The sequence below is a fragment of the Pelodiscus sinensis genome, chromosome 3 (genome assembly GCF_049634645.1).
Source record: "Pelodiscus sinensis isolate JC-2024 chromosome 3, ASM4963464v1, whole genome shotgun sequence".
Lineage (NCBI taxonomy): Eukaryota > Metazoa > Chordata > Testudines > Trionychidae > Pelodiscus > Pelodiscus sinensis.
This window is the reverse complement of record NC_134713.1, coordinates 101,416,335-101,658,885: the sequence shown is the minus strand read 5'-3', so window position 1 is coordinate 101,658,885 and position 242,551 is coordinate 101,416,335. Positions and strand designations below refer to the sequence as shown.

The 242,551-nt window shown below is 42.6% G+C and overlaps 1 protein-coding gene and 1 long non-coding RNA gene across 9 annotated transcripts; one reads left to right on the top strand and one right to left on the bottom strand.

Annotated features, from left to right (window-relative positions):
• Positions 1-10,269: 10,269 nt before the first annotated feature.
• AIG1 (androgen induced 1) lies at positions 10,270-221,441 on the bottom strand. 8 transcript variants are annotated; one of them, XM_025187614.2, is made up of 7 exons: positions 220,787-221,355; positions 203,527-203,604; positions 166,027-166,182; positions 150,430-150,531; positions 66,440-66,555; positions 52,812-52,975; positions 42,955-46,646 (listed from the first exon to the last, which is right to left on the bottom strand). In XM_025187614.2, exons 1-7 carry the CDS (start codon positions 221,177-221,179, stop codon positions 46,609-46,611), a joined length of 1,047 nt encoding a protein of 348 aa, XP_025043399.2. In that variant the 5' UTR covers positions 221,180-221,355; the 3' UTR covers positions 42,955-46,608. The 8 variants fall into 8 exon arrangements, with proteins under 8 accessions (XP_075780456.1, XP_075780455.1, XP_075780452.1 ...); XM_075924341.1 differs by lacking the exons at positions 42,955-46,646; positions 52,812-52,975; positions 66,440-66,555 and adding exons at positions 10,270-15,266; positions 35,751-35,830 and having other exon boundaries at positions 220,787-221,437; XM_075924337.1 differs by lacking the exon at positions 52,812-52,975 and having other exon boundaries at positions 42,941-46,646; positions 220,787-221,420.
• Positions 157,948-178,009, top strand: LOC142827901 (uncharacterized). Its single transcript, XR_012902699.1, has 3 exons — positions 157,948-158,083; positions 170,818-171,036; positions 176,200-178,009. It is a non-coding gene; the product is annotated as an uncharacterized LOC142827901 (long non-coding RNA).
• Positions 221,442-242,551: the final 21,110 nt, after the last annotated feature.

Genomic DNA, 242,551 nt, shown 5'->3' with positions numbered 1-242,551 from the left:
CTCAGGCAGAGCACAGGCTGAAGAAGCAAGCTGTTGGGGAGCAGGACTGCATAATGCAGATGAAAGTGACTGACACAGTGAGATTCTATCTAGGAATTTTGAACTGGAACAAAATATAGCAAGTGGGATTCTTTAAAAGAACCCCATTTTAGAGGGAGGCTCTTTCTCTAAAAATGTCAGGATATTTATCCTTATAATAGGCCAGATTCGTTGCAGAGTTATATTTTAGATAGCAGAGGTTGAGAGAGCCTGACCCAAAGCATTGTCATTTTCTAATCTGGTCAAAACCCAGACTTCTTGGTGATGACATTTCTAAGTCTCTGGTAGAGCTGAATATCCCTTTTAACAGTTAAGCAGAAAAGAAAAAAGTCCACAGTTACAGGCTCCTAAAAGTCTTTTCAGCACTAACCCAACTGAAATCATTGGGACCATCCATGTGCTTAAGAGTTCCAGGATCAAGACTTTAGCTGCTATTACCTACACCTTTTGTAGCATTAGAACTGATGCAAAATTTGCATGCTTCCCAGCTTCATGTTGGTCTGTTGAGGTTCAGGTATTGATGAACTCTGGATGAAGGACTTGAAAAGCCATTGATTTCTTTCCTCTGGGGGGAAAATATCAAAATTAGGTTACACAACCTATTTTCTTGTCACAGACATTAAATTCCAGGAATGTTTTTCCTTTGATTCCTGACTTGGAAAAATATATTGATAGATCAATTGATAAAGATACATCTAATAGCTACATACCCCTGAAAGTCTGCTAGAAAATGTTAACATGATTGTATTGCACTGTATTTATATTGAGTGCCTCAAATTCTGTTAATTCCTATTACAGCTGTATATGTCCGATACATTTGAAAATTATGTACCTAAATATGTATCTAAGCTTTAGGTACTCAAGTTTGAGATGTTTAACCTAGTACAGTAAAACTCCAGTAGTCCGGCATCAAAATGGCAAGAGCCTAGTGAGTGAGCTTCAGCAAAAAATGAGTCACAAGATAACGGCAGCAGCTGAACTGAGCAAAGAGGGTAAAAAAGGCTTAAAAAAACTAAAACATTACAGTATACTGTATGTACAATAAAAAGGGTTAACACTTTTATATACGGTATATAATGTGTATATATATATATAACCAGCTTATAGTACCTCCTGATAGTCTGGCATATCTGACACCACCTAGGTCCTGGATTATCAGAAGTCTACTGTAGATTAAATTTATGGAGATTGCCTATCTCCTAGAATGGGAAGGGTCCTTGAAAGGTCATCACATCCAATCCCCTGCCTTCACAGTAGGATCAAGTACCATACCTGACAGATGCTTGCCCCAAATGGCCTCCACAAGGATTGAACTCACAACCCTGGGTTTAGCAAACTAATGCTCAAACCACTGAGCTATCTCTTCCCCACAGATGAATTAAGCTGTATAAAAAATCTACAAGCTTTATAGCAGGGGTGGCCAACCAGTTCGAGACTAAGAGCTAAAATAGCAATTGATAGAGTGCGAAGAGCCACATATTATATATTTATTTTTATATATCTATATGTAGAAAGATAGATAGATATAGTACAGAAAATATAGTGATCAAAATAGCATTACAGGATATTTTGGACATAAACCAATAAAAAGTTTCTAGTCACTTAAAAAAATCATGGCCAGTCCATAGATCTTCTGAGAACTTGATAAGGAACAAACATCAAATTAAAAAAAAACATTTTAAAAATACAGTAATATTCTCACACTTAAAAGAAAAAAAGCATCCCCACCATATATTTTACATTTAACACTACTACGCTATTTTGTCCTGCGAGTTTTTAAAAATCAAACTGAACTGAGAAGTAAATTAGCACAATTTGAAGTGCACAATTTGTTTCACTCCAGCTTGTTGATCTTTGGTATGGTTTCCTCATTTTTTTTTTACCTATGAAGATTATGGCTTTTTTATAGTTCTAAAAATTCAGATCTGTCCCAGACTGCAAATATGAGAGGTTCAAAAACAATAAGGGAGAGACTCATATCTCAGAATAATTGCTTCAGCCTGGTAAACAATAGCCTTTGAATTTTCTTTAAAGTCACTCAGTGTAAACCAGGTCCATGCTGATTCTTTTTTTGCCTTGGAATTTAAATATGACATCTGTGTTGGCTGCCTTATTCTGCATCCACAAAGACTTTGAGTTTAAGGTGCTTCAGACCCTGCCCCCCCACTCTAACCCAATGCCCCACCCCTCCCCCAGAGCCAGGCACCCCTAATCCCCCTGTTCTAACCCAATCCCCCTCCTCTACCTCAGAGCCAGGCACCCCCAGCCTCCGCTCTAACCCAATTCCCTTCCTTGCCCCCAGAGCCAGGCACCCTCCTTCCCCCTCTCCAACCTAATGCTTGGGTCCTGGAGCCACTGCCACATGCTTCTCTTTCCAGGTGCTGGGTGTATGTGCAGAGCAGCCAGCCATGAGGAGTCCGGGCACACGGTTAAGAAGCAGCAGGAGCTGCATTTCCTTAATCAAAGAGCCGCACCTGCTTTATAGTGTGTCCGTTTAGAACTGGCGTTGACTCATCTTTTTGTTTGGATGTCACAATAAATAAAAAAAAATCTCAGTCCAAAAATTGTTGGGCTCCACTTTTGCTGCTCCTGACACTCTCTCTCTCTCTCTCTCTCTCTCTCTCTCTCTCTTCTATTTTATAAGATATCCTTTTCCCCACAGGTCATATTTATAAAACCATAGAAGATGCCCTCAGTGTAAAAAAAACCCAACCAAACCCCTCTAAGCAAAATTATTCAAAAGAAAAATTGTGCATCTCACATTTATTATAGGTTGAACCTCTCTAGTCTGGCACCCTCGGGACTTGACCAATACCAAACCAGAAAATATTCTGGATATCAGGAGGTTAATATTATCTAGCAGCATTACCTACACTTCCACTGCTTATTAGGCTCTTAGAAAACATTTAGTGGTACATTAGAGCTAAATAACAGCACAAAACACTGAAAGCCAGGGCTGATAGCTATAAACAAAATGTATGGGACCACGGGAAACTTGAAAAGTGGACATCCAGCTAACTAAAATAAAGCTGGACCATGGATGTTGCCAGACCAGAGTGCTGGACTAGAGAATTTCAACCTATATAATTTTAACAATATCGGTCAAAAGAAGAGCCAGAAAATACAATTTACTGGGGCCTATTATAATCTTTGAATATCTCGCCACAGAGGCTATTTAAGTAGAAAGGCGTGTGAGATAAAGTTCTGTTATTGATTAGAAACTAAAAGGGTGTGAACAAATTATTCATTTTCGATATGTCAAAAAGTTGAGTACCCAAAAGATCAGGACTTGTATTGTTTTAATATGTTTATCATCAGTTTGGAATAGGTAGTGAACAATGAGGAAGTACAGGTTTCAGATGAAAGAAAATTATTCAGTTTATTCAAGATTAGAAAAGAATGATGAATTTCAGAGGGACCAAAAAGGATAGGTGAATAGGCAACTAGGAGACTGATAAAATTCAGTATGACAAAGGCTGAATACATAGTAATTTTTGCTACTTGTGCCCACATTGCTAGGAAAGAGAACAAGGTGTCATTATAGACCGCTCACTGAAAACCTTTGCTTGATGTTAATCGCTAGTCAGAAAGCAAATAGGAACAAAACATGAGGACCACAATAGGGAATGACGAAAGTATGATACTATTAGCAAACGTTAGGCCTTCCCTTCTGAAAACTCTTCAGTTTGTGTCTTCCCCAACCTTCCAATCTCAAAGACGTAGTAGGAAGAGAGCAGAGTGACAAAAGTGAAAAGACTTCCAGTTAGAGAGCAAATGAAAAGGCTGGGACAGATTCATTTACAGAGGAGATGAATAAGAGGGGACAGAATAAAGGACTTAAAATAATGATGTTATAAAGTAGTTAGGGTATGTCTACACTACCCTTCTAGTTCGAACTAGGAGGGTAATGTAGGCATACCGCACTTGCAAATGAAGCCCTGGATTTGAATTTCCCGGGCTTCATTTGCATAAGCGGGGAGCCGCCATTTTTAAATCCCCACTGCTTCGAACCCCGTATAGCGCGGCTACACGGGGCTCGAACTAGAAGGTTCGGACTAGGATTCCTATTCCGAACTACCGGTACACCTCGTTCCACAAGGTGTACCGGTAGTTCGGAATAGGAACCTAGTCCGAACTACCTAGTTCGAGCCCCGTGTAGCCGTGCTACACGGGGTTCGAAGCAGCGGGGATTTATAAATGGCGGCTCCCCGCTTATGCAAATGAAGCCCGGGAAATTCAAATCCCGGGCTTCATTTGCAAGTGCGGTATGCCTACATTACCCCGCTAGTTCGAACTAGCAGGGTAGTGTAGACATACCCTTATATGGCATGTCCTATTTATTAGTACAAGAACAATTTTTTAAAATACAATGCATTATTATGGAGCTCATTGTTATAAGGTATAACTAAAGCAAAACTTAGTGGTAGTAAAAAGGTGGTTTTATAGGGCTAATGAGTGTCACATTTTGGGGTGCAACCCAGACCAGTGAGAGGTTTTGTCACCTCTTGTCCTGTAACCATGAGTGCCTTACAATCCTCTAGTGCTTTAGCATCTCACTCTGGATATTCCTAGCAGCATATACGAATGCACTGAATCTCTGTGTGGTTCAGCAATTTTTATTCCAGCAGCTTGCTTGTTCTACTACAGCCACACTCTGATCTCCACCAGGCTTGGTTACTACTAGCCACGTGATTGCAACACATTCCCAGTCCTGAATTTTTCCCAAAACTGTATGTCCTGAAGGGCCCAGCTCTGGCCTGGACATGAAGGCAAGTAATAAGGTCTGTTACTCTGCACATCAGTTAGTCTGCTTTAAGTGGTTTTAACAATCACTTCAATTGAAACACAGCATTGGGTTGGTTTAGATTAAAAGTGAAATGAGTTTGTTAACAAAAAGGATTTTAAATAAGTTCATGCATAAGGGTTATCCCAGAGATGTTTACAAGCAAATAAAAGTGAAAAACACTTTCTAGTGACTAAGACTTAACAAAACTGCAATCTTGGTTCTTACCATGCTTCCTACAACCAAGGTGCCTGATCACCTGGTCAGTAAGGATCTCCCAGTAAGTCCAAAGTGTTTGGTTCCTTTGTCTTTGGAGAAAGATAACTTGGGGTTCTTTGCCCCTCTCTTTTATAGTGCAGTGAACTTTTGAAATGTATTCTTCTCAATGTCCAATGACCCTGCTGTGAAAAAAGATGCAGTGCAGTACGATAAAGAAGGATCTATGCAGGTTTCTTCTCTCCTGGTACTTTCTGCAATGCAAATCTTTTCCTGCAGACTCTGATATACAAGAGAATGGCTGTTTGACTGGTTGTCTGTTGTCTGTGCTTGTGCGTGAATGGAGGTGTTGACTTTTTATTTGGAAAGAACTTATTTACCCACTCCCTAGACTTGTCCCCAACACATTATATTCTCATGTTTCCTTCACATTTGTACAGTCCTTTGGGCATTTATGATCAGGTTGTTACGGTTTTTCTAATAATACCTTTCACAACACCTAATAGATACAGATTATACACTGAACTGGTCAGGCCAACTCAAACTCATTACTAGATACCTGTTAGCCCCTTGGCCTCTGGCACTGGGATGCTGTTAGAGTCACATGAGTTACATAGATGAAGTTGTTATTTTAACATAGGATCTAAATCCTCATGTTTTAGGTCATAAACCAACCACTAACTAAGTGGAGTTAAGAAGAAACATTCTCTAACAGGCATTTTATTCTGTAACTACCTTTTATGAATTTTTGCATACCTTCCTCTGAAGTGTCTGTTACTGGTCAGGAGATTAGCTCATGCATTGATATGTTCTAGTATAATTTTTATGTCCCCAACCACCAGTCAAAACATTCTTTCATGAAAAATGTAATAAAATTGATAGATTTTGCATCACATTCTTAAGATCTACACACTCAGACCATCAGGAAGATGGTTTCAGGTTTGCGAATCCCTCTGCCAGAATAATTGCTTCTGCTTCCTTTGAAGTAGAATTCCAGGGGCAGTATCATGAAGAGATACACAGCTGACCTCAATTATTGATATGAAACACAGGAGAGAGAGGCCATTATTGTCAGGACTTAAAACATATGATTTACTGGTCCATATCAGAACCTTGACCTCAGCAGGAAACATTGAAATCTGGTGCTGCATATGGCTCCGGGGCATAATGTGTTCTATTGAAGCATCTTTGCCAAGTAGGCAGTAGCTACTCTGTGGCAAGTAGCTTTCACGTGCAGAGAGAATTACAGAAAACCAAGGTGGAGGTGACCAAGGCATGGAAAACTGCTAGGTTCCACAGCCTGAAGAAATGATGGCAGATTCCTCCCCAGGGGCCCAACCAAGGTCAATTGTAGTCAATGGGAATCTTAGACTTCAGTGAGCTTGCGTCAACACCCAAGCGAACATTGAAGGAGAACAACCTTGGCTATCATTGCACCCAAGATTTCCAGATGGCAATCTTATTAATTATACAAATTATTTCCACATGACTTTTGCTTTGTTATTTCTATTTTTGTTTACAGTGTGGCAAACAAGCCAGAGAGGTGCAGAAAACATACCCACAGCTTGTATGTTGTAGAATTAATTGAAGTATTTTAAATAAGGCATCTGTTACCTCTCTCCCCAAATATGTTGCCTCATCAGATTTACCTTGGACTGAATCTTCTCGGCTGTGTCTAGACTGGCCACTTTTTCCCGAAAAGCAGCCGCTTTTCCGGAAAAACTTGCCAGCTGTCTACACTGGCCGCTTGAATTTCCGCAAAAGCACTGGCGATTTCATGTAAGATTGTCAGTGTTTTTGCGGAAAATTCTATGCTGCTCCCATTCGGGCAAAAGTCTTTTTCCGAAAAACTTTTGCGCAAAAGGGCCAGTGCAGACAGCAGAGATTTGTATTCCGTAAAAAAGCCCCAATCGCGAAAATGGTGATCGGGGCTTTTTTGCGGAAAAGTGTGTCTTGATTGGCCACGGACGCTTTTCCTCAAAAAGTGCTTTTGCGGAAAAGTGTCCTGCCAATCTAGACGCGCTTTTCCGAAAATGCTTTTAACGGAAAACTTTTCCGTTAAAAGCATTTCCGGAAAATCATGCCAGTCAAGACGTCGCCCTCCAGTTTAAAAATCACAGGATTTTGTGTCCTTATTAGCCATTGGCTTGCCTATCAATAGATTTTGACATGGAAATCTGTTGAACCAGATTGAAGGGCAAGAGCACAAAGCTACGTGGTTCTGTCTGTGCTAAATGGATTGTGATTGACAATCCAAAGATATAATAAGTATGTCTTGTGACTGGCACAACAGGAGAAAGCATTAATTTAAATTACAATTTGGGGCTTTGAAAAGCTTATTGAGCCATTCCATTCTCATTATGAGTTCCTTCCATTATTTGAGATTAAGTGATATCTTTACATGACAGTTTTATTTATTTAAATATGTACATTTATGGAGTTCTTATATTAAGTGTTTGAAATGGCTGCAGGTCTTTCGCAGAGATGTGTATGTAGCCTGGCCCGTAATTACTTAGGCAGGCTTAGAGCACTGATAAAAGATTAGATTTTAAAAAGTAAGGTCCTCTAACTTTCTCAGTACTTGGCAGGAAACCTATTCCTCTGTTGTGTTTGGGGCAAGACCTGGGGAGAGATCCTGCAGCCAGGAGCTTCAGTGTAGGCAATAACTGTTAAATCCTAAAAGAAAATGCTTTTGACACTTAACAGAGGAAAGGAGAGAGGAAGACAATTAGTGTTAGAGTACAAGAAACAGCTGTTCAATGATTTGTTTTGCCTTGTGGGTGCCAAAATAAAACCTTATAATTAAAATACATCTAGAAATGGATCAATTTCTATTAATTCTGTAAGGCAGGACTTTATCTTTTGAAAGGGCCACCTCTGAAGTGAGGGCATTTGAATTTTTCAAAATTGTTATGAACTGGTAGCCAAGAATGATGATTATTTGTTTAACTGAAAAACAAATTTGCAGAAGTTTCTGGTATGGCAGATGGCCTGTGGTAATCCAATAGAATGTAAAACACTAGTTAGGTAGTCACTTGGCAATAAAATAAGAGTTAGCCTGTGTTTCCATAGAGACATTAAATGTTTTCAATGCTGTCTTACTTTTGTCTCTTTCGAAATGTGCATGATTAAAAAATAAGAAAAAGGTAAGATAAAATAAAAAGTCTGGAACTCTGCAGGTGTGAAGGTTTAGAATGGTTTAATTAATCTTGCTTTTCTTAGGATATGTTATATCTGTTAAGCCATGTATTGCCTAAGGACAGAAGGAGTAAGTTTGTTTCTTTCTGGCTGAAGAGCAACTGTGACCTCAGCTATGAATGTGTCTGCCAGCTGTACTTCTTTTAGAGGAGTGAGGTGGAGTGTGTGTGTGTGTGTGTGGGTTGAAAGAAAGAGAAACTCTTATTCCTCTTTGGGGAAGGGGTATATGTGAGAGAGAAAGAAATGTGCCTGCTGGTTACTCTTACTCCTTTTAGTTGTGTATGCGCACACACATGCCAACATGTAGGTGGTTAATGGTGCTGTTGAGTGAAGTAGGGGCAATTTCTGGAATTAAGGAATTGTTCAGACTAGTGATGTGGGGTGAAATCCTGCCCCCAGGGAAGTCAATGGCAAAACCACCATTGGGGCAGTCGGAGCCAAAATTTCACCTGCTGTTTTCTCATTTTAATATGGTAAAAGCACTGTATTATTAATAAAAAAAAAGTAAAAAAGCCTTTGTTGTGCAGCGTTTGTAAGCTTCTTTATAAGTGGCAATCATTAAAAATTTACTGTGTCTCTATAGGACCCTATTTTTGACTTCTGTGAAAAAGAAGCCTTGAATTTTGAGGTGGAGTCATTAGGTTGCATTACACAGTGTCATTCTTTAGATGCTTGGAGATGGGAATTATAAAATCCTGGTCAGACAGTCCAGCTGTCAATTGGTGTCCATAGAGAGGTGGGGCTAGTAAAAGATGCAGAGTTTGAGGATTCATGAGAAGTTCTGGCTATAACTTGCAAATATGGACTCTCTTCTCTTGTTTCACACAAGAATGCTTAGCAATTACAGATATGCCACACTACCACTGGCTACTGGGTCATCACTTTAAGACTTGCTAAAGTTATTGCTCCCTTTCCAGAAGGCTGTCATGCACGGGGTAGCACAGATAAGCCATTTCAGTATGCTGATAACATCCTATTGTATGGCTCTCTTGCCTCACTTAGATGACATTGTGGTTCAGCACCTCAGCCAGTGTTCAGTTCAGACAGGACTGTGGATGAGAACAAGTAGGTTAAAGCTCATCTTATCAAAAGTGGAAAGGAGGACTGTGGGTTGGGGGAAGCCGCAGAAGAGATAGCAGAGATAATAGATCAGCCTCTTCAATTGAGGGAGTGAGTTCACCACTCCATCAGAGGAAGTGTTTTTAGACCTCTTGCTGCTGTTTAGAGGATCATATTGCAGCTGTAACTAATATGGCTTTTTACAGTCTGTGCCTAATCAGAATGTGGATTTTGATATTGCTAGTCATGCCTTTGCCACCTGCATTATGCTGTGTATGGGGCTACCACTTAAAGACTGATGCTGGTGCAGAACACAGCAGTTCACTTAGGGTATGTCTACACTACCCCGCTAGTTCGAACTAGCGGGGTAATGTCTGCATACCCTTAGTGGGGCATCTTGTTGGGAGCACATAACTCTAGAATTGTAGGCTCTTGGCTAGTTGTCTATAGTACTGAGTGAAGTTTAAGGTATTAGTTCTGACCTATCGAACCCTAAATGGCTTGGAATTTGCCTACCAGAGGAACAAAATCTCTCCTATGACATATTGCCATAGCTGTGATTAGCGGAGGCTCTCAAATTTGATTTTCCTCCTTATGCAAGAGTGGTCTATTGGTATTGTTTTCTCTGAAAGGGCCCCAGGAGCCTTAACTGGATTCCCAACTTGGTCTGAAATTGCTTAAACTTCAGAACCTTCCAGGCACACTGCAAAAGTCACCATGGGAGAGAAGTGAAAGGGACTTTTCTGGTTTGATTTACTGGCTGGCTTAGTTACTTTGTTCTCTTTTTACTGTTATTTACTGTTGCAGGATGTTCATAATTCTGTAAGTATAATTAATTAGGAAACCTAGAGCTTTCTCTGAGAGTGTTTTAATATAGCTAAATAATAATTAAATAATGTAGCTCCAAGCATCACTAAATAATCAGACTATTTTACACAGAAGGAAAACATATGTTAAGAGCATCTGTTCTCTGGTTCTTCCACTCCCTGACCTCTGTCCCTGTGTATGGTCCATCTGCTGCATGGAGTTTTGTGCAGGTGTCATTAGCAGCTATATAGATGTTTGTGTGTAGGGATAGCCCATGTAGCTATCTTTTTCCTGCCTGTACACTTTGTGCCTTTTTCTTTGATTTGCTTCTCCAAAGACCCCATTAAATTGCTCAATGACAAATGGAGAGGAGCACTTGAGGTAGAGCCATGGAATAGCCCTGCTCCTTGCCCACAAGCATCAGATTAGTGTAAACTTTTTTTTTCAAAAAATGAAGATGAATTTGGGCATTTACATAATTTTGCTGCCAGGTGTTATGTTGCTAAACAAAATGCTGTAGAGGAAGAGAAGAGTAGTTTTAATTTTTTAGACATGCTTCCTTTTAAACATGAAATCAATCCATGATGTTTATGATTTACCATGTTACACAAGCAAATGTCACTTTAATGTTGACACAGAATTGAACAGTTACCTTTGTGTTCTCTGTCTTCACTGATAAACTGTATGCAGTCAACAGGGCAAGAATCCCTAGGGTCTGAATGAAGATGGACAGCTCCTAAGTGGCCAAACCTGTTTTTGTTAATCCTCCATGAAGACAGCTGCTGCTTTGTTTCAATGTGATTCATTTGCTTATCCGCCACATTGCAGAGTTTACAAATTGTTTCCAACATCATTTTGCAGGGCTGCTGCTGTTGCCATTAGCAGTCTGACGGAATCCCTCACACGTGCACTTCCCGAGTGTGCTCTGTAGTATTTAAATCCATTGTGTAATAATTTGCCAAGGTGGGGCTTTATCCAGTGTGGTGTTTGGTACCTCCTGTGAGATCTCCAGGATCCCTCAGTCCCATTGACTTCTGCAGTGGCCCTCAGCTTCTTTCACAACAGAACCCTTACTGACTTCAACTTGAAGATATTTTCATAGCACTTCCATCTTGTGGGATGTCTAGCAACCCTTAAGTGGGCATATGCAGCTTGAGAAATCAAGTTTGGGGATTTTAAAAAATATATTCTAGGAGCGTTCACTGTTGTACCTTGTCTGCACACCAGGGGGCAGCTGGAGATCTGAATGTCAGTTGAGCCTGGCCAGTTCCCTTCCCCCACTCCTTTACCTTAGTTTTGTGCCCAGGGATGTATTTTTAGGGCTTATTTATCTCATTGTGTTGTGTTTTACTATCACTCCTATTTCAATAGTTTCCTTGTTCACTGTGGCAGCTCTTAATGAAGATAGGCCATGCCTTTATTCTTACTGCTAAATTCCCTATATCAAAGGCTAGATGTATAACTGGCAGCACAATGAAGTATTTAGGACATTATTTCCAGTGCTCTTTTACTTACACATTTTAGGCCACCTTTGCAGTCCTCCCCAGTCATTAGCTGGCATAGTTTTCATCAGCAGCCTTCAGGCTACACAAATCTTTGTTGTGAGAGACTTGTCCAGTGTTGACAAAAAGTAACCTAGCACTCTCCCCATCTGGTTTAGTGCTCAGTACAGCCCAGCCAGTCCAAAGAATGAGATTCTCCATCTCCTTTTCTTGTGAATTTAATTTCTGCCTCCTGTTTGTTTTCTCTCAGTTGGAAACATGGTGAACTGCACCCATCTGACCAACAAGTGCTCACCTGAGCACCACTGGTCCATAGATCAGAGGTGATGAATCTCTGTCCTATCTGACGTACTCCTAGCACCTGTCTATTGGAGACCTTTTTCCCCCAGCTGCAAAAGAAGATTAGCCTAGAAGGAATTGGAGATGTTAATTCATGATTGACTTTACAATTTCCAGAATCATGTCTCTGCCATTTATTAAAATAGGGTAAAATTTGGAGCCCTGTTGTCCTATTAATTTTTAAAGCAAAAGTTCCCATCGGAATAAAAAACAATGGAGATTCTGGGTTCCATCCATTTTAATATAGGTTTTGGCCGTTGGATAGGAGTATCCTTGCTCTGGGAGATAAGTACCAGCATTCTCTTGTCAAATACTATCTCTAGCATCTAAGGAAACAGCACAGAGAGGGAGATCTTAATCCTTTTCACTCCACATTTGATTCCCCAAGCATCACAACCCCAGCTGTCATCCCATCCAAGAAGGTAGTCATGTAGCACTTTAAAGACTAACAAGATTTTTTAAAGTGCTACATGACTGCTTTTTATGTTTTACAAAGATCAGACTAACATGGCTACCTCTCCGTTACTTTTCATTCAAGAAGGATGAGCAAGAGCCTGCACAATCTTTGGGACAACTTTTCTCTCTTAAAAAAAGCTTCGTTTGTGTCATCTTAAGCCATTTACATATGAATTGCTACTAATGAGGACACACACACATGGCTTTCTAGCAGACTTTCAACAAGATAAAAATGAAGGATACAATTATAGTGTGTAGTATGGCAGAGTAGTAGGCAGAGCACAAAATGGTTTTTGGGTAAACAAAGAAATCAGCTGCTATTTATGGTTGGGGGTTAATCCAGTGAGGGGCTGTTGGATTTCATTTTTGTGATTACTACAGAATTTTAAAAATAGCAAATTATACCAGGCCTATAGATTTTGTAGCGTTTAATCTTGAGATTCAAATTAAAATATTCTCCATAAAATGTACTGTTCTGGAATTTTCTGGATTATAGTTTAGCCTATGATTTTAGAGTCATAATCAGAGGGTTTTAACCTGTTATTTAATTATTGCAAATGGTCCATCAATGTTTTGGTGGGGAGAGAGTTAAGAAAAATCTAGTCTGCAATTAATGCTGAAATGAAACCCTTCCCCTTACATCTCTAAAACATAATTAGGAGCCAAATGAGACCAAACACTTATAAAATTATATTAGATATTCATCTTCACCCAGACTTTTTCCAGAGCTCACGGATTTCATGGCTGCTTTTTATTTTTCCTCTACTATGGGACTATCTAACAGTGCTCTAATTTCCTGAGGAATTATAGGTATTTCCATTTTATTTATGAAACCTTGAGTTTGTTCACATGTGGCAACTGACTTAGATTAATTATGTGGGTTTTTAGAACTCAAGAGACATCACTGAGGTCCAGAGGTTTTGTAACTCATGCACCAGATGACCAAGCAGAGGGATGATATTACATACTGTGCTTTCTTTTTCTTAAACTGCACTGCCAGCAACTTGCTGTCCATTTCTCTGTACTCACGGTTTCTCTGTTATAATAGGGAAAGACCACATCCACCATTTTCTCAGCAAGGAAATCTTTGCTTTCACTCCTCAAGTACAAATACAATGTCATTTTGTGTCTGGATTCCAGTGAGCAATAGGCGTTCCCTTCCCCCCATCACTTCCACATAACCACTCTGTGACATGGTTAAAGAAGACTCCATCTAGTGTGGAGAAAGTGCAGTGTACCAGTTTCCCTTAGGGAGTGTGCCCTCCCCCCCTCAGTTTAATCAGTTAACTGGTTAAGCTTAATGTATAACTGGTTAACTAATTAAATGGGATTTTGCATAGGTAGTGTGGCTTCCTCAGCCCACAATGCAGGGTTAGCCCTCTCCTCTCCAGTGTGGAGGTGAGTGGGCCTTGTCACACACTCCTGTAGATTACTTAAGGTCTTTTGGTGAATAATTTAAATGAATGAGGATGCATAGAGAGCTCTTATTGGAATCCAGAAGCTCTCACATGTCACAGTGATTGATGTGATATATGAGTATCCCCTTTATCAGAAATTCAGTTGAATGGGGCCAGATTGAACTATTACCTTGCTCCACTAATCCCATTCATTGATTATAAAGTACTATTCAATGCAATTAAGGGTATCAGTCTGGCCCATAGAAATGTACTTACCTACTTTACAATGGAAAAATAGGTTGGGAAGTGGAAAATTTTGATAGAGGAAAAAACAGAGCAGAGAGTATGTCACAAAAATTTTAATAGAACCTTAAATACAGTGAACCAAAGTCATCTCTCATGTGACTTCACTGAAGTCCAGATTATAGTCTATATGCAGGGCAATTATTTGGGTCAGGCTAGGAATAGGAAAGGAAGATGCTTCTATTTCTTCTATGCTGGCCACAAGTTTTGCTAACAGCGTGTTTGTAATTCATCATCATTGGGGGAAGAGGAGAGAAATAGGTGGGGGTTGTCTGAGGAAAAAATAAATGAGCTGTGCACTGGGACTACAGTGGGGCTGAAGATTCAACTCTCTATTAGCCCTTTTAAAGCTTGTCTGAAGTTATATCTGAAAGATAAGTGGGAAGTAGTGGGCATGGCCAGTTGCTGCTTCCCATGGTATGTTGAAATAGTGGCATGCCACAGGACACACCACTACTTTACCAGCTCAGGATCCCTCAGGCTCTGCAATCCTATATATACTGTCACTCCAGATCTATTCCACAAGGGTAGAGTGGAGTCACTTTCTTTCCAGCAAAATGCAGGACAATGTAGCACTTTAAAGACTAACAAGATGGTTTATTAGATGATGAGCTTTCGTGGGCCAGACCCACTTCCTCAGATCAAATAGTGGAAGAAAGTAGTCACAACCATATATACCAAAGGATACAATTAAAAAAAGTGAACAAATATGAAAAGGACAAATCACATTGCAGAACAGAAGGGGGATGCGGGGGGGGGGGGGGAGGGGGAGGAAGGAAGGTAAGTGTCTGTGAATTGATGATATTAAAGGTAGGGAGAGTGGGATGTTTGTGAGTTAATGGTATTACAGGTGATAATTGGGGAAACTGTCTTGGTAATGGGTGAGATAGTTCAAATTCTTGTTAAGTCCTTGTTGGCAAGTGTCGAATTTTAACATGAATGACAGTTCAGAGGATTCCCTTTCAAGTGCAGATGTAAAAGGTCTTTGTAGCAGAATGCAGGTGGCTAAGTCATTTAGAGAGTGTCCTTTCTGGTTAAAGTGGCAAGAAACTGTTTTCTCTTTGTGGTCTTGTCTGATATCTGTTTTGTGGGCATTAATCCTTTGGCGAAGTGTCTGAGATGTTACTTTCCAGGCCTTCATACTGATGTATTTGAGGCCTCGTGTGCCTATAAAGGAAGGATTTGATCTTTGAACTCAGGTCTTGCATGAGCAAATAGAAAGAAGTGATTAAAGGTTCATCATCTCCCCTTATAAATATACAATCATTTGTTAGATATTTAATTATTTTTCAGTAAATTGTGTCACTTTCTGAACAATTAAATACTTAATGCTTGTAGATTACTAAGCAATCCAAAGAGAGACCACGATACAACTCAGTAGCAAGAAGTGACCAAGCAATTCATTAATATCATATTAACTTCTGTGAAATTAGCTGACATTAAATTAATTCCATGTTCACTTGTTAAATTATGTTCTCCTTCAGAACATTTTATCTAAAAAAAGAAAAAGGATAAAAAGACAACTACAGTCCACTAATTATTTCTAAATCGTATGCTATAGATTGATGGTAACTAACACTCTCCATTCTGTATTTATATTAAAATAACTATTTCATATGTATGCATCAAATATTATAGCAATTATACCAGCTGAAGAAATAAATTTGATATAAATAATAAATTAATGCCCATGTTACCATTTGTTAACATCACCTCTTTGCAAGAAATTCCTTTTTATTTCATACTATAGTATACTGTAAGGTTAATGCAACTACACAATATAACCGTATAATTTAGCTATATAGGCTTCTAAATACTTAGAACCCGCACATGAGCAATGAAACAGAACTCTAGGTTACAATATATTTAAATCAATATACAATATACTAACCAGAATGCCAGAGAATAAGAAATAATGTCAAAGTTAAATTTTCCTAGCTACTGGCACTTATTTGGCTAGATTCAGCCCCATTAACTTCAATGGTTTTAAACCCGGAGGAATATGGGATAACATTTTTAATAGCATCTAAATGATTTAGGGCCCAAGCTCTTGATCTATTCAGCTTTGGGATTAATAAGGCAAGGAACGGTTCAAGAAATGGCCAATGGAATCATTTTTCACTTTCATATTTCTGCTTTCAATCCAGACCATACTGTCTGACTGAAAGTTATTACCATCTGTTGGCTGTTCAGTGGCCCATGTGAAATGAGTTGGTGGTCTCATTCCCATTCCTAATTAACAAGGGGCAAATAAAAGAAGTGATTGTTGTGGGCATTCATTGGTATAGTTGCTGATAGTTTCACTAGACAGTCCACAATAAGTGGAGAATGAACTATCCTCTCCTAAAGGCTACATCTATGCTTAGAGCTTGGGGTGGGATTCCCAGTTTCTACAGGTGTACTCACACTACCCCTTAATGAGCAGTGGTGAGCAACAACACAGCCTAACCACCCTACGTATAACCCTGCCTGGAGTTTGTGGGTATGTATTCTGTGGAGCTGACCCATGCCACTGCTCACTACTGCCTGTGCTACCACAGGTACACTACTATTGTTAGCACACTAGCTCAGTGACAGCTAGCGTAAGCGTGTCTGCGTGAGCTGATAATCCAGGTGTCTGGCTGCTGGGGTAGATGTAGTCTTAGAAATGATGCCCTCAGGCTCAGCACAAGCATTTTGGCACAGCATTCTGTAGAAAGCTTGCTCTGCTGCTCTAGTGCTACAGTTTCCCCACATTGTCATAGGACCCTAAACTGGAAAAGATTTACTGTACTAAATGCTTGACACTTTTGCATCATACAACATGGAGTATTAAGTCTCCAAACTAAGCAACATTCTGGCTGGGCCTTTTTGATGATGCTATATCTGTACACCAGCTTCCAAGATTGGCCTTGTTAGGAACCGTAACAGCATAAAGCCAACCAACCAACCTAAGCCCCTTCTACTAAATGGAGGGATGAAAAAGTGAATTAATAACAGAGGGTATGTCTACACTACAAAGTTAGTTCGAACTAATAGACGTTAGTTCGAACTAACTTTGATAGGCGCTACGCTAGCGCTCCGTTAGTTCGAATTTAATTCGAACTAACGGAGCGTTTAGTTCGAACTAGGAAATCCTCATTTAAGCCTAGTTCGAACTAGCTAGGGGTTGGCCACTCTGGCCAACACCAGGGAAACTCATCTGCCCCCCTCCCGGCCCCAGACCCCTTAAAGGGGCACGGGCTGGCTACGGTGCCCATGCCAGGTGCAAGCCTGCCAGCACCCAGCCAGCAGACCCTGCACCTGGCACGGATCGAGCCACCCACCCGATGCCCCCCAGCCCTCCCCCTCTTCCCGGGACCAGGCTGGCGGCTCCCGGGAGCTTGCCCGGGACCGCAAGAGGTGGGCACCTGCCTGGGCTAGTGCAGACATCGTGGACCTCGTCTACGATCTCCGCACTAGGCACAGGAAAGTGGCCGTCTAGGGCAGGAAAGCTGCCAGCCTGGCCTCCCAGGAGCAGGTGTGCAAGAGAACCAAGGGGGTCCACTGAGACCCCCGACCCTGAGCCCTGAGCTTACAATGGCCGTCCTAGGTCAGACCAAAGGTCCATCTAGCACAGTAGCCTGTCTGCCAACAGTGGCCAACCCTAGGGACCCTGGAGGGAATGGACCGAAGACAGTGACCAAGCCATTTGTCTCGTGCCATCCCTCTCCAGCCTTCCACAAACCTGGGGCAGGGACACCACTCCTACCCCCTGGCTAATACCACTCCATGGACCCAGCCTCCATGACTTGATCTCACTTCTCTTTAAACTCTGTTCTAGTTCTAGCCTTCACAGCCTCCTGCAGCAAGGAGTTCCACAGGTTGACTCTTTGCTTTGTGAAGAACAACTTTCTCTTACTAGTTTAAAGCCTGCTACCCATTCCTTTCCTTTGGTGTCCTCTAGTCCTTCTATTATGGGAACTAATGAAGAACTTTTCTATATGCACCCTCTCCACCCCACTCATGCTTTTAGAGACCTCTATCCTGTCCCCCCTCCGTCTCCTCTTTTCTAAGCTGAAAAGTCCCAGTCTCTTTAGCCTCTCTTCATATGGGACCTGTTCCCAACCCCTGATCATTGTAGTTGCTCTCCCCTCTCCCAGCCTCTCTCTTCCCCTCTCCCACCTCCTTTTCCCAGTCTCCCCCAGTTTTGTTCAATAAAGACAAATTCCATTTTGGAAGACATGTTATCTTTATTTTGTACATCAAGAAGAGGGGCTAGGGAAGGGTAAGTGGAAGGAGGTGAGGGAGGAATGGGGCACGAGCCCCCGATGGGGAGGACTGGGCTGGCTCTGCAGGTTTCTGGGGGTGGAAGCTCTCCTGCAGCCCCCCAATTGCCCCCTCTCCCCAGATGGCAGCCTGCGGCAAATGCAGCCAGGCTGATGGCCGAGTGGTGTGATGTGCCCAGTGTGGGTAGTCCGGGCAATCCAAGCCAGGACTGCTTTGCAAGCGGGGCACCCCTGAGAACTGTCTGTCCGGGGTGGGGGTTGGGACCCTTTAAGCACAGCCCTCGGCTAGCCTGAGAAAGCATCTCCATGCTCTAAGTTCTTCTCTGATGCCCTGCCGGCACTGCTTCCGGCCATCCTTAAGCCCGGTTCAGGGTCCACTTAATGTGGACATGCTAGTTTGAATTAGCAAAACGCTAATTCAAACTAGTTTTTTAGTCTGGATCCGTTAGTTCGAATTAGCTTAGTTCGAATTAACTAATTCGAACTAAGTTAGTTCGAATTAACGTTGCAGTGTAGACGTACCCAGAGATAATGAGGGAAGCCAGAGAGTAGGAAGAGAAAGGTGATTAGATTTAAACTGTCCTCTGCTCTTTATCTCTAATAACCTGAAAATCCAAGCTGTTCAATATTCCAGTTTTAGAACCTCATTGCCATTTTCATATAACTTCCAAAACATATTAGGCATTTCCCAGACATAAACAGACAACATCCCTGCCCTGCTGAGCTTAGTATTTGAATTATTAAGACATACTGAAATACCAATAAGCCACACCAGGAGGTACATCAGTAGGCTACTTATTGATGAGCTTTAGTCAAATGAATGAAAGGCATGTACCAGTACTCAGATAATACAGACACCATTATTGTTTATTGCTATAATGCATAGGAAGGGAGTGGTTGAGTAGCACTCCGGGGCTCTATTTCCACTTCTGCTATTGACTGTGTGCAAATAGCATAACCACTGAGTCTCAGTTTATCCCTCCATAATGCAGTGCACATGATAATGCCTCACAAGGTTGTTGTGAGGCTTAACGTTTGCAAAGCAATTCAGTGCCTTCCATTGAGATTCTCATTAAGCGTAAAGTATCTCCAGGGAAAGGCAGCTGATATAATAGATTCATATGTACCATAATGGATCCACAGAGCTTAGTTTGGAGATGGCTGTGGAAAGATTAAATTCAGTCACTGATAGCAACATCCCCTGGCTCCTTCTGTAAGTGCATAAGGCAAAAGTGTTCCAATTCCTATGGTTAAAGGGACTAGCAAAACAGAAATCCCTCATGGACGGTCTCCCTGTCCCCGTCCCTAGTTCTCTGCAAAGGAGTGGGGGAAGTTCTGGGCAGCCCAGGGAGTGGCAGGGATGTGGCCAGCTAGGACAAGCAAGGATCCATTGACTCCAAATATTGCACAGTTTGTGGGCACGATGTGCCGCAGCAACTACTGTCTGCATCAGACCCGGCCCTGCACCCTGGGGTGATGCTACGTTCCCAACTCCATCCTTGCACAGGCCACACAGCACAAAGCCCCTTTACTCAGGAGAAATTGGCCTGAAGTGCCGAATAAAAGGAAAGAAGAAAAGTGACTTTTTTTTCCAGTAGTCGTATCCTGGTTTAACTATGACTCAGCTCTGGAGAGTCCATAAGGTTCACATGAGTTGTGCTTTGTTAGCAATTAGGTTAATGCGTAGAAATAAAAGGCTGGTGGCGTTATTTGTTTAATTGCTTGATGCTGCCAAGAGCTATGGTAAGCACAGTTCAATAGTGCATGAAGGGAGTAAAGAGTGACGTTCACTACTCACTGTTACAATCTGCACATTTAAATACAAGGAGTGCAGCCCTCTGGCTGGAGCAGTAAATCAGTCTCATAGCTATCTGAGTGATTCAGTAGTAATTGTTCTCCATATAGGGTTTTAAACCTCTCTTCACTGAAAGAAATGGAGAAGAGCTAGGTTAACACTGAAACTTAGGGCTGTGTCTAGACTGGCCAGTTTTTCCGGAAAATCGGCCACTTTTCCGGAAAAACATGCCAGCTATCTACACTGGCTGCTTGAATTTCCGCAAAAGCACTGACGATCTCATGTAAGATTGTCAGTGTTCTTGCGGAAATACTATGCTGCTCCCATTCGGGCAAAAGTCCTTTTGTGCAAAACTTTTGCGCAAAAGGGCCAGTGTAGACGGCCCAGATTTTTTGCAGCCCCGATCGTGAAAATGGCGATCGGGGCTTTTTTGCAGAAAAGTGCATCTAGATCGGCATGGACGCTTTTCCGCAAAAAGTGCTTTTGCGGAAAAGCATCAGTGCCAATCTAGACGCTCTGTTCTGAAAATGCTTTTAATGGAAAACTTTTCCATTAAAAGCATTTCTGGAAAATCATGCAAGTCTAGACGTAGCCTAGCAGTATATTGTTCAACATACCTCAGAGTACACTGGGCAGTGTCTTTTGCCTTCATTTCTCACCTTGTGGTGTGAGAAGCTAACAAATAAATGTCCCTTTCAGACACCAATCCTCTCCCCCTCCATATTCACTGCTGCAGTCCTTGGTTGGCAAAGATCCAGAGTTCTGAGGTATGTTTCATGTGAGTTCACCTCCCATCCAGGGAAAGAAACTTCAGGCCTGAGACAGGGAAGAGAGAGGGAAAACGAAGCGTGGTCTGGAGTCTAGGGCAGGGCTGGGTGAGGGAATACTGGCTCTTCCTGGGGCCAAGAGCTGGGGAGAAAGGAGAAAAGCCAGTACCTCCCGGGTCTGGAGGGCAAGGGAAGGAAGCGAGCACTTCCCAGGGCCAAGTGGGGGGAAGTGAGCTTCTGTGCCCCCCAAAAGGGGTCAAATTTAGATGTCTGTGCACACCCCTGTAGCAAAACAAATACGTTTATTAGACGCAGAGAAGGGTTCTCTTTGGCCCTCCCTTGCATATTCAGCAGGGTTCTTTGCCTTTTACCTGAAAATGATGCTCAGTGTGACTTCTCAGTTGTGTAAGATCAAAAAAGAGTCAGGCCAAGGCACCAGCTATGCCAGAAGTGGGCAAGATACAGCCTGTGGGTTGGATCCAGCTCACCAACTCTTTTAATCCAGCCCGCCCACCCCTGCAGCATGGAGCAGTGCTGCTCAAAGTGGCTAGCATGTTCCCAGTAGGATCGGGAAAACCAGATGTCAGAGGCTGCTTAAAGATACAACATGTTCACTCATCTCCTGCATAGCGTGAGTCAATAACCCCTGCTACCAGGGCTGTCCACTTTCACTGACACATAGTGGGGCACAAAGGCAGAATCTGGGGCTTTACCATTAACCCTGCCTCTTTCTTATGCACTTACTCAGGAATATCCAGGGCACAACTCCAGGCATTGCACAGGACCTGGACACAAGATTGGAGTAGCCTAAAACAGGGATGAAATGAAGCCTTAGATCCCTTTACTGCCCTGCTTAGCCACATTAGGGCTAGTCACAAAGTGGACCTGGGGTGGCATGCTTTTGGGGGAAGGAAATCCATGTGCATTTGTATTTTAAAGCACCATGCACCCATATGGTGCTACCTTCCTTAAGTCATAAATCATAAACAAAGCAATACATATCTTTTTATAAATAAGCCTGCTGCCAGCTTCTTTGCCCACATCTCCCTTGCCCGGGTTCTAGGACAGCTTTGGTCAGGGAGCATCGCCAGCCTTGCACTTTCAGCCTCACCATCCTATTGAGAAATCTTTACCAACCAGATCTCACTTTTACTGCACTCTTTGTAATCAAGGCAAACACAGTGCGGGGGGAGCAAAGTGGGGAGAACTTGGCTCAAGCACAGAAATTGTATTTTGTTCCCCAAATGCACATCAGGTTCCTTTGTGGCCACAGCTTCAAGAATGGCTGATGATCAGGCAGAAAGAACAAATAACCTGGAAAGAAGACTTAAAGGGCTGGCAAATGAGCTGTAACAAAGGTGGAAGGAAAGGATTAAATGTTGCACTTGCATGTGAGCATGCACCACACCCTTGGTTCAGGCTATTTTTATCTGGTAAGTGTTAGTTGAGAGTCCATGGATCAGATATTTGCTTAACTGGGAATTATCCACATTGTTCTATATTTTCATTCTGATTATTTGTTTTGATCTATTTTGTTTGCTATACTTCAGTCACAGCTGATTGGGCAGGGTTTGCTTTCGCCTTGGCTGGTGTGAAATTTTAAAAATACATATTCTAAGTATGCTCTGTCAATTCTCTCCCTCAGGAGTTTGATTGGCAGAAATCAGAGGATAAAAGCAGAGCTTATTCCTGTGTTCTGAATATGAAATGGCCGCCTACATTTTATAGCACAGTTTATTCGGTTGAAAGTGCCTGTGCATGCTAAAACACACTGAAGGCCCATCCTCTTTTGTTTTCTGATTTAGGCTCTCTGCTAAGAATGCCCAATGCACTACTTGTGCATTGTTTCTTCTGCACATGCCACTCACACATCTTTGTATATTTACTTCCATGAAATATAAAGAGCAAACAAGAGTTAATAGACCTGGGTGCTGGTACCCATGTGCAGAAGAGGCGGTGGCTACGGGTGCCTGTGAAACACACCCTGCAGCTGATGGAAGTGGAAGCAACATGTGTCTTTGGAAATTAATAAGCAAACGGATATAGCGGTTGTTTATATTTCAAATATATCACCTTGGTTCCTTTTTGTTAAAAAGATTAATGAGTTCAAGAGATAATTAGATAATTTCACACTAAGGGGAGGCCTTTACTGCTTTCCATTTTCAGTCCATGCAGACAGTTTACTGGGAAAGCTAATATACTGGCACAGAGAAATGTGACCACTCCAGTGAATGTGGCTTAGGACATATAGAAGATCTACCCCCACTAATTATTACATTGAAATTTGTGTTGCCATGTGAGGTCAAAATGGCGTTTTTGTCCCAGGAGCTTTTGTCTATGACCTCTCAGAAAATAGACGGTTAGCAACTGACAATGTGTCTGTGACCAGAGGAGTTGCTCTGTCTGCATTAAAATAAGCAAAGGGCAAGTAGCTTGGGGAATCACATAGGGTATGTCTACACTACCACCCTCGTTCGAACTAGGGTGGTAATGTAGGCAACCAGAGTTGCAAATGAAGCCCGGGATTTGAATTTCCTGGGCTTCATTTGCATAAAGCCGGGCGCTGCCATTTTTAAATGTCCGCTAGTGAGGACTCTGTGCGGACTAGTGAAACGAGGAGTAATGGTAGTTCGGAATGGTAGTAGGAAGCCTAGTCCGAACTACCTAGTCCGTGCTGTGTGTAGCCGCGCGGCACGGAGTCCGCACTAGTGGACATTTAAAAATGGCGGCACCCGGCTTTATGCAAATGAAGCCCGGGAAATTCAAATCCCGGGCTTCATTTGCAACTCCGGTTGCCTACATTACCACCCTAGTTCGAACTAGGGTGGTAGTGTAGACATACCCTTTGGCTGTGTCTACACTGGCATGAATTTCCGGAAATGCTTAAAACAGAATAGTTTTCGTTATAAGTATTTCCGGAAAAAGAGCGTCTACACTGGCAGGCTGCTTTTCCGGAAAAGCCCTTTCCGCGATCATCATTTCCGCGATCGGGGCTTTTTTCCGGAAAAGACTACTGGGCTGTCTACACTGGCCCTTTTCCGGAACAGTGTTCTGGAATAAGGACTTATGCCCGAGCGGGAGCAGAATAATTTTTCCAGAATAGCGGCTGATTTTGTACAGTTCAACATTGTTGCTTTTCCGGAAATTCAAGGGCCAGTGTAGACAGCTCGCAGCTTATTCCGGAAAAGTGGCTGATTTTCCGGAATAAGTGGCCCAGTGTAGACACAGCCATAGGGTTTAATGTTGTACATCCCTTGTAATCTTTATTTCTAAGCATTTTAACATTTTATCATTTTACATGTAGTTTTATTGTAATTGTAATAGTTGTTTTGTTTTCTTGTACCATGGCCCACGCTCAATTGTTGTGAATACACATTTCTTTACTTCTGTAAAACATTGCATCAACTCTGCCTAACCGAAAGGGCAGTTGTTCCTGCCCAGATGCCGAGAGATTTACAGGTTTTTTTTACCTAGAACATGAAATCGTAATGATATACACCAGACAGTTTTGGGCTGTGTTCTGGCCTCTTTACTCTGCTCCAGTAGAGTAAAAGGACCAGAAAACAACTGGGTCTCACAATCCAGGAAGCCTCCCAGCACATAGGTGTACCATGAGTGCTACTACGACTGCTTGCTCTCCTTTTACATCCAGCACAGGGATAGGAAGAGGATCTGTTAGGAGATGGAGAGAACATGATCCTATTACTCTGCTCTCTGTGTTCTAGCTATTCTGGACCACCAATGCTTCCTTTTGGGACCAAGCTAGATGAGCTTCTAGCGCTGTTCCAGCTCATTCAAGGGCTGGCACTAGAGGCTCTTACTAGCCTGTGAATTCAGGAGCACACAAGGGTTACATGAAGCTACTTTCACCTCTTGCCTTACTATTTTGCCAGTCCTTCTGGGAGGCACAGCTAGAGCTTAGGCTTATGCAGGGGCCTGGGTGCATGCACAAGCATTTTGTTTATCCCTTAGATGCTCTGGATGTATACTGTGCACAGAGGTCTACTCTGATGCTGGCAGACCGAGAAGTCCCAGAGAATTCACTTGTCCATTAGAATAGAGCAAAGTTTTTGTTAAATGTGTCAGAGTGTATTTGGTGTTTAAACTGTATGGAAACTAGTGGATTGTTATTTGCATTTTTACTTATCTGTATCGTGTTACAAACATTCACACTGTATATATCTAGGTAACTAACTAACCCATTGGACAAAAAAGAAGACCGGTGAAAAACAAATGAAGAACTGTAAGGGTGCATCCTTACAGCACCGGAAACTTGAAATAAGATATGCGTAGCTTATTTCGAGTCTATTTCAAAATAGGCTATTTCAAAACTTGGCACTGTCTACACAGCACCAAATTTCGAAATAACGTGCTATTTGAGCCATCCCTTAATCCTTGTGCAATGAGGTTTACAGAGATGGCAAAATAGCGCACCAGTTATTTTGAAAAATATTTCGAAATAACGGGCATGTTTCTAAGACATGGGGATGTTATTTCGAGATACCTTGTTATCCTGAAATATCTCCGCTGTGTAGACGTGCCCTTACAAAAAAGTGCTAGTTTCAATGCAAGGGGTCATCGTGTGTGACCCCTTGACTGGAGGTCAAAGACTCAGAATGCATTCCTCACTCTCCAGCATCAAGGAAAAGCCTGTGGAGACAGTGACCCTGTCAGCTTTTTTTGTTAGAAGCTATAAGTAGCTGTAGCCATCTGGTCTGTGCCTTCTCCGCTGCCAGTGAGTGAAGCAGGGAGAGGGGGTAGTGGTGCCGGCAACATGTGGATTGTTGGCACTGGCCCTGACCCTCCTGCCCTGGAGGCATGGGGGGTGCATGTGCACCTGTGTGCACCTCCTATGTGTCACCACTGTGTCTAACGTCCTTTATTAACCCACAGCACAGGCAGCAGCACCGCTCATCTCACCACTAGTATGTTTCAGGCCTCACATGGAGGGTCTGCTAATAAGAGAAGTAATAGATTCCAAGGCCAGGAGGGACCATTGTGATAATCTATTCTGACCTCTTACATAACATAGAATTTTCCCAATACACAGGAGAGTTAAAACAAGACCCAGAGTCCTTGATCTTTCCATTGAGACTACCAGCTGTGGTGGTGTTTGTGGTCTGTCCCAAATGTCAATTTGCTAGGGAATAGGCTGCTTTATAGTATACTAATAAAAATACCACAACTAAATCCAGCTGCATTAACATTTGCTGGAAAAGGTAATATTTATTTTATTTGTTTTGCTTCCAGTATTTAATAACAAATTGCCTCTCTCCTGGCACTTGGAAGAAAACACAGTAAGGCTTAGAGGCGTGCCTTTTCATTCTGCAGAATGGAGCCTTGAACCTGAAATCTGTTTTGTGGCTGTTCCACTTCGTGTGTTTGGTGTTACATATCAAAGTGAGCACCCTCATGCTTGAACATCTTGTCTGTTTCCCGTAGTAAAATGGCAAAACACATCACTTAAAAATGAGAAGAGACAAAAAGTGAAACTCACTTCAAACATGTTTTCAGAGGAGATCATTTAGCGGCACCAGGGAAGCAAATTCTTGGCCTTGGGTCTTAAAATCAACCGCTTTGGGCTATTGCTAGGAATTGGAGTGAACACCAGGGTTCTTCTCCTGAGTTCTAGGGACCTATATGCTGAATCTTTCCATGGAATACGACCCATGATGCTACTGCTATGTTTATGTATTCTTATGTAACATAAGAACTATGGTCACCAAATTAAATTAATAGGTGGCAGGTTTTAAACAAACAAAATGAAGTATTTCTTCACACAATGCTCAGTCAACCTGTGGAACTCCTTGCCAGAGACTGTTGTGAAGGCCAGGACTTTAATGGGGTTTCAAATAAGAACTAGATAAATTCATGGAGGTTAGGTCCATCAATACTTATTAGCCAGGATGGGTAGGAATAGTGTCCCACGCCTCTGTTTGTCAGAATCTGGGATGGGTGCCAGGGAACACTTGATGATGACCTGTTCTGTTCATTCCCTATGGGGCACCTGGCCTTGGCCACTGTCGGATACTGGGGTAGATGGATCTTTGGTCTGACCCAATAGGGCTGTTCTTATGTTCTTATTTTTTTTTGCAGTGAAAATACAGAAACTGAGGTAACCTTTTCTAGTGAGCAAACGTGTTTTGTGGAAGAAAGCTAATGCCATATGGAAGATTTGATATTTGTGTTCTGTGAAAAAAGCAAACATGTTTTTAAGATGGACTAAAAGAAGATGGCAAACACCCTGGCTCTGGAGGTCAATTAGTTAAAAAGTGTCAGTATCCTCCAGTCACGTGCGGTTTGCCAATGCCAGAGTCACAGTGTTCCTCATTCCCCACACCCATCTTTCCAGGACCTTCCCTTGTTTTTCAGACATAGCATGTTATGACATATGTTTTAAGAGTAAAGATTTAATTGCAGCAAGGATTACAGTTCACCCAGCTCATGGGTCTTGCCAAACAGTTTCTCCTTCAAGGAGTAGGTCTGGTCCCCCTCTTCTCCCTCCTCCCCTCCCTGCCCTGTTTACATGCCAGTGAACTGTATGCCATTTCAAACTCCAAGTCTGGATCCCTTACACCCTTCCGGGCCCTACCTCATTAAATCCTTAAATTGTGCACTGGGATATCTTCTTTAGCTCCAGCACATTCTTGTGAGAAGCTTTCTTGGGCTGCTTTGCTTTGTCTCAGATATTATGCATCCCGGGATTGCTCCTTCAATGTTAAATCCAATCTGCAGCCTCTGCCATCCAGGCAGCCAGTGACTGCAGGGTCAACTCAGTTGCTTCTGTAGTAGAGATAATTTTAGCCATGTTCTCTGACATTGCTTTGAGCAATGGAAATACCTGCTCATTCCTCATGCCTGGCCACATGGCTAAGATTCCATTCTTAATGGTGGGTTTCTCTCATCTCAATGGTTACAGCAGTTTTTGTGTTGTCTGGGACCTCTGTGAAGATCTTGTTCATAGCATACAGGAGAAGCTTTTCGGGGCAAAGTGCATTACGTTTAAAAAAAATCTTGCCTCTCCAGCACTGAGCAGGTGACACCGTACTATCGTATCTGACAATTATTTAGGTGTTGCAGTTGATATGGCCTTCAATAGGAGGTCTTCAAATCAGTGGGGCTCTTTCAGGTCCACGGCACAGCCCCTGTGCACTAGTCTAGCAGCAGGAAGAGCTGCACAGCAGGAGTGAGGGAATCCTTAGCAGGTATAGACAGAGCCAGCTTAGCTGGCTCTATGCATTTCCCTTTTGTAGGGGCATGTTGGGGGTGTATCTGAAGAAAGGGGACCTTGGCAATTCCCAACTGGAGTAATAGCCCTTTGAAAGGTATTACTAGCCAGCATTAATTAAAGCAGCTCACAGTCTATGGGTTAGTCAATTTTGTGCAAGGAATTGAAACAATTCCCAGCATCGCAGGGTGTGGGGGAGTGCAGATGTGGCATACAGTTTCTTTTTCCTCCCCCTCCTCCAAGTCGTGTGCTCAGATGGACTCAGGGATTGGTGCCAGAGAACTTAACATACTAAATAAGCTTCAGAAGCCACAGTGAATTGGGGTGAGTTAAGGACATACTTTCCAGCCTTAATTCTGAGTTTCCTAGCTTTTGTCAGCTTAAGCCAGATTCTTAATGTTATTTTAATGCAGTTGTTTTGTGTGTGAATAATATGCTCTTGATGCCAAACCACAAGCCCTGGAACTAATATCTCATAAAAATGCTGAGAGCCCAAAGCTAATAGCTGTTATGTAGCAAATGGGGTGATGCCTAAAAAGTTACAGACTGATGTTATTCCCCCTGTGGAGATAAAATTAATTGTGATCAGTGATTGGTGCTGGGTTCTACTGAATGTATATGATCAGTGACTAGGGAGGAAATACCATATTATTAGTTTTAAACCAGACCTTGCCATGGTGCATCATTCAAAAGGGTGTATAAAATGTGCCTAAACTTTAACCGGAGTGCAGGGAATCAGAATTCAGGGCATTTGGGGATTTCCAGCTGTTTGTTCTTTTAAGGAGGCATTTAAAAAAAATGTTCATTTAAAATAACACTCCACCCACTGATGGGTCAGTACAACTCATCCTTGCCTGTAAGCATTGCTGTGGGCAATGGTTCCCTGGAGGGAGAACGCAGGACACCAAAAAGACTGATGGATCCTTTCGCCCAAGGTCAGTGGTTTTTGAGCGAATCACGGAAAGTGGTGAAGTCAGGCTCCTCAGTACATGGCAGCCCCTGCCAGCTGGACAATAAGCAGCAGTGGTGTCAGCTTAGGGGCAGGTGCTTGTTTGCCTTTCCAGCCAGCAAGAGTGTGTGGAGATGGAAATAGCAGCAAGTCATGAGGAGTGGGAGGGGAAAGAGTATGAAGGGGAAGGGAAGGGACATAAGAACGGGAATTCAGTGTTTGTAAGTTTCAGCCATGTTCATATCTGACTCAGAAATCAAGCCAGATGATGTCAGTACAGCCTGTGGGGACGTCTACACAGTTGCACGTAGCACAAAATGAGCTATGGAATTTGAGCTACGCAAAGTGCGTCACTTATTTCGAAATAGCTTATTTCAAGATTTGGCGCTGTCTACACAGCACTAATTTAGAATAAATTGCTATTCTGGCATCTTCTTTATTCCTTGTGCAACCAGGTTTACAGGAAGCCAGAATAAGCGACCTGCAGAACGCTATTTAGGGATAACAGACGTCATCCTGAAATAGTGCCGCTTTGTAGACATACCCTGTGAGTGCCAAGATTTCGGGAAGGAGTTGCTATCTTTTCTCTAGGGCAGGGGTGGCCAACCTAAACCTGAGAAGGAGCCAGAATTTACCAATGCACATTGCCAAAGAGCAACAGTTACTTGTCACCAGCCCTGATCATCTCCCCACCACCACTCACAGCACATCCCGCCCACTGGCAGTCCCACTGGTCAGTGCCTCTTTCTCCTTTTCCTCCTGTTCACTGTGATCAGCTCTTTCTCAGGCCACATCTACACTGCAGAGTTTTTGCTCAAAATCAGCTGTTTTTGTGCAAAAACTTGTGGAGCGTCCACAGTACAAGCATGTTTTTGCACAAGAAAAAGTATAGTAGATCATCAGAAGACAGGGCTTTTTGCGCAAGAGTTAGTCCTCTTTCTACAAGGAATAAGCCTTTTTGCGCAAGAGCTCTTGTGCAAAAAGGCGTGTGGACGGACAACGGGTTTCTTGCGCAAGAAACCCCTATCAGAAAAAGCACAGGTACTCTGATGGCTGTTATCTTCTGTGGGGAACCAGTCATAGAGGGGGCTAAGACACACACCTGGTCTCTGGATTTCACAGATATTGGTGAGACTTGGGACTGCGGGTTCAATTCAAAGCTCTTCAGGGGAATGTGTCCTGCTAGTTATAGATCCTTCAGTTCTGTCCCCACCATGGCTCCAAGCCAGTCTTTGCCCACCCTCTCCAATCTACAGCTCCCCCCCCCTCCAAAGCGCCTCTTCCAGATCTCCTTCCTCGCCTTCTATCCACCCTGGCTCCTGCTCCTCTCCACCGTTTGGCCGCTGCAGTTCTCTCCCTGGCACACATCTCATTCACCACTCCTCCTCTGTATTCTAATCAATTGGCTTCTTCCTTCTCCCCTCTGCCTGGGCCCCAGTACACTGAGACATTTACTGCACAGGAGACACAACCTCGCTGCGTTTGATTCTTGTGCCTGGTGCCACTGCAGTCCCCTGCCACCAGGAGGCGCAAGTTCAGGAAAAGTCCTGCCCAGCCGCAGGATGGAGATGCTCACTTGCAGGGATGGTGCATGCTCAGGCTGCTCACGGGCAGCAGCTGGGAGAGGAGGAAGAATGTCTGGTGCAGGGGAAATGTTTGGAGAATTGAGGGCCCAAATTCTAGCAAGTCTCTGCTGAGTGTGGGTGAACTGAGATTTTTCAAAGGCTCCTAAGGGTATGTCTACACAGCAAAGTTATTTCGGGATACCAGAGGTACCCTGAAATAGCTACCCCATGTCTTTTGAACACATTTGCTATTTTGAAATTCTACGAGACATAAGGGATGGCTCGAAATAGCGCTTTATTTCAAAATTTGGCACTGTGTAGACAGCACCAAATGACAAAATAAGCTAGTCTGAAATAGATTCGAAATAATCTATGCAATTTGCATAGTGCAGATTGTTTATCTTATTTTGAGTTTCAGGTGCTGTGTAGACACACCCTAATTGACCAAATTTGGGCAGACTGTCACAGGTTCAGAAAAAGCCATAAGCCTAATTCTTGTGACCACCTTGCCATGAAATTTCATGACTTTGCTCCATAGCAGCAAAGTGCTAGAGTTTTTGAATGAAATGGTTAGACACTATTTTTTTTTAACATGGGCAAAACTACGTATTTTCCCCAACCACATTCTTGGAAACAACTGAACCATTTTAGTTTTACTTAAAAAAAGAAAAAAGAAAAAAAAAAGTGCTGCTGAAGGCAGACACCAGGCATGGAAAATGGTTAAAGGCTGGCAAAGTTATACTCATCTGAAAACAGTCTTATAACAGGAAATCTTGGGCAATCTTAATCATAGGGGGTGTTGCCAGTTCTTCCTCTAACACAGGAATCAATCTTTACTGCCACTGATATGTAACCACCTCTGGCAAGGAGCTGGCCTATTGGCGTAGTCACACAAAGCAGCAGTACAGAAATGTTTAGGGCAGGAAATGAAGTTGAATTTTATATCTAATGTAAAGATCACGTGCAGCTAGCGAAGCAGGATAGAAAGGGAGCCTCTTCCCAATCTGGCACGCCTAAGCAGGATTCCAACCTGGTGCGCCCTGAGCACTAAATGAGGACATCGTTAGTGAAACTGGTAGTGCTCCATGGCCCCAAGGTGGTATGACTCATTCGGCTGGAGGAGTAACCAACTCTTGCATCCCGTCACGTGTATAGTGCCAGTGGTAGCTGGCAAAGGGGAACACATTGCTCCCTTATGAAGCAAAAGTAATGAGTGCAGGATTACCTAAGGCATTCAGCCCAACACCAGTACAATGATTTTGGACCTGTGGGCCGCAGGGGACTTGCCTGTGTCTTTGGGGCTTCCTTAACAAGTTTGCAATTCAAAGGACTCAGGATAAGCTGGGAAAGAGCTAACTGCAGAATTCAATTACATCTCTATCTAGAGAAGCATCTGTATCATGGGAACCTGGGAAATGTATTTTATGGGGGCTTGTAAAGCCCAGGGCAGAAAACAATGTTGTGCCTATTCAAGGGAATAGATAAATATTATTTAACATTTGGTGAATTCAAAACATTTGGTGAGTTCCTAAACGAAGGTGAGTTCATAAATGAACATGCTTGACTGTGGACTGGCTTGTTTGTTAACTTAATATTCAGTAAAGGGAGCAATTACCATGGCAACATTCACATCTTATGACACATATCATGCAGATTATGCAGTCAAAGAAGCACAACACACACACACACACACACACATACACACACAGAGTGAACTTTAGTATTTATGATCAAATTAAAGAGCAAATACATCTCCCGTTTGACACATTTGTCTGCATTTTCTTATTGCTCCTTTTTAAAAAATAAAAATGTCCTCCCTCTACCCTTCTTCAAATTGTTTTCTCTCCATCCCACTGAAATGTTGAAAACAGCTCATGCCTCCCCCGGATCTTCAGATATATGTTCCTGACAGTAATCCTACGCTATGCAAATGTAAACTGCAAAGTGCAGGTTTTTTTTTTTTAAATTAAGTACATCCAGTGCAGTGTAAATTGTGAGTAAAAGTGCTAAGGGGAATAAAAGTCTTCTAGTGCCTGCATAATTATAGTTTCGTTGAACAAAAGCTCACATCATTTTGTTTCAGAGTTAATCTTAAATCTCTAGACATATGTGCCGACCATACCTACTATATTTAGAAGGGAAAGTCCTTATATTTTTAATTTCTTTCTATCTTTTTCTTTAAAAGTTTGTCTTTCACTCTGGAAAAACCTTAAAGGTCTAATGTATTCCAAGGGAGTTAATTGTTTATTCCTATTTTTCTCACAGATTTCCCTAATGATAGCTTTTAAATGTTTATGTTCAAGATCGAGGGCAATTAAGCCCTTACACCAGGTATCTTTAACCCTGACCCATTAAGATAATCCTTTCTGTTGTGCTGCAGCTTCCCCTAGGATGAATACTGAGCCTACCACTCCTTTTAAGCCTGTGTAAAGGGTCCATTTTAGAGTGCCAGCTGGTGTTACCTGGGATGGGGATGGGTGGAGGGGTGGAAGAGAAGGGGTGGAGGACACAGGGAGGTGCTGCTTGTACTCAAAGCATCCCAGCACATGGGGTTGCCTGGGAGAGGAAGAAGATGGAGGGGACAGGGAGCTGTCACTGGCTTTTATTCAAAAGCAGCCCAGCACAAGGAGCCTCCCGGAAGAGGGAGTGGAGGAGGGGGGCTGCTCCTATTTGCAGGCTCACTTTGGGTGCATTTACACTGCACTGTAACTTGAAAGAAGATACTCAATTTGAGCTACGCAAATTGCGTATCTTATTTCAATGCTATTTCTAAATAGCTTATTTCATCATTTGGCACCGTCTACACAGAGCCAGATTTTAATATAAAGTGTTATTCCAAAATGTCCCTTACTCCTCGTAGAATGAGGTTTACAGGGACGTTGGACTAGCGAGCTTGAAATAAAAGGCTTGTTGTGAAGACGCGGGATAGCTATTTTGGGATACTGCGGTATCCCAAAATAGCATTGCTATGTAGACATAGACGTAGCCTATGACAGCTGCCCAGCTGCTGGGCGTGGCTGAGAAAGAGGAGGTGCCGCTCTTACGGGCACAGTGATGGCAGCTGGAGCTGCTTGAGAGAGTTGGACTCTCAGAGTCAACTCTTCCTCTTCCACTTGGCCTCCCTGCGTACTCTCCCCACTCCTAATCCCCCCACCAAGACCACCAAATTACCTTTTTCCAGCTTCTCCATCTATAGCTGTGGTGTCCAACAGGCTAGGCACTAGCCATATGTGGCTATTTGGCCAGTTGAGCAGCTAGTTTGCTATAATGGCTACAGCTTCAGAACTGGCTGGACACCACAGATCTACAGGGTTAGGACTCAGGAGGAGATAGCTAATTAGTATAGGCATGCTGCACAGCTCCACTAATGAGGTAGACGGGTCTTAATTTCTTCCTGTGTGGCCACTCAGCTGTGCACTTTACAAGGAACTATGGCTAGAGAGATCAATCCACCAGCATTTGATTTAGTGAGTCTAGTAAAGACCCTCTAATAGACCGCCAATCAATCTCCTGTTGACTCTGGTACTCCAGCAAAACAAAATGAGTAAGGGGAAATCAATGGGAAAGTTTTTTTCTTTTGACCCTCCATAGTGTTGGCCCAGTGGTAACTAGAGCTAAGCTATGTCAATTTGAGTTATGCTACTAACATAACTCAACTTGTATAGCTTAAATTGACCTGTCCTTGTTGTACAGACCGACAACTATTCGTGACCTTCTGTTTGCTGATGACTGTACATTGCTGGCTCATTCAATGAAGGATGCACAGGAACTTTTTGATCACTTTGTTACTTCTGCTTATCATTTTGGACTCACAGCGAGCCTCAAGAAGACAGAAGTTATGCCTCAGCCTGTCTGGAAAGAGCCAACCACTCCAGTGATCACAGCTGCTGGTACAGTCCTTAAGGCTGTTGACAGGTTCTGCTACCTGGGAAGTATACTGTCCTCTAGCATAAACGTGGATTGTGATGTAGCTGCTCAACTAGCCAAAGCCAGCGCTCCCTTTGGAAAATTGACCAAACGCCTATGGAATTACCATGGTATTAAACTCCATACCAAGATAGCAGTTTATCAAGCAGTTGTCCTAAATGCCCAGCTGTATGGCTCAGAGTCGTGGACAATATATCATTGCCATGTTTTGAAGCTCGATCAGTTCCATATGTGTTGTCTGAGGAAGATTGCCCACGTGAATTGGTGGGACAAAATTCCTAATACAGAGGATCTTAAGATGTGTGGTGTCATGGGCATGGAAGCAATGCTTATGAACAAACAGTTTCACTGGATTGGTCATGTTATGAGGATGGATGATACATGGATACCAAAGATGGTCTTCTATGGCCAGCTTGCTCATTGAAAGCGCTCTATCGGTGGTCAGTATAAGCGCTACAAAGAGATCTTAAAAGCCAATATGAAGTCATGTGGCATATCTCCCAGTGATCTGGAAACTCTAGTTCAGGACAGATTGTCCTGGTAACAAACCATTGTAAAGGCTCTTAATTGCTTTGAGAGTCAGCATATCCAAGCATTGCAGGAAAAGCACAGGATCAGATGAGAACATACAGCGCCTGCAGTTGGCGGCTTTTTATGTGACATCTGTAATCGGCTCTGTCGATCAAGGATTGGTTTAGTCACTCACCAACGGTGTCATAGAAGATGAGATCTATCAATAGACGGCTCAGTCCAAGAAGTATAGACCTGCCCCAAGTTTGTAATGTAGACCAAGCCACAGAGTCTAAACACTAAAAGCATTCTTACAAGTTCAACAGCCATCTTGAACCATATCAACATACAGGTGAGCTGGTCTGGTTTCCAGCTATGAATTTGTTAATGCTTGACTGACACCTATAGCCTTGGCAAATGCTGTCACATGGTTTGCCAACCTCACATTAGTTCTAATGGAGTTCTCATTTTAGGAACAGGAGTTAGATATGGGTCAAAAGATGGGTCCTTGGAATGAATGGTAGAAAGGCACCACCAGAAGAAGGTACACTGTTGACCAGAGATAATCCCCAGGACAGTTAGCAGGAGGTCCACAGTAGGGAGTCTATGCCATCACAGACAGGTTTATTTTAAAGTTTGCACATGTGCAGTGGGGTTGTTTACCTTAGACTGTAGTGGGGGCAGTTGTTCCAATCCTCTCAGACATTGGATGACAGCAGACGGAGAACCTCTAGCTTTGTAATCTGGAGGGGCAGCAAGAACAGAGTGAGGATTAAATAAAACCATACATAGCGCATTTGTACTCTTGGGCTATAGTATTGCCCAATAAACTATGCATGTTTTATGGAGCAAATCTCCTAGCTGGAAATAATGTAGTCCAGAACTTAACATAAGAACATAAGAACGGCCATACTGCGTCAGACCAGAGGTCCATCTAGCCCAGTATCCTGTCTGCCCACAGTGGCCAGTACCAGAGGCCTCAGAGGAAAGGAACACAACAGGTAATCATCATGTGATTCCCTCTCCCATCATCCATTTCCAGACAAACAGAGGCTAGGGACACCATTCCTACCCATCCTGGTTAATAGCCATTGATGGACTTTACCTCCATGAATCTATCCAGCTCTTTTTTGGAACCCTGTTAAAGTCCTTGTCTTCACAACATCCTCTGGCAAGGAGCTCCACAGGTTGACTGTGCACTAAGTGAAGAAAAACTTCCTTTTGTTTGTTTTAAACCTGCTGCCTATTAATTTCATTTGGTGAAATTACCCTTATTAGCAGGGTAGCAAATTGATGCTTGAACAAGGACCCACAGGCTAAGAAACTATGTATCAGTCAATTGATAGTAGTATAGGCTCACTTGTGGGGAAGGTTGCAACCTTTCACCACGTGTCTAAAATGAATTATGAGTGAGGCCACTGCCCTGGCAGGACAAAACTTTGTTTGGCCTGGTACTTTACCTTGGATTTAGTGAGGTACAGTGGTGATATTGGCCACATCAACAACAGCAGAGGCTCCATGTAATGGCTGGGAGACTAGTCTAGGAATGACCTGTTTTGTAAGCTGTGCTTAGTGGCATACATGGTTGGAAAAGATAGTTAGGGAGTCTTCTCAAACTCACTGAAAAGAATAAAAAATGAGTTGCCTTAAAGGGACTTCATATGGTTGCCAAAGAAGGCTCCCAGCATCTAGGTGACGCTCTGGAGCAAATACTGGTTGCTGAAAGAAGTGGTTGCCAGTCAAGAGCATTGCAAACAGAAGGAGAAAATGCTTCCTTGCAGGCCAAGGTGCTTACAGATGCCCTAAAGCTTGAGCAACTGGTAACAGCTATTGCTGAGAGGAAATTTAGAAAATGAGAGACCAGAACCACACGTTAGACCAGAGGCATACGGCAGCATATGCTGTGGTTGTAGTATTTGACACACACGCACAGGGTGCCATGGTTGATCATGCTGCATGTAGGCCAGAAATATTGTTGCAGCAGCAACTGCAGCAAGCCTGAGCTGTTGTTAGTGTGGTACATGCTCACTGCCCTCTCCTCTTGCCCTCGGGAACAAGAGATGAGAACCCTTATGACAATGATGATGATGATTTGTACTCCAGGCAGCGTGAGTGGGACAGTAGGATCATAGAGCCATTACTGCTTGTGGCTCACTTCCCTACACCCTTTTGAAAAAACAGTTGGCCTTGTTGGATCCTGGAGGAGATAACCTCTCTAGGGGCCCAGTAACCCTTCACTGAATATAGGTCAGGCTGCTTTCCTGAGGAGATCGGGGCTAGAAGTCCTCACCTGGCACCTCTCACGGAGAAAACATCTGCCTCCTGGATTTTGGGTTTAGAGCTGAGAAGAGATACTTATGGATGAATGAAGCCAGATGGATGGTGATCTGGCTACTGACAGCAGCAATGAAACCTGTGGAAGGTATCACATGGACAGGCTCAGGTGGGATAGTGGTGAAAGGAGCTGAAGAAGGTTGCATGTTCCAGCTGTCCAATTCAATGGGATATATGAGTACTCAAATAACAGGAATACTCAGGGGATCCATGGGGAAAGTCAAGCAAAATATATAGATAGATCCAACAGGTGTTGTGTAAATTTAAGGATCTCTAGGCTACACCTCAGCTCTGCCTCAGGCTTTGGGTAATACCACATGATATATCTGGTCCAGGAAAAAGAAGAGGGGACATAAAAGAATAATCACCTTTGAAGGCCCTTGATGGTGTAACCTTGTTGGTGGTAGTGGAATACTTGCTAACTCCTTCATTTTTGTTGTAAATCCCTTCCCTGCAACAATGCATATCTCCATCCCAATTAGGTTAAACCTCACAGCTGATATTCATTGAAAGTCAGACTATTTATCTAAGTCAGTCATTATGGTATCAGGAGGGATCGTATGCAAAAAGTTCTAGTTAATACTCTTCACACTCAGAAGAGAGTAGAATTGTTTCTCAAAATGTGTCAGGGGCAAGTATCAAACCTGAGCATAACAAATACATAATGCCATTGCTGACAGAATGGGACAAGTGATGAGATATCATAGTGCCTCAACAAAGACTAACTAACAGAGATGGAGCACAGAGGGAGATGTGTTGCGAACTGTGAGCAAAATCTGAGTTATAACTTGGATTCATTTTGCCGTGAAGACCAGGCCTTAGATTTACTTGTTCCTTAAGCAGCCATGCCAAATCTAAAGACTTTATATTTCTTTACTTTTCAATTAGCTTCCTCTTTCCCCGTACCCCTCAAGTTTAGCATCATTGTACTAAATTTTGGTACCTTGCCTCCCTAAGGATGTTGGATTTAATTACACTGTGGTCACTATTGCTTAATGACTCATCTATAATTATTTCTTGAACCAATTCCTGCATTTTACTTAATTTTAAGCTGAAAATAGTCTCTCCTGTTGTGTGCTCTAGAACTAGCTATTCCAAGAAGCAATCTTTCAATGCGTCAAGAAAAACCTGCCCTGTTGTGACATCTGACCAGATAATATGCAGGTAGTTGAAGTCCTTCATTATTATAATTTTTGCTGCCTCTTTGATCTCTCTCAGTATTGTGCACTTAATAGCCTCTTCCCGATCTACCAGCTGATATTACTGCTGTCCTTTTTAATCCAACTCTATAGAAAACTGTTTCCAGACAAATAATAATAGAAAAGTTGTAAACTTCTAACTCTCCTACTCTAGTCACACTATTATGTGTGAATTTAAAAGCCAAATTGGGACCATTACTAAGTAAAGGCTATTTATTTTATTTTCACTTAATAAACCAAGACAATTAAATGTAGAAAATTATTCTGGCAATGTTATACTCATAGAGTAAAAAATAAAATAAAAAATCCAGAAATGCAGAAGGTAAATTTTCTTCAGCATCATTAACGCAATCAAGTTGCACAGCCTGTACATTTAATTTTACATGTTCATAAATAGACTATATAATAGTATGTCTGCAGGTAATCCCAAATGAGAGTCTTCAGATGTTACTGATAGTATCTTCTGAATATCAATATCATCTGAAGTTTTTTAGAATCACATTTAACAAGAGAAATAGAAATAAAACAAGCTGCATATTTGCTATTTGGTTTCTGATTCCTTTTCATTTTAACCATGTAACTGTGTATCTTTAACATCTACTATATTTCCCTGTATGTCTCTATAAAAAAAGTTCTGTTTTCTGTTTTGCATCAGTGTAAGAGACAGAATCTGGTCCAGTTTATATGTATTTGTGTGTGTTTAACTTTTATATATAGTATATATACACAGGCAGTGGGAACTATTTATACATTAAAAAGTAAACAAATTTTATATCATGGTACTGATTTTACCACAATATTCTCTATATTTAGAACATACACCACAGAGGTACAATATTTATGCAAAATCCCAGTAAAATGTTTACTTTTTAATGCACATACTATGTATAAAAGTCTGAACTTGGAGACAGTGGCTAGCTACAGTATGAACTATATGAAGAAACTACGGTTTTCTTTTTGCACCATTTCATTTTGTTTTAAACTACAGCAGATGCATCATTTGATGGGTGAAGAAATACGTGGCTTAGCTTCTTCATCACTATCATGGCATTTAGTAAGTTGAGTTCAAAATGTAATTCTGACTTTACAGCTGTGGTCTGAAAAAGAAAAAAGGCACTTTAGGGAATAAGACTACAATTTACTTCTTTGGTGAAATTAAATCAATTGATTTCCATCTGTCACTTGTGCAAAACAGAGTGTATTGTAGATAAAAATAGAATTGGTTACTTGGGAGCCTATTATATAAAATCTTTGCTGTTTACAGTCTGTATATTGTACTGTATTATTATTAGGGTTACTAATAGTGCAAATCAGAACAATCAGCTATGCTCACATTGTCTGATTTTGACAAAAGGCTCGAAAGGACATTGCATTTTACTACCTCCTATTATTATTAGAATTACAGAAAAGTGGGTGACTGAAGCCTCACTTAGGCCCTGATTGAGGAAAACATCCCTCTTCTGGAAAGCATTTATGTATATGGTCAAGTTCCCCTTGAGGCAATGGGGCACTAGAATGTGTGTTTTCCTGAATCAAGGCATTAGCCAGCAGTTGGGGTAAGGCAGTGAATCCCACCTATTATGTAGGACTATATCTTTGGCAGGATACTTGCTTGCATTATCACTGAATGACAAATGGTTATTCATCAACTCCTGCACCTCTGCTGTAGCAGAGGGTACAATAAAACACATTGTTTCACACTGTCTCACATTTCACAAGCTGCATTTAGAGCATAACACACCAGTGCACACATTATAGTTTGTGTATTGAACCCAAATGCCAGATTTCCTGCACTCACTGTAACCCGATGCTTTGTAATAGCTTTGCTAGGATTTGCGGCTCACATTCCACATTGTGAAACCTCATGACATCCAGTAGCGGGATATCAGCCACTGACAAACACCGAGTGTGCCTTATAGTTCTCTTTTCATGCTGAGCCATCTTGATATGAAATGAGAGAAGCAGCACTGGTCATCAGAGTTTGGAAGAGTCTCGGTGCAAATTCAAAAGATAAAGCCAAGGGAAAAGCAGAAACCGTATGCACCATTGCTCTAAGAGCCTCTGCCATCACAGGCCATCTCCCATGGCTTTGGCATGCCCAGAACAGAAGCCTCTTGCCAGTGAGCTGAACAGTTGACAGAGATCCACAGCTCATCATTTCTTCTTTTGGCCTGCAATCACTGCTAACTCATTCACGTCATAAAGGAGGAGTAGTGTAAGAGGGAGGGAAAAGATGTGACTCAAAGTGGAATAAACATTTGACAATATAACCTACAACCATGAGACAGTACAACGGGCTTCTTTCTCACAGGAATTCACAGACTTCAACCACTGAAGTGTCATAGTTGGGGAGCAATTAGCAGATGTGTGGCATTTGGCTAGTAATGTTTAAAGACCTATGCACACAGGACATACCTACTTCTAGTTGCACATAGAAATTAGGGGCGAGATTTTTCAAAGCCAGCTTGGGGACTTACGCATAGAATTCCCATTAAAAGCAGTGTGAGTTGTGTGGCCCGTGAGTTGTGCCCACGAAAGCTCATGATACCATCCACATATTTTGTTATTCTTTAAGGTGCTACTAGACTATTTGTTGTGTTTTTAAGTTTTTCCAAATCTACTAGTCAGCCCTGAACATCTCAATCTATTTCTCTATTACCCAAAAGAAAAAAAAAAACCCTGTTAAAATAACATTCTTAAGGTTGAAAAATCAAGCACTTAAAATTTAGAAAAGTACACAGCATCTTCCCCAAGCTCCCAGTCTCCTTGGCCAGTTAGGTGCAGTCTCTGCCCCACAACTTCCTGTCCCATCTTATCTCCCATCCTGCTAGCCTCCAGTCCTGGTCTTCCCTCCGGCTCCTTGTCTCAATCTAATTCCCTTCCCTAACCCCAGTTCTTATCTCTTCAGCATTCAATTAAGGCAGCTTCCTCTTCCATATTGTCTAGGCACCAGTGAGGGTGCTGAGGGCAGGGACAGCCAGGATCCCTGCTCTCAGGTCTGGTACCCAGATCCAGACCTGGAATGAGCTGAGCTGCTGCCTCCTACCCCACCCGCTCAGTGCCGGACTGAGCCACTGGTCTGACCCCAATGCCTGGCTTGCTCAAGCGTTGCCTTGGCCAACCAGCGGGCCTGAGCTCAGGGCCGCTAGCTGTGGCTGAGCATTGTCAGGCTTCATGTAGAGAAGGATGTTGGGGCTTTGGGGCACAACATGCATGGAGCCACGGCCAGTGTCAGGGTCTATAATACTTGTAGACATGGGTGGTGAGTATTATGAATTGTATATTTCTGAAGGAAAACAATCTTCTCTGCAGTTGTACTCTACACCAGCAAAAACTGTACAACATAGGTCTTGTATTAAAAGCTGGAATTCATTGCCCACTCTTTCTGTTCTTGAAAGCATCCAGGAGCAGTAGAACTTTTTGATATAAAGGGATAACCGAGTTCAAACCTTGCCAGATTACTTTGCATTTAGCTATCTAGCTCATATGACAGCTTTTATCTCTGTCAGCTCCATGATGGGCGTAGTCAGGCCTACTGGCTGAAGCCAAGCCAGACCAGATGCACCAGCTCAAAGTGGCACCAGACCCTGCAAAGACAACAGATGCAAAACCTGCAGACATATCTTCACAGTTACAATAATCAACACCCCCCACAACACCCTTTTCAAGATCTCTTGGTCCTACACATACCTATCAGAGTATGTGGGGAACCTCATCCAGTGCACTGAATGCCTCAACCAAAACTGTGTGGGTGAAATGAGACCACCACTACCCACTCAAATGAACTCAAATAGAAAAAAAAAGCGATAAAAGGCAAAATGATCGGACTATCCACGGACAAACATGGACCTCTCAGTCCTTGTCCTCCAAGGAAATCTGCACAACACTTTCAAAAGACATGCCAGCAGCTTAAATTCATAAATTTGCTAGACATCAGAAAGGGTATGTCTACACTACCACCCTAGTTCGAACTAGGGTGGTAATGTAGTCAACCGGAGTTGCAAATGAAGCCCGGGATTTGAATTTCCCGGGCTTCGTTTGCATGTTGCCGGGCGCCGCCATTTTTAAATGTCCGCTAGTTCGGACTCCGTGCCACACGGCTACACGCGGCACGAACTAGGTAGTTCCACGAGGAGTAACGGTAGTTTGGAATAGGAAGCCTAGTCCAAACTACCTAGTTTGTGCCGTGTGTAGCCGCGGGGCACGGAGTCCGAACTAGCGGACATTTAAAAATGGCGGCGCCCGGCAACATGCAAATGAAGCCCGGGAAATTCAAATCCCGGGCTTCATTTGCAACTCCAGTTGACTACATTACCACCCTAGTTCGAACTAGGGTGGTAGTGTAGACATACCCAAACATAGTCTTAATAAAAACATTGGGTTTATAGGTTTTTATAACAAATATGTAACCTACTAGCCCCATCTTTTTTGTCCTCTGACTGTAAAAGTGTTAATGGACCACTTCACCTTGAATGGTCCCTTTATGTGTTAACTTCTTATGCTAAACAATCTGTTCCATACTGAAGTTAGTTATGACACACTTGCGCAGGGGGAGGGCGGCTTGTCATCATGCACGTTGCTACAGTGGGTTTCTCACACCGAGTGATGTAATTTTAGGTCTGTAATGTAGACCTGGTTTATGCTAGTGTTGTTGACCTAACTATGTCAGTGTATACACTACAGCCAATGTATGTGGCCTACTACACCACCATAATATATCTAGCTCTACGATAGGTGTAGGGTTTATGTTGGTGTATTTATGAAGATGCAGTATCAATATAAATGCTGCATTACTTACATTGGCTGTCTTGTCAATTTCACACTCCACGGCCAGGAGCTGAAAGCCCAGCTCCCCAACCCAGGGCTGCCAGGTCTCTGCTCCAAGCTGGGCTGTCACCCAGGTTCCTGAACTGTGCTGCAGCTGCCTCTACCCAGGTGCCCCAATTTCTGCTGGGAGCCCTGCTGCCCCCTGGGGTCCTGACTCCCTGCTCCCAGCAGGGAACCCAGCTGCACTGAAGTTCCCAGCTTGGAGCCTGGCTGCCCCCCAGACACTAGGTTCCCTGCCACCTGAACAGATTGTGGGAATGGATTTATCTCTGCCAGAGGCCCCTCGTGGCTTCCTCCCTATTCTTACTGGGCTCCACAGGGAGCTGTGCAGAACTGAGCACCCAGACCCTTAGCCCCTCACACTGCCTGTCTCTAGTCAGTGGAAAAGCTGCTGGTGAGGACACGTGCCATAGACAGAAGGAGGGTAGTGTGGACATCAGCCAGCACAGTAGTTACTGTGGTGGCTGTATGCTAACCTAATTGATTTAAGATTGTTGAGTAGACATACTCTTAGTTGCCCAGACCTGAAGAAAATCTCGAAAGCTTGTGTCTCTCACCAGCAGAAGCATGTCAAATAAGAGATATTTCCTCACCCGCCTAGTCTCTCTAAGATCTTGGGATCAACATGGTTAAAACAATACTGCAACGAGGCGTGAGTAGGACAAGAATGTGGTGGAGATTTAATTCAGATTTTCTCTGTTACTGAAGCTGAAAGGAACATTGTAAAAATTGTAAGAGTTAAAACTTTTTCTATATTTTCATATTTATTCCATCTAGAATACCTAGCCAACTGTATTCTAAAACTATATTTTAAATAGGTCCTTATTTTTATACAACCAACTACCATATCCCAAAAATCTCTCTTTAACCTCCACCCCAAGAAACTCCAGCAATGTCTCTTATCATACTGCATGTATACCAAATAGTTGATAGTAAGTCACACTGCAATTTGCATGTCATATTCTGCAGTTAAATCCAGAATGTACACACTAACTGGCTATGTCTACACTGCAGGCTTCTTGCACAAGAACTGTTTTGCACAAGAGTTCTTGTGCAAAAGCTCTTGTGCAAGAGCACATCCACACTGCCATGTACTTTTGCGCAAGAGATGTGCTTTTGCGCAAGAGCATCCATAGCAGTGTGGACACTCTCTTGCGCAAGAAAGCTCTGATGGACATTTTAGCCATAGGAGTTTCTTGCGCAAAACCCCTGTTGCCCATCCACACTGCCTTCTTGCACAAGAGCTCTTGCACAAGAAGCCCTCTGTTCCGACGCTTTACTGTAAATCTACTTGCACAAGAACGTGCATGCAGTGTAGATGCTCTACAAGTTTTTGCGCAAGAATGGCCATTCTTGCACAAGAAGCCTGTAGTGTAGATGTAGCCACTAAATTTAATCCAGATAAGGGCTACTGTCAAGTCAAATCAACTCCCTGACAGTGTTCCTCTCGCTAAAGATATATTAACAAATGTACACCACTTTGCACATTCAGAGTGCTTTACAAACACTTACGTAAATGCATTTTAGTTTATTCAAAAATTCAATATCATCGTAAAGTGTGAGAGTGGAACATGAAGGTACTTGCATATATAGAATATTATTTTTTAAGTATAGCATCCTGTTAAAAATAATTCCATTCATTAATTTTATTCCCACACAGTGATTCCCTGGCTGTTACATTTTCCTCTTAATTGCCTGATAGTCAATTGGAATCCACAAAAAAACATAGACCATGGTAAGTACTCAAAAAATAAGGCCTTAAAACACGCAAGCGACTTCCTGACTGCATTCTCCCTGGTACAATCTGTACTGCCACTTACCTGTTAAGCGCTCAGGACTTGGTTACTCAGTTTCAGGATTTCAGCATATATTATACAACAGTCAATTTTGTATTAGAAATGGGAAGGAAACAACTTCATACAGAAATATCATCATCTACAGGCGATATAAAAAAAATTGGAAATATATTATACTGTACCTGCTATATCAATCCATCTGGAATTCTGAGAAGCAGCTTTCAGAAACATTAAACTGAATATATTTTGGTCTTTATTTATGTGCTTTTGTAGTTAAGAAAAACTCCATCAAATGAACAAAGGTTCTAATTACAGTTAAGGTCCGATTCAATTGATATAATGACTACTGGTCCAGATATAATTACTCTGTGGTCCAGCAACATCCGTGGTCCGGCAGAATTTTAGTTTGCCAGATGCCTGCTTATTGTGGGTAGGGCCAAGTTTTCTGTGGTCCCATAAAGGTCATTTACAGCCACCAGTCCTGGCTCTCAGTGTTCTGTGCTGTTATTTAGCTTTAATTTACCCCTAAATGTCTTCTAAGAGACCAGGAAGCAGTGGAAGTGCTGGTAATGCTGCTAAACATAAGCATGTTTTTTATGCTTTATCTACTTATTTCCTTGTGCCAATATAGTTGTTATGAAGAGAACTGATAAGCTTTGGCTAGATGTAGGCTTATATGTAGGGTGTATCAGTACAGTCATACATTACTAAGCAGCATTGCAAGCATTGTTCCGTTTATTTGCCTTGGCGAAATAAATCTAAAAAGAGACCCACTCCCTACAATATTGACCTTCCATGGTTTGGCATATTCTCTGGTTTCGCACCAGTCAGGTTCCAGGGTGCTGGACTAGAGAGGTTCCATCTGTATTAACATTGCCTACTTAAGGCACCTGTTCTACACTGGTACATTAGTATCTCATAGTTTGATTAGAGTATTTCTTCAGGTAAGTTTAGGTAGTGGTCTTTTAATGGATCTTTACAACATATTCTGAAATATAAAGGTTTATTATATTTATCCAGAATAGGCTTATCTGCTTAACCTCTTTCTGAAAATGACACACAAATGGACCCATTATTCTTCCCACAATAAATGGAAATGTATTTTTACTGATATAGATAATAATACATGCTGAGGACATTGTGGAGATAATTAATGTACATGATATGGAAAGAGGAGGGTCAAAACATAGCTAATGGTTTTCATTAAAAATCAATTTTCCCCTAAACCAAGTAAAATCATCCTTGCATTGAGTACATGGTCCATAGAAACATCTTTCCAAGAAATTCATCTCCCTGCTAGCATCTGTTCAAGCTGAGAAGTCTTCCATGGAGGAACAAGTAAATACTCCTTGTTGCTTTCAATGCTCAGTCCATTTTAGGCTTTTCTTTTCCTTCTTCCATAGCTGAAACAATATGGAGAATAGCTTTCAAAACACCAGAATGAATAAAAACTGATTGTAAACATAGTCTGAATGAGTTCTCTCCTGACATCTTATGATGAACTGGGGAAGAGGATTACAGAAGCTGATCTAATTTTTATGAGCACACCCACCCGCCTAAGTGCTCAGCATGATGGGATTGCTCGTCCAAAGGATCACTTTTGGCTGGTGTTGGATCCCCACTTTCCTTGTTTTTCGGGTTGGACTAATAAAACGTTGTTATTCTTGTAGAATGAATAGAGGGCAGCAGAACTGTGCTTGGTTTATACTGATTAAAGAACTCACCCTCAACTAAGTGGCATTCATTGGGCCAATGAATGGGTTCCAAAGCCCAGTGAGTGGTTGTAGGCATTGACTGATTATTGTGTAATAGAAGAGGTAATTTCAATTCAGTGGAGGGTTTTGTTATGTGTTACAGGGCTGAAATTGTTGATTCTTATGTTTAAGTATTAGACTTGCTTTGGGACAGTATCTCTGGTATAAGAGAGTGAGTTCAGGAAGTGAGGCTTCCTTTGTAACAGCTGAAATCATTGAGAGCTATGTTAAACAATGGGCCCTGAAGATATGTTGGTGATTGTTTAGTATGGTGGCTGGTGGAGAGGCATGGCAATTGGCAGCCCTGCTGATAGGGGCCAAGGGAGGTAAGTGCCTTGGGTCCTGGTGATTCTAAAGGGCCTGGGGCTCCCAGTTGCCCTGGTCTTGGGGGGGCGGGGCTTTGTGGTGTGCTCAGGGCAGCACTGAGGGCTGGCTTCCTCCAGCCCTGCCCCCTCTGCCTGAAGCCCTGCCTATTCCAGGAGCATGGAGCATCTCCCCACCTTGCCCTGAGGCCCGGCACAGCTGTTGGCTCCCCTGGCAATTAGGTGGCTGGCAGAAAGAGATTGTGAACGAGTACCTTAGTAACACATAAAGAATCAATTACGGCTAATAGGGCTTTTTCCTCTTTAATGTCCATTCCTTTTAGTTATCTAGGTAGCATGACCACAGTATATACAGGCAGTCCCCGAGTTACGCGGATCCGACTTATGTCGGATCCGCAGTTACGAACGGGGATTTCTCGCCCCGGAGAACTAGAGCAGCGGGACGCCTGGTCCCGCCGCCCACCTTCTCCGGGGCGAGAAAAGCTGCTCCCCGTCTCCCTGGTCTGCTGGCGGAGCCAGCAGACCAGGGAGACGGGAGCAAAGCGGCGGAGCACCGGGGGCCGGACCAGGGAGACCTGGGAGACGGTGAACAAAGCGGCGGAGCACCCGGCAGGACCCGCGCCGCTTCCAGCTGATCTGGAAGCGGCCGCGGGTCCGGCCCCCGGTGCTCCGCCGCTTTGCTCCCGTCTCCCTGCAGACCAGGGAGACGCTGAGCAGAGCGGCGGAGGACCCGGGCCGGACCCGCAGCGCTTTCAGCTGATCTGGAAGCCGCGGGTCTGCCCGGGTCCTCCGCGGCTTTGCTCAGCGTCTCCCTGGTCTGCAGACCAGGGAGACGCTGAGCAAAGCTGCGGAGGACCCGGGCCGGACCACGGCGCTGATCTGGAAGCGCCACGGTTCGGCCCGGGTCCTCCGCAGCTTTGCTCCACGTCTCCCTGGTCTGCTGGGGGGGGGGGGAGGGACGCAGCTAGTGCCCCCCCAGCAGACCAGGGAGACGTGGAGCAAAGCCGGGGGCCTGTGGTAGAGCAGGTGGGGCACTGCGGGTTGGTCCCGCAGCACCGCTCCCTGGCGCTACTGGACCAACCCGGCAGCACCCCAGCTGCTCTGCCCCAGGCGTCCTGATTCAGCTGCTGATCAATTTCAGCAGTGGCTGAATCAGGATGCCTGGGGCAGAGCAGCTGGGGTGCTGCTGGGTTGGTCCAGTAGCTCCGAGGAGTGGCCGCGCTACTGGACCAAGCCAGCAGCACCCGAGCTGCTTTGCCCCAGGCGTCCCAAAGTCAGCCGCTGCTGAAACTGACCAGCGGCTGACTACAGGAAGCCCGAGGCAGAGTTGCTCTGTCCTGGGCTTCCTGGAATCAGCTGCTGATCAGTTTCAGCAGCAGCTGACTTGGGGACGCCTGGTGTTCTTACCTTGAATCTGTATGTAAGTGGAACTGGTGTCCAGATTCAGCGGCTGTTGAAACTGATCAGTTTCAGCAGCGGCTGATGCCAGTTCCGACTTACATACAGATTCAACTTAAGAACAAACCTACAGTCCCTATCTTGTACGTAACCCGGGGACTGCTTGTATTCTCTTTAGAAGATGTGTCCTTGCTGCAGAACTGCTTTCTGTCGTCTGTGTTGAAAGGCGGCTGGTTTGGACAACAGGTTGTTCTGCTGGTGATGAAATGTCAGCTCTTTCAGATGCCTGTTCCTGGGCAATTAATTCATTATCAGAATCTAGCAAAAATGTGTTTCTTTTGTCCATTTGTTTCTTCTGACTAAACCTCCCTGCCCAACATATCAAAGACAGTCTGAAAATGTTTCTTTTGGAGGTTTCTTGGCCTGTTGCAAATCTCAGAAGAAAGTTCAGGATTAAAACAAAATGGAAAGTCATTTTGAAAGCAGCAAAAGAGAAATCTGACTTGCTAATGGAAAATGTGCACAGAGGGTAGTTCTTCCCATGCGCCATTCTGAAAATGTCCCTTTAATACCCAGTGGCGATGGCTACACTGCGCATTGTTGCACAAGAAGATATGCAAATCAGACATGGCAATGAATACTGCCGTGTCTCATTTGCATAGCTAATGAGCCGCCATTTTGTGGAATGGGCTTTTGCGCAAGAAGGAGCTGTCTACACTGCTCCTTCTTGTGCAAAACCCCCTCTTGCACAGGAGCTGTTCTTCTTGAAAATAAGCTTAAGAATGGCTCCTGCGCAAGAGGGGTTTTTTGCGCAAGAAGGATCAGTTTAAACAGCTCCTTCTTGCGCAAAAGCTCCTTCCACAAAAATGGCAGCTTAGTAGGTATGCAAATGAGGCACGGCGGTATTCATCGCCGTGCCTCATTTGCATATCTTCTTGAACAACAATGTGCAGTGTAGACATAGCCAGTGGGTAGGAGACAGGTGTGTACATAGGAGACTTTACTGAAAGAAACCATAAGGAAAGAAATGGCTCCAGACCATGTCAACAGCCTGAATACAATGGGCTGTGTATTTTGGGCTTGCCAGTAAGCATGGGATAGCCATAGTCAAAAAGGTCAAAAACAAAACAAATGTGCTGGCTCCAAAAGACTAATCTTGGATCCCTTGTGTCCTCTGTGTGAGGAACCTACCCAGTGGTTTCAATTGAAGCATTGTGTTTGTCTTTCAGAAAGGGCCTTTTTCCTTTCTTCTGAGGAATTCTCCTGCAGATGGATCAATTAGTTTGGCAGGAATGCAGGTATCTTCAACACTGAGAGAAGGCCTGTGGAAAGGGCAAATTTTTTCTTCCCCATGATGTTTGTGGTTTAGGTTGGAAAAACTAACTACAAAATCATTTAGTCAGTTCTGGGTTTTTTTCTTAATGCACCTCCGGAGGAAAAGGAACACAAAAATAAATGAAACCTTTTCAAGTCAGATTGTATTAATCTAGAAACCTCTCTTCAAGGTCTGGTTTCCAAACATTTATTTCTTCAAATCTTCCATATAATTATTATTTTACATTTTTATGGTTGTGGTATTGCTACCATACACTTTAGGTCTGAATTATATGCCATGTTTCATACATGGCAACACAGCAGGTGACTCATGCCATTTACATGTCTTTGAACGGAACAATTTGAATCAATGTGTCCTAACCAACTGGGAGGGGGGGAAATTGAATAGTAGCTGAGCCTGTTGAGACGATGTCAATATTAACCTCTGTTCTCTTGGGTAAGGAACCAAAGTAACTAAAGTTTCTATTATACATACTATGGAACAGTGAGAGAGATTTTTTGAGCTATTTGTTTGTGGATTCAATCAGAACATATGTTGCTCCATCACATTATTATGATGTTTTCTATTATATGGAATTTATACACTGGGAAGCCTTCTTTTTTTCAATAACCTTTCTTTAAAGGACCTTGCCTGAATTATCTGAAGACAAGGTAAGTGGTTTAAATAGATATGAACATGAAATTGAATTACCGGCTCAGGGCCAGCCATGAGAATCGTGCCAAATGACCAGAGGCTCTCCAGCTTAGAAAAGAGGCACCTGATGTCTAGACTCTAGCACTGAAAAGGTAGAAGTGTGGTACACAGAAAAGGAGGTTTTGAAGCATGTTTCAGATTCTAATTACTTAGAATTGAAAGGTGACATTCCGGCCCCACCAATGTTAATGATGAAATGCCCTTTGACTTTAATGGGGCAAGGATTTCACTTGATTAGCTGCTGTTTCAACGTGATGATGAAGAAGACCATATGTGAGGGGGCACACCTCACTCTGTTAGAGAAGAGGCTAATGAGCTCTTCTGGGCATAGCCAGCACTAACCAGGCATATCTGCTAGGCTTGCTGTGCCTGAGGGAAGAAGCTTAGAAAGAAGCCTGCCACATGAAGGAGGAGTTGTGATGACTGCTGGCTATAGCAAAGAGGAACATAGCTGTAGAGCTTGCTACTCTTGAAACTATATGAACCAGGTTTGAAGTGGGGGTGACCCTAAAGGAGAGATTGGAGGCCGACTCTAACCCTAATTAAAGGCACTCTACCTGCAGATTAGCCACGCTCCAAAGGGGTGATAAAAAAAATGCTGCTGAAGAGACTGACTCCCCTTTATCCTTCTTTTCCAACTCTGATTCTGCCCTCACTCCCGGGGGAGGGAAAAGGACCTTGTTTTTGTTTGAAGAATCCCTTGTGTGCCACAGACTGGGAAGAAATCTGTAAGTAGCTCAAACTCTGTCTGCTGCGGATGTGGGCTGGGGTAATGTAATCTGTTTGTATGGCTGGAGAGAGGAAATCTATAAAAGTTTTATATGTGAGGAATCAGGGGAGCCTGTAGCCACACTGGGCCCCTGGGTAAGGTGGAGGGGGAGCTGGCTCCATACTCCCAGAAGAAGTGAGGCCTTGGGCAAAAGAAGAGAGGCTGGAACAGCCAACCCTGACTCCTCAGCACTTCCCAGAGTGTGCCAAGCTGCCCTTTCCCCCCACCCCATAGAGTCGCACAATGCTCTAGTGGCAATTTAAAGAGCTTAGGGTTCTGAGCACTGCCACTGTCACAGTAGCAGCAGCTGGGAGCCTCGGGCCCTTTTTAATTGCCAGGCCTCGGGGCACTTGCCCCCTTTGCCTCCTGGTCACCTTCCACCCTGCTGCCAGGTCTGTGAGGGATCCACTAAGTTTTGTGCATGTCATTTTACATGCCTCATTGTTAGTGATTGGTTACCTAACTAGGATGCAGATATTTATCCTGTAGAATTCTGCAGTAAGGTTCTCTGTTATCCCTATTATTTGGACTGTTTGATAAGTACATATTTCATTTCATAGGGCAAACTGATTTATAAACAGTTAAGTATCTTAGACTTGAAAATGTCTTTAAAACAATCTTTCTTCCTAACCTCATGCATGACAATAAGATCATTTCCAAAGAATGGCACCTTATTCTAGCTAGATTTCACTGGTTCCTTAACTAATAAAACATAGTGGGTACATCTAGACTGGCAAGATTTTGCGCAAAAACTTGCCAGTTGTCTACACTGGCCGCTTGAATTTGCGCAAGAACACTGATGTTCTAATGTAAGAATTCAGTGCTTCTTGCGCAAATACTTTGATGCTCCCGGTCAGGGATAAGCCCTCTTGCGCAAGAATACTTGCGCAAGAGGGCCAGTGTAGACAGGCACCTTAATTTTTTGTGCAAGAAAGCCTGATGGCTAAAATGGCCATCGGAGCTTTCTTGCGCAAAAGCGCGTCTATACTGGGCATGGATGCTTTTGCACAAAAGCACTTTTTGCGCAAAAGCATCCGTGCCAATCTAGACGCTCTTTTGCGGAAATACTTTTAACGGAAAAAGTTATAAAAATGAATACATATTCATAGCTAATCATATTACCTACTAGACATGTCATTCATTTGACTCTTTTTAAGAGGAAGAAAGAAAAGTTACAATGAAATCTTGTCAGTTCCCCATGTTTTAATCCTCAAACTTCCATTGACTTCAATGGGAGCAGGATCAAGCCCAGGAGAGTAATTGCACTAGTTAGTGCTCCTGACAACAATACTTACATTTTTGTGTATCCCAAATGTAGTTGTTTAGAACCTCTCCCAGCAAGTAGATAATGTTAAGTACTATGGTGGTAGTTGCAAATAAGATTATCTTGGCACCAGGGCTGAGATAATCCAGGAGAGGATACACCCACACTCCTGTAACTTGATGGATCCAGCACACCCTAAAATGGAATATATAGAAGACCAGTGAAGATACTGCTTTTATACTGGTTTTAAAGCAGCTCTGGCTATCATCATGTTTACTGTTACCCATCAATGCATCAATTTTTCCAAAGGGCTACAAATTGTAATTCAGGGGTGGGCAATAATTTTTGATGGGGGAGCCACTCCCAAGATTTTGGAAAGGGCTGCATTCTTCCATGATATTAATGGAGGAGGTCCGGGGTCTGGGATAGAGGTTGGGTGCAGAAGGGAGCGCGGGGTAAGGGATTGGGGTACAGGAGGGAGAATGGGGTCTACGAGGGCATTTGGGTGCAGGAGTTAGTTGTGACCTAGGACAGGGAACTGGGGTGCAGGGGTTTGGGATGTGACCTAGGGTAGGAGGGGATTGTGATCTCAGGCAGGAGATTGGGGTGCCAGATCTGGGAGGAGGTATGGATGCATGTGGAGTTGCAGGGGCATGAGTTTGGGGCAGAAGGTTGGGGAAGGGAGGGGCCAGAGGCAGGTTCTCACTAGGGGTATGTCTACACTACCCCGCTAGTTCGAACTAGCGGGGTAATGTATGCATACCGCACTTGCTAATGAAGCCCGGGATTTGAATTTCCCGGGCTTCATTAGCATAAGCGGGGAGCCGCCATTTTTAAATCCCCGCTGCTTCGAACCCCGTGTAGCGCGGCTACACGGGGCTCGAACTAGGTAGTTCGGACTAGGGTGCCTATTCCGAACTACCGTTACTCCTCGTTTCACTCCACGTAGTGGAGTAACGGTAGTTACGGTAGTAACGGTAGTTCGGAATAGGCACCCTAGTCCGAACTACCTAGTTCGAGCCCCGTGTAGCCGCGCTACACGGGGTTCGAAGCAGCGGGGATTTAAAAATGGCGGCTCCCCGCTTATGCTAATGAAGCCCGGGAAATTCAAATCCCGGGCTTCATTAGCAAGTGCGGTATGCATACATTACCCCGCTAGTTCGAACTAGCGGGGTAGTGTAGACATACCCCAAGAGACTTACCAGCCTGCCTGCAAAGCTAAAGGCTTGCAGAGCTTAAAATGTTTCTGGCTGCTTGACCATGTGCTTGAGTGAGTGAACAGTGGTTGTGCCTGTTATTCAAACCTCGTGGAATGAGGTGTAACAGTTAACTCAAACTAAGGACTTAGTTCGAGTTAACGTTTGACTGCTGCGTGTAGCCGCGGACAGTTAGTTCGGTCTAGGGGGATTTAAAAATGGCGCCTGGATGGGAAGATGCAAATAAACCCCGGGATATTTAAATCCCGGGCTTCATTTGCAAGTTCGAATGCCTATATTAGCCTCCCTCGTTCGAACTAAGGGGCTAGTGTAGACATACCCTCACTGCTTTCACCAGCTTGAGGATGGATTGAAATAAACTCTGGTGGCTTGGGTGAGTGGTGATAGTGTACTGTGTTCGAGTAGCCTCATGCTTTAAGGGAGGCCTGGGCAAAATTCCCTCTGCGGGCCAGATCCAGCCTGCCAAGCCACCGGATCTGGCCTCCCACATGCTGCTGAGAAAAGCAGCTGCTGCGGGGCTCTGATTGAACAGCTGAAAACCTAGGAGAGGGGGGAGGCTTTATACACTGTCCCCGCCCCCAGCACAATTCCATTGGCTTCTTTCCATTGGCCCTCACCCCCATGCTCATAGCTGTTCATAAACTTCTGCAGCCAGTATAGGGGCAGAGCAGGCAGGGAGTCTGCTTGAGAAGGCTGCTGGCCAGGAGTCAAGCAGGTGAGTGTCCTGGCCAGAGCCTGCCTCTGGCACCCCAACTCTCTGCTCTCCTACACCCCACATAACCCCAACTCTCTACTCCCATATCCTGCACCCTAATCCCCTGTCCCAACCCAAACCCAGTGCCCCCTCCTGCACCCATATTTCCTCCCAGATCCTGCACCCCAATCCCCTGTTCCAGGTCACCCCCCAGCCTTAGATCACAGCTCAAAGCCCACCAACCCCTTATGCACCCTAGTCCCTTGCCTCAAGACACAATCCCCTCTTGCCCAAAGTCACAACCCAAACCCCTGCACCCTCGTCAAGGTCACAACTGCTTCTTTTACCCAAATCCCCTCCCAGACCTTCTCCTGTACCCCAATCCCTTACTGCAAGCTCCCTTCTGCACCCAACCTCCGTGCCAGACTCTGCACCTCCTCCCTTGACCACTTCCCAAATTCTTGGCGTGGCCCCCTGTCAAAAAGTATTACCTACCCCTGGGAGATGTCTTGTAAAAATTGTGAAAAAATTCTCACCTTTACATTCACTGGGTGAAATTCCATGGCCTGTGGTATGCAGCTGGTTATGCTAGATCACAGTGGACATCTCTAGACTTAAAAATAATCTGAGCTCTCTCCATCCCACAGGCTCTACCTTAACCGTGGTCCTATAGATGGTATTCTCTCCTCCTTCAGCAGCTTGTTATAAAAGCTTTGATTATACAGTCACATCCCAAATGGCTAGAAACTTCATATAAGAATTAAAATCTTGGCAGTAGGTTAATTGGTGAGAGAACCATGACTGGCGGCTGACCCTAAAATGCCCTTTCTGAAGTAGCTTCTACTCTGAAATCATATACTGTGCTAGGCTGTGTTTGGGAAAAGGTAAAAGTGCTGAAGACTGTAAATGAATGACAGGTCCCAGTTGGTCACATGGCTTCTGGGGGAAGACTATAAAAGGAAGGAGAGTTGGGCCGAAGGCAAATAGTGTATTTTCTCGCATTCCAGCCAACTCAAAACAGAGAATCCCTATGGGAACTATTGCTTAGTGGTGTTTTTAGTTGATTTGATTTTGTTTTGTGATCACTATGGATAATAAAATGAATCTTGAAGAAAAAGTCTTAAAATGACTAATGCTTGGAGCTTTAGTTCCCTTCCCTGGCTGGTGAAGCTGCCCACCAGCTTATAGCACCTTTTAGAGGAAGACTAATCAAAGGGGTCTTTGATCTACTGCTGTGCTCTTGAGTGATTGGTTTATGAACCAAGTGGAGTGACATTTACTAGAATTAATTCATTTTAGGCACCAGAAATATTGTCTAAATCCAACTGAGTCACTAAAGAATTCTTGAATGCCATCTGTAGCGTGAGCCTTGCTTACATTCCAGAAGTTTTACTTTTTGCCAGCCAAAATAGTATACCCATTAGCTGTTTTAACATATGATGGATGCAATTCCATCCAATTTAACTGTATGGGCTAGATTCATAAAGGTATTTAGGTTCCACTGACATTCTGAACACCACCATTTTGCTGCCATCTAGCCATGTGCATAGCTAAATTTTCTTTGGGTAGGCAAAGATAAAGCTGCCTAAAGCTTACTGCTGCTCCTTGGCTAACTGTTTGGAGCCCTAACTCACCCCAGAGTTGTGGCAGCCTTCTTCAATTAGGCACTCCCTTGTCTATCACACCTGAGGGGGGTAATCTCCCAGGTGTGCTTACAGCATGCCTAAAGGATCAGGGCTCTCACAAGACACACATACACATCCTAGAATATCCAACAGTGTACTGGTTATGGCACTTACTTAGTATTTGTGAGGCTAAGGTTTGAATCTCCTATGTGCCTGATTTGAAGTATAGACCTGAAATGACATCTCTTGTGTGGGGACCCTAAACTGTAGATAATTGGGTATTCTTGGGCTTTCTATCCTAGTAGAGCTGTTCTAATTTGAATGTATAAATATTCAAGCAGGGACCTGAACCTGACTTTCCCACATGCCAGGGGGTGCCCCAGACAACAGGGCCATACTCTAGCTCAAGGACTTATTCTTATAGGGTATGTCTACACTACCCCGCTAGTTCGAACTAGCGGGGTAATGTATGCATACCAAACTTGCTAATGAAGCCCGGGATTTGAATTTCCCGGGCTTCATTAGCATAAAGCCAGCGCCGCCATTTTTAAAAGCCGGCTAGTGCGAACCCCGTGCCGCGCGGCTACACGCGGCACGGGCTAGATAGTTCGAACTACGTAGCCATTCCGAACTATCTGTACTCCTCGTTCCACGAGGAGTACAGATAGTTCGGAATGGCTACGTAGTTCGAACTATCTAGCCCGTGCCGCGCGGCTACACTAGCTGGCTTTTAAAAATGGCGGCGCCGGCTTTATGCTAATGAAGCCCGGGAAATTCAAATCCCGGGCTTCATTAGCAAGTTCGGTATGCATACATTACCCCGCTAGTTCGAACTAGCGGGGTAGTGTAGACATACCCATACAAAGTAGAACAGCTCCAAAGAGAGAGGCCCACCATGAGTAGGGTCGCCAGATAGTTTCACAAAAAATACCAAACATGACAGGGAAAAAATTGGTTGTGGAACCCCCCCCCCAAAAAAAACCCCAACAACTGGACACACACACAAAAAAAAGAGTCATGGCACCTTTACATCTCCACACTCCCTGTGCCCCCACCAAACGCGGCAGGGGAAGAATGTCCCAAGTGGCCTTCCGTCCAAGAAAAACAGAAAATACCGGATATTTTACATGTCGGGTGTTTTCTGTGTTTTTGTTTTTTTTACTGGACAGAAGCTGCAAATACCAGACTATCCAGGCCAATACTGGACACCTGGCAACCCTAACCATGAATAGGACACCCAACATGGGAGGCAGGAGATCTGATTTCAAAGCTGTGCTTATGATCAGGTGGAGCAGTAATTGGAATCTGGTGAGTGCCTTAACCATGGGGCTATGTAGTGTGTATGCTGGGAGCTGGGGTGTTCCTAACCCACCCCCCACTCCCACTCCTCAGCCAAATTGATCTGGTTTAGGTGCCTGGCTCCAGTAAAGAGTTCACAGCTAAAAATCTTCAGTCTGTCAGCCAGGTACATAAGACCCATTTCTACAGCAATGAGGCTGCTAAGTATCTTTCTGAATCTGGGCTTTTTTCTCCACATTTCACTCCGGACTAGCATCAGTGGCTCTGCATTTATCATCAGTGGCTCTGCATTTAGCTTGTTGGCTTCTAAGAATTCTCTTCTTAGGCACTTAACTTTCTTCATATTTTGTATGGGGGAGCCTGGACATATAATAGAGGACAGAAGATTCTACTAGGTCTCAGGGCACCTAGGAATTAGGCATTGCAATGCCCAAGTCCTTGTGTGGATCCAGCTTTTATGTGCCTGTCCTTTGAGCATCATAACCAGGTCACTATCAGGTCTAAAATAATAAGAACAAAATTCAAAAGTACACCTGACTAGCCATCCTAACCTTGTTGAAAATCAACCATACAGCCTAGTTTACTATGCTGGAATTACTAATATTGTTCTTCTTTCCACTGAGCAATGACACAGCGAGTATTCCTGCATTGTCTACACTACAAACGAGAATAGCAAAAGTAGGGCTGCTACCATGGAAACATTACCTGACGTCCTTTGTTAGTTTGTATTCAAGTAGGAATGAACTCACTAACTCAACACTGCACAATAAAAGGCTGATCAACCGTAGGCATATGTCTTCGATACAAGACTACTGACTATTAACTTTAATGAATGCCTTCAACATGGCAATTGTAGCAATCATTATTCTTGTTCAACCTCATTATTAGATAAGCACAGGGGAACATGCATTAAGACACACTTTGGCTCTCGTTTTGCGATCCAATTTCAGACCTTACTTTTGTACAGGTTAAAAAAAGCTGCTATTTGAGATATAGAATATGTGTATGTGTGCGAACTGGAGGCTGAGAGGGGGGGAAGGAGGAAATCAAACTAAAATGGGACCAGCTAACTTTGCACTAGGAAAAGTTAACTTAGTTGTATAATACACCTGTAGGTGCATTAAGTGGTTTGTGTTCACATGTGCAATGTTTGGGGTTTTACAGATACAAAAATATTAGAGGCTTAGAACCTCTGCATTCCCTCAGATTCTGTGATTGCATATACATTGTTCCTATTACACAACACATTGTTGGAAGATGATTAACTATTCCAGGGGTCCCATATAGCATCCTGCCATTATTATGAGTTCCACTGATGGTGAAGACATTTCTCAAGAAATTTCTTACGATATATTTGTCCCTATGCCTAAAGAAAAAATTGAAATCTATCAATCTGCTCTAAACTGAAGAAAAAATGTCTCTCTTCTTAAATAAACATTTTTGGAGGAGGAAACCAGTTTTATTATGGGACTCAAGAAATTGAGGTTTATCTATTTCTATTTTACTGCCACTAGTGTAGCTGATCCTCTGTCTCCCTCCTCTCAAAATATTGAGTCTTCCTCTGCCATTTTTCTAGTATATGCATTAAAAAACAAACTTTCTTGAGGAAGTGGAATATGCAAGGGGAAAATCTGTATCTCTATTGACGTAAACCAACTAAGCCAAAGCATGGAGTGAGAGATTTGTGTGACATTCTGTACACATCTAAATGGAAAAAAATCTTCACATGCAGAGTGATATAACATCTAAAACAATGTGGGTCACATGAAGAAGAGCCTGGGTAAGCCTGAAAACTTGTCTGTCTCTCACCAACAGAAGCTGATGCAATAAAAAGTATTACTTCACCCAGCTTGCGTCTTTCTACTATCCTGGGACCAACATCTTGACAGCAACACTGCAGACAGTGGAATGTCTCCCAGAGACAAATGAGGGTGTTGTATCAGCTGAGTCATTCAAAACTGGAATGAATGACTCACTCAAGATTATAGTTTAGGGAACAACCCTGAACTTTCAGGGTCATGAACTCAATGACCCATAGTAAGTCTAGTCTAGTGTTTCTCAACCTTTTTGTTATAAAGTACCCCTTAAAAAAAAAAAAAGGTACTCCTAGTACCTACAGTTTTCAGACACACAATTTTTTTTTCTACCATTGCAACACATTTGTTTAAACAACTTAATTGTAGCCGGGCAGGTGATTAAATTTTTGGGTATAAAAAGTATAAAAATAATAAAGCACTGTAAAACTTAAAACAAAAATTCAGTTTTCGCCATATTTCAGTTGTGTTGACATACCCCCCCAGACTTCTCTGAAGTACCCCTAAGGGTACTCGTACCACTGGTTGACAAACACTGGTCTAGTCTACCCCTGAGCTCTATGAGGTGGGGTAGATAGATTGAGAGAGCTGCTGTAACTTTTCTGCAAATTTGAGACCTGATCTGGTGACATACAGCTTGCTCCGAATTCAATGGGAACTGCAGGTACCCAGCACCTCCCAGGGTTGGGCCATATTAATGCTCTACAGGCCCCAAAACTCTAAACTAACAAACTTATATTGTTTAAGAAATTTCAAATTCTGAAAAATAAGTCAAACACTTTTTAAAATATAATTCTCATGTTTCTCCCTGCTTTAGATGTTGCCTCCTCCTTTGCTTTCCTTATGTTCCAACCCATCATTGTGATAACAATATATAAGGGCTCAGGTGTTTTGAAAAAACAGTTTTCTGAGAACTGAAGGTGCAAGTGATATTTTCTACTGGGCAATAATAATCTGACATGGTGATAGCAGCTTTCAAGAGGAACAAAACATAACAGCTTCCCTTTTAAATAGGAGTAGTTCCACTAGGGTGACCTCTGCATGGTCATTAGCAGGTATTTGCTGTCATGTTACAATTTTGTAAACAATATGTATGTTTAAACAATGCATGATCTATATATTTTCTATAGCCATATTTCCCTCAGATGAGTGAGATAACTCTTATTGGACCAACAAAAGTTGGTCCAATAAGAGAGATTACCTCAAGTATCTTGTCTCATTAATGTCCTGGGATCCAAATAGCTAGAATATCATTGCGTATGCAATACTTGAGCATGTCATATGAGATTTTATTATTATTCTGGCAAACCACTTGAAGTTGTGGGGAACATCATGCACCTAGAAGAAAGAAGCACAGAATGCAGTATTCCATGGTGAAATCAAATTTGTATTGATCCTGTTCTTCTCCTCTGTTTGTTTTGGAAGAAAGTAGCATGAACTTTAGTACACATGGGCTACGTCTACACTGGCCCCTATTCCGGAAGGGGCATGTAAATTTCACCAGTCGTCGTAGGGAAATCCGCGGGGGATTTAAATATCCCCCGCGGCATTTAAATAAAAATGTCCGTCGCTTTTTTCCGGCTTTTAAAAAAGCCGGAAAAGAGCGTCTACACTGGCCCCGATCCTCTGGAAAAAGTGCCCTTTTCCGGAGGGTCTTATTCCTACTTTTTATTTTTTATTTAAATGCCGCGGGGGATATTTAAATCCCCCGCGGATTTCCCTACGACGACTGGTGAAATTTACATGCCCCTTCCGGAAAAGGGGCCAGTGTAGACGTAGCCATGGGGTTTAAAAAAGAAAGGCAGGCTTTAGTAAATGAAACACCCAGCTCCCTGATAAATGGAGACACTACTGGGAGGGGACTAAGATGTAAGAGAACATATGGGATGCCTAAGATCAGTGAATGTAAATTTATTTTTTCTTTTGTATGTATTAAAACCTAACAACTTACTTTAAAAAAAAAAGTTACAACCCTCACAGAGCATACCATACAATGCAACTTCCCTTCCTCCCCTAATCAAATTAACATACCTTCCAAAAAGCAGCTGTAAGAGAATTAACGTGTTTTTCTAAGTACCTTTGAGTTGACATGCCGGGCCTGAATTGTTTGCTTTGTTTTATTAAGTAGTGAAAGAATGAGTCCTAGGTCAGGCAGGGGTAGCTCCCAGTGTACTGAATGTAGGAAGAAGAGTACTGATCAACTGCTTTAATCCCAGATACCTACTCCATTATGACTAAAGCACAGTCACATCCTTATGACTTGCTCTTTGGTATCCAGCATATTTCAGCAGCAGAACTACTCCTCTCTGGCTTCATTTCCTTTGTGGCCACATATGGCTCAGATCGTAGTTGCTATGAGATCATGCTTGCTCCAATGAGCAAAACATATCTTGCTATTTTTTTCTGCTTTGACAATCGAATACACAGGCCCTATGGCATTGGAGTTTGTTTTTGGTAGCGGGGGAGAGGGGTATTCATAAGTTTTCTAGAATTAATGAAAATAAATTCTGATATTTTCAATCCCTGTGTATGTGAAACAAATTGGATTTTCATTATACTGAGGCCTTGATCCTGAAAGTCCACATAAGGTGGGCAGTATGAGGTGCAAGACTATTATCCCTTGCTGCAAAACAGAGAATTCTACACATGGCCATGAGAAAAGTTAATTAAAAGCTAAATCTTGTCCTTCCATACCAAATGACTCCAGTGTGTGCACCTGCTCTAGTCCTTTCATGAATGCAGGGTGAAAGAGTGAACATGTAGGGTTGCCAGATGGTTTCAACAAAAATACCAGACACACTTGACATTACATCACAACCTACATTACAGCTTATTTAGAAAATACTGGACATTTATATTTTCTCAATTTGTTTCCCAAACAGAAAGCTCAAATACTGGACTGTCCAGTTCAAAACTGGACACCTGGCAACCCTATGAGTAGGGGGGAATGAGCTTCAATGTAGGCCTCAGCACACAATTTAGCTATGCTTCTCTCTGTTGCTACTTGTTTGTTATTTTTGAACAATATCTATTAAAAAGCACCTCTTTTAGCACCCTAGCTCCTTTCTGTAAATGAAACAGACACATGACAGACACCTGCCTCCCCTCACCCCAAAACCAGAAAATACCCAATCACCAAAAAAGTCAAACTTAAACACTCAGGGTATGTCTACACTACCACCCTAGTTCAAACTAGGGTGGTAATGTAGGCAACCGGAGTTGCAAATGAAGCCCGGGATTTGAATTTCCCGGGCTTCATTTGCATAAAGCCGGGCGCCGCCATTTTTAAATGTCCGCTAGTGCGGACTCCGTGCCGTGCGGCTACACGCAGCACGGACTAGGTAGTTCGGACTAGGCTTCCTAGTCCGAACTACCGTTACTCCTCGTTTCACTAGGAAGCCTAGTCCGAACTACCTAGTCCATGCCGCGTGTAGCCGCACGGCACAGAGTCCGCACTAGCGGACATTTAAAAATGGCGGCGCCCGGCTTTATGCAAATGAAGCCCGGGAAATTCAAATCCCGGGCTTCATTTGCAACTCCGGTTGCCTACATTACCACCCTAGTTCGAACTAGGGTGGTAATGTAGACATACCCTCAGATCCCATGTGCTCCTTTCTCCCCAACAACTAGCTCCAGCCATGGATCCTTGCACTATGCTAGGAAGGTCACAAGAGCTGGGTGAGGTCAGACATATGCAGGAGGTTACTTTTTAAAACCTGAGCACAAACCACACTAGCACCAGCTTCCTCTTTTCTATCCAGGCTGTTCCAGCACAAGTGTAGGGTTGCCAGATGCTTGAAACAAAAATACCATCTCCCTCCTTTCCCTCCCCTCCCAAAAGGGAAAAAATTCAGTTGAAGGGAAAAAAAAGGGAGGGGAGACCAAAGTTGTTGAGCAAAAAAAAAAAAAAAAAAGGACTCCAAGGACTTATTAAGACCCCCCCCCCCCAAAATTAAACACCATTAAATCACGTCTCCTTTAAGAGTGAGTGCAGGGATAGCAACAGGAGAGAAGTTGAGCACTAAGACTCAGGGGAAGGCATTGCTTCCCCTAGCTCTTTTGGCCAGCATCCATTTTGTGCCAGCAGCCTTGGGGAACCAGGTAAGTATGGGGGCTGCGGGTGTTGGGAGCCAGTGGGGAGAGGCCGGGCGCTGAGTGCTTTTAGGGTTGCCAGGTGCCCAGCATTTTTGCCTCCTGGCCGGGGAAAAATTCATTAAATACCGGACATTTTAGGTGTCCGGTATTCTCTGAATATTTTTACCAGACAGGAGCTGAAAATACCGGACTGTCTGGGTGAATACTGGACACCTGGCAACCCTACACATGTGCCTTTCCTGTGCTTGAGGGAAGAGAGGCAGTCTCTCAAGCAGGCAAGTCACAGGCTTTATAGGCAGAAGTCTCACAAATTCATGGTCATGAAAAATGCATCAGGGACTGTGACAACTGGTTTTTGGTCATGTGTGTGCTTTCACTCTCTGCTATGCAGATTTTTTTTGCGGGAGGGGAGATCAGTGATTCCCATGTTGGGGGTCCAGACCCAAAAGGGAATTTCTGAGGGTCACCAGGTTATTTTAAGTTTGTCAATACGTTGACTCTACTACTTCTGCAGTGCCTTCAGAGCTGGGCAGCCGGAGAGTGGTGGCTGTTGGCCCGGCTCTCAGCTCTGAAGGCAGCACCCCACCAAGCAGCAGCATGGAAGCCGGTCCACTAACAGAGGGGAGCAAAGAGGGGAGTTGCTTGCACTGGGTCCAGGATCTCAACCCTTATCCCACAGACAGGCTGCTACCGCCCCGTGCAAAAGAGGCAGTTGCACAGGGTAACAAGCAGCTGGTCTGCGATGGGAGCTGGCTTTTAAATGGCCTCCCACTGGGCACCCTGCGCTGCTGCCTCGATATAGAGGTAGCACTGCGGAGTGGCAGGGGGCTCCTTTGGAGTGAAGCCAGAGCGTACTGGCTGCCGGCTCCACCCTTGGGGACTAAAGAATAGTCGACTAACTGATAAGAATTCATGAGGTTACTCGACTATTCAATTAATCGATATTTAACATCCCTAATATGGAGGATGTAATGTAACCATGTAGAAGCTGCAAGATAATATATCCCCTAACACAGTGATTCCCAACCTTTTTCCCATGGAGGAACCCCTAAAATAATTTTTCATATCCCGAGGAACCCCTACCTATGAAAACATTTGCAGGACAGAAAAAGTTGACAGCGGGGAGCGCAATTCAGTTGCTGCTAAATTATTGTCAAGAAAATGTATTCGTAAAGAGCTGTTGTATAGACATGTCAGCTTACATTGTAAGAATTTTTTTTTAAATGTATTTATTCCACGATTTCTTGCGGAACCCCTGATGATGGTCAGCAGAACCCCGGAGTTCTGCGGAACTCTGGTTGGGAAACACTGCCCTAGCACCTTGAATCACTGTCAATTTATGTTTGCAAAACACTCGAGAGAAAAAATAAACACGTGAAACAATTTTTTCATACTGATTTTGTAACCCTTCCTTAAAAAGCCCTTAAGACACTACTTGAATTTATTTCTACTTACACAAGTGAACTGCTTCAACTTTTCCATTCCTGTGGAATAATTTTCCATGGGCCTCATCACATGATTTTCACAGATTCATAGACTCTAAGACCAGAAGGGACATTTTGGGAAAAAAGACAAGTTGCCATACTAAAGCAGCCCATTGATTTATTAAGTCTGGTACCCTGCTGTGGTGTATTGTTCAGAAGAAAGTGAAAAAACACACGTAACATATCTAGCTAGTTGTGTAATTTTACATACGGGGAAAAAATCCTTCTTTCATAGAGCAATCAGTTCATGTTCTGATGCATGAGATTTGTTTATCTTTATTTCACCAAGCACAATTACAACTATTATTATAATAAAACTATACAGGTCTTTTTGAAACCCAGCCACAGAATGTGACTCTGATCTCCTGGAGCAGTGAATTCCAATCAACTTTCACTTTGGTTATTATTACATGATCATTCTCTGTGCATTTACAATGCTATACATGAGTATAATGTCTTCTTTTTTTCCTTGGTCCATAAGGTCAGAGAGCACTGAAAAGGTAGCACTTTTAACTTAAGACCCTAGGTTGCTTTTTAACTAATCCCTCCTTTTGATGGGAAAAAAGAGCATCCCTGAGTTCTGGAAGGAGCTATTTTTCGTTCTCTTAGTCTATGGGAAGGCTGTAGTGAGGTAAAGCCTCAGAGGAAGGGAGTAGAAGGAGAGGTAAACAGGACATCATAAAAGGCCTCTGGGGACGGGTGGGGAGAGAGAGAGGAGTGTGCGTGTGTGAATGTGTATGCATGGGAGGACTGGGGAGGCGAAGGGGAACAGACTTTTTAACCAAAAAAGGATTTTTGGGTGGGGGGGGGGGGGAGTGACAATGATTAAATAATTGCAGGGTTAAAAAAAAAGATGGGTAAAGTTGCTCAGTCAGATAAGTCAAATTGTTTAAAAGTGGAAAACTCCCCAAAGACCAAGTTTAGTATTGCTTATGCTTTCTTTATTTAAACATTTTTTTCCAAATATTTGCATTTGAAATAAATTACAGAATGTTTGGAATTCTGTAACTGATTCTAACACAAGAATTAGTGAACTAAAAAGAAAAAAGCATTATCTTTTCTGAAGGGGCTTAAAATGCTGTCGCAGGAAATCATTTGCCCACTCTCAATCTTGGTCTGATAGAACAAAAAACCGTAAGCAATAAAACCAGGGTCCAAGTAAAACATTTAGTTTGTAAAAAGGCTGAAATATGTAGCCTTGGAAAGACCACTGCTTACATGGGATTGTTCAACAAATTCCTGTTGTGTGAGGTTTGGCATATACTTTCTAAAAATATCAGCATCTGGGGAAGCCAGACAAAACCCAGGTCTTGGACCAAACGAGGCATGCAGTGTGAATCTGTTAGTGATTATATTCATAATGAAATATGTGCCCAAATTTAGCAGTACAACCCCCCAATACAATATGAACACAGCATGTACAGTCCTTACCATAATATATAGCCAACCGAGAAGGTACATATTGCAGCCAGTCCACAGCTCCTGCTGGGATACTGATGATGTGTTGTTCTCATCTCGATTAATATAAAGGGCAAAACTGTTGTATGCTAAGGAAAAAACAGAACGCAACAGGAGAAAACCAGGTGATACAAATGATTCTCACTGCATTTCAACACTTGTTCTACAACAAGAAATGTAAGAGCAAAGACTTCTCACAAGAAAAACAAAATTCAGAGATAATTTCTTTATAGATATAGCAAAACACAAAACTATATGCATGTAAAGCCAATCAAATTTAACCTCTGTTGCTTAAATTGGCCTCTTTCATGCTTACATGCTGAAGGCAGTGAAATAGTTTATTTTATTTTGTCTATGGGTGGTTGCGAAGAATTGTATTGTAATTAAGGGATAGGAACTAGATTGCACTCCCAATTTTGCTCTACAGTTGCTAAATAACCTTTGCCGCTTCACTTAGGCGAGACACATTCACTATTTTGGGAGGCCCAGCTTTCGACCCTGATGATTGAAAGCACAGAGCTCCTAGAACTCCAAGTGAATCAATGGAAACTGTAGGGCTACCTCTACATTGTACTCTCTTGCACAATAACATATGCAAATGAAGCGCGGTGATGAATATCGCTATATATCATTTGCATACTTAATGAGCCACCATTTTTGCATAAGGGAATACATGTTCTGATTTTCAATACATTAGTAATAAGCGGCAGAACGGCTCTTGCGCAAGAGGGTTTTTTTCATCGCTATGCCTCATTTACATTCGTTATTGTGCAAGAGAGTGCCTATGGCTACGTCTACACTGCAGGCTTTTTGCACAAGAACTGTTTTGTGCAAGAGTTCTTGCTCAAAAGGTCTTGCGCAACAGCGCATCCATACTGCCATGTGCTTTTGCGCAAGAGATGTGCTTTTGTGCAAGAGCGTCCATGGCAGTGTGGACGTGCTCTTGCACAAGAAAGCTCTGATGGCCATTTTACCCATAGGGGTTTCTTGCGCAAGAAACCCCTGTTGCCCATCCACACTGCCTTCTTACACAAGAGATCTTGTGCAAAGGGGCTTATTCTTCATGGGGAGAGGAATAACTCTTGTGCAAGAAGTCCTCTTTTCCGACGCTTTAATGTAAATTTACTTGGGCAAGAATGCGTGTGCAGTGTAGATGCTCTGTAAGTTTTTGCGCAAGAAGCAAAAAGCCGTCAGTGTAGACGTAGCTTAGGTGTTTAGCACATCTGAAATGGACCTAATGTGTCTCAACTTGAAGAACTAAAAATAGGGGGTAAAATAGGGATAAATTCCTTTCCTTATGAAGGTGGTGTGAGTCTCTACTTGCCTCTATAGGACCTTACAGATGACAGTCTATAGGACTTGTCCATGTTCAGAAGGGACAGACCTTCTTTTATCATTTCATCTTATGGTTTTCCTGTGCTGTACCTCCTAAAATGGTCGTGGCCAATTAATAGCAGCAGAGTGAAAAACAGTGTCTTCTCTCTATTGCCCAAACTATATATAATTTGATTCACAGATTGCAAAAAGTTAGTAGTCACGAAAATGTACATAAATGAGGAGTAAATATATCTCAAAGTAAGTTTTGGATTAAAATGTTCATTTCTGGCCATACAGCTCAGGCATAAGTGCTCTTTTTGGTGACTCCAGCAGCACACATTACATTGCAGACCTGCTGTGGATCTGTACACCAACCTCCTGCTAAATTCAAAGAGAGGGTTGCGGGTGTCAGGATGGCAGGAGCAGTCTAAATCATAAACCAGTTTCAATCCTTTCTTAATGCTGGCTCAGGAATGAGAAAAGAACATTATTGCTTACGGCCAAATGCTGTCATTAGATGTGCATGTGCAGCTCTCAATCATTGACTTCAGTGGAAGTCTCACATTAAGGTCTGAATTTGGAATTTAATAATTATACTGCAAACCGCTTAAAATGATACTAATATTATGATGGGAAGGGCAGAGATGCTAAACACATCTTTGTGAGGATGGCAGGCCTTAATGAGATAAAACAGAATAGTTTTTTTGTAGACTTGCTCTTTAACAACTGTAAAAAAAAATATTTAGATGGGAAAGACTAAAACAGAGGAAATATCTCTGGCTCACAGATGTAACATAATCTGGATTGGATAAGTGTTCTGATTTTCAATACACTAGTAATTAATGACTGGCATTTAGAGAATGTCAGGTGGATAGTATAGCAGTTAAGGGAGCTTTCAATTTCTTCATCTTTTAACAGCTTGTTCCACCCCCATCCCTTTAAACAATATAAATCAGCACCAAGGGAATGCATGCATGTTGTACATGTGGTCTATTATAGTGGCGCTCACTACTATCTTAAGGTCTATTAACTGTGCAAAACCTTCAGAGTGCACTGACAGGTGTTGGCACCAAACCAACCCTAGTATATTCATTTGGAGATTTCAGGTCTATATGTAAAACCCTTTAGATATGGCTCTGGTATCCAGCTCTATGTGCCTGGAAATAATGTGGTATAGCTGAAGCTGTGCAAAGAATTTCTCCCCATGCTCACTAACAGGCTTGCTGACGGGGAGTAGAAAAGGGGGCAGTTGTCCCAGGGCCCGGCAATTCAAAAGGGCCTGGAACTTCTGTCTGCTGTCACCAATCCTGAGGTAGAAGTAGCGGGGGGAGCCCTGGCCCCTTTAAATTGCTGCTGGAGCACCACACAGCATGCTCCAGGTGGCTCAGATGACTAGGGAAGGCAACACACCGTGCTCTGGGTGGCACTGAGGGCTGGCTGATCTGGCCCTGCCCTTTCCACTAAGGCTCCCTTCTGCGAGTGTGGTGCTGGTGCTGGCCCTCTCCCCCATCTTGCCTAGGGCCTGGCGAGGAAATAATCTATTTAGGAATCAGGGATCAATAAATATGCTAGCCTCCAATCTCCCCCTCCCCTTCCCCCTTGATACTGTGCAGGTTATCACTTCTTTCTGATTTGTTCACCAAGTCTTAGGGCTCCTGATTTCAATGTGGCACTTCAGAGCCCAAGTTACAGACCAAGACTCCATTGTGTTGGGTGCTGTATAGAAACAACAAAAGTACAGTCCCTACTCCCAAAAAGCTAAGAATAAGAGTGACAACTGTCTATGTGGACTCATGGGAGAGTCCAAGGAAATGAGACAATATCTTTCAGAATGATAGGTTGTAATGTCCGCACATTAGCAGCCTAAGGGTACATCTACACTACACCCTTAGCTTGAAAAAATAAGCGTAGCTTATTTCAAGTTAATTTTGAAATAGCTTATTCTGAAATTTGGCACTGCCTACACAGTGTCAAATTTTGAAATAACCCGCTATTCCGAAACGTCCCTTTAATCCTTGTGGAACAAGGTTTACAGGGATGTCAGAATAGCACTCCTGTTATTGTGAAAGCTAATTTGAAATAATGGCCGCGCTGTCAAGACATGGAAAACGCTATTTCGGGATACCGGAAGTATTCCAGAATAGTGCTGCTGTCTAGACCCTCCCTAACTGTTGTCAAGTTTTGTCACAGCAAAGCGGAGTTTTAAGGAGGGGTCTGAAGGTGAATCATGAGGTAGTTTTATGGCTGTTTATGGGATCATCTCTCAAGCATGAGGGACAGCATGGGAGAAAACACTTTCCCCATTTTATCAAAGATTAGTTTTTCTTGACCCCAGGTAATAACAGTCTTACATACCTCAGGGGTACTCAACTTTTTCTTTCTGAGCCTCTCCCCTCCCCCTTGCCAACATGCTGTAGAATCTTCATGGCTCACCTGTACCACAACTGTTTTTTTCCATCAAAGCCACATCAAAACCAGGGCCTGGATTATGAAGCAAAGCAACTGCCCAGATCCTCACACCACAAAAGATAAGTTGCTCAGGCTTCGGCTTCAGCCCTGGGCACTGGGGCTCAGAGTTCTAGGCTGCAATCCAGTGTGACAGGATTTCAGCCATTTGCTTTGGGCCCTAGAAAGTCTAGTGCTGCTTGGCAGACACCCTGAAACCTGTGTGCAAGTCTTCCCTACTCCTGGAAGTCTGGGACTCCTGGCTGGGAACTACTGACATTTAGGAAGGCCAAATCAAACTGAATTTTAACTCTGGGCCTTAGCCAAGAGACATAGGTTCGCACTACATTAGTTTAATAACTGTCACATGGTAGGTGTCATTATTCCCCAATTCCAGTGGCTACTGTTTCAAGTCCTCACAATGGTTCTTAACGTTGAGGTACACAAATGGAAAAGGTCAGGGGAACTTCACTGTATTCCTTGCACAGATACATATAGCTCTGCAGCTCATCTGTGCCTTAAGCCAGCTCTCATTTTCACTCCACTCTTTGGGTATGTCTACACAGAAGGGAAAAACCCATTGGCCTGTGTCAGGCAACTCAGGCTTGCGGGGCTCTGGCTGCGTGGCTGTTTCCTTGGTGTGTAGACTTCTGGGCTCAGAACCCAGAATACGGCCTACGACACACTTAGGTGGGAGGGTCCCAGAGCTCAGGCTCTAACCCACATCCAGAAGTCTGTGCTGCAATGAAACAGTCCTGCAACCAGAGTCGGCTGGTGCAGGCCAGCCCTAGGTTTTTCTTTGCTTAGTAGGCAAACCCATTGAATCACTGCACTAATGCTCTATCAATTTAAATCTTCAGAGGGGCAGCCGAGTTAGTCTGTAACAGGAAAAACTTAAAAAACAACCAATAGTCTAGTAGCACCTTAAAGACTAACAAAACATGTAGATGGAATCATGAGCTTTCGTGGGCACAGCTGTCATCTGAAGCCAATTTAAATCGTATGGCTCTCACCCTTCTACACTGCGCTGCACCTCTGTTCCCATCTCTTCCTATTCCCCTTCTTGCTCTGCTGCTGCCTGCCTCTTTGTTCCATTCTGTATGCTTCTCCCATGCTGCCCCTCCTGGCTGTGACCATCTCACACCTTGAGAGACAGGCAATCTTCCTGATCTTCATGCAAATCAGTCTTTAAAACACACTTCAGCTAAGCCTAAGCTAAAGTATTGTGGTTCACACCTTAAAAAAAAAAAAAAAAAAGCAGTGCTAACTACTCTGGACGTTAATGTGTTTGTACTATTTCACATTTCTCTTTCACTCTTGTTTTAATTGAGTGGGGACTGTAAGTGATGGAGAGGAGAGGAATGGAAAACATGGGGCCTCAAGGAAGGGGTGGGGTAGAGATGGGGAAGAGATGGGGTAGATCTCGGCTTGCCCTGATATTTAAAAAGTTATCTTGGGTGTAAAAAGGTTGGAGACAACTGCTCTACTGGATTCAGAGGGAGACCGAGTTGTACTAAGACATATGCTCAAAAGACCTGTCAAAAGGGTATTTTTAAAAAATATCTCCCATTCCCTGCATGAGATTTGGAGAGAGAGAGACAGAGAAAGAGAAAGAGAGAGAGAGAGAGAGATAGTGTATATGTGTATTTATATGACTCTAGTGAAATTTTAGACTGAAAAATCATATTACAAATAGGCACATCTGTACTGCCAGCCCAACCAACTTAGATTTGATGTACTGTACTTCCCATTTCTAATTTTATACTGCAACAGATATTCAGAAGAAATGCGTTATGCAAATCAAACACATTATGAATGAGTCTGTAATAGTCTTATTATTTAAAAAAAATACTCCGGTATTGAAAGTCTGATTATGTTTTTTGTCTTCCACCCAGTAAATACTGCTTCAACACTATTTTCATCAGCACCGTACTTAACTCCCTCCCTCCCCAATTATGTTTTAAAATAAGTTTTAGGTGAATTATAAAAGGTAGTAGCTGTATTATCAGACTCACATATTAACATCTTTTTTCTGCAGGGCAGGTACAGCACCTAAAGTGGCAATGGGAGAGGTAGCTGTGTTAGTCTGTTTCAGCAAAAACAACATGGATTCCAGTGACATTTTAAAGATTAAAAAATTTATTAGTGTACTAATACCCTAATAAATTTAAATGTGTTAGTCTTTAAAGTGCCACTGGACTCCTCGTTGTTTTGCTTAAATTGATAATGTAACATTCCTCACCAATTTGATCCAATCCTGACCTGAAATGATCATCTTGAGCCACCCGACTAGTGAGAAGTTGGTTTAGTCCCAACATGTAATTTGTGCCTCTGAGTTGCTCAAGAAGGGTGTCTAAGGGGTGACTACAATCCAATCACCCCCATGCAGCCTGAAGTCACTCTCCAGGCACCCTGAATCTCTTTTTCTCCTTGGACCCGTTAAAAACTCCAGATCAAAATCCTAAACTAATTAAAATGCTCCCATCTTCTGGACAGTGTTCCCTCTAACTTTTTATGTCTGTGTGTGTAATGAGTTTTGCTATGTTCACCAATATGGAGATGATGTGTAACACATCCCTTCCCTCTATTAGTGCACATAACAAAATGGATTCTGCATGTCGATGATCTGTGGCAAGGGTGGGACCGAATGTAGGAGGTAGCTCAGGATTGGGGGGAGGGGATGAGGGCTCTGGATGGGGGGTGCAGGCTCTGGAGTGGGGCTGAGGATGATGGGTTTGGGGTAGAGGATTGGGATGTAGTGGTGAAGGATATGGGTAGGGGTGCAGGATCTTGAATGTCGCTGGGGATGAGGGGTTTTGGATACAGGCTCTCCCCAGGAGATAGAGGGCTCCCCCCAGTCCTCTCTCATTGCAGCAGCTCCAAGCCAGGTAAGAGGTGCCTCTCTGTCAGCCTTGGCAGCTCCGGTGAGGCTGGGCTGGAGGAAGAGCACCTCTCTCCTGGCTATGTTATGTCCGTAATGCTTGGGATGGTGAGATGGGAACTTTGACAAGGCCCCTCTTCCTCAACTGCTGCACCTCCCTACTGGGGCTGGTACAAAGGTGCACTCCTCTGGGCCCAACAGCTCCCTGCTGTAGCCAGGGGAGAGGCACAGTCCTCCGGCTTCAACAACACCAGCAGGGAGCTTTTGCAAAGGGATCTCAAAAAACTGGGGGAACTAGGCAAGAAAATGGCAGATGAAGTTCAAAGTTGATAAGTACAAAGTAATGCATATTGGAAAATGTAATCCCAAGTCAGTGATCTAAATTAGATGTTACCACTCAAGAGAGAGATCATGAAAACAACGTGGATAGTTCTCTGAAAACATCTCAAACACCCGGTCGAAAAGAGGCTCTGGTGGCTCCACTAAGCACCACCAACCTGGCAGTTAAAAGTACACAGTCAGATGTGCGCAGGGCTTAAACAAGCTAGTCCCTATCTGTTCTAGCACCACACTGCATCCTGAAAGTGGCCAGCAGATCTGGTTTCTAGGTGGAACTGGCCAATGGGAAGAAGGCTTTTCCCAGTCTCTGCCATAGCTTTCCCCAACCCTTTATAGGAAAATCAATGTTCTCCATCAGGCCTCATCAAGGCTATTAAAACAACCCCGCTGGGTTGGAACAGTTCCTTCAGTTCTCAGAACTGGCTGGCCTCTGGCCTCCACATTGATACTGGCTGTAAGTTCTGAAGGTGTTTATTGTGATGTGGGCACCTGATCACCAGGACATGGCCTAAAGCCAACACCTGATTTCACATTAGTCACTAAAGAGCCATCAGAAGATAATTTTGTTTGTTTGTTTGTTTTGTTACGTAGGGTATGTCTACACTACCACCCTAGTTCGAATTAGGGTGGTAATGTAGGCAACCGGAGTTGCAAATGAAGCCTGGGATTTGAATTTCCCAGGCTTCATTTGCATAAAGCCGGGCGCCGCCATTTTTAAATGTCCGCTAGTGCGGACTCCTTGCCGTGCGGCTACACGCGGCACAGACTAGGTAGTTCGGACTAGGCTTCCTAGTCCGAACTACCGTTACTCCTCGTTTCACTAGGAAGCCTAGTCCGAACTACCTAGTCCCTGCCGCGTGTAGCCGCGCGGCACGGAGTCCGCACTAGCGGACATTTAAAAATGGCGGCGCCTGGCTTTATGCAAATGAAGCCCGGGAAATTCAAATCCCGGGCTTCATTTGCAACTCCGGTTGCCTACATTACCACCCTAGTTCGAACTAGGGTGGTAGTGTAGACATACCCTGAACTCAGGCTAGATTCAAAACTAAAGATCTAAAGATGAAAAATTGTTTTAGTTCAGTGGAAATCCCATGAGCCATCTTGTCTTGGTAGGAAAAGGGTTTAATTATGACAGGTATATAGCCGAGGCTTAATAATTAGTAAAAGTCAACAAATGGATGAAAAAAGGCAGTTTATGGCTTTGATATCAGAAATAAATCTTTTGTAACAACAGACTGTGAAGGTCTGAAGTATTGGCTTCTCCACAGAATAATAAGCTTGAATGATTCTACAGGAATTAATGAGTAATTATGTCTCTGTCCTTTGACGATAGAGTGTAGGTATCCATGGATACTATATACACCTATAAAGAACTGCAGTGCTTCATTAGCAGTAAGGGATGCAGCAGACCAACAGAAGTGCAGGAAACAGAATGTTATGGAATATCGTGAGAGGCCAGCATAACATGCTGTGGCTCTAGTGATAATGTGGCAGCAGCCTGGTCTTGGCCTGCATTCCTGAGCCCCCAGTATCCCTCCTGAAACCTGACCTTCCCGTCTTCAGTTCCAGTTATCATATTACAGGCAGTATTTCTATATATACAACAGACACTTCCATGATTAATCAGAACATTTGTTCTAAAGCATTTCACTTATGAAAGTGAGACTTAGGCAAATCATTAGACTAAGATGACAGCACACGGTCTAAACCAAGCATGGGCAAATACCCGCCTGCAGGCTGGATCTGGTCGGCCTGGATTAGCCCCTGGAGGGTGTCCCATACCACCGTAGTTACCTGCGCCTCTGTGGATCACAGCTTCCATTGGCCGTGGATCGCCGTTCCCTCCCCATAGGAGCTGCGATCCCCTGTACCTGTGGATAAATATAGCGGCAGCAGCCCACCAGGGGCTAACCCTGGCGAACCGCTGCTGTTTTATTGTCCATCCCTTGTCTAAACTTACCACTTTGGGCTGTGATCCCACAAGATACAATACTGATCCAGCGCAGTACTTGAATGGGAGACTTCTATGGGTATTTCTTTGCTATGGCTGGGAGTGAGTCTCCAAGCAGTAGTAGAAGGACTTGCACTGGTGGGACTCAAATTACGATGCTAAAAATAGCAATGTGAATGTTCTGAACTAGGGTCTCAAGCCCAGCTTAGCTCAAGAGCCCAAAGTCCGGCCTGAGCTGAAATATCCACATTGCTAGCACAAGTTTGTTTTCCCAGACTAGGAGACTCATGCAGTATAGCCATACCAGATACTGAATAATGCTCCAGAATGGTATTAATAAGGGATGCCAAAGGGATTGACTTTTGAATAAGAAACACTTCCAAGATCCTGATCACGTAGGGTAATTGAAAATATAATCTCATGATACATTTTGTAAGGGCACGAGAACTCCTGGGGTGTTAACTTCTCTTATGGGCATCCTATTGTCTATTAACAGGGCTTAATGTCTCCCTCTGAAGCATTTGGTACTTCTGAGAGATAGGTTATTGGACCAGATGGACTATTGGTCAGTGTGTGGCAATTCCTGTATTCCTAACCTCAGTGTCCTGACCAAATTCCAATAATATTTTGCTTTTCTAAATGTCTTTCTACCCTTTCAATCAGATATTATCCTTCTCTTTCTGTTCTAAATTCAAATGTAGTTGTGTGCTGTTAAACAGCTGCTGCATTTCAGAGTGGGTGAAGCACTCCACGTACCTCCCTCCCCTACTTCCCACGAGCATATAAAACATTTTGAGATTAAAGGTGTTACAGAAATGAAAAAAAATTAGCAAAATAACCTACATACTTTCTTCTACTAAATTTAAAATCTCTGCCTGTGTGTTCACCTTAGCAACACATATCTAAAAATTGCCACAATAGCAGGCAGCCACACTTGTAGAATAGCAGCTGTACTAATGATGCCTCCATGTTCTGTTCTTGGGGTAAAATGGAGAACTAGATAGCTATCTGATAAAACAAGGGGCAGTGTTATATTTTTTGAGAGCTGCAATCGTGGATTAGGGAATATTTGTGTCATTTGAAGGATGGCATCTTCTACCAATGCAGCATAATCCACACAAAGAACAGCAGGATATCAGCAATGGGCATGTTATAAATTGGAATCCTTAAGTGAGTCTCAAACTTTACTAGATTGAGTGCTGGCAGCACTTTCCCTTTTACCAATGAGAAATTGATGCACAGGATGCACTCTAAGGCAGCTCATTAATTATTATTGTACAGTTTAAGAGAGGAAGAAGTATTATGTGATCTAAACAAAGACCCATACTATCCGATGCCACAAGAGCCAGAGAAAACAATTTTCAATCAATATGTGAGTGTAATGCTCTTTGAAAAAAATTAACACTTTCTTTTGTGTTGTTATATAGACAGAACATTGTACATTTGAATTAACTGGCTTTGTACAGTAAGCCTTTTCACTTTACCCATTGTTGACAGGCTCACCCTCCTTCCTTCTGATAAACACAATAGATACTGTAATTAAAACAGCAATAGTGGTCCATTTTCACCATATTCCTGGATGGATTAGTGAGTGTTATTTAGGTATAGTTATTTATAGCTTTTCCAAAATCCCAATCACTGCTGTAATTGAACACTTCAAAAATATGAATAAACTTAGCTTCATAATATTGTAATAAGGAATGGAAAGGAAGTACTATAATTCCCATTTTGCAGAAAAGGAACTGAGTGAGAGGGAAATTAAATTACTTGCCTAAAGTCACTAAGGAAGTCTGGGGCAGAGCTGAGCACAGACATCAAGACAGAGTTTACTCTAGTGCTTTAACCACAAGAATATTCTCTCTAATACAGAAGGGAGACAGGGTAACAAAAAAGTTGGCTAAAATCATTTCCAGATCATAATGTCTGTAGCTTTGAGCCACTCTGGACTTCTCTGCATCTCTCAGTTCCTTTGATCCACCGTCTGTCCTTGATCCTCCTCTATCAGTTTTTCCAGGCTGCTTTGATTACCTCTCTCAGCTATTCCACTCCCATTTTTTTAGCTCCTGCTGCTTCAAGCTGCTCTTTCAGCTACTGTCCTGTCAAGCCAAGGTACTCCCCTCCATTACCTAATCTCTGTTTCTAGGCATCTTCCAGTTGTCACAGCGCCTCTCTTTTCAGAATTAAGTGTTTCCTCGAGGTATTCATAGTACTCTATAATTGGGCCACTTAAAAAACTTTGTCACTAAGGCTTGAAACAAAGTGGAATGGAAGTTTATGTAGCAAAATCAGCAATTTTTTATGTTAGTGCAATATTTCCACACACACAAACCCCCAAATAAAACAAAATTTTACAAGAATTCTGCACCTTTGATTGAAACGGCAGTGCTACATAATATATGGTAATATGTCTATCCTTTTTACCCTTTTGACTGATACAAGAAATAATAAACCAAGCAAATAATTTACTCTACTTATTTCTCCAATAGCAAATCCTACTGCTTTCTTCCCTGAGACCAAAAAGTACCTGTGAACCATAATTTAACTTTCTACATCAAGTCAAAACATTCACAGAAAAAAAATGCACCAGCAGAATATCTGAACTTTGGAGAATGCCACTTGTTAATAAGTGCCATAATTAGTATTTAATGAGTGTTTTAATTCATGAACCTCTTGTCTACTAAATTTGAGATCAGTTGGATGTTTTTTTCATCCTCATACCTAATCTTCCAGTTTTGAAGTTGATATTCCTTTGTGAATTTCAGAGGGAGAGGAGCAAGTTGGATGTATCATAGAAACTCAGTACAACTGTCACTGTGCAGCAGCTCCAGCCAATCCATTGTAATAATACACACATTGTGTGACAATTCTCATGTGATTAATTGCAGAGATATGATAAATTGCTTTTAACATGCACTTCTGAATAACTTACCTGCACTCTACTCACTAAACTATCTGCACTGAGACTACTTCAAACCAGTGCCATTTTTTAAAAGATCTATCCAAAGAAACCAAACCAAACCACCCAAACACCATTTTCTCATTTCTTGCAATTTCCCTCCAAAATCACAGTCCCAGTGCATTTATACAGAATTATGCATACCATAAAGTCTTGGCATGACTGTTGGATGGTTACTTTGTGCAGAAATGAATGCCAACAGAATCTTTATACCATACTGCACTGTGATTTTTTACTATGCCACATTTCATGAAAATCTTTGTAAGTGTATTTTAGAGATAATTATAGACAATATTACTAATATGAAAATAGTTTTACTCTCCCTGAAAAGCAAGGCTCCCTGAGTAGCATGAGTCCAACTTTACAGGTTTCTAATAGAAAGAAAAATAACAACCAATACCTTTTGTAAACCACTTAAAGTCATCTAAAATATAGCCACTACAATCTACCATGGCTAGAACAAAGCCATTGAAACTTGGGGAAGGATATTTCTGGCTTTACAAAGCTGAAAAGCTTCTGTTTCTAGTTTGGAGATACTGGACTTTGAACCTGTGTCTGATCCAGGGCTGAACATTGTGTGTCCTGGGCCACAGTCCAGTGTAATTTTGGAGAAGAAGTTCTACATTTGGGAAAACAAGCAACACTTCTTGGAAGTCTCTTTAGAGGTGTTAGAAGTTGCTTAGAAATCTGGACACTTGGAAGTGAATACTGAGGAGATGGATTTACTGGACATTGTTCAGGTGAGATAGCCAAAGTTACATAGTTGTAATCTATCACATGGTTCTACAATTCATCATGTGGTTCAACTCTTAATCTCAAGGCTATTGCCACTATATATATATATAATGTGCTTATACATTACACACATAGGGTGAGTCTAGACTACAGGGTTTTGTTGACAAAAGTGGACTTTTGTAGACAAAACTATACCTGTGTCTACACTACCACCAAGTTCTGTAGACATAACGTCGACAGAACTCGGCAGTTTTGTTGACGATGGTAAACCTCATTCTACGAGGAATAATGCCTTTTGTCAACAGAGTTCTGTCGACAGAAGGCATTATTGCATCTACACTGCCCTTTGTGTCTACATTCTCATGTCAACAAAGCAGCTTGCTTTGTCAGAGCTGGATGTAGTCTAGAAGATCTTTGTCGACAGAAGGTTTGTCGACAGTATCTGTTGACAAAGCCTCTGTTGACAAAACCCTGTAGTCTAAATGTACCCATATATACTATAACAGACAGTTTTACATAAGCCTGGAAACCCTTTCTCTCTGAAATTACAAAAAGAAACATGAAAATATGAATTCAGTACCATGAATGTGCACAGCAATCCAATTTGTAATTTATGTTGCATGATGTGTATGGAACTATACATTTTAAATAGCCAGTATTCCACTGTGAGAGAGATACAGCAATGTGTTTTGTCATAAAATACACATTTCCAACACATTCTGCCTATTGTGTTTCAAGCTTCTTTACTTCAAAGAGCTAATAGCTTATATTCTAAATGCAATTATTGTAAATTATTTTAATTTGGCATTGTTTATGTTAAAATAAATGTTATTTTGATTGATCTGCAAAAGTCTACAAGCTGCAGTAAAGACAATTATGTCTGCCATAGGGACAGTATAGAAATCTATAACCTGAACCTTTAAAACCTGACTTGAACCATCAAGTTTGACTTATGAGACCAGTTACAAAACTGTTTTATACAAAAAGCATTAGGATAATGCTGGATCAAGCAGTTTTACCAAACATGCACTGGCATAATTAATCAAGAATATTTCAGAAATGGATTGCCTGCAAGAGATTATTGACTTCCTGTCACGACATGTTTTCCTTATGAGGTGCTATGATGCTATGTATCTGAGATGTTTTGGCATGTATTTTTCAGTGACTAAGCCTTGATCTCTCTTCCTGGATTTCTGCCATTGGTGCACTGACATCTGAAACTACTCATGTTTGACAGCCTCATGCATGAGCTATGTGGCTTCCAAGTTGGATGGGATTAGTACAGGAGGCTTTCTGAATACTTCAAATTTAATTGAAAGCAGATAAATACAAGGGTCTCAAGAGGGTAGCATACTTCTTACAAATGGCATCACACTAAATCACACACAATCATGTTTAAAATGAGAAAGATTTCAGGGTTAACCAGTGTAGTATGCTCAAGTAATCATTTGCATTTGTTTTAATATATATGAATAATTCTGATGACACATCTTCCTAAGATATGAATGTGCTGCATAAGTGGGTAGATGCCAAATACATGCTGGTGCACACATTTTCTGGGGAACATCATTTCTTATTGTGACTGGAAGATGTTTTGCTTTCCATCCAAACTTTTATTAAGGCATTATTAGATTTCTTTTGTTAACCACGTTGGCTGTATTATGATAGCTGAACACAAACTATTCTGTAGTGCAATCTTAAAGTCGTACAGTTACCATTAAAAATGTCAGAAAATATGAAAGATAAGGTTCCTGTAACAGCATAGATTCAGCCACATTATTTATTTTTATATATGTAATATTTTATTTTCCTGTTTTTCTTAATAAATGTGCAAATTAAGATATTTTGAACATATTTATGGATCAGTAACTGAAAGCCTGTCTCAAACAGGTGTAATTAGTAAATTCATGTGTATAAAAGGTCTCAAAATTGTAGAGCATATAAACATTGGATGGTAACATGCCACAAATTGCAGTGATGACCCAACATTCATGATACTCTGAACAAAAAGAGCTCTCAATCATTTTTGTAGCTCTTTCCAGCACTTCACACTGACCCAACAGACATTAGAGGCTGCAGAAGGCTAATTGTGGTTATTGCATGTTCTGTAGTGAGGAACTATATGTACCTGTATTTGGAGTTGTTGTGTCTACTTGGTGTTGGGTGGGTGGCTGTGTTGATTTGTGTCCAGAGGAATTGTGCTGGGAGAATCTGTGTTGGTCTGTGCAGGTGGCAGTGGGGTACCCGTATATGGCCACGGGACCAAGTAAATCACTATCAGTGCAGTGTCCGTCATACATACAATGAAATTGTTGCTCCAAAAATAGTTGTAGAATAAGGATAATGTTTGAGTTATTTTTGATATCTCAGTGGTCTAGAACTTTCGCCGTTGCATAGATTCATGCCTTACTGTATCTGGACACTGCACAAGTGCAATGTGTAAAGTCAAAACTTCTGAGCGTTTAAAAACAGAATGGTAACAGACTGCAAATTCCAGTGATTGCTGATCCTGCTGATAGTCTGCACAAAAAAAATAAAATTAAATTAACACACACACACACACACACACACACACACACACACACACACACACACACACACACACACCTCTCTCAACCATGTTAGTAACTGCTTCCATTCCTTCATACTGTCTCAACAGACATTTTTTAGGCTTCAGAATAACACAGAGTGTCATCAGTGGAATTATACAGATTGACTATTTGCGGGATAGAAAATGCCTAAATTACTATTGCTGAATGGAGCTTATCTTTTGCATTTCCTCTCTCTTTTTTTTTTTTTTTTTTTTAAGATTTCAACTGTGCATACATAATGGTGCTTTAATGTAGAGTATGAGCTTAATGCATTCTTTTGGTAGAACAAATACTGTTGATCTCTGATATCAGAAAGCCCACCTATCAGGATTGTGCAATATGGGAAGACCCAGCAATATAGTCCAAAAAGCTGTGTAAAAGGTGGGTTGTGGGTAAAAGCATTCTGAAAAGTGACCTCTAGCATTCACCGTACTTCTGACACACCTTTCACCTCAGAATCTTGAAGCATTTCATAAACAATTTTCATAACAGCTTTGTGAAGTAGATGGGGACACATAAAGATCATGGTTACATGTGCTAACCACTAGCCTATGCTCCCTTCCTATTAATGATTATGTTGTATATAAATGCTCATCTACCTTGGAAAAGATGGGAATATTGTGGGTAGCAAAAGACTGCCCAATGTCTAGAAAAAGTTCAACATTGTGTCCTGCGTTGTTGCTGTTAAAACAATCACAGTAATTATAAGGTACATCCCTTTCTTGTTTGATAAATCTAATCCTTTTTGGATAATCTCGGCTGCCTCTTATACAGTACTTTTTATTTGGCTACTGTCCTTCACATTAACAGTCTTTGGACAGTGTATGCCATATTATGGGACAAGCTAGCTTCCATTCCACACTAACTTTTCATATACTTAGCCCAATGAAAAAAAAATCAATAACCTAAGTGTAATTTTCTTCTCAGGTCTTTTTCAGCCCAAAGGAAAACTTTTAGCTTTGCACTCATGCACAAGATAAAGGTGGCAATTTATTAGTTTATTGAAAGGTGACTCTACTACTTCCCATATGGAGTGTCTCATGAGAGGCACAGAGACACAGTTGGAACCAATTACCACAAAACCAAATCAAACCAGTATCCCAGGCAGATTGGACTGGCACCCAGGACTGAAAGAGACCCCAGCCATCCCACAATCCTTACTGGATCATCAGTGACAGCCACCTAATAAGTGGCTGCATATTTTTTATTAATACTTAAAGAGCTTTATATGAACTTTTCATTTTTATTGTGCTGTCTAGAAATATTAATTAATCCTCACATCACCCCTGTGAGATAGGAAAATACTAACAACTGCATTTCACCAGTGAAGAAACAGAGAGAGATACACAAGCAACCTGCCTAAAGCCACAGAGGAAATCCATGTCTGAGCCAGGACTGGAATGCAGAAATTTTTAGTGCCTAGTGACTCCTCAGCCCACATCTTTTTGCCTTATTTGATGGGGCTGAATTCCAAAGTGTCAGTGTGAGGTCAACGACTTTGGGCTGAAAAAGAGGCTGAGAGCACTAACCATATCTAACAATGGAAAAAGGAGACAATTACATGTATAACATTCAGTAATAGGTTCCAAATCAAAACAGATTATCTGAAATGTTTTAATTAAATGTGTGTGCATCTGCCTATGTAAATGTCAGCATAGTCATGCAAGAGGAAATATAAGAAGACCAGAGGAATACTTTGGCCTTTCCCTGAGAAATAGATCCTTGCCAACTGCTTTTCTGATGAAAAACACCAAACAACTAAGACTTCATCTAATGGAAGCCTGAAGGGCGGATGTAGACAGGGTCTTTGGATCTAGTCCAGGAACTAGCAGAGTGCACAACGACCCACAAGGTTTGAATTCAGGGATCCATGAGGCTTCTTTTGCCAGGGAATTCTATGGTCTATCTTGGGAAATAGCAGAAGGTTAGCACTGGCAAACTAGGGAACCAGGCATGTCTCCGGCATTTCTGGGAGAGAGCTATTGTACTATCTCTAAATTAGTGGTGGGCAACCTGCAGCCCACGGGCCGTAGGCAGCCCATTTGGGGCTTTATATGTGGCCTGTGAGACATTTTGTTTACTGTTGCTCACATGCACGGTTGCCAGATTCTGCTGGTTTCCTTCCATGTGTGTTTTTAGCGGCATTATTACTGAAGTGACATGCACATAAAGCAAGGGCACTTGAAGTGAGAAGCATGCTGAATGCACACAATATAGACTGCGAGAGCCATCCATTCCTTCTGCATTCCCACCTCACTTTGCTAGATGCTATACAGACACCAAACAAAAAGATGGTGTGGCAGGGTCAGTCCCACTCCTGGGTCCCTGACCCCTGTTCAGCCCACTGTCCCACAGTCTAGAAGTCACAGTAATATGGCTTACTCGCCTTGGTTACAGTATAAAGATAAGACGTGAGACTGATGGATACAAGCAGATAGAAAGGGAAGTACATGGAAATGAGATAATATTGGTCAGCGTGACAGTTAATGGACCTGATACATTAGTGACCGGTGTGTTAAATTTTATTATAGGCATCACAGGCAAACGTGCATGGGCATGTCAAAGTGCAACAGCTCAACCAGCACACCAAGGACAGTTAGCAAAACTACTCTCTCCTAGGATGTTGTCTAGGATGGTTATGACAACCTTGTGGCCTAGAGATGAAGGAGGGCAACTCATGTAGACCACTCACGAGCCTCGGGTGCCAACTGCTGCTCTAAACTCTCCTTTTTAGGAAAAGTCACCAGACAGGGTGGCAACAACCACACATCAACACAAGTCAGCAAATGCTGGAAGTACAGACTCCTCTTAATCAGCCTTCACACAAGGTCACGGCATGGAGATGGGGCTAGCTGCATTAACGTGTGATCTCATTAGGGTGTGGATAGAATACAAACTTCAGTTGCTTACGTTACTCATTCTCTTCCTAGCTAGGTACTTGTGTTTCCCCCTCACCATAACATCCCTGCACCTTACAAACTTTTATGAATTCACCCTCCTAATACCCCTGCTAGTATGGTAATATCCCCATTTTACAGAGGAGGAACTCAGGAACAGAGATTAAGTTGTTGTGAAGGCCAAGACTGTAACAGGTTTCAAAAAAGAACTAGATAAGTTCATGGAGGATAGTTCCATCAACGGCTATTAGCTAGGATGGGCAGGAATGTCCTTAGCCTTTGACTGCCAGAAGATGGGAATAAGAGATAGGGAATGGATCACTTGATGATTGCCTGTTCTGTTTATTCCCTCTGGGGCACCTGGCACTGGCCACTGTTGGAAGACAGGATACTGAACTGCTAGATAGACCTTTGGTATGATCCAGTATGGCCATTCTTATGCTCTTAAGTAATGTGCACACAGTAAATCTGTGGAGGCATGTCTACACATGGGCTGTGTCTACACTGGCGCGATCTTGCGCAAAAGTGGCCGCCCTTGCGCAAAAACTTGCTGCCTGTCTACACTGGCTGCGTGTTCTTGTGCAAGTAAACTGACGTTCTACTGTATGAAATCAGGGCTTCTTGCACCAGAACTCTGATGCTCCCACTCAGAAATAAGCCCTTTTGTTCAACTGTTCTTGAGAAAGAGGCCAGCGTAGACGGGCAACATGAATTTCTTGTGCAAGAAAACCCAATGGTTAAAATGGCCATCAGAGCTTTCTTGCACAAGAGAGCGTTTACACTGGCATGGATGTTCTTGTACAAAAGCACATCTCTTGCGCAAAAGCACATGCACAGTGTAGACGTTCTCTTCTGGAAGAGTTTTTGCAGAAGAACTCTTCCACAAAAGAGTTCTTGCGCAAGAACCTGCCAGTGTAGAAGGAGCCTAGGGCTATGTCTACACTGCAGAGTTTTTGTGCAAAAACAGCTGATTTGCACAAAAACTTGTGGCGCGTCCACACTACAAGCCCATTCTTGTGCAAGAAAAAGTACAGCAAAGCTTAAGAACACAGGGCTTTTTGCACAAGAGTTATTCCTCTCCCCATGAGGAATAAGCCTTTTTGTGCAAGAGCTCTTGTGCAAAAAGGCATGTGTAGACAGGCAACAAGGGTTTCTTGCGCAAGAAACCCCTATGGCTAAAATGGCTATCAGAGCTTTCTTGCACAAGAGAGTGTCCACACTGCCGTGGATGCTCTTGCGCAAAAGCACATCTCTTGCGCGCAAGGTGCTTCTTACATGACATGATGGAGGGAATGACACTGCACCACAAAGATTTCCATAATTTCACTTATGAACCAGAGAGTGGAGGTGGTTGGCATCTACATCACTGCTTCTGCAATATCTATGAAACCACTTAGAGGCTGTCAGGGCTGTTCCCCACTCTGGCACTCCGAGTGCAGAAGATGGTGGCCCACAAAGAGCTCAAACCCCCCCCTCCCAAAAACCTTTGCCTCTACCGGTTACCAAAAACTTCCCCCCAGAATCACAATACACAGATTTTGGGGCATAACTGCCACCATCAAGTAATTTTTTTATCCTTAAAATTGGGGGTGAACAATGAACCGGGGGGGGGGGGGAAGTATTCCAAGCTCTTTTGCTCCAAAAGATCTTGAAAAAAGACAAGCTGCAGTCTCTGTCGAAGGCATGCAGATACACACAGACAGACCTTCCAGGACACAAGAATCAAATCATCACCTTAAAAAAGTGATTTTTTTAGTACAAAACAAAAAGATAAACTTGATAAAGCATACTTGGTTGCTAGATGTTATACAGCGACTAAGGAAAACAAATTAAAACAGAGAAAAGTCTCTGGGCACAGTGCTAGATGGTTAATGGGAAGAGGAGCCATAGATTCACACAGAGAAGTTCAAAACAAACCATAAAATAAAGAAAAATTACCCTGAACACGACTAGATTCACTTTTCCTTTTACTTAATTCCAATTTTCTCTTTGTTCAGTCCACTCCCATGCCCCAAATTCCTTGGAGACATGGTAGTCCTCCCTGGGTTTAAATCATTCTGTCTCTCTCTGGTTTTTTTCTCTCCCACATAAAGAAAGCAGAAAAGGAATCTATATCCAATTCAAACGTCAACACTCTATCTCGATTAGTTCTCACAGCCCCGTGGCCAACACCTCCGCTACCTAACTGAGTTTAACCCCTTAATCACCGGGTGCTGGTCAGCAATTCTCCTGTCTATTACAGAAGCTGTGACCAGAGTTGCTCAAAACTTATCAGTTGTCTTTCATGGGAAATATTGACAACCCCCCCCCCCGCGCAAAAAAAACCCCACATAAAAATACTGTATTGAACTGCTAAAACTGAAACATGTTGTTATTAAGTTTTTGGAAGGCGGAGGGTGGAGGGAAGGGAAAACAGGGAGGTTTCCAGTAAATTTTCATTCAGTTCCGGAAAATTGTAGTTCTTTTGTTGTTTTTGTTATTGAAAAAAGTTTCAAAAACCTGAAAATGTTTTTTTATTTTCAATTTCCCATGAAAAATAGGAAAAGTACAAAAGAAACAAATTTTAAAAAATTGTTTCTTATCAAATATCATATTTCATTTAAAAAACGGTAATGATGAAAAATTGGTAAGAGGAGGAGAGCACAGAAATTCTTGGACAGCATTCATTTTGTTGAATTCAGTGACAAAAAGGGAGAGGGAGAGAAAGGAAGGGAGAAGACAAATAGCTGGAAAACACAACAACAACAAAAGAAAAATGTGAAATTCCAGAAGCTTTTTTTGATGGAAAAATAAAAAAATACATTTAAAAACTCATCCCTTATACTTTTAAAGAGAGATTTTTTATGTAAAAATATTAATTGGAAAATAGATGTAAGTGAAACATTTTGACTAGCTACATAAGTACCTTTCCTGTGCTGACAACTTTACAGACAATCTGAATAATCCATAAAAAATTAAAAATCATTTTATGATGCATTTTTCTTATAATGTCCTCATCAAGATATATTAAAGATATCTTAGAGATATGGACTCTTCAGATTTCAATATTATCATCTTCATTCTAAGCTCTGAGGAGTCATAAATATGCAAAATATCGTCAACGTGTCTTGATGAGGGTATTTAGAAAAAATGCCTTATGCAACTGACACATTTTATTTTAACTCTCATTATTTTATGTACAATATAAAATTACATTTTTCCACTATAAGTACTTATAAAATATGTGCTTCTTTAAGTATTTTTTGTTTTATTTTAGATACATACTGGCTCAACTTCATTCTTTACATATTTTGCATGAGAAACTTTTTGTTGCATATTATTATTCAAATCCATATGCAACCACACAGAAAATATCTGTTATTCTCAAGCTTTCCATCATGCAAAACCTAGGACCTCTGAGGGCTGATCTAAACTACTGCTTAAATCAATGTAACTTATGTTGCTCAGCTGTGTGAAAAAGACATCCTTTAAGCAATATAAGTTACACTGACCTAAGCACTATCCATGGAAGACACTCTCTCCTGTGAAATTGCTTCTGCCTATCATAGAGGTGGAGTAATTATGTCAACAAGAGAGCACTCTCCTGTCAGCTTAGCACGTCTTCACCAGATGCAGTGCAGTTGGGTGATGCAGTGTAGTAATATATTCTTGCTCTTAGACACTTTATTTATTCCTCCCCATGTTTGAGTTCTGAGGTCAACTTGCTTGTGAAAGGATGAGTTAATACAGAGACATTATTCTTGTATAAAGAATACTGAACAAAGCTGGTCCATAAGTGAGATTGTTTTCCCAAATGTGGTTAACAAGTGCTTCTTTTCTACCTATTTCTGATTTTATAATTTTCAAAGCTTTATTGCCATAGTCTGGTAATGGCATCTGATGTGATCAAATAATTCCCAGAGACTACACGGAGGTGGAAATGATGTCACTCTCTATGCATATTCTATTGTAATGTTTATTACAATGATTGGTTGTCTAAAGCTAGTTAGATTTCCTTGGCGCAGGTTAAATTTACTAGTAGATTTTTGTTTTGTTTTTTATTTTATTAAGCAGTACTATTTAAATACTTCCTCCTAAGAATCTCTAAACTGCTTTTTGTGTTTTGGCTCACTAAACATTCATGGCAGGGCAGTAAATATTTAAGAAACAGCTTGAAAATGTCATCCTAATACATTTTTCAACAGCACGGTAGGCTAGAAAGACACTTTCCAGAATAATAATCTCCTTTACGAGACTGACCATAACTATCTCCTTTTTTTTTATTGCTCAGAAACCAAAGGATTATTAATTAATTCTGGTAGACTGCAACAAAATTAAATATGGGCAGAGGGGAGGAGAGGAGAGGAAAACACTTAACCCAGATCCTGCCATTGCGGTTGGTGAGGGATGGGGAACGGGGAAGAGATAGGGGGTATGTCTATACTGCCACCCTAGTTCGAACTAGGGTGGCTAATGTAGTCATTCAAAGTTGCAAATGAAGCCCGGGATTTAAATATCCCGGGCTTCATTTGCATCTTGCCGGCGCCGCCATTTTTAAATCCCCGTTAGTGCGGACTCCGTGCCCGCGGCTACACGCGGCACGGAGTAGGTAGTTCGAATTAGGCTTTCTAATTCGAACTGCCGTTACTCCTAGTTCGAACTAGGGTGGCAGTGTAGACATACCCAGAAGGCTTGGCTCCACAGTAGTGCAGACCTTGACCCGTTCCACCTCATTTCACCAGAAGAATTGGAGAGTAATTTTGTAAAGTGAAACTGACAGACTATTCCTCCCCTGGATCCTTCCAAAACCAACAACCAGTTCAGCAGAAGACTCAAACTGTTGCCAGTGAGTTTAAGGTCACCCATCTAACCAAATCAGAGCCATCTACAATATGATTTTTGCTGAGACATCTGACTTAAATTTCATCGCGAAGATCAGAGATACCACCACCTTTCCTGTCATACCTCAGCTAGTCCCCGTAGGAAATTCTATATAATACAAACCAAAAAGGACTTCAGTATGAGTCTTATTTTCTAATAACCTCAGATACAGAACTGGTCACTTCCCAGTAAACAAACTGTTTGAACACATCCACATGATCGGTGAGGCAAAACACTGAGGGTATATCTACACTACCCTCCTATTTTGAAATAGGAGGGTAGTGTAGACATACCCTAAAGGAACTAAAATCCCTAGTGATCTCCATACCCGTGCAAATGGATCTTCTCTTTCCTTAGCATGGTGCTGCTGAAGCCCAAAGTTCATTGCTGTCAGTGACTGCAACTTCCCTGCAGACAGTCTCCAAGGACGACACAGCCTCCAAACTCTTCTCCTGCACAGGTTTTGCACAAAGATCCCACACATGCAGCTAGGCACACGTTGGCCAGACCCTTGGCGGAGGAGCAGATGCACGGGAGGTAACAAATATTCGGCTTCATCTGTCTGAGTACTTGTATGCCTTTCTTCACCATAGTATCTGAGTACCATCCTGGTCTGATCTACACCTCATCCAGGCAAAGATTATTTCATTCCTTTTGTCTCACCAGGGGAATGAAGCAAGAAAGCAGGTTTGCATGCTAACACTGTATGTAGTTTTCAGCATACCCTGCAATCACTGCCTGGCTGTAAGGCCAAAGTGCCTATTAGATGATATTATGATCATCTGACAAATTCATCTTTCCACTCCTCAGCCACAAGCTGTCCCTCTCCACTCATGAGGGAGGGAAATCTATATGGCTCGCCTACAAACTATGAGTTAGGTTCTAGTAAGCACCTCTTGTGAAACTCAGCACAGAAGAGGCAGCCCAGGAACAGAGAGGCAAAGATAGCTTTTATGTTGCCATTATACTGCCCAGCGTGGGCCCTCAAGCTCCCTGTCTGTCCCATTTTCCGTTAAGAAGAATCATTGCTGCTCTGTTCTGAGCAGGGAGCAGAAGTTGCTGCACAGAATAGGAATAATTTAACACACACACACAAAACAGCTCTCATCTCACTATCTAACTTAAAAACTTTTGCTGGAGCCTATATAATTAAATGGATGAAAGGGTTTTTTTTTTAAATGCTGGTTACTCCGACAGACTGTGCAATGAAGCTGCAACAATTTCAAAGGCTTCCACTCCCTGCATAGAGCAGAGCAGCTGCAGAACAGTTCTTTGAAGAGGAAATGGCACCCAATGGGACATGCAGGCAGCTCAAGGCTGTGCTCAAACATCCCTAGAAATCCTAGGGAGCATCTGAGGACATCAAAAGAGGGAAGATCCAGGCTTAGCGAAATCTGAAATTGATCGAAAAGACTTCCCACCTCCCTGGAGTGTTCTTCAGTGCAAGCAGCAGTGATTGGAGGAAGGTGCCTTTCACAGATCACATGACATCTGACTGAGGCAGTCCTATCTATTGGGGCCTGCGAATTAAGGGTCCAACTTGAGTTGTGGCAGGCTTCTCAGGGTATGCATTGAAAATATTGATCTATACTTCAAACAATAACAGTATGTTTTTTAAAAAAAGACTTCTGAATTTGAGTCATATGGTGTGTCCTCAGAGCTGGAGAGGGTTTAAACTGGAGTGATTTGGACACACATTATTTAATTTGTAGAGAGCTAGGTACAGAAATAGCATGCACATGGGATGCTGTGCCTTCTTTCACCTAGCATCATTGTGTGCACAGGGCAGCCGCTTGCTGCATACTAAGTATGCAGCAGTCTCAGAAGGTACCCCATGGGTTCTTTGTGTGTCTGCTCAGCAGCATGCTTTCTGGGATTTTTCTTGCTCTGTCTGGCAGAAGCCTCCTGGGCTCCAAGTTTTTAAAAATCTCATGTTTCCATTGTCTTCACCTCACGCTTCATTTCCAGGCAAACTAGCACCATTTTCAAATTGCTGTGGGTCGGCATGGATCTAAAAATACTCCGCACTATTATGCTGGCAACTGCAAGTATGCAGAGGAGGCGCATGTGTATTTCAGCTCTTAAAGCCAGAGTAATTCAGCATTGGACTTCACCTGCTGGAGCACCGAGTGGAAGATGTGCCAGCAGCAGCAGATTCTGTGACCCAGAGGAAGTGAGGCAAGAATGAAACAGAGGAGGACTTACAGAAATTGATACTAGAGGAACACTTCTTCCCACTGGACAGCATTACTTCTGAGCTTGCAAAACCAATGTGGGTTGGTGGGGAAGTACTGCTGATCATCCCAGGTCTGCAGACCGTTGAGAAAGAATTTCAGGATAGTGAAGGAAACTTTTATTGAGATATCTGCTGAGCGAGCCTTGGAGCTGCAGTGGCAGTGTACCCCCATGCAGTGGCCTGTATCCATGGAGAAGCATTTTTTTTATTATGAGGTTTTTATTATTAAACACTGTATTCAATTAGAATACTGAAACCAACATTTACAGTCCTGCAAAGTGGAGGGCAGAACACAACTAGAGGAAGGGGATTCAAGTCCCAGGTATATTGTCTTCTCTCTGCCACTTCTTGTTCGTGGGTCTTCTGTTTGAGTGGTGCTATTCTCAATGTCCTGGGTTTATGAAGGGAATGGCCTCTGAGAGCACAACTAAAGCGATACAGAAGGGAGGAATTGCTGGCATTGTTTACCCTGCATTGTCCAGGGAAGGGCTTATATTCTCATAGAATATGACCTGTTGGTCAGGGGACCCACAAGAGGTGCCAAGGGCTGAGAGCTTCAGCCCTGTGGGAGGCACCAGGGTTCAGGACCTTAGCCCCATGAGTTTGAAACTATTTACCAGAGCACCATTCTAGCTAGTTCCAAATGAATTTAAGCCCTGGTCCGTGGGCTACAGAACATTCTAGATCTGTATTTGCATCTCCCTGTCTTTTCCAATACCGTATTGTATTTTGCCATGGCAACATTGTCCCTAGTCACTGCAACACAGACTTTTGCCAGTCCAAAGATCTCTTTGGAGCTTCATTTCTTTTTCCATTTGCGTCCTCAAGTGCTGCTTCCACCTTTCTGCTCTTTTCATTTTCCTTTGGGACTCTGCAGTTATATCTGCAAACACTTCATCCTGTGTTTTCGGTCCCATCAAACTGTTGATAAAGGCCTTGCCCTTTAGGGTATGTCTACACTACAGAGATGTGTCCGAAAAACAGCTGTTTTTCTGACAAAACTTGAGGACTGTCCACACTGCAATTGTATTCTTCCGCAAGAAAATTGAAAGAACAGAGAGGGTTTTCTGGCATTGGTAATCCACATTCTTCGAGGAAGAAGGCTTTTTGCGAAAGAGCTCTTTAACAAAAATGCATGTGTGGATGGGGAAGAGAGAGTTCTTTTGGAAGAAGAGGAAATAGGAAAAATCACAGGTGCCCTGGTGGCCATTCCATCCATAGCAATCACAGCTTACATGCGAGAAAGCATCCATTCAGTCTGGACGCTCTCTTTTGAAAAAACAGATGGCTTTTTTGATTCACTTTTGCAGTATGGACGCACTCTTTTGGAAGAAGTTTTTTCAGAAGATCTCTTCCAAAAAAAGCTTCTTTCGAAAGAAGACTGCAGCGTAAACGTAGCTTTCGGGTCTGGCCGCAGCATTTTTTTTATATGCATTTCTGACTTTTACCTCTAAGGGTACGTCTAGACTACCGCGTTTTGTCGACGGAAGTTTTGTCGACAGATACTGTCGACAAAACTTCCGTCGACAAAGAGCGTCCAGACACATGGAGTTCTGCCGACAAAGCAAGCCGCTTTGGTCGACAGAACTCCGTAGTCTGGACGCAGTGTTACAGGCAATAACACCTTCTGTCGACAGAACTCTGTCGACAGAAGGTGTTTTGCCTCGTAAAATGAGGTATACCAGCGTCGACAAAACCGCGGAGTTCTTTCGACGTTATGTCGACAGAACTCCGCAGTAGTGTAGACGCTGGTATTGTTTTGTCGACAAAAGTCCACTTTTGTCGACAAAACTAGGTAGTCTAGACACACCCTAAGATTCTTTCCAGTCCTGAAGGAACAAGAGTGGTGTACACAGAAGGAGAATTATATTGGTATTTGTATCAGTGCAATCAGTTTAGGTTTGTTTTTGTGCCTTAAATGCCAGATGGAAGGAGCATGATGGGAATTATGTTTCCTGTTTGGGTTTTTGCTTATATGGCATCAGAGGGGAGGAATTAGTGAGGAGGTATCTGGGGTAAGGTGCATAGTAATTCATCCCTTTTAAGATGTCCTGTCTCTTCATGACATTACACTGAGGCTATGTCTAGACTACATTCCTCTTTTGAAAGAGGAATGTAAATGAAGCAAATCGAAAGTGCACATGAAGCACGGATTTAAATATCCCACGCTTCATTTGCATATTTGCATCCCAGCACTTTTTCGAAAAAGTTTAGATGTGCCCTGAAGTAGATAGGCAGGCCTCCAATGGAAAGACTAGTAAGACAGAGATATTTTGTAAAGTTATTCACGAGGCTGATTGCCCAGAAGTGTGGCAGATGCGGAAAAGAGTTGCAAGCTATTCTAGGGGGGTGGTAGCCATGAGGCACCTGCAACAGAAGCCAGCATGCTCAAATAGCACAATAATAAAGATAGGAATTTAAATGCTAAAGTTCCCTTGAGATAATCCTCTCCAGATCCCAGCTCTTGAACCTTTGACTCTCATTCCTATCCTTGTTTTATCATTTCTTGCCTCACCTGGCCCCTACACGAACCAGTGGCCCATGCCCTTAATCTCAGGAGGGGATTTAGATATTCAGGTGGCCCCCCCATCCTCAATAGGTGCAACGTCCCTGTGCTCCCTGGCCTGGGTTTCTGATTGGGAATCAGACTCAGCTACTTCATTGCAGAAATTGGGCCTGCTATCTACCTGGCTGGCTTCAAGATGCACAGACCTGAAGATACTGGTTTTCCAGAGAGCGCTCTTCACTGGCCTCTCCTACTCATCCTCCAGTGAGTCTTGCTGGCTCTCCTTACGGAGGGTAGAGGGGTGTGGAAAGAGAGAGGGTTACAAGGTTCATCCTGGGTTGGGAAGTTGTGTAATTGTGCAAAATCCTGTCCAGCTCCTCAAAAAACAGACCGGTCACAATTCCACTACCTGACCTTTTTCTGGATATCCATGGTTTGAACATACATCCTCTTGAGCTGTTTGCTCCTTCTACTGCACTGGCCAGCATCTTGGTTCTGCCCCCTCATGGTCATCTGCTTAGCAATGCCCATAAAAAGATCTTTATTCCATAGCTGGCCACAAGATCTTCCTGCATGGTCATCAATGAGATCCAGGGTCTCAGCAAGGGGCTCTCCCAGGCCCATTGTAAAAGTTTTTGGAGTACCACTGCACAGTGCTGATTCATAGAATCATAGAACCATAGAGCTGGAAGAGACCTCAGAAGGTCATCAAGTCCAGCCTCCTGCTCTAGGCAGGATCAATTCCAACTAAATCAACCGGGCCAGGGCTTTGTCAAGCCAAGACTTAGAATCATAGAATAATAGGACTGGAAGGGACCTCGAGAGGTCATCGAGTCCAGCCCCCCGCCCTCAAGGCAGGATCAAGCTCCGTCTACACCATCCCTGACAGATGTCTATCTAACCTGTTCTTAAATATCTCCAGAGAGGGAGATTCCACCACCTCCCTTGGCAATTTATTCCAATATTTGACCACCCTGACAGTTAGGAATTTTTTCCTAATGTCCAATCTAAACCTCCCCTGCTGCACTTTAAGCCCATTACTCCTTGTCCTGTCCTCAGAAACCAAGAGGAACAAATTTTCTCCTTCCTCCTTGTGACACCCTTTTAGATATTTGAAAACCGCTATCATGTCCCCCCTTAATCTTCTTTTTTCCAAACTAAACAAGCCCAGTTCATGAAGCCTGGCTTCATAGGTCATGTTCTCTAAACCTTTAATCATTCTTGTCGCTCTTCTCTGTACCCTTTCCAATTTCTCCACATCTTTCTTGAAATGTGGCGCCCAGAACTGGACACAGTACTCCAGCTGAGGCCTAACTAGTGCAGAGTAGAGCGGCAGAATGACTTCACGAGTTTTGCTTACAACACACCTGTTGATACAACCTAGAATCATATTTGCTTTTTTTGCAACAGCATCACACTGTTGGCTCATATTCAACTTGTGGTCCACTATGACCCCTAGATCCCTTTCCGCCATGCTCCTTCCTAGACAGTCGCTTCCCATCTTGTATGTATGGAACTGATTGTTCCTTCCTAAGTGGAGCACTTTGCATTTCTCTTTATTAAACCTCATCCTGTTTACCTCTGACCATTTCTCTAACTTGCTAAGGTCATTTTGAATTATGTCCCTATCCTCCAAAGAAGTTGCAACCCCACCCAGTTTGGTATCATCTGCAAACTTAATAAGCGTACTCTCTGTCCCAATATCTACATCATTGATGAAGATATTGAACAGTACGGGTCCCAAAACAGACCCTTGAGGAACTCCACTTGTTATCCCTTTCCAGCAGGATTTAGAACCATTAACAACAACTCTCTGACTACGGTTATCCAGCCAATTATGCACCCACCTTATCGTGGCCCTATCTAAGTTATATTTGCCTAGTTTATCAATAAGAATATCATGCGAGACCGTATCAAATGCCTTACTAAAGTCTAGGTATATGACATCCACCGCTTCTCCCTTATCCACAAGGCTCGTTATCCTATCAAAGAAAGCTATCAGATTAGTTTGGCATGACTTGTTCTTCACAAACCCATGCTGGCTATTCCCTATCACTTTATTACCTTCCAAGTGTTTGCATATGATTTCCTTAATTACCTGCTCCATTATCTTCCCTGGGACAGACGTTAAACTGACCGGTCTGTAGTTTCCTGGGTTGTTCTTATTCCCCTTTTTATAGATGGGCACAATATTTGCCCTTTTCCAGTCTTCTGGAATCTCCCCTATCTGCCATGATTTTTCAAAGATCATAGCTAAAGGCTCAGATACCTCCTCTATCAGCTCCTTGAGTATCCTGGGATGCATTTCATCAGGACCTGGTGACTTGCTGACATCTAACTTTCCTACGTGATTTTTAACTTGTTCTTTGTGTATCCTATCTTCTAAACTTACCCTCTCTCTGCTTGTATTCACCTCTAAACACCTCTAGGGATGGAGACTCCACTACTTCCCTAGGTAACCCATTCCAGTGCTTCACCACCTTCCTAGTGAAATAGTTTTTCCTAATATCCAACCTGGACCTTTCCCACAACAACTTCAGATCATTGCTCCTTGTTCTGCCATCTGTCACTACTAAGAACAGCCTTTTTCCATCCTCTTTGGAACCTCCCTTCAGGAAGTTGAAGGCTGCTATCAAATCCCCCCTCACTCTTTGCTTCTGCAGACTAAACAGACCCAATTCCCTCAGCCTCTCCTCGTAGGTCATATGCTCCAGCCCCCTAATCATTTTGGTTGCCCTCTGCTGGACCCTCTCCAATGCATCCACATCCTTTTTGTAGTGGGGGCCCAGAACTGGACACAATACTCCAGATGTGGCCTCACCAGAGCCAAATAAAGGAGAATAATGACATCTCTGGATCTGCTGGCAATGCTCCTCTTAATGCAACCTAATATGCCATTAGCCTTCTTGGCTACAAATCCAATGCGCAAGTGAGCAAATTTTGGCCCCATGCTAGTTTTTAAAATGGAGGAGGGGATATCCAGTCAGCTTGACACTACTGTGCACATCCCACTGCTGTAAACAGTCAGGTCATCAATAGCTGCCTGCAAAGATTTTGCAGGGCCACCAAAGTAGTATGTAGCAGCAGTACTTGTACATAAACAATGGAGTGAACAAACACAATTCATGGTACATTTAGTTCACTTTGACTGTGCATGGGTGGGCGGTAATATAGACGAGGGAAGACACAGTCTTCCCAAAACTGCTTACATGCTCGAGCGCCTAAGGCTGGGGCCACCGCTGGAGAAGGCAGCCCAGCTCAGCAGCCTGGCCGCCGGGGAAGGGTAGAGCTGCCACAAGGCAGCCCAACTTTTCCCGGCTCCTTAGGAGGAACAAGCCACAGCACAGCAGCCCAGTTCTGCCTGGCTACCAGAGAGGAATAGAAACGCTGTGCAGTAGCCTCACTTTCCTCGGCTCCCAGGAAGGGATAGGGCTACAGTGCAGCAGCTCAGCTTCCTCCAGCTATCAGGAAGGGCTGGACCAGGGCCACAGCATGGCAGCCCCAGCTCTCCACATGGCCCGGAAGGATTGAACTGGGAGTGGGTGTGGCCTCAGGTGGAAGGGGCAGGACGTTGGGCAGAAGGAGCGGGAGTGGGGCTTGCCTTCCCCAGCTGGACTTTCACCCGATGCCCATGGGACTTGTAGTACAGAGTTAATGGGCTATTGTATGCAAGCTCCTTCAACTTGTGTAACTGGATGTAATCTAGTGTGTCTGTCACTCACACGCATGCAGCCCCGCGTAGACGAACCCTTAGTGACAGATTAATTTTCTAGAAGTCAGTGAAAATAATCTGGGCCTTCAGTTCAGGATTAAGCACAGGGCCATTCACCAGGAGAATTCCAACATCTCAAGTGCAGTGGTCTCCTCACCCCCACAGGTGAACGTGGTCCTAAGGATGCTCTAGGAGACATTGTATTTCAGGGCACAATACCTTCCCAAACAATCCAAAATGCAAAGGGCATGCGCACATTGCAATATTCCTGGGGCTGAAGCAGCCTGCTCCTCCCCAAGCACGACCAGGCAGATTTGTGGGCTAGTGCAAAGAGAAGAGGGTCCATGGTCTCAACTTCTTCCCACATACTATGGGATAATTTGAATCAAAAGGGAAGCAACTCTTGTGCTCTCCTAGTATCAAAAGCTGTAACTATTCTCATCCATTTGTGATGTTCATGAGGAGGTGGGGAGTTTTCTTTCCCCCTTTTCCCCCTTATTCTCCTGGAGGAATTCTGTGACACTGCACATGCAGAATTTGCACAGGAATTAATGATTTTTGCATAGACTTTCCTTTTCCTCCACAGAAATGGGCTGCAGAGCTGCTGGCTGCCACTATGGGCTGCTGGACTGGACAGAGCAGAGTTTGCAAGTTTGCCTAGGGGAAAGGGAGGGAGCTGGAGGGTTCCTGGCAGCTTTAGTTTTTAGCATGTCCTGAAGGAAGCAGGCAGAGCATAGGAAACTCTAAACAAGTCTGGGACCCTGCATCAGGCAGTTTTTTCCTCTGGATTTCTGGGGTCTAAGGGAGGAAGGAATGAGAGTATCTGGGCTGGGGCAGAGCTCGCAGCTGGGGTCTGGGTGAGGGGAGCCTGCAGCTGAGGTCTCAGGGCTCTTCTGGTGGAGGAGGTGGTGAGTGTTAGGGGCGCTTGCAGCTGGGATCTCAGGAGAGGGGATGTGATTGTCTGAGCTAGGGGGTGCCCCACAGCTGGGCTCTGAGGCACATGTGAGTTTCTGGCCTGGGCAAGGGGTTTCTCGCAGTTGGCTCTGGGCAGTAGGAAGTGCCTGGGCTGGGCTGTGGTGGGGAAGATGTGTACATGAGTGTCTGGGCTTGGAGGGTGCCCTACAGCTGTGCGCTGGGAGGCAGGAGGCATTGGTGTCTTGGCCCCCACTGGGTTGTTGGGGGAAGGATCCAAGAAACAGGAACTCGGCTGTCAAATGGGTTTCCTTAACTCTCTCCTCCTGGAAGAATTTTTTGATCTCTGTATTATTACAGACATCGTTGCTGAAAGGTGTTTTGAAATTAACTACCAATATAAATCAAAACTGATGTGATTATATAATGTTATTTTGATAAAGTGTGCAGCATTTTAATACTGTGCACAGAATTTGTATTTTTGGAGCAGAGCACCCCTAACACTCCATGCTATCCTTTTGAGTACAGAGACAACCTCGCCCTTTGTTAACACTCCATTCTACATGAGGTCTGCATCAATTACTCACACTCAACCTGTATAGCCAAAATATGCATACAGTAAACTTCCTGATCCGGGACCCTCAGGACCTGACTGGTCCTGAAGGAGGGACTTTATTGGAGCAGAGGAATTCCAACCTCTGGCTCTCCGGGGGAGGGGGGGGGTCATCAGTCTCTTGGCTGGGCTCTCCTCCTGGCTGCCGACCCCACTGCCAGTCCTGGCCACCAAGCTCCACTCCCAGCTGGGCTCCCTGCTCCCTAGCCCAGACTGGCTTTGCTCTCAACTGCTGGCCTGGCTCTGCTGCTGGCTGCCCATCTGCCACTGGATTCCCAGCTGGCCCTGGCTCTCTGGTCCTGCAACATCTGCAGTCCTGCCAGACCATAGATGTTGCTAGATCAGATAGTCTTGGACCAGAGAGGTTCAACCTGTACTGAAAGTACTTAACTACCACACTTGCCCCAGTACACTGAAGGGTTGTGTCTAGACTGGCCAGTTTTTCCGGAAAATCAGCCGCTTTCCGGAAAAACTTGCCACCTGTTGTGCCAAGGGTTGTGTCTACACTGGCCGCTTGAATTTCCGCAAAAGCACTGACGATCTCATGTAAGATTGTCAGTGTTCTTTGCGGAAATACTATGCTGCTCCCGTTTGGGCAAAAGTCCTTTTTCACAAAACTTTTGCGCAAAAGGGCCAGTGTAGACAGTCCAGATTTGTTTTCCGCAAAAAAGCCCCGATCGCAAAAGTGCTTTTGCAGAAAAGCATCCATGCCAATCTAGACGCTCTGTTCCAAAAATGCTTTTAACGGAAAAGTTTTCCGTTAAAAGCATTTCAGGAAAATCATGCCAGTCTAGACGTAGCCAAGGTGTTTGTATGTTGACTGATAAACACTCATTCTGAAGTTTGTACCCACTTTGCCCTCATAACACACTCATAACTACCTTTTCTATGTAAGAGATTGTTAGCAATATCAATACATAAAAATCAACAAATCTTCTTGTCACTCTGTGTGATTTCAGAAGCATTCAGAAATTTCAGCCTAATTCTGTAACTCACAGAACTGTCCGGCTCAATCTGTAACCTTTATTCAAATAAACCCAAAGCTGTTCCTTTGATTTAGAAACATAATTTTCAGTTGATTTAGTTTTTCTAATAGATGACATTTGTTTTAATATTTAACATCTCCCTCAGACCCAAAACACAAGTGAAATATTGGCTTCAGTACACTGATCTATCCTAATTAGAGTGCAAAATACCACCAAAGCCACAATACAAATAGTTCACTTAGTGCAAGGCTCACAGAACAAAGCTTTTAGAATGAATGCATATTCTTCTATGGAAGCTGTGCACTCCCTTTATTACTAAAATGTAAATAGACAATTTTAGTACACACTGCTACAGCACGTAATCAAAATGTTGTCTAGAAAAAGAACTGAAACAACACATCTTGCAATCGGCTCTGGTTTGTTGGATTGTGCTAATTATACACCCATCACATCAAGACACTCTCTCTTTGTCCTATAACCAGCATTCTCTTTCTTCCCTTGTCAATTTCATGCTACTCTTCTCTCCATAGTTTTCAACTTTATTCTGTGCCTGTGTGTGTGCACTCATATAAGAGGGAAGAAGTGTGTGTATGTGAGAAATAGTCTAAGAGGACTAATATCAATTAATTAAGCCAAACTGAACAGAGAGACTGTGCAAATTTTCACAAACAACTTCACCTTTGCATATCAATTCCCAGATGTCCGGGAAGCCAGTTTTTTCCTTTGAATCATTATGAGTTTGACAGGGCAATACTTTGTCTTGCAAAGAACTACCCCCAGAATAATTTCACATTATAAATACGTTTGTGTTGGAGGTAACCTTTTGTCACAATGTTGAGGTGTCAGTCTCATATGATTTGAGACATAGCATCATCATATTGTGACAAACTGCATTATAGGAATGAATTTGGCTGAAGATCTTAATTTTGAATCTTAAATTTGAATTTATTTTTCTGGCTTGCAAGCTAAAAATACTATTGTAACTGTAAACAACTGCCCACTCAGTTTTCATTCTACAACACTTGGTCTCATCATCCTTTCAAAATATGATTAAAGGGACTGAGATTTCACAGTAGATCATTAGGTCAATAACTTTAGATTATTGACTTTTACTATTACAGTCCTTAGTCTCCCCTGATCTGAATGCTATATTGTGATGTCATATGATATAGACAAGTAGAAGAACGCACTACGATAAAATCACTTCGCTAATTTATATTCGAACTTTCTTCCTGGGGAAGGAAAGGTGTAATGATCTACTGTGATATCTCACTCCCTTTAAGCCAATAGAGAGCGCTCTTCTGTTGGCTTAGAGGTTCTTCATTAAAGCACTCCAGTGGTGCAGTTGCAGTGGTGCTCATCCAGCATTTTAAATGGAGACCTGCTGGATTAAAAAAAACTACTATAGAAAAATTAAGGTCGCAAAGCCAAGCTTCTGAAAGTGAGGAATTGTCACCTTAAATATGTCACTTTGTACTCATACAAATTTCTTAAATTTAGAAATTCCACCATGTGGAACCATTTTAACCCCCACATACATCATCTGCAGGACTGGGCTCTTTAGATCTACAGCACTGTCCTCTGTGACTTGACTTAAGGGACTAACTGGTCACAGATGAAGACTGTTGCCTTCCATGTGGATCTGCCACTACAGGTGGATGGAGAAACACACATTATCAGTGGGCTTCACAGCAAAGAGCTACTGAGACTCAGGAATCTTAGTTTCCATTCCATGTTCTGCAAGGGAGTGTGTGCTTGAGAGGGCACAGACCCTTCACCACGTCCGTCCCATGCAAGCCTACTGCCTTCTGTCCATGGCCCCTCCAGCCTGTCCTTGTCTCAGTGCCACTCTCCACTGAGCTCTTCATCCCAGTCTTCAGTCCTCCCTACTCTCTTGACTCCTTGTCCCAGTCCCAGTCTTCCTACACTGCTCTACTTCAGCTTGTCTCAGGTCCAGCTCTGCCCTCTCATCCCCAAGTGCATATCCCTGTCCTTCGCCCTTATCCTGTCATCCCCTCCAGCCTCTTGTCCAAGTCACCTTCCTTGCATTCTTCTGCCCAGCCCAGCTCAGCTCCTCATCCTTCCAGTGTGATTATTTCTTTCTCTATAATTCTGCTCCATGCTGCCTGGGCACCAGCAAGTGAGAACTGGCAGGGATGAGGGCACTGGAGATCCAGTCTTCCTTCTCTCAATTCTTGCACTTGTACTTCTCAAGTTATTGCTCCAACTGAAATGTGGGACCATCAACCCTGTCAATCTGGTCACCAGCTATGAAGCTATACAAGAAAAGAATGCGAAGAGACAATGTGTATTTTTTCTTCCCCACAAAGAGCTTATAATTTCTGGATAGAGTGCCTCGGCTGTTGTTCATTTTGTGTTAGCCTATCTGACCTCATGGGATGTAGTTGTTTGATTTCTCAATAAGGATTATTTGCACCTGAATATGGATAATTAGGCATTGGCAGATATACTAAATTGACAATAGGAGCTAGGAGAATTCTTGTCAGCCTTTATGTGTACAACTGCTGAGTCCGATCAACAGTCTCCCACATCCTCAACCTTAGCCTCCTCATACAGGTGCATGACCATTAAAAAACAAATCTTAATTTGGCTGTTTCCTGAGTTTCACATTCTTCTTGGCTGAGCTAGACTAGTTTTCCCAAATTTTCTTCCATGCCTTCATCGTGTACTGACAGTCAGCAAAGCAGTTGCTCCACTAAGCATCTCTTAGTTGTAAAAGTGGGAGTAGATGGGAGTCAGATAGAAGCAAAAGGAACAGCAAACATGCATGCCTAGGTCTGGGCCTTTAACCTTCAAACTTGGGTCATCTGCACCCATTAGGGACTGGAAGCTAGATCCTCAGCACTACCAAGTTCCTTTTATGGCATTATCTTAAACATAGAGTAGGCTGCTGAGGATACCATCAACATGAGGAAATCCACAGTTGGCACAAGGCCTCCTCTACACCAGGCTTTGCTGACCCTTACACCCTGCTTCAGCGGGCATGTAATGGGCAATCAGTGCAACCTGGCCATTTTTGCTGGCAAACACTCCTCTTTCATGGGAAATCCATGTCAGCATAAATTAGCACAAGTTGTATCAGGGATTGGTTGGGCCCTTACTAGTTTTGTTTCTCCCCTCATCTCAATTCTGTGTAATAGAGGACTAAGCCATAGTAGAGGGGAATGGAAAGAGTGAGCAACCACATTAGTTTAATGTAGTTTTGCAATATAGTACAGGGCAAGTCCCTCCAGCCTGTTGAGCAAAGGGACTACAGCTGTCTAGCTCTTGTGCATGGGGTAAAGGGAGTTCCCAAATTCTCCCAAGCATAACTATTAAAGGGTCTAAGATAGTTTAGCCTAAATTGTGCAAACCTATTCTCTGCTCCAATCACCTTCCAGGGCATTCTTGATATAGTTAAATTAGCCAGTCAGACAAATACAGTGAATCCTTCCATAATTAAGTTTAGAAAAAAAAGGAAAAAGAAAAAAAATTCTGCACCCACTCAGTATTTACAAAAGCTAATAGTTTGGTCAAATCAAAACCAATTTCCTCAAGAACAATGAAAAGCATTGCTTCTTAAAAAGAGCTATTTTCATGCCATATTTCACTTTTCAAAACCCAGGAAGTTTGACTATATAGCTGATCAAACAAAGTTGCAAGAGTTCTTTTATTTTGAGAAACAACTATTCCCTATTCCATCCAATGCTTAAAAAATCCCCAAACAGTGAACATTTTATGATTTAAAGGGTTTTTTTAAAAATTATATTTAGGCAGAAATCAATTCTAGAATATTTCAAGCCCAAATGATGGATGTTTAAAGACAATTATGAGCCTCTGAACACAGATTAGAATAGAAACTATTTTGCAACCTCAACTGCAGAGGTCGCTGCTTCAGCTGCTACAATTAGCCAAAAGACAGATGAAAATGTGTTATACTTCATCTATTTCATATTTCATTTGGCTTGTTTAAGAACCAGCCATACACATCTAATTTTTAGTATCTTGTGAGTTAGGGCAGAAAATAAAAACTTGAGCAGATGGTTTGAGAATGACAAAATAAATGAGAGCCTACTGCTGTTAGAGGAAAATTATGACTGCCAGGTTGGCTGAGCTTCACGCTTGTCCTACAAACAGTGCAACTGGCTCAGGAAGGACTGGACAAGACTGAAGAGTGGGTGTGTGGCATTGAAGAGCTAATAGCATACATCAGTAGCTGGCCGACTCTGTGCTGGGCTCTCACACAGACTCATGTAACAAGGATACAAACATCAAAGTTATGGCCAGATAATATCTCTATAAAGTAAAGTTAAGTACACAAGAGGGAACCATAATAAATATCAACAAAGATGATGTGCAGCACATGCAAAAGCTAACATAATGCTGCATATGCAGAGGAGGTGCTGTTGCATGCTCCGACAGGACAGGAGTACAAATCAGCATGCAAGTGTTTGTGGATGCTCTACCGGAGGTGGTTCATGCCGGGAAAGGCAAAAAACTATTACTTACAAAAGCAATATTGTTCTTAGCATGTTGGTAACAGGCCAAGACTTTGTGTCAATTTACATGTAAAGAATCACGGAAGCAGTGAAGTCAGAGAGGGAAGAGTGGGGAAAGGCAGGACCAGTGTTCCCTCTATGCTGCGCGGCTGCACGGCTTCACCAGGGGATTAATCAGTCCTGCCCAGACAGAGGCTCAGGGCTCCATGCACAGAACTTGCTGACTGGGCAGGGCTGTTTAATCACCTGTGCCCCTGTGCTGCCCTGCAGTTTAGGGGGAACACTGATTAGGACATGCCCATTAAATCTCCAGGATTGGTGGCAAGACTCCTTCCTATGGCTTCTGGGTGGCTACTTCCTTTCAGAGTGGTGCAGGGCTCTGGGAAAAGAACTCTAGCATGTTCTCATAAAATCATAGAATCATAGAACTGGAAGAGACATCAAGTCCAGCCCCCTGCTCTAGGCAGGATCAATTCCAACTAATCAACCTGGCCAGGGCTTTGTCAAGCCAAGACTTAAACGCCTCTAGAGATGGAGACTCCACTACTTCCCTAGGTAACCCATTCCAGTGCTTCACCACCCTCCTAGTGAAATAGTTTTTCCTAATATCCAACCTGGACCTCTCCCACCACAACTTGAGACCATTGCTCCTTGTTCTGCCATCTGTCACTACTGAGAACAGCTTCTCTCCATCCTCTTTGGAACCTCCCTTCAGGAAGTTGAAGGCTGCTATCAAATCCCCCCTCACTCTTCGGTTCTGCAGACTAAACAGACCCAAGTCCCTCAGCCTCTCCTCATAAGTCATATGCTCCAGCCCCCTAATCATTTTGGTTGCCCTCCGTTGGACCCTCTCCAATGCATCCACATCCTTTTTGTAGTGAGGGGCCCAGAACTGGACACAATGCTCCAGATGAGACCTCACCAAAGCCAAATAAAGGGGAATAATGACATCTCTGGATCTGCTGGCAATGCTCCTCTTAATGCAACCTAATATGCCATTAGCCTTCTTGGCTACAAGGGCACACTGTTGACTCATATCCAGCTTCTCATCCACTGTAACCCCCAGGTCTTTTTCTGCAGAACTACTACTTAACTGGTTGGTCCCCAGCTTGTAACTATGCTTGGGATTCTTCCGTACCAAGTGCAGGACTCTGCACTTGTCCTTGTTGAACCTCATCAGATTTCTTGTGGCCCAATCCTCCAATTTGTCTAAGTCACTCTGGATCCTATCTCTGCCCTTAAGCATATCTACCTCTCCCCCCAGCTTAGTGTCATCCGCAAACTTGCTGAGGGTGCAATCCATCCCCTCATCCAGGTCATTCATAAAGATATTGAACAAAACCGGTCCTAGAACTGAACCTTGGGCACTCCGCTAGAAACCGACTGCCATCCTGACATCGAGCCGTTGATCACTAGCCACTGGGCCCGGCCTTCAAGCCATCTTTCTATCCATCTTACCGTCCATTTATCCAGTCCACATTCCCTTAACTTGCTGGCAAGAATATTGTGGGAGACCGTATCAAAAGCCTTGCTAAAGTCAAGGTATATAACATCCACTGACTTTCCCATGTCCACCGAGCCAGTTACCTCATCATAGAAGCTAATCAGATTGGTCAGGCACGACTTGCCCTTTGTGAATCCATGCTGACTATTCCTAATCACTTTCCTCTCATCCAAGTGCCTCAAAATGGATTCCTTAAGGATCCCTTCCATGATTTTTCCAGGAACCGAGGTAAGACTGACCGGCCTATAGTTCCCTGGATTGTCCTTCTTCCCTTTTTTGAAGATGGACACTACATTTGCCTTTTTCCAATCATCCGGGATTTCTCCCAATCTCCACAACTTTTCAAAGATAATAGCCAAAGGCTCCTCAATGACATTTGCCAACTCCTTCAGTACCCTCAGATGCATTAAGTCCGGACCCATGGATTTGTGTACGTTTAACTTTTCTCCTTTGAGGCTACGTCTACACTATGGAGTTATCCCGGAAAAACTCTGCCATGTCCAGGGAACGTGTTATTTTGGAATCCTGTAAACCTCGTTTCCTCACGAGCAAGAAGGGCTCTGCTGAAAAAGGAGGTTTTTCCAAAATTTGGCCTGGTAAAGATGGGCCAAATTTCAGAAAAGCTTCTTCCAAAAAAAAAAAAAAAATCAGAAAAAGGTACGCAAATTGCAGAGTGCGATTTGCATATCTTTTTCCAAAAAAGAAGTGTAGTGTCGACAAAGTCCAAGTCTCTAGCCATAGCAACCCCACCTGGAGCACAGAATCCAACCCTTGAGAGTCATGGAAGTACGACTAGAGTGATGCTGAACTGTGAGAGCAGACTGGGACTCCATTCCAGGTAAGAGTGGAGGGAGAAGCTTGAGGGGGAAGGAGAACCCAACGGGTAGGAGTAAATTTGAGGGAGTAATAGAGGAGCCAGGGGAGAGGAAAAAATGGCAGAAATCCAAATGGGGAGGAAATGTGGGGAGCCAGAGAGAGCAAGGAAAGATGGGGTTGAGATACTTGATCAGGAAGAAACTGGTTGAAGCAGAGCAGAAGATTTTTTTTTTTACCATGCTGCTATATATGAAGCGGCACTATGCAGAGCCCAGTCTGTGACAGATGTTATAATTTCCTGCCATATCCTTCAGAGATCTTATTTAATTACATTTCAGTAGTTTTTAGGTCCACTGTATTAAATGAATAATTTATGTATTGTTGTGACAGGGGTTTCATGTTACCTCTCAATGGGGTAGATGGGACAGTTCTGAGACCTGAGGATAGGGGTTCAAAAGACTGTACTGAACAATATGCTAGACAAGAATGTATTTTCAGAACAAAAGCATCAAGTTGTTTTTTTAGTGAATATTTTGGGGGAGGTGAATATAAATTCCCCATTTCTGGTTATGCAAAAAAACAAAAACAAAAACAAAACAACCCCAGTCTTTTAAATCTACTTCCTGCAGACTGGGCCTTTATTTGCTGATCTTCTTTTACATGAGGCCAAGGTCAAAGCCACATGCTGCATAAAGGAAAGAGTTAACTATTCCTGAGTTCTGGTTCTGAATATGAGGCAGTTATCCACTTGTAATCATAGGGAAAATCCAGTTGTGAATTTTAAACGATTTTAAAGGAGGTTGGAAGGTGGGATGGTAGCTAATAAGCTTTCTAGCATTTGTCATGGTTCTTTTATTGCTTTCAGTATGTTTTTACCTTAAGAATTAACATGAATGCTCATAGAGAAAGCAAAGCTCAGACACTGGCCTATTAAGACAGTCTTGCTTAATGGGAATACCACACTGTAGTCAGGGAACTGTCCAGGAGAGGTGATGGCTGAGGAGCTGGCAGCATAGAATGAGTGCCCCAGTGAATCATGAGGCAAGGAAATACAAGTACAGTTACTATGTACTGTGACAGTATCACCAATATTGATTTAAGAGTCCAATATGATCCATTTAGCAACTAAAGACCAGGTTGAACAAGTTTGGTTAAATATCCCAGATCTGAACTACTATTCATTCCTCAAGTAGAAACAAAATCATTTTTTGATTTTCTTTAAGGTTTAGAAAAGATCAGTAGTCTTTAGTGTATGTTTCACTGTAATTAAAAAATAAATAAGGAGCAAACTAGCTTATACTTGACAGTGAGCCAGGTGATGATTTGTTTTTATTTGAGTTTTTTTTTAGAAAGGATATTTATAAAATCCCAAATATAGATTTGCTACTCTGTATGCACATTAAGTAGAACATTTGGTTGCACTGTGGTCATCTCAGTGCTATTAACCTGCATTCCTATGATGTATTATTTATAACAGAACTCACTCTGAGGTATCAGATCACAGTCCTCATAAAAAGCAAAAGTTTGCAGTTATGAAAGTTTTGATCATTTTGTGGGAGGAGATGGAGAAGGGAGTGGAAACAGTCATCCTAATGGGAAGGGATGATCAGATTTTCTGGACATCTGTCTAGGAGGTTGCCAACTCTACTAAGTCTAGAGATGACTAAACACTCTAGTGGAGGGATGCAGGTTTGTCAAATGACCATGCCGAGCCCTAGGATATATATGGTTGTCACGGCCTTATGTGGACCTACAAACGTTGGTACAGCAAGTTAGCATCTGGCATATGTGCACCATTAATTTCAGCTAGCGAGATTCAGAAGCGTGAATCTCAAATCCTTACTTAGGCTGTAAGATCTTTGAGGTAGGGATCATCTATCTAGTATGAGTTTGTACAGTGCCTGCCACAATAAGGCTGGGGACTCTAGAGGCTACCATAGTATCTCACCTTCTGATGGCTGGCCTGAAGACAGGATGTCAGTATGTACCAGGCTAGATTCACTCCAGGTTGATAATGGCTTCTGTGGCACTATCAGCAGCTGAAATATTGTGATGTTGCTTATTTTGGTGCAACCCAAACACCAACTGACTCCTGGTGGAATATGACTTGGAACATGGTCTCTGACCTTTATGTTAATGCATGCAATTTGCCCCACAATGTGCTTGATGGGAAGGAGACAGGTGGTGAATGAAAGCTCCTTATGTATGGCTCACAGTAGATTGTTGTATTTTGGGGAGCTGATGGTTCAATACAATGATGCTCCCATATGCAAAGATTTTATAAAGTGTGAGCCGATTGTCACTGCTATTCACCTCCATAAAACAAAAAAAGATGTAGATAAAGAGACCTGGTACAGCAACTGGCATCATAGCTTTATACCCAAGCTCTCTTCACTCTATGGGCCCATTTACTTAAATCACCACAGGAAAGTCAGTAAAGTGTCTGTAGTACGCTAAAAAGGCAGCATGTATTTTGCTGGGAGACAGCATCCAGAATGAGCGGGAGCCCTTAAAAACGGACAGCTGCCAGGTGGGCACCCCTACAGATTTCCCAAGACAGACAGCTTGAAAAAGGGATGACCCTCAGAAAACCAGAGCAGGCTGCAGCCCTCTCCACTGTCCTTTCTTCCAGAGAGATAATATAAACATGGGGACACAGACGATGCCAATTCTTATGGAAAGCACGAACAGGACCAGTGTTTGAATCACCACCATCACCTTACTATTCCCACTGGCGTCAGTCCCATTATTTCATACTACATTTAAATTTTGTGTGTTTGTAGCAGAAAATAGGACTTTTAAATTAAAACTCTTAGTGTAAGATTTCCTTGAGGCAAAGGGTCAGACCATTATTCCTCTGTCTTGCCAATCACAAAATATTTTGCGGACAAGTCTCAGAGGGGTAGCCACGTTAGTCTGTATCCACAAAAACAATGAGGAGTCCTGTGACACCATAAAGACTAACAGATTTATTTGGACTTAAGCTTTCGTGGGCAAAAATCACTTTATTAAATGCATCTGCCAAAGTGGGTTTTAGCCCGTGAAAGCATATGTCCAATAAACCTGTTAGTTTTTAAGATGCCACAGGGTATAAAATATTTTGGTGTCCATTGGTTTGCAATACCTAATTCCCCATCGTCACTATTTCAATGTCATTATTAATTTCAGGACTTGATAAAGAATCCATAGCCTTATAATCATCACGAGCAGCAAAGTATTCTCTTTGGGGATGTGTACCCTGTCCCTTTAGTACCCAATCAGTACTTAGATCCAAACAGGTTTGACAAATCAAAGGTAAGTTTGGGAACAAATCCCTAAAATTTGCAGGTAAAGCTGCCAGGTAAGGAGATCACCAGTGCTAAAGAAGCTATATATAGATATACACATATACAGGCACACAAACGTGGTCCCTTAATAATGGCACATTTCATTCTAAGCTGCATCTCCTTTTCTGCAGATGCTCATCTTGTGCTGGCCTAATAATGTCTAATAATGAAGCAAGCACAGACATGATACGAAACATTATGGGTCTGAATAATAAATAAATCAGTTTCCTGGCAATAAGTGAAGTATTTCCATAAGACAGTAATACCAGGATGTGGGGAGTGGATTGTAAGTCTTTCTCCATTGAAACTAAGAGGAACTTATGTCAGAACAACTCCACAGACATAGGTGCTGTGGGTGTAGAGGGGGTGCCCCTGCACCTTGTAGCTTTAAATAGTTTTCATAATATACAAGGTTTATTACAATGTGGTACTAGGACTTTCAGCTTCCCCACTATAACAATTGTTCCAGCATGCCTGAATAACAAAAAAAAAAAAGTTTCCAAACTATTTATGAAATGTAATAAACATACTTGACTATTACCTGCCAGAGTCAGAGATACAGGAGGAAAGATGAGGAGAAAATGGTTCTTCCTCAGTTTTTCTCCTGGATGACATAACTCAGCTGATATATAGGCTTTCTGACCTTAGATACGCTCACGAGTTACAGTGTGAAAACTGTAACATATGTGAAACAGCAATACACTGTGAAATGCTTGGTACAGATAGTATTGCCAAATGGTTTTAACAAAAATACCAGACACACTTGACATTACATCACAATCTACATTACATCTTATTTAGAAAATACTGGACATTTATATTTTCTCATTTATATTTTCTCAATTTGTTTCTTGAACAGAAAGCTCAAATACTGGACTGTCCGGTTCAAAACCAGACACGTCAACCCTAGGTACAGACCATGGATGTTGTGCTTCAAATCCATGGGGTTAATGACAACCAGACAACTACATGATAGTCTTTGTCACATTTAACATTGCATAAGATACCATAGTAGTTAACACATTCTAATATAGTGTTATTTCCCAGGGTAAACAGGCATCCCCATCCCTCATCTGAGCTGTGCTAACTTTGCTTGTAGAAAAGACTCAGCCAGTTTGGGATACATGAAAAGTACTATGATGTGTCCTGAATATTGTCTATCCCAACAAACAGCACTTGAGCTCTACATTCCACCTGGAAAGTTTTGGGGATATGCAAATGAAGCAAAAGAAAGTGTAAATAAGATTTTCTCCCCCACCACTTGTGGAAATTGAACAAAAATCCTGATGATATGCAGATAAGTTAGATAAAGGCTAGTTGTAAGCAATTTTTCACTGTAAACATGGGTAGTTACTGACAATTTTCCGGATTCCAACCCTCCTTTGATTTCATGAACTACCATTGTTTCTATCGTCAAATTAAGTGAAGTCACATATACTTTTCGAATGATTCTGGGTGGAGTTAATATTCTCATCAAATATTTGGCTTCTGACAGAAATCTGTGCTTGGCAGGCCTCATTTAAGACTAATGTTAATCTATCGTGGGCATTCTCTTTTAGGGTACGCATAGACTGTGGGTTTTTTTGGGATACTGTAGGTATCCCGAAAAAACTTCGCCGTGTCCAGGAAACGCATTTGCTCTTCTGCTTTTTTTTTTAGGAAGAGCGAACGTGCTCTTTCGGAAGCCTCTGTATTTTTTGTTCCACAAGGAAGAAGGGGGCTTTCGAAAGAGAGTTTTTTTTCCAAAATTTGGCTCAGTCTAGATGGGCCAAATTTTGGAAAAGCCTCTTCGGACAAAAGTATCAGAAAATGATACTCAAAATGTGGAGCGCATTTTGTGTGTCTTTTTCCAATAGATCCTCGCAGTCTAGATGTACCATCAGACAAAGTGGCAGAGCCACTGCTTTTGGATTTCTCATTTCAGAATTCATTTAAAAATACAGGACACAGAGACAGTGGACTTTCTTTAATCCATTGTCATGCTATGTCCAATTAATTTAAGCTAAAATGATATATTATAGCAAAGTTCTGAATGTTCCTACCCCTTAGGAAGACTCATAGTTTGATTGTTAGAGTACTCGCAGCTCAGACTGACTTCAATGAGATTTGAGGAAGAGCTGAAAACAAGGCCAAACTGAGTAGTCTTTCAGTGAAGGGTAGATCCTCCATTGGCCAAGGGTACAACAGCATTATGATCAGATTCTATTCCTGAGTCTCTCATCTTGTTACAAGAGGCTCTGTGCCAAACAACTGTCAAAAAATACGCAGTGAGGTCACACAAACACACTTCTTCATGTTGAGATTGCAATTTTAGAAGCAGTAGCTGTAAATGAATATTTATAGTAAGTCTTGGCAAAACTGAAAGGCCATATATGAAAAGAATTCAGAATAAAACATAAAAGTCTATGGCACTGATTTGTCTAAAGAAGGAATTTGCAAAAATATCTCATTTCACACTCACACACAAAACGAGGCCCTGACATCTAGGCAAAAACTTTTGAAATAAAGCAGAGCACTTAATGTCTAAAATATTCAGCTTTGAAGACCTGACAACCCATATTTACCTCTGAGTCTTTAAATGGAATTCATCAGATGGCCTCAGCAATTAACATACAGTAATACAATAGTCAAATAATTTATTCATTAAAATGAGGATTTCAAAAAGTTGTCTCAGACTTACAATACCAGAAAGTCAGATTAATGCATTGTACACCATATTAGCAGCACAAATTGACCTTCAAATGCCTGCAAATAGTAAGTGGATAGTTCTCTGTTTGCACAAGAGTTTCTGCTGCCTCCTACACCAGTTCCTCCCACCACTCCCAATGTAAAGGAAAGGAGGGGATATGTCAAGGGAGTTTCACTGGCAGGACCTGGGAAGGAAGAGGGTGTGTTGGAGTGAGGCTCCGCTATATCTCATCCTCACTGATATAAAGTGCAGTGGCTTATACCGGGGCTGCCATAATTTGCACCAAGCCATGAAGCTCTCAATCAGGAAACCACAGCCCTCTGCTGCCAATCTCCACTAGTTCTGAGCTGCGATCAGGGTCATTGTGTTATGCTTAAAGGAGACAATAAAGGCTCAATTGTCTGTTGTATCCAAGTGCTACTCAGAAGCAGTAGAGAAAGGGGGTTGCTGGAAACCAGTTGTGGATCCCTGATCCTCTGCTGCCTGGCCCCAGCATAAATCAGAATGGCTCTTGTCAAAGGTGCATGATTCCTAATATGTAATCTACATTAGAAAAAGCCTGGTGGTATAGCAGTATCAGTAGAGCTACTGTAATGCCAAAAGACTCAGTTGACTGTAGGCAGAATTGAACCTGGAACCACTGTCTCAGTGCCACTAGATTGGACAGTACACCACACCCAGAAGATAGTGTGGGTTACACATTATTCCTAGCTGAGGAAGTGTGTCCTGAGCTTCAGAGACATCCCAGATAAAATACTGGATGAGCCCCCACTTGTAACACTGGCAGATCCCAGTTACCTGCGGGCAGAATCAAACCAGGGACCTCTGGAGCTTAGTGCACAAGCCTCTACCATATGAGCTAAAATTCAGCTGGCTGTCAGCTAAAGCTGTAAATCAGACTCATTATTCTCTCTGTAAGTGGTCCCAGTGCCATTAGATGGGACAGTACACCATGCCCAGAAGGTATGCCGGTTACACTACGCTGGCTAAGCTAGCTTGTTCTCGTAGCTGGAGATGCGTATCTTAGGTTGACTTTCTCGTGTATGGTGAAGCCATATTTTCTGAGACGACTGCAAGGGAAGAGGCAGCAGAAGACCTTGTTGTATCTTCTCCGTTGCATTCTCCTTTGCATCAAATGTAACAGAGGCTCTCCATCTTACTGCTTCAATGCTTGACCATTTTGACTACTACTGATAGAGAAAGAAAGAGTTATGCAAAATTTTAAAAAACAATATAATGGAAAGGAAATCATATATGTTCGTACCTGGCCAGGACAACTCAATTATAGGAGAAGTTGGTTTTTTTTTTAAATCTCTGGTTCATCTTTTTCTATCAAAGCTTTACTGCTTTTTCTGGCAAAATTCCAACGTGTTACTGGAGGCAATATGTTGAGCTTTTTAAAGTAGTTCAGGAAAATGTAGCCCCAAGTCTTCCATTATATTAGGATATGAGGAGGATGTTTGGCTAAATCCTCCTGCACATTTTTTAAACCATGAAGTTATTGTGAGTTATTAAGGAATGCCAAAACAAAGGTAGTAATGATGAAGCTGATATTAATTTGACTAGCTTAAATAACAATGCTTTATCTGATTGTATGTTTCCTCAATATGTAAGGTTTGGTTTCTGTGAAAACAGTAGCCTAGATATTTACATCATTGTTTCATCATGGGTGGGTTTTAAGAGCAGCTATATACACTGGTAATGTATAATTTTAAAAAGGAAATGTTCATTGATTTGTGTCAGTTTTGCTCTTATTTAGCAATGAAACATTAGATGCAACCACAGCAAATTGCTGATTTTATATATACACAACAAATAGAACAATCTTCACACAAGATACTGAGAGGGTTTTCATTTGACAAAATTACATTAAGAGAATTGTGATCTAATTTTTTTTTACCATGCTTCCAATTTGTCAATGATTTAATAAACAATTAACCATTGATGTCAAAATATAAATTCTACATTTAAAATACTAAGTTATATCACTAAAAATCTCTACCTCCTGAGGTTACCTAAACATCTCAATAACACAGCAGTGAAAACATAGCCTGAAAAAAATTGCCAACTGATTTTTTATGTTTATATAAACAAAACAGGTTCAAGGAAACAGCATCCACAGGACTTTCGTGTCACTTAACAGGGCAGTGAGGTGACCAATCTTTATATAAAGTTTCCTAAACAAATTTAAACAGGTGGTCTTTCCTTTTCCACTTGGAGAGTGTGATATTTTGTGCCTGCCCTTATGAACACTTTGATCTGGATCAGTTAGCAAGAATCAAAGAATTTGCTTCCTTTGGGGCTCTGGACAGATGACAGCAGCACAATCTGCCTTGCTTTGTAGGGCACACTCATCCGCAACTCAGATTCACATCACTGTGATAAGGAAAGACATTTCAATCTGTTAATATGTTTGAAAAAAATCTCAGCCCCTCCAATCTCTGCAGTCACCCCACCGGTATCATCTGCTTCATAGAGAGATAGAAATTGATATTGATTATTATTTTTACTAGCAGGGGGAAACAGTGATATGACTTCAATGGATATGAATGCAATGGTAAGGGTGACAAAATTTTGTCACAAAACAATTACCTTAAGAAAATAATTTGGCTCTGACTCACAAGAGTTTAAGAACTGCTCTTTATTTCTGGAATTGTATAGTGAGGAAAATATACTGACATCTATATATAGCAAGCAAAAACCAAAGAATCTATGTGCCATAAATAGTGATGGCAGTACACTGCATTTCTTAAGCATGTAATGAGGTGTAATCTTATTTCTGGAGATATGCTACTTTATCTAAAAAGACAATGGTGGGTACTTAGCAGTCATTTCTGTGAAGAATCACATTGAGACAGCACATATACAGAAGAAAATCTATCTGGTACACTGTTTTGTCTACATGATATTTTCTTTTGTATTGTCTGGGGACAATTTAGTAGGGTCAGTTATTTCTTATCCCATATATTTTTCAAAATAAGCAAGAAACAATATAAAAAATAATTTGTCCTGACTGACACACTTACACCATTCAGGTATGTTCACCTTTAAGATCTATACGTAAGTACTTCTAATGGATTAAGAACTGTTCCCTCACTAAAAATGTGCCCCCCCCAAGAAAAAAACCCTCAAACAATGCCAGAAGCAATCCACCTGAGATTAGACACTCAGGTGTTTACTTCGAAAATATGAGATCAGCTTAATGAAAACAAATTTTCTGTAATGCAGTGCAGCTTTTATTCAGCAACGAACTCCCCTCATGTTAAATGTATGTAAAAATACATGTACAGTTAAGGTTATTCAGACTTGGATACCTCCTGTTTACATTATTTAGGACTTGGCTGCCTCCTCATCCCTCCTATATTTCAAGAAGTGCAACACAAGGAGTTGATGAAGCTCATTTCTCATGGCACTCTGGAAAATGATTCAACTAAATGGTTTGGTGAATAGGTCCAATTTTTTGCCTCATTGTCTGTGTTCAGACTCCAACCTTGTATAATATTTTGGAAAAAGTTATCCTTTTCTGTACTGAGCAGAGTAAATATTTTGTCAGTTGTTAAGGATGAGCTAGAGAGTAAGACCCAACGACGTATCCAAATCTAGCAGTAAGATTTGGAACCACTTAAGAACTTTTTCCAGATTGTGATTTGTAATGCATTTCAGAAGCCAGCAGAAATACCAGCAACTTGAACTATTAAAGAAAGGCTGAATGAACCCTTTTAAGAGCAACGAAAATATATTTTCCACCCAACTTTTTTTTAAAATAATTAAATTAGCAAAGAAAGGGTAGATGACAAATAGAAATACTTTCCTTCCTTAAAGTTCTATTGTATGGTATCTTGAAGAACAATTTCACCACACTTCAGTCTCAAAGAGAAGAATCGTACTGAATTAAGCAAAAGTTAAAAGATTACTTCATACGTATGGTTCAAAACCCAAATCACATAAGTGACAGACACAGGCATACAAATAAAATCTTCATGTAATAAGGAAAGAGTAAGTTTTGTCTGGTATATGAGTTGGGCAGTTAGACTGTAATTGGCTGTAACTGTCAGCCTTGAGTGACAAATTATGCTTTTCCCATGGCTAAGAGGCACTTTAATATTTCCAAGGTAGGAAAAATCTTTAAGAAAATCAAATAAATTTCTTCTTATCTGATACTTGGTGCCAAAAGCCCCACTAATAATTATAAACTAGGACCAAAGACATTACAGTCAACCATTTGGTGCTGTGACTTGATCAGCAAGGCACGAAATATCCTAGTAAAAGCACATTGTTCAAGAACCAGTCCTTCCTTGTTTGCAGTTTTGCTATAGAAAATCTGGCACCTGTCATTTTGTAAATCTGGAAAGAGCTTCTTTTTTGTATAAACATGGTACAAAACAGGAGGTGATGATGCAGCTGGCATGACAAGATGTAGAAGCCCTAAGGCACTGCTGAGGATGAGAATGATGAAAAGGGTGAGGAAAATGACAGTGAGAGAATGACACCTCACTAGTAGTCACATCAGAGGAAATTCTCCCTCCACTCCTACTCTGGGCAGCTGCACAAGTCTGAAAACAAGTACTTTACAGGTGATTACATTTAACACTTGATTCTGGAGCCTGAATTTTGAAGTGCAACCTCAAAATGGAAGACATTAGTGAACCCTCCATTCCCCTTTGTCAGGGAGTTTGTTTGCTGAGGGCAGGCACATACAGATCAGAACCTCTTTAGGGCAGGGACTATATTTTTGTTCTAGAGCCACAAGTCAGACATGTGCTTCTTACACAGTAAATGTGCTAGCAGAGAAATGCACTGGAAGTGAGTATTACATCTGAGCAGCTTTACAGGAAGCTGGTTTGGAATCAGTTATGACATAAGCTACTTTCCTAACAGACAGGGTGGGACAAGATGCTGTTACATACCACCTTGAGGAACACAGTCAGTCTTCTACTAAGAGTCTTAGAGTTGCACAGCAGCGCAAATAAATAAATAAATAAATCTCAGCAGCCATTATGCCTCCCAACACTTGTCCCCAGTTAAGTCTGCAATTTGAGAGGAAACCATGAAGTCACTCAGGCTGTGTCCAGACTCAGGGGTTTTTTCGAAAAAAGTAGCCTTTTTTCGAAAAAACCTCACCTGCGTCTAGACTGCAGCCGCGTTCTTTCGAAATTAAATCGAAAGAACGCGGCTTTTCTTTCGATGGCGGTAAACCTCAATTTACGAGGAAGAACGCCTTCTTTCGAAAGTTCCTCTTTCAAAAGAAGGCGTTCTTGAATGTAAATAGGGCTTCTTCGAAAGAGAGCATCCAGACTCACTGGATGCTTTCTTTCGAAAAAGCAAGCCGCTTTTTCGAAAGTTCAACGTGCAGTCTAGACGCTCTCTTTCGAAAGAGGCTTGCAGTCTAGACATAGCCTCAGGGTAGCCAACAGAATTGCCCAGGCTATGGGCAAGGTGGTAGTGGGGGCACAGCTGCGTGCTCCAGAAAGGGGTGTAGTCTCAGGCAGTAGAGGTGGGGTGGGACCAGCAGGATAGTGGGGCCAGCATCAGAGCAGGAGCCAGCCTGGAGGCTGTTGGGTAGGTAGTGGCAGGGGGCCATAAATGACCTCCCTTGGTCTGGCAAAATCCCTCATCTGGAACAGGTCAGGTCCCAATGGTGCCAGACCAGGGCAGTCCAACCTGTATGCCAATAATGAAAAATGTGATATTATTCCAACTACATTTTAATTATTCCTTCATTCTGTTCAAAATTTCTGATAAAAATGTGAAAGAATTTCTCTGGCCTTTCCCTGCCACCCATAAGCACTTACAATGTGATCACAGGCATAAGCCTTAACATCCTCAACCGGCTCAGCTCTTCTTTTTGTGTGGAACTGGTCTTGTCAAACAAAAATATCATTGAGCTCACGTGCCACTTGAGCATGTGTTTCTAATTATTTTCTTCCAGTTCCTTATCCAACATTGGAAATTGTATTAGTGTATGAACAAAAATGTTCTCTCGTGGTTTATCTTCTCATCTTTCTGCTGGACCAAACAATGAAGTCATAAGAATATATTTATATATATAAAAATTAGCTTCTATTTCTATTTATTTTCTGATACAGTTAATTAAGGGACTATCTTTAAAAAAATGAAAAAAATTCCAAGTAAAATGTCTTGTTTAGACCAAAATATGCTAAAAGCCAATGGATCTGGAAAATCTCTGTCCCAAAATGAGCTCCATGTGTGTGTCTGCTAAGTAACTGGGCTGTGGGGCTGTGGGTGAATGCAGACTGACTTCCACAGGGTAAAGGAATAGAAGATGTAGTCTTGTGACCCCCTTTTAACCAGGGTCTGGCTAAAACTAGCCTGAAGTGTGCACAAACCCATATATCTCCATTGGTAGGCAATACACCCATGTTTCACTCCCAACATTTTCCTGAATACCTGCCTTGGACATCACTTCTACAATATGTACATGTTCACATCATTTGCTTAGCAGAAATGCATAATTTCTGGGGCATTTTACAATTAAAGATTTGGTCAAGTAGGTTTAAAGTGCACAAATAAATGTATATGTGCTAGCAATTTCTGGGATTATTTTGTCGTGGATACAGATCCACAGAGAAATTCCCTATTGTGACTTAGGTAGCACGTAAGCCAACAGAGGTGGTGGCACGTGAGAAAGAAAAAAAAGTGGACAGCCTTATAGATATGTAGTCCTACAATGGACCTTGAGATATTAAATATAGCCCTTGATCTCAGACAAATAAACCTAGACACTTCATGATGAGTATTTGTCCAACGTGGTCTTAAAAGCCTCCAATGATGGAGATCCCACAATTTCCCTTAGAAGCCTAGACCAGCACCTTACTACAGTTATAATGGGAAAGTTTTTCCTAATATCTAGCCTAAATTTCTCTTGTTGCAGATTAAACCCATTACTTCTTGTCCAACCTATAACAGATATGGATAACAATTTGTCACAGTCCTCTTTATAATAGCCTTTAACATATTTGAAGAGTGTTATTAGGTCCCTGCTCAATTTTATTTTCCCAGGACTAAACATGCCGAGGTTTTTTAAACCTTTTAACATTTTTATTGCTCTCTTTTGGACTCTCAAATTCATTCACTTTATTCCTAAACTATGAGGCCCAACACTGGACACACTATATCAGTTGAGGCTTTACCAGAGCTGAGTAAAGCAGGACAATTACCTCTCATTTCTTACATAAAATTTTCCTGATAATACGCCCTAGAACAGGGGTGTGCAATAAGCAGCTCAGACGTGGTTCACCAGGGTTAGCTCCTGGCGAGCCTCCGACACTTTATTTACTCAGGCATCCAGAGGTATGACCGTTTGCAGTTCCCAGCCAATGGGAGTTGCAGGAAGCTGTGACCCGGTCTGCACTGCTTCTCACAGCTCGCACTGGCCAGGAATGGTGATCTTGGGCCAATGGGAGGTGCAAGCAGCCAGTACTAATGTCAAGGACTCACACTGTTTTCATCTATAGGGTTAGATTAAGCTTGATATAAACTATTCAATTGGGGAAGGGCTCAAACTAAACAATAAAGAGTGGGTTTCTTTTTATTTTACATCTATGGCTTTTCTTTATCTGTAGAACTTCTGACTTGAATACAACTCTATGGAGACAAACATGACATATTCAATTAATTAAATTTCCCCTTTCAGAAATATGATTTATGAATGTTTCCAGAGTTATCTTGCACAGACTGCTGCAGCAAAAAAATGCAAGACCCAGTTGATCAGAAGATTCTCCTATTGGCTTGTCTAACCTCACCTAGAGTGTGGAAGGTTTATACAAAAAGTCTAAAGACTAAACAATGAAACTAGTGCCAAAATTAGTTTGACTTGGTCATTTTTTCTAGAAACTGATGCTTAGATCACCAGTGGTATAGTCAGAGATTCTTGCTCCTGACTTCAAACAGATTTTATATTTGCCTGTCACAATTCTAGTGGTTACTAAATTCCAATAAGCCATAGTTTTAAAAATGCCTCATGTCATAATATACTATACTTCATTTTTCCTCTTTAAAGTGTGTAAGAAGTGCCATTTTTAATAAAAATGTTATTAACAGGACATAGATTGGCAGAGTAAAATGTGCATGTTACATGAATGAAAGAAAGACATATGTTCAGCTTCTGATTCAGCTTGCACTTAAAGTTTCTGGATATGTAAGAACTTATAAACCTAAACCAGGGCCTTAAAAAGAAACCAAACCCCACAACTGTCCAAGAGTAAGCAAAAGAGAAACTACTTTTTAGCTGGAGTTAACACTGTAATTCCATATCTGTAACATAAGGGAAACACTTAAAAAACATTGAAATTGGGGTGTGGGGGAGGGCATTTAGAAAGCCATACAATTTTTGGCTAAGATCAAACTAAAAAAAAATTAGAAAATATGAAAATTCAGAGTTTACATGTTCCAATTTTGTACTCCCTGCCTCTGTGTTCATTCTAAACAGACTAGTAAAGAGTGGCATGTTGGCTGGGGAAGGCTGCAAGATCTCTGCCAACTCTGATCCAGTGATTCAAACCTTTTTTAGGGAAGGCAAAGAGGCAGTTGTCTTCATTTCTGTCAAAGCTGTGTAACAGGATATACTGGCCCTTTAAGACTGAGCTGGGATGTCTCTGAAGCAATACTACTCCTTCACAGGTATAGTGTCTTTACAATGACAGAACTGTAGGATAAAGGGACTGATTGCCTTGGGACCAGGGATTTAAGTGTGGGCAGGGTAAGACTCCCTTAGGGTATGTCTACACTACCACCCTAGTTCGAACTAGGGTGGTAATGTATGCATACCGAACGTGCAAATGAAGCCCGGGATTTGAATTTCCCAGGCTTCATTTGCATAAGCCGGCCGGCGCCATTTTTAAATGCGGGCTTGTTCGAACCCCGTGCCGCGCGGCTACACGCGGCACGGGCTAGATAGTTCGAACTAGCAAGCCATTCCGAACTATCTGTACGCCTCGTTCTACGAGGCATACAGATAGTTCGGAATGGCATGCTAATTCGAACTATCTAGCCCGTGCCGCGTGTAGCCGCGCGGCACGGGATTCGAACAAGCCGGCATTTAAAAATGGCGCCGGCCGGCTTATGCAAATGAAGCCTGGGAAATTCAAATCCCGGGCTTCATTTGCATGTTCGGTATGCATACATTACCCCGCTAGTTCGAACTAGCGGGGTAGTGTAGACATACCCTTACATCTTAACCAGAACAAATGCTGGAAAATGTAACCCCAGGGTCTGACCTCTACAAAAAGGCATGCTCGGAGAGGCTGCGTGGTATGATCCTCTCCTTTCTAATAACTTTGGAGAGTGTGGAGGAAACTGGAACTGCCTCTAACCCCTGAAACAGGGAGAACACTGCTTAATTTGACTTTAACTGCCAAACCTCTGCAGAGAGCCTGGTAACCTGGGAACACTTGACAGGAAGAACCCTGTGGGCAGGCCACTCTTTAACAATATTACGCAACTTTTCCATTTGTTGTTTCTTTACTGCAAGAGCTCTGGGGAGAGAAATCTCTCCAGTGAGAAGCTGTACTGTTTGTTTTTAAAATAGCTTAATAAGCAAGACCTCCAGGGAACAATGGTCTCTTACAGCTGGAATAGCACACACAGAATGGATTCCAAGGTTAATGCAAAATCAATGAGACAATTAATTAGGTTAATGCAAACCCCCATGCACCTAAATATTTGAACCTGGCCTTCCCAATACAATGAGAATGCTGTATTCCTGCATAGGGTACATTTTCAAACTAGAGATGTTAAATATTGATGAACTGAATAATTGTGGAACTGCATCAAAACTTAGCGGTTACACAGTTATTTGATGGTCCCCGAAGGTGGGGCCGGCAGCCAGTGTGCCCCACTCCCAGGGAGCCCCCTGCCATCTCACCTTGCTGCCTCGGATACAGAGGCAGTAGCGTAAAGCGGCAACAGACTCTGTCCATGGAGGGGTCCAAGGTCTGTGTTGACAGAGGCTGCTCTGTGGCTGCCCGCAGGATCCCCTGCCCCCGCATGCTACCTCTGATAGAGACAGCAGCGGGAGAGGGTGGGTGCTCGTGAGGAGCCGACTTGTGGAAAGCTGGCTGTCAAAACACAGGCCAAAGACTTTCACCTTGTGATTCCTGCAGTTGCTGAAATTATTCTACCATATACATATATGTGAATGTTATGGAGCACAATACCATGTGGTTTAACTGAAGCCCACAGTCTGCACTCCCATGTACACACACAAGATTTACCCATTCTCCACGGCCACCTTTCCAGTACAGTTCTCTTTCACCAGCCACTGGAAATTTTACAAAGGGCTGTAAGAATTTACCAACCATGTCTTACACCTACCCAAGTTTTCAAACTTCCTCTTCTCAGAAATGACTAATTTTTTATATGGGGCTTCAACTAACTTCGTCCAAAATTTAAATCTAAATCAGTTATCTTACTCTGACTGGCTTATTCAGCATCATTCCCTCCATTTCCCACTTTTATTGAATGAGATACTAGCCTGAAGCTGTAGTGTATATAAAAACGTGGGTGCATTTATGTAAATGAAAAAGGGTGACAGATGTTCCTTGGAAGCAATATATCAGCTGAAGCCAGAAGCCATTAGGAAAACAAAAACTACAATATCTTGTTTCTCAATTATGATGGGTATATCCAGAGATGGCACCTCTATCACAACCTACCAGCAGATGTCTCGGCTATGATAATAACACTAATAACAAGGAGAGGGATTTTCTTGTGCTCAGGCTCCCAACCTAGGGTATGTGTACGTGCCGGGACAAGGTCAAATTAAGATATGTAACTTCAGCTATATTAACTCTGTAGCTGAAGTCAAAGTAGCTTAACTTGACTTTTGGCGGTCTTTACACTGCAGGAAGTTGAAGAGCACACTTTCCCTTCAACTTCCCTTACTCCTTGTGGAAGCAGGACTACTGGCATTGACCGGAGTGCCCCTCTCATTAGATCTGGAAGATTGACAGTGGCAGCTTTAATCTTCTCTGTATTGTAGACATTCCCTTAGTGGCCTTGTCTTTGCATCTTCCTCTGACATGAATCCCAGCTGGAATCTCTCTCTCCAGTCACCAAATCTGATAACTTACTTGGGTTGGCCTTTACCATTTTGCCATCTGTTGGCTGCTAATCTTTTCCCCATATGCTCTGAGTGTGCAGTAGATATGGCCTATCAGACTCATGTAAAATTAGATTTACCAAAAGGAACTGGCTATTTGTTACTAACAATGACAGTATATTAGAGACTTTATCCTTTCTCCCTTCCCATGTTGATATTTCACCTTGGACCTGTCCTATGAAATAAATAGTGCTACCTCATTATATTTTCATGTGTTGTAGTTCATATCTGAAAAGGTCAAAAGCTAAAAATAATCTAACCAGGCCATCTCTTCTACAATTGTTCTATTTAAAAGTGGCTGGGTATGTGTACATGCACGTGAGTCAGTAACAGTGATAGTCCGAACTAAAATTCAAACTTGACTGTGTATGGTTGCAACTTCACTTGGATACTGACAGTTTACAACAAACTGTTTTTGCAAAGTCATAATTTGCTTCCATGGAAAGAATTATATTAGCAGAAAATAAATGTGTTGCTTCAAATCTTCAGGGAAATAAGTATTACTGGAAGAGGGAAAAAAAAAAAACCTCTTGGAGCTACAAGAAAGAATCCAGAAAAACAGAGAGGGGGAAGGGAGAGGAGTTTGGGTGCACAGTTTTAAGATCCTGGCATGAAAAATAGTAACCAAGGCTTGGGTAATAACTAAAATATAATACTGTTTCCGCCCAAACTCTAGGTTCAGGAGAGGGCATATCTGATATAAAACTCTTTGTAGAATTGTATTTTGTTGAACATTCAAATTGTTCTTAGAAGAATACAGGAGGCAAAGATTTATACCTGAAAAAGTAAATAACAGGTAGAAAACAAAATAACAGACACACTTTTAAAATGATAAATGTTTATATTTTGAAAGTCACATTAGGACTGGTGAGTAGTGCCAGATTAATAGCCCAGGAGAGTGAGGTATCCATAAAATAATAACAAAGTGATCAGTGCAAGTGCACAATCTGCCTCATCTTATCACTGGAGAGATCACCTATAGATCTCAGTTGGTATAAACTGTAATAGCTCAACTGAAGTCAAGGGGGCTCTAGACAATTTACAGCAACTTAAGAACTATTCCTGTTTGTCAATTTTTCTGACAATTTAACTCTTGACCTCTCTGCTGAGACTGCCAACACAGTTTCCAGTTAGCTTTCCTATGTCCTGTCCTTTTTAGGCCCAATTCTGTGAACCACTTTTCAATATAAATTGTTTCTTGGTATTGTCCACACCAATGTAAGTTAGGAAGAGACACTTAATAATAAGGAAAAATCCACTGCAAACATTTACTTCTCCTACTACTATTAAAACTATTGTCATCAATAGTGTGAAAGTATTAAATGAAGATTACAGAAACATGTTATTTATGCTAATCTGATTCCACATCTCTAAATTATTATTTTTCTAGCTGTCCTCATATTTTGTCCTTGGCCTACAATCCATCATATCCTGTTTGAGTCCAGAAAGGATGAAGGTGATTAAGTGAGAGATATTTTTATTGCTAGCATAATACATGTGCACATAGACTCAACCAAAACTTTCTTTTACAACCAGAAAGAAACCAAGAATTACTTCTGTGATTCATCAGAAAATAGGATTAATTTTTTATTGATACAAGCTGAAGTACTGTTTGGAGAGAATGCAAATGGAAATTATTAGACAGTTTTGCACACTGGTCTTTATTTAAAAAAAAAGCACAGTTCAGAAAATGTTGGGGGAATTCTGAGGTGTGGAGAACTATCATCATGTTATTGGAAGGTCGTGAGTGGATGGCTCAAATTCTACTCTACTATAATAAAACCAAAGCAAGAGCTCTCTCCCCTTCAAATTCATATTATTTTGCTAGTAAGGACATATCCTACTTTTCAGAAATTGAATGACAGAAATCATGTTTAGAATCCAACAGTCCCAGTCTTGCAAGTTGACCCATAGACACAGACTCATCGCATTCAGAGAGATCCCTACTCAAGCCACATTATCATGCATCAGACTACAGGATCAGGCTTTTGTAACTGCATTCATAAGCTTTTTAATTATTATTTTTTTAAACTTAAAGGTAAATAGATGTGTACACCATATATATATATTTTCTGGTATAAAAATCTTGGGAGAAAAGAAGGGTTTAGATATATACAAGATAAGGGAACACCGCTGAACTTAGGCAATATTAGTTATACTACACAGTAAAGATACTATTGTATATCAATGATCTCTTTTCCATCACTTCATCCCACTTGGTCCATTTTTCCTGCATTCGCTTACCTGTTAACAAATGCATTATAAGTCTTTTTAATTTCTCTTATTCTTGCTAAACATATTTCTATAGTGAGTTTTTATTTCTGCACCCACAGAAAGGAGATGCAACTCTTGTGCTTTTATTTTCCTCTTTAGTCTGTTTCATTCTGCTAACTCTTAATGCCAAAGTTAATTGATCGATAAAAATCACAGCAGTTATGTGTGAAAGGAAATGAGGGGTGTTTATAATTGTGAGAAGTCAAAAAATGGGGGGAATCATCTGCTTATAATTGCATATAACTGATTAAAAATGACTGCCTTATTCATACTCACAAATGAAAAAACTCCAAGGTTACGTCTAGACTGCAAGCCTCTTTCGAAAGATACTTTCGAAAAAGCTTCTTTCGAAAAAGAACATCTAGACTACAATCAGTACTTTCGAAAAAGCAAGCTGCTTTTTTGAAAGAGAGCACCTAGGCAGTCTGGATGCTCTCTTTCGAAAAAGCACAGTTTGCATTACATAGCGCCCTTTTTTGAAAAAGCACTTTCGAAAAAAGGTGTTATTCCTCGTGAAATGAGGAGTACCTCCATCGAAAGAAAAGCCACGTTCTTTCAATTTAATTTCGAAAGAACAAGGCTGCAGGCTAGACACAGGTGAAGTTTTTTTTCGAAAAAAGGCTACTTTTTTTGAAAAAACCCTGCAGTCTAGACACAGCCCAACTGAGGTTCTTAACAGAAATTTTAAAAACTCCTGCAATTTTCATCTCAAGTTAAATGAAAAAATTGAAGTGCTGACATGATACATTTTTAGAATAGACTTGTCATTCTGAATGAGAAATTAGTTAACAGATTACCCAAAACGCTGTAGCTCTTCATTCCTCCCCAAGCCCTACCCTTCCTGCAGGAAAATTACCAATACATTCCCTCAGAAGCATGGGTCACAACCAACACTTGTCCTTTGTGAAGAGTGAAATCTATAACTTGTATTTTAGTTGAGAAACCATCTGCTATGGTCTCAATTCATGCTTCATCTCTTGTGCATGGTACAGAACAAACTACCCTGCAAAGGAATGGGAAGTAAAACAGACTCTAATTCCTTAGAAAAACAAAAACTCCTGAAGAGAGTAGTATGTCTAGGCACATGGACAGATAGGAGCTAATGGTTAAAAATAGCTCCAACCTGGCAGCACAGGAGCAGCAACAGAAGTCAGACTGTGGCAACAGCCGGCTTCGCAGTGGAACTTTTAATCTTAGTGCCATCCTGCTTCTTGTCCTTGGAGATGCACTGAAAATGGGTCTGGCTCAGAGCTTTATCATTCTTTTCAACATGCTTTCATAAGGCTACACTAGTAATTTTTTAATGTCACATTAAAATATTGTGTTATTTGGTCTTTATTTCAAGCTAATGCAGCAACCTATCAATTTAACCGCTTCCCACCAAAACAAACCTAAATCCTGAAGGGCTTCAGTGTTCTTGTAAAGTTGAATGCATTCAAATTTGCAAAGAACATGGAGATATTTTCAAGTGGAAATTGTTATTTATTCTCTTTATTAGGTAAGCTAGTGTGCAATTGGAAAATCTGTACAGCTAGTTATTTGCTTTTCATGAATCTGACAAAAAAATTAGGCCAGTTTCTCAGGTGTTGTTTAGGATGGTGGGATGGAGGGTGAGAGGGCAAGGAGCAGAGGGCTCCTTTCCATCCCTCTGACAGACAGGGCAGATGGGAGAAAGAGTGTCCCCTACCATAAATTAGAGTAAATTTAAGTATGCTGTAGCTTACATTGATAGTAGCTGCCTTATAGATGCCAATCTGTTTGTCCAAGATTCCAATCCAGTCACACACCCTCAAACCCCAGCAAGGCCTATGTTGGGCTGAGGTGAGACAGGAACTGGTGATCTTATCCTGGGATTTCCCCACATCAGCCGAGTCTCCAGATATCTATTTAACTCAGGTCTCCTTCTAATTTGTGCAATCATTAAGAGGACTAAGCAGGGAACTAGATCTGGCTAATTATTTTCATTGAGATTCACCAGCAGTGCAATTTCTCAGGGCCCTTCCTGGACCCAGGAAGCAGAGAGAAAGGCACTCTGACCACAAGATCAGCTATGACACACAACGTAAATCAGAGACCACTTTTTCAAATGCCAAAAGATATTAAAGAGTCTCTTCTTTTATTGTGAAAAGTTCTAGAGTGATATCATTTGAAGCTTGTAGGATTCTCTTTTTTCCCTCTTTTAGGATACAGGGTGGTCAGGATCTATAACATCCAGGTGGTATGTTCTCTATATAATCCTGTTTGAGATAAACAGCTTTCAGGCTCACTGAGAGGTACTCTTCTCCACAAAGTAATACCCATTAAGAGGCTACATTGTATTATGTTACATGGTAATGGTATTTCCAGAAAAAAAATGAATTACACATTAATAAAGCAATGAAAGTATGCAGGTAACCATGGCTACTGTTGTGGACTCACAAACATCTCTTATACAGCTGTTAATATTTGTATTATTGCCAATTAAGCTGCAGAGATCAGATTTGAAAAAAAGCTAGCAAACAATAATTTCTCATCTGAAGGAAGTAAATGCAGGCTTCTATATTAGATTACATCTTTTTCTACTAAACAGGCATCTTCTTCCAACCTTAAAATTAATATCGAGAAGTAATGAAAATATAACCCCTCCATGGCCCTCAGTTACATAACTTGTATGTCAGTAACATGTTATACCCAAGCTACCTCTTTTATTTAAGTTACCTAAACTATATTTTCTTTTCTGATGCCCTGCACAAACTATTGATCTGTAAGTGGATTTCCACAAAGCTTCTTGAAGAGGCTCTTGAATACATGTAAGCGGCTTCTCAATCCCTTTAAAAATGTGCAACCAAAATGCTAACATTTCTGTAATGGATCATAACATCTGCCCCTTCTCCTTGGGGCCCGAAGCAAGAGTCTTGGGCCAGGTCTACACCGGCAGAGAAGGACTGATGCAAGATACATAACTCCAGCTACGTGACTTGCATAGCTGGAACAGTTGTAGCTTGCATCAATTTTCTGGGACGGCCTCACAGCAGGAGGATGATGGGAAAAACTCCCTCCATCAACTTCACATTGCAAGGAGTACTGTAGGGTGCCCTCAGCATTTGATTTAGTGAATCTTTACTAGACCCACTAAATAGAACCCTGGAAGATCAATTGCAAGAGTGTCAATCCTCTGGTAAGTGGAGATGTGACATTGGTCACCAATAGTATTACTTCAAAGAAAGTCTGAAGGCAGCTGGGAAGAGGAAGAGGCAGCACTTTCCTCCTTGATAGCATTTGCATTTCCAAACTGTTTCTTCCTACATCACCTTTCTTTTTAGATTTTCTCCTTCTATAGCCCAAATAACCATAGAGGAGAAGACATTCATAGGGAATTAACCCCACATTAAAAATGCACAAAATAGGACTGTGCATTTGGGATATTTTGGAAGTAGCAATTAAAGTTGAAAGTGCGTCTAGACAGAGGTGGCCAATAAGCGGCCCATAGGCCAGATGTGGTTCAGACAGATGTTTTATTTACTTGTACACCTTCAGTTCTTATTAGCTGTGATTTGCTGTTCCTGGCCAACAGGAGTTGTGGGAAGAGGTGACCTGCTCTGCACCGCTTCCTGCAGCTCTCTGTGACTGGGAACAATGAACCGTGGCCAATGGAGGCTGCGAGCGGCTCTACCTGCAGGCACACGGATAAATAAAGTGTCTGGCAGCCAGCCAGGGGCTAACTCTGATGAACTGTGTCCAGCCTGCAGGCTGCTTCTTGCCCATCTAGACAGATGTGTTAGGAACTTGAGAACAGTTTGCAAAGTGAGCCAGTGCACTTAGAATCAGTTTCCAGTAACACCGCTAAAACGAAAATAATGAAAAATGCCAACTGTAAGCAGGGACCCTCACATCTCCCCCTCTCCCCATTCAGAGATTGAGTCACTTTATCCTCTCAACAGAACTGCCAAAACTCTGAGTTTGAATCACATACAACTCTCAATCCTATATGGCTGTGTCTACATTGGCAAGATTTTGCACAAAAGCAGTCGCTTTTGTGCAAAATCTTGCCGCTTGTCTACACTGGCCGCGAGTATTTGCGCAAGAACACTGATGTTCTATTGTATGAAATCAGTACTTCTTGTGCAAATAGTCAGACGCTCCCACTCAGGGATAAGTCCTCTTGCGCAAGTGTTCTTGCGCAAGAGGCCAGTGTAGACAGGTAACGTCAATTTCTTGCGCAAGAAAGTCCGATGGCTAAAATGGCCATCAGAGCTTTCTTGTGCAAAAGAGCATCTACACTGGCACGGATGCAAATCTTTTGTGCAAAGGCAGTGCTCACAGATAGGTTTGTGTTTCTCCTGGTGGTGCACATTCAGTGCACACAAAATTTATTTCACACATAGATGTAAAAGATTAGAGAATATTGTTCAGGGACAATTTATAATTGCTATATACATTTCACCATGGTATTATTGACTGGTAAGTTCCTAGTTTTCAAATGATACATCACAAGGTATATTGGGTACAAAATTATTAGAATTGTGTGGAAGGTGTGAATACATAGGTGCATTCCATCTAAGTGCTGCTACCATGTACTTTCTGGGGCACACTAGCACAGACAAAGAGCCAATAAAAAGACTCGGGAGCTCTGAGGAAATTAGTGACTTTGAATTCAATGAGGCAGGTAAAACAAAATGAGGACTACTAGAAGCATATTTATGTTTCTTTAAGCTTTGCATTGGCAGAGACAGTAAGAAGGAGGAAACCCCTTCTCTGCCAAGGATGACCCTGCACGATATACTTCACAGGCAATCAAATAAAACCAAAATTATATATTATGGCCTGGAATGAAATAGAGGGAAATTTTCAATATCCACTATAACTTTAAACTTTAAACATTTCTCACTTCCCTGTTAAGCTTTCTCCTCAGCAATGTACAGGACATACAATCATCAGTACCTCATTCTATGGCTCTTCTCAGCTAACTACAGTACTATCATCACCTCTTTATTAAAATATTTGATTTCCTCCTCATTGACTCTTCCCCTGTCTGTCTTGTACTGTACATTACTTGCACCTTTATCACCTTTTCTGACACACACCTTTCTTCCTCCATTTGGCTCTTTCTCCTTCCGTTTCACCTGCAGTTCCTCTGTCTTACATCTAGCAAAACATCCTCAACCTAATTTTTTGATTCAAGAATAGACATGTACATACATGTTTTTAAAAGATTTTCACCCAACTGGAATTAGCCATGTTTGCTAGTGGAAATCTTATCTTTGCATGAAAGAAACTTCTTAGTATTATGATAAAATAAAAGAATAGGGCTTACAGGAAATGTCATTTTCCAGTTCTTAATTTTAAGAAGTATCTTAAAATATCTGTCATGTTTGTTTCTTTTCTAACTAGTTTTATGGAGCTACATATTTCACCCTTCCCATAAATATGTCATAACGCTTTTCTACACTGCCTACTGTATTTGCAGAAGAAGCCACAAAAGCATGTACGGCTGTGACTCAGCAAACTGGAACTCTGCATATAATACGGTTTATGAAAAATGGTAAAGTTCAAGATAAAATAAAACTCCACAAATACTACTGAACAAATGAAATTCCTTCCTCTGGAAAGTGAAGGATATAATTTGAATTTTAGTCCACTTCGCATAAGAGAGCACTCCTATTTTGCATTCATTTTACCTAGTTCCCATAGATCACAGGGACTAAGTCAATCTGAAGCATTTTATGAGATATTGGCAATGCTAATCTTTGAATAAAATCTAGGAAAGTTTTATCATTTTAAATGGAAGTCATGTACACCCTACTGGAGACTAGATAGCAATATTAATTCATCAGATCTGGTATCCTGCCTTTTAGTGACCAATAATTAACATGCATTACAAAAATAGCAATAATTTAGACTTTTATATTACATTTCATCTGAGGGTGTTATAGATATTAACTGACAGTATTATCTATAGTTCACAAAGCAGACAAGCTAAGGCAAAGAATGTTTAAGGGTTTTATCCTGTATTCTTGCTCTCTCATGCTAGCTGGGATGTTAACTTTGTGGATTTAAATAACGTTAATTAAACTCATTGCATCATTTGTTCTCAGCAAAAACATCTTACTTAAGACATGTAATAATTAGTAGCGGTAACAAGAATAGGAGAAGGCATCAGCTTCTGGAATGCTTTTTTTGCCATTTGTCTTATTTCCTCACTTATTTCATTGCACCAGGGGCCACTACGATGGTCGTTCTAAGAGACAGGCACACAGCCTTCCTCTCCCTTGTGCTGATCTCTAACCATAGGGTACTAGAAATGCAAATGGAAGTTCTTATTTACATCTTACAGGGTGGGATTGGTTTATGGGAGGCAAATGGACCCTCTGAACCAAAGACAGGTCATAATCAGCATTCCCTCTAATCTTTTCCATCCATGTGCGAATAAAATTTATTATATGAACTGAAGCATGTACAAATGTGCATCACCAGGAGAAACACAAACCTAGCTGTGGGTGCTCTGCTAATCAGCTGGGCAGATTTCGAATCTCTCCTGAGTGACCACACAATCACACAGCTTAAAGGGAACCCTGGTCATAATTGATGTTCACTGTTGTCATAAGGTGGACTAAGGGTATTTCTACACTTTATGCTTATTTTGAAATAAGCTATTCCAGAATAGTTATTCCGAAACAGCTTATTTCGAAATAGCATGTCTACACTGCTGGGAAGCCTCAAAAGGGAAACCTCAAAATTAGTCCAAGGCAGGCTCCCTAATGTAGACGTGCTATCTCAATATAGAGCCCCAGGAGAAACTGGCGAGGGGGTATTTTGAAATAGCAGCAGTGGAGTGTCTACACAGGCCTTATTTTGAAATAGCTATTTCAGAATAGGCATTATTCCTTATAGAATGAGGTTTACAGATTTTGGAATAAGCTGTCCATTATTTCAAAATTATTTCGAATAACAGAATGGCTGTGTAGATGCTTGCATTGTTATTTCAAAGTAAGGCTAGTTATCTCGAATTAATGGCGTAGTGTAGACTCCAGAATTCTTGATTTTTGCAGATCAGCAGGATTACTGCTGTGGAACTAGTTCCATTAGTCATTTGGTGTTACAGTATTTTCTGCAGAATTGCTGCCTGTCTTCCAGTACAACTGAATATAAAAAGAGTGTTATTAGAAAAGTTAAAAGAAAAAACCACCGAACTTTAAAAATGCGATTACAAAACCAGCAGAAGATAATTTCTGATATTACTTCCATGTGCAATAACAGATCACTACTGCAATGATAAACAGGTAAAAATCTGGTCACTGAGTTGATGCATATGTCTTCAATTGTAGGAAATACTGTCAGCCAAACTTAAACCAAGTAGATCATAGGTCTGCGGGAAAAAATAATAACAAACACCGCCACCACTCTAATGGGGTGGAATCTAGTTGCTATAGCAGCAAATTAAACAAATAAATGAGATACCATGGAATGCTGCAAAATATTTGTGGTCTGATTTTGTCATATTTGCCACATGTGTAAATACTGGCAGTCAGGTTTTAGCTTACTAAGCAAAGGTTCAATACATGGAGTATAGTATAGCACAATTATGCATTTTATAGCGTTTATAGATTTATTATTACCTGGTTAAGTGCTAATGGGTGTCAGCTAATGTTCTCTAGCATACATAACACCGCATTTTGCTAAGGGTACAAAAAGTTATCATAAAAATATTTTGTCCTCTTATTAGACAGAAGTATACTTGAAATAGTATAAAATGAATATGTACAAAATGCATTACTTTTTCCACGCCTCCCTGTGCTTGTAAGAAATGTTAAAAATACAATGCTTTTTTATAATGATTATATTCAGTGATTTGCTTCTGGGTTTTTTAGAATAATTTAAACTCTGTTAAATTCTCAAATAATCACTTCTTCTCCAATTAATTTACCAAATCATTGAAGCAGGCTATTGTACATTACACATAGTTCATGCCATTTCCTCTCCAACCCAAGAAAAACTACATTTAAATTTTCCATTGCTATATACTGCATTGTTCCTCTTGTGGATGAAAGGCATTATCTCAATATAAGCTATTAGTCATAATAGTGTATCATTTTCAATTTTGATCCTATTGTCCGCTTATGTTCTCTGTAAAAAGAGGAATATTTGAAATATAAAAAGGTAGTAGAAATCTGTGATGTCAGAGGGCACAAAAAACAAGTTTTTTATTTTAACTGAGGAGGAAGAGGAAGGAGAGCTGATCCTTAGCCATATTACTATATGGTTCGCATTTCATTGTTACAGGCTACGTCTAAACTGCAAGCTTTTTGCGCAAGAACAATTGTTCTTGCGCAAAAACTTGCAGAGCATCTACATTGCATGTGCATTCTTGCGCAAATAAATTTACAGTACAGCGTCAGAAAACAGGGCTTCTTCCGGAAGAGTTATTCCTCTCTCCATGAGGAATAAGCCCTCTTGTGCAAGAGCTCTTCCACAAGAAGGCAGTGTTGACAGGCAACATGAATTTCTTGTGCAAGAAACTCCTATGGCTAAAATGTCCATCAGAGCTTTCTTGTGCAAGAGAGTGTCCACACTGCCATGGATGCTCTTGCGCAAAAGCACATCTCTTGCGCAAAAGCACATGGCAGTGTAGATGCGCTATTGTGGAAGACCTTTTGCACAAGAACTCTTCTGCAAAACAGTTCTTGCGCAAAAAGCCTGCAGTGTAGACGTAGCCATAAAGTACTTTATATTTATTTATTGAGAATCATAAGGTAAAATGTGAACTAGCATCACAAAAATGCACTCGTTACAGAAAACTACTGTACGGTTTAAACACCAAAAAAAGAATTGCATGTGCTCACAAAAAATCATGTAGTCAGTAATGCATCTGTGTTTTAAATAAACATTAAAAAAATTAAAATCGGCATTTCAGAGCTTTCTGCATTTGGCCACGTATCATCAGAATTATGGAAGTGCATTATTAAATTGTAAATCAGCTTCTACCCTATTCTATCCAGCAGTATTGGTTTAAAAAAATCACAGCAACATTTTTATGGCAAAATCCCTGGTTCCAGATAGAGATGTAAGGGTATGTCTACACTACCACCCTAGTTCGAACTAGGGTGGTTAATGTAGGCAACCGAAGTTGCAAATGAAGCCCGGGATTTGAATTTCCCGGGCTTCATTTGCATCTTGCCGGGCGCCGCCATTTTTAAATGTCCGCTAGTTCGGACTCCGTGCCCGCAGCTACACGCGGCACGGACTAGGTAGTTCGGATTAGGCTTCCTATTCCGAACTACCGTTACTCCTCATAGAACCAGACTTCCTTATCTCTGGTGTCACAAAGTGAGTCACTTTCCATCTTAATAGTGATCCCTAGCAAGTGGTTCATTTAACTATTTTACTGTGAAACACATACAATGTGTTGCAGCCAAAATGCACAAATGGGCCTTATTCTAAATTGGCGATATTCTAAGACAGGGGACTGAGATAACGTATGACACTACTAAATAAAAATATGGACAAAAAGAAGCTGATACCTAGAGATACTGACACTGCTCTACCAATACCTCACAGACATAAAAACAATGAGGAGTCCTATGACACCTTAAAGACTGAGGGTATGTCTACACAGTAAAGTTATTTCGAAATAACAGCCCTTATTTCGAAATAACTTTCCTAGCGTCTACACAGCCAAACTGCCATTTCAAAATTAATTCAAAATAGTGGAGCACTTATTTCGAATTTGGTAAACCTCATTCTACGAGGAATAATGCCAAATTCGAAATAGCTATTTCGAAATAAGTGCTGTGTAGACACTTATTTCAAAATAGGGGGCCTCCAGCCCTTCCCAGGGTGCCCTGGTAGAAACTCCAGCCTCAACCAAGAACACTCCTCTCCTGCCCGCCCTCCTCGGAGCCCTTCAAGGGGTAGACTCTGGCCACAGTGCCTGTGTCAGCTCCAAGCCTGCCAGCCCAGAGCCAGCAGTCACTGCCCCTGACCCAGTGGCCCCAAAACATGAGCCAGCAAGCCACTGGCAGCCAGCCCTCCACCACTCCCCAGGAGCAGTCTGCCAGCTCCCAGAAGCCTGCCAGAGCCTGGAGAAGGTGGGCACCTTCCTGGTCCAGGGTGGAGATCATGGACCTTATTCAGATTTGGGAGGCATGTCCCCAATGTCCATGATCTCTACACTAGATGAAGGAATGTGGCTGTCTATGGCAGGATAGCTGCCAGCCTGGCTACCAAAGGCCACATGCGAACCCGGGAGCAGGTTCGCATGAAAACCAAGATGGTCCAGCGAGACCCCCAACCCTGAGCCCTGAGCTTCCCTTCCCCCTTCTTCCCGTTGCTGCTGCTTCCAGCTCCCTCCTCCCAGGTTTCCCTCTTCCTCCCCTCTCCTGCCTCCTTTCCCCAGTCTCAACAGAGTTTCATCCCTCCCCCCCAGTTTTGTTAACTAAAGAGAGTTCGTGTTCATGAAAATACATGTATTTTATTTGACATCAGGAAGGGGGGTTAGGGAGGGTTAAGTGGAAGGGCGTGAGGGAGGAATGAGGCACAAGCCCCCAGTGGGGCAGACCAGGGAGGCTCTTAGTGCTCCTCAGGGTGGAAGCTCTCCCGCAGGGCCTCCTGGATACTGACAGCCCCTCGATGGACCTCCCAGATGGCAGCCTGCAGAAAGTGCAGCCAGGCTCGCAGCAACACGTCCAAGGGAAGCACCAGAGTGACCAGGCAGCTCTGGCTCCATGTTGCAGAGTGCTGTGATGTCCCAAGTGAGCAGTGGCGGATATAGGGCAGGGTGAGCAGGGCAGCCGCCCCGGGCCCTGCGCTTCAAGAAGCCCCGCGCATGCACCTTGTCAAAGGTGGGGAGGGAATGAAATTGTGCTGCCCTGGGCCCCACAAAATCCTCATCTGCCCCTGCGAGTGAGGTCAACCAGAGCATGCAGAGACAAAATGCTTTGCTGTCCCTCATCAAGGTATACAAGCAAGCAGGGAAACCTGAGAACCGGCTGTCCGGGGGGGTCCCTTTAAGCATAGACCTCATATAGCCTCAGGCAGCAGGCCTACACAGTAAGTCCTGACCTGGTGCCCTGCCGGAACTGGTTCCAGCCCATCTTAAATGCGATTCAGAGTCCACTCAGTGCGGACGTGCTATTTTGAAATAGCAAAATGCTATTTCGAAATGCATTTTGAGTGTAGATACGTTATTTCGAAATAAGCTATTTTGAAATAACACTGTACTATAGACATACCCTAACAGATTTATTAGAGCATAGGCTTTTGTGGGCAAACCCACTTCATCAGTTGAACTGAAGTATAAGTTACAGAGGCAGAGGCATATATAAAAACAGAAGAAACACATTACTTGTGTTAATGAAGCTAATCAAGTCTTCTTTGAAACACCTGGCCCCTGTGCAACTGCCCGCTTTGCCCCTCCCGGTCTGCGGGCCTGCCTGTTCATATATTTACATGTCCAACAGTAACACCAGCGATTTGGCTCAAGTCTCACAAGCAGCATCATTACACCATCAGCTTCCTCCTCATCCCTGTAATTAACTAAACTGTGGGATGGTTCCCTGAGGGCGTGCAATGCAAAGTAAGACATATGAATGAATATATTTTATTTTTCCTCCTCTTTCCTTTTTAGCTTCTGTAGTTGTCTTCTCACCTCCCACCCTCCCATTCATCTTTCACAATTTTGTCTCTCCTTGTCTACGCAATTTTCTGCTCCCATTTGATTCCCTCTCCTCATTTGTCATTTATTTATTTTGTCACAAGCTGGAGCAATATCTGCTTTTTGTTTTGTGATTTGTCCCTGTTTTTCCAATCAGATGCACCACCGCTGCCAGTGCCTGTCTTTCCATCACAGTTTTCTATCACTTGCTGACCTCTTTCATTGTGTTTTTTTTATCCCTTTCTTTCCCTGGGTGTTCACATTTCTTGCCATCATCTCTATTTCCTGCTAGAATGAGTTAGATTCCTTTGTGGGTAGTGATAGGTGGCTTGCACAAAAATGATATGACCCGGGGAGTTTAATTTCATACCAGCTTTTAACTTTCAATAATATTTTTTTTTCCTGTGGAGATCACATCTAGGAACATTCAACTATCATTAAATGATATAGTCTCAGAGGGTTAGCCATGTTAGTCTATATCCGCAAAAAACAAGAAGAGTTTTGTGGCACCTTAAAGGCTAGCAGATTTATTTGGACATAAGCTTTCATGGGCAAAAACCCACTTCAGATTCCCATGAATCCAAATAAATCTGTTAGGGTACGTCTACACAGTAACCTTATAACAAAATAACAGTATTATTTCAAAATAACTTAGTCCACATCTACACAGCAAGCAGTTATTTTAAATTAATGTCAAAATACTGTCAAGCTGAAGGACTTCTTACTCTGACTCCTATAGCCCTCATTGTACGAGGGGTAAGAGAAGTTGGAAGAAGAGTGCTCTATTTCAAAGTAAATGCTATGTAGATGCTCCCCATTTCGAAATAAGCTATTTTGAAATAAGCTACACAACTGACATAGCTCAATTTGCATAGCTTATTTCTAGTGAAACCCTGCTCTGTAGATGCACCCTTAGTATTTAAGGTGCCACAAGACTCCTCATTGTTTTTAAGTAATCAAGTGCCTTTTATGAGAGTCTATGACACTCCAGGGTGGAAGCCAGACCAGTAAGGGTCTGTGTCACCACTTGATGGTGCAACTTCAGATGCCTCACGACGCTTTGCCCCCAGCTTTGCCCCCAGCCAGCGACTCTCCTCAGTCTGTCCAGAGCAACCCTGCTCACCCTCCACCGCATGTGTAACCCGCCCCGCCCCCCATGTGTAACCCCCTTGGGCACAGCCCGCCACCCCCATTTGGAAAAGCCTCCTCCCTGGGCACAGCCTGCGCTTAGCTCCCCACCCCAAATTTGCAAATACATTTTAAAATACTATTTTAAGGTTGCGAAGAATTAACAATTTCATTTTCTAGGCCCTTCACCTCATCTCTGGTGTGAAAATGTCTGCCCTGACTTGCTGCTAGCTTGGATCACCCATTTCTAATATTCCAACAAACAGCTCCCCACTACCCTTATCTAGCAAATGACCTTCCCATCAACATTCACAGCTCCTCCAACTCCCTCCTGAAAGCCTACTTGTGCTATAATGTGTACAGCACCCACAGGCGGGCAGTCGGTGTTCTGTGACAGCTCTCCTTTTCACGGTGTTCCTTGCCTTTTCTCCCCATCCTTTTTCTCAGTTGTGCTCATCTGTTGTCTCACTTACATTTGGAATGTAGGTTTGTTCTGTGTTTCTATAACACCTAACACTTTGAACACTCTTACATGAATTCCAGTCATATTGAATTTTCTAGAAGCCCTTCCAAAAACATTTGTAAAAAAGTCTAGCTCAAAATATATAAGTGGATCAAAACAAACGTTCAGAGTTTGTTTTGAGTTGAAAAACACTAGATTCAAGATAAAAAAGACAAAATAAAAAAACTATAAAAAAAACTTTAAAAAGACAATCTTTCTAAAAGTGCACCAAAAGACTAAAAAAATTTAAAAAGAGCACCCACAAAGTCAAAAATAATGTTTTAAGCTAACAATGTAGGAGAAAGACTGGATGGTTAACAGTCAGCAACTACCTTGAATTGTACTTTCTCCTACACTGCTAGCTTAAAACTTTATTTTTGACCTTTTGGTTCACTTAATTTTTGTTAGTCTTTTGATGCGCTTTTAGAAAAATTATCTTTTTAAAGTTTTTATGTACTCTTTTATGTCTAGTTTCTCTTTAGACTTTATGCACAATTACAATACTACCTGACAGTAACAAGAAACAGATAATCCTCTCAAAAACAAAACAAACAATTTAAACAAACAAGCCCAGCAAAACACAAACCAGATCAACCAAATAAAACAAACAAACCTCTCTGTATATAAACTAAAGCGATTGTAATTGTTATAGCAAAGAAAGACAGACACTGGTAAAAAAGGCAAGAAATACTGTAAATTTTACCCTGATTCAACACAGGCTCTAAACATGCGCTTATCACTATTCATGTGAGCCGAAGGGTTTTGCACTGTTCTCTGAAGCATCTGCTTTGGTAATGCCGAAAATAAGATATTGGAGTAGGGGGGACCACTGCTTTGATGTAGTTGGTAGTTCTTATCTGGTATTTCAATGGCTTCACTGGAACTGCTCTCATTCTGAAAGTGAGGCTCAGACTTAAGTACCATGATAAGTAGTATTTTTATTCAGATAACAACCTTGTTCATTTACAAAGTAAGCTTGGCTGGGCAGCAACTCTATCTGTCACCTCTATGGTGTGCAGAGTTCTCAATTTCTGCAGACTTTTACGTTTTCATTAAAATTAAGTTGATAGCCCTTCTTGTGCTTTCCAAGTATGAACCAAAGCAGTACTAACTTTGCGAGTCTACAGACTCAAGCAATAGCTCTAAAAGATATTAATTTTTATATCAACAAGGAGTGACTCTGAATCCTAAAGATCATAGTTTAAAAACCAACATCGGGAGTTGTTGGGAGCAGGATATTAGAGAGATAAGGTCTGTGAGGTAATATCTTTTAGGGTATGTCTACACTACAGCACTAATTCGAACTAACTTAATTCGTATTAGTTAATTCGAACTAAGGTAATTCGAACTAGTGCATCTAGACCTAAAAACTAGTTCGAATTAGCATTTTGCTAATTCGAACTAGCATGTCCCCATTGAGTGGACCCTGAACTGGGGTTAAGGATGGCCGGAAGCAGTGCCAGCAGGGCATCAGATTAGGACTTAGAGCGTGGAGCTGCTGTCTCAGGCTAGCCGAGGGCTGTGCTTAAAGGGACCCGACCCCCACCCCGGACAGACAGTTCTCAGGGGTTCCCCGCTCACTTGTCTAATTCGATGAGGGACAGCAAAGCAGTCCTGGCTTGGAGTGCCCTGAATGCCCACACTTGGCACATCACAGCACTCGGCCATCAGACCGGCTGCACTTGCCATCCGGGAGGGGGGGGGGGTCAGTCGAGGGGCTTCAGGAAAGCTTCCAACCCGAGGAGCCCGCAGAGCCACCCCAGTCCTCCCCATTGGGGGCTCGTACCCCATTCCTCCCTCACCTCCTTCCACTTACCCCTCCCTAGCCCCCCTTCCTGATGTACAAAATAAAGGACTCTTTATTGAACAAAACTCGGGGAGACTGGGAAAAGGAGGTGGGAGAGGGGAAGAGACAGGGTGGGAGAGGGGAGGGCAACTAAAATGATCAGGGGTTTGGAACAGGTCCCATATGAAGAGAGGCTAAAGAGACTGGGACTTTTCAGCTTAGAAAAGAGAAGATGGAGGAGGGATATGATAGAGGTCTATAAAAGCATGAGTGGTGTGGAGAGGGTGCATACAGAAAAGTTCTTCATTAGTTCCCATAATAGAAGGACTAAAGGACACCAAATGAAATGAATGGGTAGCAGGCTTCAAACTAATAACAGAAAGTTCTTCTTCACAAAGCAAATAGTCAACCTGTGGAACTCCTTGCTGCAGGAGGCTGTGAAGGCTAGAACTAGAACAGAGTTTAAAGAGAAGTGAGATAAAGTCATGGAGGTTGGGTCCATGGAGTGGTATTAGCCAGGGGGTAGAAATGGTGTCTCTGGCCTCTGTTTGTGGAAGTCTAGAGATGGATGGCACGAGACAAATGGCTTGGTCATTGTCTTTGGTCCTTCCCCACCAGGGTACCTAGTGTTGGCCGCTGTCAGCAGACAGGCTACTGGGCTAGATGGACCTTTGGTCTGACCCAGTACGGCCATTCTAAGCTCAGGACTCAGGGTCGGGGGTCTCAGTGGACCACCTTGATTTTCATGCAAACTTGCTCCTGGGTGGCCAGGGTGGCAGCTATCCTGCCCTAGACGGCCACTTTCCTGTGCCTAGTGCGGAGGTCGTGGATGAGGTCCACGATGTCTGCACTAGACCAGGTGGGCGCCCGCCTCTTGCAGACCTGGGCAGGCTCCTGGGAGCCGCCAGCCTGGTCCCGGGAAGACGCGGAGGGCTGGGTGGGAGCGGGTGGCTGGCTCGAGCTGTGCCAGGTGCAGGGTCTGCTGGCTGGGTGCTGGCAGGCTTGCACCTGGCACAGGCACCATATCCAGACTGTGACCCTTTAAGGGCTCCGGGGCCGGGAGGGTGGCAGAAGAGTTTCCCTGGTGGTGCCCAGAGTGGCCACCAGGGAAAGCTGGGGAGGGCTAGTCTCCCACTAGTTCGAATTAAGTGGCTACACTGCCCTTAATTCGAACTAGTTAATTCGAACTAGGCGTTAGTCTTCATGGAATGAGGTTTACCTAGTTTGAATTAAGCGCTCCGCTAGTTCGAATTAAGTTTGAACTAGCGGTTCGCGTGTGTAGCGCCTATCAAAGTTAATTCAAACTAACGGCTGTTAGTTTGAATTTACTTTGTAGTGTAGACATACCCTTAGTGATCAACTTCTACTGGCAAAAGAGACAAGCTTACGAGCCTACACAGAGCTCTTCATCAGGTCTAGGAAAGGTACTCAGAATGTGACAGCTAAATCAACATACAGCTAACATTCGTAGGAAATTGCAAATACAACGACCACATCTAATGTACTCTTTCTCCACTGATACATATTTGTTTGGATACTGAAAGTCCCAGGTTGAACACAATATTTTAATTTATTTATGGAAATAGTTTTAAGCTAGTAATGCAGGAGAAAGATTGGATGGCTAAGTACAATTTAAGGTAGTTGCTGACTGTTAGCTATCCAATCTTTCTCCTACACTGCTAGCTTAAAACTTTATTTTTGACTTTTTGGATGAGCTTTTTAATGTTTTTTAGTCTTTTGGTGCACTTTTAGAAAGATTGTCTTTTTAAAAAGTTTTTTTATAATTTTTTAAAATTTAAATGAGTTACCTCTACAGCCCAGTTTAACCAAAACTCTGAATTAGCTTTGATTAAAGAATAAAACTAGTTTATTTAACTATAAGAGAGGTTTTAAGTGAGTACAAGGACAAGGCATTAGAGTTAGAAATGATTATAAGAAGAATGAAGAGAAAATGCTTCATAATACTAAAACATACATAACTAGATGTAATTCAAAGGGAAGTCCTCTACCACGTGTTCCCTGTAACATTGCTGACCAAACAACCAGGCCAGGATCTGCTCCCAAAAACTGGGTTTCTTTTGTGATCTTAGGTGAAAGAGAGAAAGGATAGGGAGAGAGAACTTGGCATGCTTTTGCCCCTTACTTTTATCCTTCACTTACTCTGTGAAATGCTTTTTCCTGAGATAAAAGTTCACTCCCACTGAAAGGGCAGAGACATGGGTTATGATGGTGAAAGAGGTTTCATGTTAGTCTGCTAAAATGATGATCTGTTTGTCCCTACCCAGCTTTCTTGACAAAGGATGACCCCTTAGCAAATGACTTGGCCCATAATTTTTTGTGATGCCTGGCTAGAAGTGTCAACTTTTCTTTTGTCTTTGAAAAACAGGTCTGGAAAGCACAGTTCAGGTCTAATTTCAGTTTAGGTTTATAACTTTATGTATAATGTTACCACACACATTTCATCATGATATTACTGTCCAGTGAGTTAGTCGTTTTCAAATGATACCTCACAAAGGCATATTTTGTCTGGAGATTATTACAATAGTATGTTATTAATAGAGATGTTATTGCTATACTCTAGTTTCTTTTATAAGCCTTGGAGAAGGCTGTGTGTGTTTCCTGTAGACCGCAAAATGCACCAACTGGAAATGACAGATAATCAAGAGCACCCAACACATATGTCCAGCAAGGAGCTGTATCTCAAATACACACTACAATGAATAATCTCACTTGGCAGGTGAATAATGTTGTTAAGGCACAGAACCAACTTTACAGAAAATGGCTTGTGCTTTTCTGTATTAGGTAAAAGATCTTCTTGGAGCATCGGGAGATGTCACTTAGATAATCTAGTTTTCTTTATCTAATTGCTTCTCTCAGTTTACGGATGCTATACTGACATAAGTTCTGACATACATCCAGTTTCCAAGCACCCCCCATAAGTAACCGAAAACCAAGAACAGTTTTTATGTCATTGCTGTTTTTCTTCCCTGCATGTGGGGATAATTTATACTTCTGTATTCATGTGCCAGTGGTGGAACTGGAAGATAATGAGGAGATATATCAGGAGATGCAGCATAACCCAGCATGAACAGGCAAGAAGTGTTCAAAGCCAGGAACTTATTTTCAGTGTTTGAACTAAATATCCTGGGTACACAAGTGATGTCTACTTATTTGGTATTCTATCATTTAGACAACTAGTCAAGTAACGGGTATTTATTGTGTGTGAAACAGGATTCATTAGTTAATTGTATACTTTCTGTGCTTTCTATCAGTAGAAGTTTCAATTAATGCCATAGGCAAAATGTCTATACTCTGAAGCATTGAAGGTCCTATTTCTGAATCTTTATAATCAGCCTCTGCTGGTTATTTATCAGGCCCACCAATGGGGGAAGGGGAGGAAGCCAGCCCCTTCCACCTTGCCCAGGGGCCCAGCAATTCTATCACCTTCCAGATTATTTATATATCGCATACATACAGAGAGAGAGAGAGATCAATTAAACTGCAGGATCCTTGAGATGCTTAACATGGGTTTTAGGTATCAACCAAGCAGAGAGACTACATTACAATTCACTTCCAGCAAGCCTTTCAGAGGTTAGCCGTGATAGGGGTATTGAATAAAATGCCCCATAAAGGGGGTGCTCTTATACAAATAGTATGAAATGATAAATGTACTTTAGTTCACAGTCTTCTATTAGAGTCTGTCTGCAAAGGAACTGGGTGCAGCATGCTAATGCAAGACAATTTGGATGACACAAACAAAAACAAAACACAAAAAACCCACAGGTCATCTCAGTAGTAAGCAGTACCTCACAGAGACTGCTATGGAGCACCTGGACTGATGGTTTGTCAACAACTTTCACCTGTTCCATATAGGCCAGGTCATGATCAGCTTTGATCCAAGGAATTTTTCATGTAGCTTCCCTATTTCTGCACTGGCATGAATTATTCTTGAATGAAAAAGACAGCTGATTAACTGCTTTCTTCTGGCATTAATCCTGTGCTTTTCCAGAACCAATCTGTAAGATGTGTCTTATAATAAAAGTAATAATGGGACAGGTGACAGGACTTCCCCGCCCTTCAATTGTCTGATTCTTTAACATGAGCTGACAATAAAGAATAGGAGAGAGAATCTGTAAGAAAGACTGGGCAAGTATTCATTGTAGACAAACTCCATGCCATAATTCATTTCCATGTTTCCTACCTGGCCCTGTTTGGCATGTATGCTCTCACTTAAACTTAAGGGAGCGAAGTTGTCTTTTTAGTAATCATTTTGTTTTCAATAAACACTACCAAAGAATAAGCAGCATAAAAAATGAGAACATCACATTATACATTACTACACTGGTGCATGATCCATACAATAATCAGCTTTCTAGCACCATAAAGGCAGCGCACATTTCCCACAAGATTCTTTGTATTTTCATATGGAGACAGCTCATAATTTCTGCTCTTTGAACTCATTAAACTTGTTCCAAAAAAAGAGAAAAATAAAGGATAGTAAAAGGGCAAAGTATCCATCACTTACAAAGCCTCATTACAGCAGTATATCAATACCAGAGGTGATGGGACTTGGGGTGCTACCACACGCTCTGGCTTACAGTAGTAACAAGCCAAATACATCATTTATGCCTATAACACTGCACTGTTCCAGCACCACTGAGCCATACCATCCATTTCCAGTTCTTCTGGCCTGGGCTTGGAGAGAGAAAACACTCTTTCTTCTCAAGGCCCTCCCAATGTTTCAATTTCTATCCCTGCTTTAATAAACTCTTACTTAGCCCTTTTCCTGCCTATCCTGCTATGCTCTTTATTTTATTATGAAGCTCTTTGTTATATAGTTTTGTAATTCTTCACCATTAGGCCTGTCACCTCTTAGTCCCACTCACCTTTAGCTGTGGTTACCAAAGCTCTAATAGTCTCAGCATCAGGAAGCGAAACAAATGGAGAGTCTGTAGGCCAAGCCAGTCAGGAAAATGTTTACTACTTGAAAGACAGATACATTTGCAAAATACTATTCTTATCTTGATATTTGGTAACATTGCTAGGGAAAAACTCTCAAATGAGAGGCTATCCAAAATATGTCAGGGGAACCTCTTTATTTTTGGGGAAGATACAAAGATAATTAAAAAATAAGCCATATACTGAGAAGAAAGTTCCAACCTCATCTTAGGGTCTGCTACCACCATTCCATAATACATTATAGATGCATTTCACTGCTGTCAGGAGGAATCAACAGGGGTTCCTCTTCAGCTGCTGTGCCTGCAGTTAATTCTGGCTGGCCTAAAAACCCAGGTAGGACTAACATCAGAAGGAGCAGTGATCAATGCCTGTTCACTCTGTGGGACTGCACCAAAGAAACCCCAGATTCCTCTAATGAGGATCTAAAATAAGATAATCCTCAAATATTTGGCTATATGCCCATACTATTACTGAGCATAATTAATCCGGGTTAAGACCCTGTGTGGTTACCAAGGCAACTGCAGATTTCATGGTATCTCCCATTTAAAAAAAAATCCAAAATGTTTTCCACTAAGGAATTTTTGCAAGTCAAAGGGTAGGGTCAATAGGATGTTAACTGGGACTTAGAGTTGTCAAAGCAACAAAAATGGCTTTTCAGCCAAAACAATTTTTAGTGTATGTGGAAATTTTCATTTTGATTTAAACTCTCTCATTTTAAGACAAAGCCCCAAACTGCAAATGATTTTGTTTCCTGGTATTTCCCAACCAGCTGTAGTGTTAACACTGGAGGAAGTTGCTGAGCATTGAGTGTTGAGCCATTGGTCTGAATGGGAAAATAATTCAGAATCTCATCAATTGCTCTTCAGGGGACCTAACCTCAATAAATGATTTCATTCCTTTGAGGTCGTAAGTCTTCTCTGTGAGCTTTGGTTTATAAAGTTTGGCTCCAATAAACCAACTCTTGTTTTCAAAAGTTATCAAAATGTACTAAAAATGTGGCAAATAAATGTTAATTTGGGTACAGAATATTGTTAGTAACTTTTGACTTTTCTAAACTATATTGCCAGGACTTCTGCCCTTTTCACCAATATCACCCCTGTGACATTTCCTAAAACCCGTCATGTCAAAACGATAGCCCTGCTCATAAATAAAGTGCTAATACACTGAGGGGTCTTCAAGAGCAGAAGATATTTATTTTCAGAAGAAAATCCCCCAAACATCATATTCTGATAGGCAACACATCAGAATGAATTAGAATGAAAGCTGGTGAAGATAATATGATGGGTAAAACATCAGATAAAATTAGATTAAAAGATGCTGAAAAGCCCAAAAGCCAGAAGACTTCCTTGTGACCCAGCCAAAGGAATGCTTGGATAAACAGACTGACAAGGCAAACAATTCCTTCATAAAAGACGTTCAAATATGCCTCCTACGATACTGAAAGATGAAAATAAAAAATGCCTTAGACATTTGCATGCAATTCATTTCAGCAAATGCTACAATGTGCAAAGATTTTAAACAAAACATTCTTCAAATGTTTCAGCAAATCTACATTTCTTCAGAACCTGGGCTTAATTTGCTCTTTATATTTGTGGTCTGGATGATGAGTCTTCCTAAAAAAACAGTGTCATCTTCCCAATGAAGGTCCATGAAAAAAAATATCACAAGGAAGACAGTCTCAATATATGGATGTAACCTGGAAGGAATGTCCTTATAGTTGGAATGATGCTGAGTGGAAAATATGAATGCATGCACAACCTGGCAGCCTTTGGGATTGCTTAATGAATGATCTAAAAAATGATGGCGAGGTCTGAACAGACATGGAAAGACCCACCAGTAAGAGATCATGTTACATCATATTTAGGGATGTTAAATTTCAATTAATTAACTAGTTGACTGGTAGATGGAATTTCCTTTGACTATTCAATGAGTCGATAAGAACTACCGCGTTGTGCCTTTGAAATGTACAAGAACCCCAATAGGGGCTCTTGTGCATTTCAAAGATAGAAACGCTGCATGGAGACCCAGGACCAGTGGGGAGTCCCGCTGACCCCGGGCTCCAGCTGCTTCCACTTTGAAATGTACAAGTGTCCCCAGCGGGGGCTCTTTTGCATTTCAAAGCGGAAGTGCCACATGGAGCCTGGAGGCAGTGAGGGACTTCGAGTCCTGCGCTGGCCCCAGGCTCCATGCTGTGCTTCCTCTTTGAAATACACAAGAGCTCCTGCTGGGGACTCTTGTACATTTCAAATCTGGCATGCCGCGTGGAGTCTGGGGCCAGCAGAGAGCCCACCTTTCTGCTTTGAAATATATGGCGCTTCTGCAGTGCTTCTGCTTTGAAATATTCAAGAGTCCCAGCGGGATTAACACACCACATGGAACCCAGGGTCAGCGGGGGAGTCGCTGGCCCCAGGCGTTGCTTCCTCTTTGAAACATATAAGAGCCCTATTGGGGACTCTTGTACATTTCAAAGTTGGCCGCTGCTATGCCCTTACCCCCTCCCACAGAGCTGGAGCTGGGGGGAACCCACTTTTAAGCTGGCTCCCTCCAGTACCTCTCTCTTCCCTCCCCCTTGTGATAAAGGCAGCAAGGCGGGGAAGCGACTAGTGTGTCAACTATCCAATAAGCTTTTGCTTATCGGATAGCTGACTAGTTGATTAGTCGCTTACATCCCTAATCATATTACCCTCTAAAACTGGCATATACAATGGCAAAGTGTCTCATAGACACTTTAAAGCTTTGTATAACTGTAGTGATTCCAAGACTTCTTATACTCACATTTTAGGGAAACAATAACTAGCTGGAACACAAAGCAATTTTTCAAGATCAAATTTGTGAGCAGTTCTGATCTGCTGTGACTATGCAGTGCACACACCTTGAAGGACGGCCTCTGCTGTATCTATACATTAACAGAGCCAATGGTTGCTACATTCTGGTGCCAATGGAAAGGCATAATACAATCTCACACAGGCCCAGTCAGAGAAGCTTAATGAAACAAGGATGAAATCCGTAACCTCAGTATTGCATATAATGCAGTAAGCACCTAGTAACAAAGTGGACTCTCAATCAAATGCTTTACCTCATCCACAAAATGCCACATTATTTTGAAGGCTAACAAGAATAACGAACTTTTTCAGAGACAAATCACTGTTTTTTGAAAAAGGGATGGGACAACAATATGCCACTTTTACTGTAGCAGAGACACCATTTTTTTCTCCAAGAGCATTTTAAAAAAAACCACACACATCCTCTCACATTTTCAAAAGGTAGTCTAACATAGGTTCTGCTACTCAGTTTCAGCATAGTTAGGCAGTTAGCACTTTGTTTGTATTTTAACCATAAACAAAGGGTCCACTAAAATTAATTTCTTGAACAAACTTCTCACTTTCCAGCATTTTCTTAAAACATTTTTCATCACAAATTATAGTGATGTAGTCATATTAATTCCTTCAATAGGTCTAACAATCATACATTGTGATCAGTAAGGGCAATATTCTGAGCTAATATAAATCTGCATAGTTCCATAAACTATACTAATTTATGCCACTTCTGGTGCATAGGTTCACTGACTTGTGTGTGGAGGTTCCCATCAAGTGCAGGAGTCCATTCTGAATGTAGAATCGGGGACTTAAATTACGAACAGATTTTATAGTTCCTCAAATTTCATCTTTCATTAACGTGCTCTTTCATCAGAATTTTACAGACATTAGTATGAGATATGCATGAACGATTACATAGTGAAACCAGTTTTGTAAAAAATTTTGTTATGCAAAAAAGTGCTTGTGTCACTGTACTCACCATTCCATGATTCAGCCAAGCTGGTATAAAATTATCAAGAAGCTTTGGGTAAATCACTTCTCTGTCATAGATATAGAAGCTCCAGAACATTATCACAACAAACTGAGGAAGGAAAAAGGGAAAGAAAAGACCATTTTAAAAAATGCTTATGATCAATTGTCTGATTTCACTGCCCTTTTTCTAAACATCTACTTAAAGATATACAGATATTATTGCTTAAACCCAGTCTTCTTTTTTTTCCAGTGTGGTCTAGAGTATTCTTCATATTCTCAAAAGTAATGATTTTTCTTTTCTGTTTTTGACAATTAGACTGGAAACATAATTTTACGTGTATACTGGGGGCCAAGATACAATTGAATACCTCATTTTAGTAGCAGATGTGGCATATTAATAATGTTTTACCACTAACTGTACAGAAAACAAAGTGAAATTTCACAATATACAGCACATATTAACATAGGGTAAGCAGGGCTCTGTTCATTTGCATTGAAATTCACGCTTGAACAGAAGGCCATCATCTCTTATGCCCCACTTTGGCAACCAAATATTTTAACCAAAAAATAAATTGAATTCTTTAGAGTGTTATGCACAGAATTTATGGACAGAGGTCCAAAAGAAAAAAAAAGTGGTTTCCAACATCCTACTCACTTGACCATATGAGACTCATCTGGGCTCTTGTCAAAGAAACAACTTACTAGACTCCCAAAGAGTGAGCATACATTCTCCTTTCTCTCTCTAACCTGAGGATGGACGAATGAGTTTGAATAAAATAAAATCTATCCTAAACCTTTAGGAAAAACTTGCACAAAACCTTTTAACTTCTTTCTGAGAAGCTGAAAACGTCTTCCCTTGAGGGCTGTGTCTAGACTGGAAAGTTTTTCCAGAAAATCAGCTGCTTTTCCGGAAAAACTTGCCAGCTGTCTACACTGGCCACTTGAATTTCCGGAAAAGCACTGACGATCTCATGTAAGATTGTCAGTGCTTTTTCGGAAATACTATGCTGCTCCCGTTCGGGCAAAAGTCTTTTTCCGAAAGACTTTTGCGCAAAAGGGCCAGTGTAGACAGCACAGTACTGTTTTCTGCAAAAAAGCCCCGATCGCGAAAATGGCGATCAGGGCTTTTTTGTGGAAAAGCGCGTCTAGATTGGCCACGGACACTTTTCTACAAAAAGTGCTTTTCCGGAAAAGCTTTCTGCCAATCTAGACGCGCTTTTCCAAAAATGCTTTTAACGGAAAAGTTTTCCGTTAAAAGCATTTCCGGAAAATCCTGCCAGTCTAGACGTAGCCAATAACTTTTCACCCACCTCTGCATTTTCTCTTTCTATCCAAGACTATGAAAGTAGAAGTACTGAAAGGCTTTTCTCAGAATATTTTTATTCTAATGGAAAGCAATAAATATTAGAAATCTGGAGCTTCTAATTTTTTGAGGTTTGCTCATCATTAGTTTAGTTCCACTATCTTTCCCTACTATGTAACAGTGCTGCTCCTGATTCAGACCAATCTGCTCCTAATTCAGACTGATCTGAACACACCATCATCAGCCATGGAGATTTCATTGCTAGCTCACACCACAACACAAGGGGATGCTTCCCTGGGAGCTATGTCTTTATTATGAACCTGTTAAAGTATCTTTATTCCCCCTCCTTGAAAATGCAAACTACCTAAAATAAAGTAAAAACAATGTAGCAATATTAGTATTAGCTTAACTTAATACAACCCTGAATGTTGGAAAGAGATCATAGAACTAAATTCTTTGTACATATGCCATTTTCTTTTTAATTTGAATTCAGTTCAAACTATGTTCAGTGTTGTGGGGATAAAAGGGCTGTCACTTGCTATAAAAATGAATCTTTCACTGGTAAAGTTCAAGAGAGATTACAGGATCACTATGTGGAAGAGATTAGACCAAATTCAGACCTACAGCAATCAGGTGCAGCTCTCCTTGAAGTCAATGGGAGTATGTCAATGGGGCAAAGGATGATTTTGGAGACTAAAGAGTGGGAACAAGTAATGTGAGAAATACAGGGGCAAGGGTATTCAAGGTTAGTAAATTATCAGTGGATGTGGATGGGATGAGTATAATTCACTTCATACGCTCCTGGTTTTGGGAAAGTTAAAATTTAGGTTACGGATTACCACTGGCACCTTGTCCTAACCACAGATATGTACTCTTTGACAAAGACAGACATTTGGAGTATTTAGACTGATAAATTGTTCCTTCAGTATGCACACAGTACATAGTTCCCTAAGACACTTTCCCATCTGTTATTATGGATTTCAGTGCTCGAAATAAGTTTGAACACTTCAACTTGTGTGTAGGCGCCAGGAAAAAAAAAAGGTTATGATGGACAGCTTGCAAAGTACTGGAAGTATAAAGTTCTCATCAAGAAGTCTCTCCTCTGTGTCAGTATTGGCATTGGCACCACAGAGCTCTTTACACACCTGGTGATGTTAATTGCCAAAAAATGAACAGCTGAACAATAGGGAAATTAAGCAATGTCTCCCAACTCCTTTGGCTTCTTTGAAGTCATGTTGTATTGTAGTGGGTCACTGAGAATATATTGAGACCAACTGGGATATTAAAACATATGTAGCTTGAAAACCAGACTTGAAAGCACTCTGTGTGGAGAAAATCCTACATCAAGCAAAGGCACCAAAGAGTCGTCTGAAACTTATTAGAATGAATCTAGCTAAACTGGCAAATATGTGGGTCTGGAATTTTTGCACAGGACACAGTGAAATGATAGGTAAATGAGGTAAAGGTAAGAAAAGAGAGAAGGAACCATCTGTCTTTTAATCAAAGTCAGCCAATGGATGGAATTAGATCAACATAGCTGGTTGCAACCATCTGGTGCTACAGACGGCAAAGGCTGCTTAGCAAAGCACCGCCACAGGCGGACATAAGGAAAGACACAAAAAAATAAAACATTACAGTTCTAATGGAACCCAACAAAAAAAAAAAAAAAAAAAAAAAAAAAAAGGACATTCAGACTCAAGGCAACCACACTGACCTGAGTCTCTTTAATTGGAAGAAGACTTCTCACATTGGTTGGTAAATGTCTTTAATTGGCTGACCCCAACTATTTTTTTTATGAATTAATATAGACAACAGAAAAGTCTCATTATTGGGACAATTTACATAGCTTCCTAGCCTCCATTACATGTTGCTTTGATTAATAAGCAATTGTTTGATAGCTCTAAAGAGGTTTAAAATTCTCTTTCATATTTAGCACTGTTTATATCAGCATTAGTGTGAATTAATTTCAGCTACACTCAGCTAGATTTTTGTGGCTGTTCTGTGGAGAGGGGGAGAGAAAATGAGTTTCCTATTTACATGTATTGCATCCCCTGTCCCAATGGGGGAGCACAGGTAGTAATACTCAGTCACTTCTCCCCTCTCTTCCCATAAGGAGCAATTCACTGCAATGGAAAAGGAGGTACAGGGAGCTGGTAAGAGCCATGGATCACCCTTGCTTACACACTGGCCAGCACAATGGGCTAGCCATGCAGGGAGAAGCCATGCATAGCCATTTGTATACCTCCTTGTATAGCTGAGGCAGAATGGCACAAACCTCAGAAACTTCCTTCACTTTCCCTACTGGGGATACTCCTGGCATGAGAACCTACTGACAAAAAGCCATTGGAATTTGTTTCTGCACACCCATACACACGTTGCAGCCCCTTGCACAGGGAGTATCTCAGGAGCCAGGAGGGACATGATGGGAGTGGGAAGAAGCAGTGCCTAGAGCACTATGCACTTCAGCAGACCCAAGCTTCCATTGTTCTTAGGATATCAAGGCCAACTGGTGCAAATAAGAACTGCTCCCATGTTTCTCTGCTTCAGGACTGCAGCAAAGAGCCAGGCAGCTCTAATCCGTTCCTGAGGATACTCTCCCTTTCCCAAACTCTTCTGCACAAAGCAGATGCTAATGCTACAGAGAATCTGCCTCTGAGGATTTCACTGTCACAGTACAGAGCAATTGCACCTGTATTCTCCCTCAGGGACCAGCTCCCTCAGGCCACCTACTCTAGGCTTCCGGTTCCTCAGCCACCACCTTTCTCGAATGGAGATCTGAGTCTCTCTCCCTCCTGATCAAGGTGGGTTTTCCCCCCCAGTCTGCACAGTTTCTCACCCATACTGTGCCCAGGAAGACAAAGAGTCTAAGTAGGCCTACTTTGCTTTCTCTTCAGAGGTTATAAATAAGAATGGCAGAATCATGACCCGTGTTTATTCCTTCTCTCCTCTTCTGTGGGTAATACCCATAGGATAGTCAGTCGAAAGTAAATGCTTTCTACTTTTTTTCTACATAAAAGCCACAAGAAGGACCCTCCTTTGCTACTCACTGTGTTCTATGGAAACTCTAGACAAGTGAGCATTTCAGTTTTTCAAGTGGGCTTTGGGTTCTCTTTCAGAAGGAGTAACTGACTTGTAACATGCAACACAATATCATAAAACAATATACAGCAGCAGCAAAAGTGTTACTAAGTCCTATGAAACAATTTCCTTCTCCCACTTTAGAAAAAAACATTATTCAATTTCACCCTCACTTTTAAAGCTTTAGAAAACACAGAAAGAACACTCGATACTATTGAGAAGGAAATTGTAAAGCACGAATCAGGAAACTGTTAGTGACTCAAAATGAGAAACAACAAAGGGCATCAGTAAAACAACAGAAATGGAAACAAAGACAAAGTGACAAAGGGAAGCCAAAATGGTATAATTTGCTGTTTACGTGTACCTAAGCAAAAAAACTACCATACAATGAATAAGATGGATTTTTAACTGCATATTTTTGGTTCAGGATAACCCGTACAATTAAATTTTACTTGTTTCCTGAATATTTTCTAAGGAAAACTGGATGCTTTATGTGTTCCACATGGACAGGATGACTTTCTGGTGGGTTTTTTTTGCAAGAATAAAGATTTTCTCCTATGACCTTGGGCAAAACTTTTTCTCCATGCATGGCTGAGCAGTTTGATGCAAGTTTTCTGGCTACCTCTCTGAGGGTATGTCTACACTACCCCGCTAGTTCGAACTAGCGGGGTAATGTAGGCATACCGCAATTGCAAATGAAGCCCGGGATTTGAATTTCCCAGGCTTCATTTGCATAAGCGGGGCGCCGCCATTTTTAAAGCCCCGCTCGTTCGAACCCCGTGCCGCGCGGCTACACGCGGCACGAACTAGGTAGTTCGAACTAGGCTTCCTAGTTCGAACTACTGTTACTCCTCATTCCACGAGGAGTAACGGTAGTTCGAACTAGGAAGCCTAGTTCGAACTACCTGGTTCGTGCCGCGTGTAGCCGCGCGGCACGGGGTTCGAACGAGCGGGGCTTTAAAAATGGCGGCGCCCCGCTTATGCAAATGAAGCCTGGGAAATTCAAATCCCGGGCTTCATTTGCAATTGTGGTATGCCTACATTACCCCGCTAGTTCGAACTAGCGGGGTAGTGTAGACATACCCTGAGATGGCTATAGTATAGTGGTGATTTATGTATATTGTTTGTAAGGATCTTTTGGATCTTTCTGGATGAAAGGCACTATGTAAATAAGGGATGTTAAATTGTGGGTAATCATCTAATTGAGTAGTCAGGGTCTTAATACATTTAAAAGGCAGAGGTGTAGCTGGGAGACCAGGTGCAAGATGGGAATCAACTGATTCCCAGCTCACGCCTGGTCCCCGCCGCTGAGCTTCTGCTTTTTAAATGTATTAAGACAGTGGACACCAACCAGTAGATCAAGATTTACCAGTAGATCTTGGAGCCTCTGACAGGGGATCCTGACTGGTTTGGCCTGGAAGCCAAGTGCTGACACTTCAGTTGCCCCTCCACCCACTGTCAAGCTGCTCCTTCCCACTGCCTTGGAGTGGCTCCCCTGGGAGCCTCTTGCTTTCTGTGCAGTGTGTGGGAGGGAGATGTCAGGGTGTCCCTCTCCCCCCACTCCTGCACCCTCTCTCCACACAGAGAGAAGGGGATGGAGGGAGTTTGGCAGTGAAAAACTCTGTCATTCTTACACCCTGTGTGTGTCTCTGTCATGCTCACAAACAGACACTGTACTTCACTCTCATTTCCCAACTAAACACAAGTGGGGGATTGTTGTTGTTACTTCTTTTACTGCTTGCAAAGTGTGTTATTTTTGGTTTTTGACTGATCTGTGCATTTCATCATTTTCATTTCTCTTTTATGCTTAAATTTAATTCTTTGAGGAATAAGTTCTAAAATTCCTAACTTGTCACTGTTGGAGCAATTATCCCTGTGGTAATTGCTGCTCCTGGACATAACTGGCATGTCCATACAGCCCCTGAGAAAGGCAGAGCATGGGAGCTCCACGTGCTGTCCTTGCCTGAAGACACCACTCCTGCAGCTCCTATTGATCAATAACGGGGAACTATGGCCAGTAGAAGCTGTGGGCTCAGTGCCTGTAGATAAGGGGCAGCACATGATGCCAAGGAGCCATTGCTGTACATGCCAGCTGCTTACAGGAATGGTGCAGGGCCACGGCAGGAGTAAACTTGCCTTAAGCCCACTGCTCCACCACCTGGAAGCAGTCTCAATAAAACAGCGCCCACCCAGGGCCTGCTTCCTGAACCCCATCTTAGCCCTGAACCTCCTCCTACACCCAACCTCCTGTCCCAGATGTGAGTTTCCCCTGAACCCAATCTCCTTTCTAGAGCTTGCACCCTGAAACCTCTCCTGGACCCCAAACTCCCACCTTGGGCTAAGCCCAGAGCCCGTCCCATACTCCAAATCCCTTGACCCAAGACCAGAGCCTGCACTCCAACCCCCTACCCAGCCTGGTGAAAATAAGTGCGCAGGGGAGGGAGGAAAGGGGATGGAGTGAGCAGGGTGAGGCCTCAGAGAAAGTGTGGAACAGGGGCAGGGCATCTAAGAAGGGGTGGGAAGGAAGTGGGACAAGGGTATTTAGGTTTGAGGTAGATCTTACATCGCACTTAAATGAAAAAGTGATCTTGTGGTTAAAAAGTTGGAGACCACTGTATTAAGAGCTGCCTGGCCCTTAATACATTTAAAAAGCAGAGGTGCAATGGGCGGAGGGAAGTGGGGTGAGGGGGACCGGGAGTGAGCTGGAAATCAACTGTCCTGGTTCGCTCCTGGTGTCAGCCGATGGTCAGGGCAGTGCGCGGTGTGTGTTATACACCCGAGTCTTCAACTGCTAGGACCAGGGTCCCTTCGCAGCAGGTGGCCTAGGTAAGGCCGATGGATGCCCTTATGATCAGCTGGAGTTCTTTTAATTGTGTTTGGCTCTGTTACAGCAACAGGAGGAGTCAAGTTAAAACTTAAACAGTTACAGATTTATTAAAGAGGTTTCTAAAGCATGTGGTTACAGTGGCTATTGCTCTATTTCTTAACTGCTAGCAAATTCAGATCTTAAAATGGTTACAGAGGGAAAAGCAGATAGAAAATAATGGTACCAAGTGACAGCTTAATCTTTAAAGAGATCTGTTCTATGCATGCACTAAAACAAAAGGACAGATACGGGTACAATTTTTACCCCCTTCTGTGTCTCTCGATTTCAGCGTGTCAGGCCAGGATCGGTGTCTCAATTCCTTGGAAAGACGAATAAGAGGTGGATGTCCCCATGGAACCTCGGGAAGCAATTACCTAACCCGACCTGCAGGCAGATGGTAGATTGACACTCAAAGTAAGTGTGCTGCTGGACCCATCTTTATACCCGTGAGGTCACGTATTCTCTTCCTTATCTATGATGCCAAATGGTGCTGGGTCGTCTTTGTGACGCCAGTTCTTATAAGGGAGTTGTGAACTTAATTTACACTTATGAGAGAGAGAACTAAATTGGGAGTACTGGACATTTTTTGCTCAGTGGGCAATTCCCCCCCCCCCCCCCCGCTGAGGACGGCTATGTGTTCGTATCAATATAGGTGCCAGCCAAGGCAGTTCTCACAGTCTCAAGGTCAGCAACTGGTGTATCTCTGTTTACAGCCATCCAGGGTCACAGCAGCCAGCATATCCGGGCCTTCTGTCAAGGCTTCAAAGACTATGCTGATTTTATTGCTTTCTATGCCTTGTATGCTCCAGGCACCTCAGAGGGGCAAGCAAGATGGATGTTGGAAGGGGGGGGGGTTCCTGTCTGGCTACACCTGGTCCCCCAGCTATGCCTCTGCTGCCTCTTTTGTGCCTTTTAAGCTGGTTCTCCCCAGCACCAGCTCCTGCTCCCCTGCCCCTTGCTGCCTCTCTCTGATAGAGGCAGCAAGGGAAGCAGATGACTAGTCGAGTCACTAGGTGACTACCTGATAAGCATATGCTTATCGGATAGTCAACTAGTCACTTACATCCCTAATATCAGTGTGAATTTTTTTATGCCAATCCCCAGCTGATGTAAACTAGCATTGCATTGACGTACATGGAGCTACACCTATTTAGACCAGTTGACAATCCACCCAAATATATTTGCTAAAGGCCTATCAAGAAGGTCACAAAGGGCAGAAATAGAGGAACCGAGACATTCAGTGGTCCAGCCACCTTCTGTGCATTCCATCATGGCCCTGGGTCAAGTTACAAGCAGCGTACCTTAGTTTCTCCCCTGGGATAGTTCAAATAAAACTTCACTTCAGGTATTTTCTTGGTCCCTCCTTGAAGCTTGGGTTTCTTAATATACAACTAATTGCAATAAAACAGAATCCCAAGTCTATTCACAAGTTCATACAATGCAAGGTTTCTCTTCCTCCTCCCCCAGGTCTTCGTGCCTGAAGCCTTTGCAGTCTCTCTCCTACTTGGACTGGATCTCTGCCAGGTGTCCTTGCCAGGGGAAAATCCCCTTGTGTCATGGTTTTCCTTAGAGAAGCTTTTCCTCATTCTCTGCAGGCCTGGTCATAGCTTCTTGAGCTTGAAAGGAGGTTTACTGATCTTGCAGAAAAAGGTTTTTTTGTGCAAAAAGAAAATGTTCCCACTGCTTGTTTTTGCGCAAAAAACCCAGTGCAAAAACGGATTGGCAGAAAATATGCAAATGAGATTGTGACTCATTAGCATAGTTGTTGCTGAGAAAACTCATAGTGTAGATGTAGCTGGCAAGTTTTAAGCTTTCATCTGGAGTATTTGGCATTGGTCGTTCTGGATGTTAAATATCAGACTAGGACACTGGTCTGTTCTAGTGTGGCAATTCCTGTTATTTATAGGCTAGTGGGGGTAGGGGTGAGGAGGAAGAAGAGATTAAAAGGGGACAGTCTGGTGAACATCTGCAGTAATTTTATTAGACTTAGAAGACAGGGGAAGATTATTTAAATTTACATCCAGAAGACCTACAGATCTCTTCCATGCATGGCCTCTAAGGCAGAATGACTACTAGTTATGTTTGTGCAGAAGTGATCTTTTCTGTGTTCCTCTAGCAAATAATCAATAGATCAGCTGTGTGTATGGCTAAAAGAATTTTTTTTAAAAGTGTATCCAACGATTAACGGTCAACATTTGAAAGTTTGTTTACAATAATCAAAATGGGAAGGACTAGGGAAAAGGGTATTTTTAAAGGTTATTTTTATATATTCAAGAAAAGGCTGAACTTCTGAAAGTACAAAAGAACTGCTTTAATCATCTAAAAATGCCTATTCAGCTTCTTCAACTACTACATGAATTACAAGAAACAAAATGATATTGCCATATATAGTTTACACAAAACACTAAATTAGCCATGTAAACTTGGCAGACTTTGTGATCTGTGACAAATAGAAAACAAAAGGGACAAACTAGAAACATTGATACAGACTCTGCCATGTTTATGCCCTTATTCGCTTTCAGATGCATTCATGTTCCCACTCATGCTACTTCATACTGCTCTAGCAGTGTAATTTACTGCCACTTTAAGGCCACTTTATAGTACTAGGTTGCTGGAAAATGAATTCAGCATAAATATGAAGTCTTTTGAGGAATACTTTAGTATGCAAACAGTGCCATTAATTTAATGGATTAGATTCCAATACTCTTACTCACATTGAATAGTACCATAGGCTACTACTTAACTGGAGTAAAGGTATCGAAAGCTGTCCAATGGGACTATTCACGGAAAAAACCTACTACTCAATATGAGTAAGAGCTGCAAAACTGGGCCATTATTTTCTGGTCTCATTAAATAAAAATAGAAAATGTATCACTAAAAGTTGTATTAGAAAGGACAACAAGGTAGTCAGCAGTGGTTATTGATTCCATCTAACAAGCTCTTGCGTTCCTCCCCCTCCCCCTTTTTTATACTCCTAAAAGAGATTATGTTTCATTTGAGCAGCTGGAGAAATATAGTACATAACATAAAAGAGGCAAGGTTTGATTTGCTGCAAAGACACTGAGGAGATTTTGCATATCTTCTGACTGTTGTTTCCATTGCAGTTGTTGTTGTGTTTTGCCTGGGGAGGGAGAGATTGGTTTCATTTTTGGTAGAGAGGGAGGAGGAGGATACTGACATCAAGTGACCCATAAGGCTGAACTGTAATACTTATTTACTAGGATACATAATATAAACAAAAAGCTGTATTTTGTTAAGGGTTCCTCCCATCCCGCATCATTATTTGACCTGGAAGAGGAAAACTGTTTTCCCATCTATTTTTCAGAACAATCCATTCTGAAGACTTTAGAAACTGAGAGCCATCTACAGTATTTAAAATAATTCTCAGAAACTTTCCAATTCTACCTGGAATAGCTTTATGAATTATTCCCTATAAAGAGCACAAAATAATGCAAATATTTAGGTAACGTTAATTTAGATGTGTATGGCAACTGACAAGTTTTCAAGCATGACCACTTTGGTTTCAATCAGAAACCTAACTAGCATTTTATTCACATCTGTTTAATTTTCTATTCTGGGATTCCAACATGCCTCTAATGCAAACCACTAAGAAGCCCTGTAGAGAGTTGCTTGGGTGCTTGTCAATGCAACCCATTTTCAAACATTGCTTTCTGTAAGGTGGAAGCTGTTGGGAAAATAGGGGAAGTCAGGACATTTTAATTTTTCTCTGCAGGTATTCTGGTGTATGATAATTTCTCTACAGTATCTGACATATAAAGACCCACAGCAGACCTATTCTACCTGTGGACACACCCTTAATCATACTGAACAGTATCTTACACTTCATTTAGCCTCACTCAAGTGAATGTGCCAGAATCTGCCTCCCTACATTTTGCCATCTCTCTCCATATTGGTTAACATCACAGTGGGTATGTCTAAACTACATCCCTCTTTCAAAAGAGGGATGTAAATTAGACATATCGAAATTACAAATGAAGCCGGGATTTGAATTTCCCACGCTTCATCTGCATAATCACATCATGGCATTTTTTTGAAAAACGCTATTTTGAAAGTGAAACCGCAGTCTAGACGCGGTTCATTGGAAAATAAAAGCCTTTTTCGAAAGATCCTGTACTCCTCAAAAAATGAGGCTTACAAGATCTTTTGAAAAAGGCTTTTCTTTTTGAAAGAACTGCATCTAGACCACAGTTTCGCTTTTGAAATAGCGTTTTTCGAAAAAATGCCATGATGTGATTATGCAAATGAAGCATGGGAAATTCAAATCCCAGCTTCATTTGCAATTTCAAATATGTCTAATTTACATCCCTCTTTCAAAAGAGGGATGTAGTCTAGACATAGCCTGTGAGTGGTAACTGGTGAAGACAAAGTAAGGGGTTAGGTTTCAGGAGGGACCCAGGATTGGTTAGGGATCAGACATTCAGAAATGCAGAAAAGTGAGCTGAGGTCAGTGGTACGTTCACAGGTTCTCTCCCAGCAGCCAGAAGAGAGAGGGGAACAACATCGTCTTTTTAGGCTTTGCACAAAATTAAGAGCAAAAAGTGCTGCAAAGACATTTTGTTCCCTATCTAAAGGTCACCTTTAAAAAAAGGAAAAGAAGGAGAGAGAGACTATTTTTACAATATACTTAGCTAGTTATTTTCTGGTTTTCCTTTGACAATACAAGAAATGTTTGCACATTTTAGCCCTTAGGAAACTAGCTAGTTCCCAGGTGTAAACTGTATCCCCTGGGAACAGGTTAATTTACAGAATGCTCATTTGTACATCTCATTTAGAGAGAGCTCACAATATTTGCTAGCTCCTCTTTTACAGATGGCAAAACATGTAACTCCTGAAAGAAAAAATATATAGTTCATACTGCTTAGAAACTGCTTTGTTACCAATAGAAGTTGTAGCTAATGTCTTCATAGGAGGCCTCAAACAGTCTTAAAAAGTATCATGGCTGGGAAGACCAGAGGAGGTACTGAAGAAGAGCATGCAAAAGACTCAGGGTCCGTCTACACTACAACATTAATTCGAACTAACTTAGTTCAAATTAGTTAATTCAAACTAAGCTAATTTGAACTAACGCATCTAGAACTAAAAACTAGTTCGAATTAGCGTTTTGCTAATTCGAACTAGCGCGTCCACATTAAGTGGACCCTGAACCGGGGTTAAGGATGGCCGGAAGCAGTGCTGGCAGGGCATCAGAGGAGGACTTAGAGCGTGGAGCTGCTGTCTCAGGCTAGCCGAGGGCTGTGCTTAAAGGGTCCCGACCCCCACCCCGGACAGACAGTTCTCAGGGTGCCCCGCTTGCAAAGCAGTCCTGGCTTGGAGTGCCCGGAGTACCCACACTGGGCACATCACAGCACTTGGCCATCAGACCGGCTGCACTTGCCGCAGGCTGCCATCTGGGGAGAGGAGGCAATTGGGGGGCTGCAGGAGAGCTTCCACCCCCAGAAGCCCGCAGAGCCAGCCCAGTCCTCCCCATCGGGGGCGCGTACCCCATTCCTCCGTCACCTCCTTCCACTTACCCTTCCCTAGCCCCTCTTCTTGATGTACAAAATAAAGGACAATTGTGTTCAAAAATGGAATCTGTCTTTATTGTACAAAACTGGGGGAGACTGGGAAAAGGAGGTGGGAGAGGGGAAGAGAGAGGGTGGGAGAGGGGAGGGCAACTAAAATGATCAGGGGTTGGGAACAGGTCCCCTATGAAGAGAGGCTAAAGAGACTGGGACATTTCAGCTTAGAAAAGAGGAGACGGAGGGGGGACAGGATAGAGGTCTCTAAAAGCAGGAGTTGGGTGGAGAGGGTGCATACAGAAAAGTTCTTCATTAGTTCCCATAAAGAAGGACTAGAGGACACCAAAGGAAAGGAATGGGTAGCAGGCTTCAAACTAGTAACAGAAAGTTGTTCTTCACAAAGCAAAGAGTCACCTGTGGAACTCCTTGCTGCAGGAGGCTGTGAAGGCTACAACTAGAACAGAGTTTAAAGGGATGTGAGATCAAGGCATGGAGGTTGGGTCCATGGAGTGCTATTTGCCAGGGGCAGGAGTGGTGTCCCTGCCCAAGGTTTGTGGAAGGCTGGAGAGGGATGGCACGAGACAAATGGCTTGGTCACTGTCTTCGGTCCATCCCCTCCAGGGTCCCTAGGGTTGGCCGCTGTCGGCAGACAGGATACTGGGCTAGATGGACCTTTGTTCTGACCCATTACGTCCATTATAAGCTCAGGGCTCAGGGTCGGGGGTCTCAGTGGACCACCTTGATTTTCATGCACACCTGCTCCTGGGTGTCCAGGCTGGCAGCTCTCCTGACCTAGCCGGCCACTCTCCTGTGCCTAGTGCGGAGATCGTGGACGAGGTCCACGATGTCCGTACTAGCCCAGGTGGGTGCCTGCCTCTTGCGGTCCCGGGCAAGCTCCCGGGAGCCGCCAGCCTGGGGGGCATCGGGTGGGTGGCTTGATCCGTGCCAGGTGCAGGGTCTGCTGGCTGGGTGCTGGCAGGCTTGCACCTGGCATGGGCACCGTAGCCAGCCCGTGCCCCTTTAACGGGTCTGGGGCCGGGAGGGGGGCAGACGAGTTTCCCTGGTGTTGGCCAGAGTGGCCACCAGGGAAACCTGGGGAGGGCTAGCCTCCCACTAGTTCGAATTAAGGGTCTACACAGCCCTTAATTCGAACTAGTAAATTCGAACTAGGCTTAATCTTCGTGGAATGAGGATTACCTAGTTCGAACTAAGCGCTCCGTTAGTTCGAATTAAGTTCGAACTAATGGAGCGCTAGTCTAGCGCCTATGAAAGTTAGTTCGAACTAACGTCCGTTAGTTCAAACTAACTTTCTAGTGTAGACATACCCTCAGAGAGTTAAAAGAGAGAAGAAAGAAACCTGTTATCACGAGAGACAGTGTGGATATCGAATAGCTGGCAAGAGAGCCAGAAAAGGCAGGAGAATGGTGTCTCTCAATGTACATAAAACTTATATTGTGTTTTTTTAAGAATCACTTAAAACAATGTCATGCTATTCGTAAGGGGCTTTCTCTTTTCTTGTAACAACAGTAAGGAAAGCATGTTATCAGTCACAATTGCAACTACTACATAACTCCCTATCTTCCTTAAAATGTAAATGTAAAAAATGATATTTTGAAAGCCTATTTCTGGATTTAAAAAAATGCATTTAATATTATTGTATATTTCATATGTGATAGCAGAAAAAAATGCAGCTAGTTAACCCAACATGCATAGCAGCAGCTACTCTTAGCCGTGGCTAGTAAGTAAAGTCATTTAAGGCTACCAAAAGGTGTTTCGAGAAGGGAATACCTGTACATGTGTTTTATATTTTCTAACCTTGCACAAGCATTCTGTATTTCTTCATGGACTGGACTGTAAAATATCATATCAAAGGTTTTAACAAAGCCTGCCCAACCATATCAAATTTGATATTTTAAATAAGTGTCTTAATTGTAGAGTTACAATGGATGCTTCACTGTTATGAAGCAGCATCAACAATGAGACATCATACAGTTAGCTAGATCAATACAAAGAGAACAGTGGTTCACAGGTAGCAATTAGAACTGAAAAACTTTCATAATGAAACTAAAATGAAGCATGGTTTCCAATTTCATTAAAGCTTGTAAACTTGGGCCTGTTTTTATTGTAAGGGTCACAAACGATTTGCTAGCATGGTCTAACTTTTGGACAAATCTGGGCCAAACTGAAGTTTTTGGGTGGAAAGCACTGGCTTAAAGTGCCCAGTCTTGTTCCACTGTGGTGAATGGCTGAAGTCCTGATGATTTCAATGCTGCAGAAGAGTAAATTTACTCTGCTGATAAATGCCTTTTTAACTCTGCTTATTCTGTGTACTGAAGAGAGAAATTTGTGCACCTTATTGACAAAAACCATGTTTTTACTTCTCTTCACTCTGTAGAGCCATCAAGGCTAAAAGGGAGGATACTAGATTCTCTTCTCTTTTGCATCAATAAAATTGCTTAGCAAACTCCTCTTGTGCAAACCCATGGAAGGCAGAACTTCTATATCTGATGAATATCTGCCATACAGAACTCCCAAACAATTTACATGCCAGTTCACACCATATTTGCAAAAACGTATGGGGTTAAGATCCTAATGTGTAAGTAGATTTTATTTATATCACAAATCCAAATGTCACAACAGAGGGGGTTTTTTAAATGACATGAAAAAATAACTAGAAGTTATCATCAGGATAAACCATTCTCTCATTTCCCCTCTTTTCCATAGTCATCTATCCCTTTTACTAATAATGTCAATCTTTTTACAATCAGGAAACAATGAACAAGTTACATGATGCACCCTGATTGGAAGTGAAATTAACTACTTAGCATCCATACTTACAACTCCAACAGGAAAGGCTAAAACAGCCATCATCCAGTCACGAAGGGAAATGAGCTTTTTTAACTGTCTTTCTTGTTCTTGGCAGTCACTTCCTTTGGTGAGAAGACTGGAGAGATCAGTCAATACGCAGATTCCAAAAAAGACAGCCTGGATAACCTGCGTGCAAATAAAATCCAGTCTTGAAGACTAAAAATCATCAGATACAATACAGACACAGATAAAGACTGATTCATCCCAGAACTTGAGTGTGTTCTTAAAATTAATGATATACTTTTAAGTTTTTTACTGAATCGGGACCATAAAAAAGAGCATAGTGCTGTATTGTCAGAAAGAAACTCCTCAAGTCAAATTTCAGCTCTGATAGAGACTCATTGTGTCACTTCGGGAAAGCAACTTAACCTCTCAATGTTACCGGTATGTAAAATGTGGATGATATAACAGGGAGATTCCAATATGAGGATTATTAGTTTCATGTTTAATCAGTGTTATGTAAGAGCTAAGCATTGTTATATTCAATAGAAAAAATACTTAGGTTCAGATCCCGCAAAGTATAATTAAATATGTGCACAAGTCTTGGCAGAATACGAACCTTATAAACCCTACAAGGACGATGGGATTTGAATTTATAATATGGAAGAAATAAAAGTGAAGAGACAATATGTTTCTAGACACAAGTCTACACTACAGAGAAGATCGAAGCTGCTGCTGTCGATTTTCCAGGGTTGGAATTAGCAAGTCTAGTTAAGACAGCTAATTTGAACTTGAGAGGGGCATTCTGATCGATGCTGGTAGTCCTGGTTCTGCGAGGAGTAAGGGAAGTTGAAGGGAGAGTATGTTCCAAAATTTGAGTTAAGATACTTCAACTTCAGCTATGCAATTAATATAGCTGAAGTTACATATCTTAATTCACCCTTATCCCATAGTATATACATACACTATGATACCAGGAGCTTTAGGGGGTAGCCGAGTTAGTCTGTTACAGAAATAACAACAAATGGTCTGGTAGCACTTTATAGACTAATAAAACATGTAGTTGGCATCATGAGCTTTCATGGGCACAGCTCACGAAAGCTCATGATACCATCTACATGTTTCGTTAGTCTATAAAGTGCTACCAGATCATTTGTTACTGATACCAGACAGAGGGAATTCAGAAAATTACAATGTAAGTGATTAAATGGTTGGAGGGACTGATTTGCAAGTGAGGGGTCCGTTAGGATTCAACATGAAAAAATGACTTCACTCCAAGAACTCTTCACTCCATTTTTTCTCCAGCTTGCTATCTTACCTAAGCTGTTTGGTGATGGCATTGCCAAAAGCTAGAAACTCGATATTTTTCATTACTGACTGTAAATTAGAAAACACCAGGCCTTCATGATCGCTTCCTGCAGTTTCCATTGGAACTACGGCCATTGGAAACTGTGGGGCTCTATGCCTGCTGGTCACTCAGGTAAACAAACCATCTGGTGGCCTGCCAGAGTTTCACCTTGATGAACCACATAAAACCAGCACACTGAAGATCCCCCACCCCTGCTTTCAACCAAGATTTAATCAGAAATTATCCTCCCCCCCAAATAGATGGCCTACTTATACAGGAAGATAATAACAGCTAAAAATATTTTGCCATGACCAAACAAGGACCAAAGAAGAGATAGATTAACTGTCCACAATTTACTCGGGGGTATAAGTATCAAGGAAGAAAAAGATCTTGTTAAGGGAAGTCTAGAGAAGTATAACTACAAATAATGTGATGAATCTGAGCATAAGAAAATTTAGGCCAAGTGACAGGAAATATTTCCTAACAGTGAACTCTATTAGACCATGGAATAGTCTCCCAGAGGAAGTAGTGGAAGCCTTACTGCTTGAGTCATTCAAAGTTAGATTGGACAGAACACTCAAGAATATACTGTAGGGACCAATACCGCACTGGCAGGGTTTGGATGAATGACCTAATAGGCTGTTTGCAAATCTAACTATGGTTTCCTGAAATCAGATCTATCCAAAGTTACATAGCCTGAAACACCCTCACTTTCAAAGGGAACTGAAATTGTACATTCCCTAACCACTCATAAACTGAGCTTCTTCTCTTAGTTAATCTGCTATGAGGAGAAAGTTACATGGAGAAAAAAATTAATACTATCGTAGCATATAGTGATTCATTTCTGAAAATACTGAAGAGAAGGAAGCTATCCATAGGCTACAAAGTTGTGGTATGAGGGATAATGTGTAGTGATAAGCTTCACAACTAACAATGACAGTTACAGAAAAACAGAGACAGGAGGGGAAAATACACTTCTGGACAAAAGGTTACTGAACAGACCCAGGAATAAATATTTCAGAGTTTAAGGAGGAAATTTCCCATGCTTCCCCGTACCAATAGCATATACACCCACACTTTGGGTATGTCTACACAGCAAAATTATTTCAAAATAACTAGTGTTATTTTGAAATAACTTAGTTCGTCTCTACACAGCAAGCAGTTATTTTGAAATAATGTCGAAATACTATCAAGCTGGGGGACTTCTTACTCTGACTTCTGTAATCCTCATTGTACAAGGAGTAAGGGAACTTGGAAGAAGAGTGTTCTATTTCAAAGTAAGTGCCGTGTAGATGCTCCCAATTTCGAAATCAGCTATTTTGAAATAAGCTACGCAATTGATGTAGCTCAATTTGCATAGTTTATTTTGAGTTAAACCCTGCTGTGTAGACATACCCTTTCTTCTCTACATACAATTCATAAGGAGTGCTGTATTTACAATCGCCCTCTTGGCCCACTTTGGGGATTGTACTATGGATCTGCAAAGCGGAAAATATGAGTCTCAATAGCATGAAATAGAGCGTCAGTCTCTGTAAATTGGGGATTATAATAGATTAATATCCTCTTTGGGATCAGACACAAGACAGTGCCATGCAGCATGTGCCATTAGTGGGTTATACTATGAAACAAGTTTTTAGGACTTATGCTCCCTTCAGTGTAAATCACTATAATAGATGTAGAAGTTACCAATACATAACAAAGGATACTTCCTCCTAAACAATGTCCACTCAAGTACCCTAATGTTATCCCAGATTAAGGAAGACATTTTCAAAACAGAAGCCAGCTTTCAAATGGACATAATTTCAAGTAGCGTAGCTACAAAACAATAAAGGAAGCATGATATTATTTTTTAGAGATTCAAGCAATAAATTGTGAGATTACACCAAAAACAACACTGTTAATTTAAATATTGCAAAATGAACAGAAACTTTTTATTTTTAATTTGCAAGTCTCATCCAGGCACAAAAGGATACCAGTAGGCAATGAACAAAGTCTGAAAAGAGTACAGATATACAAAAAGAAATAAATAAAGTCCCATTATATAGAACAAACATGCAGTATCAGTCAAGAAGTAATTGACATAATGGATGAAATCACCTTTATACATTCCAGAAATGGCCCCCATTGTGCATAAAATTAATACATTTTTTCATGTACTACTGTCTCCCAGTTTACTTAGTTTTCAGTACAAAAAAATTTATTCATGAGAGATTCATAATTATGAGTCTGTGGCTATAATTCTTTGTTCTGAGAATATAATTCATATATACAAACTTTTAAAGCATTCCATTAGCAATTCCCAGATACTGTCAGTATCTGAACAAGTTGTCCCTTGAAGGCAGCCATATGTGAATTTGTAATCACTCTTTCTTCTAAGACAATAAGCAGCCCGAAACAATAGCACCAAAGTTTAGCTACCAGCATACAAAACCAAACTGTTGGGGGTCTGTCAGTCCACCTAAATTTCACTTTTTATAGTTTGCCAAAATTCATGATCTGATTTTTCTTTGGGGGAAAAAACAGAATATGATGTATTACCTCAGATTTTTGGTTACATTCCTTGTCACCTTTTTGCACTTTTGTTTTCATTCTTTCAGGCTTTTGACATGATGGATCGTTAAAATAATCTGGTGTTGAGCACAAATATTATGCTTGAGCAGGTAGCGTGGAAGTGTGATTTAAGACACATTGAAGTAATTTAGGCCAGACTATTTGTCTGTTTGGCTATTGTAAGTGTGATTGATTGGAATCAGTGTGACTGGGACCATGTAATCTACAACAGCAAAATCCTCCAAAAGTTCAAATATCCAGAGCCTGTTTCCTCTTATTGTTTGTCCTATAGGGGCCATATTGCTTGAGTTACTTTTTACACATCAAGGCTCTTGGTTCATGTTAGTTCTCCATATTGATGGCATTGGTTGTGTCAAAGCCCTTATTAGGAAGGATGGCATGAAGGTTGCCATTTATTTCCCATCTGCCATCAATCTGGATGACAAAGAAGTTGTTACTACCCTATGCAGTAATGATGGTTCGTTGAGATGTGTCCCTCTGTGGGTGCTCCATTCAGATCTTGGTGCGTCCTTGCACCACTGATTGGAGGTTTTTGGTGAGCAGACACACCGAGACCTGAGTAGAGTACCCACAGAGACATCACTCGATGAAGAACATGGATATTGACCTTTAATGTTGTTTTTTCAATTGCCAAACAAAAGAAGAATACTACTAAACATATAATTAAGTAGATTTACAGGGATTAAAAAAAAACTTACAACTATTTTTATTGGAAATTACTTGGAGTCTAACCTGCAAGGAATGAGGAAAAGCCATGTGTAATTAAGAGTCAGACACGGAAGAGCAGGAGCATTCTAGTTAATCTGCTGAGTGGTTAATGTTGTGCTGTGAAAGCAGAGCCCACTTAGGTTGGAGTCTCAAGAAGTGTTGTGGATGATTTATTATTCTTTCTTTGTTTTCAGGAGGTCGCACAATGTAGAAGGTGCTTTTACAACACAGAGCAGCACAGTTTCATGAGTCTCAAACTCAGGCCTGGGAAAACCTCTCACAGCTGCAGCCTTGTGGCTTCCACCAATGCCTTCTGAAACGCAGAGGATTAAAAAGCTACCAGCCAAGGCACCACTCACAGGCGCTTTGAATGGAAGATCACCTGGCTCCACGGATAGGTTGTAAGCTAGAAGGTGACACAGGAATTTTGTCTGAGAAACTAGGGTTTCTTGCTGTGTCTGCATAGGACCTGCTTATGCCTGCTTCCCTACACCCAATCCTGTTTCTGATTCCTGCTGTGCTTCGGGCTGCTGCCTCACCCCTGCCTTTGCTCCTGCTCCCACCATGGTCTTGCTCCGGGCTTTTCTCCAGTCATGTAGAGCAAAATATTTTGTGTTGGGTGCTCCACTCTAGGTGACTGTACAGCAGTAGCCAGTGTGCGCTCCGGATCAATGATCTTCTGCAACCGATAACACTGCCGATGCAACCACCGGAGTCTGCTGCTAGAGATCGTACTACAGCATAATGACGCATGAAAGAGATGCTGGAAGCCCAGGTGGCTGCTCTGCAAATATCACTCAATGGGACTCCTCGGTTGAAGGCCGTGGAGGTCGCTACCACTCTAGTAGAATGTACCTTCAGTCGTGAGAGAAGAGGTTTATCTCTTAACGAATGGCAAGTAGTGATGCATATGCCTATAAGTCTAGCTATACGTTGGCTAGAGAGTGCATTGCCTTTGGAGTGCTGTGCAATTGACACTAGAAGTTTGTCCGTGTGGCGCCACTGTCGAGTTCTGTCTATATAAAAGGAAAGCACCCGGCGTACATCGAGTGTATGTAGTAATGCATCTCTCTGTGATGAATGAGGCTTGGGATAAAAGGATGGAAGGACAATGCTCGCTGACTCTGCGTGCAGATGTGATCGCAAACAGAAATACTACTTTCATAGTGAGCATTTGTAATGGTATGGTAGCTAGCAGTTCGAAAGGAGGTGTTGAGCACCAGGTCCAGATTCCAGGAAGGGGGTGGTGGGCTACGAGGAGGGTGCAAGTTCATTAGGTCTTTTAGAAACCTTTCGGTGGTTTGGTGCGCAAACACTGACACCCCTTCAATGGGAGAATGAAAAGCACTGATAGTTGCCAAATGTACTTTCAGAGATGAAAGAGAAAGTCCCGAGCTCTGCAGGTGGACAGTGTAGTCAGGGATATGGTGTAGAGGAGTGCCCTGAGGCTTGATGTTGCTATGAGAGCACCATTGCAAATATCTACGCCATTTTGGAAGGTAAGTACTCTGAGTGGATGATTTTCTACTGTGTATTAGTACTGTTTTGACTTGATCTGAACAGAGGTCCTCTCCTGGCCTGCACCAGTTAGGAGCCATACCGTCAGGTGTAGGGAATCTGTCTGGGGTGAAGGAGAAAACTGTGGTCTTGTGAGAGAAGATCTGGGAGGACAGGGAGCAGCCAAGGTGGCGCTACTGACATGTTTTGGTAGGAACAGGTACCATGGCTGTCTCGGCCAAGCTGAAGCTAAGAGAATTACAGTCTCTGATTCTACTTTGATTTTTTTCCAATGTTCTGGGAATGAGGACTGTTGGGGGAAAAGCATAAAGGAGTGCTTTTCTCCAACTGATTAGAAGAGCATCCCCGAGTGAACCCTTGCTGATGCCTGCTCTGGAGCAAAAGAGGTGACACTTCGCATTGCTGGAAGTGGCGAACAGATCTAGCACAGGTGTTCCCCACATGCAAAAGATGTGTTGGAGAATATCTGTCCTTATTTCCCATTTGTGATCCATGGGAAATCTCCTGCTGAGAGCGTCTGCGATGACATTGCTGGTGCCAGATAAGTAAGACTCTGTGACTGTGATGTCGTTTCATATGCACCAATTCCAAAAACGCCTGCTTCCGCATGCAGGGAACATGACCTTGCTCCTCCTTGTCTATTTATGTAATACATTGCAGCTACATTGTCCATCAGCTCTCTGACGGTAGTGCCCTTTATGTGTGAGTGAAAGTGTCTGCATGCATGGAAGATGGCCCTCAGCTTCAGGAGGTTTACATGTAGATGCCTTTCGGTAAGCGACCATTTGCCCTGTATGCGTTTTCCGCTCATGTGTCCACCCCACCCGATGAGGGAAGCGTCCGTTATCTGAATGGATGGTTGTGGATGGTGGAATGGAATTCCTGTCATAAGGTTGCCTGACTTCTTCCACCAGCAGAGGGATATGTGAACATGATTTGGAGGAGCCACTATTTTGTGAATGCTGTGCTTTGAGGGCATGAACATGGTTGCCAGCCAGTGTTGTAGACACCGTAAGTGAAGATGTGCATGAGGGACAACGAATGTGGTCACGGCCATATGGCTGAGCAGCCTCAGACAAGTGTGTACCGAAATTGTTGGAGCCTGTGTGACTATGTGTACCAGCTCTTGAATTGCTTGGAATCTTTCCAGCGGAAGGTATGCCTTCGCAGTGAGGGAGTCGAGCATGGCTCCTATAAACTTTATGCTTTGGGTCGGGTTGAGGGTGGACTTTTGTTCATTCACTATGAGGCCCAGAGACTCGAACGTTTGCTTGACTAGCGTCACCATGTGAGAGGTATCCTGCCTTGTTGTGCCCTTGATTAGGCAATCATCAAGATACGGGAAGATGACCTTTAGTCAGCGGAGGAGCGCCGCAACAACAGCTAGGGTTTTTTAAAAGACCTTGGGGGCTGATGCCAGACCAAAGGGCAACACCTGATATTGGAAGTGCTCGTTGCCTATTACAAAATGAAGAAATCGCCTGTGCGTAGGGTGTATGGCGACGTAAAAATAAGCATCCTTTAGGTTGAGGGCTGCAAACCAATCGTCGTTGTCGAGAGAAAGAATTATCGTGGTAAGTGTCACCATCTTGAAGCACTGATTTCGAAGGTAATGATTCAATTGGCATATATCAAGGATGGGCCTCTAACCCCCTTTTTCTTCTGCATTAGGAAGTAACGTGAATAAAACCCTCTTTCTCTAAATTGACTTAGGACCCTCTCTATTACCTCTATGGTCAGAAGGCTGTGCACCTCGAGGCATAAGAGGTCTTCGTGAAATGGGTCCCTGAAGAGCGACGGGGTTGGTGGGAGGAAGGGAGGTGAAGGGAATCGTGAATCCTGATCATACGATCTCTAATACCCATCTGTCGGACGTTATCTTGGCCCATTGATGGTAAAAGGGCCGTAGACAATGGTGAAAGGGGGGCTGTGGCGGTGGTGGTCATGACAACGATTGGTGCGTGCAAGTCCTTGACCGAGGAGTCAAACTTGCTGCTTTGAGGAAGGTGGGTTGGTCGCATGAGGTGATTGGGGTCGCCTTCGTTGCGGTCGTTGTTTAGGATGCACCTGATCAAATGAGCGCTGCTGTTGCCTATGAAATCGGCAGTCATATCTCTTTTGGTAAGGATAGTACATACCAAGCGTCTGCAAGGTGGTACAAGAGTTCTTTCCCATGTGCAGGACCTCATCTGTCTTATCCACAAACAGTTTAAGTTTGTCGAAGGGCAGATCTTCGACTTTATTCTGCAGTTCTTTAGAAACTCCCGCTGTTGCTAACCATGACACCCTTCTCATGGATACTGCGGTGGCAACGGATCGTGCTGCCGTATCAGCCACATCCATGGCAATTTGCAATCCTGCTCTTGCACACGTATAACCTTCCTGAATCACAGCTCTCAAGAGTGCCTTATTGGCCTCTGACAGGTGTTGTGTGAGATTGGTTAACTTTGTGTAGTTATCGAAACTATGGTTCAAAAGTAGGTCAGCATAATTCGCAATCAGGAGCAGAAGTGTGGAAGAAGAATACACTTTTCTACCAAAAATGTCAAGTTTCTTTGCATCTTTATCAGCTCCTGATCCTCTGATCTGTGGGGTCTTGGCTCTTTATAGGGCTGCATCCACTACTAGGGAGTTAGGTTGGGGATGGGTGAACAGGAATTCTAAAGTAGTACTTTGTATCGGCTCTCTAAGACATTGGTGTAGTCGAGGCTGGAGTCTGCCAGATCTCTTTGGCTGACTCCATAATTGCCTCATCTATAGGGAGTGCAATCCTGGAACGTTGTTAGAGATGTACGTTTTTTAGGAGATGATATTGCTTGGCTTGCACTTCAGCCAGCTGCACCTCCTGAGAGTCTGCCACACTTTTAAAAAGATGTTGGAATTGCCTCATATCATCTGGAGGTGAGGTATCCCCCGGAAACCTGGCCTCATCTGGAGAAGATGATGAGAGATCCATGGGAGAGGCTTCCTGAGGTTGGTCATCATCTGATATTTGGCCCTCTTCCGGCTCTTACTGATGTGTTACCACCGGAAGGACCTCAGAAGGTGGGACCAGTGATTGTTTCCTCTGTTGGATGTGCACCGGGGGTGAGTAATGATGGTGTGATGAAGAATGACAACAGCATGAGGAATGGGCATATGAGTGAGATCTGTGATGCCCATGGGAGCTATGAAGGTGCTCGTGGAAGTGATCTGAATATGCTGGAGATGATCTTCTGGAGGAATACACAGTCCCATGCCTATAATAGTATGTTGCACACGTGGAGTGGCTCCGAGAATGGGAGCTGCAAGGTGAGTACCTGTGTCATGGAGAGGATCGTCTGCGCACGTGAGCAGTGTGCTAAGGTGCAGAGTGCAGCGGAGGTGATCGAGGGGTGGGCCATGGGTGAGACTCCGAGATGACATGGGGTGTTCTCTGAGGGGATCTACGCACCAGCGGTGATGGGGACGGTGCAGGGGAGAATTCCAGAGATGGAGAGAGTGAAGGGAGGCGTGCTACAGATTTCCTAGCCACCTTCGTAGGAACTGGGGTGATCCCGGTATCAGAGTCATCATCCGGTTGCCTCAGTGCTGAAGTTTGCGCTCGCTCCTCGGTCTGCAGTACAAAGGAGTGCGATGTAGACAAGCATGGAGAGTCCATGCCCGGTGCCGAATCTGGCACCGTCTCTCGCGCCCTCTGCAGCGCCATCTCCAGTGCCGTCTCTCACACCCTCAGCGGTGCCTTATCGAAGAGTATCATTTTTAAATGCATTTCCCTGTCCATACATGCTCTCGCAGTCAGTTTTGAGCAGTGGGGGAATATGTGACTCTCCGAAGCAGCAAATACAGGCGGCATTGGCCGTCTGAAACAGGCATCGCATCCCAACACAGGGAACATTTCTTGAAACCTGGCGAGCCAGGCACAATGGGTCTGGGATGTAAAAAGGACCCTGAGCTAATATGATTAAGCTAACTAACACTAACTAATAACTAAGTAAAAACGTTTTTTTAAACTAACCGGAACAGTCTAACAGGAAAAACTAACTATAAAACTCTAAACTGTAACTTTTTTTCCCCAGATGACCAATCCGCACACTGAGGAGAAGAAAAGAGCTCCGCCAGCACCCAAGGATGGTTGAGAGGAACGGGCAGGAGCCGGAGTGTGCGACAGCAGACGGGCACAAACGGCGGAAGACGCTAACCACGCATGCGCGATCCGGCTGACTGCGGCTGTAAAATCCTCCAACCAGCAGTGCCGGGATGAGCCCAACGCCTAGAGTGGAGCACCCACGGGGACCACTCGAAGAAGAATTAACACTTCCTTTCTTAGTGGTTACATTAACCATTCTCCCTAGATGAAGCAGTAGCAGAATGGCTCAGGCATAATTATGTAACTAACGACAAGTTTCTATTAGCAACTGGTGGACTGCAGAAAGATTTGCATTGAGTCAGGTGGGCCACAGTCCAAAATGTTTGAGAACCACTTCTCTAGCCTGATGGTCAGAGCTTTCACCCAGGATGTGGGAATCACTGGTCGGGTCCAGTCCACCCACTCCAATCACTCTTTCATCATTTAACAGTTTCAACAGGAGAGACCGAGGGAGCCTCACATCAAATGCTCACTGGGTAGAGCATTGACTGGTGAGGTGGCTGATCTCAGTTCAGATCTCTTCTCCCCCTCACATGAAGCAGGAAGGTGAACTGGGTATCTCCCATGCCCCAGCTCGGTTGGTTCTAACCTCTGGATAAAAGCTCTGAAGGAAGTTCTTCTCCTCATCCCAGCTGCCCCAACTGCTGTGTATGAACTCACCTGAGGGACCCAATCTCATAAATAGCTTCTGAGGACACCTACTGAATCAGGCTGTGCATTAATTTTAGGCAACCAATGCATGACTTCTTCAGGTTGTGAACTGCTCTATGGCTTAGGCAGAAAATAGGTATCCAGACACCTAGAATGAGGTAGCAATGCACATTGCCAGGGCAGAAACATAGGTGCTAAGAAAATTTTTACTCAGATGCCAAGTGAGTTTTTGGTGCCTACAGGACTGGGTAGGGCAGCTGGCAGAGTGTTTTGCAGTTGTGCCGAAACCAGAACCCACGCATATAAAAGAAGGAGTTGAGCTACTTCCTTTTGTGCATTCAGGACTTAGTTAGAAATGCTATTCTGCCCTACCAGAGTCCGCTTTCTCTCAAGAATCATGTTGGAGATGTTATGAAACACTTACTTTTAGGCTCTGTAATTTTGCACTTATGTAATTTTAAAAGCAGTTTCTGTTACACAGTTAATATTGTTTCAAAACCATGTAAAGTTGTTTGGTGCTATGAACAGGGCTTGATTTAGGTAAGTCATCAAAAATCCTTAGAAATCCAGTATTTGGGTGGGGGTCATTAATGCATGTGGAATATTTATCCATATCTGTATAAAAACCTCAAGAAAAAAAATAATGACCATAAATTAATGGTTACTCATGAAAACCAATAGCTATGTAACTAGTGAAAACCTGATTTCAAAGTGTGATATCTCAGCTGTTTTACATAGATGGCATTTCCAGCATGATCTCAACATGACAGAAGTATACGCCATCTGGTTCAGAAGTGCTAACAGCCTGGAATCTTCTACCATGTAGCATATGAAGAGATGGAATGGACAAAATACAGTATATCACAGCAATATAAATAAGAATGTGACCAGATGCTGAGAATGGAGAGTGCTACATATTCTGAAATCATTGCAATTATTTTCACTTGTATCACTCCCTCCCACCCCTGGCAACACACATTCTAATCTCTCATCTCCAGCAAAATAGTTTACTTGGGGTTTTTTCTATTTAGATTTGTCTCCTATTTTACCTCATGTAACATACCTGAGGAAACATGAATTTCACTTGTACAAGCATTTAAGAAACTACAATTCAGTTTTTGTGTTTATCTTTTTTATTTTAACCTAAATTCATTTTGTAATAATCCCCATTGTAATAATCCCCATTTCCCTCCTTGTTTTCTTGTACTGTATATAGGAAAACTACCTATCATATCCTGCTTATAAAATATAACTAAATTAAACTTATATCATCCAGTTGGCCAACATGTGTAATACAGTTTATTCAGAATGTATTTTGATATTATTAGATTACATCTTTTATGTTTTTCTTTGCTATAATTTAAACTTATTAGTTTTATACTCTGCATAGAAAGTTATGTCATTAATTTGGCTTAAATGCTAATTTTACACATTTCAGAAGGATTGGTAGTATCCCCTCAGCAGTGCTCCACAATCAACAGGAAAGGCAGCACTCTAGGCAATGTCTGAGATAGTTAAGTAGGGTAAAAAGACTTGCATTGCAGCTGTCTCTACTAAACCCAGCTTCAGGATAAGGTTTCTGATGGCTGGAAAGTCCCTAAAACTTGACAAGTAAATTATGTATTCCCAAAAATAAATAAATTTGATTAAAGAGTAGTCTTCCCATACTTCCCTGGTAGCACACCCTCCCCATCACACACACTCTCAGTTCAATTTAAGTGCCCTAGTGTTTTGGAAGCTTTGCAACAGATCTGTCTTTTTAATATTTTTAAAAACTTGGCTGAAAGCCACAAGATGTGAATCATTCCTGTAGAAAAGACTTGAAAATAAAACACATTTTTTAAAGTGAAGAGAATGATTTAATGTGTTTTTTAGTCAATAAGGAAACAGCAACTTTTTAACACGTGACTCATCAATCCTGCATGTGTCAGTCATGTTGCATTCACAAATAACCATGACTGATGAATCTCAGTAATGTTGTGACAGCTCTGGAAATAGGAAAAGAAAGAAACACTGTCTTCTGAAAACCATGGTCCCAATAGCCCAGCCATGTATGGGATTTTCTCCACCATGCAGTGCTCAGTGCCTCTGGAGCAGCAACGGGGGCACATCTGCAACTTTACTCCCCTTTTCTTTCTACCCATAAAAGATGCTAGGACAAGTTAAATTAAATGAACCTCAGGCTTGCTCTGGTGACTCAACTCTACCACAAGAGCAGTTGCTTCACAAAGGCAACATGGGAAGGGGGCGGGAGGGGCAGAAGGAAACTTACAAAGAATCTTTGCAGCATGTTAGCAAATGTAGATTTTTTTTTTTTAACAGCAAGGCTGTCTTGGTAATTAGAGCTCAGTAAAGGACTCTGATATTAAAACTTTCTTTAAAACAAAGAAGAGAAGACTAACCATTTTTGGTATTAATTATAAAGCCATGCAGGTTAACTAAAGGCAGTTTAGCAATTTTCCACAGTATTCAAATATGCTACTATTATTAATTTAAGCAAAGTGCTGTACAATTCAGCATTCTGATTGTAGAAAATTAGGAATTTGCTTGAGTGGGTTCTCTCAGAGAGGTTTTAGTGATATCATTTTGTAACATACTGAATTACGACTTTAATTATTGGGTCAATAGCATGATTCCATAATGACAACATTCATTTTTGAAATAAGTAAGTAAGTGTATGTCTACACTACAGAGGAAGATTGAAGCTGCTGCTGTTGATTTTCCTGGGTTTGAATTAGCAGTTTAGTTAAGACAGCTAATTTGAACAGAGAGGCAGGGATGGATATAGGGCAGGGAGAGCGGGGTGGCCACCCCAGGTCCCGCGCTTCAAGAAGACCCGTGCATGCGCTGTGGCGCAACCGCGCATGCGCGTGGAGCCACTGTGCATGTGCCGTGTCAAAGGGGGGGCCCCGTGAAATTGTGCTGTCCTGGGCCCCGCAAAATTGTCATCTGCCCCTGCAGAGAAGGGCACTCCAGTTGATGCCGGTAACCCTGCTTTTCGAGGCATAAGGAAAGTTGAAGGAAACATGTTCTTCCTTTGACTTCCTGCAGTATAGACAGCGCCAAAAGCCAAGTTAAGCTACTTCAACTTCAGCTACACATTTAACGTAGCTGAAGTTGCGTACCTTAATTCGACTTTGTCCTGCAGTGACATACCCTAAGTAAGTTAATAAATAAATACATGTTTGACAATCTAATTGCCTTCAATTTCCCTTCCTTTATCTTATAAAGTTAACAAAAGTGTTAATTTGTTTATTCTCCAAAAACCCAAACACGCACAGAAAATCAAAACTGAAATAAGGTAACTTAATCAGCCTTAAATCTGACTATTTAAATGACTAACTCTTTTCTAACACGTCTGATTCCACAGATAATACCTTTTAATATGACAGAGATGTTCTTTTCCTAACCTGGCTCTTTGCTTAATGATGTCAAAATTACTGCATCTAATATTATTTCTGCTTTAGAAAAATTATAAGAATCCTGAAAATATTGAGTTCAAAATCTGTTTAGGATTGCATTTTTATTAAATTAATTTTTAATTGAGATGTCAAATAGAAGATAATTCTTAAACACTTAATTATGTATATCATTCATAAATATCCTACTTCCAAAGACAATGAAACAATGGTATTGCATTATAATCCAAGCCTTTTCACTATTCACCCAGGATAGAAAACTGGTGAAATACTTTAAGCTTACAATGTGTTCTCAAGCTATAGATCTCAAATGCTTTATAAAGGAAATTAGGTATCTTTCTCTTCATTTACAGTGATGAAGCTAAGGCACAAAGAGATGAAGTAATTTTCTTGAAGTCACACAACAAATTGGTGGCAGACCCATTCTCCCAGGATATGTCTACACTAGCCCGCTAGTTCGAACTAGCGGGGTAATGTAGGCATACCGCACTTGCAAATGAAGCCCGGGATTTGAATTTCCCGGGCTTCATTTGCATAAGCGGGGCGCCGCCATTTTTAAAACCCCGCTGGTTCGAACCCCGTGCAGCGCGGCTACACGGGGCACGAACTAGGTAGTTCGAACTAGGTTTCCTAGTTCGAACTACCGTTACTCCTCATTCCACGAGGAGTAACGGTAGTTCGAACTAGGAAGCCTAGTTCGAACTACCTAGTTCGTGCCCCGTGTAGCCGCGCTGCACGGGGTTCGAACCAGCGGGGTTTTAAAAATGGCGGCGCCCCGCTTATGCAAATGAAGCCCGGGAAATTCAAATCCCGGGCTTCATTTGCAAGTGCGGTATGCCTACATTACCCTCCTAGTTCGAACTAGGAGGGTAGTGTAGACATACCCCCAGTTCCCTATCCCTATGCTGTCTCCCATACATACAATCCTTTATTTTATGCATGGGGCCCTACCAAATTCATGGCTATGAAATCTAGTCTTCCATTGTGAAATCTGGCCTTTTGTGTGCTTATACCTTATACTATACAGATTTCACAAGGAAGATGAAAATTTCTCAAATTAGGGATCAAACCCAAAAGGGAGTTGCACAGGCTTAGGCAAAATACGGCCTGCGGACTGGATTTGTCCCAGCAAGCCACCGGATCCAGCCCGCGGAGGCAGCGGGGAGTCCCAGGCAAGGCTCCTCAGCAGCCCCATGCCAGGCAGAAACACTGCTGCAGGGCTCCATTTCTATTCTAAAACAGGAGGAGAAGGCGGAAGTATTAGGAGCCGCCCTGCCCCCAGCACATTCCCACTGGCTGGTTTCTGGCAGAAACCAGCCAATGGAAGCTGCTTGTTAGAATAACAGGCAGCTACAAAGAATCACACTTGCTCTCCTTGGCTCATGAAGCACATGGCCAGGCAGGCAAGCTGACTGGCTGGGAAACATTTTAAGCTCTGCAGGTAGGCAGGCTAGTTTGGCAGCTGGCAAGTAAGTCTCTTGGCCACAGCCTGCTTCTGGCACCCCAGCCCTTTCCTGCACCAACTCTGTCTCCCCCCACTCAACATACTCAACCCTCTGTCCCCCTCTTACACCCATACCCCCTCCCAGATCTGGCACCCCAATCTCCTGCCCCAGATCACAATCCCCTCCTACCCTAGGTCACATCCCAAACCCCGGCACTCCAGGTCCCTGGCCTAGGTCATAACCGCTTGCTTCATCCCAACTCCCTCCCAGACTCCAGTCTCCCTCCTGCACCCCAGTCCCTTACCCCAAGCTCCCTTCTGCACCCAACCTCCATCCCAGACCCTGTATCTACTCCATTAATATCATGGAAGAGTGCGGCCCTCAACCACTTTCCAAAATCTTGGCGTGGCCCCCCCAATCAAAAATTATTGCCCACCTCTGGAGTTGCAGGTGGTTACAAGGTTATTTTATGAGAGGTCAGCTTCATTCTGTGCTGACTTCAGAGTTGGGCAGCAGGAGACTCGGGGTGGCTGTTGGTCAGGCACTCGGCTCTGATGGCAGAGCTGCCACTAGCAGCAGTGCAGAAGAAAAGGGTCACTGTACCATCCTTTTCTCTGCACTGCTGCTAGTGGCAGCTCTGCCTTAACTGCTGGCCACCTGGCCAGCAGCTGCTGCTTTTCAGCTGCCACTCTCCAGCTGCTCTGCACTGAATGCAGTGCCATTATGAGAAGCAGCACAAAAGTAAGGGTAGCAGTGTGGCAATCGCCCACCTCCCCCGAAATAACCTTGCACACTTCTTTTTCCCTCCACATGAACACAAAACTCCATTTGGGATAGAACCCCTACAATTACAACACCATCAAATGTCAGATTTAAACAGCAGAAATCATAACATTTACGATTTTAAAAAAATCCTATGACAGTGAAATTGGCCAAAATGGAGTGTGAATTTGGCAGGGCCCTAATGTCACATGTGGACAGACATATTTTAGCCACACACTGGAAAAAGATACCATATTTCTCATTGCAGGTGGAAATACCACAGGCCTTTTCTACCCTCCATCTGCAACCTTGCAACAAAAAAATTTCCCTTCTCTTTTGCTGCTCCTGCTATCTGGAATAATCTTTCTGTATCTTTCATCATTATTTAATGTACTGACACTTTGCTCTTGGCAGCTATCTGACCCCTCTGTTCCAAGCATGACAACAAACTAAAATTAACAAGGTCTGAAATGTGGCAGCTTCAGAGAGCATGCTAATTATACACTGCCCTTACCTTCTGTGCTCTTCCACCCTATTGCTCTGTTCTGATTCATAATAGCAAACATTTGGATTTCCAACAGTGCTAACACTGCAGAGATCTTGTTAATTTTACTTCACCTTCTCTGCTACTACTTTTATTTTCCAGTCTGTCTGAAAAATACTTTGTAGTGTATGAAAAATGCTATACAAAATGAAATTATTTTGAATAAACCAGTTTGTCCAAATTCACTCTGCCTTTATGCTGGTGAGAATGTTGGAGGATAGGCCAGAGATGGAAAATCTGCTCATTTGAAGAGAGGTTACAGCAGAAAGGCATAAATTCTGTTTTGGCAGGATTACATTTACTATAGGGAGTAACTGTATTGCAGGAAGTAAGCAAACAAAGACAAATGGGATGAAGCATGCATAGGGCACATGGTTGGTACTAGGTATCACTCCACTCTCTTCCCCACCTGAAAACTAAAAACAAACTGCAAGGACTTTGAGGGAGGGTGGCAACACTGATCAGTTTGTCTTTCTCTGCTTGGAGCCAGGGACAGAAACATCTGGGAGGGATGCAGAAGTGTCTTCAAATCACCTTTGCAACCGCCATATTCTGAGGCAACAGCCAACCTGCTCAGTCCCTGGTGTAAGTTTGAGGAGACTTTGTTTTGCCTCCCAGAACCTCTGTGAGAAGAGCCATCATGTAGTATGCCACCACTACCTCTTATGCTGGAGGTATGGGCTGGGGATTGGAGCAAGGGCAGCGCGGAACTCTTTTTGCAAGCTATAAGTGGTCTCAGGGAAGCCCACTCGCTATTCTGGTAGCATAGAAGACTCTGTATGGGCATACTCCCTGCATTCCCTTGAAGCTAATACTTACTAGGGGCTTTAGTGGTATAGCGAGAGGCAATTTACATCTCACTATGCCCAAATTCCATGCATCTGGCCTATAGTTTAGACCTTATGTGGCCTAGGAATTTATGTTTATAAGACTCCTTCAAGGCTACCCTTAGATCTGTTTCTAGGGGGTTGATGTTAACAAGATTTTTATCATTTACATGAGTTAATAAGCCAATAATCCACAAGGTAAATCTAATATGGGCAGAACAACACGCTTTTATAAGAACAGAACACAGAAATAAAACTTCAGTCCAGAAAAGCCACACACACTCCAAGTTAGATCATAGCTTTCAACTTTATAGCCTTTTCTATGAAAGCATAGTGGCTAACAGTCTGAGGAATATAGGAAATAAAGATTGCTTTGATCTTTAAAATGCCTGACATTCAATCATAAACTTCCCCAAGAAGTAATAAAGTGGCGGCTTCTTCTGTAGCCTTAGGTAAGGATTTCTTGTGGGTGAGAATAGTGGCTTTTGTCCTACTACAGATGTTGTAATAGTCCTCATAAAAACAACACACATTGAATTTAAACAAAAGATGTGAATACAGCATAACAGTACAGTGGAACGCTTAACAGCTGTATAAATTATACACCTATGGAACATTTTTTTGTGTTCTGAATACACATAGTTGCAACATTTTAATTTTTAATGTATAGGTGACAGGAATTAATTTCAAAAGAAAGTGCTGCAACCGTCTGCCCAAAATGAGTAATGTGTATTTTAATCTTAACTTTAGTAATTTTGCTAAAAGCTAATCCATCATGCCACTTATTTCCATAATATAAACTCAGTTAATTGGATAATTAAATGATCCATGGAAACACCCCAGAACAACAATACTACAACCGAAGCATATATTTCAATCTTTTCATTTTTTTTCTTACAGTCTGAATGGACTTCTGAGAGGATTTCCCACGTGACATTCTAGGGTTTAAAGCATTTTTACATTTTGCATTTTCTCTGGTGCTAGGATTGCTCTAAACACCAGCTTTCTCTTCTCCCTCCCTCACAGAACCTGCCATCCGACCTGCCTTCACTGGTAGAAGGATGGAGTAGGAGACATAGTACTCTTCATCCACCTCTAATTTATAGGACTCTAACATTATGTCTACACCTGCACAATTTTTTCACTGAGTTTTGTCAGTGATAGAAAAAACATTGGTTGGTGTTCACATTGTTTTCCAAAAGCATCAGAGTGTGTTTCCATATGCAGCACTTGCACTGCTGATGAGAGGAGCTCATTGTGGTAGCTGTCCCACTGTGCACTGCCCAAGGACCCAAAGCAAATCAGTGTTGTGGCAGGGATGGATATGTGTGTGTGACTGCCAAAGGAAGCAACAAATTCTGAGGCAGAAGCAGGGGAAGACCCTAATCTCAGCCCCCACTTTCCTCCCTGACTCTGCATAGCACATTCTGCTGCCTGCCTCTGTTCACATTGTGGGAGGCAGCAGGAACACTGACAGCACGAGCTGTCAAAAGTGAACTAAAAGGGAGGGGGGCCCATACCTGCAGGCAGAAATGTAAAATTTCAAAGAGCACCCACCTCCATTCTGCATTGTAGGACAGCTCTGGAGGGGAGTTAGACCCACAAAACCAATCAAGAGTTTTCACGGGCACCTTGGCACAAAAAAAGACTCTCATTGGGGTAGTTTGATTTTTGCACTGAAGCTCATAAGTTTCAGTGCAAAATGTGGATTTCCAGTGAAGATGCTAGAGTGTTTTTCTGTACAAAACCCTGGCTTTTTGCATTCAAACTAGAAAACGTAGACTGAGCCTAAATGTTACACATTTAGTAGGTTTATTTTACACTGCATTGCCATATACTGATTGAACAAATGGGTTTCATTGCAGATGTTTAGACAAGTATTATGGACAGATTACATATTGTTAAAAGCCAACAATAAAATATCTAAAACTGCTGTGACATGTGCAGACATTTGACTTTTACAGCTCCCTCATCTCTCAGATCAATTAAATATGTTGCTAGAAAACAGCACAGAAGGAATAAAATAAAAATGAAGGTTTTAGTTTGAAATAATGCACTTAAGATGAGAAACTATGAAAGGAAAAGGTTGTGAAGCAAGTTATGTACAACTGCAGATAATATTATGCATTTATTTATACATACATATTGAAGAAGGTATTGATTTTAAATTCTAGACCCCTTTAACATTTATTTGAAGTACATAACTGCCAAGTCCAATAACATTGTGCTGACCATATACAATAATTGCAGGTTCATCCTTACAATAAGAAATCAATACACCTGTTACTCAAAATTTTATCTTAGGGTATGTCGACACTTGCCTCCTACTTCGAACTAGAGAGGCAAATGAAGCATACTGATGTTGCAAATCAAGCACGGGATTTAAATATCCCGCGCTTGATTAGCATAATCACGGCCGGTCGCCATTTTAAAATGCCGGTCACCCAATTTAACTTGCCGCGTGTAGACGCAGTAGTCCGATTTAAAACCCTTCCCTCGAATTAACTGTTACCCCTCATTGCATTCTGTTATATATAAATAACTATGATGGAAGATGATGTTTAATATTATATTATATATTTGTCCACAAGAACATAATGGATTCTTTTAGAATTAGTCCCAACTAGATATGGATAGATATAATGCCAAGAAGGAATACTGAAAAAAAAGATTTTTTTATGTGCAGCTAGGAGGTGATAGAATCCAATGACATACTGTACCCTAATCCTTGAGGGGTTATGAAGTATCATGAAGAGTATCATGTGAAGTACTTATCCACAAAACAAGATTTTCAACTATGAGATTACTAACAGGCAACATGTTGGGGTAGTTCTAATAGGCAACAATGAAAAGAAAAGGTGTTAGTGTGCTTGTATTAAAGAGTAAAATTGTGTCTTGGTTTTCATATAGGAAAAATATTCTGCTCTTGCCAGACAAGCAGGGACTACAATATCCATTCTTAGCTATTAAGAACTGTAACATAAAAATTTCTAGTAGCTCTTGGGCAGATCTGGTTTCCCAGGGTTTGCTCTGACAGGCTTCCACTACTATATTTACATATGCCTCTACAGGTATCGGTGATTGCAGATCCCACTAGCCACAGATCGCCATTCCTGACCAATGAGAGCTGCAGGAAGCGGCACAGACTGGGACACCAAAGCACTGATGTTACTTATCACTGCCTCGTTGGTGTACTGCCATTCAGTTTACACTTTTTATGCAATATCTGGCAAATTGCCGCAATAGATTTACACCAGGTGATAGTCTAGCCCTAAGATTCTATGGAGTATAGGTACGATATTTAGTTCATTACTCTGTTAACACATTTGAAAACACCTCCAGTAGGAAACTCATTATAAAAAGCAAACTAACTAAGCTCAACTCTTCCATAAGTGTCAGTACAAGCTATCTCTGTGCCTTTGGATTTATATCCATTACCAGATGCTCAGGAGGAGTGAAGACAAGGGGTTAGTTGATTACTCGCCAGTTGTCTGATTAATAGGTTGGTGTGCTGTCAGGAGGTACTTCATTTTTAAAAAGTTATACATCAGTACTTCTTTGCAAAGCTGATTATTTTGTTTGTCAGCCAAAAAGTTGATCTTCCAAGGGTTCTGATGTGTTTGGTGTTAGCCAAAATCTGATTTTACCTCAGTGAAGCCAAGAGCAAAATTTATAGAAATACATGTGTATCTTTAATTTAAATGTAATTTGTTCTATAGTCTTGCTGTTTACCTGAAACATAAAGGTATCTCCTTCATTCAAGTATTATGTACTTCTTACCTCATGTTCACATTTATGTTATACTAAGAGTTATTCAGTGATATCTCTTTGAGGATATTTGATTCTGTGTTTTGGAGCCCAGGTACTACAATCTGGCTAATTCTGACTCAGCTGTCTGCACAATGCTCTTTTACATCACACTTGCATGAGGAAATATAAAGCCAATGACTTGTCTTAAGAAGTTCTGTTAGTTTTTTAGGCCATTAATTATAAGGGACTACGGCTATGTCTAGACTGCAGAGCTTTTCTGGGATACTGGAGCTATCCTGAAAAAGTTCTGCCGTGTCCAAGGAATGCGTCCACTTTTTCAGAACAGTTTCTGAAAAAGCCTACGTGTTCTTTCGGCATCTCTGTGTTCCTTTTGGTGAGAGGAATAAGGGATGTTCCGAAAGAGGACTTTTTTCCAAAATTTGGCCCTGTGAAGACGGGCCAAATTTCGGAAAAGCCTCTTTCGGAAAAAAAGGTGAAAAAGATACACAAATTGCAGTTCACAATTTGCGTATCTTTTTCCGACTTTCCCCTGCTGCGTAGACATAGCCTTAGACACACAAAATCTGGACATATTAAGGACTTACACACTAGAGAGAACTATTTTCTCAAATTTTATTGAAGATGCTAAAGTAATTCAAACTCATTCCACTTTTGAACATTATTTTTTAACTAGCCAATTAGCCAATTAGCCCATCATAAGACAGGATTTTTAGGTCTCTCCTCCATGTCGGTCTTCTCTCCTGAGCCTCCGGTCTGTCGCTCCGTCTCCCTCGCTCTCTTGCTCTCTCTCCTCCTCCTCCTGCCTCTCACTCGGGGGAACATAGAGTCCAAATGGCCTTTTGGGCTCCACACTCCCCGTGCTGCATGGGGAGCACGGAGCCCAAATGGCCGCTTGCGCTACTTGCTCCCACGCGGCAGCCCGGCTGAGCAGCGCAGAAGTCAGCCGAGCACCATGGCGGGAGGTAAAGGGGGGCAGGGCAGTGACATTCATGGCCAGGGGCCGCTGTCACGCCGCACATCACTGCCCCGCCCCCCTTAACCTCCTGCTAGGCTGCCACTTGGGTCAAGCGGCCATTTGGGCCCCACACACTCCATGCTGCATGGGCCGCTCAGAGGGAAGAGCCAGCATTTCAGAAACAGCACCACCCAGATGGAACAGCCAGCATTTCAGCATTATAGACTCACAGACACTGGGCTACTACATATAGACAATTATCAGTTGTGTGTCTCGGTGTCATTAAAAGAACACTTCAATATACACCCTTTGAAAATCTAAACCAAGGAGCTTTTGTGTAAATTACAATTCTGAAACAACTACATTGTGGCTCGAAGGCACAACTCACAGTAAGGGACAAGGTTTCTCTAAGTTGCATGACAGCACAGCTGCTTAATCAGCCCTGTCCAGTAAGAAAGCCCCATGTGCAGAGCTCTGAGCCCCTGGGAGGGTGGATCTCCTTATAGGGAACCTTGGTAAGAGTGGCATGGAGTCACGTGAAGCTTACAGCAAACCTGGATATGGGAGTCATGGAGTCACCCTGTGATTCTGCTAAAGCCAGGCACACTGCCTCTATAAATACAGGGAGCCCAGGGTTTGTAGGGCATTGCTTGAAAGAATGCATTAGGTATTTTCCCATCATTCCTGCATAGAGGTAGCTCTGCCGGCCAATATGGAGAGGGAGGAACCTCTTGGGGAGACTAGCACTTTTGGTGGCTCTTGACTCATGAGACCCTGTCAAGAACAGCCTCTATTTTCTACCCCAGCAAAAGGTCACAAGGGGATGGGAGAGGAGAAGGAAGCTTTTTGCAGTCTCTTCCTCTCTTCCCATTCCTACTGCAGAGTCAGGAGTTTTCATGTCTTTTATAGACTCTACCCTTAATTTGGAAAATTACCTATCCTCTTTGTACCTCAGTTTATCCTTTGTGAAATAGTTATATCCTAATACTACTAACTGGGACTTAACTCACGGAGTTATATTGTAAGGCTAAGTCAGGGGCCAGTAACCTTAAGCACATGGCCCATCAGGGTAATCAGCTGGCAGGCCATGAGACATTTATTTAATTGACTATTCACAAGCATGGCCTCCCGCAGTGCAGGGGCCTCAGTTTGTTGTTTCTGACCAATGGGAGCGGAAGGAGGTGGCAAAAGCCACAAGGACATTCTGACTGCTGCTTCCAGCAGCTTACAATGGCCAGAAAAAGCAAACTGTGGCCACTGGGAACTGTGGGGGCTATACCTGCAGAAGTCAATGTAAACAAAATGTCTCGGTGAATTACCCTGCTGGGCTGTATGCCAGAGGTCGCCAATCCTTGGATTAAATTAATCATGTTCCTGAATTTCCATTGCCTTGTACTTTGTGTTGTCATTTATAGTTATGCACAATGAGGACAAAAGACCAGCAAATCAGAACGGTATTATTTTGTGCTCACTTTAGAAAGAGGTAAACGGCAACTGCAGGTATAAGGTACAGGCCCTAATACTTAAGGAAATGTGCTACATAAGTTTAAATATTAACAGGGCTTACATAAGTTTAAATTCTCCAATAATGCTCAAGAGACTAGGAAAACATTTAAACAATCACAGGGTACGTCTAGACTACCGGGTTTTGTTGACAGAAGTTTTGTCGACAGTATCTGTCGACAAAACTTCTGTCGACAAAGAGCGTCCAGACACATTGAGTTCTGTCGACAAAGCAAGCTGCTTTGTCGACAGAACCCTGTAGTCTAGACGCAACTATACAGGCAATAACACCTTCTGTCGACAGAACTCTGTCGACAGAACTCTGTCGACAAAAGGTGTTATGCCTCGTAAAATGAGGTATACCAGCGTCGACAAAACTGCTGAGTTCTGTCGACGTTATGTCGACAGAACTCAGCGGTAGTGTAGACGCTGGTATAGTTTTGTCGACAAAAGTCCACTTTTGTCGACAAAACTCAGTAGTCTAGACATACCCACAGTTCTCAGAGATAAATTCTCAAAAGCAAATCTGGAGTATTATTAAAACACCTAAAATTCTTCAGCTGCCATGATTGTTTATCACTCATTAAGCCGATAATTTTTTCACACTCCATTTGCAGCAACATCTTCTGTTTGAAGTATTCTAAAGATGTTGTATTTGTCCAATACAGAAACAAACACTTATTAATTTTCCTTTTTGATGGTTCTAACACTTTGATCAATTCACTTCTTTTTAAAGCTCCAGGAAAATAAGCCTTGAGATATTTATTTAATATCCTGGCATGGAAAATAGTGAGAACTGGAGATATTAAATGGTTGGTGACAGCTAGCTGTGACTCTTGACATTGCTTTCTGTGTCCTCATTGTAGAGGTAAAATGCTATAAATCACTATTAATAAATAAAATAAAAAACAGACTACAAGATGGACCTCCCTGGTCTGGCATCCTTAGGACCTGAGTGGTCCCGGACAAGGGAGTTTGCCAGACCAGAGAAGGTCTGGAAGGGGGAGGTACCAGCCTCCCTGCTGGGCTCCTCTCCCCAGTCTCCCCACCCCGTAGGCTGCAGCAGCCCTGCCAGCCTGCCAGAATTTGCGGCAGCCTCGCCGGATTTTGTGGCAGCCCTGTCACTCCTCTGGAGCTCTCAGTGTCTCTGCTGGCTGCTGACTCCACTGCCCTGCGAGCTCCAGCTCCTCCTCCAGATTCTCTGCCCCACCAGCTGTGGGTTCTGGTGCCCCCACAGGATCCGCTGACCTGCTGGTTCCACTGGTGAGCTCCACTCTGAGGGTATGTCTACACTACCCCGCTAGTTCGAACTAGGAGGGTAATGTATGCATACCGCACTTGAAACGAGGAGTACCGGTAGTTCGGAATAGGCACCCTAGTCCGAACTACCTAGTTCGAGCCCCGTGTAGCCGCGCTACACGGGGTTCGAAGCAGCGGGGATTTAAAAATGGCGGCTCCCCGCTTATGCTAATGAAGCCCGGGAAATTCAAATCCCGGGCTTCATTAGCAAGTGCGGTATGCATACATTACCCTCCTAGTTCGAACTAGGAGGGTAGTGTAGACATACCCTGAGTCACTTGCAACCTCTGCTGCTGGGGCTCTCTAGTCCTGCAACATCCCTTGGCCTTTTGGTGATGCTGCTGGACCAGGGAGTCCTGGATCACAGAGGCTTAACCTGTATAGATGTGTACTAACACTGCTTGTGTTTAGAGAATGATGACAGTAAACACAAACGTGGCAAGCACTTCAAAAACCGCTCATAACAAAAGATGATCCATAGAATTTTGCTGTATATAATAATTGCTTCCACCTGCCTTTTCCATTTTTCATATCTGTTTATATCTCCTTGCTATTAATAATAGAATGTTTTATGTGTACTTAGCATTTAGAAACAGATAAGAAGCATGATTCTAGCAAAGACCTAGCAACTTACAAGGTAACCATTAGAGGAGGTGTTCAGATTAGGAGCAGATTTTAACATCAGCTTCAGATCCAAATCAGAGGAAGGATTTAGGTTCAAGATTCAGCTGTGACAAAATTTTTCAAACTGTTCTCCTGAGATGTCAGATTAAAATGGCAGCAATTTATCAAAATCAGATGAACCATGGAAGACTTCTGTAATCTTATTAAAGTAGACATACAACTTTATGTGAACTTAAACTATAAAACACATCTTCCAGTTTGGGTTCCAGCCCATCACTTCACAGGGGCTTGCTGAGATCTGGAGAATGGATTCCAAGCCTCATTTTAAATTTTAAAAGCTTCTGTTTCAATGTTTTAGTTCTGTTCCTTGTCTTGTAAGAACATACTTTTGTTATTAAATGTATTCACTTCTATGTACATTTATAATTCTTGAAAATGTAATTCTTGAAGGTGTAGACATAAAACTTTGCATAAATTCACTTTCAATGTATGCCTTTTCTTCTCATTTTCTTTTCAGAACAATATTCTTTGATAGAACCAAAGTCATTTTTAGACTGCATAACAGAAGGGGAGCAAAATTATTCAGAAAATATTAATTTCATGCTCTGGTATGGAAATGTGAAAGGATGTATTCATTACAAAATATGCTTGGAAAACAGTCTTGAAAGAAAGAAAAAAAACTATAAACCCTTATACTCCACAGACAAAAGAGTATTAATTAATGAGATGATTGAAAATCATAAATACAAGACAAATTAAAATCAATCAATCAAAAAACATGTAAGAGTCTCTGAATTAACATGATGCTTTTTCCACTACACTATTCCAATGCATTACTTTTGTTGCACCCCATATTCTGCTATCATGATTTATATGTTGTCTATCTAGTCTGCAAGAATTTTGGGGCTGTGAACTTGCAATCTTAATCTCTCTTGAAAAAGTCCCTGGCATATTGTTGGTGGTATACAAATAGCAACTATAGTAAGCCAGGGCCTCTAGCATGCACTTCAGTGTTTGTAAGAAAAAAAAGTTGATAAATGAAAGAAACTGCCATACCAATATGTTCATCCTTACAGAATTCACATGCACAACCCAGTTCTCAACATCAAAACTTTACATGATATATATGAAATCTTCTTACTATGTATTTTAGAAATGTGCATCTGTCTGTCCTTCCTTCTGTAAGTCCATTTGTTCAAGAACTCTTCCTAAACAGTAAGAGCTAGGACTACCAAATTTGATATGCAGCTTCCATTTATCATAACTTTCAAGCAAGGTAAGGGTTTTGGTTGTGCCAGGGAAATGGGATGGGTCCAGAATTTGATCGTTTCTCATAAAATAGAAAGGAAAGGGTCTGGCAGGAGGGGAAGTTAAACTGCAGAATGACCACAGGGGGCAGCAAAAGGCCAGCTACAGAAACCAGAACAGCTATAACCCTATTTGGCTGGCAGGGGTGGAGAAAGGGACAGTTATCTATTAACTCTATTTCAAAGAGTTTCTCTGTTTGTTTGTGTGTCTGTATGGCCCCTATCTGGGAGATATGCAACCCTCCCCCAGTTATGCCTGCTGCAGCAGCCATGGACAGGAGCTTCTCACTTGGCCCCAAGCTGCTGCGGTGACAGAAGGCTGGGGTTGTCCTCTCTCACTGGTGCAGCCTGCATACTGAACCCCTCATCACCAGTCCCACCCCAGAACAACGATTTAAATGAAGAAAACCAAAACTTATTTGAGTTAAGGACCTGAGCAACACTGGGTAAATCTTCTAATTATATATAGAAAAGAAAGACAGAGGCCAATAACAGTGGAAACGTGAGGGTGAAGACAGAAGATGTTTTTATAATGGGGGCAGCCATGAAACTACAATGAATCCTTGCTAAACTAAATTTACACCAATTTAGTACCAAGCAATTCCCAGAAATCTCTTTCATTAATCTTTAACAATTTTTTAAGGAAAGGAATAATGTTTTTCTAGAATAGCCAATTGTCTGGCATAGTGAGGCAGTGAGGCATGGATATGAAATGTGTTCCTCATTTGCCTTTCCACTCAACTTTGTAGCTACGTGAAGTCTAACACAGTAAACAAGCCTCCTACTCAACACACTCCAAGTCATTCTTCCCACACACAGCTGCCACTATCATGCATATTTCAAAAATTCCATCTGGGCATGACAACTGTACCTTACTTCCCTGTAGCCAAAAGAAATACACATCCTACTCAAACATGCCTGGACAATATCACTCTATATACTTTCAAAAGAAACCTCCACTGACATTCTACAAGCCAGGTCATGGGGGTGGACTGCTTTGTACATTTTTCAGATAAAGGATCTCGCCCTTTTAAAATACACATAGCATGACAGAAATAACTACATGAAAAGGTATTATTCATCACATCTCTAGTCCAATAAATTTCAATATCTTTCCCACTGGGTCTGTGATTGCTTTAAATTATACCTTTCTGCAGAGAGAGGTTGTGAGGCTTAATTAGCTAATACTTCCAAAGTGCTTTGAGATCTTAGGATGAAAGACACAATAGAATTGCCAAGTAGTCTTGTGCTTTAGTAATATGTTTTATTGTTATAGTAATAGGATTTATTAATCTAATTTCAAAGACAAATCAAGAATTCTCCACCTATGCTTACAGACAGATATTTTCAGCAGTTTCTTGGACTATTTGGTACTAATTAGATGATATTAAAATAAGCATTTACAAGGTAAAGGTTAAAGGCTAAGCTCAGCAGTCAGCTGTCCTTAGTGTCCACTAATACTTCTCATTTTGCTACAGTGAAATCAGGAGAAGCTGCAGGAGCATTACTCCAGTCCAACACACACTTTCTAGATTCTAGGAGGAGAAGGGGAGAAGTAGCCTGGATCCCAGAGTAAAATCCTTTGCCATCTGATGTTTTTGCTGCTTCTCTCATTTCATCAATACTTCCAGCCAACTGAGAGGTGGCCTCCACATCTATAATCTAATCATGTAGGCACTAGGAATGTAAAATTGTTAACTGGTTAAATGGGATCCCACTCCTGCCCTCCCATGCCGGGCTGATGATGCCAGGCCCCCCACATGTGTGTGTGGGGAGGCTTCTGCTCCTGGACCCCTATGTGCAAGGCTCCCAGCTGCCACCGCCAGCTCCCCCAGCCACATGTATGGGGAGTCCAGCTTCTGTTCTCAGCCCTTCCATGTGCAAGGCTCACAGCAACTGGTGCCAGCAGCCATGTGCACGGGGCTCCTGGCTGCTACCCCCATCCCGTGGGGGGCAAGCAGCAGGAGCCAGCAGCCCAGTGGTGGAGAGGCTGGCGTCTGCTCTTGGCCCCTGCAGGGCTGGAGCAACCCTCCACCCTCAGCTGGCTGTCGGCAGGGGGCTGCTCCAGGGTACTGGTTAACTAGCACCCAATACGCATCACCCTGTAACAGTGATGTTTACTGGGTAACCAATTCACATCCCTAGTAGGCACTAAGATTTCTTTCTTTTGAATTTGTTGTAGTAATTTGGAGGTCATCCCTGCACTTTACTTAGTGTGTTGGTACTTTGCTTAGTCATTTCAGTAATTTCCTACAGTAAATTGGGAGAGGTTAGTTATATTATCAATAGAAGATGGAGCTGTTCTACACTCATCTACCAGGCTGGAAGAAGTCCTTTAAAAAGCTCACTTTTACCCTGGGGCATTTTGTAAAACCAGAGTTTGCAATCACAAAATCTAGGGAAAGTGTTCAATCTAAAACCAGCATACAAAAGCCATCTAGAAGTTGCAAACCAAAAAGAACAGAATGGAGGCTGGCTAGCCAGTGTTTATAATGCAGATTTATCCACAAGACCTCTTTGGAGTGTTTGCCACAAACACAGACCCTCCCAATGCAAATAGTTTCCTCCTAAGGCTGCGCTTCAAACAGGCCAAGTGTACACTAATGGAGAAAGCTACATGAATATGACATATCGTAAGCTGAGTTTCCACAGCATCCCCACTGCAGGAAGTCAATGGGAGAAACTCATTAACTTTCCCTTACTTCTCATTACCCAGTGGATTACTGGAGTTGACGGGGGCGCCATCAGCAGTCAAGTTAGCAGGTCCTTATTAGACCCACTAAATAGGCCGCCAGGAGATCAATCTCTACAGCATCAATCTCCTGGTAAATGGAGACAAGCCCAGAATAATCTATCACCCAAGCCTCTTCTCTGGCACAGTGCCTGGAACTCTTATTGATCATTATTGAAGGTGCAAGAACAAACCATCCAAATGTGCAGTAGGAAAAACAAGTAGGTGACCAGCTTGGATGAACGGTGAAATCTTTAGTGAGCTTAAACTCAAAAAGGAAGCTTACAAGAAGTGGGAACTTGGACAGATGACTAGGGAAGAGTCCAGATATGTTGTGAGAGTATGCAGGGGTATAATCAGGAAGGCCAAAGTGCAATTAAAATTGCAGCTAGCAAGGTATGTGAAAGGTAACCAGAAAGGTTTCTTCAGGCATGTTACCGGGAAGATGATGCTAAGGAGAGTCACAGGTCCCTAATCTGGTGCCAGATGATGTTGGAAAAGCTGAAGTATTCAATGCTTTTTTGCCTCTGTCTTCAAAGACAAGGTCAGCTCCCAGACTGCTGCCTCGGGCAGCGCAATACTGGGAGAAGGTGAGCAGCCTTCAGAGGAGAAAGAACAGGTTAAGCAGTCTTTAGAAAAGTTGGACATAAATAAATCCATGGGGCCGGATCTAATGCAGCCGAGTGAATTCTGATGTGAATTCAGAGCCATTGGCCATTATCTTTGAGAACTCATGACAATTAGGAGAGATCTCAGATGGTTGGAAAAAAGCAAATGTAGTGCCCATCTTTTAAAAAGGGAACTACAGCCTCACTTTAATCCCCAGAAAATCATGGAGGAATCCTCAAGGAATCCCTTTTGAAGCCCTTCGAAGAGAGGAAAGTGACCAGGAAGAGTCAACATGGATGCACCAAGGGCAAGTCATACCTGACCAATCTGATTGCCTTCTATGATGAGGTGACTGGCTCTGGGGACATGGGGAAGGCGGTGGACATGACAGATCTTGACTTTAGCAAAGCTTTTCCTATGGTCTCCCACAGAATTCTTGGCAGCAAATTAAAGTAGTATGGATTGGATAAATGGACTGTAAAGTGGATAGAAAACTGGCTAAATCACCAGGTTCAATAGCTCAATGTATAGTTGGTATCAAGCAGAGTACCTCAAGGGTTGACTCTGGGACCAGTTTTGTTCAACATTTTTATTCATGGACTGGGATAGGGGAAGGACTGCACTTTCAGGGAGTTCACAGATGACACTAAGGTAGGGGGAGAGATGGATATGTTGGAAAGTAGGGATAGGGTTCACAGTGACCTAGACAAATTGGAGGATTGGTCTAAAAAAATCTGATGAGGTTCAACAAGGACAAGTGCAGAGTCCTGCACTTGGGATACAAGAATGCCAAACACTGCTACAGGCTGGGGACCGAATGGCTAAGCAGCAGTTCTGCAGATATGGACCTGGGAATTACAGTGGATGAGAAGCTGGATATGAGTCAACAGTGTTCTCATGTAGCCAAGAAGGTTGACAGCATATTGGGGTGCATTAATAGAAGCATTGCCTGCAGATCTAGGGATGTGATTATTCTCCTTTATTTGGCACTGGTGAGACCACATCTGGAATATTGCATCCAATTCTGGCCCCTCTCCGCCATTACAGAAAGGATGTAGACACACTGGAGAAAGTCCAGCAGAGGGTAGTGATTAGGGGCCTAGAACACATGATTTATGAGGAGAAGCTGAGGGATTTGGGTTTATTTAGTCTACAAAAGAGAAGAGTGAGGGGAGATATGATAGCAGTCTTTAACCACCTGAAGGAGGGTTCCAAAAGAGATGGAGGGAGATTATTCTCAGTGGTGACAGATGGCAGAATGAGGAGAAATGGTCTCAAGTTGCAGTGGGAGAAGTCTAGGGTTGGATATTATGAAAAACTATTTCACTAGGGCTACGTCTACACTGGCCCCTTCTTCGGAAGGGGCATGCTAATTTTGAAAGTGGGAATAGGGAAATCCGCGTGGGATTTAAATATCCCCCGCGGGATTTAAATAAACATGTCCGCCGCTTTTTTTCCGGCTCGGGGAAAAGCCGGAAAAGAGCGTCTAGACTGGCCCGATCCTCCGGAATAAAGCCCTATTCCGGAGGATCTCTTATTCAAAGTAGGAATAAGAGATCCTCTGGAATAGGGCTTTATTCCGGAGGATCGGGCCAGTCTAGACGCTTTTTTCCGGCTTTTCCCCAAGCCGGAAAAAAAGCGGCGGACATGTTTATTTAAATCCCGCGGGGGATATTTAAATCCCACGCGGATTTCCCTATTCCCACTTTCAAAATTAGCATGCCCCTTCCGAAGAAGGGGCCAGTGTAGACGTAGCCAAGGAGAGTGGTGAAGCACTGGAATGGGTTATCTAGAGAGGTGGTGGAATCTCTATCCCTAGAGGTTGTTAAATTCTGGCTTGACAATCCTTGGCTAGAATGATTTAGTTGGGACTGGTTTTGCTTTTAGCAGGGGGTTGGACTTGATGACCTCCTGCGGTCTCTTCCAACCCTATGATTCTATTCTCATTGGACTCAAGATCCAAAAAAGTCAAAATCTCCTATCTTAAGGGGAAAGAAACTGGCCAAGAACAGCTAATCTATTAGGAAATGAAATGTTTCTAATGACTCCACTTTCTCATCTACCATCCACAATCTACTGGTAATACAAAGCCTTACACTCATATGCCATCTCTCTCTCTCATTTTTCTTTCACTGTCACATTCAGTGTGTATGTAATTTATTTTACTATAGTCTGAATAATTTCTCTTAACAGAGTGAATTCCCTTGACAATAATGGATATTATAGGTGATTAGTACCTTGCAAGATCACGATGTTTATGTGAAAATAACAGTGTGCTTATGGACAATCAGGCAAGGATGGTACGAATTTAAAATATTTATTAATAACTGAAGTCGGTCAAAAAATTTCCAGTGGAACAGTTTTCCATTGGAAAATGCTGATTCAGTCAAATCTAAATATTTTGTGGGAACATATTGATTTAAATGAATTTTTTATTGGAAATTATATAAAATATTTTGTTTCTATCAAATTAAAACAAAATATTTTGACTTTATCAATTTGCCATTTATATAGGACAAAGTCTGGAAGATATGTGTTAGTCAGGCACGAGTTTTTTAGCTTCCTTCAGTAGTAAGTGGGTAAGATGTAATGGCCTGTGAAACAAGGGAGGTCATACCTTTTGGCTTTAAACTCTATGATTCAAAGCAATATATAGTGGACAGACTATTTCAAAATTGTTATTTCAGGAGTTATTATTTTGAAATAAGTTATTTGGAAATAATTTCCCAGTGTAGACATGCCCTGATAACAATGGGAGATAAAGATAAATATATTAACCATTAAAGGTGAGGCTTTCCAGTTAACCAGTTGACCTTTTATATCCCTAATCTGAAGTAGAGGATCCTGATGCAGAATCAGGACCATAGACCATAAGAGCCTTTTGGTTCCTAAAGACGGCAACAATTCTAATTTGAGGCGATGGTGGGAAATAAATATAAAATGGGAAATAAATATAAAATAAGAACAAATAAGATTTTATATCACTAGATATTCTACAGAAAGGCTACATCTAGACTGGCATGATTTTCTGCAAATGCTTTTAACAGAAAAGTTTTCCGTTAAAAGCATTTGCGGAAAAGAGCGTCTAGATAGGCACGGACGCTTTTCTGCAAAAGCGCTTTTTGCGAAAAAGCGTCCGTGCCAATCTAGACGCGCTTTTCCGCAAAAAAGCCCCAATCGCCATTTTCGCGATTGGGGCTTTTTTGCGCAAAACAAATCTGAGCTGTCTACACTGGCCCTTTTGCGCAAAAGCTTTGCACAAAAAGACTTTTGCCCGAATGGGAGCAGCATAGTATTTCCGCAAGAAGCACTGATTTCAGACAATAGGAAGTCAGTGTTCTTGAGGAAATTCAAGCAGCCAGTGTAGACAGGCTGCTTTTGCGGAAAAACTTGCCAGTCTAGACTCAGCCAAACTGTTTTCTGATGCAGCAAAAATCTCCTGAAAGATCTTCTTTGATCCAAATCAACTGGTACAGTCCATTGTTTATTGTGAATGTTTACTTGTATTTCTTTTGCTGCATGTTTTGAAAGCCTGATCCAATGCCCTGTAAAGTCAATGCAAAGATTGTGTTTTACAGTAAAACTCCGATGATCCGGCATCTGGTGGTCCGGCACTCCTGATGGTCCGGCACCATCAGGAACCCGGGAAGTGCTCCGGGCAGCTGGACCATTGGATCTGCTCTGCCCCCAGCTGTCCCCGATTCAGCCGCTGCTGAAACTGACCAGTGGCTGACTCCAGGAAGCCAGAGGCAGAGCTGCTCTGCCCCGGCTTCCTGGAATCAGCCCCTGATCAGTTTCAGCAGCGGCTGACTTGGGTACAACTGGGACAGAGCAGCTGGGGTGCTGCCAGGTTGGTCTCGCAGCGCCAAGGGTTGGCGCTACCAGACCAACCCGGCAGCGCCCCAGCTGCTCTGCCCCAGGCATCTGGATTCAGCCGCTGTTGAAACTGACCAGCGGCTGACTCCAGGAAGCCCGGCGCAGAGCAACTCTGCCTCGGGCTTCCTGGAATCAGCCGCTGATCAGTATCAGCAGCGGCTGACTTGGGGACACCTGGGGCAGAGCAGCTGGGGTGCTGCCGGGTTGGTCCAGTAGCGCCGGGGAGTGACGCTGCGGGACCAACCCAGCAGCACCCCAGCTGCTCTGCTCCAGGCGTCCCCAAGAGCAGCTGGGGTGCTGCCGGGTTGGTCTCGCTGCGCCAAGGGTCGGCGCTACCGGACCAACCCAGCAGCACTCCAGCTGCTCTGCTGCAGACGTCCCCGATTCAGCCGCTGCTGAAACTGACCAGCAGCGGCTGAATCAGGGACGCCTGGGGCAGAGCCAGACTATAGGAAGGGGGGGCTATGAGGGGTCTGGGGTGGCATCCCCCTCCACCCCAGACTCCTCATAGCCCCCCCTTCCGATAGTCTGGCAAATCTGATAATCCAGAACCCCCTGGGTCCTAAAGGTGCCGGATTATCGGAAGTTTACTGTACTTGACTGAGCACTGGATTAGGCCCCATTTTTCCCCAGTGTAAGCAATTATTCAGATGACAAATTTAAACTTCCAAATGATCCATGAGAAAAAGAATACTACATGACTCCAGGAGGGGGTACTGGAAGACTGAACCTGTCCAAGCTCCACTGCACTCACCAGGAGATGTGGGGGGAGGGGAGCACAAGCCCAAGGACTTCAGCCACAGAAAGGGAGTCTATAACTTGAGTCCTGACACTTAGGACTGAAGTCCTTGTACTATGTCTTTAACCTGGGCCCAAAACTCTAAGCCAGTCCTGGTAATCCTAGGGGTCCCATTCCATAGTTTCAGAATCATTGCACTACACAGGCTGGAGCTCACTGGTCTGACACTCTTGGTACCTGAATGGTCCCAAACCAGGGGGTTTGCCCAAGGAGAGGAAGTCAATACTACCTTGCTGGTCCCGTCCCAGCTTTTGGGCTCCCTTCTGCTCCCTGCCACAAGCCCCAGCTACTGCGCTCCACTCAGGTCTGGACACGGTTCCCAGACTCTGGACTCCCAAATCGGCTCCCAAGCCAAGCCGCTGGGTTTTTTTGGTCCAGCAACATCCAGGGTCTGGTTGGTAGACCCGAGAGTCCCAAATTCCTAGAGCAGGGCTGGGCAAAATAAATCCCGGGGGCCGGATCCAGCCCGCCAAGCCACCAGATCCGACCCATGGACTACGCTGCTGGGACCCTCCGGCTCACGGAGCTTCCGCGGTTTAAAACACAGTCCCTGTGGCTCTCTGCTCTGCAGGGAGAGGGAGGCTTCATGCGATCTCCCCGCCCCCAGCCCAATCCTCAGCTGCCATTGGCCAGAAACAATCAACCAAGAAGAACTGACCTCAGCCAATCTCTTAGCTCCTATTGGCTGGAAACAGCCAGCCTATCAGAGCTGAGAGATTGGCCTGAGCGACTGGGGCAGCGTAAGCCTCTTCACCCATCCGGAGTTGAGCGCCATGTGGAGGGATCCGTCTGCAGTTTCAAGTGGCCTGGGGCTGCAACAGGCAGGGAGCCCAGCCTGCCTTGGGAGTGCTGCAGCCTGCTGGCCAGGAAACACTTAGGTAAACTCCTCCCAGCCAGTACCTCTCTCTGGTATCCCAACCCCTCCTGCACCCCAACTCTCTTTCCCACGTCACCATTCAAGCCCTCTGCATCCCCTGCCCCAGGTCACAACTCCCTCCCAAACCTGTACCCCTCCTATTTCCCTCCCCCAGGTCAGCATCCTCTCCTGCACCCCCACTCCCTCCCTGACCCTATACCCCAATCCCCGACCCAGGTCACAATCCCCTCCTCTACCCAAACACCCTCTTAGACCCCACACTCTCTCCTGTACTCCAGTTCCCTACCCCGTGCACCCTCCTGCACTCAACCTCCAACCTAGACCCTGCACTCTCTCCACAGAAAAGTGCAGCCCTTAACTATTTACCAAAATCTTGGCGTGCCCCCCCCGCACCAAAAATTATTGCCCATCTCAGTTTTAGAGGTTCAACCTATACTATATTATACCATTCTATCTCTGCAAAGAAATCCATCCATATACACATAAAGGGCTTGAATCTATACATCTATTTAAAAACAACAAAAGAAATCCCTACAATTAATTAATAATAATTAATAACCCAGGTTATGCTGTACATTTTAAAACATCTTTGTTCTCTCAATGAATGCTGTTGATGTCAACCTTCATGATAACAAGTATGCAAGTAAAATGAAACTTATGTTCCCTTTGAATTCAGTTCCAAGCTCTCAGATTATTTTATGCAATACAGAATTTTGTGAGCAACTGATCTTGGAACATTTTAATTATCCTGAACACCTGGCATAGTTGTGAACCCAACTGCTTATTTCATAAAAATATAAAATATCACTAAAATAATTTATCAGCATTTATTTGTATATTCACCTCAAATTGAAAAATGTGAAAAATCACAAAGAACTGAAACTGTTGGACGAGTGATTGCTGATTGCCATGTACTATTAAGGTTATTAAGGTTCTCCAACTGTAATGCCAATTATGTTCAGGGGCTGACTTTAGTGCTGAAATCCCACTTGTTTTTTAAAAATAAAATAATAGTACTAATAATACAACACAAGACAGGCCACAAAAATTATTTAAATTCCTATTTGCCTTCTGTTTCTCATGCTTTTAATGTTGATATTTTTAAAGCTTGTCTCTGATGCTATGAAGGTTAGAAACTTACATTAAAACTAGGCTGAGATTCTCAGGTAACCAAATACACCCAGGAGCTGGGGCTTTAAGGAAAACATCAAAGATTGCGACACTGATAATAAAATGGGAAGAGTTGCCAATACTCACTGATTTCTTTCTTGTAACTAGTTCAAAACAGATTCTGGTTCTGAATTTTTTTACTGGTATAGCAAAGTGTTGATAGTCCTGGCAAGCAATGAGATATTGGAATTTAAAAACATTTCATTCTAATTACCATTTCCCTTGTAGCAGTGAATTTCAAGATGATTTGCAGGGTTACTAACTCTCATAATTTTATCATTAAGTCTCATAATTACACGCACTCTTTCTTATAACATGAGTCCAGCTTTAACCATAGAAACTGTCTCTTATAGAATGTGGCATCATCACCCATTTCTCTCAGTGAAAATAAAGCCAGCCAGCCCTCAGACAAGTTTCTCTGTAGTCTCAGGGAATGTCTACACTAGGGAGTTATTTTGAAATAACTCCCCTTATTTCAAAATAACAAGGCAAGTTTCCACGCTACCAATCCTGTTATTTCAAAATAAAGGGCTTGTTATTTCAAAATAATAACCCCTGCTCGTGAAGAGGAATAGCACTATTTCAAAATTGTTATTTTGGGAGTTATTATTTGAAAATAACTTATTTCAAAATAACTCCCTAGTGCAGACATGCCCTAATGAGGAAATGAGACTATTCCTAGTAAGACTGCTGCAATTCCCTTTCTTTACAAAAAGACAGAACCCAGGCCATCCTTAGGGAAGATGGCTGTTGCTCACTGGTTAGGGGGAAAGATAGGGTGTTGTAAAGAGATGGGAAATTGGGGGTTGAGGGAGACCGAAGAGGTCAAGTGAAGGTAAAGACCAAGAAATGTATTAGAAGACAGAGGAAAAGACTGAGGGATTGCAGGAAATATGAAGGGTAGGAGAAAAGACTGATAGGAGTAGAGGAATGTGGGTTGGAGGGCAGAGATTGGGTGCAGAAAGTAGACTGGGAGATGTAATTAAATTTGTGGTATAGGAACTGGGATTTCAGAAGAATATGTAAGGCAGAAGGAGATGAAATGGAATGAGGGAATTTAAGGTCCGGGGGAAAATTTCGAAGAATAGGGGTATGTCTACACTGCCACCCTAGTTCGAACTAGGATGGCTAATGTAGGCATTCGAAGTTGCAAATGAAGCCCAGGATTTAAATATCACGGGCTTCATTTGCATCTTGCCGGGCGCCGCCATTTTTAAATCCCTGTTAGTGCGGACTCCATGCCCGCGGCTACATGCAGCACGGAGTAGGTAGTTTGAACTAGGCTCTCTAATTCGAACTACCGTTACTCCTCGTGGAATGAGGTGTGCCGGTATTTCGAATTAGATAGCCTAATTCAAACTACCTACTCCGTGCCGCGTGTAGCCGCGGGCACGGAGTGCGCACTAACGGGGATTTAAAAATGGCGGCGCCCGGCAAGCTGCAAATGAAGCCCGGGATATTTAAATCCCGGGCTTCATTTGCAACTTCGAATGCCTACATTAGCCACTCTAGTTCGAACTAGGGTGGCAGTGTAGACATACCCTAGGAGAGGTTCCTGTGAAAATATGGAGTGACTATAGGTCTAGATGTGAAAGAAGAGACTAGGAAAGTAGGCTGGCTGAGGTAAAGATAAAGATGGGGAAGGAACAGAGACAAAATAGCGATAAAGAGTGGAAATTGAGAGGGACAGAATGGTGGCTCCTCCACCATCAAAGTAATCAGAGTAAGTGGAATCCTCCTCCAAACAGCCAGCAGGATACCCACTTTTCAGGTTCAATTTTGAATCCAAGATACTCAGACACATGTTGGAAGCAGTTTCTCCCTAATGTGTCAAAACCCATGAGACAGTTAAAAGTCCCCTGTCACTCTGTCTGGAGTGGTTCACAAATGTGTGTGCCTACCTCATTGCAGACTCTCAGAAAACAGGGCAGAAACCTAGGGTTGCCAACTCTGAAGATATTCTATTAAAATCTACAAGATTGCTTTCAATAGTTTTCAGGAGATCGGTGCTGAATCTGGGAGCTCACAGGCCAATCCTGAATAGTTGGCAAACCCTACAGATACCTCAAACCGATGGGGTATTCTATAATTAGAATTCACCAATCCAGTGACAAATGTGAACTCCTGGCAGTGGTGAAAGTGGGACGGCGTGGTCCGGTATGCCACATGGGCAAGTTATTTTAAGCTGGTATGGGGCACTGGAAAGACCCTCTGCTGGCCGTCCCGAGCCCCACCACGGAGTTTCTGTGTCTCAGGCTGAGACCTGGAGGCAGGGATGGGAGCACCATGGTAGCCAGAGAAGGTGCTGGCGTTCTGCTCCTTCCCCCATTCACTGCCTTTCCCAACAGGGTAAAGAGCCAAAGTGCCAGCCCCCTCTCTCCTCTCCAGTCCTGTACATAGCAACTTGGCAGCTCTGTGGAGGGGCAGAGGCTGGGATGGGGACCAGGGAAAGAAGCTGAACTGCCAGCAGATTCTTCAGCTGCTCTATTGCCCCAAGATTCCTCTTCTCCCAAGAAATGTGGGATGGGGAAGGAAAAGTATGATTGGAGCATAGATTTCCTGGGATGTTGCTAATGAGTCACATGGAGGGAAGGTCATGTGGCTCCTCTTGATTGGTAAGAATTTTTGTCCTTGTAAGAAATTTTATTTACTTGCACCACTGGCTTCTGCATCACTGTGCCAGTTTTACCATGGAGTCACAAACAGTCCCCTTACTCTCCAGTCTGTCTTGCAACACAAGAAAGCTCACTAATACCAAAAATCTGTATTCCATTTAGGTTGCTTCCAGTCCCAAAAGACCAGTCACTTACCCCAGAGTCAAAAGGTACTCTAGTTCTTACACCAAAGATAACAATGGTAGGCAATTCAATATAGGCTGAGCCTCTCTAGTCTGGCATTCTTGGGACCTGACTGGTGCAGAACCAGAGAATTTGCTGAACCATGGGAGTCAATATTGTCTAGTAGCGTTACCCACACTTCCACTGCTTACTGGGCTCTTAGAAGACATGTAGGGATAAATTAGAGCTAAATAATAACACAGAACACTGACAGCCAGGATACTAAAGGTTTATTAGCTAAGAAACATAAGTGAGAGTTATTGAGAGATCAAAGCAGGTAAAATATATGCACAGATGAGTCACAAGTCTGTAATTCCAAACGGTGGCAGTGTCCCAAATGTCTTTTCAGGATACTTATATTGTCTCTTAAGGATCTCTGCTTTGTATCTGGGACACTTCCCTGAAAGAGGCCAGAGATCCAGGATTTTTCCATAAACCCATATTTATAGCTTCTTCTCAAAGAAAAATAAACTGACGGGGTCACTACTCATTCCATTTGATGACAGGGAGCAAGGTTGAATTTTTGACTTCTGATTATCACACAAAATGACTACTTGCTTTGAAACTAGCACTTTTCTGTTCTTCATTTGCATTCACAAGGCTTCTTTTTCATTTGGTGGCCTATTTAGTTACAGGGGTGTGCAGAATGTAAATGTTCACTGCTACACTATAACTAAGGCTGCATGTCTGTCACAAAGGTTATGTAAGTAATAGATTCTGTAACTTTGTGGGACTTCCATGACTTCTGCAGCTGCAGATACAATTGACCACAGGGCTGTCAGCTGCTGGGATGGACCCCAGGGCTAGCCACACTACAGCAGCAGTCCTAGGAGTTGCCCCAGAAACTGTCAGAGCATCAGTCCCAAGAGCCTTAGATCAGTCAGCTCCCACTGCCACAGCAGGGGCCAGCTGTTGGCTCTCAGTGCCCCTTAGAGTAGTGTTTCTTAAACTTTTTAAGACTGAGGAACACCAAACAATATTTTTTTTTTATGAGAAGCATGAAAGATTTTTTGTTGAGAAAAAAAAAAGGTTGGGGGGGGGAGTTATTGAGGAAAAAAAGGGTTGGGGGAAATTTATTGATGGGGAAAAAAAGGTTGACTGCCCCTTTAAGGGTGGCCATTTGGAATTCTGTTGTTCTCCACAGCACACTTCCATCTGCCTCGTGGCACACTGGTGTGCCACGGAACATAGCTTAAGAAACACTGCCCTAGAGCAACTGTGCCCTGAAACCACAGGAGCAGCTAAGTTTTCATCTGGGGTATTTTTAATAAAAGTCATGGATAGGTCATAGGCCATGAATTTTTGTTTACTGCCCATGACATAGCCATGATTTTTAATAAAAGTATCATAACTAAATCTCAGCCTTAATTCTAACAGGATACAAATAAGTGAAAACACAAGTAATTTCCCACTTCTTTTCATGAAGTTTAAATATCAAATGCACTCTTACACATTTACTCTACCACTGTCACCCTTCCTCCATTTATTCATTTAAAATATCATTACTTTAAATCCATTTGTGATTTTAGGGGCTTTAACTCAAGATTTCTGAGTTAGGATGGCAATATTGTGTTAGTGGCCTCTGTCTCAAACTCCTGGAGCTACAAACTATAACATACCCTACCAGAAAACCTAACATTCCATATTTTGACCAGAGTAGAACATTATTCCTTAACAGCAGCCTCTAAAATCACAATGACATTTAAATGTGTGCATGTGGAGGGATTTTATTATTGTGTATCTGGTAGTCATACAACAAAACAAGAAACAAATGCCAACTTTCTACTGATATAGGCGCATTCTTTTCTAGTCATGGTAGGTCTTGAGTTAGCAGACCTTAAGGATGACTCTAATCATTCAGTCAAGGAATGGTTTTTAATGCTCATCCAAGACTTTACAAAGGAAAATGTGGACCTAAGACCAGTGTAATATTCTGTCTCTGTTTCACTCAATCAATCAACTTTTATCAACTGAATATATGCCTATTACATCAAGTAGCAATTGTTTAATTTACTACTGTAAGGGACTGAAATGCTACTATGATGTGAACAGGGTAAGAGACTATATAGAACAGTTTTAAAAAACCCTCTTTTCCTCTTATGTGCAGCATGCCTAAGTAACAATCTGTCAAATGCTATTAAAAGATGCACATACTGTATGCCACACTAGCAAAAATCCCAGTTCTCTTTCAATCTCTTGAATGCCAAGTTTAAAAGTATACTGCTATATGATAGTTCCACAAGGTAAAAGTTTTCTTTGTGATTCATGCATTCCTAGGGTTGGTTTCCTGGAATATATATATATGAATGTAGCTAGTTGTGTCTACTGTGCATGCCAATTTTCAGTACTTGGAACACACTTATAACAAGAAAATTAAGGTCAAGCACATTTTCACAGCATAGAATTTTAATTTGTTTGTAAACTCAAATGAACAGCAAATGGGGACCTTTACATCTGCCAGTGCTTATGGTTTCTAATTGAGGGTGAAATTCTGCAGGCACCCTCCATGGTATAGAAGGGTGCTAAATAACTCTAGTCACATGAAGGGAAGGGTAGTGTGTGGCTGGTAAATGGAGGGGAGTCCCCAGAGCCAGCACTAGGCATAAGCAGGGTAAGCAATTGCTTAGGGCCCTGAGCAGCTAAAGGGGGCCCTCTATTCACTTCTTATTATAAGAACTTCAGTGGAGATATTCCTACTTAGTGGCCCCCCTGGGGCACAGGGGGTTAATAGGCTGCTTCTGCTTAGTAACATATGGACTCCAGAGCTCCACTCCATGTTTCTCCACACACAGGCCAAACAGTAGATCATCAGCATTAGCTCTAAACAGCAGCCTACCACAGGTTCTGTCTGATCCCTATTCCAAAGTGGTAATCATTCCTTTCACACTGATACCCTATGATGCACCTTTATCAGAGCCCAATTATGCAGTAAACCTAACCCCCATTCTTCCCTTTCTCAAGAAGTCTCTTCCAATTCAGCATTTCCCACTTTCTCTCCTATTTCCTGCTTCCTCTTGGGAACTATGCCCTTTTATGGTGAGACTCTCACATTGCATTTTCATGTGCATTAATTGTGGAATTAAAAGCCCCATCTTCTCTATAAGATAGGGTTGTATTAGAAATTCTGGGTTGGCCCCAGAGAGAAGCATTTTGCTCTGTGTGTTGTCTGCCAAACTTTCTGTCAGCTATCATTATTTAGTATCACATTTTAGTATTTAGTATATTTTTCTCTATCAAAAGGCTTCTGGGTAATGATATAAAGACATAATTACAAAATAAAATTCACTAGATAGCACATAAACAGTAAGATTAGAAAAAGAAAAATGTTAGCCATACAAAGATGGAGATTTTCAAAGCCATATAAGGCCACGTCTCTACTTGCCACACTGGAAATTGATCTTCTGATGTCTAATTTAATTGGTCTAGTAAGGACCTACTAAATCAAATGCTAAATGCCAGTAATCCTACTCCTCGCAAAGAGTAAGGGAAGCTTACTGAAGCATTTGCTTCTATCGACCTCCTGCTGTGAAGATTGTCTAAGCTTGGCTTAATATATATCAATTCCAGATACGCTATTTACATAGATGGAGCTTAAACTGATCTTCTGGATCTAGTATAGATCTTGCTTAAGAGATCCAGACACCCAAATCCCATTGCAGTTCAAATTGGGTTCCCTTGTAGGCTATCAAGTAAGCTCAAATGATCTAAAAGGCATTAGCCAGGTGTTAAAGGTCATTTTCAATTGATTTAATATTACTCACATGAGCTAACTCATTTGGGAAAACACAGCTTTTTTTACCTATGTGGACAGTGTGCCTTGGTTTATGCAGTGATTTAGACCACAATCCTAATTCCTTGCTGAGGTCTTGTCTTTACTAGGACATTTCAGAACACAACCCACCAAAAGATAAAGTACCACATGTGCTCATATCATTTTTAAGCTATAATGTAGACATGGTGCAGGCATTCTAAGGTATGTGACAAGTAATCCGGTCAGACAACTTGGTGGTAAAAACACCTATAACTTGTCTACAATTAAGGATTTGAAAATGCATTGGATAGGAAAGATTTCAGTGAGATGAGTCAATGGCAAGTTTGGGTATGTGGGGACTGCAGGCCTTGGAAATTTTATCTGAAATTTTACAACAGAGACGGGGAACCTATGGCCCTTGCCCAAGGCCTGCCTTGATCTGGCCCAGAAGCTTAGAGCTCCCTCCCTTCCCCAGTGATATGAGCCACCGATGATACTCCAGCCACACAGGAAGAGAGGGGCTGCAATGGCTAGAGCACCAGCACTGACACCCCACTGGGGCAGAGGGGCCCTGCACCTCACTGGATCCGGCCCATGGGCTCTGGCTGGCAGGGGGAGGAAGTGGCTCTGCACACTGTAGGGAAGCACTCCCTGAAGGGCACCACCGCCATTGCTCCCATTGGCTGGGAATTCTGGTCAACAGGAACAGCAGAGAGTGATGTCTGCAGAGAGTGCTTCTCAGCAGTGCACAGAGCCATGTGGAGTGAACTGTGGGACCTCAGGATCTATGTCAAGTAGGTGCTCCAAATCCAATCCCCTGCCACCTCCCACCCAGACCCCACGCTCCAGTCCACTTCTGCAACCTACCTACTGCTCAGACCATGCCCTGCCACCCCCAGCCTGCTCCTGCACCCAGACTTTGCACCTAATCCTGTTCCTGTACCCTCCCTTCTGCTCAGACCCTGCACCCTACCTCCTGTCCAGACTCCACATGGCCACCCCCAACCCATTCCTACACCCTACTTCCCACCCAGACCCCACACCTCTACCTACAGTCTGTTCCCTGGCAGCCCCCTCCCTCACATTGAACCTCTCATTTTGGCCCCACTCTAAAGTCTATAGAGGCCCCACAAAATATACTAGCCCCGAGCTCCCAGAAGAGTTAATCCAACCCTGGGGGTAAGCCTTTATTCTTGGCCTTTCTCCCACTTCTGTGAGGCTGGAGCTTGAGATGAGTGTGGTGATTAAATATGAAAAGTTGCAGCACAAAAAGAAAGAAGACTTCGTGCAATGGAAGGAATTTGGGATACTTTATTAAATCTATCTCATTCAGATGAATACTTGGCATAATAGTATCTTGTGGATTTAAAACAGTTTCTCTGCTTGTACAGGACATAGTTTATCTTGTTACACTGTACATATGTTAGTATTTAATCTGTTGCAATATGGTTTATTTTTACTGAACTGTGGTACTTTATTTTACTGTGCTTTTCCTTCCTCACTCCCAAAACAAATCTATATATATATGGACACACACACACACACACACACACACACACACACACACACACACACACACACACTCTTTTTATATCATTTCATTGTTTTATTTAGTATATTTGTGCGTTTGTATGCCCATTATAAATACAGTAAGATGTTAGTGAAGATTTAAGCAACCTCTTATTTTTTATACACGACTCTTACTTTTAATATCTGGACTAGTTTTGTATGTTTGGTGTCTAATGATCAAATTCTACTTCATTTTTCATATTAAGAAATAAAATAAGTGACTATACATATAGTCTCTGATCTTGCAATTCTTTGGATGCATACAATCTGCTCCATGCACAGACCAACATAATGATGTCAATGCCTCAGAGTCTTGCTTCATTTTTAATGAAAATAAAGCTCAGGAACTTTCTATACTATCTAACTATCTTATTGAACAGGCTTTTTTAACAAAGTTAAACCAAGTCCATCGTCAAATATTTTGTCCCTGGATTAAATATATACACATTTTATATAATATACCAAGATAATTTTTCATAGGCATGTAATTGGTAGTAATAGTTTAGCTACTCGTATCACTAAAAGTCATTTTAAAAATCCAGAGGGGATTTGAAATGTCTCAAGACACCATTGTTGGAGTTTCCATTGTGTGACACTCTTCTAGCACATTATAGATTTCTCACCAAATTTAATAATGTACCCCTATTATGTAACCACACCTATAACTTATGTAAGGTAAATGAGTGAAAGAATGCTGGTGCTACTAATTAAAGCTACTACCATCCCTATGAATAATATAAAAAACCTCAAATCACACCTACGCAAAAAAAGAAAATGCTATATGTTGGAAATTTCATAATGAACATAATCTGTGAATTTTTACAAAAATATATTAGAATCCAGTTGTAAAATAAAATTATATTGATATAAAAAATTTAAATGTAGCCCTGTAATAATATGCAATTTATAATAGCTTTACAAAAAGTAATAAGGAAACCGACTAAGAAATGCAAGAGTGATATTATTAAAATTTTATTACAGTGTCTAGGGTACTATTCAGAACTGTTTCTTTGACATGTTTACAATCCGAGAGGATGAAAGAAAGCTATAGAATATACAGTTATTAAAAGGTTGCTATATATATGCATTTCTCTTTCTCTCAAATGCATTAAACACCATTAAGAAATCTCACTTTGTTATCCCATGAAGAGCAATTCTGAGTTTCCTGCTCTGTGAATTGACAAATAAATAATTGCTCCTGATTGTATTCGCAACAGCTATACTAAGAACAGGATGATGTGAAGGACTGTATTACCCCTTTACAGGAAACACTGGAGATTACAGCTGGAAAAGCTTGGGTACACTCAAAGTGGCCCTGCCATACCCTAGAGCTGGGTTACATGAAAGAGGAAGCTAAGCAAACTATAGCAGGCATAGAAAACGATAGCAGATGAATTTTGCTCGGGCTGTAACAGACACAGAGATTGGTGTTAGAGATGTTAAGCTTCAGAGTTCTGAACAAGGTCTCTGAGGTAAGTATCTTATGAACTGTGCTATAACTGCTTCTGCGCTGACACCTTATAAAAGGGGATGTGCTGTTTTGTTAAAGTACGTTGGCTTTTTTGTCCAGACTATTCAAAGGAGTCTATTGCTGCTATAATCTGGGGAAATTGAGCAGGGGGTCCAACTGTGGCATTACACTGGGCTCCAAAGGGGCATGCAGGGACCTTTTACAGTGATGTGTAAACATACTGTTGACTCATCCTTAGGAAGAACAAATAATAATAGTTCACACTTTTATGTAATGCCTTTCATCTAAAATTGCCCCGCTGTTCTCAACCAGTCATTTGACAAAGGTGAATAAAAATCAGTATGCCAGTTTTATAGATTATAAAACCAGAAGAGGCCTCTGTGATAATCTAGTTTGATGAGCAGTGTTTACACAATTTTTTTTTCTACTCCAAGCAGAATTAATTTTGTTATTATGGAGATGATGTGCAACACATAACAAAATTCATGTGGTGGGCCTGTGCCCCAGGGAATCTGAGTGTGGAAAGGGGCTCAGTCCTGGGGCAGAAGTTTGAATTGAAGGAGTGTGAGGGCTCTGACTGAGGATGTGGGCTCTGGGGTAGGTCTGGAGTTGAGAGGCTCAGGGCTGGGTCAGATGTTTGGGGTGGAAGGGCTGTGGCTGGGGTTCAGGCTCTGGGGTAGAGCTGGGGATGAGGGGTTCAGGTCTGGGACTAGGGTTACCAGCTCAATCAGACTACAGTACATACCATTGCCACAAATGGTCTAGTCTGTCTAACTTCAGTATTGGGCAAACCGGTTGAAACTACAGTAAAGAACAGAATTGACAGACACATAAATGAACATAATTCATTGGGGAAGAGTCAACATTGTTTTTGTAAAGGGAATTCATGCCTCACCAAATCTACTAAAATTCTTTGAGAGGGGTCAACAATTATGTGGACAAGGGGGATCCATCCAGAGAATATGGTCTACTTAGGTTTCCAGAAACCTTTGATAAAATTCCTCACCAAAGGCTCTTAAGCAAAGTAAGCTGTCATGGGATAAGAGGGAAGGTCCTCTTATAGACTAATAACTGGTTAAAAGATAGGAAACAAAGGGTAAGAATAAATGGCCAGTTTTCAGAATGGGTAGAGATGACTACTGGTGCCCCCAAGAGTCTGTGCTTGGGACCAGTCCTAATCAACATATTCACAAATGTTTTGGAGAAAGGGCTAAATAATGAAGTGGCAAAAGTTGCAGATGATACAAAACTGTTCAAGATATTTAAGTCCAAAGCAGACTGTGAAGAGCTTCTAAAAGATCTCACAAAACTGGGTGACTGGGCAAAAAAATTGCAAATGAAATTCAATGCTGATAAATGCAAACTACAGCTGCTCCCCGAGTTATGAACAAGTTACGGACCAACACCTGGTCCGTAACTCGAAGTGTTCATAACTCGGATCATATAGAGTTACATGGTGACCGTGCTGTTCATAAACGCGGATCGCCATTCGTAACTCGGATCTGCATTTATGACCACTTTGGTCATAAGTGCGGATGATCGTAAGTGGAGGTGGTTGTAACTCGGGGAGCAGCTGTAATGTGTATTGGAAAACATAATCCCAATTATACATATTTCTATTATATTTATTCTTAAAAGTATTCCATCTGATCCATCTTCTTCACATTTTACTGCAGGTAACTAAGTGAGGCCTGGTTAAATTTGTGGGATTGAAAAAGAAGGGAAGTGTAGCTATAAAGTAGTTTTTACCAGGAATAAGAAGGCATATTTACTTTTGAAGGGCATCCACCTTCTTATGCCAAGAAGAAAAATTTAAGAAGAGATAGTGGTTTGCAGAATCACAGGACAGGAGAGACTAATAATTCACACCTAAGGAAATATTTGGGAATGAACATTCAAATTCTATTACTATACTTGTTGGTAAGCAAAACAGATAAATACAAATATGGATACATTATGGTAAACACCCTGAAAGATCATCCTGTAGATATCTATCCTCTAACCATGTGACACAAAACAAAAATTAATTTTGATGGAAACTTGCCACTACAGGGTTTCATAGTCCATGAATTTCTGCAAATGCACAGGTCTTTTTATAAGCAAGGAAAAGGCTCTAAATCGACTTCAAAGACACAGTCCAAATTAATGAACTGAGAGTAGGAATGTTTTGGCTAGTCTTTGCTTCAATTGTCTTTCAGTTATTGAATAATATCATCTCATGCAAAATCATATCAAGAGCAGATAATAAGAAATGGGTTAAAGAAAGCATTATTGCAAGGGTATTATGGCCAGCTATATTCAGTTGCCTTATTCTTCCAGATCCTTGACTGATGCTGAAACTTATGTGCCAATTGGGAAGGAATGGCTCGTGATAGTCTGGGCATGGAAAAAAAAGGCCAAATTACTGGTTCAGATTATATTCCTATCCTCACTTCTGACTACAGAAACCTATCATACCCCTCATAAACAGCAAGTATTTGCACAAAGTGCCAGTCAGATGCCAAAGATCTAGTCTATCTTCGCAGAGGTACAATATGCAGTGAGAACATATCCCCACCAAGATTCTGTTGCCAATATTTTGTCTGCATGTGGCTGATGCAGGGATGTTGCAAATGGCTGAAGAAACTGAAACTTACAAAAGAGCACTGCAATCCAGAAAGCCATCGTACAATATCGTGCAAGTGTACCTGTCAACATCCAAACTTTCCTCCTGGAGAAGAGTAGCCTCACTGGCTCAGATGGCATCTTGTTTCCTGAAGACAAGGCAGTTAACTCAGCAGAAACAAAGAAATGTAGCCTTATATGAGACACCAGTAGGCCCACTTGGACATTACTAAATGTCATCAACAAATAGCTAGGAATTGAGAAAGAAATCCAAGTGATTCCATTTCTTGACCAAACTAATAATCAAGGGCACATACCTAGAGTAGGGATGTCAAATATCGGTTAATTGAATAGTCAAGTAACCTCATGACATTTTATCTGTTAGTCGACTATTCTATAGTCCCTGGGGGTGGAGCCAGCAGCTAGTGTATCAGAGGCAGCAGTGCAGGGTGACAGGCAGGAGCTGGTCTGCAAGGGGAGCCAGTTTAAAACACAGCTCCCCTAGCGGACCGGCTGCCAGTCGCCTTGTGATGCTGCTTCTGAGAAAGAGGCAGCAGCTCAGGGTGGCAGCAGTCCCTATCTGGGGATGGGGATGTCTGAGCTCCCATGCAAGACAGAACTGAGCTGGGCTATCTGCCAGTCTGGCTCTTATTACACTTTAAATGCAGACATGAAATGGGGGTAGATCCCGGACCCAGCATGAGCCAGGACTTAACCACACTGCCTGCCCACTCGGCTCCTAATACACTTTAAAAGCAGAGCTGCAGCAGAGGTAGGTCCCAGACCCGTTGCAAGCCAAGACTGAGCCAGGCTGCTGGCCAGCCTGCTAAAAATTTTACTGGCAGGGAGAGAGGGAGAAGGAAATGCATGTAGTGTTTAGCATTAACCTATAAGCTTTTGCTTATTGATTAATCGACTACACTATTACATCCCTCACCTGGAGGCCTGCAAATTTGCAGATATACACAGCTCATTTTTGCAGGTAGGGATGCAGATACCTTTTTTTATCTAGAACCCTGCAAATTTGCAGATATCCATTTTATATCTGAGGGCATGTTCGCATATGCGGATACCAATTTTGTATCTGCACAGTACTCTACACACATCCTATTTAAAAAAACATTAACATTTCTCAGTTGTCAGACTCAGAAAGTGGGGCATAAAGGGTGACTCTTGTGAGCTAAGGGACAGAAATATATGGCTGTAGTCAAGTACTTTATTAGATATTTAAAAACCACACATTTACCTGATGCTCTCTGACGATGTCATACAGAGACTGAAGAATGTGTCTGCATGGGTAGGAATAAATGGCCAGTTTTCAGAATGGGTAGAGATGACTAGTGTAGAGAATGGGTAGAGATTAATGTGTCTGCGTGGTGGAAAAGTCCACATGAACTTGTCACATTGGGCCATAATTTGTTGGGGAATAATTATTATTTACTGACAAGTAATACTTTTGCTACATTAAAAATAGTCTTTGCCCATTTAAGGGTGGTCCTCTTGTTAGAGCACTAGCCTAAAACTTAGAAGATGTGGGTTTAATTCCTTACTCTGCCATAGCCTTCCTGTGTAACCTCAAGCCAGGCACTTAGCAACTCTGTATCTCTATTTCCCATCTGCAAAATAGGGATAATAATACTCTACCTCTCAGAGATAACGTGAGATGGACTATGAAGCACTTTGTTATTTAGTTGTGAAAAACTATACGAGGTGGGTATTATTTGTTGTTGCTGATTTGTTATCAATTATGATTTATTAATTATTGATTATTAATTAGTAATTATTATTAGTAGTAGTATTAGTATTATTATTATGCCAGTGATTAAGTAATAATGTAAAGAGTGAAGCAGACCCAAAAACAAGACTGTCAGTTTTTAGATTTACACAGTTCTGGTCTGATCCAAGTACTATTAATGTAAATGGAAAGACTCTTGTTTGACTTCAGTGAGAGTGGGATTATTGATCCATTTCACTGGAGTGTAACCCAGCATCCCAAAGGGAAAAATCTAAAGCAAGCCAAATAGGATGAAAGAAGTCCAAAATATGCATATAAATTACAGATTGAGAAAAGGAATGCTTTTAAGATGCTTCCTGAATTGTATCCTGGTGTCTTGAGAGCAAAATCAGATAGTGACATATGTTAGATTACATACATGCCAAATTTCTAAAGGTTTTATACAGACAAGTTCAAGGCAAGTAAATACTGGAGGAACAGAACGTATTTGCAGCTCATCCGAGATCCAAGGTATGGCCTTCTACAACTTATCACTTAGTATTACAAACTAAGTCTTTGGGTAAGCTCCTTCAAGGTGATCCTTCTTCTGTGTTTGTACCTCACCCTAGCACAATGGTGGGCAACCTGCAACCCAGGGGCTGCATGAGGCCCACAGTGGACCCTCTGTCTGTGGAATCCCCCTCCCCACATGCCTCTCGAGCACTGGGGTGCTGGAGTCCTGCACTTTATTCTCTTCCCACTCAGCACTTCCGGGGTGCCATGAATCTGCTGATTCATGCTCTTTCCTCACTCTTCCCCCCAGAGCTTGAACAGCCAGGAACATCTGATTCACAGCTATTCAAGCTCTGGGAGGGAGGGGGCAGAGCGGGAATAGTGTGTGAATCAGGCAATTTGTGGTGCTCCTGAAGTGCTGGGATGGAGGGGGAGGAGTAGGAAATTCAGGGCTTCAGAGCCCCAGTGTTCCAGAGGGGTGTGGGAGATGAGGGCAGAGAGGGGATGAATGGGCCGCAGGTGGAACCCCAGTGGGCTACATGGTGCAGGTTGCCCACTACTGGTCATGCAGTCCACCGAGATGAAGGAGGGCCACTCATACGGCTCACTCAATATTCTTGCTTGCCATAGCACAATGAGGCCCTTGATTATGACTAGAACTTTTAGGCACTTAGTAATACAAATAAATAATAATAAATAAGGACAATTCTGCTTCTACTATTGAGGAATTATAGACAACCAGTAACGCAGCCAGACTTTCCATACTGAGATTACTACCAGGCTGCTAGAACTTTTTTAAAGTGTGGGGGTGTACTGAGTTGTTTTCCTCCCCTCCCCTCACACACCTGTTCATGCTTCTCACCGCCCTACAGTGAGGTCACATCTAAGGTTGCCAACTGTCCCAGACCAGACACCATAGCCACCGGATCAGCAGCAGGAACCCGTGTGGCAGTGCAGCCTACAGTGCCAATGGCCTGGACCCTAAGGATGGCAGGCTACTGAGCTTGCAGGGAAGGTGGGCAGCAGGACCCTGGGAGGTTCTAGAGCTGATGAGGGCCCCAGGCAGTCAGCAGTGGAGCCAGGACCCAGGCACGAGAAGCAGGGTGAAAATCCTGGGGGCACTGCAGGACCTACCAGAACCTCCACTTCCCACATCTATGATCACTACACAGAGTCCTTTTTAAATGCTGTGAGCAACACATCCAGAGAATGAATGATCCGGTAACCTGAATATTAAAGAAACTCTTATATCAAAGCCAGAAGGGGCAAAATAATCTCCATTGTAGTTGAAGTCAAAGCGTTTGTTTCTTTTCACTTTGTTTAATACTGTATTGTGTTAATTACAAATGGTTTAAGAAATAGCATTGCCAACAACTCAAAGTTTATAGTAAGTGTGTGTAGAAGACCTATAATTCAAATATATTGGTTTTATTCTAACAACAATTTTTCACAATACCCTACTATACAGCTTAAAAGTTCAGAGAGTAGGAAAGAATAACATTTAAAATTAAATAAACTCTAGTTTAATTTAAATTTTTTTTTTAAATAATGTAAACTTATTAGCTCTTCAATAGGAAAAGCCAAAAATAAAAACAACTCTGCATTTGTAAAGTTCAGTACAATAAAAAATTAATATATGTAAAATAGATCTTATTGGATATAGGTAAAAAAAAGGAATAGTTCCTCCGACCCTACCAGAAAAATCTAGATTCTGATTAATCTTAGTGTAACAGCCTTATAAAATCTTGTATCTGGCACCTGGATCCTGACGAATCACATAGGTTTTAGATTCTAATCTAAAAAAAATTTACCCTCTAAAAGACAACAAGTGGCTAGTGCAGAAGTAGTTACACATGTGCTCTATTTAGTTAGGAGAAATTGAGTTTGAGCAGAAAAAAATAATAGCATTGTTTAGTACAGGTTTTTGCTGTGGTCTTGCATCAGGGTCTGGAGTTTTATGATGGCCTGGTAATAGCATAATGTCTTGTCTTATTTTATAACCTAGTTTTGGGTTTTGGGAGAAAATCATTTGGTTCAGATGCTGCATATGAGGTTTGCCATTCTACTGCACCAGGATATGTCAGGATCTGTTTTTCCCCTGGTGGATTAGATACATCATCATCTGTCTATGATTATGGAGTTCAGAGATACAATTTTTGGATTCAGTGTGGTTGAAGTGCTAGTTATGGCTTTTCCTGGGATCTTATGGCACAATAGTAAAGTCTAGCTTTGTGCAGAACTGCAAGGGGAAACATTTGACTAATCCAACAAGTGCAGGGGGGAAGTGGGGAAGGGGGAAGCAAAAAGTAGCTGAATCTTGTTGCCAAATGTGTGGTCTGTGGCACTTTTACCTCACGTGTGTTAGGCTGGAGCTTATTCTGGAGGGCCAGCAGTGACAAGCCATGTTGTCTATTTTGACAGCATGTTTTGTGGTGTGGAACCAGCCAGCATCATACTCTCCTCTATTCTGCTTTAGCAAAACTATGCCTAACATTTCTGATGACACAAACATGGCTGCTGTGGCCTGTTTACATAAAAACAATAAGCAGATCCCAGGAGATTTTTTTTTAAATCCAACTAGTAGTGCTGCGGATTTATTGCTTGACTATCTCTGTTCGGTGTGTCCCATTTAATGAGTCACCAAAGGACACAGCTCTTTACTTCCTCTTCCCTAAGGTCGCCTAATTATGTTGTTGTCACGGGGGAAGTGGGACTGGGGGGACCCGTGCACAAGGGATCTGATTCGCCTGTGCCAAAAACAACAGCCTGGCCGGTGTCTCTCCTGCCAGAGCCCCCGGAGGCATTCACGCCACTTGCCAGGTGCACACGCAGGAGGGCGCCGCTTAGGCTGGGACGCACCCGCAGGTTGGGGAGCGAGGGCAACTTACCAGATCTATGAATGTCAGAAATTTCCAGCTCCCTCCAAAGGTGTGGTGCGCGGGCATGTCAATGGCCTTGTAAGTGCACAGGATGGAGAAGTAGGAGAGGAGGATGGCGACTCTCAGCACCTGGCAGGGCACGAGCGCCATGTTGTCACTTTTGCAAGCAGGCAGGGCCTGACAGCGGCTGCTTGCTGCAAGGCAGCGGGGGGGCGCTGGGAGTGGGGGAGAGCCGGGAAGCGCGCGGTGATCAGCCCGAGGAGAAAACGCGCTTGTTGTGTGCACGAGGGAGGCGCCCGGGCTGGGCAGAGCGAGCTCAGCCTGAGCCCTGCTGGCAGCAGGGCGCTTCCTGGGGCAATGATGGGCGGGGAGGGGAGGAGATGCTGGGGGAGGGGTTGCCATGGCAATCTACTAACCCTGCCTGGATATGCTGCTGCTGCTGCTTCAGCCTTAGAAGCCCGTGCAGCAGGCGACCCCGCCGGGCTGTGTGAGCGTGGCTCGTTGTATAGCCCTCCGGCCGGCGCTACACAAAGCGAGCCAAAGTGGCATGCAGAAATAACCCCGGACGGAGTCCTTGTCTTCTAAATCTTTGAGGTTTCAGCCTCGCTGCCCCTGCACTGATGGAATCCAGTCTAACTGCAGTCTGAGCATCTGTTCACAAATGCTGGCATGCACTCCTTCACACTCAGGAGGTGCCCCCTCTCCCCTGTGCCCCTTTGCACGTCAGTGGCCTTGTAAGTGCACAGAAGGAAAGGAGAAATTTTAATTACTAAATAGGGTGCCCCACATACCCCCCCTCCCTGCATCCTCTCCCCTGCAGGCATCAGTCACCACTGCCCCATGCATATGCCTGCACACAGATGCTTACATCACATATAATAGAGAAACTTGCTAGCATGCATGGACACAACCTGACACCCAAGTGTGTGTAATTTCCCCCCCCTCCCCCACACACACACAATTGTGCACATATGGTCAAAGATACAGAACCACACAAATGAACAAATTCACAGGTAGTTTACTATGTTCACAAATACATTCTCACACACAGATTGCTCTCACATCCGTTTATAAAGAAGAGTAGGTGAATGTGTGTTTATATGAGATGATGTACCTGAGTACATGTATAAATAAATGTATATTTGTACATGCATGGTTACATGCATTGTTTTTTGTCTTAGAGAATGGTGATTACGAACCTCTTAGAAATGTAGCTTTATTTTTCTTGTCTATAGATCTAATTAACATGTTTTAAATCATAATACAATGGTATTTTACATATCTGCTTTTAGGTCATCTGCAGTTCCGTGCAGGCGGTATTGCCAGAATATTTGCAAGGTTGCTGAGTTTGTTTTAGTCTAGGAAATTAGAGCACAATAGATGTATATATGTAGTTCAATAATGCAGAAAACCAATGACATCAGGTTTGTTTTTAAACTTGTCACTATTTTATTAAACATTTGGATCTCCTTCACCAAAAGGAATATAAGTTGCATACATTTCCAGTTTGCCTTCCAGTAAATGCTGTGAGATATCAGTTGCATCAGACTGTGGGTAGCAGATATTTATTTTACCAAGTCAGATGATTAAGTGTTAGCCAACTAAATATGGGGTCAATTTATGAAAAGACAACATAGGCATTTCCTGTGGGTCCATTAAAACAGGTGTCTACTCCAAATAGTGTGTGAGTCACAGGGTACATCTGTAGTGGGGGGTTTGAGGGAAAGGAGTGGGCAAATAATTTTGTGTTCATAGTCCCACTGCAGAGAATTGAAGTTGAACAGACAAAAGAATATAAATATAAATGTGCTCTGAATGCCTGGTTGTGCCTCAATGAAGTCAGTTCAAGCTTTACCTTTGACTTCAATGGTTGCAGGATCAAGCCCTGTATATATTCCTTATGTGAATGCACTGCAGAATTGCACACCAGTCCCATACCAATGTACTATTAGTAAGTAAACTGAAGCTTTTAGGACCATTGCTGTATAGCAACATTCACTTTTTTTTTTAAATGAGACCTCCAGACCCTACATGTTTGCTGCCAATAACGAAGCATTCCCACCCATACTTCTATAAAACAAATTCTTGAAGGAAAGTACTAAAAGAGAGCTCTCTAAAAGTTCCTCAGACCAGGGCCTTGTCACCATCTGTGTATTTTATTGCACCGAGTACTCAATACTTAAAAAAAACCATAGTATTTTTATGAGATATGATGATGAGAGCTAAATAAAATGGCCTTGTATGGATTGATTTATTTTACTACTGTCACGAGTTCAGCTAGGCTTTTAATGGGTTCAAATCCCAGCTCTGATCTGTGCCTGGGGTTCCCCCTCCCTAATCACATGCATTGAGTGGTCAGGTGACTGCAGGCTGCTATTAAAAAGGAAGTTTTTCCTCTCTATAGGGAAGGTTAGGGTTGAGTCAAAGGTGAGGCCTGGAATGACTTGTGAAGGAATTGGCTGTCAGGAGAGAAAGGCCTATGAGGAAGTAGGACATAAAAGACCATGGAATAGGAGAATTAAGAGAAGGAAAATGCCTAGGTAATATAGTTCTAATATGAGCTGAAGGTCTAGTGTTGGTAACAGTCCTTGTTTAGGGGCCACAGGAGCTTCTGGAGAGGGTAGGAGGAAACTCCTTTCAACTCCTCTGTCAGCAGTGGAGGCGGCCAGGGCAGAACCCGAATGAAGGACTAGAGGCTGAATTGATGGGGGTGACAAAAGAAAAGATTATTGGGATTGAGAAGGGCTTAAGAAGTTTGTGTGTTTGGACTTTCCCTCACAGTGAAAAGGCAGACCTCTTAATGGATCTGAGTGGAGGAGTAAATATCAAATCAGTCTGCTAGCTTAGGAGGGCTATTGTTTTCTTCCTTCAACAGGCAGCAACTATGTTTAGGGTTGCCAGATGGTTTCAACAAAAACACTGGACACACTTAACATTATGTCACAATCTACATTACATCTTATTTAGAAAATACCAGACATCTATATTTGTTCATTTATATTTTCTCAATTTGTTTCCCAAACAGAAAGCTCAAATACGGGACTGTCCGGTTCAAAACCGGACACCAGCAACCCTAGCTATGTCTGGGCAGGGTGAGATAAAGTACAGCTGCTACTACTATCAACACCATGTGTACAGATCTGCCCTTTTCAATCAATACCAGAACAAACAATAAGGACTTTGCGATCTTTTCCAGTTATACTGATGCTATTTTAAGGTTAGGACAGGGTCTCAAACTTTATTGCACTGGGACTCCGTTCTGACAAAAATTTCTGTATAGGACCCAAGGAGGAGGAACTAAGTTTGCCCAAGCCCTGCTGCCTCAGGAAGGGGAGACAAAGACAAAGACTGAAGCCCACTGTTCCAGGTGGTGGGAGGGGCCCAAAGCCCAAGGGTTTCAGCCCCAGGTAGAGGGCCTGTAACCTGAGCCCCAATGCCCAGTGATGAAGTTGTTGGGCTCAGGCTTTGCCCCTAGGCCTCAGCAAATCTAAGCCAGCCCTGGTGACCCTATTCAAATGTGTGTGATCCCACTTTGGGATCCTGACCCACAGTTTGAGAACTGCTGGATTAGGAGAAGCAGTAGCTCTGTGGCATGCTCCCTAACCTTACAGCTATCAGCTGAGGCCTTGGTATCTGAGTTCTGCAGTGTGCAGAGGGATAGTCAGGGAACCATCAGCCTCTGTGGCACACACTGTGAGCCCTGGCAGAAACAACACTGTCTTCAATTGGCCTTTTCAGTCAGGCTGTAGTGGTAGAGCTCTGGTTTAGCCAGCAGTCTGTCACATACCTCCCCTCTTATGAATTGCCATGTTCCGCCTGCCTCCGCCCTCTCGTGGGCCCCTACTGTGACACCTCGGTGTCTCCCACAGCTGAGTGAGTAGGGGCAGCCTGCCAATCCTTAAAACTCTCTGCCCTTTGGGGTGACTTGTCTCTCTTTTTCTTGGGGTCCTCCTTGGGGAGCTGTCCCTTGCTCTTGGCTGGGTGATCCTTGGGGACCCTGCCCTGGGGTACCACCCTCCGTGGGTCACTCTGGTCTTTGCTAAGGGGGTCTTTTCCCTTTGGGGGAAAATTCCCAGTTGTGCCCAAGCACTCCCTCAGGACTTCTTCGGGAGGCTCCTTTGTTCACTACTCACAAAAATTACAGTGGAAAAGGCCTGGCCCATATAATTCAGGCCTTGCCCATAGGTCCACACACCAAATGCACCTCTGTTGGGGCCCTTCCTCCAATACTGCTTCAACCTGCACTGTGCCTCAGTTTCCCTCATCTCTCCATCCATGGTTGATGTCTCCTTTTCTGGGGAGTGATCCAACTGTGCCTCCTTTCCTTGGGAGGGGTTAGGGCTACCCATTAGCCCCAGACACACTTCCCATCTCTGTCCCCATCTGTGTCCTAGTGCCCCGCAGCCGTAGCACTGATGACTATGCTTCTGTCTCTCTTCTGTCTCTCTCTTCCCCCGAGGCTCCCTTCTCTCCTCCTGTGGCAGATTGGTCCCAGTCCCGAACTACCACCACTGGGTATGGTAGCTGGTCCACTACGCCTACCTGCTTCCACCAGAATCTGCCCCTCATTTCCAGTGGCACCTGGGCTATTGGGTAGGATCTCTTGTCCCCACGAATGCATTCTAGCACCACCAGTGCTCCAGAGACCGTCCAGTGTGGCCTCACCAGCTCCTTCTGCACTAGTGAGTGGGATGATGTGGAGCCCATTAACCCTCGCTGGGTCTTTCTCCCCACCCGTATCAGGACAGTGGGCAGACTGTCTCCTGTCCGGTCCTCCCACTTGAGTCAACCCACAAAACCCGATATATCCATATTGTCCAGGCAGTCTCACTTCCTATGCCCTGCCTTCCCGCACTACCAGCAGGTGATTGTGCCACCCCCACAGGTTCTCCTTGGGTGCCTCCTTCCTCTCTGGGCCTTTCCCAGAAAGGGGCTCTTCCAGCTTCCTTCCTCATTCCTTGTCCTTGTGGGTCAGCTTTCTCTCCAGGGAACCTCTGCCTCGGTATACTCCTCCACCAGCCTGACCGCTGCATCCACTGTGTCAGGCTGGTGGCATCTGCCCCACACACGGATATTCTCCGGCAGGGCTTGCAGCAACTGCTCGAGTACGAGCAAGTCCATTTCTTCTTGCATTGTCTGTGTCTCTGGCCTCAGCCAGCAGGTTTCCCAGTCTATTAACTTTTGAGCAAACGCCTGGGGCCTTACTGCTGCTGTCCATCGTGCTGATTGAAATGTCTGCTGGAACTTTTCCATGAACAGACCCACCTGGTCCAAAATGGCCACTCTCACTGCCTCATAGTTGTGGGCTTGATCGTCCCCCCAAGGCCACATAGGCCACCTGAGCCTTTTCTGCCAGGTGGGGAGCCAGATGCAGGGCCCAGGTAGCCCTCTCCCATCCAGCACCCATTGCTACCCTCTCAAACGTCCCCAAAACAGCATCCAGGTCATTTACTGGCCCCATTTTACAGAGTTCCAGGCCTGGTGTCTGTGTGCCACTCCCTCCCCCAGGACTCACCACTTGTTGCAGAGGTTGCTCTGCACCTTGCTCTGCTCTTTAATGAAGTCCTGCAGGCTTTGCTGCTGCTCTGCCTTGCCTGCCAGGTTAGCAAGGCCTGTCTCTCCGCCTGTTTGGACTGCTCAAAGCTTTGCAGGGCCTGCTGCACTTGCTCTTGCTGCTTGATTAACCACTACAGGGTTTCCTCCGTCTTTGGGCTGCCAGCCACGTTCTCTGGTGCTGGATCCCACCCCTGACACAACATGTGGCAAGGTCCTCACTCAGCCTCTCACCCTGGGACACCTTCTTTGTCCACAAATCAGCCAAAGACCTTTTCTGGTGCAGCCACCCGTACCTTTTATTGTCAGTTTCCCACCATCTTCTATTTACAGCATTTTGGAGTACAGAAAACTTAGCCAGTGTTGCCTTCTACCTGGGGCACACATTCAGGCACACCCTGTCTCATTTCCCCTCTAGTTGCCTTATACTGTATAGCCCTCTGGCTAATGAGGCACATAGCTGCATCCATTAGCCCATTAGGCCTGGGCTTACTCAGCTGCCTGCAATTGGCCTTTTCAGCTAGGCTATGGTGGCAGAACTCTGGCTGAGCCAGCAGTCTGTCACATTGGCTACGTCTACACTGGCATGATTTTCTGGAAATGCTTTTAACGGAAAAATTTTCCGTTAAAAGCATTTCCGGAAAAGCGCATCTAGATTGGCAGGACGCTTTTCCGCAAAAGCACTTTTTGCGGAAAAGCATCCGTGGCCAATCTAGACATGCTTTTCCGCAAAAAAGCCCCGATTGCCATTTTCACGATTGGGGCTTTTTTGCAGAAAACAAATCTCTGCTGTCTACACTGGCCCTTTTGCGCAAAAGTTTTTCGGAAAAAGACTTTTGCCCGAATGGGAGCAGCATAGTATTTCCGCAAAAGCACTGACAATCTTACATGAGATCGTCAGTGCTTTTGCAGAAATTCAAGCGGCCAGTGTAGACAGCTGGCAAGTTTTTCCGCAAAAGCAGATGATTTTGCAGAAAAACTTGCCAGTCTAGACACAGCCAACATGTAAAGTATAGCACAGTATAGGTCCTAGAATTTAAGGGCCTGGTATGTAATGTATTGTGTAGAGCAGGGGTGGGAAACCTAAAGTGCGGGGCTGGATGCAGCCCCCAGTTTGCCTGGATCTGGCTCCTGAGATTCAGGGTTCACCCACAGCATTAGGGAGCTTGTGCTGGTGCTCTAGCCCACTCCCATAATCTCCCTTTGGGGCTGGAGCAACTGAAATCTACCAGCCTAGGCCCCCCAAGGTTCTGATGTGCGAGGGAGATGTAGGGAGTATCTTTTTCCTTCTCAGTCAGGGCCCATGTCTGTGTATCAATTACTTTAACAGAAGCACATTCTTGATGGTGATTTTCTTTATAGGAGCATCCAGTGAAATTCTGGGCAATATTAGGAGAAGTGAAGATAAAATACCCTCTTACGTAGAAATTGGTAGTAAGTAGTATTCACATACTGACTTGAGATTTGGGCAAGGAGCTTCCTTTTTTATTATATTTATGAAATAGTAAATCTGAATGGAAATGTATTATCGACATGGTACTCTGCAACAAACAGTTGTCTCCCTCAGTAGGTAGCACACAAACTGTTTGAATTTGTAGGAAATTTATGAAAATTGTCTCATTGCAATGTGTTCACCCTGATGTTTCTGATAATATTGCCATTTTTAGTGCTTGAGGTGGAGTGCATGCGATCTGCCAAAGCAAACTCTCTTGAAAAATGGCAGAAAATACCCTTCAGTTTGACATGGGTGGAGGTGGAAAAAGGAGGGCTTTCTTACAATGGACGCAAAAAGGTGACTCTTGGCAATAACAGTGAAGAAGACACTAAAAAGCAAGCCTGCTTGCATGTACTAATGAAAATAATTTTTAGAACTATTGCATGTCCAATATACTTTCTTCATCTAATGACAAAATCCTGTTGTCTTTTTGTGAGTAAATAGTGTAAAGGGAATAGGATTTTTGCCTGAATAACAAGGGCTGGATTTGTCACAATGTCATCAACAAAGATGCTCACTTAGCTCACCTAAATTGGACTTCAGATTTCTGTTGTAATTGGGACCATTTAGTTTTCTGTTTCTTAGACGAAAACAAGAAAATCAACCCTGTAAGGTTGTAAATTATTGCCCAAAGTGGAAGGCAGTGGAGAGGGCAAAGGACAGCTATGGGATGATACATGAATGTTTAGTTTGGTCAGTGTTCCTCTTCTGTAGCTAAAGATTTGGCTTCTGTGATGCTGTTTATGTATGCAATAGCTGAGAATGGTCACAGTAATGTAGTTAATGGATTTAACAGTCACTATCTGTTCCAAGAGCACAGGTGTCAATAAAATATGTTTTGCATTGGTACTGTATAGTATAAAAGCACCCTCACAATGGGGAAGAGATTAGAGGCAGAAACAACTCTTGTACTATTCAAAGAAAAGCCAGAGTGGAAAAAAATTAAAGTAAACTAATTTCCAACACTCCATTTCTGGTTAAATTGGATGTTAAGTTGGTTAAGTTTCCAAAATGTCTTGAGAAAAAAAGCAAGGAAAACTAAGAGCAGATTGCTGCTCACCCTCTGCCAGCTCAGGCTCCCAGTAAGAGTGGCTGCCTAGCAGCCAGCCACATCTCTGGCTTGTACCACCTGCCAGCAAAAGGCAGCAGCAACAAGGGTCACTCCATCATCAGCTGGAAGCTCTTCTGTCTGCCTAGGTTTGTATATAGAGCTCATGCCCATGGCATCTGTTACCCAACATGTGGCTACTGTTGCTTGTATTCCTTTCCTCCCTAAGTGGTCCTGCTGCTGTCAGATGTTTTTCTGTGCCAAGGCTCTCTGCTATCACTCTTTTGACACAATGCCATGTATGGAGATGGTTCCATACGGTATTTGTCCCAGGTACTGATGCTTCTTGCTTCCTCTGATACAGTGTCTGGTAATATTTTGATCCATGTTTTGGGGAGGCTAAAATATGTAAGGGTATGTCTACACTACCCCCCTAGTTCGAACTAGGGGGGTAATGTAGTCATACGGAGTTGCAAATGAAGCCCGGGATTTGAATTTCCCGGGCTTCATTTGCATAAAGCCGTCCGGCGCCATTTTTAAATGCCGGCTAGTTCGGACCCCGTGCCGCGCGGCTACATGCGGCATGGACTAGCTAGTTTGGATTAGGCTTCCTGGAACGAGGTGTACAGCTAGTTCGGATTAGGAAATCCTGGGCTTCATTTGCAACTCCGTATGACTACATTACCCCCCCCCCCTAGTTCGAACTAGGGGGGTAGTGTAGACATACCCTAAGAGCCTTTATGTTCCTTGAGCATTTTCCTTCTACTGCTTTCTACCATTTCCTTCTTCCTGCTTTCTGTACTAAATTATCCAAGTGACTGGCTTCCTGACTCACTTATACTCTTCCTCTCCTAACATGCTTTCATATATATTTATGGTGGGGTTACCTGGGAACCTGACCCTTTTTAAAGTATAAATACTCATTCCTATACACACAAAGACAGTATATGGGAGATGTGTGAGCATATTGGTGTGAATATGCTCCTTTACTTGCTTGCTATTTATCTATAGTTACACAACTGAAAGAAACCCCTGAAACACGCTTGCAAACAAACGTTATTCACAAACATATGTGCCAGATCCAAATGGCAATTAAGTGTGACTGGATTTCCTTTTTCACTTTCCTGGCACATGTTTGTGAATAACTTTCTCCACCATTTGCATAGCTCACTCTATGCATGTGGTCTGATGATCAATTAATTGAACCTGATAGCAGTCCTGGAATGGAACACTCTGTTCTTTCTCCTTTTTCATATAGTCTGCTAGGAGTGACACATGATTATCAAGAATTGACCATGGTGAAGGGTAAAACAAGGGAAAGTCAGTAGGCTGATCTTCACATGAAAGCCAGCTGTAATAAAATTTTATACTCTAAGAAGGGTCAGGTTCTCAGATAATCCCACCATAAATATATATGAATAAAATAACTTTTAATTAGTAATTAACTCATCTAAATAGCTTTTTTTAAATATACCCTTCCACCATACTGGTCAATACTGAGAGTTCTATACAATAACTTTTATGTGGTGTTCCTGCATTAATGAGCCTCATTGCTTGCTGGTCCATAGTGTGAGACCCTGACATAGCACTCATTTCTGTACAGAACAAGTGAAACATGAAATAATTCCTGCTTCCCTGGGACAATGGCTCTGGGTTGCAAGAACAAGTTTAGAGAGGATAAAAATGGGTTTATATAGAGTAATGAGAGACAGAGAAGAAAAGCTATTGATTAGTGTAGGAATGTTAAGGATTAGTTGACTATCCGATAAGCATTTGCTTATCAGATAGTCTGTCGACAAGTTGGTTCCCCCCATATAAGAAAGGGGTAGCAAAGGGCGGTGGGGAAGGGATACTTCAAAGCGGCAGCGCCACACAGCTGATACGCGACTCAGCTCTGCGGCACTGCCCCTTTAAAATGCTGAAGCGTCATGGAGCCCAGGGTCAGCCAGGCTTTCATGTGAAGATCATCCCCAGTTAACCCCAGGTTCTGAGCAGCATTTCCCCGGAAGCTGACCCTGGGTTCTGGGGAAAGGCCATGCAGAAACAGGGTCAGCTGGGGACTCCCCAGCTAACTCCAGGTTCTGCACAGCATTTCCCCTTGGCATTTCAAAGGGGCAGTGCTGCACAACTGAGCTAGGGTAGGGCTCTTGTACATTTCAAAGGAGGAATCCAGAAGTGCCTATCGACTAGTCGAGTCATCGATGGAAATTCCATCGACGACTCGACAAGTCAATTAACCATATTTTAACATCCCTAGATTAATGCATTGAGCAAATAATTGGCAGACATGATGCACCTGAGTTCACATCTCAAAGTTACTTGCTCACTGCATGGGCTTGGGCAAATCACTTTCTCTTTATTTCTCCTTCTGTAAAAGGAATATAATCATACTTACCACATGGGATCATTTTGAGAATTAGCCAATGTATCTAGGTAGTAGGTAACATTATTAGCAGTGTTAAGAAAATGTGGTTTAACTAATAGAATGGGAAGTCAAAACTAAGAGAGGAATAGGATGGCATTCCTGGACATAGTCTCATAGTCGGGGGATATCTTATAGTCTGTGGAAATGACTAATTGATTTGAAAGCCTGAAGGGATCCTTCTTAAAGAATAGTATCTCAACAAACTAATTACATAAATTAACCCATTACAAAACTAACATAAGTAGGTAACAGTTCAGTACTTGCCTGAGCTCATTATATTAATTTAAATCTTAAAATGTAGTTGGGGGCAAAAATTTGAAGGGAAGGGAAACAAAATGTTTATGATTTTTTGTGTGAAATCCCATTTTTCAACCAGCTTTAATGCTTGTATCTATCTTTATGCCTCCTAACTCACCATCATCATAGTATCTGAGCAACTCTCAACAATCTTGTGAAATAAGAAAGTATTTTATTTTTGCAGAGAGATCCGAGGTATCCTGCCCTATTCAAAAACTGTTCAAGCCAATTAAAAAAACCCTCATTTAACTTCCATGGGCTTCAGAGCAAATCACAAAACCATCCATTAATTCTATTTTATAAAAAAAAAATCCAAACTTTTTTTCCATTCTTCTGTATTTATATTTTTCCCCCTTTATAAAATGTACAGTCATGAATCTGTGCCAACAAAGTATAGTTTTTAAAGTGTACATACTGTATACTTATGGAACTCTTCGTTCTTCTTCTTGTCTTTTAGCACTTATAACTATCTAACTGCATCCATTACATGTGCTGACAATCTATACGCTGGTATGGGGTTCCATAAGTTAGAATTAGTTGAAAGGTTGATTTGATGTGGATACAGTGGCAAAATCAGCACAGATGCATAAGTGGAATTAGGAGGCAAGCTGCAACTTTTATTAAAGCTGAATACAGGGGAAGAGTATGCCCATCACCCATACTCTCCTTTAACAGTGATAGAAATGTAGCCGTGTTAGTCTGGAGTAGCTGAAGCAAAATGCAGGACAATGTAGCACTTTAAAGACTAACAAGATGGTTTATTAGATGATGAGCTTTCGTGGGCCAGACCCACTTCCTCAAACCTTCTCCTTTAACAGGCATTTAAGTGGTTCCAGTGTGGGAATTAGAGGCCTCTTTACCGCATAACCCATTCACTGACACCAAAGTCATAGGGTTCCTTACCATATAATCCATACTACAGGGTTGCTCTCCTTAACCTACCTACCATCCAGGACTCAACTCTCTGAGTCCTTGTGCCGTGCCATCGCCTCCCCCGCATGAGGGTGCAGCAGGGTGGGGAACCAATTTCTTTAGGGCCACAAGGTTTGACCTCAACCCACATAGGTCCTTATGACATAAGCCCAAAGCCCAGCACCAAAATCCCAGGTATTTTTACCTTGGAGAACTATTCATTTATTCTTTTAATCACCCGGGAAATCAGCCACAAGTTGGAGTGAATAAAAACCACCGCCCCAGTTCGTTAATTAGGTACTAAGCATGTTCCTGTTTAACCGTGGCTTGAATGTGCTGCAAGGAAGGCAAAAAACTCCTTGGTCCTATACCCACTGTCCCATGGCAGAAAAAAAAATTGCTTCTTGACCCTCTAAATAGGTGATCAGTTACATCCACAGCAGCTGAGAGGCCAGGTTCTTATTCCCAGTTCAGTTAGGTAGGGTGGGCAGCTGGACCAGAATATCAATAAATCAGCCAACTGAATACAAATTTCAAATAACTAACCACCTCTTATGATATATTGTTTTTATATATTTCCTATACAAATGTAAATTACTTTTATTTTGGTTTATTTAATAGTAATGTCCAAAATTGTAAGCACTTAAACCTGTCATAACTTCCATTGGTTTTAAATGTGCAGGATCAACTTCCAAATATTTAAAGTTAAGCATGCGCTTAAGTGCTTTGCTTGTTCAAGACCAGTTTCCTCATGGCTTTAAAAACCAAAATAATGCAAAGAACATAGGTAGGATTAATCTAGAAAAGAATAGAGCTTGAATAACACTACTTCTTATTAGACTCATCAACAGTGTTCTTTGTTAACAATTTACCCGAAGGTAACAAATCAAAAAGGAAACAAGTAAAACAAAACCAAAAAGCAGCTCAAATGAAACAGTATGTACAAAAGAAAACATCCAATAGTTTCAGGATTAGTTGTGATTTTATCATAAACCCCCCACCATTTTTCACATATTCAACTAGATATATTGTTATTGCATTATTCCAGGAATTCTATCATTATAACATTAGCCCAACAAGTAATACATCACAATCATTTAATTTGCACAGAAAAAACCCCTTGTATTATTAGAATGAATCCATACACCATGTGGAGTTACTTATAATTCACTAATTTTCAATTAATTTAAGATCAGCTCTTCTTATTCTTTAATTGTCAGTAATCAGTGTCACTCCTCTATGAAAGCACCTCTGCAGTCTAGACAGTATATACTCATGTGATAAATAATGGATAAATACTGAGTGTGCCATTAGTCATTAATGTAGTGGATTGATTCCCTGCAGCACACACTCTCCATCCTCATTTTAGCCACCTGTCTCGTGCACTTATTGTAAGATACTTCAATAAGAGCAAATGGGGTTTCCTGATCATTCTTAATTTCTCACTTTTTATCACCTCATAAATATGCTGACAGAAATAAAAGCCCATATTTCTATAACAACACAGAAGGAGGGACAGTCTCTTAGATGCCACAGGCCACCTTGTTGTTTTTGCAGATACAGTCTAACACGGCTACCCCTCTCACACAAAAGGTTTATTAGGATTGTTGCTGTTTGTAATGTGCTTTTTAACACAATTACTTGTGTGCATTATTTGTTGCTAAGATAGTAAACCCAACTCAATTTTTCCCCATTAGGAATGTTTAACATAAAAGGGCTAGTGTCCCAAAGTTCTATCCCAAAGGATGAGTCAGGAATATCACTAGAAGCTTGTTTTCCCATCCTACCAAGTATAAGAAGAGGAGTTCTGAAGGAAGCAATCAGCATTTCACTCTCATTTCAACAATGGCAGGAATTGGCATGGGAAGGGAAAAGAGGCTGCTAGCAGCTGATACCCTTTGTCAGGAGCAGGAGCTGTTGGTTAATCTCTCTCTAGACTCAATCTTGCTCCCACTGAAGAAAATGGCAAAACTCAATTGTGGGTATGACTGGGGCCTCTGGTAACAGAATGGATTGGTTGACAACACACACACACATTTCATTTTCTAAAAGGCCGTGAGGCTAATTTTCAATTTAATTTACACTAAAAATTCCTGATGTGATTATTGTATTGTATTTTCTGGTTCAGCATTCTGAGCCTAATTGTCCTGCATCATGCATAGAGCAAAAGTGTTAAAATTGTGTCTTACTCAGGAAGAAAACGAAGGCAAGTATCTTATACATCCATTCACAGCAGCAATGAACCCAAAACAGCACTGTCGTGATTCTCCAGTTAATAAAACATGGTGAGCAGCATTGTCTGGTGATGCACACCTGCTCAAAAATAATGGCATGTCAAAAAGAAGTAGAAGTTTGACCAAAGGAAACAGACCACTTTCTCAATTAACCATGTCAGAATTGTCCTTTTTTCTTGATTACTGAATCTTTCAGACGTGCATACAAGATCTGTATACAAACAGCTCTAAATAAAGAATACACTAGAAAGCTTTAGTCTGCATTTTATCTAAAGATCTAGTTTCCCAAACTGCAGCCTCCACCCTGTTATTTGTGTGCCAATGCCATGCACATCATGGTGGCCAGCAGAAAACAGGAATACAGAGAAAAGTATGCTATATTTATCTGTCAGGCTATGTCTACACTCGCGGCTTCTTGCGCAAGTACGGGTGTTCTTGCGCAAGAATCTGCAGAGTGTAAGAATCTGCAGAGCGTCCACACTGCCTGCCTGCTCTTGCACAAGGAAATTTACAGTACGCCATGATAAGAGAGGGCTTCTTATGCAAGAGCTGTGCTCTTATTTAACAGGTGTAAACCAGTGTTTCCCAAACTATGGGCCGCGGCCCGGGAAAAAAATACCGGGCCTCAGCATGGCTGGTGGCTGCCGACGGGGCCGGCCTTAGGCCAATTTGGGCCCCGCGCCCCTGAACCTGGAAGTGCCGGTGAGTTACAGAGCCGGGGGCCCTGTTCCACTAATATGTAGAGCTGGGTCTCTTCCCCCGGCTCTGACTGGAGCGGACCTGGGCCCCGGCCCCCCGTGCATCCTCCCACCCTGCCCCTAGAGTGTCCCCGCCATGCGTGGCTCCTCCTCACTGCCTGCTGCTGCCCATGTGCAGCGTTACACGTGGGTGGGGAGGACGCCCGGGCATGACGTGATGTCATGGCCCGGGATTTTAAAACTCTTCGGAGGCACGTGGCTGGGCCACGCTGCCTCCGGGGCCGGCCTCCGGGGCCTGAGCGTGGCCTCTGGCCCCGCAATGTGGAAGGTAAAAGATAGGGAACGGGCTTGGGTGGCGGCAACGGGCTTGGGCGGAGGCGAGGAGGCAGCAGCGGGGGGGAAGGCACCAAAGGACAGGGTGCAAGAGAGAGAGACAAATGCCAGGGGGCCAAGTACAGACAATGAGGGAAAGGGCAGGAGGGGAGGTGTCAGTGGGAGGGGGGACAGGGTGATGCTGGGAGAGGAGAGGAGAGGAGAGGAGAGGAGAGGAGAAGGGCATTGGGGGCTGGAGGAGGAGGTGCTGGGAGAAGGCTTGAAAGAAGGGGTGGGCATGAGGAAGGCCAGAATGGAGCAAGTCATGTGTGAGGGCACAAAGGGGCAGGAGGGGAATGGGGCAGAGAGTGGTGAGGGAGTGGGTATTAGGGAATAAGAGGGCAAAGGGGGCCAGGGCAGTAAGGGAAGGGGGAGGCACCAGGAGGGTGCAGGGCTAAGGGAAGGTGCAGGTGCCAGGGGATTCTGGGGTGAGGAGGAGGGGAGAGCTGGGGACACTGGGAGGCCGGTGGAAGCAGGGCTGCCGGGGGGTGCGAGGTTGGGGGCAGGGAGCTGGCTCGGGAAGATTGGCGGGGGCGGGGGAGAGAACCGGCCACTGGAAGGAGGGTTGGACGCGGGCAGTGGGGCTGGACAAGGTAGATTGGGAGGAGAAGCGGGGGAGAACTGGCTGCCCCGGAGAGGGTTGGGGGAAGTGGGGCTGGCCAGAGGCGCAGCAGGAGGAGCAGAGGGGAGGAATGAATCGGCCTGCAGGGAGTGGGACTGATCCGGCCATATGTAGATCTTGGGGCACTGCCCTGTTCTCCACACCCCCCCGCAAAGCACAAAGCATGAGTTAGTCCAGCCCGGGAATTCTATTGTCCCTCCCCCCACACACACACTCCTCGAGTAGTTGCGACCTGTCTGGCTGGTAGACACACTCATGCAGCCTGAGCACATTTACCAGCCAGGCAGTTCGAAACTACAAACTGATACATCTAGTAATAATACAATTTACCTAATGAGAAAATACCAGACATATTATATGTCTGGTATTTTCTCAGTTTGATTTTTATGTGTTTATATTTTTGGGCTGCAAAAAGCAGTACTGAAAAAAAAGGGTTCCAACTAAAGTAAAATGTTTGGGAAACCCTGGTCTAACCAGCTTTCTGTCTGTCTTACAGTCCATTTATCCAATCCATATTCCTTAACTTGCTGGCAAGAATATTGTGGGTGGCCATATCAAAAGCTTTGCTAAAGCTGGCACTGGGGGTTTTGGAAGGACCAGAAACAACTTATTTGAATATTCATCATTTGATTAATGAATATGCAAATATGCAAATGAACATAACCAGTCCTCCAAAAGTTCGTGAATGGATTTACTGGTCCCCGTGTCAAAAAGGTTGGGAACCCCTGGTGTAAACCATCTTGAACAGGAGCTCTTGCGCAAGAAGGCAGTGTGGACGCTCGGCAGGGATTTCTTGTGCAAGAAAGCCCTATGGCTAAAATGCCCATCAGAGCTTTCTTGCGCAAGAGAGCGTCCACACTGCCATGGGCGCTCTTGCACAAAAGCACAGCGTTCATAGGGCAGTATGGACTTTTTCTTGCACAAGACTTCTTGCACAAGAACACTTGCACAAGATATTCTTGAGCAAGAAGCCGCCAGTGTAGACATAGCCACACAGTGGTGATAATGGAGCATCCCACAGGGTGCACCTCTATAATCCGGGATTCTCTGGTCTGGCAACATCTGTGGTCCAGCATGACCACAGATGTTCCAAAATCAGGAAGTCCTGGCATGCTGCACGGGGGGTGGGTGCCCGAGATTCAGCGCATGGCTCAGTTGGGATGGGCAGGATCCGGCGCACAGCTCATCTGGGCAGTGGAGGGTGGGGGCAAGGAGCCAGAAGCTGGCATGAAGCTCAGCTGGGCTGCAGAAAAGCCAGGAAGCCTGGTGGGTGGGACGTCAGCAGGAGAGACCTCCACTGGTCTGGAAAAATCTCTCATCCAGTGGGAATGTAGATGTCATAGCCCATAATCAACTGGTTGTTGCATGATGCTGGTGTGTCTGTTGATGTTGTTTGTACAGTGTTTGATGGATGTTGATGGATGTTGTTTGCTCAGTGGTTGTTGTGATGAATGTGGTGTAGTCACATGGCCTGTGTCTACATTGGCATCCCTTTCCGGAAAAGGGATGCTAATGAGACACTTCGGAATTGCAAATCCGCGGGGGATTTAAATATTCCCCGCGGCATTTGCATTTACATGGCTGCCGCTTTTTTCCGGCTCGGGGTTTTTGCCGGAGAAAAGCGCCAGTCTAGACGCGATTCTCTGGAAAATAAGCCCTTTTTCGGAGGATCCCTTATTTCCTACTTTTTATCCCTTTTGTATGGGGATAGTATGATTAAAGAAGTGCTACCCATTTTTGTACTCCCTTGCCTTATCTCCAACAATCCTCTCAGGGCATAGTGGAAAGATTGGGGCCAATAACTAAACATTATTCAGTTAATGCCTGTCCGCCTCCTGCATGTACTTACAATGCAATATCTGAATAAACAGAAGAAGCCACTGTTAGACATGTCACAATATATAAAAAAGGTAAAAACATATCAATGGCTCTTTTATACTATAGAACAATGCACTTCATCCAGAATTTTCTGAAAGGTTCAGCATCTATAAACCAGGATCTGATTTTTCCAAAGAAGCTCAGCAGATTGGGTACTGAGATTCTAATCTGTCCGTCTGTGTAGTGGACATGTAATGTAACATTGAACCATGTGATTGTACAACAGGAAAACAAGAACTTACTTAAAACTGCTCTTGAGTTCTGTTTGCATGGTGCTAGCTCTTCCAGACTCAGTTCTTCAAAGGTAGAAGTGCCTTTCAAAGATATTTGCTTCAGAAAGAAGAATTAAATTTTCTTCCAAGTCAATTTGTCTTTTCTATAAAAGGCAATAGAAAACTATTTTGTTAACTTTCTAAATGATTTTTGTCATAAAATTGATTCCTGCTTACTTTCTGCCAACACTTACGTCTTGCAGAAATATTAGCATAAGAACATTAGACATTAGGACAGAAGCTCTGGGGAAATATTTCAAAGTGGTACACACTGGAACTAAATCACAACTCTTGGATGTTGTCAAAAGGAGATTATTGAACAAAGACCAGAGCTCTCCTGTGCCAGCCATGTCCATGGTGAAAACCAGATTGTTCGGGCTCAAAAATATCTGAAGACTCCAGGCACTGATAAGTGTCCCACAAGGAGATTAACAAGAGGATAATTGGTAATGTAGTCCCCTTACTAAAGGGGCCTCTGTTTTATTCTGAAAAGACCCTGTGTGCTACAATCCAGACTACAATTCCCATGAGCCCTTGGGAAAAACAGGAAGGAAGGACTAGCGGACATTTAAAAATGGCGGCGCCCGGCTATATGCAAATGAAGCCCGGGAAATTCAAATCCCGGGCTTCATTTGCAACTCCGGTTGCCTATATTACCACCCTAGTTTGAACTAGGGTGGTAGTGTAGACATACCCTTATAGACTCTTACTCTACACTAGCCCTGTCCCAGCTCCCTGTATTATTTTAGCATTTATTAGATTGTTGTCAGAATATTTCCCTTATGTAATCTGGGTTGTATCCCTGCCTGCATTTCTACTTTGAGACACATTAGCCGCACAGCCCCCCCCTCCTCTCCTCCATACACACACACACTCTACTGGCACAATTTACTTCAAAAGCTTCTTCCTGTTGGTGTCTGCATACCCACCTACAGTATAAAGCCAAGTAAAACAGGAGATAAGCTTGCAGATCAGAGCCTGAATCTCCCAAGTACTTCTAGAATCAAAATGAGTTACACAATCTAAAACTAAAATAGAAAAGACTCTGTAATTTTATCCCTGATATACTTTAAAAAACATTCTGGCTTGAGTATGAGAGTTTTTTTTCCTGTGGTATAAACTGAAAATCTTGAAGTAGAGTTACAAGATCCTAGAATAACCGGCAGTAGAAAAACTATTATCATCCATGTGGTCACTGAAGTCAGTCAGAATAGTAAGTTTTAATGACTCCAATACACTCTGAACCCACACTCTGCCATTTCCACCAGAGACTCTGGGCTGGTGGGAAGCTTTCTAACAAATCCATTTTTAAGCTCCCTCCCAACTTTCACCCACAATATGGATATATGATGCTGAAAATTGTTTTTGGCGAGAGGGACTGTAAAAGAGGCTTACCCTCTGTCACACAAATGAGTTCAGTCTCATTGGATGGGTCATTTAGTCTGTCAATAAAGCAATTCCTCTATCCCATTGGCGGGGTTAAATGAAACTCCAAGTGAAGTCCAAGTCCAATGGAAGGTCAAAAACTTTCACCTAATCTACCCCCTGAATCACAGTTCTCCCTTGAGGGTCTTTCAGTCTCCACCCTTCTCTGGAGCATAGAAGAAATATCTTGTATTGGTCCCACAGAAGCAAAAGGAACTCACTTCCTTTTCCAAGCACTTTAACCAGTTCTCTATAATACGTGCACAGTGGGGGCCTTGTTTGTGGTCAGAACCTCGATGATATTTATCATACTGGCCTCTGATTTTGCGTTAGACAGAATAATTGAAGCCTTGGGTCCCTGTGAGATAGTGTGTGCACATTCATGCATGTACACAGAAAAAACACATACAGATAAAAGGAATTATGGGGAGAAAAGTATAAGGCCCGTACAATATGGCCACTGATTAATGCAGACCATTTTGTTATCCTAAGAGCCATGATTGTGTGCTCTGACTCACAGAGAGACACATTGCCTTTAAAAAGGTGATTTTAAAGACCCATTAAATCTCTCCTGTTCACATCTGAGTCCCCTCTGACTTTTCTAGTCTCTCTCTAATATGAGACTGTCCCAACAGACTAACAAATGAACCCAGAAAGTTAGCTCAAACAGTGTTCTGACTCAGCGAGAAAAGTAATAACCATGATTGACTTAGAATCTAGAATACTCATTTAACATTCTATCTCCTAGTTTTCCAAATATTTTCTACTAGACCTTCATTTTTTTAACTTAAGGCTCATAAAGTTTGAAGTAGAAATATAGTTAAACTTCAAGGGTTAATTGCCTTGGATAAATTGGGACATATAAAAAGTCCTGTAACTCTAGGGGAAAAAAAGAGGAATTATTGATCACAGTAGCTATAAAACATTCTGAAGAACTTTTATGAATTGTGTTTTATATGTTATTCATGTCAATTTATCACAATTATAAATAATAGTACATCATAGTAAAAATCTGATTAATGTAAATCCGTATAAAATATATTCCATCAAGCAGCACAATAACTCATGTTGATGGTTTTAGTCTTCCATTACTAACCTTACTGGATTTTAGGATATTTATAGTGGATTTAATTTATTAATAATAAGATACTTGTGCCAACTATACTATACAGATTAATAGGTTTTAAATGGTTAGTACTCTTTAATGATCTTTCCATCCACAATGAGAAATATGCACTGTATGTTGAATGATGGAGGCAAATCATTCAAGCAATATCATTCCATTGGCATCAACTTGGAAGATTTTGGAATGTTTCTTTTTAATGTATTACCAGGTTTTTTACTCTGCAATGCATAACAAAAGCACTGTTTGTTTTAAAAGACTAACTTGAGTTTATGAAGGGGAAAAGGCCTCTCAGTGTTTAATGGATGGAATAGAGAATGTAAATAACTGATATAACACAAAGAAGTTTTGTACTGTTTTGAATGCCTTTCCATTGCTCATGCAATCTGTCATGCATATCTTCATGAAAGAAACATTTTTCAGAAACATTTGTCCTGAATATGCAAATTATTATAATTTCTTATTTATTTCCAGTCATGTAAATGGATCTGTTTTTAAGCCATTTTTTCATAAAGGTATTTGTACATTGCCTGTTTCAGAAACATTTGCCTACTTGAAAAAAATAGTTAAGATGCTGAACTTAAGCATCCCTATTCAGGAAGAGTGCTTAAGCACCTGCCTAACTTTAAGTACAGGCAGTCCCCGAGTTACGCGGATCCGACTTATGTCGGATCCGCAGTTACGAACGGGGCCCTCTCCCTGGTCTCCAGCAGACCAGGGAGAGGAAGCAAAGCGGCGGAACACGCGGGCAGCGGACAGCCCAGACGCCTCTGGGCTGTCCGCTGCCCGCATGCTCCGCCGCTTTGCTCTTCTTTGCTCCCCGTCCCCCTGGAGCAAAGACCAGGGGGACGGGGAGCAAAGCAGAGCAAAGCCACGGAGCCTGAGGGCAGCAGGACAGCCACGGCGCATCTGGGCTGTCCCGCTGCCCCCGTGCTCCGCGGCTTTGCTCCGGACGCCTGTGGTACAGCAGCTGGGGCGCTGCCGGTTGGTCCCGTAGTGCCAACCCGGCAGCACCCCAGCTGCTCTGCCCCAGGCGTCCTGATTCAGCTACTGCTGGTCAGTTTCAGCAGCGGCTGAATCAGGACGCCTGGGGCAGAGCAGCTTGGGTGCTGCTGGGTTGGTCCAGTAGCGCCGAGGAGCGGCGGCGCTACTGGACCAACCCAGCAGCACCCCAGCTGCTCTGCCCCAGGCGTCCCCAAGTCAGCCACTGCTGAAACTGACCAGTGGCTGACTACAGGAAGCCCCTGCCCCGGGCTTCCTGGAATCAGCCACTGATCAGTTTCAGCAGCAGCTGACTTGGGGATGCCTGGGGTTCTTAAGTTGAATCTGTATGTAAGTAAGAACTGGCGTCCAGATTCAGCCGCTGTTGAAATGGATCAGTTTCAGCAGCGGCTGAATCTGGACGCCAGTTCCGACTTAC

Bases quoted from the DNA above. Each gene is read 5' to 3' on its own strand.
- AIG1 (XM_025187614.2), bottom strand. From the start codon at position 221,179: ATGGCAACCCCTCCCCCAGCATCTCCTCCCCTCCCCGCCCATCATTGC. The intron at 66,556-150,429 runs GTGAGTACAGTG...TTTTTTCCTTAG, and splicing joins CTTGGCTGAATCATGGAATG to CATACAACAGTTTTGCCCTT. The intron at 52,976-66,439 runs GTAAGGACTGTA...ATTCCATTTTAG, and splicing joins TCGGTTGGCTATATATTATG to GGTGTGCTGGATCCATCAAG.